The sequence below is a fragment of the Dermacentor silvarum genome, chromosome 5 (assembly GCF_013339745.2).
Source record: "Dermacentor silvarum isolate Dsil-2018 chromosome 5, BIME_Dsil_1.4, whole genome shotgun sequence".
NCBI classification, from domain to species: Eukaryota; Metazoa; Arthropoda; class Arachnida; order Ixodida; family Ixodidae; genus Dermacentor; species Dermacentor silvarum.
In genome coordinates this window covers 64,249,873-64,538,230 of record NC_051158.1, presented here as the reverse complement: position 1 = coordinate 64,538,230, position 288,358 = coordinate 64,249,873, and the positions used below count along the sequence as shown (strand labels likewise).

Sequence of the window (288,358 nt, the reverse complement as noted above, 5' to 3'; positions counted from 1 at the left end):
TAGAGTGCTGCGCGCAGTGCCTCGTAATAGTGTCACCCGATTCTCACTTGAAGTTTGGTCAGAAAAAAATTATGGGGTTTTACGTGCCAAAACCACGATCTGATTATGAGGCACGCCACAGTGGGGGACTCCGGAAATTTAGACCACCTGGAGTTCCTTAACGTGCACCTAAATCCAAGTACACGGGTGTTTTCACATTTCATCCTCATCGAAATACGGCCGCCGTGGCCAAGTTCGGTCAGAAAAACAACGTTGTTTGACCGACTTCAGCTAGGGGTTGAATCACCTTCCAAGTTAAAAAAAGTTATCTGGTCAAAAGCAAACGGTGCCGGTATTAACGACGTCACTGACAAAAAGTACTGAAATTGTATTATGGCATCTCCACCAGCCAATTTTCATTACCTACTCTTCTGACTCCCAATGCCATCCCGAAATTCTCTGTTCGAGACGCACAAATTGGCACTTTTCCTTGAAAAAATATGTAGCGTGCTTTCAACTTGGTGTGTGTAATCTCGTAGCACTGCTATCATTTTACATGTATTAAAGCAAAGCTTTCTATGTCTCACTGATTCGTCCGTGAGCGCCGAAAACGCACTGCAGGAAAGCCAACTTACGCAATTGAACTATATTTGCATCTGCGCCCACAATAGAACAACGGCGCACGAGATACGTATCTTAGAACACTACAGTTTACATTCGCAGTTGTACCATTAAGAACAATGAGAACTGCAACGCCACGCTACCCGAACGGTATATCTGCACGGCATTACGCGCGTCACGCAATTCATTTCCGGCTGTTACCATGGGTAGGCCGCGAGTGCAGCACACGGCAGAAGAGACTGCCATAACCGAACGTAAGCGCGAGCTCGATCGTGCCCGTAAGGCCGATCCCGTGTATCGGCAACGGCAGAGCCTCTGACCACAGCGATCACAAGGTAGTACTGCGCAAGTGTAGAGTCGTCCGCGAAAGTGTGAGTGTGTGCGTGGAATCAACGGCTACATGATCTAAAATAAAGGTTATGCAACTTAGCGAAATTTCTCTTCATTCAACTTCAACGTTCAAAAAAGTTTGCCTCTGACAGTCATCTAGCAGAAGTACAACTGTGCTACATGTCACGTGTGATATTCGAAAAATCTATTAACGACAACATAAAACTCTGTATATAAGCTCTGCTAGCAGGTGCAGTCCTCTAACGAGTGCACGTATTTTTGCAGCTCTAACGACAAAACCCTTGCCAAGTAAGTGAAAACACATTTTGTTGCATTTCACTTTAGCGAAGGATGTTGCGTAGGGGAAAAAACAGCAGAGTTTAACAATTATTTCGACCCAGAATTCACTTGATGTAAGAGCAGCGTTCTACTGCAGTGAAAATGAATATCTTAGACATTTGTTTCTTTTAGTTGCCTGGTTTTTTCTAAAGTAACTGCGTCCACCCACAACACGGACCTGGAAGAGACCTCAGCGATTAGGGCAATTTCTAGGGTGACGGGTGTGGTCGTATAAGTGAAATAAAATAAAGAAAAGTAAAATATTTATGTTAAATTTGAAATGTTATTTTAAGGTGGCATAGTACAGAAAGGCTTGTCTGTAAGAGATACTGACCTTTTCTTCTTTGTTATGTTTTCATATGAATCAGCAACTGTTTTCAAGTTTCCTACCCGAGGAACGGCATTAGAGCTCATGATAGGCTGTGGATATGAAAGTGTCGGGGAGTAGAGCCGTTTATTTTGATTATATATGTACGCGGCGCTTTCGCCGCAATGTCTCTCGTAGATCTCTCACAAATGTGAAAATACAATGACATGTAAATAAGTATGCCTTGGAATCCGCGTTAATGAAAATGAAAAGTCAGCAAAAAGCCACCTCCGCAACGGAGTCACCCGATATGAAATTTAAGTCATGATTACGAAGCACACACGAGCAAAGCTACCACTCAGACTGCGAGATTGCTTTTAAGACTGAATAACTGATTTAAGAATACTGGTTCGTTTTGGAAACTGTGTGCTAAGAGCTTAGCTAGCGCAAATTAGTAAGCTATCTCTAGAAACCGACATGCTTTTGCTTGAAAACAAAAACAAAAACTCACGTATAATATGAATGTGTTCCCAAAACAGTAAACTGTAAAATACGTTATTTTCTCACAACCTGTTCTTCCACTGGCTTTAGGCAAGTACTTCGAAAATTTCTCGTTTCGGCTTGAGAAATATTTTGCTAAACATAGGGACAAAAACTGAAATAAAAATGCCAGAGTTTCTCATTAAATGTGGGACTCTCAACTGAATGCGCTCTGGGCCGTCCAGCGAGCCCACGAAGCGGGCAGGGAGCTAAAACTCCCGGTCCCAACATGGGAGTAGCTTGCTCTATGGGGCCTTGCGCCCCGTCGGCCGCAGGATCTTACAATAAAGTTAGCCCATCCCATCCTATCTCAACATGCTAGAAGCTCTGTTTTCTGCGAACACAGTGATCTATACATCTTCACTGTAAAAGTACACTGTAAGACCTACAGAAGTTCAGTGTAAAACAAAAACAAGAGATGGCGCATCTTTGTGCGTCTATGCAGGAAAATGTTTGTGATGTTTGAAGATAGAGAAACACACATCTGTTATTGCAAGCATGTCAAAAATACCTGTCTTTTCACAAAATCATCTATGTTCATGCAAACAGCACATTATGCCGCGAAGGGTTTGAAGTACCAGAGCACAAAGGAAGTGGTTAAAAAATTAATAAATCTGATTATGCCTGCAGAAGAAATCTATGACAAGCCCCATTTTCCTGAGAGCCCTCGTAAATTACGTTGCACATTGGCTTCAATTGTTTTAAAAGTATCATTAAAGTACCATGCCCGCGGACGTCTATAGAGATGACTTAGCTTTATGCTTTCCGCTTGCTTTCGAGAGAATAGACACCAAGTTACCACAGACAGTTGTGTCGCCAAAGACGACAAAAGCAGCCATTAGGTGATTTAAGAGTGCTGCTTCTTGGGCGAGTTGGAATCGAATGCTGTGAGGGTGTGGGTTTTTATTCCAGGGACAGAGTGAGGGCAGACAGATAGACAAACGCGAGTTCTCCTGGTTGCTTATTGATGTGCCTTACTCTGTGACTGTCTTAAATGTGAACGGCTGGCCACAGTAAGCCATTAGGTGAACTTATAGTACCGAAATATGACAGAATGCCAGAACTTGGTCAAGATATTCAACTCATGGTAAAATCTTCACTGTAACTTCTTTCATGCAGCACCCAAGACGAGGATACGTAAGTGATAACATTTTTTTTGCGAAATTCACGTTCTACAGGGGACAAGTTATTAAAAACCCGCTTTTATTTCAAGAGCGCCTCACCGAGATTTGGGCTTTGCACACAATCAAGTGGGGCGCTTAGATCAAGCGGTGGCGATCGTGTCTGCTAAAAATAAATTGACAGGGTGGCGCGAAGACGGTTGAAATTTTAAACAGATCTTCGGGCATCCTTCCTCTGGAGGCACCTACGCTTCGGGCGAGCGAGTCAAGGTCACACAGACAAGACGGGCTGCTTGCAACTTCTCTGACTATGGCACGTGACTTAAGTTCATCACTCATTGCGGAAATGGTAATGGCGCCCGTCGAACTGCGCTGTGCAGCAAGAAAGGAACAGAAGACAAAAAAATAAAGCAGATGGCGGGGCTCGTCACGTGAACCGGACGTCGTCCCTCGTCTCCGGTAAGGGAGAAGGCAGGAAAGGAACGACGCGTTAGCACACTAACAAGGGCAACGGGAGAGAGCGCCTCTGTCTACAGTGATGCTCGCCTTTTGGCTCCATTCTAACGGTAAAGTTCCCTTTAGTCTGTCTGCTCCGATATTTGACTGATTTGAAAAAAACTGTGGCTCCAATCCAGGCTGTGAAAGTGGTTGAACAGCGAAGCTGTATACGATACCCACGACAATTACCCGTTGCGACGTCACTTGAATTCACACACGTGGGTCTACAAAGAGTCAAACCAGAGACAAGTGAAATGTACTGAACCGCAGCCTTTTAACTTCACAACGACATTATATTCACGCTGTTCTTCTGGCGCCTTTACTTTCCATGGTCTACCCATGGTAGCCTGGAAGGAACTGAATGACTTGCTAGACCGTGGGGACGTCACTACAAGATTTCTGTGCTGTTGGGTACTTTTCCAGTCGGAGTAGCTTACGCAACCGTAATATTTACCGGGAGACGCACGCGGGAAAAGGTGCGCTGTAAACGACGCGCACAACGATTACCCATTTTGACGTCACTTGAATTCACACACGTGGCTCTACAAAGAGTGAAACCAGAGACACTGGTTTCACGAGGGTTTTGAATGACGTCAACCCGTTTCGAAGCAGCTGCAAACCTAATCTTTACCGGAACGCGTCGGAGGGTGTTCCCATTGTTCACACGCGCCTTATCATCCATGATGTGGTTTACATGCTTATTTTGTGGTTTTAATGCGATAGCAATTATATGGACACTCCAAAGCAGATTTCTGCCGTCGGCGTCACCGTCGTCGTCGCCGTCGCCGTCGCCGTTGTCATGAGGTTCCGTATGACGGCAGTGGAGATGAAATCGTCGCCGCGCGCCGAACGCTGTATGTGCGAGTGAAAGGGAGTGAGGGACGCGCGCTTTCACTGGGAGTGAACGCACGGCGAAGAAAAAACGCGCGTTCGGCGCCGTGCTCCCTTAAGGGCTGCAGAAGTAGGCGTCTCTTTCCTTCTTTACAATCACCATATATGTAGAACAAACGTGCCTTCTTCCGACGCGCGAAAGGCCGTAGCGGGGAGGGGGGCGGGAGGCGACGTTCAGCTGCGGCACCAGGTGCCTATTTATATCAGAGGCTCCGGCAACTGTCACCAACGCCGTACGCATTTTGTGCGAACGCGGGCAAAACGCCGACGGCGTCGACAACAGTTCTGCGTGTTTCCGGTGCTGCTGCATGTCCAAGGTTAGACACCTGATAAAGCTACTATCATTACTCCGTATAGCTCTCTACAAATTTGCTATCGCAATTGATGTTTCGCCTTTCAGGTGAAACTGCGACAACTTTTTTCTTTTGAAAACTAGTGCTGAGATGTATGCTGTATGCCTGATTTCAAAGGAGGTATGCTGTTTGCATTCAATTTTTAGCTGTGTGTTTTTTGCTTACGCCAACGCCACGAAAAATGTTCTTGGCTGGTACAGGTATACAGCTTTGCTGTAAAATTATTTCGGTAGAGCGCTCCCTTGACGCCGGCCTACAACTTCGAGTGTGTAACATAATTTTGCAATTGGGCCTTCCTTCCGAGCGCATTTGCGAAAGTAGATCAAGCAACATACAAACTTCTATTGCGCGTACAAGTGATGAAAGGGTCTCAGCCTAACTTGCCATTCAAAAAGACGTGGGCAGCTTGCAGTAGTGGTGCACGGCTGGAGTAAACAGCGGAGCTGGTGATTGACCTAGCTTTTCTTCCAGGTTTTACTAGGCTTGTCTAAGTTTTGCTAGAAAATGCTAAGTGCTGGTAGGCACGGTATTCCGAATCAGTTTGCCACCGACGAGCAGATTGTAGCTTGGCCGCGTGACGCGTTTCAAGATGAGCGGCTTTTTCTTCGGGTGTCCGTTTTTTTTTTGTTTTGGTCGTCCCATGTGAAGGATACATGTACTCACCACAGAGTCAACAAAGTTCTGCCATCATCGCGGCGAATATTTGTAGGCTACTTGATTGTTCCATACCATAATCAGCTGCTGCATATGGTACGTAATAGTTTTTTTTACTGTCGTGCGCACGATAACACATGCAACTTCATAGAGCACAAGGGAGGAACTCGCAACAAATATTACCATTTATTGTTTATTCCTTCCTAACGTTTTGTTTTATTTTTTGACGTGACAAAGTTTTTGTAAGTGAATAAAGTATTGGCCAAACCGTTTTTTTTTCATATAACACAATGAGAACTGCCGTGCTATATGTCACTTTGATATAGCTATTGTCTAGATATTTTGTGCGTTTGCAAAAATGTGGGCGAATTCCTGAGATAGTGCAGCAAAGGAATTTCAGCACTCCAATGCTCCTCCTACTCTACTCGCGCGGGGGATGACGCATGGTGTGACGCGATAGAGTGCTGCGCGCAGTGCCTCGTACCCGATTCTCACTTGAAGTTCGGTCAGAAAAAAAATTATGGGGTTTTACGTGCCAAAAGCACGATCTGATTATGAGGCACGCCGTAGTAGGGGACTCCGGAAACTTGGACCACCTGGGGTTCCTTAACGTGCACCTAAATCTAAGTACACGGGTGTTTTCGCATTTCGCCCCCATCGAAATGCGGCCGCCGTGGCCAAGTTCGGTCAGAAAAACAACGTTGTTTGACCGACTTCAGCTAGGGGTTGAATCACCTTCCAAGTTGAAAAAAAAAAGTTATCTGGTACCAAGCAAACCCTGCCGGTATTAACGACGTCACTGACAAAAAGTGCTAAAATTATATTATGGCATCTCCACCAGCCAATTTGCATTACCTACTCTTCGGACTCTCTATGCCATCCCTAAATTCTCTGTTCGAGACGCACAAATTGGCACTTTTCCTTGAAAAGATATGTAGCGTAATTTCAACGTGGTGTTAGTAATCTCTTACCACTGATACCATTTTACATGTATTAAAGCGAAGCTTTCTATGTCTAACTGATTTGTCCAGTGAGCGCCGAAAACGCACTGCAGGAAAGCCAACTTACACAATCGGACTATCTGCGCATCTGCGCCCCCAATAGAACAACGGCTGCGCATCTGCGCACATAATAGAACAACCGCGCATGACATACGTATCCTAGAACACTACAGTTTACATTCGCCGTTGTACCAATAAGAACAATGAGAACTGCAACGCCACGCTACCCGAACGGTATATGTGCACGGCATTACGCGCGTCACGCAATAAATTTCCGGCCGTTACCATGGGTAGGCCGCGAGTGCAGGGCACTGCAGAACAGACTGCCATTCCCGAACGTAAGCGCGAGCTCGATCGTGCCCGTAAGGCTGATTCCGTGAATCAGCAATGGCAGAGCCTCTCACCAGTCTACCACAGGGATCACAAGGCAATACTGTGCAAGTGTAGAGGTCGTCCGTGAAAGTGCGAGTGTGTGCGTGTAATCAACGGCTACATGATCTAGAATAAAGGCAATGCAACTTACGAACTGTGTCTTCATTAGACTCCGACGTTCAAAAAAGTTTGCCTCTAACAGTAATCTAGCAGAACAAGAACAATTGTGCTACATGTCACGTGTGACACTTGAAAAATCTTTTAACGAAAAAATAAAACTGTATATGAGCTCTGCTGGTATCTGCAGCCCACTAACGAGTGCACGTATTTTTGCAGCTCCAACGACAACACCCTTGCCAAGTAAGTGAAAACACATTTTGTTGCAATTCACTTTCGCGAAGAACGTTACGTAGAGGAAAAAAGAGCAAAGTTGAGCAATTTTTTAGACTCGGAATTCACTAGCTGTGAGAGCAGCATTCTCCCGCAGTCAAAACCACAATATTATTCAATTGTTTGTTTTTGTTGCCTGCTCTTTTCTCAAATAATTGCGTCCAGCCAAAACACGGACCTGGAAGAGACCTCAGCGGTTAGGGCAATTGCTAAGGTGGCGGGTGCGGTCGTATAAAAACTTAAGTTAAATAAAATGTAAAGAACTAAAATATTTCTTTAAACATTTGAAAGGTTATTTCAATTTGGCATAGTAACGAAAGGCTATAGTCTGCGAGATATACTGATCTTTTCTTCTTTGTTATGTTTTTATATGAAGTAGAAGCTCTTTTTAAGTTTCTGACCCGAGGAAATGCATTAGAGCTCATGATAGGCTGGGGATGTGAAAGTGTGGGGGAGTAGAGTAGTTTATTTTGATTATATATGTACGCGGCGCTTTCGCTGCAATTTCTCTGGCATATCTCTAACAAATGTGAAAATACACTAAGACATGTAAATAAGTATGCCTTGGAATCCGCGCTAATGAAGGTGAAAAGTGAGCATTAACCCGCCTTGGTGACGAAGTTGCCCGATATGAAATTTAAGCCATGATTACGAAGCACACACGAGGAACGCTACCACTCAGACTGCGAGATTGCTTTTAAGACTGAATAACTGATTTAAGAATACTGGTTCGTTTTGCAAACTGTGTACTAAGAACTTAGCTAGCGCAAATGAGTAAGCTATCACTAGAAATCGACATGTTTATGCTTGAAAACAAAACAAAAACTCGCGTATAATATGGTGGTGTTCCCCAAACAGTAAACTGTAAAATGCGTTATTTTCTCACAACCTGTTCTTCCACTGGCTTTAGGCAAGTACTTCTAAAATTTCTCATTTCGGCCTGGGAAATATTTTGCTAAACATAGTGACAAAAAACTGAAATAAAAATGCCAGAGTTTCTCATTAAATGTGTGACTCTCAACTGAATGTGCTCTGGGCCGTCCAGCGAGCTCACGATGCGGCCAAGGAGCTAAAACTCCCGGTTCCAACGTGGGAGTAGCCCGTTCTATGGGGCCTTGCGCCCCGTAGGCCGCAGGACCTTACAATAAAGTTAGCCCATCCCATCCTATCACATCATGCTAGAAGCTCTGTTTTCTGCCAACACAGTGATCTATACATCTTCACTGTAAAAGTACACTGTAAAATCTATACAAGTTTATTGTAAAACAAAAACAACAGATGGCGCATCTTTGTGCGTCTATGCAGGAAAATGTTTGTGATGTCTGGAGATAGAAAAACAAATATCTGTTATTGCAAGCATGTCAAAAATACCTGTCCACAAAATCATCTAAGTTCACGCAAACAGCACATTGTGCCGCGAAGTGCTTGAAGTACGAGAGCACAAAAGAAGTGGTTAAAAAATTAATAGATCTGATTATGCCTGCAGAAGAAATCTATGACAAGCCCCATTTCCCTGAGACCCCTCGTAAATTACGTTGGACATTGCCTTCAATTGTTTTTAAAGTATCATTAAAGTATCACGCCCGTGGACGTGTATAGAGGTGGCTTAGCTTTAGGCTTTCCGCAAGCTTTCGAGAAAATAGACACCAAGTTACCACAGACAGTTATGTCGTCAAAGACGACGAAAAGCAGCCATTAGGTGATTTAAGAGTGCTGCTTTTAGGGGCGAAGCTCCTTATAGCGGCACCCGTTCCGTCCCCGTCGTCGTAGTAGTAGTGTGTAACCAGTAGTGTGTAACCAGTCTGAGAAAAATGAGAAAAAAAATTCCGCAGTTGTAGTCCGTAGCGCGGAATCGAACCAGGGACCCCTCGCTTCCGAGCGAGCGGCGTTAGCCCACTACGCCACGAAGCGGACATGGACACACGCACCACGATGGCAATAAATACCCAACATTAACGAAAGGCCGCGTTTCTAGCGCGTTTCTAACGCGTTTGTGCTAGCGCGTTACGGCCCGTGTAAGAAGCTGGTGTAAGACGCTGTGGCCTCTCCGCCTTACCTTCAACGCGTTTAGAACGCGCTGCCCAAAGCGGTGGCAAGTCAAGTTCAAGTCGAGGAGCGTTTATGAATACGGGGGGTATACTCTCTCAGCAGTCATGTGATGGCGTCGGCAAACGCGGTGCACGTTCCGGCATGTGTAAATGGCTGCGTAAGACGCTGTGGCCGCTCCCCCTTACTAGAGAGTACTGCACGTTTCTAACGCGTTTGTGCTAGCGTCCCCTTAAGCGGGAGATCCGATGATTCCCTCCGGAGCTTCGCCCACTCATCATCATTCACCCCGTGGATATGCTGTGATTTTTTTTGGGTGAGTTGCAATCGAATGCTGTGAGGGTATGGGTTTTTAATCCAGGGATAGAGTGAGGGCAGACAGATAAACAAACGCGAGTTCTCCTGGTTGCTTATTTGTGTGCATTACTCTGTGACTGTGTTAAATGTGAACGGCTGGCCACAGTAAGCCATCAGGTGAACTTATAGTACCGAAATATGACAGAATGCCAGAACTTGGTCAAAATATTCAACTCATGGTAAAATCTTCACTGTATCTTCTTTCATGCAGCACCCAAGACGAGGATACGTAAGTGACAAAATTTTTTTGCGAAATTCACGTTCTACAGGGGACAAGTTATTAAAAACCCGCTTTTATTTCAAGAGCGCCTCACCGAGATTTGGGCTTTGCCCACAACCAAGCGCAGCGCATAGATCAAGCGGTGGCGATCGTGTCTGCAAAAAATAATGTGGCAGGGTGGCGCGAAGGCGGTTGAAATTTTAAACCGATGTTCGAGCATCCTTCCTCTGGAGGCGCCCACGATTCGCGTGAGCGAGTCAAGGCCACACAGACAAGACGGGCTGCTTGCAACTTCTCTGACCATGGCACGCGACTTAAGTTCATCATTCAATGCGGAAATGGTAATGGCGCCGTCGAACTGCGCTGTGCAGCAAGAAAGGAACAGAAGACAAAAAAATAAAGCAGATGGCGGGGCTCGTCACGTGAACCGGACGTCGTCCCTCGGCTCCGGTAAGGGAGAAGGCAGGAAAAGAACGACGCGTACGCACACTAACAGAGGCAACGGGAGAGAGCGCCTCTGTCTACAGTGATGCTCGCCTTTTGGCTCCATTCTAACGGTAAAGTTCACTCTATTCTGTCTTCTCCGATATTTGACTGATTTGAAAAAACTGTGGCTCCAATCCACAGCCTTTTTAACTTCACAACGACATTATATTCACGCTGTTCTTTGGCGCCTTTACTTTCCGTGGTCTACCCATGGTAGCCTGGAAGGAAGTGAATGAGTTGCTAGACCGTGGGGACGTTACTACAAGATGTCTGTGCTGTTGGGTACTTTTCCAGTCGGAGTAGCTTACGCAACCGTAATATTTACCGGGAAACACACGCTGGAGAAGGTACGCTGTAAACGACACGCACAGCGCTTGCCCATTGCGACCTCATTTGAATTCACACACGTGGCTCTACAAAGAGTGAAACCAGTGACACTGGTTTCACGAGGGTTTTGAATGACGTCAACCCCTTTCGAAGCAGCTCCAAACCTAATCTTTACTGGAACGCGTCGGAGCTTGTTCCCATTGTTCACACGCGCCTTATCATCCATCATGTGGTTTTGATGCTTATTTTGTGGTTTTTCTTTTGAAAACAAATGCTGAGTTTTATGCGGTATTCCTGATTTCAAAGGAGATATGCTGTTTGTATTCAATGTTTAGCCTAGCGTTTTTTGCTTACGCCAACGACAGGAAAATTTTCTTGGCTGGTAGAGATATACCACTTCGCTGTAAAATTATTTCGGTAGAGCGCTCCCTAGACGCCGGCCTACAACTTCCAGTGTGAAACATAAATTTGCAATTGGGCCTTCCTTCCAAGCGCATTTGCGAAAGTAGATCAAGCAACATACAAGCTTCTATTGCGCGTATAAGTGATGAAAGGGTCTCAGCATAACTTGCCATTCAAAAAGACTTGGGCAGCTTGCACTAGTGGTGCAAGGCTGGAGTAAACAGCGGAGCTGGTTATCGACCTAGCTTTTCTTCCTAGTTTTACTCGGCTAATCTAAGTTTTGCTAGGAAATGGTAATTGCTGCTCGGCACGGTATTCCGAATCAGTTTGCCGCCGATGCGCAGATTCTGGATTGGGACGCATTTCAAGATGAGCGGCTTTTTCTTCGGGTGTCCATCTCTTTTTTTGGTCGTCCCATGTGAAGGATACACACAGAGGGTACACACACGCCACAGAGTCAACGAGAGTTCTGCCATCGTCGCGGCGGCTGCGAGCTTTATCTCCCCGGTGACGTCACAGCGAAGCTGCGCCTCCACACTTGCCGGGGCGTGGCTGGTCGAAACCTGCCGAGACGATGCCAGAGGCGCCTGCAGCAGTCACGTACACCGCGCGCGTTCGGCGCGAACGCGGCGACACGGGGAAACGCGGGCGGCGTCGGCCGCAGCTCTGCGGATTGCCTCATTGGTGCTGCTACAATTTCTTTCTCCCACTCTCATTTTCTGTTTTCTCTCCCGAGCATTACGCGCGCCGCACGCATGCTCTGCTTCCCTCTGCATGCTCTCCGTCCCATGTCAAGGCCACATATGCACGGCACGGAGAGAAGGTGAAGCACACGCCGCTCCGCGAGGTGGTTGCTAGGCAACACAGGTGACTCGTTGCTCAATGACGTTTTGCGCCTTGCGGCACAACTTACGGCCAGCCTAAACAGCTGCACTGTTAAAAACTGGATTTCTTGATCTCGCTGCTTGATTAAGAAACCAAGTTTTTGAATGGCAAGATAGGCTGAGACCCTTTCACCACCTGTACGCGTCAAACGATAAACATCCTAAATAAGTTGGAATCCCTAGAGAGCATTGTGTTGGAGCATGAACCAGATGTTATGGGTATAACGGAGACATGGCTTCGTAGGGATGTAAGTGATGCAGAGGTCACACCCCCTGGGTATTCAATCGTCAGAAGAGATCGGGAAAGTCTAGGTGGTGGCGTAGCATTCTTGATAAAGAACAGTGTACAGTATGCTATTCTAGAACCGAGAGAGCGATTGAAACGGTCTGCATCAAAACCAAGTTGGGTGAACGCCAAGTCCTTATTGGCTGTACTTACAGAGCTCGTAACTCACCTGGCAATGTTATTTTGCACTTAAGAAAATTTATGGAGTCTAACATGCATCAAGGCAATAATATTGCTACGGAACAGTATTTGCCATGATGAAGCGCGCAGTGTGAAGACGACGACGAAGATTAGAGGCTAGTACGGGCTGTTTCCCCTTGGCCAAGTGCGTATCTCATTGTCAAAAAGAATTTTTTTAGCTACCTAGTGCCGCCGGATTCTTGGCCGATCCCCCTCAGTGGGTGCGAGCCATGGTAAAGGATCATCATCATCATCATCATCATCATCATCATCATCATCAAGTGCGACGCATTTGCTTGTAAATATACTTGTACATAGCTTTTCGTCTGGGTCTTCCTACGTAACATATGTGGTGGAGGTAGACGTTTCCTGTACCTCGTCACGGAGCTTCGCAGCGGACGGTACGTCAAGCCTTCCGTCATGGCTCCCGGCGACAACTCAGCCGACTCCGACACCTGTTGCCACGTCGACGACCTACATCGCTCTCCCCGCTCCCCGTGATCCTGGCGTATTCTCGGGCAAAGATGGGGAAGACGTCGAGGACTGGATCAGCCTGTACGAACACGTCAGCCGCAATAACCGGTGGGAACCTGCTATCATGCTCGCCAACGTAGTCTTTTACCTCGGTGGCACACCTGGAGTTTGGTTTCGGACGCACGAAGATGAGCTCACCAGTTGGGATTCGCTTAAGCAAAAGCTCCGAGACTGGTTCGGCAAACCTACGGTTACCAACTTGCCGCGCAGAGGGCGTTATCTGGCCGTGTGCAGACGTCCACAGAGCCCTACGTCACGTACATTGAGGACGTCTTGGCTCTGTGCCGGAAAGTTGACGCACACATGACAGAAACACACAAGGTTCACCACATCCTAAAAGGCATTGTGGATGACGCCTGCAACTTGCTCGTTTTCAACAACGTGGCGAGGGTGGATGCAGTTATAAAAGAGTGCCGCCGCCTGAAACTCGCTAAAAGCCGACGTATCGACCAGCAGTTTGCCCGTCTGCCCAACACCCCTGCGACATCTTCCTGTGCCGACGCTCCTCGTCCCAACAACACTGGCGATGTTACCAGGATCGTCCGGCGTGAGATTGAGGCCGCCTATCCGGCTGCCTTCGACTCCAGCTCCTCCAACGCGCCTGCAGTCACGGTATCCCTGATACAGGCAGTTGTCCGCCAGGAGTTCGCAAACATGAGTCTTCCCACCGTCTGCTCGGCCCATCGCCCTGATACCCACCCGGCTTCTTCGATTCCGCCCCGTCCCACGTCTTCTTACCCACCACGTTTCCTCAACCCATCTGAATGGCGCACTGTTGACGACAAGCCCATCTGTTTTCACTGCCGTCGAATCGGGCACATTTCTCGCCACTGTCGCAGTCGCTGCAGCTCCCCGACCCGGTCTACTTATACTGCCTACTCTCGCCCAGGTGGCCCTTCTCGACCCTATCCCGCACGTTCCGATAATGCCACCACCGATTCTCCTGCACCGAACCGCCCCTATTCTTGTTCGCCTTCGCCCCAACGACGACAATCTCGCTCTCCCCAGCCCCGTCGCTCCTATTCGCCGACTCCCTTCGGACGCCGCTCCCAGCCAGAAAACTAGACGATGCAGCGCCTCGAGGTGACGCTGCATTGCTCCATACGTCGCCAAATCCTCTACTGACGTTGCCCACTCATCTGTACCTTCTTGACGTGCAAGTCCACGGTGTTTCAGTGTCTGCTCTTATAGACACTGGGGCGCATTTATTGGTAATAAGCACTGACCTTCGTAACCGGCTGAAGAAAATAATCACACTCGCCATGACACCTGTTGTCGGGGTCGCCGATGGTGGAACAGCCCCCGTAATTGGTATGTGTGCCGCCCGCGTCTCCTTCGCGGATCGCTCCACCATCGTGCTGTTCACAGTCATCGCCCACTGTCCCCACGATATCATCCTCGGCTTGGACTTCCTCTCCGCGCATTCTGCTCTCATCGACTGTTCCACCAGTACTCTCCGCCTTGACTTGCCTGTTCTGGAACCCACTGAACCACACCCTAGTCGCCTCAGTTCCTTCGACTTCGTTCGCTTGCCACCTTCGGCACTGACTTAGGTTGACTTAGTGTCATCCCCACCAGTGCCTGACGGTGACTACATCGCGGCTCCCATGCAAGACGTCCTCCTTACACACGGGATCACAGTACCTCGTACAGTTTTATGTATTAAGGCGAATTGCGTCTGCCTGCCAGTGGTCAATTTTAGCTTGACGACTCAAGTTTTGCCGCGCGGGATGTCTCTGGCCCAGCTTTGCTCACTCGAGGATCACCCAGTCGCATCTATTGCAGTAGGCGACAATTCAGCCGATCCTCCTGTACCATCGCAGTCGGCAACTTGTACCATCGCCGACTTACAGAAAATGATCGCGCCCGACATGCCGTCCGAGCACGCTCGTGAGCGCTACCGCGTTCTGTTTTCCTACCACGATATTTTTGACTTTAACGATCGTCCCTTGGCCCAAACTACAGCTGTTAAACATCGGATTAATGCCGGCGATACCCCTCCTATTCATCGCCGCCCGTATCGAGCGTCACCGGCTGAGCATCAAGTTATTCACGCAGAAGTTCGCAAAATGCTTGCCAAGAACATTATTGAACCGTCGTGCAGTTCATGGGCGTCACCTGTTGTACTGGTAAAAAAGAAGGATGGCTCATGGCGCTTTTGCGTGGATTATCGGCACCTTAACAGGGTTACCAAAAAGGACGTGTATCCCCTACCTCGGATTGATGACGCCCTTGACTGCCTCCACGGTGCTCGCTATTTCTCCTCTATTGACCTTCGCTCTGGCTACTGGCAGATTGACGTGGACGATCTAGACCGCGAGATGACTGCTTTTGTAACACCCGACGGTCTTTATCAATTCAAAGTGATGCCATTCGGTCTATGTATTGCTCCTGCCACTTTTGAACGCATGATGAACTCCCTTTTTCACGGTTTCAAATGGTCCACGTGCCTTTGCTATTTGGACGATGTTATAGTATTCTCCCCAACGTTCGCTACGCCTCTCAGCAGTCCTGGGCGTGTTTCGTCGAGCCGGTCTGCAACTCAACGCATCGAAGTGCCAATTCGGCCATCGCCAGATTACCGTCCTTGGACATCTCGTTGACGCGAACGGAGTGCAACCGGACCCAGGCAAGATCCATGCTGTTACGCACTTCCCTGTTCCAAAGTGTGTCAAAGATGTGCGCAGCTTCATCGGCCTTTGTTCGTACTTCCAACGTTTCGTGAAAAATTTCGCGGCCATAGCACGACCACTAACCGAGCTTTTGAAAAAAGACGTCCCTTTCCAGTGGGGCGATAACGAGGCCTCAGCGTTCTCGCATCTAATCGACCTTCTCACAACGCCTCCCGTTCTGGCCCATTTCAATCCTTCTGCGCCTACCGAGGTCCGTACTGATGCCAGCGGCCACGGAATTGGCGCAGTACTGGCACAACGCCAGCGCGGCAACGAGCGTGTTATCGCTTACGCCAGCAGGCTCCTTTCACCCTCGGAGCGCAACTTTTCCATCACTGAGCGTGAGTGTCTGGCCCTAGTTTGGGTGGTTGCGATGTTCCGCCCATACTTATATGGTCAACCCCCCGCAGGGGCGTCTGCGCAAGCAGGCGTTTGGTGAGTCGCGCCACCACGTACCCGAGCACACGAGGGTTGGACCCTCCTGCGTCTAACCGTGCGCGGCTTAGCCGTGTCCGGGGAAAAGGGGATCCTCGGGGTTGAGCCGACGCTGAGTGTTTGGACCTTTAAGGCCCCTCAGCAGAGGCAACACACCCCTTTGGCCTCGGCTTCACGTAGACGGCACCCCCGGACTGACCCACCCAGGGGAAATCGGTGGTCGCCTTTTCCTATCCCCCTCTCCAACTTTTTGCTTTCCTGTCTCCTTTCTTTAACTATCCTATCATCTCTTCTCTTCTGTCACTTCCTAATTTTCATAGGCGGCTTGGGTTAACCTTGTGTATGTGCCCTCCCTTGGGTACAATATATTAGGTTATAGTGGCAATGTACGGTTGGCGCCTGCAGCCTTACGCGTTAAGCACTGCAGCGTCCCCTAGTTGGGCTCCGTGGTGGGTGGCCGCCATTGCCGCCGAAATAAAACAAACCGTTATGGGAACACCAGCATTTCCCCGCCTACTTGATCGTCACCCTCTAAAGAGGGGACGCACCGATGAACTTAGCCTGTATTCCAACCGACCAAAAGAAATCTATCCGAAATACCATGTTGTACACAGTGAAAATGCTTCAAAACCGGCCAGATCCATTTCTCCATTCATAGTTGCGAAATCTTTGACGGAAGCTTTAGGCTCAGGTTACAAAGTCATCAAAATGGCTAGCGGAGACCTTCTTCTTGAGGTCCCTCAGAAACAACAGTACGAGAAACTCGGCAACCTTGTGACTTTCGGCAACATACCAATTTCTGTATCACCACACCGATCAATGAATAGCTCACGTGGAGTCGTATCAGAAGCAGACCTCCTAGAATTATCAGAAGCAGAACTCCTGGAAGGGTGGAAAGATCAAAATGTCACCAATGTAAAACGTATCATCATCAGACGGGACAACAAAGAAATCCCCACCAAACATCTTGTCCTCACATTTGGATCTAGCGTTCTGCCTGAAACCATCGAAACAGGATACATTAGGTTAACTGTTCGACCATATGTCCCTAACCCTAGACGGTGCTTCCAATGCCAAAGATTTGGCCATGGCTCACAGAGCTGTCGTGGTCAAATAACTTGTCCAAGGTGTGGAGTACAGGGCCACTCCTCCGACAACTGTACTGGCACTCCTCACTGTGTGAACTGCAGTGGTGACCACGCATCCTACTCACGTTCCTGTCCAAACTGGAAAAAAGAAAAGGACATAATCACCCTAAATGTCAAAGAAAATATTTCTTTCAAGGAAGCCCGTAAGAGGTGCTCACTTTTCCACAACACATCTTATGCTGATGCGGCGCGTCGGGGGGCAGCGTCGCAGCGGCCACTGCCACCTGCCCAGCCTGCACACAGCGAGCTGTCGCTTGTGGCCCCTGCCCCCGGGGTGGAAGGAGCCAAGCCTACCCCACCCAACCAGCAAACAAGCCCGGTTACCCTAGGGTTACCGGCACCACAACAGTCCAAGGAGGCATCCTGCGCTTCGCGTAGCGAACCGGCAGGACCGCCAGCAGCGCCCACGGTGGGTGCAGTCAAGGCTGCCTCATCCTCTCCGGCCCCTGCTGCCGCTGGCAACAGCCGGCGCAGCTCAGGCCCAAAGGCAGCCCCATCGACCTCCGGGCTGGTGGGCACAAAGGTCTCGTCCTTCGCGGCGAGACTTTCTCGCGAAATTTCTCGCTCGCAAGAGCGTGTGTCCAGCGCCTCACATGAGGCAATGGACACTACACCCATCCCGACGGCGCATCAAGCGCCTAAGGAGCGGCGAGGCTCCCTCGACCGCTTCAGAAAGGACAAATCCCGCGTTACAGGGCCTGGAAAAGGTTCTGTAATCTAAGGCAAAACTTCCTTTTTTGTACACACAGCACCAATTTTACTTTCAGTATGGATATACAAATCATACAGTGGAACGTCCGAGGCATTCTTAGGAACCTCGATGATGTGCAAGAACTTCTCCACGAACACAATCCAAAAGTGCTGTGTGTACAGGAAACTCACTTAAAATCGGAACATGCTAACTTTCTTCGACAGTATGTTACGTTTCGTAAAGACCGCGATGATGCTCTTGCATCTTCAGGCGGTGTTGCCATTATAATTCAGAAAAGCATAGCGTGTCAACGTTTACCGCTGCAAACGCCCCTCGAAGCAGTGGCAGTTCGACTTGTTCTCTTAAACAAACTCGCCACCATTTGCTCGCTTTACATACCCCCACATTACCACTTACACAAACATGAATTCCAGTCCCTAATAGACGAATTGCCAGAACCTTATCTTGTTCTTGGGGATCTCAATGCACACAGCGGACTGTGGGGCGACTCTCGCATCGATGCTCGAGGCCGTCTAATTGAAGGCTTTCTTTTCTCATCCGGTGCATGTCTGCTAAACAAAAAAGAACCTACATATTATTGTCTTGCAAACAAAACTTTTTCTTCTATAGATCTCAGCATAGCTTCTCCATCCATATTACCCGAACTTGAATGGGAAGTTATAAAAAACCCTTACGGGAGCGACCATTTCCCAATACTGCTGAGAGCAACAAGACAACACGAATCTCCACCACATGCTCCCCGGTGGAAGGTCGATGCAGCGGACTGGGAGAAATACCAAACACTTACCAGTACGATCTCGTGGGCTGACATGTCTTCGCTCGAAATTGATGGTGCCGTCGAGTATTTTTCTAACTTGATAATTGATGCAGCTTCTAAATGTATCCCCCAAACAAGTGGACTTTCTAGCAAACGCCGTGTTCCATGGTGGAATGAACAATGCCGGAACGCGCGTAGGCAGCAGAACAAAGCATGGAGGCAGCTTCGCGATTCTCCTACTGCTGAAAACCTTTTCAATTTTAAGAAAATCAAATCCCAAGGTAGGAGAACGCGCAGACAAGCCAGGAGAGACAGCTGGCAAACATTCTTATCAAGCATCAATTCATACACTGATGAGGCCAAGGTTTGGAACCGGGTCAATAGAGTAAGAGGACGACAAACACATCCGCCTCCCCTGGTAGACACGCAGGGAGACAGCCTGGAGGACCAAGCGAACCATCTGGGTGCACATTTTGAACAAGTGTCCAGTTCATCGCACTATTCTACAGCATTTACAACATACAAATCAGCAATAGAAAAACAAAAACTAGACCGAAAGAGCACCGGGAACGAGCCATACAACTTACCTTTTTCTCTAGCAGAACTGGATGCATCACTCTCCTGCTGCAACCAATCTGCCCCAGGCTCTGACAGCATACTATATGAAATGTTGAAGAACCTGTCCTCTGAAACAAAGAAAACCCTTCTCTGCCTGTACAACTCTATATGGACCTCCGGCGAGATCCCCTCTGTCTGGAAAGAGGCCATAGTAATCCCTATCCTGAAGCAGGGCAAGGATCCATCGTCCGTATCGAGTTATCGGCCCATAGCTCTAACAAGCTGCATCTGCAAAGTCTTTGAGAAGATGATAAACCGCCGTCTGATACATTTCCTAGAATCAAACAAGCTGCTTGACCCATACCAGTGTGGATTCCGCGACGGCCGATCCACCACTGACCATCTGATACGCCTAGAGGCTCAGATTCGCGAGGCTTTTGTCCACAAGCAATTCTTCCTGTCTGTTTTCCTTGATATGGAAAAAGCATATGACACCACGTGGCGATTCGGAATACTAAGAGACCTCGCACACTTTGGAATACGTGGCATTATGCTGAATATCATTGAAAGTTATCTGTCCAACCGCAGATTCCGTGTTCGTGTGGGTAATGCCATATCAAGACCATATGTGCAGGAAACTGGAGTACCACAGGGTGGTGTGCTCAGTTGCACCCTTTTTATCATAAAAATGAACTCTCTGCGTCTGTACATCCCACGCAACATATTTTATTCAGTATATGTCGACGATGTACAGATAGGCTTCACATCATGTAACCTTGCAATCTGTGAGCGGCAGGTTCAGCTTGGACTGAACAAACTGTCTAAGTGGGCAGACGAGAATGGTTTTCGGCTTAACCCACAAAAGTCCACATGCGTCCTCTTCTCCAGAAAGAGAGGTCTGCACCCTGATCCCAACATCGAGATACAGGGTGAGGGTCTACCTGTAAAAACTGAACACAAATTCCTAGGCCTAATTCTGGACGCGAAGTTAACGTTTATCCCACATCTCAAGTATTTAAGAAACAAGTGCCTGAAGACAATGAGCCTCTTGAAAGTGTTGTCTCGCACTACGTGGGGTAGTGACACAAGATGTCTTTGAATCTATATAAGAGCCTCATTCGTTCACGTATAGACTACGGTTCCATTATATATCACTCCGCGACGCCGAGCGCCTCGAAGATGTTAGACCCTGTCCACCATCTGGGTATCCGCCTCTCTACGGGTGCGTTCAGAACAAGCCCCGTAGAAAGCCTTTATGCCGAATCAAATGAATGGTCGCTACATCTACAGAGAACCTACTTGTCCTTTGTATATTTCCTAAAAGTGAACTCAAACAATACACACCCTGCCTACACAACTATAAACGATCTGTCCAGTGCCCAAACCTTTCTGAACCGCCCTTCCGTGAGAAAGCCCTACGCACTGCGAGTAAGAAGTCTTGCCGAAGAAATGGATGTGTCACTCCACGAGCACGATGTCATGCCCCCTCCTGTACAGCTGCCACCATGGCAGTTGCAGCTGATTCAGTGTGATCTGTCCTTCATTGAGGTTACAAAGCATGCGCCGGTCCTACATATCCGTATGCATTTCCTCGAATTGCAGCACAAATACTCTTGCCCGGAATATTTTACTGACGCTTCAAAGTCACACGCTGGCGTGTCTTATGCGGCGGTCGGTCCATGATTTTCTGCTGCGGGAGTTCTACACCCAAACACAAGCATCTTTACAGCGGAGGCCTACGCCATCCTGGCGGCGGTTAAACACATCAAACAGCTAGACATACGCAAGGCAGTCATTTACACTGACTCTTTGAGCGTGTTGAAATGTTTAAACACTCCAAGTAGGCACAGAAACCCCGTAATCATAACTCTTTATTCCACCATTTGCACCGCGTATGTATCCAAGCAGCAAATTGTGCTCTGCTGGGTGCCAGGGCACCGCGAGATCGAAGGGAATGAGTTGGCCGACAAGCTAGCCACATCAGTTCATACAGACGCTGCCACTTCACCCATAGCCGTCCCTGTAATGGGCCTAAAGCCCTTTATCAAGAAAAAGGTCAGGACCTACTGGCAACATCTGTGGGACAGAGAAACGGGCAACAAATTACACACTATCAAGCCTCATCTCGCTCATTGGCCACCAGAATCGAAGACACGCCGCACACAGGTTACACTTTGCAGACTCAGGATAGGACACACATACAGTACACATGCTTACTTATTGTCCGGTGGCGATCCGCCTGTCTGTGATGAATGTGGCGAGCCACTCAGTGTACTTCATTTCCTCTTACAGTGCCCTGAACTGGAGCCTCGGAGGAAAAAACATTTTCCATTACCATCACGGCAATATCTCCCATTACATCCTTCTATGTTTTTGGGCAATGAACCTCTTTTTAAATATGAATCACTTCTCGCGTTTTTAAAAGACATACATAATTTCCGTGTTATCTATCCAGGTGACGTGTAGCACGGCCTCTCTGCAGAGGCCACTGCTGCGGTAATTTATTAAAGAAAGCACGTGCCTCGTGGTCTTTGTTCACAAAGGCCTTCGGTAGGCGTTGTGCTGCTTTTATATCCTTAATTTTAGCACCACGACCACTTCTCATACATTCACGACCCACAGATCACTCCACACGTCACTGCCATAATTCTATTCGATATATGTTTTACGCTTATATACCGCGATTTGCTCTTAGGCCCCTTTACAGCCACATAGCATCCTACCATCGGAACCCACTGATCATGGCAAACATACCATTCATTGTCTTGGCGCTCTTTGGCCACATTTGGCCCTGGCGCCAAAAATAACACCAAATATCATCATCATCATTATATGGTCGACCCTTTCCCGTTGTCACAGACCATCACGCGCTTTGCTTGTTATGCTCACTGAAAGATCCTACAGGAAGACTTGGTCGCTGGGCCTTACGCTTCCAATATTCGTATACCGTTACCTACAAATCTGGCCGACTACACAAGGACGCTGACTGCCTGTTTCGCTACTCGGTAGACGAGCCTGACGACGCCGACAGTAGTTCCGCCAACGGTATTTTCTCTATGTCTGCCTTCGCTAACATCGCTGATGAGCAGTACCGGGATCTATCACTGCGAGCACTCATCGAGCGTCTGCGCTCTACACCTACCGACGCCTCCGTTCGCCAATATGTCCTCCAAGGTGGCATTCTGTACCGAAGGAACTTCCTCCCTGATGGATCTGATCTTCTTCTTGTCGTTCCAAAACATCTACGACGGACTGCGCTCTTTGAGATGCATGACGCACCCACTGCAGGACATCTTGGGGTAACCCGCACGTACGACCGCGTCCACCGCCGCTTCTATTGGCCGGGTCTCGCTCGCTCCGTCCGACGCTATGTTGCTGCCTGTGATCCCTGCCAGCGTCGAAAAACACCTCAGGTGCTACCTGCCGGTCATCTCCAGCCGATCACCGTCCCCGTGGAACCGTTCTTTCGTGTTGGATTAGACCTCCTCGGCCCCTTTCCCCCGTCATCCTCGGGTAACAAATGGGTAGCCGTCGCAACTGATTACGCCACCCGATACGCTATCACGCGGTCTCTCCCTACCAGTTGCGCCACTGCCGTCGTGGACTTTCTCTTGCGTGACATTATCTTGGTTCATGGCGCCCCGCGACAGCTGCTTACTAAGACCGTGCTCGCAACTTCCTGTCGAAGGTTATCGCCGACATTGTGCGTTCCTGCTCCACTCAACACAAGCTGACTACCTCATACCATCCTCCAACCAACGGCCTGACGAAGCGGTTAAACCCTACCCTTACCGATATGCTGTCCAAGTACGTTTCCAAGGACCACCATGACTGGGACATTGCCCTTCCTTACGTCACACTTGCATAAATTCTTACCGGCACGACACCGCCGGATTTTCTCCATTTTATTTACTGTACGGTCGCGAACCGACCTTGCCCATTGATACGGCACTTCCTCCTGCTGCGATCTCAACAAGCGAGTATGCGCGCGACGCCATCGCCCTCGCCGACTATGCACGCCAGCTTGCCCGTACTCGACTGACGGCCTCGCAAACCACTCAGCAGCGTCAGTACAACGCCCGCCGCCGTGAGGTACAGTTTTCGCCTGGTGCGCTTGTGCTCCTGTGGTCGCCCTCTCATCACGTCGGACTTTCAGAGAAGCTCCTTTCGCGATACACAGGGCCCTACCGCGTGCTGCACCAGGTGACGCCTGTGACGTACGAAATTGAACCTGTCAGTTCGACCTCGCCGTCTACTCTGGCATCTAGTGATGTCGTGCACGTCAGTAGGCTCAAGGCCTACTACACTGCTTCCGAGTCCGGCCTTTAATCGCTCCGGGATGGTGCTTTTGCCGCCGGGGGTAGTGCTACGGAACAGTATTTGCCATGATGAAGCGAGCAGTGTGAAGACAACAACGAAGATTAGAGGCTAGTGCGGGCTGTTGCCTCTTGGCCAAGTGCGACGCATTTCCTTGTAAATATACTTGTACATAGCTTTTTGTCTGGATGATTTTAGGTAATTTTAATTTAGGTGATTTTAACATGGCCGGCATTGAGTGGCCGACACTTTCACCGGGACAGACTGAGGTTTCAAGTTGTGACCAGCTTTTGGAGCTAGCTTTCTGTTTAGGCCTAACCGAGGTAGTGACAGATTATACAAGAATCTGTGAGACTAAATCATCAATGCTTGATTTAATCTTTCTGTCAAATTCTTTAATACCATATCTAGAAATATGTGTAACTGAGGATGGTCTTTCAGACCATAAATTGGTGCAACTATTTCTCAGCTAAGGACCCGAACCATATCCATGTGCCATTTATAAAACGTTTTTGAAAATTTCCTCTGCTAATGATGTTGGTGTGTTAGACTTTTTAGAGCGTTTATTCGACCACTTTGTTGAGCTCTTTGAGTCAAAGACTAGTGCAGATGATTTATGGGACTAATATTTTGCAACTGTCCCGGATTGTATTAAAAATTACATACCAAAGTGCTACAAAAGAATTAAAAGAAAAAAATATTTGGATTACAAGGGAAGTTATACATCTAAAGAGACGATTAAAGCGGAAACGAGGGGAATGTTCGAGGTAACCAACCCCCGATAAGAAGATCTCAATTCAACGCAGGAGCGAAGACCATAAATGCCTTATAAAAGAATGTAAAGATAAGTTTTATAATGTGACACGAAGTTCCTTAAAGAGGCGCCTCAGAAGTTCTGGCGTTATGTCAACTCATCCACAAAACCGTTATCTTCAGAATCCAGCAGTACTACTGCCATGCAAGCTGATAATTTTAATGATTACTTTCCACCCGTTTTTACTAAAGATAATGGTCATATACCTCATGTAGCCAACACACCTGCTAGACAATCTATTGCAGACATTGAAATCAATGAACAAGGTGTTTCAAATCTCTTGCTGAATATCGATGTTAAGAAGAGCCCTGGTCCTGACGGCATTACAAACGAGTTTTTGCTTAGATATGCAGAATGGAAGTCTAAATACCTAACTAAAAATTTTCAGTCCTCTGTTGATAGTGGTTGCTTCCCGGTAGCATGGAAATGCGCAAAAATCATACCAATACACAAAAGTGGCACTACTGCGGAAGTGGCAAATCATAGTCGAATTTCTATTACAAGCGCCTGTTCTAAGCTCTTCGAGCACATCATTTATAAACAATTAGTTTCTTACTTGGACAAATACAACTTGTTTTTCCTGGGCAGCATGGTTTCCGAAAAAAGCTTTCAACAACCACCCAACTGATTGAAATTGTACATGACCTCTCTGAAACATTAAACTCCCGTGGTCAAACAGACATAATCTTCCTCGACTTTGCGAAAGCATTTGACAAAGTATCTCATCCTAAGTTAATCACAAAAACTAATTCCGCACTTTAAAGCCCCGAAATCATTCAGTGGTTTTCATCTTATCTTTCTTCTAGCGAACAATACGTTGAATTCGCGGGGTGCAAATCACGCCCTTCTCGTGTTGCGTCAGGTGTTCCGCAAGAAAGTGTGTTAGGTCCTGTCTTATTTCTGATCGTTATAAATAGCTTGCCCAGTAATATTAGTGTCCCTGTCAGACATTTTGCTGATGATTGTGTGATGTATAATAAAATTTGAAATAGTAATGATCAGACCAATTTACAGTCTAGTCTGCAAAAAATTAAAAAAATGGTGTGACGACTGGCAGATGGAACTGAACGCAGCTAAGTCTGTTGTTATGTCCATGACGAGAAAGAAATATTGCATTTTCCTTACAATGTGAGTAGTATAACTACTAGCAGAGTCGATAAGCATAACTATCTAGGAATAACGTTCACTTCTGAACTGAGATAGAATCAACACATTGATGCTGTATGTAGTAAGGCTAGCAAAGCGCTCTTGAGCCTAAGGCGGAATATGGTGCGGCGACACCTGAGGTAAAAATCTTAGCCTATAAAGCCTTAATACGTCCTATCATGGAGTATGCTAAAACTGTATTGGATCCCTACACTAAATCCAACCAACAAAAACTTGATAAAATCCAGAGGTTAGCATCAAGGTTAATATTTAACAAGTATCGCTACTGCCAATCCCCCACTGAACTTTGTAAGCTTGCGGACTTACATCTGCTAGATTTGCCTACCAGGTATTAGCGACTGAAACTTACTTACCTTATCATTAATGGTCACTTGCTTGTCGACAAACACAAGTACTTCAAACCATGACAAATGAAATATCCAGTCATCGTCACAGCCAGTACATCACAACCCCTCAAGTCCGAAATGACTCGTTTTAAGTACACCTTTAATGCAGAAATGATTTGGGAGTCTCGAATCATGCATCTGCTTTCTATATTAAATGTAGTGTGTTCCTTAAACGGGCCCTGAAGCACTTTTTATTGAAGTAGAGAATGACATTTCAAGGGAAAATATGCTATTTCAGAAACAATTTGCCGCAAAAAGTACTTCAATGCGTTAAGCAGAAGCGGAGGTATTGGCAATCAAACACGGCCTCCGCTTGTGCTCCCCTTCCTCCTTCAATGCCGTGCACTACGAAGGCTACGGCGGAGTGGGGCAGGGTTACAACACTCAGCCTTCGTAATGTCACCGTGACGCACAGTTAAAATTTCATTTTGGATGGTAATGTAGACGCCAGGAATTCCGATTTTGGTGCCTACGACGCGCTAAACGTAAACCAAACGCGGTCGTCCACAGCGAGCATCCAGTGGACTCGTGGCGGCCGCGGTGTAGCTGACCGCAGCGACCAATAGCAGCCGCGTATTTGAATGTGGTTTAATAAGCAATAAAGCACACAGACATGGAGGAAGGAAACAAAACAGGAGAGGCCCTGACGTCACTTTTTTGAAGCCGGAAGTGCAGCCATGTTGGTGTGCCACCTCTCCTTGCGCCGCCAATCAGGGGTTCTGCAGCTCGCCGGAGCAGATGGGCGCGAACTTTGAACTTGCATTGTTACGAGCCGCCGGAAGTGTGTGCTCCTGACGCGCGTCAAAACAAAGCCTACAAAACTTCTGTAGCAGTTTTAGTGAAGCAGACGCGCTCCTGTGTTTTTCCGTGGCACGTTGAAGAAGACAACGAAGACCCGCGGCGTGATTGCTTGAGTGTATCTATTGCTGGCCGACATTCACACTCACCGACCAAAACACAACTTTCAAGCTTACGCACCAAACCCGAAAGTCAGCTTTTCTCGCGAACAAAAGGTGCTGCGGGAAAGACACCGGCGGAAAAATCTTATCTCACTTTTCAGAGACCGAGAGCAGCAGCGAAAGTTTCGGGAGCGCGGTTGCCATGGCAACGTTGACATTTGGGGTACCCGTCCCAGTGCTCCTTTGCGAAAAACAGCACGTGACTTCCGCCACACCTTCTCCAATACGCTCGTGCTGGCCAGGGCCTCTCCTGGGGTTTCCTTCCTCCATGCACACAGAAGAGAGTGAGGATCATGGCTTCTTTTGAAACGAGAGCGTTTGAGAGAAAGGTGTGACTTAGCGCTCCGCTTGCGAGCTCCACGCACCGCGTACGACAGCAAAACATGGCTGAAATGTTCGCAGCAGCGTATGCTACCCGCGGACTATTGTATTTCGCCAAGCCCGAGGGTTGGTTGTGGGCCCCCTTAAATTGACACTAAAGGATAAAAATTAGGTGAAGCTAAAGGGAAATAATAATTCTTGGGAAGAATGCCTAATAAGGCATCAATATTATCGCGAACAGTGGTATAGTAATCGAGAACTCGAGGTAAATGCAGGACACGATTTACCACTAAGCCGGGACATTGATTTACTATCCCGATGACGTAGGAACTCCTCCGTTTTAATTGTTTCGCTAGCACTCAACCTCTAGTAATGAAGAGGAGAAGCTTTTCTCTGGGGAATTGTCATGTACTCATTACTTTTCAAGTCTATACTGTACCCTCGAAACCAAGACTGCCGCATTTTAACAGATAAGTAACGGGATAGAATGCCACGCACACTTCGATGAACTCCCGGTAAACTCATTCTAGAGTGCAGCTCTTAGGTGCCCGTTCCTGCTTTGAGCGTGGGCGTCTCTCGACGTAACAAAGCTAAGTAGCACATCGTTAGCTATCTTAGACACACACACACACACACACACACACACACACACACACACACACACACACACACACACACACACACACACACACACCTCCGAGAGACGGCCACGCGCAAAGCACACACACACACACACACACACACACACACACACACACACACACACACACACACACACACACACACACACGCACCACCTATATAATATATATATATAATATATATATATATATATATATATATATCAGTGACGCAAGAAATCACGGGAGCCGGCACAGAAATAGTTGAAAAATACAAGCACGTAGGAAAAACATAACAAAGGACTAACAAAATATCAGATCAAGAGTCTTGATGAAGGCCGGACCCCGGCGGAAACGTCCGTGAAGTCATGTTATGTGTTTTTCCTACATGCTTCTATTTGTAACTATATATGTATATCATCATCATCAGCCTATATTTATGCCCTCTGCCGGACGAAGGCCTCTCCCTGTGATCTCCAATTACCCCTGTCTTGCACTAGCTGATTCCAACTTGCGGCTGCAAATTTCCTAACTTCATCACCCCACCTAGTTTTCTGCCGTCGTCGACTGCGCTTCCCTTCTCTTGGTATACATTCTGTAACTCTAATGGTCCACCGCTTATCCATCCTACGCATTACATGGCCTGTCCAGCTCCATTTTTCCCGCTTAATGTCAACTAGAATATCGGCTATACCCGTTTGTTATCTGATCCACTCCCAGTAAGGATTTGGCAAGCCCTGCTGTTTACAGTCCAACGCAATATTATTCTTCTGTAAATTTATTGCTCATGATCAGGCCCCCTGCGAGTAATTGACCTAGATGAACATACTCCTTTACAGACTGTAGAGGCTGACTGGCCATTCTGAATTATTGTTTCGTAGCCAGGTTATTGAACAAATTTTGTCTTCTGCATATTAATCATCAAACCCACTCTTCAGCCATGTATATATATATATATATATATATATATATATATATATATATATAGTGAAATAGAAGGAACACTCTCTAATGGAAAGACATCTATTGCAAAATAACACTTGACGTTTCGGGTCTCGTACGGCACCCTTGATCACAATGAAAGCCATTGTTTAATTATGCGACAGATGGTCCAGTGCGCGTGTGTAGATTTATATGTCATGGACCCATAGATGCAATTACAACTTTTACCGGGTGTTAAACGACAGGAAGAAACATTATTGACATTACTGTGCCGCCTTTGAATAGGAGTTTCTTTTACAAACTCATATTCATTCCTAATTGGAATGGCGGACAGTGCCAACTGCTGCACATGTGGTGATGAGGAAACCACCAGATATCTCTTATGTGACTGCCCCAGATACGAAGATGAGAGGATTGCCCTTCGGACGGCTTTGGGGCACTTAGACGACAGGCCTTTTACGGAGGAGAAGATCTTGGCCTCGTGCGTATTCTATGTGCGGGGCTACAAAGGCGCTGCTGCGTTTTTTGAGGTGCAGTGGCCTGTATGACCGCCTGTGACGAAACTCAGCGATGATCGCTTGACTGTGTAAATGTGCAGGGTGTGACTTCTCTCTTCCTTCTCCTCTTTCAATCCCCCTTCCCCAGTGCAGGGAAGCCAACCGGGCTCAGCCTGGTTTACCTGCCTGCCTTTACCTTATGACTTTTCTCTGTCTCTCTCGGGCCGATTCCCACGTGTCCTATTTATCCCATGTTGCGTCGTCTGAATGTGCAGTGATTCAAGCATTAGTTTTGCAGGCAGTTCCTTTTCGGTAGTGATAATGGATGCCGATTCCCAGTCTATGCAATGACCTGCTTTCTCGTGATGTTCTGATAAAGCATTTGAAGACGAGTTGCCCTTGGCGACTTCGTACTGATGCTGCCTTATACGTTTTTTGAAGTTACCGGTCTCCCCGACATGGGTTGCGTCACAATCTCTGCACGGTATTTTATACACATCACCGGGGTACCTCGATCGTCCCAAGGCGTCTTTTACGCGCATCATTTGACCACGTAACTTGCCTGATGGGACATGCACTACCCAGACGTCGTACTCATTGAAAACTCTTGCCAAAGCCTTGCTTACCCCGCGTGGAATAATGACGAAACGTCAAGTTTACTTTTCCAATACATGTCCTTCCATTGGCGAGTGTTCGTTTTATTTCAGTATGCTCATTCCTCATCAGACGAGTTGCCGTCGAACCCTGGATTATATCATCAGCCATCAGCCTATGTTTATGTCCACTGCAGGACGAAGGCCACTTCCTGTGATCTCCAATTACCACTGTCTTGCGCTAGCTGATTCCAACTGGCGCCATGCAAATTTCGTAACTTCATCAGCCCACCTAGTTTTCTGCCGTCCTCGACTGCGCTTCCCTGCTCTTGGTATCCATTCGGTACTCTGATGGTCCACCGGTTATCCATCCTACATATTGCATGGCCTGCCATTAATGACCACACACACACACACACACACACACACACACACACACACACACACACACACACACACACACACACACACACACACACACACACACACACACACACACACACAACGCACACACACACACGCACGCACGCACACACACACACACACACACACACACACACACACACACACACACACACACACACACACACACACACACACACACACACACACATATATATATATATATATATATATATATATATTTGGTGTCAACCTTATAATTCGTTCGAAGTGAACATGGCTTTAAGAAAGAGCGGCTCCAATTCGTAGATTGCAACATGTGGCATACAGCAACTAGTTTAACACCTACGTAGCAAAAGTTTGTTATTGCGACCAATACTCACGCTCAAATAAAGTCTGCCTCTGAAACCAATCTAGCAGAAGAATTAGAATTGTTAAACAAGCTACGTGTGATATTTGGAAAATCTGCTAGCGATATATTGGAACACTTCGTACATACGCTCTGCTGGCGTCTGCAGTCTACTAACAAGTGCACGTATTGTTGCAGCACTAACAAGAAAACCCTTGCCAAGTAAGTTGAAACACATTTAGTTGCTTTTCATTTTCGCGAATGATGTTACGTAGGGGAATATATATATATATATATATATATATATATATATATATATATAAAAGCTTTATTTGGCTGGAAAATATTTTAAGTATAGCGGTGGTCGGAGCCCCTCAGTCCAGGGCCCCACTGGCAAATAACAGCACAATTAAGTGATTTTATTGACACGGAACTCATTTGCTGCGCCAGAAGCATTTTCCTGCAGTGAAAACCGATAACTCTACCGTTTGTTTCCTTTAGTTGCCTTCTTTTTTATCAAATTATTACGTCCACCCACAACGCAAAAGTGCAAAAGAGTTCAGTGGGTAGGGCAATTTCTCGGGTGGCATGTGAGGTCGTATACGAATTTAGGTTAAAGAAACAATAAAAAACTAAAATATTTATATTACCATTTGAAATGTTATAAGTTGGGATAGTACACAGGGGCTAGTGTGGAATCGATAAGTTCTGACCATTTCTTCGTTGTAATATGTGCACCCTCTTTTCTATGTGACATAGTAATGCATATTGTGAAACTCGAACTACGTTCATGGTCAAACTTTACCATTCTGAGACTGTTCTTGCCTCAGTAGTCTATATTCATTTTAATCGCACTTGATGTATGGCCAAACACTCACGAAAATCTGCTTTTTTGTTCACTGCGGTTCAACATTTTACGATTTAAAGTGACTTGATTCGGATAATCATAGTACACCTTGTTTATACATTTCTGTTGGTTTTATGTGTAACAGTAACATTTCTTTGTTTTCACCGTACAGCATGACAACGTCCAAACGCCTACATGATTAACGTGACTGTAGCGTGGTATTTCCTATGCCTTAAAATTGAGGTCTCCTTACACTACTTGTTACACGCAAGCATACAAGCCCACTCTGGGAAATCGGCGAAATTAAGTGGGAAGCCACCGAGCTGGCAGAGGGTAGCGAGTGCCTGAGTAGGAAGGAGCCTGGAGATGGAGCTCGTGATGGAAGGGGATGAGGAAGGAGGCGGAGCGCCGCGGAAGAAGAGGGCAGGCAGAGGCGCGCTAGGTTCACCTCTTTTCGCAATTACTACAGACTTGGGGGGCTGTGGATGTACCGGGTTCGTCTGGCAATTGAGAGACCGAGCGATTAGCGAGAAGGACGGAGCAGCAACGCAAGCGACCGCAGGCCGAGTGCTAGTCGACCGACCCTGAAGTCGTCGGCAAGTGCCGGGCACGAGGTCAACAAGACCGGCTAAAGGTACGGGCTAAACGTGCCCAGGAGACTCCCGAAGAATGTGCTAGGCGGCTTGCGACGATGCGGGTATGCCAGTTAAGATGGCATAGGTTAGACTTTGATTTCTCGCATTCATTTTTCATGTAAATCAATATTTAGGCCACAGATGAGCAGGCAGTTGCTCTATAAGGCTTGATGCTTTTAAGGCAAGATGAATCGTTTTCAATGTCCCGCCTGGAACTTTCAATGTCCAGCTGCTGCTGGCATTCTACTTGGCCGGAGGCTGTGTATGGCATTGCCACGGAGCAAGATAAACAGTAGCGCCGATGCGCCAGATACGGCGTTATAACTCGTGTCCCGAGGAGCCAGCGGCTCTGTAAGAAAAATCATAGATGGCGCTGAAACTTGCTACTAGCAGCCAGAGCTGCCTCACCTACAATGGCCCAACCGCACGGTAGTGTATACCGAGGCAGTAGTGCGTTTCTGTTTTTGTACAAATTGGTTTGTGTAGAACTTCACCTGGTGCCCGCATGCAAGTGGGTGTCGGCACGCTAGCGAAGACAGCTTGTGATCTTCCGAAGTTCGCGAGATATTTCTTTCCTTTTAAATGCATAACATTTACTGCTGTGTTGCCAGCGTCACAATAGGGGCTTTTGAACCATCAGATTTTGTAAATTCGTATGCTTTTACTGAAAGTATATTTGTTGATAAACAACTGAACTGAAACAGTATCAACTTCCTTGCACTCGTGTGCATTTAGTTGATTACCGAGAGAACATATGATGTATAGGTAGGTTTCGTTACTTTGGTGGGTTTTCGTATGTTGTGTGTGATATGAACTTCAACTTGTGGCATGTGTCGGCCTGTGTGATGGCAGGCTTCAGCCCACGTGCTTTGTCATGTGAGTCCTGTGACCAAGCCGCCATTCCCTGCTGCAATTGAGGTTTTTGGGTGTGTTTACCACACACGACAGAACTTAATTCAGTGACTGCGGGCAGTAGTGCCCTCAAATTATTAAGGTCACGCCACAGGCCCTTAGGAACACTAGCACACTTTTAGTAGTTTTTTTGTTACTAGAATATCATTGAGGTAATAATACATGCCGGTCGAGCCCTTGAATGTTGCGCGTTTAATTTGTTAGAAAATACGCGGCACTGCAAAGCTTGGCATAAGACAAGGCGAAATGTATGCACTGAAAGATAAGCATGTTAATATCATCAGCAATTTTGATGACACAGTAAAAGCAGCGGAAGAATTCTATACTGACCTATACAGTGCCCAAAACAGCCAAGCTACTTTCATTCGAAATAGTGATGAACGGGATACAGAGGCTCCTTCTATAACTAGCGATGAAGCTAGAAGGGCCTTGAAAGACATGACTAGGGGAAAAGCTGCTGGAGAAGATGGAATAACAGTATATTTAATCAAAGATGGAGGAGATATCATGCTTGAAAAGCTTGCGGCCCTTTATACGCAATGACTCACAACTTCAAGTGTACCAGAGAGCTGGAAGAACGCCAACATTATACTTATCCATAAGAAGGGAGACTTTAAAGAATTGAAGAATTACAGACCCATTAGCTTGCTTTCAGTATTGTATAAAATATTCACCAAGATAATTTCCAAAAGAATCAGGGCAACACTTGACTTCAGCCAACCAAGAGAACAGGCTGGCTTCAGGAAGGAATATTCTACGACGGATCATATCCATGTCATCAATCAGGAAATCGAGAAATCTGCGGAGTACAATCAACCTCTCTATATGACTTTCATAGGTTATGAAAAGGCATTTGATTCAGTAGAGATACGATCAGTCATTGAGGCATTGCGTAATCAAGGAGTACAGGAGGCATACCTGAATATCTTAGCAAATATCTGCAGGGATTCCATAGGTACCTTGGTTCTCCACAAGAAAAGTAGAAAGTTACCTATCAAGAAAGGGGTCAGGCAAGGAGACACAATCTCTCCAATGCTATTTCCTGCATGCTTAGAAGAAGTATTCAAGCTCTTAGACTGGGAAGGCTTAGGAGTGAGGATCGACGGCGAATATCTCAGCAACCTTCGGTTTGCAGATGACATTGTCCTATTCAGCAACAATGGAGAAGAATTACAACAAATGATTGAGGACCTTCATCGAGAAAGTGTAAGAATTGGGTTGAAGATGAATATGCAGAAGACAAAGATAATGTTCAATAGCCTGCCAAGGAAACAAGAATTCAGGATCGCCAGTCAGCCTCTAGAGTCTGTAAAGGAGTACCTTTATCTAGGTCAATTACTCACAGGGGACCCTGATCATGAGAAAGAAATTTACAGAAGAATAAAATTGGGTTGGAGTGCATACAGCAGGCATTGCCAAATCCTGACTGGGAGCTTGCCACTGTCATTGAAAAGAAAAGTGTACAATCATTGCATTCTACCGGTGCTAACATATGGGGCAGAAACTTGGAGGTTGACAAAGAAGCTCGAGAACAAGTTAAGGACCGCACAAAGAGCGATGGAACGAAAAATCTTAGGAGTAACGTTAAGAGACAGGAAGAGAGTGGTGTGGATCAGAGAACAAAGGGGGATAGCTGATATTCTAGTTGACATTAAGCGGAAGAAATGGAGCTGGGCAGGCCATGTAATGCGTAGGATGGATAATCGGTGGACCATTAAGGTTAAAGAATGGATACCAAGAGAAGGGAAGCGCAGTCGAGGACGGCAGAAAACCAGGTGGGATGATGAAGTTAGGAAATTCGCAGGTGCAAGTTGGAATACGCTAGCGCAAGACAGGGGTAATTGGAGATCGCAGGAAGAGGCCTTCGTCCTGCAGTGGACATAAATATAGGCTGATGATGATGATGATGATGCGGCACTGACAAAATTCCAAAAGGTTGCTGGTTGACTGCAAACAACCCTTTCTGCGTGTGAGGGTTAAGTACTACTAATGGGTAAAAATTCTTTGCCGAGTACCCTGGAAAATCTGTGCATCGTACAAAAATTTTAGTGCCTTTTATTTCCACCAAAATGCATCATTTGTGAAGTTAAAGTGGTTATAGTTATAATAGTGTAAATTTTGATGATTGGTAGCTTTGTAAGGTATATGGAGCAATAGAAATAAAAAAAGAAGATTGATCAGAGATAATACCCATACAGAGACATAGGGCTGTATAGAAAATGTATGGGGAAGCTTATAATAGGGGTGGGCAAACGGAAACATTTTGGTAGGAAAACCTGAAATTTGGATGGGGGCCAGCTTGAAATTGGAGGGCAGACCAACTTAAATTTGGGATGGGCCAACTTCAATGTTAGGTGTGGGCCAACTTAAACGTGTAGTTGGGCCAACCTAAATGTGGGTTTGGACCAACTTGAAATTTGGGTGTGGGCAAACTAATTTTTGGCTTTTCCGACTTGAAATTTCGGAGTGGGCCAACCTAAATTTGCGGATGGGCTGACTGAAATTCGGGTGTGGGCCAACTTTAGGAGTGTACTATCTAAAGTTTGGGAGTGGGCCAACTTGAAAGTTAGAAATAGCTCAAGTGAAATTTGGGGGTGGGCCATCTTGAAATTAGGGATTGGGTCGACTTAAACTTGGACTTGAGCCAACCTAAAATTGTGTATGTGCAAACTTAAATTAGTGGTGGGCCAAATTAAATTTGGAGGTGGGCTAACTTGAAGTTTGGGGGTGGGTTTAGATAAATTCGTGGGTGGCCCAACTGAAATTTGTGGGTGGGCAAACTTGAAATTGGGGGTGGACCAACATAAATTGAGGGGTGGGCTGACGGAAATTTGGGAGTGGGCTTACTTGAGATTTGGTGGTGGGCCAACCTAATTTGGCACTGGGCTAACTTGAAGTTTGAAAATGGCCCAACCTAAATTTTGGGGTAGGCTAACCTAAATTTGTGTTGGGCAAACACTATATTTGTGGTCGGACAACTTAGCATTGTGGGGTGTCCCAACTGAAATTTGGGGGTGGCCAACACGAAATTCGGGGTGGGCAAACCAAAGTATGGGCATGGGTCAATTTGAGATTTGGTGGTGGGCCAATTTGAAATTTAGCAGTGGCCCAACTATATTTGGGATTGGGTAAACTTAAAATTTGTGGGTGGGCCGATGTGAAGTTTATGGATAGCCCAACTAAAATTTGCGGGTGTTTTTACTTGAAATTGGGGCTGGTCCAACTGAAATTTGGGGTTGGCCAAACTGAACTTTAGATGTGGGCAAACTTGAAATCTTGATGTAGTCCAACCTAAATTGGGGGTGGGCCAACTTGAAGTTTTGGTGTAGCCCAATTTATATTTAGGGGTGGGTCAACTTGAAATTGGGAGGTGGCCAACCTATATTTTTGAGTGGGCAAACTTAAAATATCGAGATAGGCCAACCTAAATTTTGGGGTGGGCCAACATAAATTTGGAGTGGGCCAGCATGAAATTTGGTGCTGGACCAACTTGAACCTGATGAATGGGCCAATTCAAACTGTTGGGGTGGTTCTAATAAAATTTGGTGGTAGGCGAACATGAAATTTTGGAATGAGCCAACTTCAAATTTTGGGGTAGGACAACAAATTTGGGAGTATGCTTAGGCACACTTAGACAAGTCCAGTAGAGTTTGTGTATAATTTTTCAATATTTATGACATCAGCACTTGGTCGTATGCGAAGTTTAAGGCATACCACACCACCAGCTGATGATCATACAGGCTGATGATGATGACACCACCAGCACACATACAAACCACCAGCTAGTGCTGTGAGCCAATCATCTACATTTGACAATGGAATAACGTGTGACGTCAAGTAACAGATTTATCCAACTCTTATAATCACCACATAGCTATATGCTGCCCTCATTCTTTTTCATGGGCAAGGATGGCATGGCATACTCTGCTGTAGTGACAGGCGTAAGAATTCCAAGTTCTACTAGTTTTGCTATCTCTGCTTCTACAGCCACCTGTAAGGCAAAGGTCACATTTCTTGCTTAAATCAATCTGGGCCGCTGATCCGGCGTAAAGAACAGCTTGGCACGTTCATCCGCAATTGTGCCTAAATTGTCTTTAAAAAGTAGGCTGTACATTACCAGTAAACCAACAAGCCTTTCCTTAGCTAAAGGAGAGAAAGCAAACTCTGAGCCCGGCAAGTGGTTTAGGCTCGAAGTCCTGTCCCATTCCAGACATATTATTTGCAGTCACTCTCGTCCCAGCAGTGGAGGTCCTGATGATGGACAAGGTGGAGCAATAATTTGGGCACCTGCCCACCATGCTGAGCTTTGGCAATGTGATGCCGCGTGGTAGGGTGAGTGCTCCGGTATATGTGTGTAGTGTGACTTCCATCGGCACACATCTGGCTGATAAAACTGCTGGAACAACTGCTTGTAATGCATGACTGACACAGTAGCTCCCGTGTCGAGTTTCGTTCCTACCACAGCACCATTTTATAGTTAATCCCACATAAATAGCTTTGCTACTTACCAAAGCCATTTGATCTGTAGTGCCAGTAGTCAGCTCCTACTTCACAGCTTTTAGCGTTTTCACACTACGTGTTCCCTGCTTGCCACGGGACATGCTGTTGCCGCAACAAAAGTGCCTTTAAAAATTCCTCTTCCCGGTGCACTTATAACAAGTATCCTTGATATGCGCGCATACCGAATGATTCTGGTTTGGAGTGCCTCAGTGGAAACAAGTCTTTGGCATCCTACCAGCCCGATCGTTTTACCTTCAAACAGATTAGTGGGCACTTTACCCCTGCGTGCTCCCAGAATCCATGGCTCTAGTCTCGGCGGCGTTCTACCAGGCGGCTTCCATAGCCGAGGTGCAGTCGACTGCTTTCGAGAATGTCAGGTGCTCGTCTTCAGTGAAGACAACTCGCTACACGTCCTCCCGGAAGAGTCCGCAGGCGAAGCCGATCGCGGAGTGCTTCATTTAAACAGTTTTCAAGTTGGCCAGCTTGGGGCAGCTTTGGAAGCTCCGCCACCTACTGAGCCATGGTCTCGCTACTGTGCTGTACCCTCTGGTAGAACTTGTCCCACTCGCTGATAAAGGACCACTTTGGAGCTAAGTGTGCCCTTCAGCTCGTTGAAACCATTCACAGACAGGTGTCATCAGTGATTTCTGAAGCCCATAGGTTTACGGGCCGATGATGCTGAGGCATGCGTGCACCTTTATGCTGCCAGGAACCATATTCGAAATAAGAAAAAAATGTGAATCTCTCCTTATATGCTGCTCAATTGCTTGTGATGGTACAAACAGTTCCATTTGGGCAACCTGTCCAGGAAGATGTACTGCCATCTCTTCGTCATCTATGCACACAAAGCAGCAAGCAGTGTTAGCACTCTCAAATATTCAAACTTGAGCAGAGGCTTGAACAGGAGGACTGGCCTTAACTGAACCGACGGGCAGCTTCAGCATGACTTCAGTCCCACCCTCGTCGTCAAGTGTTGCGTGTCGGCCAGGAACGGAGCAAGCAAGGTTCCAAAAACGGCGTTTATCGCCTCCCACTTCGCTGCACATAGTCACATCCGAAAAGAGCAGAATATCGCACTCAGCACGACTTTTAAGCACTTGATCATGCATGCGCATTACATGTGGTCACGTTATCAAATACGCGATCGCTGAGAGAGCAGTAAATACAGCGCAAGGAGCCATAGAAAGAAAAATGTTAGGAATAACGTCAAGAGACAGGAAGACATTCGTGTGGATAAGAGAGCAAATAGGCGGTAAGCCGATATTCTAGTTGACATTAGGAGGGAAAAATGGATCTGGGCAGGCCATGTAATACGTAAGGAAGATAACCGGTGGTCTATTATAGTTGAGAATGGGTGCCAAGGAAGGGAAAACAAACTCGAGAACGGCCACAAGTCCTAAGCCATAAGTCGGAATAAGCTAGCGAAAGACGTTGTTATTTGGAAATCTGTGCTTGTCTAACTAGAGCCTTTTTCACCTTGTCTACTTCCCTTGCAGTGTAGCACGTAGGCGAATACTTCTAGATGTTCTGTATGTTCTACCTAGATGTCTTGCGTGAATCACGCTTCAGAACCTCTGAGTGCATGCTCATCGGCAATGCATCCTTCATTTCTTTAAGGGTATGCTGCTTACCAAAAAAAAAAACGCTCGGTAGCAACCGGATTTAGCAGCGTTTTTATGGCACATCTCGTGGGGAAATTTTGTTTTACCCTATTCAGATACACGTCACGTTCTGCCGGACTTGCAGTAGTTCCATCGTTATTTCTTTTCAAGACGATAGTCCTTCTTGGGCTACCTAAACACAAAAAACTTTGTCTGTCACTCAATTCAACCGCTCGGCCAAAACCAACCAAGCTACTAGCACTGGTGGCACGGGGTCATACACGTCAACATTATACAGTGCAAAGGAAACCTCAGGCCTATTTGAGGCAAAATATATGTACATAACCGTTATCGGCAACATTCATTTATTTCAGAATATATATTGGACTGGTTTTTACGTTAGTAAATGAAAAATCAAGCCGCGGCTCTGTAGCCGGCTTTAAGCCAACAGTAATAAAAGGTCCCAACAGATGGCACGAGAGCCGGGCAAACGCGGGAAATTTGAATTAAATTCAGCAAAACCTCCATTGCATCCATCATGGGAGGAGTGAGAGGGAAGGGGAAGATCGTGAGGGGTGGGAGGGAGGAGGAGAGAGGGTGTTAGGTATCAGCGGCTGCAGAAGACTATCATCTTTCGATATCATTTGCAGCGAAGCAAGCAGATATGCGGCTGATGTTTTCACTTAAGGTGTCGGCTAACTTGCCTTCATCTTTCCAGCGGAATCAACGTTCCCCAACACGGGCGGTGGTGAGTCATCTGCATGTATAACTTGCTTTTTGGGGAGTAAATATTTGTTCTGAGAATGAATGATACGCGCGTAACGCTGTTGCTGTTGTTGCCACTGCGGATCATTTAATTCCGACAACGTATCTTGATGGCCATCCGAACACATTTTTTTCGCGCATTTCGTTCACAAACAACAAGCCTTCGTGGTGTTGATGAGATTCTTGTGGCAGCTGTAGGGACATAAGCATGATGCATTGATGTCCTATATGTGGAAGCAACAAATTGTAAGGTATCATTAGTAAGCTTAAGTGTCACTGCTGCAATCATGGATAGCTGATGTACCGTTGATTTTAACAGCGGACCTGTTTAAGCGGATGGTTAGTCAGTGCTAAGCGAACAGAAAATGTGGGCAGATCCTGGCGGTTGTGCAGAAAGGGTCCAAGCGCAATGGGACATACCCCTGTGAGCTAGCGAAGGTGTTTAAGCTTGAGAATCTCATGATTTCGTAGTGCTTAGCCTAGCGCAAATACGTGGCCAATACCTTGTGATAGCAAATCAATAGGTAAAAGATAACCGATCAATAATCAATAAATTCCGGAAAATCGGTGGGGATCACTTTATAGTGCTAGGTGCCGATGAGCTCCGCTCTTTCTTTAGCCTTGCCCCACTAGTGCAAGCTACGCTATCGTTTTTGTATCGTCACGGTATTTGCGATGTGCCGAAATTATGATTCCGATTATAAATAGGATTACAAGTCAAGCATGCAGGTGGTTGTGAGACAACAACAGCAATAACTGATTTTGTATTGTCCTTTTGTCGGATTACTGTCATATCCTCCGTAATGAGTAAGTGCCATAACCGACAACCATGAACGTCATGATTATCGACAGGCACAATATTGTGGGGTGCATTTCTCAGCGTCAAACCCTGACAAGAGATATATTTATTGCACAGGGTGTCCTTACACAGATACGCGTAACAAGTAAGCAATATTTCAATGGCAATAAATCATAAAAGTGCGCTCTGTACTTACATTTTAAGCCTTGGGTAAGAAACTTTTCTTCCCTTTGTACTCGAGCCTCTGTAGGGCGATGCCATCAGAACGTGAAACACTCATAATTTTAATTTAAAGAGCTATTAACAAATATGACTTGCAGATAAGCTTTCGGTTCCTTTGTTAACTTGCTGTGTGGCAGAAAAATATTCATAAAGTTTATAATCAAAGATCAAGAATGAAATTTTGAAAAATTCTGTTTACACTGTATGTACAGGGTGTCCCAGCTATCACGCAGCACGATTTAAAAAAAGAGGAACGGCGTTACGCGAAGCAAACCTATTGCGCATTGTTTCCAGTGCAGTGGAGTAGCCGCTAGTAATTTTTTCGTTACTAAGATTTAATTAGTTAACTGTAATTGATTATCTAACTCGAGAAGTACAGTCCTAATTATCAAAGTGTGAATGAGAAAATTGTAGAGCAGCATGAAAAACTCCCGATACACCTTTCTGTTGCTGAATACGTGCTACATAAATTTGTTTTTCCGAGCGTGAAAGATGCGCGCGAATGCACACAAACCGCCTCGAGCGGCCAGTCGCGCTGCAATTCTGCGTGTATTCGCGGGCATCTTTCACACTCGGAAAAACGCATTTATGTAGCACATATTGAGCAACAGAAAGCTGTTTCCGGAGTTTTTCATGTTGCTCTACAATTTTCTCATTGACACTTTGATAATTAGGACAGTACTTCTTGAGTTAGATAATTAATTAGAATTAACTAATTAAAGCTCAGTGACGAAAAAAATACTGCCGGCTACTCCACTGTACTGGAAACAATACGCACTAGGTTTGCTTCACCTAACGCCGTTCCTCTTTTTTTTAAAATCGTGCTGCGTGATAGCTGGGACACCCTGTATAATTGCAAACTTGAAAACAGTCGTATCTAAGACACATTTATGTTGATTGAAAATTCTGCAGTGTACATTGCCTTACATACTGATCGCCATATTGGTCGCTTAGTGCAGCTAATTTTAAGCTTATGAGGTAGGAATGTTGTAACAAAGACACACCATAGAATGACGTAGCTGACTGTATTACGTGTCAGTCTTAAAAAAAGAATAAACATCATTAGACTGCAACGACTCCTCCATTTCAAAACTGCTTTTATGTGGTAGCACGAGGATCTATACGTGGACACCTGCCATCTTATCCAGAACGTTTTGTTTGTGTCATGAGTAAGAGGCATGCAGCGCAGAAAGTAAGAAGAGGACGATGTGCTCGTATCGGTCCAAATGGCACGAGCCCTCGAGGCGCCTGACCCGAGATGTCATCGAGGGTGAAGAGGCACTTAGCTGGCATTATCGACGTGGCTCTGGGCCAAGAAGGTTGTAGTGTCAGCATCGCACTGGCGACGGGAGCCATGGAGGTTCGGTCAAGTCCGTGACGCTGGCAGTCCAGGGTGCGGCCGTCGACCTCGGCGACGTTCGAGCGAGGCTCCTTGGACCTGCTGCAGCGTCTCACGGCAGTGCCGGGCACTTCACAAAGGATCCCCCTTGAAAGGCAGACCACCACGTACGATAGTCCCCGGGGCGGCTCGTCGGCACTCGAAGAAGTAGCGGCGGAATCACTTCGTTTTATTTTATCGTCCTTCTGTGATTTGCGTTACTGAAACGTGGCTTGGTGACACATCTTAGATTCTGAAATTTTACCGCCAGATTACAGCGTCCCCAGGAAAAATAGAAGTGACCGGCGCGGTGGCGGTGTGGCACTCAATGACTGTTACCCTAGTTTCAATGCCAGTGATGTTTTGTTGAATTTTCTTTAGTATTTCCATAGTTTCAGCGTGGCATGCATTGACTAAGGAAATAACGTCATCAATATGGGGACCAGGGTTAGCCTCCACATCTCCGGCACATAGCAAGAGCAAAGCAAGAAACAAGGGTAGCAACAGGCAAGGTCTAGGGCAAACAGAGCGGACGAAGTTTGTTTCAGAGCTGAAGCAACTATTTCAGGCGCTTACTCGCTGACTGTGAGCGAGAAAAGTGCCGATCCGCGCGCGATACATGGACACATCAACACCCATCTCGCATCAAGGCACAACAAACTTTGAACACAGAAGGTAGGGGATCAGCGGCCAAAAACTAAAAAACTTGTAAGCTACATATAGAATTCATATGCCTACCTATGACGAAATACAAGCGACGATTCAGCCACTGCCGATGGTGGCAGTGGCTGGACTAGATCCGTGGATAAGACGGCATATATAATGGGGTCAAGAGAGGATGGACAGAGAGAGCAGGACATGCCCCTAGTGGAAGGCGAGGTACAAGGGCACAAAGCTATAGTGTTGGGAGACACGGGCGCCAGTACCATTTTAGTAAGGAGGAGTCTAGTGCCACCGGAAAGCATGACCGGGTACTTTAAACCAGTACTATTGGTAGATAAATCTGTTAAATATTTGCCAGAGACATGGATTAAAATATCGACACCCTTTTATACATGACTGGTCACAGATACATGTGCGGAGGACCCCCTTTATGATTTTATGATTTTATTGTGGGAAATGCACCTGAGCTGAGGAAGGCAGACGACCCAGACCTAAGTTGGAAGAGGACAGGGAAGTATGTGGAAGAGAAGGAACACTCAGAAGCGTAAGAAGAGGAGATGCAAGAGACAGACGTAGCGACTGCAATACAAACAAGAGCAGGTAGTAGGAGTACGAAACCTTTGACGGCATTGCAGGTTACAGCCACTAATGCATTAAATATAACCGCACCAGAATTTTAAGAATTATAGAAGAAAGATGAGTCAATACGAAAGTGTGAACAAGCAAATAGAGGAACGAGTGCAAAGGAAAAGGAGTCGAACAGTAGTGAAGTTTATAAAGAAAAATAACCTATTGTGTCGGAGGTGTGTGTTTAGTTCGGGTAGTGAAGTACTACAGTTGATGGTCCTGAAGGAGCTGAGAGATACAGTACTGAAGTTAGGGCATGATAGTGTAACGGCAGGTCACCAAGGAATAAAGAACGCGTTAAAAGGGATCACAGAAGAGTTCTTTTGGTTCGGGGTGCACAGTGATGTGAAACGTATGTGAAATCATGTGATGTATGCCAAAAGACGGTGGATAAGGGGAAGAACGAGGAGAGGACTAGAGTTTCCATGGCGATTGCCGAAGAGAAGGACCACGGGGAGGTGCACACTTGTATCGATAAGAAGACCATGGGGTTGGAGAGTCTTCGGTTGAACCGATCCCTAGCGAAAACACAAGTAGCGACAACACAAGTTAAGAGGGTTGATTCACAAGTTCAAGGAAGTGGTTTCAGATCTCCCCGGGCGGACAGAAGTAGTGCGGTGCGAGCTGCTTGGTTCAACAGAGGAACCAGTGTATATAATGCTAAGCTGACTAATGGCACATATGAGACGGAGCCTCAACTTGCAAGAATACGGCTTCCATATAGAGTACAATAAAGGACGACAGAATGTGGAGGCGGATTTCATGAGTATGGCGATGGAGTGATGAAGTATCAAGACTATAAGGCGGACGACGCAAGTGTACATATGTAAAATGGTGCGAACAATGAAGTCGCAAACGTTGTGAACAGTGCATGTGGTGAAATGTGCGTGACAGTGTGGTAGTGTGTTGGGAGCCAAGACGATGCAAAGAAAAGCACCCAAGTCAAAGCGGAAGAGTCAAATTTGCCACCAAAAAGGCCGACAGAAGGCAGTTTTTTGGAAAAAAACTGAAAAGGGGACCCATGTCATGAGTAAAAGGCATGCGGCGCAGAAAGGCAGAAGATGACGATGTGCACGTATCCAAACGGCACGAGCCCTCGAGGCACGTGACCCGAGCGTGATCGAGGGTGAAGATGCGCTTAGCTGGCATTATCGACGTGGCTCTGGGCCAAGAAGGTTGTAGCTTCAGCATCGCACTGGCGAGGGAAGCAATGGAGGTTCGGCCAAGTCCATGACGCTGGCAGTTCAGGGTGTGGCCGTCAACCTCGGTGACGTTCGAGGCTCCTTGGACCTGCTGTAGCATCTCACGTCAGTGCCGGGCACTCCAGGAAGGATCCCCCTTCAGAGGCAGACCAGCACGTACGATAGTCCCCGGGGCGGCTCGTCAGCACTCGAAGAAGTAGCGGCGGAACCCGGAGTTAGGCCTAACCTGTGCAGCCTGAGTGCCACGTCACCGACGGAGTTCGGGACACCGGCATCAGAGACAGACCAGTTGACTGGCCGACACTAAGGGAGCAACGTTTACGGAGGCGGCGAGAGCACCGCCTACGGTGAAGATCCGACACGCTTCGGACTTGAAAGATACGTGCGACGACAAAAGTCAGTAAGAACGGTCCTTTCTAGTAGCGTCGCAGCCATAGGCTAGGGTTGCCCGATTTTCGCGTAGCAAACGCCAAGGACGAACGCAGGCGGAACGAAGGACATGTTTAGTGATTGTTAATTAATCTGTACAAGTGTTAGTATTTCTTCATTGTGTTTCACTGTCTTCATTGTCATTTGGAGTTTGGGATGAGGTGTAATTAAAATATTTGCTGTGCTGCCCTGCGTCTCCCAACCTCATCTCTCCTAACACCCGCACGCCCGAGATCGGTCACACACGAGAGTTTGTCATGCGCACAGCGTCGTCTTCCACTTCATTAGTTCCTGATATGGCCTCTGAAATACCTACACAGGCATCCCCACTCTAGGAGGCTCTGTTGGAGTGCACATCCCTACTCCCATAAATTGTCAGGTTTCTATTAATCCACGTTCCGTGTGCGTTTTCCCTAGGTCGTTGTGACCCATTAGTGCCTTTCACTTCAACAAACTACATGAAAGTCGCACGGTTACTCAGTGGTTAGCGAGTGCAGCTATTCGCAATTTATATTGCCGCAAAGGTTATAAACGCCGAAGCCCAGTGCCGGAGCTGAATAGATTTATGCGCAAGACGCTTAGTGATGACGATGCCACTGGAAAACAAAAATTGCGCAGAGACACAGCAAAGCCAGTTTCGAGCTCTTTGCATTACAATAGTGAACAAGGTGCTTCACTTTGGCGGGCACGTCGTTCGGGCCGAGATTCTCAAATGAGAGTACAAAAGAAGTCACATAGTGCGACTGATTTCGGCATGAATGACTGAAAGCAGAAGCCTTGAGTAGAACAATGAAGCACAACAATCCTCAGGATGCGAATGTCTTCAAGCTTACAATATACATAAATATATGTGGAGCCCCAAGAAAAAAAAAACGCTTGCAGTTTTGCCCGAAAGGCGAAGCATCGATTGCGATATTAATTAGTGAACAGCTATGCGAAGCAAGGATCATAGCGATCATCAACAGCAGCACCGGAATTCCTGTGACAGAGGATTTTTTTCGGCTTACGCGCCAGCATCCCCAAGAAGTTACCAACAGGACCTTGACGCGTGAGAACCATCGGCGAAGTTAGCCTTACAGATTACGCTAGAAGTTAGCACGTTGTGGGGTCGTCTTCCTTTCTCTCCTTGTCCGCTGTCACTAAACATGCCATCCGTTAAGGAAACTTTAGTTCCGTGAGTCAACAGCACAATAACAACTTGCTCATGTATGCGAACTTCATTGTGTCTACCACAGCACCGATACATTTCGGGAAGCACAGCAGCGTCTATTGATACAGTAGCCATTTAGATAAAGCAGTAGTGCTTTAACATAACGCGCTGAGTAAACGCATCGCAAACTTCTTATTTCAGGCCACCGAACGAGGCATCCCCGTAAGTCGTTAGTTTATTCAGACCTTATAGTTTATCATACCTTACAGACCGCAGTAATATTGTCAATACAATGCCTGTAGCAGTCACGTGAAACTGGAACAAGCCATATTCGAATCGCTGAGAATCGATCCACAGAATGAAGTCAGTAATACGGTGCTACACAAAAGGTCAGTGATACGATGGTACTCAAAACATTGTATTGTTGTTCGCCGGTTATCTTACACATCGGACGCCGGTTCGTTTACGTCGCAATATCGCTTGACAATGTGCTTTCTTTTTTTTTCACCACCAGCGACCAAACAACCAACAAGTTAGTTGCAACACCTTGCGCTCGTGTTTCACTTCACAACGTTACATAAAAGCAAAACTGCATTTTATTAAATGCTGTTTCTGTTTATTAAATGTTTTCGCTTCTACGACATAAACAAGCTTCGCTCTGTCCTTTTGATCGCTTTTGTTATTGATTAGCTATGTACGTTGCACAGTAGTTTTAGACGTCATTGATACGCTGGTCCACAACAGATCGTAGGCAGCAGATTCAGGTGAACGCTCGTGCTCAAGCGGCCGTTATTGGGCTGTTATATTACTCTTCTTGCGCTGTTTTGTTTATGTCGCATAATTACTCAACAAAGTGTTTTTGAACCACCAGCGACCAAACCACCAACAAGTAAGTTGGAACACCATGCGCTCGTGTTTCGTTACTACATATTACACGAAAGAAAGCTGCCGCTTTATTTAAGATGTTCCTCATTATTAAACGCTTTGCGCATGCACCACATAAACAAGGTTTTCTGAGTGCTTTTGATCGTTTTCGTGTATGACTGCCGATCTGCGTTGCACAGTAGTCTTTCGAAGGTCAGTGATACGCTGGTACGCAAAATATCGCATGCAGCAATCTGAGGTTAACGCTGGTACTCAAGCGGCAGTTATTCGGCTGGTGTATCACTCGTTGTGCGCTGTTTTGGTTATGTTGCATAATCACTTAACAACGTGCTTTCTTGTTTTGCACCACCAGAGACCAAACTACCACCAAGTAGGTTGGAAAAACCTTGAGCTTGTGTTTCGTTTCACAATGTTACAATTAAAGAAGCAGCGATTTATTTAAAAGCTCTTTCTCTTGATGAAACGGTTTAGCCTGTACCACATAAACAAGGTTCCTTGAGTGATTTTGATCGTTTTTGTGGCTGATTGCCAGTCAACGTTGCGCAGTAGTTTTTCGAATGTCAGTGATACGTTGGTACCCAAAAGATCGTATGCAGATATTTGAAGTTAACGCTGGGGCTCAAGCAGCAGTTGTTCGCCTGGCATATTACTCGTTGTGTGCTGTTTTGGTTATGTCGTATTATCGCTTAAGAACGTGCTTTCTTGTTTTGCACAACCAGCAACCAAACTACCAACAAGTAAGTTGGAACACCTTAAGCTCGTGTTTCATTTTAAAATGTTACAAGCAAAAAAAAGCAGCACTTCATTTAAAAGCTATTTCTCTTGATTAATAGCTTTAGCATTTACCACATAAACAAGGTTCCCTCGGTGCGTTTGATCGCTTTTGTGGTTGATTGCCGATCTGCATTGACCAGTAGTTTTTAGAAGGTCAGTGATACGCTGGTACACTAGATATCGTATGCAGCAATTTGAGGTTAACGCTGGTACTCAAGCGGCAGTTATTCGGCTGGTGTATCACTCGTTGCGCGCTGTTTTGGTTATGTCGCATATTCGCTTAACAACATGCTTTCTTTTTTTTTGCACCACCCGCGACCAAACTACCAAAAAGTAAGTGGGCAGAACCTTGAGCTCGTGTTTCGTTTCACAATGTTACACTAAAAAAAAGCTGCACTTTATTTAAAAGCAGTTTCTCTTGATTAAATGGTTTAGAGTGTACCACATAAACAAGGTTCCCTGAGCGTTTTTGATCGTTTTCTTTGTTGACTACCGATCCGCGTTTCACAGTAGTTTTTCGAAAGTCAGTGATACGTTGGTACACAAAAGAACGTGTGCAGCAATTTGAAGTTAACGCTGGTGCTCAAGCGGCAGTTATTTGCCTGGTATATTACTAGTTGTGAGCTGTTTTGGTTATGTGGCATAATCGCTTAACAACGTGCTTTCTTTTTTTTGCATAACCAGCAACCAAACCAACAACAAGTAAGTTAGAACACCTTGCGCTCGTGTTTGCTTTCACAATGTTACATGAAATAAAAGCAGCACTGTATTTAAAAGCTGTTTATTTTGATTAATGGAACTTTTTCATGGGGTGTCTCTGCGCATCCGCGCGCAATACAATGTGGGAAGCACGCGGTCGCCACGTTTTTTGGTGGGTCGCAAGTAGAGCCAGTGCGACTGTGCAGCTGGTTCCCTCGCTCGGTCCTTCGTTGCTGCGAAGTCGTCGGGTATACTGTGCCTTTGCCGTGTATGCTGAAATCGCTGGCGAGATGCCTCAGCACTGCGCCGCCGTGTGATGCTTCAACTCCAGTAAAAAGCCAGGAAATGTAGGATTTTTCAGATGCCCTGCGGCATCGCTGCATGCAGCCAAAAGGGCAAAGTGGGTGCAGGGAATGTGCCGTGTGAATGTTGACCGGGATGCGTGGCAGCTGACAGCCAACTAGCACGTTTTCAGCGGCCACCTTGTGACAGATAAGGGCTTCTTTTTTTCTGTACTGCATTCACTTTTCTGTGAAACCATGTAGCGCGAAGCGCCGGCTGCCATACCTGCGTGGTGCGTGTGCATTGTAGCTGAAATGCACGGGTTTATCGACTGCGAAGGCAGATGCCATCAGCACTGTCGTGTGCGTACAGAAGGAAGCTTTAAAAAGTTTGCCCGTCATCACGAAGTGCTGGGACCTGTCAGTGATGACCGGGCTTCATCGAGCAAAGGCAGATTCTTCCAGCGTTTCTAGCCCACACCCGGACGAGTGCTGATGAGAGCAGCATTCAATGCGGCGTTTGTACTTCTCTTCCTTGAATGCCCATCCTTTGTGCAGTTGCCGATTCGACGTGCCGAAGTGCAAGTCAATCACACTGTCACTAACCGGCGGCAGAGAAGTTAGGTCGTTAGTCCACTGCTTGCCCGTGTCGAAAAAGCGCATGAAGTCCGCCGGCCGAATCATTGTCAACTTCACGGACAGAAAATGTTCACAACACAGAAGAAAAAACGCACACTAAAATATTATATACATGGTTCGGAGCAGCATCAAAGTCTCAGTAACACCTACCGACCGACGTAGCACCGAACCAACCGACCCACGAGATGTGATTTCGGCGCCCACCGCTAGGGCACCCTTCAATCGTGAAAAAGGTCCATTGGTTTAGAATGTACCACATAAACAAGGCTCCTTGAGCGCTTTTGATTGTTTTTGTGGTTGATTGCCGATCCGCGTTGCACAGTAGTTTTTCGAAGGTCAGTGATACGCTGGTAAACAAAAGATCGCATGAAGCAATTTGAGGTTAACGCTGGTGCTAAAGTGGCAGTTATTTGCCTGGTATATTACTAGTTGTGAGCTGTTTTGGTTATGTGGCATAATCGCTTAACAACGTGTTTTCTTTTTTTTGCATACACAGCAACCAAACCACCAACAAGTAAGTCGGATCACCTTCAGCCCGCGTTTCGTTTCACAATGTTACAAGAAAAAAGCAACGCTATATTTAAAAGTTGTTTCTCTTGATTATTTGGTTTAGCATGTACCACATAAAGAGGGCTCCTTGTGTGATTTTGATCGCTATTGTGGTTGATTGCCGATCTGCATTTCACAGTAATTTTTCGAAGATCAGTGCAACGCTGGTACACAAAAGATTGTATGCAGCAATTTAAGGTTAACGCTGGTGCTCAGGCGGCAGTTATTCGCCTTGTATACTACTTGTGCGCTATTTTGGTCATGTGGCATAAACGTTTAACAACGTGTTTTCTTTGTTTTGGATAACCAGCAACCAAACCACCAACAAGTAAGTTGGAACACCTTGCCCTCATGTTTCGTTTCACAATGTTACACGAAAAAAAAGCAGCGTTTTATTTAAAAGCTCTTTCTCTTGATTAAACGGTTAAACCCGTACCACATAAAAAGGTTCCTTGAGTGATTTTCATCGTTTTTGTGGTTTATTGCCGATCTGCGTTGCGCAGTAGTTTTTCGAAGGTACGTGATGCGTTGGTACACAAAAGATCGTATGCAGCAACTTTCAGGTTAACACTGGTGCTCAGGCGGATGTTATTCGCCCTGTACATTACTTGTGCGCTGTTTTGGTCATGTGGCATAAACGTTTAACAACGTGCTTTCTTTTCTTTTGCATAACCAGCGACTAAACCACCAACAAAGTTGGAACACCTTGCCCTCATATTTCGTTTCACAATGTTACATGAAAGAAAAGCTGCACTTTGTTTAAAAGCTCTTTCTCTTGATTAAACGGTTAACCCGTACCACATAAAAAGGTTCCTTGAGTGATTTTCATCGTTTTTGTGGTTTATTGCCGATCTGCAGTTGCGCAGTAGTTTTTCGAAGGTACGTGATGCGTTGGTACACAAAGATCGTATGCAGCAATTTCAGGTTAACACTGGTGCTCAGGCGGATGTTATTCGCCCTGTACATTACTTGTGTGCTGTTTTGGTTATGTCGCATATTCGCTTAACAACGTGCTTTCTCTTTTTGCATAACCAGCAACCAAACCACCAACAAGTTGGAACACCTTGCGCTCGTGTTTCGTTTCACAATGTTACATGAAAGAAAAGCAGCACTTTATTTAAAAGCTGTTTGTCTTGATTAAACGGTTAAACCCGTACCACATAAAAAAGGTTCCTTGAGTGACTTTTGATCATTTTTGTGGTTGATTGCCGATTTGCGTTGCACCGTGGTTTGTCGAAGGTCAATGATACGCTGGTGCAGAAAAGATCGTGTGCAGCAATTTGAGGTTAACGATTGTGCTCAAGTGGCAGTTATTGTTTTGGTATATATTACATATGCGCATCACCTTCAGGCCATATTTCGTTTCACAATGTTACAAGAAAAAAAGCGGCGCTTTATTTAAAAGCTGTCTCTCTTGATTATTTCGTTTAGCATGTACCACATAAACGAGGTTCCCTGAGAGTTTTTCATCGTTTTTGTGGTTGATTGCCGATCTGCCTTGCACCGCAGTTTTTCAAAGGTCAGTGATAGGTTAGTACACAAAAGATCGCATGCAGCAATTTGAAGTTAACGCTGGTTCTCAAGGGGCAGTTATTCACCTGGTATATTACTCGTTGTGTGGGGTTTTGGTTATGTCGCATAGTCGCTTAACAACGTGCTTTTTCTTTTTGCTCAACCAGCAACCAAATCACCAACAAGTAAGTCGGATCACCTTCAGCCCGTGTTTCGTTTCACAATCTTACAAAAAAAGCAGTGCTTAATTTAAAAGCTGGTTCTCTTGATTATTTAGTTTAACATGTACCACATAATCAGGGTTCCTTGTGTGATTTCAATCGCTATTGTGTTGATTGCCGATATGTGTTGCACCGTAGTTTGTCGAAGGTCAGTGATACGCTGGTACAGAAAAGATCGTATGCAGCAATTTGAAGTTAACGCTGGTTATGAAGTGGCAGTTATTCGCCTGGTATATTACTCGTTGTGTGCTGTATTGGTTATGTCGCATAAACGTATAACAACGTGCTTTCTCTTTTTGCATAACCAGCAACCAAACCACCAACAAATAAGTTGAAACACACAATGTTACATGAAAGAAAAGCAGAAAGCTCGTGTTTGTTTAACCAGTGCATCATGGTTGATTGCCGATGCACCGTGGTTTGTCGAAGGTCAATAATGCGCTGGTGCAGAAAAGATCGTGTGCAGCTAGCACTTTAAGCTCTTTCTCTTGATTAAACGGTTAAACCCGTACCACATAAACAAGGTTCCTTGAGTGATTTTCATCGTTTTTTTGGTTGATTGCCGATCTGCGTTGCACAGTAGTTTTTCGAAGGTACGTGATGCGTTGGTACACAAAAGATCGTATGCAGCAACTTTCAGGTTAACACTGGTGCTCAGGCGGATGTTATTCGCCCTGTACATTACTTGTGCGCTGTTTTGGTCATGTGGCATAAACGTTTAACAACGTGCTTTCTTTTTTTGCAAAACCAGCAACCAAACCACCAACAAATAAGTTGAAAAACCTTGCACTCGTGTTTTGTTTCACAATGTTACATGAAAGAAAAGCTGCACTTTGTTTAAAAGCTCTTTCTCTTGATTAAACGGTTAAACCCGTACCACATAAAAAGGTTCCTTGAGTGATTTTCATCGTTTTTGTGGTTTATTGCCGATCTGCGTTGCGCAGTAGTTTTTCGAAGGTACGTGATGCGTTGGTACACAAAAGATCGTATGCAGCAATTTCAGGTTAACACTGGTGCTCAGGCGGATGTTATTCGCCCTGTACATTACTTGTGCGCTGTTTTGGTCATGTGGCATAAACGTTTAACAACGTGCTTTCTTTTCTTTTGCATAACCAGCGACTAAACCACCAACAAGTAAGTTGGAACACCTTGCCCTCATATTTCGTTTCACAATGTTACATGAAAGAAAAGCTGCACTTTGTTTAAAAGCTCTTTCTCTTGATTAAACGGTTAAACCCGTACCACATAAAAAAGGTTCCTTGAGTGATTTTCATCGTTTTTGTGGTTTATTGCCGATCTGCGTTGCGCAGTAGTTTTTCGAAGGTACGTGATGCGTTGGTACACAAAAGATCGTATGCAGCAACTTCAGGTTAACACTGGTGCTCAGGCGGATGTTATTCGCCCTGTACATTACTTGTGCGCTGTTTTGGTCATGTGGCATAAACGTTTAACAACGTGCTTTCTTTTCTTTTGCATAACCAGCGACTAAACCACCAACAAGTAAGTTGGAACACCTTGCCCTCATATTTCGTTTCACAATGTTACATGAAAGAAAAGCTGCACTTTGTTTAAAAGCTCTTTCTCTTGATTAAACGGTTAAACCCGTACCACATAAAAAGGTTCCTTGAGTGATTTTCATCGTTTTTGTGGTTTATTGCCGATCTGCGTTGCGCAGTAGTTTTTCGAAGGTACGTGATGCGTTGGTACACAAAAGATCGTATGCAGCAATTTCAGGTTAACACTGGTGCTCAGGCGGATGTTATTCGCCCTGTACATTACTTGTGCGCTGTTTTGGTCATGTGGCATAAACGTTTAACAACGTGCTTTCTTTTCTTTTGCATAACCAGCGACTAAACCACCAACAAGTAAGTTGGAACACCTTGCCCTCATATTTCGTTCACAATGTTACATGAAAGAAAAGCTGCACTTTGTTTAAAAGCTCTTTCTCTTGATTAAACGGTTAAACCCGTACCACATAAAAAGGTTGCTTGGATGATTTTCATCGTTTTTGTGGTTTATTGCCGATCTGCGTTGCGCAGTAGTTTTTCGAAGGTACGTGATGCGTTGGTACACAAAAGATCGTATGCAGCAACTTCAGGTTAACACTGGTGCTCAGGCGGATGTTATTCGCCCTGTTTATTACTTGTGCGCTGTTTTGGTCATGTGGCATAAACGTTTAACAACGTGCTTTCTTTTCTTTTGCATAACCAGCGACTAAACCACCAACAAGTAAGTTGGAACACCTTGCCCTCATATTTCGTTTCACAATGTTACATGAAAGAAAAGCTGCACTTTGTTTAAAAGCTCTTTCTCTTGATTAAACGGTTAAACCCGTACCACATAAAAAAGGTTCCTTGAGTGATTTTCATCGTTTTTGTGGTTTATTGCCGATCTGCGTTGCGCAGTAGTTTTTCGAAGGTACGTGATGCGTTGGTACACAAAAGATCGTATGCAGCAACTTCAGGTTAACACTGGTGCTCAGGCGGATGTTATTCGCCCTGTACATTACTTGTGCGCTGTTTTGGTCATGTGGCATAAACGTTTAACAACGTGCTTTCTTTTCTTTTGCATAACCAGCGACTAAACCACCAACAAGTAAGTTGGAACACCTTGCCCTCATATTTCGTTTCACAATGTTACATGAAAGAAAAGCTGCACTTTGTTTAAAAGCTCTTGCTCTTGATTAAACGGTTAAGCCCGTACCACATATAAAAGGTTCCTTGAGTGATTTTCATCGTTTTTGTGGTTTATTGCCGATCTGCGTTGCGCAGTAGTTTTTCGAAGGTACGTGATGCGTTGGTACACAAAAGATCGTATGCAGCAACTTCAGGTTAACACTGGTGCTCAGGCGGATGTTATTCGCCCTGTACATTACTTGTGCGCTGTTTTGGTCATGTGGCATAAACGTTTAACAACGTGCTTTCTTTTCTTTTGCATAACCAGCGACTAAACCACCAACAAGTAAGTTGGAACACCTTGCCCTCATATTTCGTTTCACAATGTTACATGAAAGAAAAGGAGCACTTTGTTTAAAAGCTCTTTCTCTTGATTAAACGGTTAAACCCGTACCACATAAAAAAGGTTCCTTGAGTGATTTTCATCGTTTTTGTGGTTTATTGCCGATCTGCGTTGCGCAGTAGTTTTTCGAAGGTACGTGATGCGTTGGTACACAAAAGATCGTATGCAGCAACTTCAGGTTAACACTGGTGCTCAGGCGGATGTTATTCGCCCTGTACATTACTTGTGCGCTGTTTTGGTCATGTGGCATAAACGTTTAACAACGTGCTTTCTTTTCTTTTGCATAACCAGCGACTAAACCACCAACAAGTAAGTTGGAACACCTTGCCCTCATATTTCGTTTCACAATGTTACATGAAAGAAAAGCTGCACTTTGTTTAAAAGCTCTTTCTGTTGATTAAACGGTTAAACCCGTACCACATAAAAAGGTTCCTTGAGTGATTTTCATCGTTTTTGTGGTTTATTGCCGATCTGCGTTGCGCAGTAGTTTTTCGAAGGTACGTGATGCGTTGGTACACAAAAGATCGTATGCAGCAACTTCAGGTTAACACTGGTGCTCAGGCGGATGTTATTCGCCCTGTACATTACTTGTGCGCTGTTTTGGTCATGTGGCATAAACGTTTAACAACGTGCTTTCTTTTCTTTTGCATAACCAGCGACTAAACCACCAACAAGTAAGTTGGAACACCTTGCCCTCATATTTCGTTTCACAATGTTACATGAAAGAAAAGCTGCACTTTGTTTAAAAGCTCTTTCTCTTGATTAAACGGTTAAACCCGTACCACATAAAAAAGGTTCCTTGAGTGATTTTCATCGTTTTTGTGGTTTATTGCCGATCTGCGTTGCGCAGTAGTTTTTCGAAGGTACGTGATGCGTTGGTACACAAAAGATCGTATGCAGCAACTTCAGGTTAACACTGGTGCTCAGGCGGATGTTATTCGCCCTGTACATTACTTGTTGTGCGCTGTTTTGGTCATGTGGCATAAACGTTTAACAACGTGCTTTCTTTTCTTTTGCATAACCAGCGACTAAACCACCAACAAGTAAGTTGGAACACCTTGCCCTCATATTTCGTTTCACAATGTTACATGAAAGAAAAGCAGCACTTTGTTTAAAAGCTCTTTCTCTTGATTAAACGGTTAAACCCGTACCACATAAAAAAGGTTCCTTGAGTGATTTTCATCGTTTTTGTGGTTTATTGCCGATCTGCGTTGCGCAGTAGTTTTTCGAAGGTACGTGATGCGTTGGTACACAAAAGATCGTATGCAGCAACTTCAGGTTAACACTGGTGCTCAGGCGGATGTTATTCGCCCTGTACATTACTTGTGCGCTGTTTTGGTCATGTGGCATAAACGTTTAACAACGTGCTTTCTTTTCTTTTGCATAACCAGCGACTAAACCACCAACAAGTAAGTTGGAACACCTTGCCCTCATATTTCGTTTCACAATGTTACATGAAAGAAAAGCTGCACTTTGTTTAAAAGCTCTTTCTCTTGATTAAACGGTTAAACCCGTACCACATAAAAAAGGTTCCTTGAATGATTTTCATCGTTTTTGTGGTTTATTGCCGATCTGCGTTGCGCAGTAGTTTTTCGAAGGTACGTGATGCGTTGGTACACAAAAGATCGTATGCAGCAACTTCAGGTTAACACTGGTGCTCAGGCGGATGTTATTCGCCCTGTACATTACTTGTGCGCTGTTTTGGTCATGTGGCATAAACGTTTAACAACGTGCTTTCTTTTCTTTTGCATAACCAGCGACTAAACCACCAACAAGTAAGTTGGAACACCTTGCCCTCATATTTCGTTTCACAATGTTACATGAAAGAAAAGCAGCACTTTGTTTAAAAGCTCTTTCTCTTGATTAAACGGTTAAACCCGTACCACATAAAAAGGTTCCTTGAGTGATTTTCATCGTTTTTGTGGTTTATTGCCGATCTGCGTTGCGCAGTAGTTTTTCGAAGGTACGTGATGCGTTGGTACACAAAAGATCGTATGCAGCAACTTCAGGTTAACACTGGTGCTCAGGCGGATGTTATTCGCCCTGTACATTACTTGTGCGCTGTTTTGGTCATGTGGCATAAACGTTTAACAACGTGCTTTCTTTTCTTTTGCATAACCAGCGACTAAACCACCAACAAGTAAGTTGGAACACCTTGCCCTCATATTTCTTTTCACAATGTTACATGAAAGAAAAGCAGCACTTTGTTTAAAAGCTCTTTCTCTTGATTAAACGGTTAAACCCGTACCACATAAAAAAGGTTCCTTGAGTGATTTTCATCGTTTTTGTGGTTTATTGCCGATCTGCGTTGCGCAGTAGTTTTTCGAAGGTACGTGATGCGTTGGTACACAAAAGATCGTATGCAGCAACTTCAGGTTAACACTGGTGCTCAGGCGGATGTTATTCGCCCTGTACATTACTTGTGCGCTGTTTTGGTCATGTGGCATAAACGTTTAACAACGTGCTTTCTTTTCTTTTGCATAACCAGCGACTAAACCACCAACAAGTAAGTTGGAACACCTTGCCCTCATATTTCTTTTCACAATGTTACATGAAAGAAAAGCTGAACTTTGTTTAAAAGCTCTTTCTCTTGATTAAACGGTTAAGCCCGTACCACATATAAAAGGTTCCTTGAGTGATTTTCATCGTTTTTGTGGTTTATTGCCGATCTGCGTTGCGCAGTAGTTTTTCGAAGGTACGTGATGCGTTGGTACACAAAAGATCGTATGCAGCAACTTCAGGTTAACACTGGTGCTCAGGCGGATGTTATTCGCCCTGTACATTACTTGTGCGCTGTTTTGGTCATGTGGCATAAACGTTTAACAACGTGCTTTCTTTTCTTTTGCATAACCAGCGACTAAACCACCAACAAGTAAGTTGGAACACCTTGCCCTCATATTTCTTTTCACAATGTTACATGAAAGAAAAGCTGCATTTTGTTTAAAAGCTCTTTCTCTTGATTAAACGGTTAAACCCGTACCACATAAAAAAGGTTCCTTGAATGATTTTCATCGTTTTTGTGGTTTATTGCCGATCTGCGTTGCGCAGTAGTTTTTCGAAGGAACGTGATGCGTTGGTACACAAAAGATCGTATGCAGCAACTTCAGGTTAACACTGGTGCTCAGGCGGATGTTATTCGCCCTGTACATTACTTGTGCGCTGTTTTGGTCATGTGGCATAAACGTTTAACAACGTGCTTTCTTTTCTTTTGCATAACCAGCGACTAAACCACCAACAAGTAAGTTGGAACACCTTGCCCTCATATTTCTTTTCACAATGTTACATGAAAGAAAAGCTGCACTTTGTTTAAAAGCTCTTTCTCTTGATTAAACGGTTAAACCCGTACCACATAAAAAAGGTTCCTTGATGATTTTCATCGTTTTTGTGGTTTATTGCCGATCTGCGTTGCGCAGTAGTTTTTCGAAGGTACGTGATGCGTTGGTACACAAAAGATCGTATGCAGCAACTTCAGGTTAACACTGGTGCTCAGGCGGATGTTATTCGCCCTGTACATTACTTGTGCGCTGTTTTGGTCATGTGGCATAAACGTTTAACAACGTGCTTTCTTTTCTTTTGCATAACCAGCGACTAAACCACCAACAAGTAAGTTGGAACACCTTGCCCTCATATTTCTTTTCACAATGTTACATGAAAGAAAAGCTGCACTTTGTTTAAAAGCTCTTTCTCTTGATTAAACGGTTAAACCCGTACCACATAAAAAAGGTTCCTTGGATGATTTTCATCGTTTTTGTGGTTTATTGCCGATCTGCGTTGCGCAGTAGTTTTTCGAAGGTACGTGATGCGTTGGTACACAAAAGATCGTATGCAGCAACTTCAGGTTAACACTGGTGCTCAGGCGGATGTTATTCGCCCTGTACATTACTTGTGCGCTGTTTTGGTCATGTGGCATAAACGTTTAACAACGTGCTTTCTTTTCTTTTGCATAACCAGCGACTAAACCACCAACAAGTAAGTTGGAACACCTTGCCCTCATATTTCTTTTCACAATGTTACATGAAAGAAAAGCAGCACTTTGTTTAAAAGCTCTTTCTCTTGATTAAACGGTTAAACCCGTACCACATAAAAAAGGTTCCTTGAATGATTTTCATCGTTTTTGTGGTTTATTGCCGATCTGCGTTGCGCAGTAGTTTTTCGAAGGTACGTGATGCGTTGGTACACAAAAGATCGTATGCAGCAACTTCAGGTTAACACTGGTGCTCAGGCGGATGTTATTCGCCCTGTACATTACTTGTGCGCTGTTTTGGTCATGTGGCATAAACGTTTAACAACGTGCTTTCTTTTCTTTTGCATAACCAGCGACTAAACCACCAACAAGTAAGTTGGAACACCTTGCCCTCATATTTCTTTTCACAATGTTACATGAAAGAAAAGCTGCACTTTGTTTAAAAGCTCTTTCTCTTGATTAAACGGTTAAACCCGTACCACATAAAAAAGGTTCCTTGGATGATTTTCATCGTTTTTGTGGTTAATTGCCGATCTGCGTTGCGCAGTAGTTTTTCGAAGGTACGTGATGCGTTGGTACACAAAAGATCGTATGCAGCAACTTCCGGTTAACATTGGTGCTCAGGCGGATGTTATTCGCCCTGTACATTACTTGTGCGCTGTTTTGGTCATGTGGCATAAACGTTTAACAACGTGCTTTCTTTTCTTTTGCATAACCAGCGACTAAACCACCAACAAGTAAGTTGGAACACCTTGCCCTCATATTTCGTTTCACAATGTTACATGAAAGAAAAGCTGCACTTTGTTTAAAAGCTCTTTCTCTTGATTAAACGGTTAAACCCGTACCACATAAAAAAGGTTCCTTGAGTGATTTTCATCGTTTTTGTGGTTTATTGCCGATCTGCGTTGCGCAGTAGTTTTTCGAAGGTACGTGATGCGTTGGTACACAAAAGATCGTATGCAGCAACTTCAGGTTAACACTGGTGCTCAGGCGGATGTTATTCGCCCTGTACATTACTTTGTGCGCTGTTTTGGTCATGTGGCATAACGTTTAACAACGTGCTTTCTTTTTTTGCATAACCAGCAACGAAACCACCGACAAGTAAGTTGGAACACCTTGCCCTCATGTTTCGTTTCACAATGTTACATGAAAGAAAAGCAGCGCTTTATTTAAAAGCTGTCTATCTTGATTAAACGGTTAAACCCGTACCACATAAACGAGGTTCCCTGAGTGTTTTTAATCGTTTTTGTAGTTCATTGCCGATCTGCGTTGCGCAGTTGTTTTTCGAAGTGATACGCTGGTGCAGAAAATGTCGTGCGCAGCAATTTGAGGTTAACGATTGTGCTCAAGTGTTATTGTCTTGGCATTTATTGTCTTGGCATATTACTTGTTGTGTGGTGCTTTGGTTATTTCGCATAATCGCTTAACAACGTGCTTTCTTTTTTTACCCCCCATAACTAGCAACCCAACCACCAACAAGTAAGTTGGAACACCTTGCGCTCGTGTTTCGTTTCACAATGTTACAAGATAATAAGCAGCGCTTTTTTTAAAAGCTGTCTCACTTGATTATTTCGTCTAGCATGTACCACATAAACGAGGTTGCCTGAGTGTTTTTCATCGTTTTTGTAGTTGATTGCCGATCTGCGTTGCGCAGTAGTTTTTCGAAGGTACGTGATGCGTTGGTACACAAAAGATCGTATGTAGCAATTTCAGGTTAACACTGGTGCTCAGGCGGATGTTATTCGCCCTGTACATTACTTGTTGTGCGCTGTTTTGGTCATGTGGCATAAACGTCTAACAACGTGCTTTCTGTTTTTTGCATAACCAGCAACCAAACCACCAGAAAGTAAGTTGGCACACCTTGCGCTCGTGTTTCGTTTTACAATGTTACTTGAAAGAAAAGCAGCACTGTATTTAGAAGTTGTTTCACTTGATTGGTTGGTTTAGCATGTACCACATAAATAAGGTTCGTTTCGTGTTTTTGATCGCTTATGCTTGATTACCGATGTATGCTGCACAGTAGTTTTTCTAAGGTCAGTTACACGATAAAGCCTGAAAGTAGATGCTTTGAAATTCCTAACTTGTGATTAAGTTTAGGTCTACAGTTGAACTAGTCCGCAGATATAGTGGGGGCTAGCATAAAGAAAATAACTTTCTAGCACCATAAGTCCTTAATTTTGTTCGTGTATGTTGAAGTGAATCAAGTAATGCTGTCCGATTTCTGAGTCAGCCGAAACCCTACACAAGTTAAAGTCGAAAGTTTTTCTTTTTATTCACACATTTCTTACTGGAAAAGGACCGACCTCCGGAGACGCAGTGTGAAAGCGTCAATCTGCAGAAGCAGTTTTTATCCACAACTTAAATTTGTACATAATAAGCGAACATAGATCCCAGAGGATCCAAACTAATGCGAAAATTGTGAACCATCACAGCTGTGTTTTTTTACTTTAACCTTGGCTGTGCATGTCAACAAAGTGAAGAGTTATCAAAATGCATAGCCCAACAAACACGCACTCATGATCTTCATTACAAGTACAGTAATACCCCGTTAACTCGAAGTAATAAAAACTAGAAAAGATTTCGAGGTAAGTGGAGTTTCGAGATAGTCGAATTCACGAAAATATAAGCATAACCACCGCGTAAATCAGACATTGCGCCTTTCCGATAAGGCGCCGGTAACCGCCGACTTCCTCACAAGAGCTCAATGTACCAGGGGTGTACTTTTTTTACCAGGGTTGTACCAGGGAGCGCTCATCGCGGCGCTGCACAGGAGAGAGAATGAGGCGCGCGCTCCCCGTCATTTTCATACCGCGGAACTTCCGGGGCACCCCCAGCGGAGTATGCAGCTGTCGCACCACCTGTCGAGCGCGCCGCTCCGGATTGCTAGAGGAGAGAAAGGGGGGAGCGTAGGACAGGAGAGAGAGTGGGAGGCGAAGCGCATGCGCTGTGGGGGTCTGGGTCGCGGGACAACAGACAGAGCCGCCGGCAAGAAATGCTTCGCATATAAAAGAATAAACAGCATTAGACTCCAACGACTCCTCCAATACTGAACTGCTTTTATGCGGTAGCCCGAGGATCTCTCCGCGAACACCGCCATCTTATCAAGAACTTTTGTTTGCCATGCGCATAGCATCGTCTTCCACTACCGGTAGTTCCTGATGTGGCCTCGGAAATACCTACACAGACGTCCCCACTCTTGGAGGGTCCGTTGGAGTGCACATCCCCCCTCCCATAAATTGTCAGGTTTATATCAATACACGTTCCGTGTGCGTTTTTTCCCTGCGTTGTTGTGACCCATTAGTGTGCTTCACTCCAACAATAAGTACGAACGTTGCACGGTTACTCAGTGGTTAGCGGGTGCAGCTAGTCACATTATACGTATATTACCACAAATGCCTTAAAGGCCAATCCCTGGTGCCGGAGCTGAGTAGTTTTATTATTAGGTGCGAAGCACCTTATGCGCCCGGGCTGTCGGCGTCTCCTGTCGTAATCTTCGTCGTCGTAGTCACGGTAAGCGGTAAGCGTGCTCCCGCTCGGCACGCGCTCGTGCCACTGCTCCCGTGCTGGTGGTCGTCTTTCACAGTTGGCTGCGTCGGCGCTCATCATTCCAGCGTAGAATTTCACTTCTCTTCTGTCGTCATAATGGGGTGGCTGCGTTTACGGGGTTATGAGCCATTGCTTAAAACAGTATGAGCCCATTAGCGGTGCATCACTGCATGCTTCGCACCTCCCCAGGTTTGACGTTAGTGGAGCTGCATCTCGCTGAATGGGTCATTCGAGCCCCGATGCTTTTTTTGTATACATCGCGGTTTCGTAGAGTGAGTGCGCAAGTGCTTTAATGTTGACGAAGCCACTGTAAAAACAACACACCAAAGCCGGTTTTGAGGTATTACTGAACAATAGTGAACAAGCAGCGTCACTTCGGTGTGCACGTCGTTCGTGCCGAGATTCTCATATGAGAGTAAAAAAGAAACCACCCAGTGTGACTAATTTAGGCATGATTGTCTTGTAGCACAAGCCTTGTGTAGAGAAATCAAATGGAACGATCCTCATCACGATGCGAATGTCTTCAAGCTTCCAATATACATAAACGTATGTGGACACCCACGACAAAAAATAATCATCGGCCTTTCCACGTCGTGAAGATGGTTGAACAGCGAAGCTGTGTTAGTCACACCGAGTGTCACATGTGCATATGTTGCACGCGATGCAATTGCGTAAACACAAGTAAACACAGATCAACAACAGGAACTTATGCTATATGGCCTTGTGAATTCGAAGTTTATGGGCGGTCAGTGCTTCGAGTGAACGTCAGGGCCACGCGGTCCGTGCGCCCGGACTACAACTCGGACTCAGAAGTTCGGATACGGCGGGTGACTTTCCTTACGTCATAGAGATGCTGCTACTACCGCTCTTGGGACGGCTGCTGTCGCTGCCTGCAGTACAACTCGCTGATGCCTGGGTCAGCGAAAAATGCACGATCTTTCCGGATTGCATGGACAACCCGCCTACTTGCCGCAACTTATCAAGCCTGCTGCATCACCCGCCGCCATTCTTGGACAGTTTCGTGTCACTCGTCGGTCAACCTGGAACGACGATATCAACACCGCCTACTCAAAAACGCGCGCATTTCGACGAACCCCTGGGCCACGACAGTGCCACAGTTGTTCGTTGCTCACCGACTGCTTTTCTACAGATGCTGCTACTACCGCTCTTGGGACGGCTGCTGTCGCTGCCTGCAGTACAACTCGGTGATGCCTGGGTCAGCGAAAAATGCATGATCTTTCCGGATTGCATGGACAACCCGCCTACTTGCCGCAACTTATCAAGCCTGCTGCATCACCCGCCGCCATTCTTGGACAGTTTCGTGTCACTCGTCGGTCAACCTGGAACGACGATATCAACACCGCCTACTCAAAAACGCGCGCATTTCGACGAACCCCTGGGCCACGACAGTGCCACAGTTGTTCGTTGCTCACCGACTGCTTTTCTACAGATGCTGCTACTACCGCTCTTGGGACGGCTGCTGTCGCTGCCTGCAGTACAACTCGGTGATGCCTGGGTCAGCGAAAAATGCATGATCTTTCCGGATTGCATGGACAACCCGCCTACTTGCCGCAACTTATCAAGCCTGCTGCATCACTCGCCGCCATTCTTGGACAGTTTCGTGTCACTCGTCGGTCAACCTGGAACGACGATATCAACACCGCCTACTCAAAAACGCGCGCATTTCGACGAACCCCTGGGCCACGACAGTGCCACAGTTGTTCGTTGCTCACCGACTGCTTTTCTACAGATGCTGCTACTACCGCTCTTGGGACGGCTGCTGTCGCTGCCTGCAGTACAACTCGGTGATGCCTGGGTCAGCGAAAAATGCATGATCTTTCCGGATTGCATGGACAACCCGCCTACTTGCCGCAACTTATCAAGCCTGCTGCATCACCCGCCGCCATTCTTGGACAGTTTCGTGTCACTCGTCGGTCAACCTGGAACGACGATATCAACACCGCCTACTCAAAAACGCGCGCATTTCGACGAACCCCTGGGCCACGACAGTGCCACAGTTGTTCGTTGCTCACCGACTGCTTTTCTACAGATGCTGCTACTACCGCTCTTGGGACGGCTGCTGTCGCTGCCTGCAGTACAACTCGGTGATGCCTGGGTCAGCGAAAAATGCATGATCTTTCCGGATTGCATGGACAACCCGCCTACTTGCCGCAACTTATCAAGCCTGCTGCATCACCCGCCGCCATTCTTGGACAGTTTCGTGTCACTCGTCGGTCAACCTGGAACGACGATATCAACACCGCCTACTCAAAAACGCGCGCATTTCGACGAACCCCTGGGCCACGACAGTGCCACAGTTGTTCGTTGCTCACCGACTGCTTTTCTACAGATGCTGCTACTACCGCTCTTGGGACGGCTGCTGTCGCTGCCTGCAGTACAACTCGGTGATGCCTGGGTCAGCGAAAAATGCATGATCTTTCCGGATTGCATGGACAACCCGCCTACTTGCCGCAACTTATCAAGCCTGCTGCATCACCCGCCGCCATTCTTGGACAGTTTCGTGTCACTCGTCGGTCAACCTGGAACGACGATATCAACACCGCCTACTCAAAAACGCGCGCATTTCGACGAACCCCTGGGCCACGACAGTGCCACAGTTGTTCGTTGCTCACCGACTGCTTTTCTACAGATGCTGCTACTACCGCTCTTGGGACGGCTGCTGTCGCTGCCTGCAGTACAACTCGGTGATGCCTGGGTCAGCGAAAAATGCATGATCTTTCCGGATTGCATGGACAACCCGCCTACTTGCCGCAACTTATCAAGCCTGCTGCATCACCCGCCGCCATTCTTGGACAGTTTCGTGTCACTCGTCGGTCAACCTGGAACGACGATATCAACACCGCCTACTCAAAAACGCGCGCATTTCGACGAACCCCTGGGCCACGACAGTGCCACAGTTGTTCGTTGCTCACCGACTGCTTTTCTACAGATGCTGCTACTACCGCTCTTGGGACGGCTGCTGTCGCTGCCTGCAGTACAACTCGGTGATGCCTGGGTCAGCGAAAAATGCATGATCTTTCCGGATTGCATGGACAACCCGCCTACTTGCCGCAACTTATCAAGCCTGCTGCATCACCCGCCGCCATTCTTGGACAGTTTCGTGTCACTCGTCGGTCAACCTGGAACGACGATATCAACACCGCCTACTCAAAAACGCGCGCATTTCGACGAACCCCTGGGCCACGACAGTGCCACAGTTGTTCGTTGCTCACCGACTGCTTTTCTACAGATGCTGCTACTACCGCTCTTGGGACGGCTGCTGTCGCTGCCTGCAGTACAACTCGGTGATGCCTGGGTCAGCGAAAAATGCATGATCTTTCCGGATTGCATGGACAACCCGCCTACTTGCCGCATCTTATCAAGCCTGCTGCATCACCCGCCGCCATTCTTGGACAGTTTCGTGTCACTCGTCGGTCAACCTGGAACGACGATATCAACACCGCCTACTCAAAAACGCGCGCATTTCGACGAACCCCTGGGCCACGACAGTGCCACAGTTGTTCGTTGCTCACCGACTGCTTTTCTACAGGTCAGTTATTACCAAACACACTGTTACCGCAGCAATGATGTTTGCCTTCTGGCAGTGTCGTGGCCACCCAATTATTTCAAACGCACCTATATTGCTCTCGTTTACGTTTTGCGCCTGTTGCTTCTGGGCGGTGACGTAGAGGTAAACCCCGGACCAATGACAAAGGCTCAAGAGGAGAAGTTAGACGGTGTGGTTGAGGCTGTTGGGCGTCTTGAAGCCAGCAATGCAAGCCTTTTGGAATCTGTAATGAGGGTGCTCAATATGCATGCCACGCTCAAAACAGACCTGGAAAGTCTTACCAAACGAGTGCAGGAATTGGAAACCAAAGTGGAATCATCAGCGTCAGTCGATGTCTCAGGGCACCTTGCGGGTGGAATGTCTAATATATTTAATAAAATTGATGACCTAGAGAACCGGTCACGTAGATCAAATATTTTCTTCTACGGTGTTGCAGACGCAGTTGAATCCGAAAGCTGGGTAACTTCAGAGCGATTTGTGCAAGAATTCTGTCATGATAAACTTGGCGTCAGTGTGACTTCCATTGCTAGAGCACACCGTGTGGGACGTTTTTCGACCGACAAAAAGCGCCCCATTATAGCAAAGTTCTTTAACGATAAAGAAGTTGAGACTATCTTACGTAACGGCCGCAAGCTCAGGAACACAGGTTTCAGCATTGGACGTGATTATTCCCAAGCCGTTCGTGATAAGCGCCGACAACTTCTTCAGTTCTCATCGATCGATTAAAAAAGAAGGTGACCGTGTTCGTCTAACATTTGATAAACTGCATATCAATAACGATATTTACATGTGGGATGTTGCGGGTGTTCGTGCGGTACCAGTAAATCAACCCGCTACAGCTTGACCTGTGTTGGCAGATAAGCCAACTTCCCCAGTGCCTGCTTCATTTCCGCCTAATGTTCCCCCTTGCGTGAACAATATCGCCAATTTCTTGTTCACAAAGATTAAAAGTATTTTATCCAAAACTGTCGCCCTTTCTTCACTCGTGGATTCTACATGCACTTCACTTCTTGTGTTAACTGAAACTTGGCTCGATGATTCTATCCCGGATCATGGCATCCTGCTCAGCGAATCTGAATTTTGCTTTTTTCGTTGTGACAGAAAAAATAGAAAAGGGGGCGGCGTTCTTATAGCCACAAAGAAACAAATATCCGCTGTTCCCCTCACTGTTCCTACTTTCCTTGAATGTGTGTGGATACGGTGCAAATTGGGCGTTACTGATGTTATTATTGGTGCTTTTTATCGGCCGCCAGATATGTGTAGTGGATTTTCTTGTGAATTTCACCGAATACTTAGTGACTTACATGTACGCTTTTCTAACGCTATGTTCCTTGTCTTTGGCGACTTCAATTTCCCAAACATTGATTGGGTCACACTTTCTGTTAAGTCTAGTGACAATGAAGCCCATGCATTTCTTTCGTCCTGCTTGGATTTTTCTCTTTCGCAATTAATTATTAGTCCCACCCGTCGCACCGCTACAGCTGCTAATATCCTTGATCTCGTCCTAACAAACAACCCAGACGTTTTTACTGATATGCTGCATTTTAATGGTCTATCTGATCATGACATTATTACCGGATGCATCATGCGCCCGTTAAGGAAAAAGAAAACAACCACTAAGAAAATTCACTGCTACAACCGCGCTAACTTTGAGATGATCAACACAGAACTACAAAGCTTTTCTGACAACTTCCTTGCTCATTATTCAACTCGCACAGTTGAACAAAATTGGCTGTCGCTTAAAACCACATTGACTAACCTTGTCGAGAAGTATGTGCCGACTATCGCCATCCGTCATCATAAAAATTCACCTTGGTTTACACATCGCCTTCGTCGTCTTAATAATAAGAAAAAACGCCTGTACCGCCGAGCAGTTGATACCGGCCTCCCTTTGTCATGGGAGAAGTACCGTGTTTGCGATAAGGAGTATCAGACCCTGCTTAAAACAACTCGTCGTCATTTCTTCAGTTATGATCTGCCCATTATTTTAACCAATAATTGTCATCGATTTTGGCGAGTAATCAATCCAAGTTTTCATCCTGACATAGTCCTAACGACCATTGACGGAGAACCAGTCAATGAAACTGAGTGTTCACGACTGCTGAACGACGCTTTTTCATCTGTTTTCACCAATGAAGACATCACTTCTTCACCTACATTGCAGCCACTGCCTAACATTTCTATGTCAGAAATTATCATGAGTGAATCCGGCATTTATGCCCTGTTGAATAACCTCAAAACTACTACCAGCTCTGATCACCTCGGTTTCAATAACAAGATACTTAAAAATGCTTCTCTAAACCTTTCTCCAGTGTTATCAGCCTTGTTCTCACAGTCATCATCTGGTATTGTTCCTCACGATTGGCGAATAGCTAAAGTAATCCCTATTTTCAAATCAGGTGACTGCACCGTTCCACTCAACTATCGTCCTATCTCATTAACTAGTAACATATGTAAACTTCTCGAGCACATCATACATTCTCAAGTAATAAGTTACCTAGAAGAGCATGGCATAATTTTTAAATATCAGCACGGTTTTCGCAAGGGTTACTCATGTGATACACAACTCGCCGGTTTTACTCACGATTTATTTTCAGCAGTTGACGCAGGCTTTCAAGTGGACGCAGTGTTTCTCCATTACTCTAAGGCTTTTGATCGTGTTCCTCATCACCGGCTTCTAACGAAATTAACGCACCTCAATATTCATCCTAACGTGATCGCCTGGATTAAATAATTTCTTTTCAATAGACAACAATACACATGTGCTAATGGCTATAACTCTTCTTCTGTTCCCGTAACCTCTGGAGTTCCTCAAGGCAGTGTTCTTGGTCCCCTACTTTTCTTAATTTTTATTAATGATCTCCCGAAACGTGTTTCCTCCAAAATTTGATTATTCGCAGATGATTGTGTTATATATAGAAAAATTACTAACGATGCTGACCGCCATGCCCTCCAAACTGACCTTGAGGAAGTGACAACTTGGTGCTCCTCATGGCTAATGTCCCTGAATGCGTCTAAAACGAAGCTAATGTCATTCACTAACCATTCCACTCGCCTTCCTACAACCTACTTACTCAATAATACTAGCATTGAACTTACATCAACCTATAAGTACCTTGGTGTCCATCTTCAGTCTGATTTAACTTGGCACTACCATATTAACACTGTATTAGCATCAGCTAACCGAGCATTCGGTCTTCTCAAGCGTAACCTCAAGCATGCCCCATCCCACCTAAAAAAGCTAGCTTACATAACACTCATCCGCCCAAAGATTGAATATGCTTCTGCAATATGGGATCCTGATCAAACATATATCATCAACAACATTGAATCCTTGCAAAACCGTGCTGCTCGCTTCATCTACTCCGATTACTCCCGCTTCACGAGTGTCACAGCATTAAAGCAACGAGCCGAGTTGGAACCACTATCACGTCGACGTCACTTTGCTCGGCTAACCCTATTTCATAAACTGTACTATCATCGCACGCTTCATAATGACTTCTTTTCTTCACCTCACGTTGTCTTCCCGCGCCGTGACCATGATAACAAAGTAGCACGCATAACTTGCCGCTCATTTCTTTACGCTAAATCATTTATACCACGCACAATCATTGAATGGAATAACCTAGCGTCATACATAGCGACTGAATCTAATTTATCATCTTTTCAGGCTTTCTTACGAGAAAAGTTTACTTAGACTGATAGCAATACCTGTTTTCGTTATGTACGCAGCAATACATTTAGCATCAGTGTGAATATAATGCTGCATCAACCACTGTTACTATGTTTATATGTTTTCTAATCACAAAATGTCAGCGCTTTCAAATTTGTGTTATACATAATGTTCCTGCTATAATGATGTATTAATACCAGCTTTTATATATGTTCCACAGTTGTATTTCTTTTTTTCCGCTTCTTTTTCGAATGTACCCGTCCCCCTATGTAATACCCTCGTAAGAGGGCCCTTAGGGGTTTTTTTGAATAAATGAATAAATAAATATTAAAACGTTGCGAGGTGAGAAGAGGCAGCGACTTCCGACGCTACTCGACGAGTGTCCAGTTCTATGGTCGAAACCTGCCGAGCCGCCACCAGAGGCATCGGCTGCAGTCACGGACACCGCGCGCATTCGGCGCGAACGCGGGCAAACGTGGACGGCATTGGCAGCAGCTCTGCGCGTTGCCTCATTGGTGCTGCTACATATTTGCAGTTCTCTCAGTGTGTGTGTTTTTTTTTTGGGGGGGGGGGGGTGAGGTTTCTCTCTGTGTTTTGGCGTGCTTTTTTTCGCGTGCAAGTTGCGCTGCCCCTTTTTTGCTCACCAGTAATGAGAGCAAAGACAGGGGTAATTGGAGATCGCAGGGAGAGGCCTTCGTTCTTCAGTGGACATAAAATATAGGCTGATGATGATGATGAATGAGAGCAAGCGACGAGCCAACTCTCGCTGACACTCGCGGTAGGCAGCCTCTTGCTCAGGAGTACGCACTATGCGTTTCCATAGTCGCATCTCAGCCAGCTGCAATGCTCGTTCGTTATCCGAAAAAGCACGCCGCACAGGAACACCTTCTCTTATACCCATAGCCTCTCCTCCTCGTACCCAGCGTGGCCTCTCTTTGGTCGCCTCCTCCCTTAGCGCGCCTCTCCTCTGCTGGTCACGTGACCTGCCCTCCTTCGGCGCGGCTCTCCCCCTCTCCTGGTCATGTGACCTGCGTGACGCCGGACAGACGGCGAAAGCTCGACTAAGAATAGCTCCGCTGTTAAAAATTCACCTATATATATATATATATATATATATATATATATATATATATATATATATAATGCACCACTCTATTGTTCAATGTTTCTCTTTCTTAGGGGTTAGTAGCAGCCTAAAGCGCGCTAACTCAGGCTGACTCTGTTTTTTTGTAATTATATATCCTCTCTCTAAGCACAAAGATTACGAAGGTTGTAAATTTCAGGTTTTGTACATATAATCCGACCGTAATTTTCTCTACACAGTGTCCGCTACGAAAATAAACAGTCTTGGAGCCTTAATTTTGGTAGCTCGCTCAGCGTGTTAAACAAAAATTGTGGAAACTTAAATTTGAATGCACTGTATACATTTCCTCGGTGTATAATTAACGCGTGAGTGTCCATACATTCGTATTTATCTTGAAATACTGAGAAAAAGACGTCAGTGAATAAAATTTCATGTCGTCGAAGTTTCTTCCAAATATCACATTATCATAATCAGACGACAGCAAAATACGAGAGAGAGTTATTAAACTCACATTATTAACAGCGAAGCTATTTAAGCCAGCCGTAATGTGTGGTGCGTATCAAGAAACTACCAAGAAAGAAAATAAAATACACTTTCTTGCCGAGGCGGGATTCGAACGCGCCTACCCCCGGTCCCAAAGCGAGCGTCGTAACCACTAGGCTATACAGCCACTTTTCTTTTAACATGGTATTTATTAGAATGAATGAAATGTTGTATGTACAGGAACTCTTTACAATGTAGCGAAGAATACGAACGCCATAGCGGGTCACGCTCTCCGGCCGTTTCTAGTGGGTCGATCCCTCCTGCGCTTTCCTCGAAAAACGCCGCTCGTGCTGAGAGCTCGGACCTTCAAACAACGGACGTCCCAAACGGCTGGTGTCTAATAAACGCCTTTAGAACAATAACATGAGCACCAGGTGAACATAAGCAAGCACACATCAACAAGCAGTCCATATAAAGAAAACGTCACACACAGCAACACTGTCCATCAGAACTAAAACTTGAAAGGTGAAGTTAAACACCTAATCAAAAGTGGATACCAATCCGGCTGACATTCTTCTTGGTCGCAAACGTCCTTTGTGTGCACGATCATCTGAGAGAAATGCGATATTGAGGAAGTTGTTCTTTCTGCATTTCGGACTTGCATACGAGTTTTCCATAGGCTATGCAGGCCTATCAGTAAAAACATAACGAATGGAAATCATCACCCGGAGCAACCATATATCGGATACTGTGAGAATTTAGATCAAAATATTTTTGCAAGTTTCTATGGATAACATCCCAAAATAAAATGGCATCTTTACAAATAGGCTGGCTTGCAGAGTATGTATTTATGCGAACCATATGATTACGTTAGAGCATCGCCGTTTCGTCCACAGCTGGCGAGTTCGTACGCTCGTGCTCTGCGAGGAGAAGAGGTTTTGCGCGCTATGAGAGAGAGAGAGACGCATTCACGGAGCGGCTCTCCTCGGCATTGGAACGCGGTGTCGGTGTTGCAAGCTGCGCTCTGCAACGCGCAGTGACGGCCGTAAGTCCGAGACGCGCGAAAAGAAATTATGATCATCATGAGTAATAAGATCAAAAGTTCGCGCGCACTTACGGAAAATGCTGGGCTACGATCGCCCAGCTTCGCTGTTTCAAGCGTTGCGCGGCCGAGTGCAAGGTTAAGCGTTTTTTATAACTACACAGCAGTGTACCAGAGTGAATCAAATTTTCGTCGTTCAGGTTTGTCTCAAAATACACAATATCATGAATATCCGACAGCCTGTCATCATGCGAATCATTCTCTGGATTTAGAATATTTGAACAAGATAGCTTGCACCTATGCCCAACATAATATGATTACGGTAGGTATTCTTCACCGCTTTTGACAAATTGAATTATGCAACCCTTCTATTAAAACTTCCAGCATAAATTGTGCCCACTAATGCTATTCATTTTTTGTAGCATCATTGTAGCCATTTTCAGCGTATCGCTTAGCTGATCGCTTATCGACATAAGGCGCTATTTCACTTGACGTTTGCGAGGGCTCATTTTTATCTAAGATTCCTCTAAATAACTATATACATATCATTTATGATACCCAGTATAGCTTACGTGGGTGATACTGGTCTAAGCTGTTTGTGGGCGATAATTATATGGTCAAAATAAAGAGTTTAACTATTTTTATGATAGGTATTCATGACTGCGCGGTAGAAGCACCGCAAGCGCGTCTGTTCTCCTCGGAAGCGTCTGATCTGCTCTCCGTCACCGCGCGTAGCATGACCCAATGTTTATTTTACCCGCGCCCAGAGGCGGAATAGCGGGACTGCTCGGGGTTGCCAGACGCCGGAGGTGAAACCGAAGCTCGCTGAATTGAAACTGTGTACCACATGGTCGACATCTGATATGATCACTTTGTTTTTAAAAGGAAATAGAGCGTAACAGCGTGAGCAGCTGCCATATTTTAATAAATTTCTCTTGACAAGTTTTCGCAATATTGGTGGCATTTCTCGAGCTACGAACGCAATGTATTTCAGAGACATTGAAAGACAGGCTTTCTACTTAGTTAATTCATGCTGTAGGACAGTTGCACAACGTCCACGTTGTGCAAGTGACCTTATGTCGACGTTATCTACAATCTGAAAAAAAAAATAGTATTTATGGCCTACAGGAACGAACCTTATGTTGTGGTAATCATTGTTTCAGTTGCCTGTCCAATGTAGTCAGTTTAGTCGGAAAATATGACAGAGTCGTATTTGATCACAAATCATTTAGGTCGTGCGAACATGCACTTACGATAATTAAATATGCAGTTAACGCAACACACAATCGGCACTTGCAATCTAGGCCCGTAGATAATAAAACTACCTACTTCGTTAATATACCTGCTTCGTTAATAATTCCTATTGCTCCAGCTAGTTGGTAGAAAGGATAATGCGAACGTACGAACGTCGAACGGAAAATGCGAATATTCTAATCAAGCGCTACTCAGATCCATAAAATCTCTCAACAAAACATGATGAATACCCTACTATGCCACGCCAGGTCACAAATTTTGGGTCTCGAATGACAAAGTACTGACTGGCCTTTTTACTTTTCAGTATTATTAAAGTACTTAAACTGTACTATTAAAGTACAGTCGCCCCCTCTGCCTCAAACGCATGTTTCCGTAATTTCTTTTTCTGTTTTTCGCTGCTCTCTACTGCTATTTGTTCATGTTTCGAGCTTCCTGTTTTCCATTTTGCTTTGCGAATTATAAGTGCGCCATTACCAGGGCTTATAGCTCTTCATGGGCACTTCGAAAAGATAAGTGAATTTGATCGAATTGAATAACCAAATCCGTGCGCGTTGCTTCAACAATGTTCTTGCAGTTTTCATTAAAAAATTAGGACAGAGTCTAATCACTCCCTCTGTTTACTGTTGCCATTTAAGAGTGTTTAGTTCCGTGAGTAAACAGCAGAACAACTTGCTCCTGTATGTGAACTTCATTTCGTGTACCGCAGCACCAATTTCTTTCGGGAAGCGCAGCAGCGTCTATTCAGACAGTAGCCGTTTAGATAAAGTAGTAGTGCTTTAAAATTCCGAACTGAGTAAACGCATCGCACACTTTCTATTTCAGGTCTCCGAACGAAGTCTCCCCGTAAGTGAACAGTTTTGTCGAACCTAAGTTTCGCCACAACATCTGCGGAGTTATATGCTCTCGCGCTCTCGCGGTTACATTGTCAAAATGCGCCTACAATCGTCACGTGAAACTGACACAAGCTTTTGTCGAATCGCTGAGAATCGATCCTGAGGGGTAAGAAAACGTATTTTAATTTATATTATAAATAGCATTTAGATTTCTTCTTAGTATTTTAGTAAGATTTTAGAATTTTTTTAGAATTCTTAGCCTGTATTTTCTTTCCTGCTCATAAAAATTCTGTAATGTTATTTTTTCGTAATTTTGATGGGCGAGTTCTACATCTAGTACCTATTGAAAATAAAGTTCACCGCTTTAGTCAGACTTTTTGAACAGTTTATAATATTTCGTGTCGGTACCCCACAGTAGGTAGGCATGTTTTAGTTTTAGGCCATGTTATTGAAAGAATGCCGTGTTCGATGTTATCGCATTGGTTTTTGCCTTTAAAACTAACTGCTACATCGAGCCGCTCTACAAATAGCAACGTTGCAGACAGTAGAGTGAAACGGAGCGAGTGATTTTAAGGCATGGTGGCATTCTCCCACGTTGCCGGCTTCTGAAAAATTGCGGACACATGCAAATCTTGGAAACCGAAGCAAAAATTGAACATAAAAAAGGTAATATAAAAGATTATTTATGTCGCTCTGAGGATTTCCAATATTTTCTCTGGGGTTGTGAGATCAAGAACCTTTACTGAAAGCTCAAAAATGAAAAGTCGAAAATTTCATGTTTATACTTTTTTACGAGCGCTAATGTTTCCATTTACCTTAAGCAAATTTATTTTTTACTTAGGTGTGCTTTCAACGAGAACTTCACTTCATCACATGAACATCAGATGGCCGATATATTTTTTAATGTGCTCAGTTCAACTTATTTCTTATAATCATCCCTGCACTAAAAGTAGAGATATATAACGCGCAATCATTTGCGTGCGGACACTCATTCGGAATTCTCTATTGTACTTCGTCGGTTGGTTACAAACTCGGACACTTGATGCAATGAGTACCAATAAAGTACCATGCTCTTGAGTACCAATAAAGTCGCATCTTCAATATCGCCCAGTGTGATTACGCAATTACCCTATGCTTGGTTAGGGTAATTGGATAGGGTTGGTTTTGGATGAGTGCAGACCATTTTGACAGTACGAGCCCATTTATGACACCTGAATGTTAATCGCTAGCTGTTAATCAGCGATACTTCTCGTGCATTACCAGGTCCATCCGAGTGCCCTGAAAAGCTGAAGCAGCGTTGTCGAAACCTTCACAAGGTCTGCGTCAAGAAAAAGAAAATGTGGGCATGTGTAGGTAAGCACGAATTATTTTGTCATGTTTGCGTAACGCATTGTTATTCGTATCATCGTAAGAAATGTGTGCACATAAAAGGAGGTAGTACTAGTATTAATTACTTGGTGGGATTTGCAATGAGTTCACAAAATTGTTTTACCTATATCATCCAAGCAACGCAAGATGTTAATTTTATCGAGTGGAGAAAGGGAATGGTATAAAATCTATATCGCCAAAGCATTACCATATTTAAATATGCGGTCTTCTTTTGTGGGATTCACCAATAAATTTTCTTAGGTTCACTAGAGGTAAATAAGAGTAGGAAAGATAGACATATATATTCAACTTTAATGGTGCCAGCAATTCACAAGAGCGGACGCAGCCTCCTTCGCCTAGCAGACGGCCGAGATCCCCTGGGTCTCAGCGGCTGCCTCGGCTAGCTGGACGGCCCAGACCTGGTCTTGCTGGTCTGAGCTGAGCAGCAGGGTCTCCCACTGCTGCCGGTTTTGAATCTTGCGGCCCACGAAAGGAACCGCCTTCGAGAATGCCCATAGAACATGTGGCAGATCCGCCCTGTATTTACATAATTTGCATTGATCGTTGTATTGCCCTGGATAGAATCTGCTGCAGGCCACCGGATTTGCATACATGTTTGTTTGCAGGAGGCGCCAGGCCACCAAGCCTGGTTAGCGCGGGATGAGCTGGTGGGTATCGGGCCCTTCCCAGCCGATGTAATCGGTTATTTCTTTGTAGCTGACCATGCGGTCTCCACTCGTTCCCGGCTCGACCGGCTCACTTGCTCTGCGAGTAAGTCCTCGAGCTGCGTTGTGAGCCACCTCGTTGTCGGAGAGAGAGGAGTGCGCGGGTGCCCGAATAATTTGGATCGTCCCGCGATGACGGTCGCTGTTATTGTTTAGAATTTTGAGCGCCTCTGGCGAGATGCGTCCTTTCGCGAAATTATCAACTGCAATTTTTGAGTCGCTCATGATAATTCTCGCTTTCGTGGAGGCCACCGCTAATGCTATGGCGGCTTCCTCCGCAACTTGGGCGTTGTCCGTTCTCACGGTGCCGCTCGCGAAGGGTTCTCCGTCCGCGTTTACCGCTACTACGGACATCCCTTTGCGTTCTCTGTATTCCGCGGCGTCTACGTAGGCCACGCCCTCTACTTCATGGTATTTGCGCTCAATGTGGCGCGCCCTTGACTCTCGTCGCTCTTTGTGGGGAATTTCTTTGTCTTCCCAATAAGTACGTTGCGTGACCTATTTGCCTTCAACTATATGTCTTTACACTTAATTCCCTGCATCATTTGTCGAGGAGGTGAACTGTGAGCCACACTGCGAGTATGTGGAGTGGGGTCGTCAAGTGCTTCGGGGCAGGCTGCTTCATGTGTTGAAACTGACTTTGGTGAACTCCACTTGCCTTAAGTAGAAACATTGTCCTGGGAACTTCTACTTGATTGAAATGACAAAAAAAAAAGATTTGCACCGCATTGAATAGACTAACCTTATTTTGTCAAGCATTTTTCCACTTAGAGAAAACACCGATACTTGCAGTCTCTTAGGAGCTGATTCTTTAATTAATCTCTAAACTGTTTTACAAACATTTCCGAAAATCAAGGTACTGGGGTGAAAATGAAGCATCAAGTTTACAACTATTGAGCCTAGAAATAAAAACCAGGAGCCCAATTTACGGAGGTTTTAGTTCGTAAGAACTTTTTCTGATTGGTCGGCGGCCGTAGCTAATGATATGTTTGCTGTTCATATTGCACTGTTATTGTTTTACGAGCTTTACTAGCGTAAGAACCTTTTGTGAATACAGGCCCAGTACCACAACTACGCACACAGCAACTATAGGACATCTAAAGGAGAGTGAGTGTGTGTGAGGCCAAGCTGTTCCGCAAGGGCACCTTGAGTATCAAGGTGATGGTGCTTGGCGCCACCACGGACCCTTCGCCCCCATACCGAAGCTGTCATCCGCACCGTGGCGAAAGGTTTTGAGGTGAAGGGTAGAAACCGTGAACGGTGGCGGTCGGGGCCATGGTCAAGCTCCGGCCGACGGGCTCTTCGTCTGTTTACCAGGCGGCGAGCCCCGGGACCTTCCTGTGAATAAGACGGTGAAACACAGGTGACATTCTAGGAACCGTCAGCATGCCCATATCGCATGAGTATTTCTTCTTCCAAAAAACCCGATCGGTCCCTGAAAACGGGCCGCACCGAAGAAAGCTTTGACAGAACTCGAACTGATTGCGATCACTTTCCCCGTTTCCTGATTATTCACTCTCTTGTAGACAACGACTCAGTCGCTGCAATGTCTGTTTTTGTTATCGCTAGGACCCTTCAGAAAATGATAGGAAGAAACTATGAAGCAAAGAAACTGTCATGCGGCGATCTTCTTGTTGAAGTGTCACAGAAAGATCATTCTGACATCCTACTCAAGCAAAAGCAGTTTGCTCATTTACAGGTGTCCATTACCCCCCACCGCAGTCTGAACACAGTTCAAGGCGTAATATCAGAACGTGATCTGATCCGTGAAACAGACTCAGACCTCCTTGATGGCTTCAGAGATCAAGGTGTCATTGCCCTACGCCGCATCACCATAAGGCGAAACGGCGAAGATGTAGTGACACCCCATATCGCCTTGACCTTTAGTCGTTCCCGTCTACCAGATGCTGTGAAAGCAGAGTTCATTCACTGCAAAGTACGCCCCTATGTTCCAAACCCGAGAAGATGTTTTAAGTGCCAAAAGTACGGGCACGGATCAAACACATGTCGCGGTAAACTCACCTGTGCAAAGTGTGGTGCTCACGAGCATCCTACTGAAAGCTGCAGTGCCACCCAAACAGAATGCCCCAACTGTCATGGGCCGCACGCTGCGTACTCGCGAACTTGTGAAATGTTCCAGAACGAGAAAAAGATCATTCAAATCAAAGTAACGGAAAACATCACATTCCCTGAAGCCCGGAAGAAGCTCTCGCTTCTCTCCGGAAGATCCTACGTTGACGCAGCGCGCCGGGGGGCCGGGCGGCGTCTAGTTACGGTGGGCACGCAATACAGCTTTGCTGATGCGCGCTTTTCTCGGCCCCCCAGCAAGCAGCCATCGGCTGCACCAACCTTTCAAGTCCCAGAGGTCAACTTCGCACAGACCTCTGGAACAACCCAGACAACAGAGAGGGAGTCGACCCCTCCTGACAAACCTTCATCCGCTTCCGAGTCTCCGCCGGAAGCAATGGAAGTGACCCCGGGATCCTCAATGTCTCAGACGCTGAGAGAATCCCCCAAAGAGAGGCGGAGTTTTCTAGACCGCCTCAAACAGAAAAAACATCCGCCAGTCAAGCCGCCTAATAAAGGCGGTGACATTTGAATAACCCGTCCCCTTATCACACGCAAAAATGGCTGCTGAGAGCATTATACACTGGAACTGCCGAGGGCTACTCAGAAATCTGGATGACATATATGAAATACTTGCACAATACCAACCTAACATACTTTGCCTACAGGAAACACACTTAAACCCAACACACAGAAACTTTCTAAAACAATATGCAGTATACCGGAAAGACAGGCAAGGCACGGCCCACTCATCGGGTGGCGTCGCTATTGTCGTGCAGAACACTATCCCCTGTCAGAGTATCACCCTAGTTACCGATTTAGAGGCAGTGGCAATACGGGCTCTAACTTTTGGAAGATTAATAACTGTATGTTCCCTATACATTCCTCCGGACCATCACCTCTCCGTCGAAGAATTTGAAAAACTTATTGACCAGCTCCCGGGTCCATTCACGTTGGTTGGAGATTTTAATGCACACCACCAACTATGGGGATGTTCAAGAGCTGATTTCCGAGGTGCGCTAATCGAAAAATTTCTATTGTCTTCCGGTTCCTGTATATTTAATAAGAAAGAACCAACATACTTTAATACAGCACACAGCTCATACACAGCAATAGACCTTGCTATTGGCTCTCCAGTGCTCTTGGCAACCACTGAGTGGGCTGTTATCGATAATCTGTATGGAAGCGACCACTTTCCTGTTTGCTTAAAACACACAGGAAACATAAATATGGGTTTAAATTATCACAGGAAATTTAAAGAACAGGCTGCTGATTGGAAGAAGTTCCGAGAACTCTCTAAACTGCCGATTTCTTCAATCGTAGACCTAGGTATAGACGAATTACAATCCATGATCACCCTGCATATTATAGAAGCCGCACAGAAATCAATCCCACAGACATCAAATAAGACACAAAACAAACGTAGGCCATGGTGGAATGCGGAGTGCAAGAATGCCCGTGAGAACCAAAACAAAGCATGGTCAAAATTCCGCAGGTATCCTACAGTTAACTATTTAATAGACTTCAAGTGTGCTAAAGCAAATGGCAGGCGTATCCGACGTGCATCCAAACGGGAAAGCTGGCGCTCATTCCTTTCCTCTGTAAACTCCTACACAGATACACATAAAGTGTACAACAGACTTAGAGCACTTCAAGGGCGCAGTGCTCACCCAGTGCCTCTGGTCAGCACTGCTGGTGATACACTGGAACACCAAGCAGATGCAATAGGAGCACATTTTGAATATATCTTCAGCTCAGCACGTTATACAGACTCCTTCATGCGACACAAGCTAGCGGAGGAATTGGAAACCTATCCGTGATAAAAGGCCATCCACAGGAGGGTACAATAGCCCTTTCACTATGGAGGAACTGAAGGCGGCTCTGGGAACATGTGGTAACTCAGCAGCAGGCCCAGACAGGATTACATATGGCATGCTTAAGCACATACATGAACACACCCTTATAACCATCCTCTTTCTGTTTAACAAGATATGGTCCTTCGGGCGCCCACCCAAAGCCTGGAAAGAGGCTGTTATCATACCCATTCTTAAACAAGGAAATGAAGCCACACTTGCAGCTAGCTACAGGCCCATTGCCTTGACTAGTTGCTTGTGCAAGGTGTTTGAGAAAATGATAAATCGCCACCTTGTGTATTTCCTTGAATACAACGGCCTTCTTGACCAACGTCAAGCTGGATTCAGGTCTGGCCGGTCCACAACTGACCAGCTTGTAGCATTTGAATCTTATGTCAGGGATGCCATTATCCACAAACAACACTGTCTTTCTGTATTCTTTGACCTGGAAAAAGCTTATGACACGACCTGGCGTTATGGCATTCTCCGTGATCTGGATTCTCTTGGAGTCTCGGGAAACATGCTTAATACTATAGAAAGCTACCTCTCCGAACGCACCTTCGTGGTTCGTCTTGGAAATGCTCTATCGAAGCGGTTCATACAGGAGAATGGCGTTCCTCAAGGTGGCGTACTCAGCTGCACGCTTTTCATAGTTAAAATGAACTCCCTAAGCAGTGTGTTGCCCAAAACAATCTCTTACTCTGTTTACGTAGACGATGTCCAGATCAGTTTCAAATCCTGCAACTTGGCCATCTGTGAACGGCAAATTCAGTTGGGGGTAAATAAACTCTCAAGCTGGGCAGATAAAAATGGATTTAAATTCAACTGTGGGAAAATCGTCTGTTTCCCTTTTTCTCAACAGCGCGGCATTAGGCCGGACCCCAACATCACACTGAACGGGCAGACCATAGCCGTTAAACAAGATCACAAATTCCTAGGTGTTGTGGTCGATAAAAAGCTCACCTTTGTTGCACATATCAAGCAGTTGCGATTGAAATGCTTGAAAGCAATGAACTTTCGTTTCCCATCAGTCATGGGGTACAGACCGTGACTGTTTACTGAACCTTCTGAATAGCGTTGTACTGTCACGTATTGACTATGGCTCGGTAGTGTACGAATCAGCGTCAAAGTCTGTGCTAAAGATGCTTGACCCAGTGTACCACCTTGGGCTCCGTCTGGCCACTGGTGCTTTCAGAACTAGCCCAATAGTCAGCCTGTATGTTGAGGCTAACAGATGGTCACTGGAACGGCGAAGGCAGTGCACAAGCTTAGTGTATGCCACTAAGGTGCTCTCTCACGCAGAACATCCATCTGGTGAACTCCTGCGGGACACAAATAACACCCAGCTGTTCTTGAGGCGATCATCAGCAACGCCACCATATCCCATTAGGGTCGCGTCACACATTGAAAGCCTGCACATACCGGTCTCCAACCTCCAGGTGGTGTCCCATAAAGACGCCAATGCGCCGTGGGAAATACACGCTGTTAACTGTGATATCTCATTTCTTGAGGTGGGCAAACATGGGCACCCGCTCGCAATAAATCAGCACTTTATGTACTTGCAGGCAAAATACAGGTGTGCCGAGTATTACACTGATGCATCCAAGTCGTCAGCTGTCGCATGTGCCGCACATGGCCCTCAATTCTCCGAATCAAAAACAATGAACGAAAATACAAGCATATTTACTGCAGAATGCTGTGGCATCCTCCTTGCCGTAAGGCACATCCTACAGAAGAAACAACCAGCCTCCATCATATACACTGACTCACTCAGTGCGGTGACTGCGTTGTCATCCGGTAAAAAGCATAAAAATCCAGTGACTAATTTCCTTCTAAAATGTCTCATGTCGGCTCATAAATCCAAACTTAAAATCACACTATGCTGGGTACCGGGGCACTGCAACATAGCTGGCAATGAGGTAGCTGACAGACTTGCGCAGTCAGCTGCCCTCCGTATTTCTATTGACATAGACAATGTACCTTACGAGGACCTTAGGCCACACATTAGAAACAGAATTCGTAGGCAATGGCAAGAAGAATGGGATGCAGCAATCGAAAACAAACTACACACAATAAAGCCCATAATAGGAAGATATGCTACCGAGAAATGCGACAGATATAAAGAGGTTGCACTATGCAGGCTTAGAATAGGGCACACATATGCAACACATTCACACCTGTTAAACAATTCTCCAGCTCCGCACTGTCCAAAATGTGGTGATCGACTGTCCGTCATTCATGTTCTAATCATGTGCAAGAGGCTAGAACCAGACAGGAGACGTTACTTCCCAGAACTATACAGAAATCAGATACCTCTGCACCCGTCCTTCTTTCTCGGCGACTACCAAATGTTTTCACTAAAAAGAGTTTTTAAGTTTTTAGCGAGTGTAGGCTTCCTACGCGCCATTTCATATTACCATTGAACTCAGCCTTGTCTCATTCCCGAGGAAATGGCTGAGATTTGACATGTCAGGCGCTCTGCACTCCTTGCCCTGACAAGGACTGTTGCTGAGGCTGCATGACCTTGTAAATGTCATGCGCTTTGCCCATAATCATCAAATGCAATCATTACTCAATTATTTTAGGCCCTATACACCACTGTTTTTTATCTTTCTCTTCTGGTTAACCTCCCTGCCTTTCCTTCTTTTTTCCTCCTCCTCCTCCTCCATCTTTCTCTTTTACTGCTTACTAACCTGAGTCGACCATCAACCTTGTGTTTGGCGCTCTTTGGCCTCAGTTGCCCTTGCGCCATAAAAATCTACCACTAACTAACTAACTGAGGCCAAGCTGTTCGAACCTGGTGGCCGACGGCCACCCTATTCCAAGTAGTCATAGTCCTGTGCTAATAGCCTAGCCCTGTTCACTAGTGGTAGTAGAGACTCGGGACTTGGGCTTGTCAGCTGTGCCTCCCATTGGTTGGTTTTTGGATGAGCGCTGTCCGTGGTTTCTTGTCGTATTCCCAGACCATATGATAGAGGGTGTTCGGCGTATTGCAGAATTTGGAGTTTCTTGTATGCGTTCAGGGATACATCACGTGTAGTAGAGTACCTTGGAGGTAATTGCCCACGTGAAGTCGGTGTAGTGTGACGGCTTCCGTTCACTGTTAAGCTTTTAGGCAGTGTGGTGCTGGGTATTCCTGACTGTTCCTACAATGATCTAGAAGGGCAAATTTAACTTATTATACGTTCATTATATGATACCAAAATTTGTTATTAGGAGTTCTGCAAAACACAGGCAATAAAAGGACATGTGTGGCGCATGGTTCTTGCGACGCGCCTACTGAACAGTAATTACTTCGATGAATCGCTTATGTATTTATCACCCATTTGCATCTTATATGCTTCAACCGTTCGAAAAGAAGACAAAGTGGCGGCGAGGCAGAACGCTATTCCTCTACCTCAGCTATTTTCAGCCGATTTATGTGTATATCTCGGGAAGGCCGCCATGGGTTGTGGCACGGATGCAAGCTGACACGCCCGGGCCTCTGCTGGGGATGGCGACTTCAGCGATGGCTGCGTCTAGGTAGCGGACCGGCCTCCGGAGCCAATTCGACGACAACTTCTCCGACGACGACTTTCAGCTTGTGAAAAGCGCAAGGCGGAACAAGGAAACACCAGGGCATAACTGTCATCAAGCATATCGACTGTAGGTCCAACTGGAAGTACCGCAGTCAGTACGATTTTATTTGTACCAGAATTCACTACCGACAACCTGAGGCGACTCAACAGAAAGTCTGTCAAGGCCCTCCTTGCAGCGATGACGCCAAATCAGGTCACGGACGTCAGAGTCAACAAAGGAAAAAAATTTACGTCCCACCCACGCTGTGAAGGTGGATTTTAGTGAAGCTGTTGAGATCCACCGCAGGAATTATTAAAGAAAAGAACATGCGGTAAAATGCAGTGTATGAAATTTATTTTATACACTGCATAAAAGCCCAGCGGCGGCGAATGCACGAGCGAGAACGTCGAGGGCACTGCTTTTCTTTGCGGCGCTCTGTACGGCGGAGATGCGCGACAAGTCGTCGCGGAACCACAGGCGATCAGACACGGCACAGGAGAATCCAAAATCCACGTCGAGGAGCTTGCTCTTGAATTTCTCCGTCGCTCCCTTGAACGTGGCGACCTTGTCGTTCCGGTGCTTTAGTCGCTTCGCAGCATAATTCTCTGCTTCGCGTCGCTCATCATCGTCCTGGCGGGCTTGTCGCATACGCTTGGCATGTCTAGCGGCATATGTCGGATCCCGCTTACGACGCGCTTCAGCGAGACTGTTTTAGATGCGAAGCATCTTATGCTCGGGGCTATGTCACTCCCTCCCTCCCTCCGCCATGCGGCGTCCACTTCCGGTTCCGCTTCCACTTCCGGTTCCGCTTCCGGAAGCCAGCTTCCGGCTTCCGGAGAACGCTTCCGGCGTTTTGCCCGAATGATCCCCAGGTGCTTCGCCAACTCCTCATCATTCACTTCGTCCTGTCATTCTCCTCCCGCAACGCCGCGATGAGTGCCACGGACAGTGCCAGCGTCAACGCCAGTGTCAGCGCCGTGGACAGCGCCGCGGAGAAGAGGGCTCGAGCCACTGCCAAGAAACGGCAGCGGCGACAGGCCGATCTGAAAACTACTGGGAACTTGAGTCGACCCCATGCTGCTTCGCATACTACTCAGGGTTCCCCTACGGGAAGATGGTGTAATTTTCTTTTTGTTCTTTTCTTCGAGCTTTATATTCCCGCTCTTCTTCTGAAGTCTTCACTTTGCGTGGTCTCCCCATGGCAGCCTGGGATAAACTGAAGGCGTTGCTAGATCGGTTTTCCCTTTTATTATATATAGCTCACGCACTGGGTGATTGCCAAATGGGCACTTTGCGAGACGTGCGGCGCTTGCGCTGTGTTTTTTTTTTTCTTGGAAAACAAGCGCTCGGTTGTGCGGCTCGACCGGTTTCTGCGCGGCGAAGATATCGCAAAGAAGATATGCTGCTTTTTCTTGAATTGCTGACAACAGGGACCTCATCACCCGTCATGTGATTTTGATGCTTGTTTTGTACTTTTTCTTTTTTTGGCGGAAGGTTTTTGCTGGGCACGTGAAAGAACCACTGGTGGGCAGAGGTATACAGCTTCGCTATAAAACGATACATAAACAATACAATATAAACAGTATATTGGCTATTGGCGTTGTACATGTGACTGCACTGAGCACTTTGAGCAAACTTACGGAACTTGGCGGCATGAAGGTGCACTCGTATATCAATCTGGACAGTGGCTCCACTACTGGTGTCACCTGCCACGTGGACACCCGCCTCGGTGGCTTAGCGGCTATGGTGTTGCTTTATTAAGCACGAGATCGTGGAATCATATCACGGCCGCGGCGGCCGAATTTTGATAGGGGCGAAATGCAAGAACGCCGGTGTCCCGTGCAAGTTAAAGATCCTCCGGCGGTCCAAATTAATCCTGCGTGCCTCATAATCAAATCGTTGTTTTGACACGTAAAACCCTTAAATTCAATACAATTAGGACGCGAACGTCTCCATCTCTAGCGCTGACTTCCCGATTCTAGTGAAATCAGTTGTTGATAGTGTCGCTATAACTCATGTGTCTTGGCTCGGCGCTCTGTGTGGAGGTAATTTTCAAGGGCGAATCTCTTGCCTCACACGTCAAATTGGGGCACTTTAGACACCCCGCGGGACCCTTTATCCCAAGGCCACTCCAATGCCGCAATTTCATCAGGCAAGGACACGTGAGCACCGTGTGCGAGAACACGAGAGCTCGCTCGCGCTGCTCAGAGCCCCACGCTGCAGGCAGCAGCCACGGTTCTCAAATGCCCCAAACGTATTGGGTTCCATCATGCTACCTCAGAGGACTGCCCCAAAATGAAGTAGGAAACGACGATCGTGAGGCAGATCACGAGAGAGCATTCGTCCCGTCAGAAAGCTGTTGCGATCGTTAGACAGCGACGCTCCCTACGCCTTCGCACTTGAAAGATCGCCGATGTCTCTACGAAGAGGACGCCACATCTATCACCACCTCCTTGCCCCCTAGGTCTGGCGGAGTTGAATCTATATACGACATGTTCGTGCTGGAGAAAATCAATACTGAAGCTTGGCCCGCGCTTCCAAAGCTACACTCACTGCCGTAGGCGAGGCCACAGCTGATACCGTAACCGATGCCACAGCCGGAGCCGCAGTCACATTGAAGGGTACAGCGTACAGCGGTAGAGTCCACAGCGCCGATACCGACACATTGCCCGAAGACAAGCAAGGGGTTGTGATGCTTCCGTCCCTCATAAATACATTTCGCATGCTCTTAAGCAAGCCATCTACTCCGTCAGCGCGAAGTGCAGTGCTTTTAATCCAGTGCTTGCAACTCGCGAGTAATCCCCATGGCTCACCCGCACCCTCCTGTTCGCACAACGGCCACTGGTCCTTAGGTCATCTCAGATGTGTTCAATGCATATCACCAGCTATGGAATTTTACTTTGGTATCACGCCGCTTCGCTGCACACACAGTGTTCACTCCCTTTCTATTTTCCTCTCTCTATTCCCCCTTTGCCTTACCCCTAGAGTAGGGTAGCAAACCGAGCGCTCATCTGGTTGCCTTTCCTCTCCTTTCCTCTCCTTGCTTTCTCTCTCTCTCTCGAACCGTTTCGTGCCGAACCGATAAACCGTTTTGCTTTCTGTTGGGGTTCAGGAACGTTTTAGAAATATCTGTTGAGCTTCCGGTACTGTTCCGGCTAGAATTCCGGTTCGGGTAGGGTTTTCGGTTTGGGTTCGGGTTCGGTTCGACGCCCTGATTATAAGTACCCGACATGAAAATGCGGCCACAGCATACAGCTTCCTGTGCACACTATTTAATCTAAAAAGAACATAAACTTATCGGAGACGATGCTTAGTTGACGTAAGGAGATGAACGAATTGCGGCATAGTGGTTAAGTGCTCTTAGTAACGTGTGGTTTTACGGTGCCAATGGTATAACTCTCTTCTATACATCTCCGGCCGTATTCCTCGTAATAACGAAGATCGTAATAAAATATTGTTCTGCGTGGTGTATTTCATTCTAGATGCAGAGGAAAGGCAAGATACGACAACGACCAGTGGTGAGTATTGGCCAGTTGTGACAGCTCGCAACAACAGTTGTGCTCCGTTCCCATAACTAAACTTGTGCATGACAAATGAGTTACAAAAACTAATGTACTAATTTAGAGTCACAGAAATGTGCACACCAAGAAAATTTTTGTGGTGGCGCTTCTAAACAGGAATGATTGAATGATCGGGGACTATAGAAGAAGCGTGTCGCGAAATGAGTCTGAAGCGGTTGGTAATGCAAACGAGTTTCTTACGTACATTCATGCTCAAATGATACGTAAATGGCAGCGGACAAAGGTCGAATACTAGTCACGCGTGAGAACCCAAATTAATATGCGTAATATTGACATAACCGGGCGCTACGCGCGCTCTAACATACTAGCGATACACGTCCCGAAACCGTCGTAGTTGGTTATTGGCGATGTCGCCGTGGGAAAGTCCGGGTGAGTTTTGACCAGCTGTGGTTCTCTAAAGTGCAACAAAGTTAATGTACCCAAGAACTGCAGCGTTCCGCCCTCACCAAAAGGCAGCTGGCGCGGCGTGCATTCTAACCAGTGACCTCCTCCTCGATAGGAGTACGCCGTGGTCGCTGAGAAACGACGGCACATAGCCGTAAAACTGAGTGTCTGTCATTTAACCACACCAGTATCCGACTCTCGCGTTCGCGGTTCCTTCCGATAAGTTACAACGCATTCGACGCGGTTCTACCTTGCGCCAGTTAGTCCATATTAAAGACCGCAGTAACTGAGCGCTAATAATAACCGCAAAGCGTATCCACGTTTCAGGATAACGGCAAGCCAGGTGGGATTTGGTCAACTCCCTGGCTTCCCTACCCTGTCTTTAGTTAACTTGCGCGGTATGTGGGTTTCGTGAGCAGAAATCGTGGTTACGTGAGCAATTTTTGTTTTTGATAATGCATTTTAGTAACGGAGAGATTTTGGCCACAATGACAAAACATTCGCACAACGTTTTGATAGATTCACATTGAAGACTGGTGGCGGGTGCAAGGCACTTTAAATGGAGAAAGTGTTTCAAAAAACCGTCGCAGTTTCACCCGAAAGGCGAAGCATCAATTGCGATAGCAAACTTGTAGAGAACTATACGGAGTAATGATAGTAGCTTTATCAGCTTTATAAACTTGGACATGCAGCAGCACCGGAAACACGCAGAACTGTTGTCGACGCCGTTGGCGTTTTGCCCGCGTTCGCACAAAACGCGTGCGGCGTTGGTGAATGTTGCCGGAGCCTCTGGGGGCGGCTCGGAGGTTTTCGACGAGATCAGAATGGGACACTCGTCGAGCAGCGTCGGATGTCTTTACCACCTTCTCGCCTCACAACGTCTGTATATAAATAGGCACTTGGTGCCGCAGCTAAACGTCGCCTCCCTTCCCTCACCCCCCCCCCCCCCCCCGGACTTTCGCGCGTCGGAAGATGGCGCGTTTGTTCTACAGATATGGTGATTGTAAAGGAGGAAAGAGACGCCTACTTCTGCAGCCCTTAAGGGAGCACGGCGCAGAACGCGCGTTTGTTCTCCGCCTTGCGTTCGCTCCCCGTGAAAGCGCGCGTCCCTCGCGTCCTTTCACTCGCACATACAGCGTTCGGCGCGCGGCGGCGATTTCATCTCCATTGACGTCGTACGAACCTCACGGCGACGACGACGGCAGAAATCTGCTTTGGAGTGTCCATAAAATTGCTATCGCAATAAAAGCTCATGACGTCAGCCCTTCTATATAGAAGCAAAACTTGTGAATGAAACTGAAGTGAATGAGGTGGTCCAAGAAAAACACAAAACAAACATCAAAAAGGTAATTTATAAAACAGAAACCAACCAAGCCCTAGTTCAGAGTGCCCATACCTTTTTATAGGTCTCATTTTGGCATAAGTATATCAACAGATATTTTGCAACTATGAATGTGCTCAGAAAAGGTTGCGCAAGGTCCGAGAAGCGAAATTAACAGGAAAGGTTCGCATTTTAATGCAAACCTCATCGTGTTTTGATACAATTGCGAGAATGTGGAGTAGACGCTGACAATTTTGTTGGGCCGGAAACAAAACATAAGAAAAAAAATTAAGTGAGAGTAACGCACTCGTGCTCCCCCTGTAGGAGATTGCCGGTGTTATGAAGCTTGGGCGTGGGGGTTGCCTGTTTGACTTTTCAAGAAAACAAATATTGAAAAACAGCAGAAGAAATGTTGAAAAATGCTTTCACAGCCAAGATGACTGAATTCGAAGTGACAGAACCACGCTATGCCAACAAATAATATAATCCAGCGTAGAAAGTTTTAGTTAGAGAAGTAGTACGTATATTTTCAACAAAGCCAGCAATCTAGTAAAATAAGTTCTGTGTGCCTTTATCAATCTGATAGTGGTTTCCAGACATGCCACTCTAGCAACGGTCTTATGCAAGTCTATCTGCCGATTGGCTACGTATGATCATAATTTTACTAGTTATGCGCTGGCAACACTGCATGCGAGCATCAGCCGCTGCGTATGAACTGCTTTAGCACTGAACGAATTATTTTATTTGATTTCAGCCCCAGCTACATCACCTATGACTACGACCTCAGGTAAGTTTCGAGAAGTTCTCAAACATAGGGGACGGGGAAGGGGGCAGTGATGCCCACAAGTATGCCTCACGCGAATACACGGTGAATTATGTTATAGCAAAATATATTTATTCGTAGTTTCGTCATGATTCCGACCGCAGTGCGTGCGTTTTGAAAAGGATCATTTGAAGTGTTGTAGCACTGTAACTGCGCTTAGCACAAAGGGCGCGGCAGAAAACTAGCATGGGACCACGCGGTGCCGCGCACACAATGACCCTTTAACTTTCTTCGCAACATTCTGCCTAGGCGAAGAGCGCTGTGGGTCCCATTCAACCACGTGGAGGCAGCTCATTGGCACTAGTTGTGTCACGTGCTTATTATATACCTAAAAACAAGGCAACTTGTCACAGGCGTCAGCAGCATTTCGCCACTATCCTGTCGCCAGCATCTACTATAGCTATATTGACGTTTAACAAGGTTCCACGTTGTTCCAGTGTACATCCGGCGTTGTTATGACTCCCTTATAGCTCCTTCGCTGTTAAGAAAAGACCGCTTCTACCGACGTCAATTTCTTGACCCGATGGCTTCACTATAATGAGGTCTTATTGTATTTCCCATGGGTTATGTTGAATTCCAAGCTAGTAGGCTTCGCGCTGCCAGCTGATGAGCATAACAATGACATTGTTAAAAGCATACACCGACGATTACGATACTCCCTAATGCGAAATTTGAGCGCAGCTTTACACGTGTTTTCATGTCACGATATATTGGCTGGCGCGGACAATCTGTCTCTTGCGGCACATTGAAAACGGAGTGATGTGTGGCGCAACTGCTTCGCTAATCGGGAGATAGCGAAAGGCAGCGCGTGGTTGACGCGTGGGCACGATTCACAGCAGCCACTGCAGACTGCTGTGAATCGCTCATGCAGCGCTTCACAGCAGTCTGCAGCGCAGTCTCTGCTCATGCAGCGCTTTGTTTCCATATATGATATCAGTGGATGCGCACGCTGCATGCCTCGGTTAACAGACGACGACGCGCTACTCTCGCGCCATACCGTAGCGGTCGTCGCCGCTAATCCTGTCTTACGAGGCACTACGCTTTTTTTCTCATGCTTTCGCCATACCCCTCTCTTGCGCTTTCTTCCTCGCGCTCTCTGCGCTATCGCCTTCTTTCATCCTCCGCTGTGCTAGTTCACTCGGTTACGCCGAGGCACGCCCACGCCAAGCGCAGGAACGGGTGCCTAAGAGCTGAATTAAAAAAAAACATTCGTTCAGCTTACCTCATCGAGCACCAGTTCATGATGCTGTGCACTCAAGCAGTGACGTATTGCGGCTTTTCATACCTTTACTGCACGCTGTGCGTCATTAAACGTGCCAGCATAGGAAACGCGACAATTCGAATGTTTCAGCTTATCTACATTTGAGAGCTCAGTGAATCTAAGTTTCTCCAGCAGACTGCGTTAAAAAAAATTGAGGAACCCTAGCAAGTTTGTTTCCCAGTACACAGACAGTGCTAGCTGATTACATTTATTAATTACCTCAAAAGGCCCTGATTAAGAGGTATAACCGGGGGAGTGGCTTACCTTTAGGCTGAGTGGCTGCCAGGTCAAGCGCGACAGGCACTGCGCGGATTCGCGTCACCCTGCAAGGACAGGTTTAATAATGTATTTATCACCGACACTGTGAGGGTTCGCTGGGCGTTGTTACATAGGGGGGGTATTAAAGTTGGGCAATGCGGAGTGATAGTTTATGCGGGTGAGCGTCTTACCTTTATCAGTGCTTATCAATTACTCCTCGACTATGCGCCGTAACTCATGCGGCTGGAATGAGAACCGCGTGAAGCACACGTTCTCTCGGCACACACTACAATGAACCTGTGGTTATCAAGCGTTATAGGGACGTAAGGCGTGCGTTGAAATAGTGTTGCATACCGACAGCGGTAGTTCTCTAGTACGCGTATTATGTAACTCAAGTCAATTTCGATATGAGTTTTCCGCGGAGTCGCTGCGATCGTAGATTTGAAAAACCTGCACCACGTTTTAGGACAGGCACCGCTACTGCAAACTTTAGCCAAATCCAAACCATTTAGGTTGCAATAGCAATTAGCGCCGTCCAATATATATATATATATATATATATATATATATATATATATATATATATATGCGTAGAACACTGACTCTTACGCCTGTCGCACAAATCTGGGGAGATGCGTGGAACGATTTCTAGTACACCAGCCGAGAGCGTAGAGTAGCTAAGGTCAGATGCGTTCGCATTATCGCGTATCCGTCGTGCAACACTGTGGGTGTGTGAACTGTGGATTCAACCACCGATTCTACAAGCGCTGAAAACGGTATATGACAAGCCGCTGTCACAATGTGGCTAGAGCTGGAAATTCAAATTGCCCCAGAATTATAAAAACTTGCAGTGATGACCAAGTTACGGCCCACATTTTAGTGTTTACCTGAACGGGAAGTCACCGAAGTAGCGGCCATAATGCGGTAAATGTTGAATAGCTGCAAGCGCCTCCTTCAGCTGACAGCAGCCTAATCTTTCATAACAAGGCTGCACTTCTCGATACTGGACTTTTTTCTTTTTATTGTAAACGCGCTCTGCTCCTATGATCATATCAGACAGACTATATGGTTCCTCAATGCCGCTTTTCGATAATGCATTGCCTGCTTCAGACACACTCATTAGCTTTCTCGAGAATTGGCCGACAGTTTTCATATCTGTAGTGAAAAAAAAAGAAAAGATGTCATTCGAGTGATGACACTTATGTTTTACGCTTACTATAAGCGCGGTATCACGCCAATAAGCCTCCCGTCTTGAATTTAGCGTTTCTTGCACGCTATTGTAAACACTCCTGTTGTGTTCTCTTTTTTTTCGGTAATTCGTACTGGTTATAAAATAACACGAACTCGCCCAACTGGCCGAACTATTGCATCGGCTTCCACCGAAAGCTTCCGGGTAGCATCACTCATGGAAACTGATTCTGGCTCTTCCGATGCAGGACACCGGACAATTCGAACCCATTACCTACACGTTCTGGCTTCGACCTTTTTAAATAGGGCGGTGCCTGTCCTGCCCTCGGATTGCTACAATTTTCTCTAGCGCTGCGCTTGATAGTGACAACGCAAGCACACGTGATAATGCTCAGACGTTAACGATCTTTCTACCCTCCTATTAGGCACTCGTGGGCCTTCAAGGCTCATAGCACCACCAATTTGTCGCATGCAGGTCCTCCGAAGTGCACTGAGCAGCTAAAACGGATCTGCGCCATGAATGGACAGGAATGCGCCGTGATAGGCAAAGTGGCTGAGTGCGTGGGTAAGCTTTAATTATCTTTCAATGTTGCACAGATTGCGACCTATTAAGGGCACCTTCGGTGCGTGTCCTGAGGCGCAGCGTCATTGAACTTCTTGCACTAAAACAACGTTTCACATATTTGTTTTCTGTTTTTTTTTTTCATTTTTCATTATCGTACAGACAAGCCGATCCACACGTGCAATGACCTGATCAAGCAAAGATGCCAGAACATGAGCATGAAGTGCGAAGCAGTGGGTGGAATAGTGAGCATATGCCGAGGTAAGCCACGAGATCGGAAGGTCAATTTATATGATGATTTCAAAACGAAGGCGTCATTGTGAATAGAGCCGGGGGCAACCCCAAAACTATAACCGTAAACCATAAAAATGGAAACATGGACAATGCAACATGTTAAATCATGCGCACCTACCCAAAGCAAAAAAAAAAAAGATCGTGAAGTGCTGAAGGCAATTTGACAGGTCAGGAGAATGATCAGCGTGTGTTTCAAATGGTCTGGTCAGTTCGATCGCTTAGTTTCGTTTAGAACTGCAAAATGTGCGGCAATCACCACAGCTCTACGAAAACTAAGGTTCTGTTCTGCACAGCACGCCGTAACACTCACAGGCGCAAAGTCACCACTACAACGATTATTATTTGCTTGCCTCGGCTAAGTTTAATCTACAATCGCTCGCGGTGCTTCAGGACCCCAGGAGCAGGGGACTCGAGGTGAAAAAAGAATTTTGGGGTTTAAAGTGCAAAAACCACGATATTCAGCTTGGTCCACGGTCGCGAAGCCACGACGACGTTGGATGCCATGCTGCCTCACGAGTCTGACGACATACCTACCGATGTCGTCGAATTTACTCCGCGCGCCGAAGAAGCCAGACAGCTTGCCCGCGTACGTATCTGCTATCAGCAAGGCCAAGATGCAAAACGGTACGATCTTTGACACAGGTCCGTTCTCTACACTCCCGGCGATAAAGTATGGGTTTGGATACCCATACGCCGTCGTGGACTTTCTGAAAAACTGCTAAGACGGTACTTTGGGCCGTACAGAGTGATTCCACGCCTGAGCGACGTGACCTACGAGGTCGTTCCTGACAGTGACAGTAGCTCCAGTCGCCGGAAGCACTTACTCGAAGTGCTGCATGTGGTGCGGATGAAGCCGTATCTGTCGAACTAAGTTTCGTTTGTTCTTTTCTGTTTTTTTTTTGTGGTTTTGTTTTGCGTGTCTTACTCTGTGCCATTTTTACACCGCCCTCATATGCTTAAGTTGCGCATCGGGACGATGCTTCCTTCGGAGCAAATGCCGCGCCTGTACTCCGATGAGTACTCTTTCTTCACAATCTACAAAAGAATGGAGGACGCTTAAGCTTCGCCTTTAAGAGTAGAACGCGATAGCGTTATCGGGACCCGTTCGCATCGAATCGTTCACATACGGCAAATAGGCTTCATTCACTGCAACACTGAACGTGAGAAAGCCAGCTTACAGAGACCAAGCTTACACCGATCCCCTTAATGTCGGCTTAACTTTTAAACTGAAATGCATTGCTGAAAAGACGTTTTTTTTCAGGGGCAATATAAGTGGTTTTATATTAAAATGTGAATGCCCTAGCTCCTTTTTTATTATTTTATTAATTGTTTGCTATTGCCTCGACGCGCAGGTCTGGTAGAAATGCTGGAAAAGGTGTTTTGAGTTTCCTCGTAGCAGAATTAGGTTTTCTCGTACATTCAAATTACTATCCGACGCCGATTGGTAAACAATCCGACGGCGAATCCGACGCCGAATGGTAAAGACGTACTTTACCATTTTTCTGACGAATTTCACTGTGAGAAATTCAATTTTTGGTCACCAAAACCTTGCACCACGTGGAGGGACTGCGCGGTCGATGTCGTTGGATGATTATCTCCGTCACCCGCGATCACACGCCGGTTGCCGACGCCAGATTTTCTGCGACACGCGGTCCTAAACGCTATCGCGTTAAAAATATCTTGCGTGCGCGAACAGTGAAAATGCCGTGCTTGCTGAAAGGCTTGCTGTAATCAGGAAGAGAGTTCTACGACTATTGAGTGCCTTTCTTCTCGCGCGCGCGTAGATGGGCGAGGGTCAAGGGGGAGAGGACGAAGCCCACCGTCTCCTGGCGAGCACGCAACACCAAGAAGAAGGTGGCTTCAATGATGTTTATTAAAATTAAACCAAAAACTATTTAAGCACTTCTTTTACTTTCTCTAGCTCACTTCGATCTGGATTTTCCATAGAGTTTCATATTACTATAACTAGAAGGCAATGTGGCGCTGCGATCGTTCAACTATCATGGGAATGATGGGAAGTACAGGCTACGGATTGGTATTCTGTTGACTGGCGAACTAGTCTACAGGTATTTTTTTGTCAGTTTTGGTTTCGCTAGTTTTGCTCCAAGCGCAGTTGCTACAATCCGTAGAACACAAACTTACTTGTGGTAGGAAAGGTTGCTGCTTCCTGGCTGTAGTCTGCTGTCGCAAAACGGGTAAGCGCAAAGCCACGACATAACAGTTGCTGGCGCGCACTTCAGTAGAAGCGGTACGTCAGAGGCCACAAGCGTCCAAGATAGCACTGCAGCAGATGTGTTTAAAAGTACTCGAAGACGTTCATCAATCGTGACAGCCGATGCAGCCTTTCGAAAGAGCGAGAGAGTTCACAAGTGCGTCTGCGCAGACGCAAGTGCGTCTGCGAGAAAAGTTCACTTTCCCCGCGTTCGCAGCGAGCAGGCGTCGTAGCTAAAGCCCGGGCTTTAGTCGTAGCCTGCTCGCTGCGACGCCTGCTCGCAGCGTCGCAGCGAGCAGGCGTCTCTCAAAGGCGCAACACTTTTCTCATAATACAAAATTTTTATTCCCACAAATATTTGATGAGTATTTTTTATATAAGCACATGCATGGTTGTTATTGCTGTTGTGAAAGTAAATAAATAGTTATTCAATGGCGCTAAATCAGGCAGAACGATGCATACCCTGGTGGTAAACCATGCTTCAATCTCAAAGTCATACAAACTTTATTCAATGTATTACGCATTATATAAAACACAACATAAATAAAATTAATTTTTGCACGAAAATGTTTTAATACAGCTTCGTTTACTGCGCCGCATGCAAACGCCACCAGTTTCAAGACAGAAGTCAATCCGAAGCCTGTACTTCCCATCATTCCCATGTAGGTTGAGGCGACGTTCAGGAGAACCCCCGTAGACACTAGCGCCACTTTTACCTGTGGCGTTTCTTCTTATAATTATTTTTGTTACTCGTGGGTGAAATGGAACTGGCCATAACCATTATGGGGCCAACAAATTTTTTGTTGCTTTGTTGCATTTCAATCAAATCACAACAAGAACGTTTTCCCATCGCGCTGCTTTGCAAAGTGAGGTTGCGTTAGCCGACACAGGCTGCTTAGACAGATAAGGCTGCTTTTTGCCATGTTCAGGACACCGAGAATCCTTTCAACGCCACTTCTGTTTTTCTTTACTTTCGCTCCCTTTTTATGCCTAATGAAGCTACCAAACGCCTCTTTTATTTGTCCTTTCACAATAGATCGAGACAACAAGAAGTGTACCAAAGAAATTCAGAGAAACTGCAAGAACTACGGAATGAAATGCGTTGAATTCAAGGGCGGTGTGGAGTGCCGACGTAAGTCACTTTCAGCGTGTGATTACTCTGCTACGTACATTTTCGAGACCGCAGAAAACGTGCGACGATACGCCGGGTTCAAAATCTTGGTTTTTATATAGGCTGCATCTTGGCAACTTTCGGAAGTTGCACCAGCGTCTCTGTTACTGTCAGCTCTCGCTTATAAAATTGCGTTTATTTTTTCTTTCAATGCCACTTTGTCACCCCAGTCCCATGGGAGTTATTTTGCCCGTTTATAGCTTAAGAGGCAGAATTAGGGGAATACAGTGGAGCTCGTTTTTAGTAAACATACCTATGCGCTAACGACAGTTTATATATCAGGTAATTCCATGTACCCAGTCACCTATAAAAACTTAATCAAATTTTGCGAGGCGTTCGTTATACATGGATATTTTCTTAAATCTCAGAGAAAAAAAGGCGTCGAATCCATCCTTTAAAAAATACACGTACACACAAAAGTCAGCAATACCTTGCCTGTGCATCGAACAAAAAAAGTGTCAGCGTCAATAAGAATGGTGATTATATATGATCTCACTTCCAGTTCACTTGTGGTACGCTTCCTAGCAATTATGCATGCATGCTAGAAAAGAAAATCAGGACAAGAAGGCATTAAAAGATAAAATAATGCCCCTTGACGCAGCGTTTGAGGTATTGCTTGACGCTCCACGGCGCTGATAGCTGAAGGTCAGAGTTCGATAGAATGTCGAGTTTGTTTGAGAGGGGTTCTTATTTTGCTTTTTTTTCGGTTTCTTTTTTTTTCTTGAGCATTGGTTAGTCACATTCATCTGTTCGACACCCAGAATATTTCGCTTTATCGAGGTCTGGCGTATTCCGGTATGACTGCATGAATTTCGAGACCAACAGCGAGAAGCTCGTAGTCTAGTCAGAAATATTGGAAAACGGGTCCGTATTCACACACACACAAAAAAGGACTTACGCTAGAGCTGTTTGCAGTGGTATATGGGAACCAATCGTGGCATTGAAACTACGTTAGCGAAAGCGGTCGGCCAACGGCAAACAGATGTCGAATGAAAAGCCTTGTGAATCCCGCACATGAAGGGATGTTTCGTGGCATATGTAATGCGTAGAGCACCTAACGGGTTTTGCGTAGAGCGACAGAATGTGAAGGGATGCGGCGTCGAACGCGGCAGGGGATCAGGCGGGGTGATGAGATTAGAACATTCGCTGGCCGATTGTGTTGACGCAGGAGAGGGGTATCTGGAGATTGCCAAGAGAAGCCTCCGTCATGCTGCACATAGACATACATAACCCGTTGAGGTAGAATAAATTAATTAATCAATTAGTGAGGGGGCCCAAGCGGCTCCAATTTTTTATTAGTAACGACGATTAAAAGAAACAGACTACGAATGCCAGAAAAATGGTAAGGAAAATTAATATTATGTTCAGGTAACATGTTTAAATTATCTGGTAAAGGGAAATGAAAGTGGTTGAAAAAGGAAAGGAGTTCTATTTGCATCATTTCCATTTCCGTTTACCTGATTATTTCAACATTTCAATGAAACGTGACAATTCATTTCCGTTATGCTCTTTGTGGCTTCGTTGTCTGTTTCTTCATATGTTCGTAGAATGACGATGACGATGACGATGACGTATCCTCGCGGCATCGAGGCGGAAGGTGCCGGACGAATAGGCTCGAAGAGAACGAGTAGCATTGCGTTCATGCGCGTGCTCTCTTTGTTTGAATTTAATTGGTTTCGTTTTCGCGCCTATGTATTGCTACTGTAACGCTACGTGAGCTCTGTCATTCTATATTTTAATAGTAAAACCACTACGTAGGCAAACCTTTGTGTAATATCAGCATGCTTAGTTAGTCTATCAAAACACAAATGTAAAAAACTAACAAAAACCTATTACATGCATCTGTGAAAACCTATACTGGCGCTCGTGCCATTTTTAAATGTCGCCCTTTGAAAGAGCTGTTCCGTTCATTGCGATTAAGACTGATTTATGTTTCCTTTTGATTATAGCTATATCAACCGTGCCAACCACGAAAGGTAAAAGGAGCTGATTTCATGCATGCAAGCAGCATACTTTGTGTTTCTCAACTAGGCGATTACCTAATTATGGAATTACTCGAATTTCTCTATTCAAGCTCATATAAAACGCAGAAATGTTTGCTAAGACGAACACCGGATTGATTTGAATTTAATTTGTTGTATTTAAGGAAGAAAGTTGTATTCTCGCAACGCTAGGAGACATAGTTATGACTTAGGACCTCAATTGTTTTTTAAACTTAGTCAAATATCGGTAAGCTTCAAACATAGCATGAAGTTTGCAAATTCGTAACTCTTTGCCAAAAACAAGTATCGCTGTTCTGTAAACTGGAACTCTTGGAGCATTTGAAGCAGACAAACGTGATTTATGATTTTGCAGCTTACGTTACCGTGTTTAAGAGAGCTTAGCAGAGGTCTCACTCACCAATTTTGTGGCGTATTGCGGAACAGTATTTAATAGCCCAATATCGTACGCTTTCGATTTATTATCAGGTGCAGATGACAGAATTACTTTATTGTTTTTTTTGCTCACCTTAGTACCTTAGTACCGGACTTAGTACCTGAGTTTTCTTCTTTCAATTCTCTGATTTTCAAAGATGTTTGAAAAAAATAACATCGGCAAATTGACTGGCCAATTAAAAATCTTCATCCAAGAGTAATTAGATTTAAACAATTTATTTTGAATAGAAGAAATTTAATCTAATTCGGTGCTGTGGTTGCCGTGAAAAGAACAATGGCTCCGTTCTCAAGTATTTAGAGAGACAACCCGAGCTAAAGCTTGTTATTAAGGTATTTGTGTTATCTGGTGTCACCATGAAATGAATGAGTGACTCTGCAACGTTAATTCTATTTCCATGCCTACACGGTAATCAAATATCTGTTAATTTCAATTGCATTAGAAAGCTCTGTTAACGTTCAATTAGTTTTTTTTTTCGAGCGATTATGGAACATGTAATATTCTGGGAAAAAACAGATTCAAAACCTATGCTCTTGGATTCACTACACTGACTTACGGCTTACTAAGGCATTAACTCGGGCTAGTATGTGTGTCATACTGCGTATTTCAACAGCGCTAAAAATACAGGGGCAGACAAGTGACAACACACAGCTCTACTATCAGGTTCTTTATGCTTGCATAAGACATCGTTCACAGATTGTTAAAAAACTCTAAAATAGCTGACCACCGGCGTGTAATACATGTAGGCTTTCTTTCAAGAAAAAAATTATCACAGCGCATAGAGCACGATTGTCTTATTGCTGATAAGTTGTACGACATTTGTACGTGTTAGCGCTTGTGTTCACACTTTAAAACTACGACACTGAATCTTCGTAACTCGCAATGCGACCTCAACGTAACAAATGCTGGGAGTTTGATGAATGGATAGATACATCCTTAATCGCACGTGAGAGCCTCAGGAGCTCACTGGAGTGAAGGGCAGAAGGGAAAGGTTACATCAATATAATACCGCCCCTGCAAGTCAGCTCCCTTCGACAAAGTCCGCAGTCAGAGCGTCGCGTGTGTCGCCTTCATGGTATATCTCGTCTCGACAGCGTGCAATGTTGAGTGATTTCCTGTGATGCCACAACTGTGCGTTGCTCACACTCCCGCCTTCCCGTCCCACGACTTGTCTGCCATTTTGCAGCACCCGCCAAGTGTAACGAGGAGATGATAAAGTACTGCGCTAGCCAAAACCAGGTGTGCGTGATGAGAGGGAAACTGCCGGGTTGCGTAGGTAAGCGAGAGATGGTCGTTGCATTTGCATGAGGGGTTACAGATCTTGCGTTGCGAATACCAGAAATCAGCCACCGTGGGGAGGTGCCTATGGGTGATACCTATGGGTGATGCCTGTGGGTGATGGCTATGATGGTTCACTCAATAGGCTACAGTTAGATACATTTGGTATAGATACAGATTGCAGTTCAAGAGCTGGCGACGTAATATACTCTTTGTGCGCGTAAACTTACATTGATTGCGTTAGCGCTGACGCTTGCTCACTGCCGAGTAGCTTATATGGCAGCGTGCAGTGTTAAAGGGACACAAAAGGCAAATACTAAGTCAAGATAAGGTGATAGATTAGTGCTCGAGTATCTCGAAGGCGTCAATATTATCGCAAACAAAACCTCAGTAATCGAGAAATTGAGGTAAATGCCGAACACGATTAGAGGCTCCCCCGGGACGTTCAAGTACTTGCCCGATGACGAAGGCACTCCTCATTTAAATTCTGTCCCCAGTATGGAACCGCTGGTTATAAAAACATCATTATATTGTTTTATAAGACGAACGAAAATGGTACTTTACCAATTCTATTCCATTTTTAGAAAAATAACTCATTGACAACGACGCGGCCGGTCGAAAGGTTTCGTTTTTCGCGCGACTCTGCGCCACCCGCGCTTTCGCCTTTCAGTAGTTCCGTTATCGCATAGTGCTGCGCTGGTTTTGCTGGCTCGCGAAACTCGCATGAGCTGCAAGTAGCAGAGAATGCAACGTCCATATGATGTCGCGGGGTGCCAGAACGGTCCACGCCACTTGAGCGAAAGCAGCTGCAGAGGCGAATCGTACCGCCGTCTGTCGGGCGCCGTTTTGCTCACCAACGGCACCAAAGGGCGGTGATGGCGTATGCAGCGTCACCACTCCCCGGTAGGCGTGGCGGGAAACTTGAATTGCCACAAAGGTATTCGGACCCTTGAGAAGCAATTTTCTCGCAAACTAAGTATTTTCTTTGCAAGAAACAAGCGTCGCGAGGTTTTAGGGATGGTATTTAAACAGTCCACGGGACAATATTGACCTTTAGTGTCCCTGTTCGTCTGTCCTCAATGCTTTCCATGTATCAGGGAGACTCGGGTTCCCCTCAAGTGACTAATGTCACTTTTATCGTGAGACTATACCCTCATCCTTGAGATGAAAATAAACTCATTTGATTTGATCTAAGTTAGCGCTAATGTTAGGTGAAAATATTCCACGCCATTACCAACCGGTTTTATTGCATAACTTAATTACATTTCGATCTGAGGTGCTAGAGTGCGTAACACAATACAAATTTTAGGAGTTAAGTTTCACGAAAACCTGCGGTGGACGCAGCATGTAGAGTTCGCGATACACAGTGTTTCGAAAACGATAGGCAGGTTAAGCAGACACGGTGTCCTTATTATCCAGTCACCTCAAAAGCCAGCTTTATTTTTCTGTAATTCATTCCCGTCTTCATTCCTGTATCCTCATTTGTTAATTCATTCCCGTCTTCATTACTGCATCCTCATTTGTGGCGTTACGTCTCAAAACAATTTAAAAATTATCTACCTCATGCAAAAAACAGCTGTCCGTTTTATTCACAACTTATCCTATCACAAACATGTTTCATCCTATTTCATCGTGCACCGTATTCTTGGTATTCCTGCTATGTACAGTCATCGTCTTTCTGAACTTATTTTAACTCAATACACAGTTGATTATCAATTATTCCTATATACATACATTAACGCTTCCCTGAAATACAATTTGAGGGGTTTGATATTTACCAAGCCAAAAACAAGAACTATATAATTATGGAATGCAGTTATTAAATTGTCAAATTCAGAATCACTTAAACACCCACACGCAATTACTGCCTTTCATTACACGTTCACCTTCACGAACATCATTCAGCAAGCAATCGCAGGTATATTTCCTTGACTCTGACGTTGCATTTAATATAATATAGTTGGAGTTCATATAGTTGTGTATTGATTGTAATTGTATACTGGTTGTATACTGTCTTGTACTTTATTTCTGGTTGTATATTCTGTGACTGTTATTTGTCAATGCCCACTGTAGTAGGCAAAATGAATTTGTTATTTTCTGCAGTCGCGCATGTATCACCTGTGTATCAATTTCAGTCTTGTGCGAGAATACTTTGTGGAATGAATGCTAATATGGTGCTAGAGGCCTACTCAGGTGACTATATGTCACCTCTGGCCCCAAACATCGTGACATTTATGTATTGTTAACCAAATAAATAAATAAATAAATAAATAAATAAATAAATAAATAAATAAATAAATAAATAAATAAATGTCAATGCCTATGGTTTGCTCCGCTGAGCGCGACGACCGCATTCCAGGGAAGGGGGGGGGGATGAAAAGAAAAAGAAAGACGAAAAACACGTTCGGGTATCGGGTTTTTGGTGCAAGTCAAGGAAACATCAGGTGGTCGAAATTAAGGCGGAACTGTCCACTTCGCCGTCCCTTATAAAGCGCGGTGCTGCTTCGAGCCGGTAAATCCCATTATTTAATTTTATAAAGAAGAAAAATTGTGATAAAAAATAGCTGCGACTAAATAGATAGGCACAAAGGATTTCATTATTTTCGTATTTTTCATTAAAATATATATTATACTTTCAGTTATGCATTACTGGGCCTGTATCTACAAAACGTTCTAACGCCAGAACTGAACTGTTCGGATTAGCAAAAGCCAGCCAATCACGATGCTCGGCATTTTACCAGCGATGGCGGCTGCCAGTCATTATCAATGGAGACTTATGAATGAAAATATTTATGAATTTGGGACCTGTTTCCTTTCTATTTCTTGCGATCAATGTTAGTGTTTGTTCTTTCGTTGCCTGGAACAATTTATAAATCAGTACTGGGGGAAAAAGTGGATGGTAAAAATTATTTACAGTATCTATATGCTTTCGTCGTGTCACGCATAATAATGCATTTTCTGTGCACAATCTCTACGCTTTGAACATGGTTAAAACAATCTCAATGCAGGTAATTCAAATGGGTCTGCACAACCGCAGGGTCTTCTGTGCTAGCGGAGATTTGTTCTCAGATTAAAAAAAAAAACTGTACCTACTTTTACGTCCTTTTGTTACCGCTGCTTCGAGGCAGCACTTCCATCCTTCCGGGAAACTTGAGTACATGCTGATGTATTGCTTCAGTGTCCCCTTGCTCCGATGACCGTTCTTGAAACGCTTGTGATTTGTCAAGTGTATAAACCTGTTTAAAATAATTAAAAAAATTAAATCATAATTAAGCATGACGTTTCTCTCTAATTTAAAAACACATTTGGCACGATCGAACGAAAAAGCCAATGTCGGCTAAGTAAAGCTAACGGGGTGAGTGCGCAAGTTATTCAGCAGCGTTAAGGACCCCGTCTCGCAGAAAATCGGCTGTTGGCGCCGTAGCTCGCACTGGCGTCCCGCGAGCGAAAATTGCCGTATATATTCTATAATGGCACTAAAGTTCTTTTATCACTAAAGTTGCTCATACCTTGTCCTAATTTTTTACAAAGTTATTCCTCGGAATTTTCAGATTGAGAGCCCACAACCAAATGTCAGGAAACAAAACACCGACAGCGCATGCCTTTTATGTTAAATCTTCCCAGACCAAAATAATAAAAGTGCGAAACAAGGGTCTCTCCTGCTTTCCCTTTCTTCTTTAAATAAGAATGAATGTTCCGTTATAACAGGATGCATCTTACAATAGCTTTATGGGGGGTCTACTTCTACAAATAAAGTACCTTTCTGTTAAAAAAATATTGCGTTCTTTCATGAACTTTAAAGGTGAGCGTAAGGTCTGAACCTTTCCCCGCATTCACTTTTCTACTTTGTGTGGCTAGAGTGGTCTCAGCGACTCGTTCATTCGTCTTATTCAATAGCTCAAATTAATTTGTGTTATTCGGCATTGGCCTATACGTCACTAATGATTCGCATTTTGCTTTCAACAGACCAGGAGCCTCAAAAATGCAATGACGAGATGAAAAAGGTGTGCGCTAACGCAGGCATGGAATGCGAGGTTATCAACGGTATCTCTGTCTGTACAGGTAAGGCGCTGATATTTTTTTTTAATTTTCATTACAGAAACACAAGGCACAGCGCCGGGCTGTGTGTCACTGCTGTCAATAGATTTCGGTGTATTTGTCTCTTTTATGTGTGGGTGTGTGTATCTTATGTGCAGTCATGCATTTCTTGTATTTCACGTAGTGGCATTTATTTATTTTCTAGTGCATTTCTTCCCTAATCACGTTTTTCTACGTCTATCGATTACAGTCGAATACGGATATATCGAAGCCACATATAACGAATTATTGTTTTAATGAACAGCAGTAAAATCCGCCTGAAAATTTTTGTATAAAATTTGTCGTTTATATACCGAATTACCTATATATCGAAATTTTTTGTGATCCCCTTCCGATTCCATATATGCGGGTTCGATGCTATAGCATTCCTGTTCTTTATCTTTTTTCTTCACCGACACCTTTCTCGCGGTTTCGGCACAGTTCAGGTATCCATTGAGTTGTTGTTGCTGCTATTGTTCCTGAATGACTTGGTCGACAGTTACGGTGCACGTGACTGTTGAGCTACCACCTTTTCATTCCCTTTTACTACAACAAAACTGCTACTAAATTGCAGAATTGCAGAATTTTACCGACCTGCATAACCGTTTCTAAGTTTTATACGGCGTGCTTTTTTTTTTGACTATACAGATTTTTTCCCAAGAAGTAACGAGCGCAATGAACGTGGTGTGTTTGCAGACGGGTTTCTAGGCGAGGCGGACACACTTTGCCGCTAATAACGTGAGCTTCAGGCGACTAGTACAAAAATTCATTATTTACCTTTTTATTAGTGCCTTGGAGGCAGTTGTCTAAACGTCAAATTTGGAGGCAGTGACATTCTAATGCACACCAATCTTTAAAAAAAATCTCAAAACATCGCGCATAATTCGAGATATTCATCATCAAATTCCAAAGCCCAATCGAGACAATATTGAGTCTGAGTGCGTCCCGCTGTGCGTCAGACGGCAACGCCCCGTAAAGAAGTGTTGGGTGAAGTTTGAATGACAGCACGCCACGACAACTCTTCACCCGACACACAGTTTCCGAAATATACTGAAAATTGTATTGGCATTCCAGGTCATCCCAATACATACTAGAGATGCGCATTTGGGAAATTGTTAACTGGAATGCTCGGTGACTCCTGAAACACATTAAAGTCGAATCCGGATATATCGAAGCCACCTATAACGAATTATTATATATAATGAACGGATATCTGGGCAGTTGTTTCGTGCACTCTTTGGATTTCTGCAAAGCCGACATGGCTTCACTTCCAGCCGGCTTTAATCTTTTAATTGCAACATACTTCTCCGAAGTTAATAACTAGAAAGTGTAATAGTTGAAAATTTGGGGCAGTTACCTAGACTTTGTAATGTCTTACGGATGCATGGAAGGCCCAGGAGGAGGAGGAAGCAGAAGGCAGAAAGCTAACCTCCCTAACCAGAATAACGTCCGGTTGGCTACCCTATACCTCCAGAATGTTTCAGAAAGGCCGCGGCGTGGCTACAACAGCTCTTTTCTTGTATTGCTTGTAAGCATGTATTGCTTTAAGTGTTCTTTTTTTTCAGGCAGCTTTACACGTTGGAAACATTCCAACTCGGTGGTAGTTTTAGAAAACCAGCATGTAAAAAAAACTTTCAATGACTGCATCACGCGAGCATGAAAATTGGCATAGAGAACACGTACCATGCACTTATCCTTAAAAAAATACAATTTCTAAACTGCATTCAGAACTGTCGTAAGACAAGATCCAATTTTTTCTTGGTTCCTTTCAAAATAGATCGAAACGCTACAATATGTGACGAGGTGCTAAGGAAGAAATGTAAGAAATTGGGGAAAGAGTGCGACGATGGAGACAACTTCGTCATCTGCAAAGGTAGTATCGCAAAACGTCTACTACACCTTTGCGACAAACCTTATTTTTCTTGTAACAGTTCTGGTTTCTTGAGTCTAGCGATTCAACCATGGCCCGACAACCAACCTGTCCATGTCGTATTTTATTGCGACAGCAATTATATCGACCATCCAACTGTATTTCTGCCGTCGGCGTCACCGTCGCCGTGAGGTCCAAGGGCGATAAAATCGTCGCCGCGCGCCGTATGCTTTATGTGCGAGTGAAAGCGCGCTTTCACGGTGAGCGAACGCACGGCGGAGAGCAAACGCAACATTTTCCGTGGCGCGAAAGGCCGTGGGGGGAATGGGATGGAAGGAGGAAGGGGGCACGTTGTGCTGCGGCACCAACTGCGCATCTTCCAACCGGGCGCAAGGGGAACTGGCGACTCAATCTCCCACGCGAAGGGAGGAAAGCAGGAAGGCACCGTGGGAGGGAGGGGGTACGGCTTCTACTCTGCTAACAACTGCGTACTTGTACTTTGCTCGGCTGCATCTTGAAAGCGATCTCCACACGGCTCTTACGTTTGTATGCGCTGTGCTTTCGCCGCTCAGTTGCCGTTGAAGCAATAGACCGCACAAACCTTCGCTTGGTGCTGCACTGCGCTTGCTCACGCCAGCGTTTTGACAGTGGTTGTCTGAGGTCATCGAGTGTGATCTATTCATGTTTGCTTGTGTGCGCTGACACCATGCTTGTTAATTCAGTTCGCAAGCGAATGTGTCCAAGTTTATGCAGCCAATAAAACTACTATCCTTACTCTGTATAGCCCTCTACTAATTTGCTATCGCGATTGATGATTCGCCTTTTGGGCCGACACTGCGACCTTTTTTAGTGAGTATTAAAGCAAATCATTTTTAACATTAAAAAAACTTTCGGGCACACATTGTTACCCTTAGTTGCCAAAAGACGCTTAAAGCGAATATTCGAAACTGCAAAGCTTAGTCACATGAAGACAAAAATGAAATTGTGGATCGTTGGATCTTTCGTCGTCCCTCTGTAGGAGTTATCTTTTGTCAAGTATACTTAAGGAAAGGTTGGTGGCTATGTCTGGCGCCGGCTACTCTTATTTGTTAGCATAATTGTGTTTCTCATTATGCTCATAACAAAAACTACAAGCGGGAGAAAGGCACACGGACATTCGCGTAAACAACGTTCGCACAGCATGAATGTTCACATAATGTACATGTTATTAAAATGAGGTCTATTAATTATTCTTTTATATTGCACTGACTTACGGAGCATGGAAGTGTCCCATATGCGATCTACGGGTAGTGCAGCCGAATAGGCCGTCTAGTGCAATGTACGTGTTGGCACCACAACGGCGTGTGCATGTGCGAACGAGAAAAATAGCTAAATTGTTTGTAACTCCAACGACACAATTATTTTGTGGTACGCTGAAGATAGTTAATTGTGCGCCTCCACTGGCTATGGCTATGCACATAGAGGAAGCCATGCTACAATTTTCTTGAGCTCTCCAATGATTAAACTCATTCTCCTCCAAAATTTAAATAGCAGCTACAGCTTTTCTTCTTTAAACACGCTGAGGTTTCACGACATGCATATTACCCTGCATGCTATAGTGTATTATGCACGACTAGAGGGAGAGAAAGGCCCTGAATGAAAGAAAATGAAGGCACGCGTTTCTCTTGTTGGTTTCACTATTGACATATTAAATAATGGACATTTCAGTCTGAATGAGAGTTTAGGGAGTTTAAAAGGCAGATAAAGGAATCAAGTTAATGGACAACAGTTGTACAGTTGTTGTGTACATAATTTTCATGCGAAATTGTGCCTTTGCTCGACTGTCTGTAAAGTTCAACTCTCTGTATAAAGGACGCAGACCCCTAGTCCAGCCCTTGCATAGGCTTTTCGTTGACGCAACTCTCCCTGCGTCGTTAAATAAATTTGATTTGATTTAATCAGGTAATGAGATAAACAAAATACACAGGCTTCATGTTGCTTTGATTTGATAGACGCTGCCACTTGATCGAGATTACCGGGGTGAGGAGCATCTTGGAAGCGATCTTCCTGCCTGCATGTTTGAGCAATGCGGTCACGGTCTCCATGAGCCTTTAGGTCAATAAACCCTTCCGCCTTGAGTGCTCTGCTGTAGTAACAGCTCCGCGATCCGCAGGGCATTAGAGTCAGGGACCCTATATCTTTCGGAGGCGCGTAAAAGATTGACGGGCGAATGGTGCCCACTGGTGACGTCTTTGTGTTTGACGCGGCGCTGCGCTTTTGTAACTGCGAGGCGCTTCAGCTGGTGAAATGTCACAGAAAAAGAAAACAGGAAAAAAAACAACAGGTTTACACGGCAGTTTATTTCGCGGTTGCTTGCAGAAAGAGATAAAACGCAAAATCAGAAATCACGGGGCGATTGAACATTAGAGAACCGCTGAACCCACTACTTTTAGGCAGGAAACACGGCGCCCATCGGCGCCGCTATCCAACCTGGTAGCGTGCTCTGCCAAGCGTTCGCGCGTTCGAACGTATATAGTGAGCGTGATAAAGCACATTTTCGAATTTCAATAAGAAACATGTTAGTGAGGGTAAGTAACCTGCAACTGTAGTTACGCTGCTCAGAAAACGCAGATATCGGCCCGCTCCGAACGCATGCACACTTGACCAGGCCGCGTCATTGTGGCGGATATCTCCACTGCTTTTTTTTTACTGTGCATAGCGCAAAGCAGCCATGAGATGACAGCGCCCTAGTGCACGGGAACACTCGCCGCCAAATAATCCGGTGCAAGGATATCAGCCCCGCCAAACTGTAGCTGTTATACCGACATATTCTCCTCAGGACCCCCCTATAGTTATTCTAGTTTGTCAAGGTATATAACAACAGGAAGAAAAAAAACTGCGCCTCAATTCCACCCAGTGAAAGCGGATGTACGGCGAAGGTTTTGCCGACGTTAGACAAGCACCACCACCACCAGCGACGTACACCACGCACGCGCATGTGTGCGGAAGTGCAGCATACATCCTAATTTGCCTACAGGCGATCCGCCAAGCGCAAGTGCGTAATTGAACTATTTGCATTTCTCAAAGTAGAAATTGCGGCAGCACATTTGTAAAGTATAATTTTCACACCAGCTGCGCACACATGATAGCTTCGTATTGTAATTGGAATATACGAGAAAACGTAATTCTGCTACGCGGAAACTCAAACACAAAGTCTTTTTTCCAGCTGCCGTTTGAGGTCTTAGTGGCCGCGGCCGTTAGATGGCGGTACTGTCTTTAGGTGACGTTGATCAAAACAATGTCTTCCTGGGCGATGTAGCAGTGACTCTCGCGTCACTCCTCGCTCGAGGATAGAGTAGGGAGCAGCGTGGTACTTCTTAAAGTTTTTAACTGCACTGTCTTGGGGATCACATTTGTGAATTGCACATGCCGAAGCGAACGGCCCACGTTTTTTTTAAACTGCACTATCTCCAATCCCGGCAGTCGAAATAGAAAAAGGCTAGTAAACAGATACCCATGATACGGAAAAGCCGCGCGTCGCTGAAAATGATGATGATGTGTACGGTTTTTTGGCGCAAGGGCCAGGGATGGCCAAAGAGCGCCAAGAAATGGTATGGAAAAGTCGATGACATGGGGATTTTACACTTTTTATTCACCATGTCATCGTCGCTGAAAAGAGAAGTGTGATTCCACTATAGCGGTGCTAACATTTAGGGCAGAAACTTGGAGGTTAACAAAGACCGGACAAAGTTAAGGACCGCACAAAGAGCGATGCGACGTAAGATGTTAGGCCTAACGTTAAGAGACAGGAAGGGAGCGGTGTAGATCAGAGAGCAAACGGGGGATAGCCGATTTTCTAGTCGACGTTAAGAGAGAAAAAAAGGAGCTGGGCAGGACATGCAAGGCGTAGAGTAGATAACCGGTGGACCATTAGGGTTACAGAATGGATACCAAGAGAAAGGGAGCGCATGCAGTCGAGGTCGGCAGAAAACTATAGGTGGGGTGATGAAGTTAGGAAATTTGCAGGCGCATGTTGGAATCAGCTAGCGCAAGACAGGGGTAATTGGAGATCGCCGGGAGAGCCCTTCGTCCTGCAGTGGACGTAAATATATGCTGCTGATGATGATGAACTCCCCAAGAAAGGCATTTTCTTCAAAAATGAAAACACAACTGCCCTAATACGAGTTACCACGTTTAGTTGCAATTCAGCTTGCAATGCATACAACTTCCTTTGCAGCAGAACGATCAACCACGCTGCGAGGTCGGTCTGTTGCCTAAGTTTCAGATACCTTTTCTCGAATGCTAGAAAGCTTCATTTGCCTGTCACACCAAAATACATCCCGCTTATTTAAGGAGCATTAGTAACATTGTGCAATGCACCTGTTCAAACAGACCCGCGGCCCCGAGTTTGTCCGGACGAAAAGAAGAAAAAGTGCGCCAAGGTCCATCTCAACTGCATAGAGATCAAAGGAGCCCCATCATGCACAGGTAAGACACTTATTGATGAAAAACTGAGCAGACTGGTAAGGGCGTACCAAGGACGATTGGGAAAATTGTCGTCGTATTGTCGCTTATCACTGCAATCAATTTTCTGACCAGCGCGGGCTGCTAAATTCAAGTAAAGCAAAATAACTGGAGTTCATGCTCTTCGAGGCGTACAAGTTGATCTTTAAAAAAAATCATTTTTTTAGCACGCAGTGCAGTAGATGTGCTTCAGAAAAGCGTTACTATAGCATCAGCGGGCGTCGGTAAATTTGTGGTATCGATAACATATTATTGGTGACTACTAATCAACGTGTTAATTCCGTTATTTTAGGGCACTTGCTGCTGTTGCGAAACTGTTGTCATTCTCCGCTCGAGGTATGTTCATAGGGCAGAAGTTTCGAGACTCGCCACAGTTTCAGTACATTAAATCTCAAGCTGATATTTATACGTGATATAGTAGCGCACGGAAACGAGACGGGAGAGAATGAGAAAAGCTAAGCCCGAGGCCGCGGGATCAAATCTCGTTGTCCACGGTCAAACTTCGATAAGGTTGGAATACGAAAATACCCGTGTGCCGTGCAGTAAGTGAACGTTAAAGAACCCCAAGTTAGTCAAAAGTAATCCGGAGTCTACCACGACGGTGTGCCTCATAATTATATCGTTGATTCAACACGTAATACGCCAGGATTTAATTAGTTTAGAAACAGAAAAAGACGGCACAAGTACAGAACATCAGTACTGTAAGAATGGCACTTGCAAAACATATTCGTGCTCTATTCATCTCAGTCCCTCACTGAGAGATGAATACATTTTGGGGATAACTATTAACTGGAATGTCAGTGCAACAACCCGCCACGCAGGGTTCTTTCAAAACTATCGCTTCGAAGAGAGAGAGAAAATAGAGTCTGGTGTGCTGCGCAGTAAGAATTCTCCACGTATGCCTTCAGGATGACGAAAAATGAATTTATAAAGGATTTACGTAAGGATTTCTGTAAAGGAACTACGCTATTCGTGTGAGAAATCAAGCCGCGACAAGGCGAACACCACATCAGAACCCGGTATCTTGTGTACAGTGACAAGCTTTCGCGGCACGAAAGCCAAACACCGCCGACAGATTTCATATGCTTCTTGACACGTTCCTGTAACTGAGTTCACAGGTATGAGTTGATGTTTACTTTCTTTCTTGCTTCCTTTCTCATGATGGAGTAGATCGAGACACCCGAAAGTGCAAGTTACATGGAGAATAAGTGCAATATACGTATATGAAGGGGTCGTTGAACATGAACATGAACACATCATGAGTCGGCATGTTGTGTCCATGTATTATAAAGGAAATTATTTTATTGCGATAGCCATTATATCGAGACTACACCGAATTTTTTCCGTCGGTGCCGCCATGGGGCTCCGCATATATTCAGGTATATGTATGCTATATGCTTAAGCCGTATATACGGGTTATATTGTTGCACTATTGAATCACTAAAGCGCTGCTCAAGCCGGGTGTTTACTTCTTGACTAAATTATTCCACAATATTTTAAGAATGGAAGCCCTCAAACCAATGTCATCAAGCAGAACATTCACAGCGCATGCCATTTATCTTAAACCTTCACGGACTATTAAATATTAAAAGCGCAAAACAATATCACTTTGAAACTTCAAAGTGATGTAATTTTATTGTTCCAGCTCTTTACGCACAGTCCACTGACGCCTGTGCGATGTCATTACAGGTAATACACGACGTGTTAAAGCTCTTGAGAGTGCCAGACACTTTGCCACACCCCCCTACGTCATGTCCGCATTAATCGAACCTGCTTATAATTAGAACAACGTCCGCGAAGCTCGAGCGCAACGCCAAACATTGCTATCGCAGTCAGTGCTTCGCCTTTCTGGCCGAACTGCCATTTTATTAGGTGCCAAGCACCTTATGCGCTCGGGCTGTCGGCGTCGTAACGGTAAAGCGCGAGCTCGCGAAGCACCTTATATGCGCTCGGGCTGTCGGCGTCTCCTGTCGTCGTCGTCGTCACGGTAAAGCAAGCGGCTCGTCCTCGAGCTCGGCACGCGCTCGTGCCACTGCTCCCGCGTTCGTCGTTGTCTACCACAGCTGGCTGCGTTGCCGCTCATCATTCCAGCGTAGAATTTCACTTCTCCTATGTCGTCGTAATGGGAAGGCCGCGTTTACGGGGTTATGAGCCATTGCTTGAGGCAGTGTGAGCCCATTAGAGGTGCATCACTGCATGCTTCGCACCTCCCCACGTTTAACGTTAGTGGAGCTGCATTTCGCTCAATGGGTCATTTGACACTTACGCATAAAATTTAATTCGCCGGTGAAACCGAACGTACGAACCCTCGGAATTTTCTTTGTCGCGCTAATTTTCCTCATCCGCAACGCAACACAAATTAACACAACAATTAACCCTTCCAAAGCTATACGATGCTGAAACATGCGTTTCTGACAGGAACGTGACGGGCGAACGTAAATAAAAAAGGAACGAACGAAATGCTTACACGAATGTATTAGCCGTGCTACAAAAGCAAACCCCTATCGAGTGTAAAGTTTCGAGTGATGGCATGACACACCCGCTTAATTGGTGCTGTGCAATCGCTATGTGGTCACCGAGCAAGTAGTCTCTTGATTTTCTCCAAGGAGTAATCAGCTTTGAATGAAAGCAGGGATTAGTGGCACGTGATTAGTGGCATTCAAAGAGTGCTCTCGGTAAGTCCTCAGCATGTATATATTTGGCACCAAATGTGATGGTTTCTTTTTAACTAAGTCTGCCAAACTCAAACTAAGGGAAACATACGAACTTCTGTGTTCAGTCTATAAAAAAGTAAAAGATTGTAAAGCTGGGGCTCGCTTTTATTTCGCACCGAGCAGTTGTCTTTACCACCTTATTGCATGCCGCACACAAGTTCCTCAGTTTATGGAGTTTGAATTCTTGTTTTACCAGCGTATATTATTGAAACATCTCCAGATGCAGTCACAAGATCGATGTAACTGTCCCAATTAATATTGTGACTAATAATAAGGATCCACTTGCGGAGAAACTTATGATATTTATAAACATGGAAAATGATAGTTATCTGGCAGTGTGTTCAACTGAACTTCAATGTTGCCTGTGAATATAGTTAAGTAAATTAGCACTGGACGTAGAAAATTATCCCAAAGAGATGTGTATCTGAGCTCTTTTGTAACGCTTAATCAAGGCTAATCTGCCGATCAGGCCCACCGCAGCTGATTTCCATGAGTATCTGTGTCCATGTCGCTCCCCATGGAATGATCTCCATTAAATTCGCCACAAATAGTATGCTGTGCTGGGCAATAGTCACACAGGTCGTCAAAGATTCTCTACACGCACTCTTCTGCTAAAACTGATGCAATCAGTGCCTAATGTCTGGCTCCACCGAAGCGGGGTCTCTAGTGATTCGAGCAAAGGTGGAGAGGGAAATAAAGAGGGCGAGAGAAAAGGCGTGGCTGATAGCTTGTTTTACGCAACATTTTTTTTTTTTCACTGTACAGCACACAAGTGCTCCCGCTACTTTGGCTGTCAGAATAAACAGTTTACGCGTACCTTTTTGTTGGTACTATCATTCGGAGAGCTTATAAGCGTCGTATTTACCGACTGGTACACACACCTAGTGGCCCCATCTGCACATACGCAGTGGAACAAACTTAAGTTGGCGTGAAAGAGATTCATTACATAGCGCGACATGCCCAGCGCCACATACCTACGGGAACGGCATGTAACACCATTGGACAGAAATGTGTGCAAATGTGAACATTTCTATGAGTGTTCATGTATGTGAATTCATAACCTAGACATGGGAGTACTGCTGAACAAACAGCGCAGACAACCGCACTACCTTCGGGATCAACTCATAGTTTTTGACTGCATTACCTTCGGGATCGGCCCATACTTTCGGGTGGATAGTTAGCTAGCCGGAAAAAGAACTGGCCTCACTAACAATGCCAATATTGCTATTCGCACTTAAAATCCAGGCACTCGGCATTCGTTACATAGTCAGGGTCTATAGTGAGTTTTATTGGCCAGCTTCCAGCTCCTAAGGTCAAATTTTAAACGATGCCTGCAATTTCCTCGATGTTTCGCACTCTTTGCCGTTGTCATAAGCGGTAGGCTAGCCCTCCCACACTGTACAAAAATGCTAATTTTGACTGGTTTCTTAAACAATGAAATAGTGAGAAAACAGCGCTTATAAAGGGCCACGAAAAGCGCCCGCGTTGTCGTTTTCTCCTTGTCTTGTTGTCTGAATTGTTCCTTCAGTATACCGCATCCATGTCTCTAGTATAAAGTTTGCATACATAAATACTCATAAAAAATACACAAAACGACAGCGTTCACTGTAGCCTAATTGGACGCGACCCGCACATACTTTGCAAAGGGTGCGCATTCGGTTCCTATACTAGCAAAAAGTCGTTAATTTTTCACTTTGACTACTGCTTTTCTTTGCTATAAAGTTCCTGTATATTGCAAGTTTATTCATCTATGATTACCTGTAAGTTTTAGCCAAAATTCAAGTTAGCATATTCATTCCTTGGTGTCATTGTCTGTAGGAATCTTACGATTGTCGCGTAGATAACATGTTTAGATTACCCAAATTCATCCATGTCCCTGGTTTTACTATCTGAACTTGCATATTTTGTTGCAGAAGTGTGGCAGCATCAGGTGACCGACTTTTTTTTTTTACTTGCGCAGATCACAGCAAGGACACTTGCGATAAAGAAATGATCGATAAATGCCACTCAATGGGAGAGAAATGCGCCAAAGTGCAGAACAAGATAATATGTACAGGTATGCAATGTTTCTTTTGGATGATTCAAGTCTCGCAGAACTTTATGAAAACATGAAAAAATATACATCTTACACAAGTAATCCTCAGAGCCACATTATGTTTTGAAGGGTCACGGACTGCTCCTTAACGAGAGCTTCATTAGTGGAAAGTTAATTTATATTTGCCGTACCAAACGAACACTGGAAACAAATTCCACGGCATTTTCTTCAAGCTAATTCAGCACCGCACATTCATTACTGCACACAATTGTACTGTACTGTACTGTACACAATTGTGCTTCCGAGTTCTGTTTTAGAAAGTAAGACATGTGGATTCCGAGTGCACGATAAATAAATTGGGCTTTACATTTACTCTAGGACACACAATTCCAGAACAGCGTCCTTTTGAGGAGAGTCGTGAATAAAACAACAGCATTAAATACACTGGCCTCAGTATACAAAAGAATAATTATGAGTATACCGCTTTTTTTTTATTGCAGATGACGTTCCAGGAAAGTGTGCACAAAAAGAGAAGGAATGCAAGAAACACAATCTAATATGTGTAGTCGTAGATGGCAAGCCTGTTTGCGTTGGTAAGCCGATGTATTTCTCGCATAACATGCATTCCGTAAAAAGCAACGCACCCATACAAAAGCAGGTACGGCAATAATGGCCTATAGGCGGTGGTGCTAATGATGATGACAGCGATTTATTGGCAGCGAATGATACGTTTGTAACAATTTTCACTCATGAAAACGTTAACTCATTGCCAACTTTAAAGGCATTAGTAGGAATCACGATGCGCGAGGTAGTCATCAGTGAGTCTGGTGTTTTAGCTCTACTAAGCAATCTTAAAACGTCATCTAGCGCGGACCATCTAGGCTTCAATAATAAATTTTTAAACAATACATCGCATAGTATTTGTTCTATGTTAACCGCTCTATTTTCCCAGTCACTATCAACTGGCTGTATTCCTAATGACTGGCGCATTGCTAAAATACTACCCATTTTCAAATCAGGTGATCGTGCTTGTCCGCTCAATTATCGTCCCATTTCCTTAACCAGTACTATTTGTAAATTACTTGAACATATAATACACACTCAAGTCATCAACTTCCTTGAAGACCATAACATTATTTTCAAGTATCAGCACGGTTTTCGCAAGGGCTACTCATGCGAAACCCAACTAGCCGGATTTATTAACGACATACACGCACTGACAGACGCTGGGTTTCAAGTTGACGCAATATTTTTAGATTTTGCCAAGGCATTTGATCGTGTTCCACACCATAGGTTGTTACTTAAACTTTCACAGCTTAACATTCACCCTACTATAATTGCATGGATAACCGATTTTCTCTCATCTAGAATTCAGTTTACGTAAGTTAACAATTCTAACTCATCTTATGCTGATGTTACGTCTGGAGTTCTACAAGGCAGCGTACTTGGACCTTTACTCATTCTAATCTATATTAATGATTTACCCAGTTGCGTGTTATCCAAAATCAGACTATTTGCAGATGACTGTGTACTTTATTGATGTGTAAGAAGTAACACTGACAAACACTTACTACAAACTGACCTGGAGGCAATAAGTGCATGGTGTTCTAATTGGTTAATGCCATTAAATATTTCCAAAACTAAACTCTTGTCTTTCACCAATAGGCCACGAATTCCAACCACCTACTCCCTTGATAACAACGGTGTGGAACTCGCCACAACTTACAAGTACCTTGGCATCAATCTTCAGCCAAACCTATCATGGAATAATCGTATTAATCTTACCCTGGCCTCTTCTTACCGTACTCTCGGACGTATTAAACATAACTTAAAGGAAGCCCCAATGCATGTTAAAAAACTAGCGTACACAACACTAATCCGGCCTAAATTAGAATACGCGTCTGCCATTTGGGATCCCGAAAAAACTTATATCATCAGTAACATCGAAGCCTTGCAAAACCGTGCTGCGCGATTCATTTTTTCAGATTATTCACGTTACACCAGCGTCACCTCGTTAAAGAATAAAGCTGAGTTGGACACCTTAGCACTTCGCCGTAAAATTTCTCGCCTATCACTTTTCCATAAGCTTTATCATCATCCATCACTTCATGATGATTTCTTTCAGTCACCACAAGTTATCTTTCCACGTCGTGACCATCAATACAAAGTCAAACGCATTACTGCCAGTCATCCCATTATGCATATTCATTCTTACCGTGCACAATAACTGAGTGGAACGCCTTACCATCAGACATAGCCACTGAACCTGACTTGACAAAGTTTCAAGATTTAATTCGCTCACGACTTGTCAACTAATCTTCTTCTTCTTCTTCTTCTTCTTCTTCTTCTTCTTATTATTATTATTATTATTATTATTATTATTATTATTATTATTATTATTATTATTATCTTGGGACTTTTACAGTGTTTTCGATGTTTGTGGCTGTTTTGCTTTTCATTGCAGTTCCCTTATGTTTCTCTTAATATGTACTAATGTTTTCTCCGAAATAATTGTGACTTGTTTTCTATATTACCTATGTTTTGACTCTATTATTACTTTTGTTCTCTTGTCTTGCTTTTAATATGATGTATAATCTATGACCAGTGCCTGTGCGTCTGTGACCCCCCCCCCCCCATGTAATACCCTCATAATGAGGGCCTTTAGGGATATTTTGAATAATAATAAATAAATAAATAAATAAATAAATAAATAAATAAATAAATAAATAAATAAATAAATAAATACGACGCCTAGCCACAGACGGTACAGTATGGTCTGTTCAAGTCGTGGTGACCCAGGTGGTAGATGTATCTGTATATCCGGAGACAACGAACGCAAGCGACACGTGGCGAAAGCAGTCGAGTCCCACAGGGGCAACATACATTCACGGGACATCAATCGCAGCCCAGCCGCAGCGTCTGTCCGCGAAAGAGGAATCAAAACACATTGACCACTGTAGTGTGCAGATCGGGCGGCTTCATCGGCGTGGTCATTCCCGCTGGTGTTGCACTGTCCTGGAAGCCACTGAAAGATTGTGTCATGTCCGTTGGCATGGCTGCGATAATATGTCTGTGGAATTTCGGAGGCCAGTCATTGAGTCCATGGCGCATTGGCCTTTGTACATGCACTGAAGAGAGCTGCCTTGGAATAAAAAAAAACTGTCCATTGTTGTGGTAGTTCCTGATGCACGAAATCAAGTGTAGCACGGAGTGCAGGAAGCTCTGCACCCGTCGATTTGGTCAAACATGATATTTTTAAATTTATTTCTTCAGATTTTGCCGGAATAATGATTCCAGCGGCAGAGCTGTTTAGTTTTACTGAACCATGTGCGCAACCATTCATTCATTTTATTTCACATCTTACAATATACAGATGGAGAGGCTGTAGAAAAAATCTCCGCCAGGACAGCTTGACAGCATCTTACTGGAATCTGCGCAAGTGATAAATGTGTTCAAAATTTGCTTGCTTTAAAGCTTACAACAGTGCTCCAGCTTTCTTTTTAGTGCCCAGAATTGTCCACTGCACTTGCGGCCGCTGCAGAAAGCACAATAGTGCTTCCATTCGTGTAGCAGGCGTGAACAATTGTGCTGGCAAGTAGGACTGATGTCTTACAATACTCAAGGCTAAATCTGAAATGTAGCCTCTCTGCTGGCAAGCAAGCAAGATTGTTTGAGGGAATTGGAGCCAGGAGTCGGATGTGTGCTCCCAGCGCATCTGTAGCAAGGTGGACTGTGACAGGAAAAATCTCTGGCAATGGCCACTGTCGCGATCGACGATGCATTCTCTGGAAGAGCAAGACACGTTCTGAGTGCTTGGGCTTGCACACTCTGAAGTTTTCGAATATTTGTCGTGAGTGCGTTTCCTAGCATACATCAGATGTACCACAGGAAGCCTAAAAATGGAGCGTTATATAATTACAACATTGATGGTACTGTAGCGCAAGACTTCACCAAGGATAACTACTACTATAGATATCCGAACATTTTGCGAGAACATGCCTAATCGTTTCTGGCGCCGTATATACAGGGTGTATGCACCAAGATTTAAAAATATGTAAATGCCAGATGACTGGGCAGAACTAAGGTAATGTTGTTTGCAGTCGCTTGGAAATACTCAGGATATTTTTTTTGCATTTCGCATAATTACGTAATTAGTCTTAATTATTTAATCAACTTCTGAAAGAATATATTTATATGAAAGAGTCAATGAGAAAATTGTAGATCAGCATGAAAAATTCCTCGATACAGCTTTCTGTTGCTAAATACGTGCTACATAAAAGTGTTTTCCGAGCGTGAAAAAATCCCGCGAATACACGCAAAAATGCAGCGCGACTGGCCGTTCGAGGCACTTTGTCTCGAAAAAAAGAAAAGTAGAAAGTTGCCTATCAAGAAAGGAGTCAGGCAAGGAGACACAATCTCTCCAATGCCATTCACTACATGCATAGAAGACCTATTCAAGATATTAGACTGGGAAGGCTTAGGAGTGAGGATCAACGGCGAATATCTCAGCTACCTTCGGCTTGCAGATGACATTGTCATGTTCAGCAACACTGGGGACGAATTACAACAAATGATTGAGGACCTTAATCGAGAAAGTGTAAGAATTGGGTTGAAGACTAATATACAGAAGACAAAAATAATCTTCAACAGCCTGGCAAGAGAACAAGAATTCAGGATCGCCAGTCAGCCCCTAGAGTCTGTACAGGAGTACGTTTATCTAGGTCAATGACTCACAGGCGACCCTGATCATCAGAAGTAAATTTACAGAAGAATAAAATTGAGTTGGAGTACATACAATATATGCATTACCGAATCCTGACTGGGAGCTTACCACTGTCGTTGAAATGAAAAGTTTACAATCATTGCATTCTACCGGTGCTAACATATTGGGCAGAAACTTGGAGGTTGACGAAAAATCTCAAGAACAAGTTAAGGACCGCACAAAGAGCGACGGAACGAAAAATGTTGCGCGTAACTTCAAGAAACATGAAGAGAGCGGTGTGGATCAGAGAGCAAACGGGGATTGCCAGTATTCTAATTGACAGAAAGAGAAAAAAGTGGAGCTTGACAGGCCATGTAGTGCATAGGATGGATAACCGGTGTACCATTAGAGTTACAGAATGGATACCAAGAAAATGTAAGTGCAGTCGAGGAAGCCAGAAAACTAGGGGGGGGGGGGGGGGGCGATGACATTCGGAAATTTGCATGCTTCTGCTGCTGCTGATGATGATATTGATCCTTTACGTAACATATCCACAAATATAACCAGCCAGGAAAGACAACGAACCCCAAACCCTGCAAAAGAGGGAAAGAAAGTTCTGCTTCGAAAATTGTCCTGTGCATTCCGTGGCTTCACTGCGTCACTGCCTCTGGACTTCTGGCAGCGTATTATAAAAAATAAGACAGAAGCCATCTACGATGACCATCTAAGTATGCGAATAGCCAAAGCATTTCATGCATGAGGCGTGTGCTGCAGCACGGCTGCTCTCTCACGCCTTGATGATGATGATTTATTGGCATCCCCTTTGAAACGGGGCGGCGACAAATAGTCATATAGCCTGATTTATTTAATCAGGTATACTATACATGTTCTTTATCTAGCATTTTTGTATATCTCTCAATATTAGTTTTTTTTTGCAAAAATTTACCTTGTACCGCTACCTATAATTTTAAGAGATCAGGTCGTATCAATCTTTTCCCTGTTTTTTTTTCACCAGTACTCTTATCGTCTCTTGCTTATCTCTACGGCTGATCTGTTGATGTTTCCTTCCTCGTGAAACCCAAGCGCTTCTGGAAGTTGTACGTTACCTATGGTTCTCGCTGGGTGAATCCCGTCGCACTCCAAGAGGATGTGCTGAATGATCTCTGGATCTTTACTGCAGCATACACATGCCTCATCTAGTTCCGAATATTTGCTCCGGTATGTTTTGGTCCTCAGGCAACCGGCTCGACCCTCAAATAGCAAGGCACTGCCCTTTGTGTCATCGTACAGATTTCCCTTCTAATTTCTTTCTTCTCATTCTTGTAAATCTCCATTATCCTTTTTGTTTGCATTCTTTGTATCCAATTCACGGTCTCTATTTCTCTCACTTTCTTTCTGATGACTCCTGGTTGTCTATTTGCAGTTTCAATTATCCTGTACTTGGTTGCCAATTTCCTTGACCTCTTCCTCCATTCTGTGTCCACGCATTTCATGTAGAGATACTTGTGCACTTTAGCCGCCCATTTATTTTCATCCATGTTCCTGAGCCTTTCTTCAAAACTAATTTTGCTTTGTGCTTCTCTGACTTCAAAAGAGGCCCAACCCATGTCACCATGCACTGCCTCATTTATCGTATTACCGTGTGCTCCCAAAGCCAACCGGCCTACTGATCTCTGGTTAACTTCCAAACCCGCCAATATATCCGATTTTAAGCATATAATGGCATTTGCGAATGTCAGCGCTGGCACCATTACTCCTTTCCAGATTCCACGCACCACCTCATACTTATTGTGGCCCCACAGTGCTCTGTGTTTCATTATTGCTGCATTCCGCTTCCCCTTTATTTTCAGATTATCTTGGTGGTTGCTTGAGTAATTCTTTCCTTCGTTTATGTGTACGCCGAGGTATTTATATTGCTTAACTATGGGTATTACTTGCTGTTGAATTGACACCACGAAGTTACTCGTGTGTTCATTAAAGATCATAATCCCTGATTTCTCTGTGCTAAACTTAAGGCCTAGATTTGTCGCTGCGTTCCCACAGATATTCGCAAGTATCTGTAAATCTTTTTTATTGTCCGCTAGTAGCACAATGTCGTCTGCGTACATCAGTCCAGGGACCTTCTGTTGCACCATTTCTCCATTACGCATGTAGGATAAATCAAAACCTAATTCGCTGTTTTCCAGTCGTCTTTCTATACCCTTGACGTAAAGCGTGAACAACAATGGTGACAGAGGGCATCCTTGCTTCAATCTTCGGTGAATTCCCACCATTTCATTACCTTTTCGACCTTCCCATACCACTCGTACTTGGCTGTCTCTATATATCTCCCTCAGCAGCTCCACGAAATCGTCACCTATGCCTTCGTGCTGAAGAATATCCCATAACAATTCCCTGTCTACGTTGTCATAAGCTCCTTTAATATCTATAAATGCTATCGATAAAGGTCTTTTCTGAGATACTGAAATATCTATGCACTGAGTTAGTACAAACATATTATCCTCTAAGCGTCTGCCTGGCCTGAACCCATTCTGTAGTTCCCCCAATACATCGTTTTTCTCCACCCACTTCGACAGTTCTAATTTTATGCCTTGCATTGCCATTCTATATATCACCGACGTTACTGTAACTGGCCTGTATGAGCTCGTCTTATCCTTATCTCCTTTGCCTTTGTATATAAGGTTCATCTTGCGTTCACGCCATCCAACGGGAATTTTCTTCGTTCTAATCACTTGCTCTATGGCACTGGTCAGCAGTACCTTGCTTTTTGGACCATGGTTTTTGATTAGCTGTATTGGGATTTCATCGGGTCCTTCTGCCGTGTACTTAGGGACATTTTCTGTTGCCTTTTTCCAATAAAAGCTTTCTATGCTAAATTTTGATCTCTCAGGCCTCTCTGCTGTTGCTGGATCTGTTGTCTGAACTACGCTTTTTCTCGTGCCGAAGTTATCCCTAATAACGTCTGTGATGTACCGCAGCGCATCGTCGCCTTCATAGATGTTACTGTCTTCATCCTCCCTTATAGCCGTTTGCGAGTTTCTAGTTGGAGCTCCGAGTCCTTTTATATGGTTCCAGAATCTTTTTGGGGCGCCTTTGTCTCTTTTGTGAATGTTATGCATCCAACGTTCACTTGCGCATCTAATCTTCTCTTGCACGAGCTCACTCGCCACCCTTTTCTTTTCTCGGTACGTATTCCATCTCAGGAGCACCTCTTTGTTATCCCAACATTTTGGCTTCTCAATGAGCCCTAGATGCCTTTTTACGCTCTTATATAGCTTGTTTTATTTCCTTGTTCCACCACTTACGTGGTTCCCTCTTTCCAATCCAACGATTGTTTTGCCGTGCCTGCCTTATTTCATGCTGCATAACGTCCACCGGTTCCTTATATTCCCAGACTGCTGTAGGAAAAGCCTCACTTTTCTTCTCTGTGTTGTTTGCGATCTCTGTTATTTGCTCGTCATTCATTTTTTTAAATACTGAGGCTATTGGTTCCGGTTCTGCATTGGTATCTCGCCCAAACTTTAATGCTAAACGTCTATATGATCGCTTTCCAGGCTATTTTTTCCATTTTCGTCCATTATCATTTGGTCTAGTTGTTCGTAGACCATTTCTGAGACTAAGGCGTAGTCGATACATGACTGCCTCTTTCCGCATTGCCACGTTACCTGTCCATGGCACTTCTTCTCCCGGTTAACTACTATGAGGTTCTGTTCATCACACAGATCCAGCACTAGAGAGCCGTTGTAATCAGTATATCCGTCTAAATCGTCCATGTGTGCGTTCATATCTCCGACTAGTATCACCTGGCCCGATTTACTGAACTAATTATTATCGCTTCTAATGCAATCAACCAATTCCCTATTTTTTCTCTGCTATCACTACCTGTCCATAGGTAAGCTACTCCCAGCCACGTCTTCTTACCATGCCATGTACCGCTAATCCGTAAATGCTCTTTACATGTCTCGTTTACCCTTCGCCACTTCAGACCTCGCCTAATTATTACGCCTACGCCTCCGCCTTTTCTTGACCCGGTCATTCTGTTGCACCCTTCCCATACAAAATTGTCAATAACAGGCGGCAGCTCCAAATCTCGTAGATGCGTTTCGGTCAAGGCGTATACGCTAATGGCTTCATCATTCAGCTGCGTTTAAATTTCCAGCCATTTTTCCTGCTTGCGACCACCCTGCATGTTAATGTAGCAAATTTTACCTTCTCTATTCTTATCCTTTCTGCGCCTTTTCCTGACTCCTGGTCGTTTAATTCTGCCCTTTACTGGTGTTTCGCTACGTTCAATACTTAATCCTGCTTCCCGATTGCCTGGGGCTCGCTTAAAAAAGCTACAGCTCGCGCCGCGAATCGACGTCCGAACGGTGTTGCTACACTTTCACTAAAATGTATCCCGTCACGCACAAAAGCGTCTTCGCGGGCTGCTCGGTGCACTTCTCGGTTGATGTCAATGACCGTAAAATCCATTGCTTTAGCTAGAGTCCAAATTTCCCTGTTCACTGCAAGAACTGCCCTTTCAATTTAACAACCGTGCCTTTCAACCTCTGGTACTGTGCACACCGCGATTTGCACTTCCTTTGAAACATTCCGCAGGCCGGTGACCCCTTTGGCTATTTGCTTTGTGATCCCTGCCCCTGGTCCGTGCATTACGTCAATCACTCCGCCCATTATCACCACTAGGTGTTTCCTCCACCCCATGCGTTCCTTGGCCTTCGCTATCACCTCTCTGATCGGCTTTCCCGGAAGCGCGCTAACCTGGACTCGTTCGCCTGCACCTACCCTCTCTGTTATCGCCAGTTCTACTTTACGCATGTTGGAATCCCCAACAAAGGCAACTCGACGCTTTTCTTCCCCCTCACCGCCGAAAGCTGCCCCCGAGGTCCCAATGCCCTCCCCTCCTGTCTTATCCTTGCTCTTGGCTTCGTTGTTTTCTCCCGCGGCCGCGTCAGTGGTATCCCTGATGTTCCCGCCACTGCTTCCCGGCGTGGCGGGTTCGGCTGTCTTAGCTGCACTCGCATCAGAGCCAGCTCCGTTCGCGGTGCTCGCGTCGATGCGTTCCCCATTGCGTTGTGGAATGGTGGCCCTCAGCTGGATTTCTGCGTTAGCTAGCTTTTCTTCTACCTCCTTCCTCTGCTTCTGCTCGCTTTTAAGTTCCTTTTCTAGCTTTCCAACCCGCTAAGCTAGCTTATCCTTCTCCTGCTCTAGACAGTCTAGCCGCGACCCGAGCACACACATCCTACAGATAAAATGTGAATTGTTCGCTTCGCGTGCTAACTTAAACCGCGTTTCTTCCAACACGTAAGAACGCTCGCACTTAGAACAACACACACGTGTGTTCCCCCTGTACCAACCATCATCTTGTACTAACAAGGCGTAGATGTGACAAAAAAAAAACAATTATTCGTTACGTACTTAAATCTAAACGAAAAGACCAAGAAACTGAAAAGCACGAAAATAATTCATAAAGATTGCTTGGCTAAGCTAACACTCTTAAAGAAAAGAAAGAGCGAAATATAAAATAAGAAAACTTATCTCTTTGGCACACTTCTGCGCTGAGACGGCACCTCAACTCGACAACTTCATCTAGACACACTACGCCATCTAGCGGTGCCGCTGCGAAGTCCGCGCCTACACAGCGGCACATACCACCAGACCCAAGTTGGCCTCAAAGAAGTTCCTTGAAGACTGGCGCATAACAACTGGCCCACACCTAGTAGTCCGATGTGCGCATGCCCAGTTGCACAGACCTACGCTGGCGCAGAAGAGGTTCATTACATAGCGGCATATGCACAGAACCACATGCTTACGGGAACGGCATGTAACGCCATGGGACAGAAACGTGCGGAAATGTGAAACATATTTAAAGGGCCCCTAAACCACCCAGAGGTCGAAATTTAGTTCTGGTGTTGCAGTTGTGCACCAGTCTACAACGAACAGGTATAGGCGCGAGAATGTTTTCGAAATGGTGCCGTAATAGCGGAGTTACACGCGTTTGATGATCGAAACACGGCCCTCGCTCGTTTCGCTCTTTCCTTCGCTACTCTCCTCGTGGGCTGGTCTCTCCTCCTCGCCGAGTGCTGCTCCAAATGTCACGTGATATTCCTCGTCGCCAACGCGCTTCTCAAAACACTGCCCACTTCTGGTACTTCCGGTTAAGCTACGTTCGCGCTAGCAGCAAATATACTGATGGCGAACCGACCTCCAGTGCCGTAGAACGTCTGCCGCGCGAGAGGTGTCCAAAGTATACGGCAGTTCGACCGGCGCACCGCCCGCAGCACGATCGACGGGCCTATCGACGACGCGCGAAGCTGCGCGCCTTCGCCGCCGCCGACGAAAACATCGGTTGCAGTTTATGTTCCAAGCAAAATTATTTCCGCTAGATAAAGCGATGCATAAATTCTACATTTATGAAAAACAATATCCGGTGTCAAACGTTTAACATGAACAAGAGCTCCGATACTTGTCGAGCTCAGCTGCAGCGCACGGCTACCGACGGGAGTCGACCAGCTGGGCTGTGCTCCCATCACAGTGCGGCTGTGCTCGCATCACAGCGGACGGCGCTACTAATATCATCGTATTTTTTTTTCTTTGTGTACAATTATTGCGAAGAGCGACAACAACGATAAGAAAATATTGCGGCTCGTGAGCGTCAGTATAATTCATTTCGAAGCGCCGTCTGCTTTAGCTTTGAAGGGAACCAGAAAGGGCCTAGCGACGATACCGGCGCCGTCGAGCGATCAGCGCCGGTGAGGCTGCCGCACAAATGAGTCCCGGTCTCATCCTCTCTACGTACGGCAAGGAAATCTCGCCGTTCGCGAGCAAAACTGCTGTCGAACGGCGGCCCGCGAATAGCAAACGGCGTGCAGCGAGTTAGCGTGCCGGTAACGTGGACCGGCCTTAGCCGCGACTCGGCGCTTCTGGGCTACCCGTTGTGGCTTCCGTGCCGGTCCGTGCTCATGCGAAGCGTGCCGCTATGGACCCTGTGTTGCGCGCACGTCTAGAAAGGCCAACACTGTCGCACTCTGTTCGCGTAGCTAATCAGACCGCTAAGCACGACTGTGTTGGAACGCGAGCGATTTGGCACTTGCATTGCGGGCTGTAATTACCGATTCGCAAGCGCCCACAAGCAAGCAACACGGCGAGGAAGAGTAGGGAGCGCGCGTATCTTCTAGCAGACAAACCGGAAGTCGTAGGTTCTTGTTCGACCAATGGGCATCGTTGGCCCGGTTGACATCACCAGACGCACATTGCTGACATCATGACGACCGCTGGGGATACCGGAAAGGCCAGGAGAGGAGGACGGCATTGTTTTCCTTCTCGTTCTTTTTTGTTCTTCCTTTTTTTTTCTTGTCTTTTTTTTTTTTTTTTTTTGTGGCGAGCCCGCGGCGCCTAGCGCTGCAGCATTTGACATCGTTGATCGTGACGGCATTCTGAACTCAATGCGCGCGTTTACTTGAAATGCTGAGAAAATATCTGAGGTAGTTTAGGGGCCCTTTAAGAGTGTTTATGTATGCGAGTTCATGACCTAGACATGGGAGTGCTACAGAACAAACTGCGCAGACAACTGCACTACCTTGAGTATCTACTCATAGTTTTAGACTGCACTACCTTTGGGAACGACCCACACTTTTGGGTGGATAGTTAGATGGACAAAAAAAGTGCTCTCACAATTCCAAGATTTCTATTCGCATTTACCACCCAGACATTATAGGTTCCTGAGATTCTTCACTTTCATCACATAGTGAGGGCCTGGAATATGGCAGCCTTATCACGCCTTGAGGTTAGCGCAAGGGGTTTTTCTTGGCCAGCTTAGAGCTCCGAAGGTGAAATTTTAAAGCGACAGCTTGAAGGGTCCCGTTACGCAGAAAATGCGGCGTCATCAGCGTTGTTCGTGCGTCAATCGAGCATTGGCCGTACGTTGTACGTGCACTGGACGTGAGCGAAAACTCCCGATATGCCGCACATGGCCCTCAATTTTCCGAATCGAAAACAATGAACGAACATACAAGCATATTTACTGCAGAATGCTGTGGCATCCTCCTGGCCGTAAAGCACATCCTACAGAAGAAACAACCAGCCTCCATCATATTTACAGACTCCCTCAGTGCGGTGACTGCGTTGTCATCCGGTAAAAAGCATAAAAATCCAGCAACTAATTTCCTTCTAAAATGTCTCATGTCGGCTCACTAATCCAAACTTAAAATCACACTGTGCTGGGTACCGGGGCACTGCAACATAGCTGGCAATGAGGTAGCTCACACACTTGCGCAGTCAGCTGCTCTCTGTAATTCTATTGACATAGATAATGTACCCTACCAGGACCTCAGGCCACACATTAGAAACGGAATCCGTAGGCAATGGCAAGAAGAATGGGATGCAGCGATTGAAAAGAAACTGCACACAATAAAGCCCATAATAGGAAGATATGCTACTGAGAAACGCGACAGATATAAAGAGGTTGCACTATGCAGGCTTAGAATAGGACACACACATGCAACACATTCACATCTGTTAAACAGTTCTCCAGCGCCGCACGGTCCAAAATGTGGTGATCGACTGTCCGTCATTCATGGTCTAATCATGTGCAAGGGGCTAGAACCAGACAGGAGACGTCATTTCCCAGAACTGTACAGAAACCAAATACACCCGCACCCGTCCTTCTTTCTCGGCGACTACCAAATGTTCCCACTAAAAAGAGTTTTTAAGTTTTTAGCGAGTGTAGGTTTCCTACGTACAATTTCATATTTCCATTGAACTCAGCATTGTCTCAATCCCGAGGAAATGGCTGAGATTTTTTTATCTCACATTCCAGGTGCTCCGCACTCCTTGCCCTGACAAGGACTGTTGCTGAGGCTGCATGACCTTGTAAATGTCATACGCTTTGCCCATAATAAATAAATATAATCATTGCTCAATTATTTTAGGCCCTATACACCACTGTTTCTTATCCTTCTCTTTTACTGCCCACTAACCTGAGTCGCCCATCAACCTTGTGTTTGGCGCTCTTTGGCTGCAGTTGCCCTTGCGCCATAAAAAAACCTACCACTAACTAACTATATTTTTTATCCCGAACATGTGGCAAAATCAAGTGACTAAGTTTTTTTTTTTGTTTGCTTGCGCAGACCCTAGCAAGGACATTTGCGATAAAGAAATGATCGATAAATGCCACTCAATGGGAGAAAAATGCGCCAAAGTGCAGAAATAGACGGGCTGTACAGATATGCAATCAAACCCTTTGGAAGATTCAAGTCTCGCAGAATTTCCTGAAGGAACAAAAATTAGAAGTCTCACACAAGTAATCCTTAGAGCCACATTATATTCCGATAGGCTGAGTAATGCTCCTTAAAGATAGCTTCACCTACTGGGCAGTGTATATTTGCCATACAAAATTAACATTGGAAACGAAGTTCGTGACATTTCTACAAGCCGATTTCAGCCGAGCACATTCACTGCAGCACACAATAGTGTTGCCGAATTTCCTTACAACCACATCATATTCCTAAGGGTTAAGCAAGGCACCTTAAAGATAGCTTCATAAGTGGCCAGTTTACATTTGTCATACCAAACCAACACTGGAAACAAAGTTCGAGACATTTCTGCAAGTGGATTTGAACCGAGCACATTCTTTACAGTAAAGTACACAACATTGTTTGCAAGTTCTCTTCTAGAAAAGTCACAAAACATGTGGGTCTCGAGTGCACTATATTTATTACTTACTATACTGAAACTAGTGTAGCTAGTTGCACATTCCGCGCAAAAGTTTGCAGAAAGCTCTGTGTGAGAGCAACTGCCGATCCCATTCCATCACGTGCTGCTGGCTAGCACGCGAGACACCTTCACAGTAAGCCACTAGGGCTGAGCCACGTTTGCATTGACTATTCCGTTTAGGTTTCAACTAGTGCACCTCTACTTCACGCACTACCTCGAGATAATAAAGAGAACATGCAAATTACTTTCAAAACGCAGAGGTGGCTCAACGCACTAGCCTCACCAGAAAATGTTCTGTATCGGAATAAAAGATGCCTGCGAAATCTACTCGTCATACAGGGTGTCTCAACTCTCATGCACTAAGATTAAAAAAGAGCAATTGCGTTACTGCCACATATCTAGTATCTTGTATCTGATACGTGACATTTTCTTAAATCTATCGCCAATTTGCTGCTGTTGTGATTACTTGAATACAACTCATATTTCCCCAAACCAGAAAGAGTTCGGTGACGAGAGAAAAAAAAATGCTAGCTATAAAGCGCAAATTATGCATTGTAAAAGACGGTGTCGCAACATACAGTAGTAAATTTTAGTTTCAGTTTCATTCATAATTATTCACATTCTCATGGAGTAGCGCAAAACTTCGCATGTTCGCACAATTGTTATGCGCACGTAAAATTAACCCCTCACGTATCAGCTTCCATAAGAAAACTATGTAATTATTGTTTCGTTCATTTGTTCCAGACAAGTCGAAACAACCATGTGATTCCATAAAAACTGCAGAATGCAATGCGAAGGGACAAGAATGCAAGCTTATCGACAACAAACCGACGTGCTTTGGTGAGTACCATTTCGAAACACTTTTCATTGGTTATACTAGTTTTTTTTATCTGTCCGTATGAGTATCTGCCACATCACATTTTGCTAGAAGTGTCGCCAATTCGCTGCTGTTGCTATGATTTCAGTACAGCTCATATTTCCCCAAACCAGAAAGAGTTCGGTGACGAGAACAAAAATGAAAATGCTAGCTATACAGCGCAAATAGTGAATTGTAAAAGACAGTGTCGCAACATACAGTGGTAAATTTTAGTTTCAGTTTTATTCATAATTATTCACATTCTCATGGAGTAGCGCAAAACTTCGCATGTTCGCACAATTGTTATGCGCACGTAAAATGAACCCTTAACGTACGTATGAGCTTCCATACGAAAACCATATAATTATTGTTTCGTTCATTAGTTCCAGAAAAGCCGCCACAACCATGTGATTCCACAAAAACCGCAGAATGCAATGCGAAGGGACAAGAATGCAAGCTTATCAACAACAAACCGACGTGCTTTGGTGAGTACCATTTCGAAACACTTTTCATTGGTTATACTAGTTTTTTTTATCTGTCCGTATGAGTATCTGCCACATCACATTTTGCTAGAAGTGTCGCCAATTCGCTGCTGTTGCTATGATTTCAGTACAGCTCATATTTCCCCAAACCAGAAAGAGTTCGGTGACGAGAACAAAAATGAAAATGCTAGCTATACAGCGCAAATAGTGAATTGTAAAAGACAGTGTCGCAACATACAGTGGTAAATTTTAGTTTCAGTTTTATTCATAATTATTCACATTCTCATGGAGTAGCGCAAAACTTCGCATGTTCGCACAATTGTTATGCGCACGTAAAATGAACCCTTCACGTACGAGCTTCCATAGGAAAACCATATAATTATTGTTTCGTTCATTAGTTCCAGAAAAGCCGCCACAACCATGTGATTCCACAAAAACCGCAGAATGCAATGCGAAGGGACAAGAATGCAAGCTTATCAACAACAAACCGACGTGCTTTGGTGAGTACCATTTCGAAACACTTTTCATTGGTTATACTAGTTTTTTTATCTGTCCGTATGAGTATCTGCCACATCACATTTTGCTAGAAGTGTCGCCAATTCGCTGCTGTTGCTATGATTTCAGTACAGCTCATATTTCCCCAAACCAGAAAGAGTTCGGTGACGAGAACAAAAATGAAAATGCTAGCTATACAGCGCAAATAGTGAATTGTAAAAGACAGTGTCGCAACATACAGTGGTAAATTTTAGTTTCAGTTTTATTCATAATTATTCACATTCTCATGGAGTAGCGCAAAACTTCGCATGTTCGCACAATTGTTATGCGCACGTAAAATGAACCCTTCACGTTTGAGCTTCCATAGAAAACCATATAATTATTGTTTCGTTCATTAGTTCCAGAAAAGCCGCCACAACCATGTGATTCCACAAAAACCGCAGAATGCAATGCGAAGGGACAAGAATGCAAGCTTATCAACAACAAACCGACGTGCTTTGGTGAGTACCATTTCGAAACACTTTTCATTGGTTATACTAGTTTTTTTATCTGTCCGTATGAGTATCTGCCACATCACATTTTGCTAGAAGTGTCGCCAATTCGCTGCTGTTGCTATGATTTCAGTACAGCTCATATTTCCCCAAACCAGAAAGAGTTCGGTGACGAGAACAAAAATGAAAATGCTAGCTATACAGCGCAAATAGTGAATTGTAAAAGACAGTGTCGCAACATACAGTGGTAAATTTTAGTTTCAGTTTTATTCATAATTATTCACATTCTCATGGAGTAGCGCAAAACTTCGCATGTTCGCACAATTGTTATGCGCACGTAAAATGAACCCTTCACGTACGAGCTTCCATAGGAAAACCATATAATTATTGTTTCGTTCATTAGTTCCAGAAAAGCCGCCACAACCATGTGATTCCACAAAAACCGCAGAATGCAATGCGAAGGGACAAGAATGCAAGCTTATCAACAACAAACCGACGTGCTTTGGTGAGTACCATTTCGAAACACTTTTCATTGGTTATACTAGTTTTTTTTATCTGTCCGTATGAGTATCTGCCACATCACATTTTGCTAGAAGTGTCGCCAATTCGCTGCTGTTGCTATGATTTCAGTACAGCTCATATTTCCCCAAACCAGAAAGAGTTCGGTGACGAGAACAAAAATGAAAATGCTAGCTATACAGCGCAAATAGTGAATTGTAAAAGACAGTGTCGCAACATACAGTGGTAAATTTTAGTTTCAGTTTTATTCATAATTATTCACATTCTCATGGAGTAGCGCAAAACTTCGCATGTTCGCACAATTGTTATGCGCACGTAAAATGAACCCTTCACGTATGAGCTTCCATAGGAAAACCATATAATTATTGTTTCGTTCATTAGTTCCAGAAAAGCCGCCACAACCATGTGATTCCACAAAAACCGCAGAATGCAATGCGAAGGGACAAGAATGCAAGCTTATCAACAACAAACCGACGTGCTTTGGTGAGTACCATTTCGAAACACTTTTCATTGGTTATACTAGTTTTTTTTATCTGTCCGTATGAGTATCTGCCACATCACATTTTGCTAGAAGTGTCGCCAATTCGCTGCTGTTGCTATGATTTCAGTACAGCTCATATTTCCCCAAACCAGAAAGAGTTCGGTGACGAGAACAAAAATGAAAATGCTAGCTATACAGCGCAAATAGTGAATTGTAAAAGACAGTGTCGCAACATACAGTGGTAAATTTTAGTTTCAGTTTTATTCATAATTATTCACATTCTCATGGAGTAGCGCAAAACTTCGCATGTTCGCACAATTGTTATGCGCACGTAAAATGAACCCTTCACGTTTGAGCTTCCATAGAAAACCATATAATTATTGTTTCGTTCATTAGTTCCAGAAAAGCCGCCACAACCATGTGATTCCACAAAAACCGCAGAATGCAATGCGAAGGGACAAGAATGCAAGCTTATCAACAACAAACCGACGTGCTTTGGTGAGTACCATTTCGAAACACTTTTCATTGGTTATACTAGTTTTTTTATCTGTCCGTATGAGTATCTGCCACATCACATTTTGCTAGAAGTGTCGCCAATTCGCTGCTGTTGCTATGATTTCAGTACAGCTCATATTTCCCCAAACCAGAAAGAGTTCGGTGACGAGAACAAAAATGAAAATGCTAGCTATACAGCGCAAATAGTGAATTGTAAAAGACAGTGTCGCAACATACAGTGGTAAATTTTAGTTTCAGTTTTATTCATAATTATTCACATTCTCATGGAGTAGCGCAAAACTTCGCATGTTCGCACAATTGTTATGCGCACGTAAAATGAACCCTTCACGTATGAGCTTCCATAGGAAAACCATATAATTATTGTTTCGTTCATTAGTTCCAGAAAAGCCGCCACAACCATGTGATTCCACAAAAACCGCAGAATGCAATGCGAAGGGACAAGAATGCAAGCTTATCAACAACAAACCGACGTGCTTTGGTGAGTACCATTTCGAAACACTTTTCATTGGTTATACTAGTTTTTTTTATCTGTCCGTATGAGTATCTGCCACATCACATTTTGCTAGAAGTGTCGCCAATTCGCTGCTGTTGCTATGATTTCAGTACAGCTCATATTTCCCCAAACCAGAAAGAGTTCGGTGACGAGAACAAAAATGAAAATGCTAGCTATACAGCGCAAATAGTGAATTGTAAAAGACAGTGTCGCAACATACAGTGGTAAATTTTAGTTTCAGTTTTATTCATAATTATTCACATTCTCATGGAGTAGCGCAAAACTTCGCATGTTCGCACAATTGTTATGCGCACGTAAAATGAACCCTTCACGTTTGAGCTTCCATAAGAAAACCACATAATTATTGTTTCGTTCATTAGTTCCAGAAAAGCCGCCACAACCATGTGATTCCACAAAAACCGCAGAATGCAATGCGAAGGGACAAGAATGCAAGCTTATCAACAACAAACCGACGTGCTTTGGTGAGTACCATTTCGAAACACTTTTCATTGGTTATACTAGTTTTTTTATCTGTCCGTATGAGTATCTGCCACATCACATTTTGCTAGAAGTGTCGCCAATTCGCTGCTGTTGCTATGATTTCAGTACAGCTCATATTTCCCCAAACCAGAAAGAGTTCGGTGACGAGAACAAAAATGAAAATGCTAGCTATACAGCGCAAATAGTGAATTGTAAAAGACAGTGTCGCAACATACAGTGGTAAATTTTAGTTTCAGTTTTATTCATAATTATTCACATTCTCATGGAGTAGCGCAAAACTTCGCATGTTCGCACAATTGTTATGCGCACGTAAAATGAACCCTTCACGTTTGAGCTTCCATAGAAAACCACATAATTATTGTTTCGTTCATTAGTTCCAGAAAAGCCGCCACAACCATGTGATTCCACAAAAACCGCAGAATGCAATGCGAAGGGACAAGAATGCAAGCTTATCAACAACAAACCGACGTGCTTTGGTGAGTACCATTTCGAAACACTTTTCATTGGTTATACTAGTTTTTTTTATCTGTCCGTATGAGTATCTGCCACATCACATTTTGCTAGAAGTGTCGCCAATTCGCTGCTGTTGCTATGATTTCAGTACAGCTCATATTTCCCCAAACCAGAAAGAGTTCGGTGACGAGAACAAAAATGAAAATGCTAGCTATACAGCGCAAATAGTGAATTGTAAAAGACAGTGTCGCAACATACAGTGGTAAATTTTAGTTTCAGTTTTATTCATAATTATTCACATTCTCATGGAGTAGCGCAAAACTTCGCATGTTCGCACAATTGTTATGCGCACGTAAAATGAACCCTTCACGTATGAGCTTCCATAGGAAAACCATATAATTATTGTTTCGTTCATTAGTTCCAGAAAAGCCGCCACAACCATGTGATTCCACAAAAACCGCAGAATGCAATGCGAAGGGACAAGAATGCAAGCTTATCAACAACAAACCGACGTGCTTTGGTGAGTACCATTTCGAAACACTTTTCATTGGTTATACTAGTTTTTTTTATCTGTCCGTATGAGTATCTGCCACATCACATTTTGCTAGAAGTGTCGCCAATTCGCTGCTGTTGCTATGATTTCAGTACAGCTCATATTTCCCCAAACCAGAAAGAGTTCGGTGACGAGAACAAAAATGAAAATGCTAGCTATACAGCGCAAATAGTGAATTGTAAAAGACAGTGTCGCAACATACAGTGGTAAATTTTAGTTTCAGTTTTATTCATAATTATTCACATTCTCATGGAGTAGCGCAAAACTTCGCATGTTCGCACAATTGTTATGCGCACGTAAAATGAACCCTTCACGTATGAGCTTCCATAGAAAACCACATAATTATTGTTTCGTTCATTAGTTCCAGAAAAGCCGCCACAACCATGTGATTCCACAAAAACCGCAGAATGCAATGCGAAGGGACAAGAATGCAAGCTTATCAACAACAAACCGACGTGCTTTGGTGAGTACCATTTCGAAACACTTTTCATTGGTTATACTAGTTTTTTTTATCTGTCCGTATGAGTATCTGCCACATCACATTTTGCTAGAAGTGTCGCCAATTCGCTGCTGTTGCTATGATTTCAGTACAGCTCATATTTCCCCAAACCAGAAAGAGTTCGGTGACGAGAACAAAAATGAAAATGCTAGCTATACAGCGCAAATAGTGAATTGTAAAAGACAGTGTCGCAACATACAGTGGTAAATTTTAGTTTCAGTTTTATTCATAATTATTCACATTCTCATGGAGTAGCGCAAAACTTCGCATGTTCGCACAATTGTTATGCGCACGTAAAATGAACCCTTCACGTTTGAGCTTCCATAGAAAACCACATAATTATTGTTTCGTTCATTAGTTCCAGAAAAGCCGCCACAACCATGTGATTCCACAAAAACCGCAGAATGCAATGCGAAGGGACAAGAATGCAAGCTTATCAACAACAAACCGACGTGCTTTGGTGAGTACCATTTCGAAACACTTTTCATTGGTTATACTAGTTTTTTTTATCTGTCCGTATGAGTATCTGCCACATCACATTTTGCTAGAAGTGTCGCCAATTCGCTGCTGTTGCTATGATTTCAGTACAGCTCATATTTCCCCAAACCAGAAAGAGTTCGGTGACGAGAACAAAAATGAAAATGCTAGCTATACAGCGCAAATAGTGAATTGTAAAAGACAGTGTCGCAACATACAGTGGTAAATTTTAGTTTCAGTTTTATTCATAATTATTCACATTCTCATGGAGTAGCGCAAAACTTCGCATGTTCGCACAATTGTTATGCGCACGTAAAATGAACCCTTCACGTATGAGCTTCCATAGGAAAACCATATAATTATTGTTTCGTTCATTAGTTCCAGAAAAGCCGCCACAACCATGTGATTCCACAAAAACCGCAGAATGCAATGCGAAGGGACAAGAATGCAAGCTTATCAACAACAAACCGACGTGCTTTGGTGAGTACCATTTCGAAACACTTTTCATTGGTTATACTAGTTTTTTTTATCTGTCCGTATGAGTATCTGCCACATCACATTTTGCTAGAAGTGTCGCCAATTCGCTGCTGTTGCTATGATTTCAGTACAGCTCATATTTCCCCAAACCAGAAAGAGTTCGGTGACGAGAACAAAAATGAAAATGCTAGCTATACAGCGCAAATAGTGAATTGTAAAAGACAGTGTCGCAACATACAGTGGTAAATTTTAGTTTCAGTTTTATTCATAATTATTCACATTCTCATGGAGTAGCGCAAAACTTCGCATGTTCGCACAATTGTTATGCGCACGTAAAATGAACCCTTCACGTATGAGCTTCCATAGGAAAACCATATAATTATTGTTTCGTTCATTAGTTCCAGAAAAGCCGCCACAACCATGTGATTCCACAAAAACCGCAGAATGCAATGCGAAGGGACAAGAATGCAAGCTTATCAACAACAAACCGACGTGCTTTGGTGAGTACCATTTCGAAACACTTTTCATTGGTTATACTAGTTTTTTTTATCTGTCCGTATGAGTATCTGCCACATCACATTTTGCTAGAAGTGTCGCCAATTCGCTGCTGTTGCTATGATTTCAGTACAGCTCATATTTCCCCAAACCAGAAAGAGTTCGGTGACGAGAACAAAAATGAAAATGCTAGCTATACAGCGCAAATAGTGAATTGTAAAAGACAGTGTCGCAACATACAGTGGTAAATTTTAGTTTCAGTTTTATTCATAATTATTCACATTCTCATGGAGTAGCGCAAAACTTCGCATGTTCGCACAATTGTTATGCGCACGTAAAATGAACCCTTCACGTATGAGCTTCCATAGGAAAACCATATAATTATTGTTTCGTTCATTAGTTCCAGAAAAGCCGCCACAACCATGTGATTCCACAAAAACCGCAGAATGCAATGCGAAGGGACAAGAATGCAAGCTTATCAACAACAAACCGACGTGCTTTGGTGAGTACCATTTCGAAACACTTTTCATTGGTTATACTAGTTTTTTTTATCTGTCCGTATGAGTATCTGCCACATCACATTTTGCTAGAAGTGTCGCCAATTCGCTGCTGTTGCTATGATTTCAGTACAGCTCATATTTCCCCAAACCAGAAAGAGTTCGGTGACGAGAACAAAAATGAAAATGCTAGCTATACAGCGCAAATAGTGAATTGTAAAAGACAGTGTCGCAACATACAGTGGTAAATTTTAGTTTCAGTTTTATTCATAATTATTCACATTCTCATGGAGTAGCGCAAAACTTCGCATGTTCGCACAATTGTTATGCGCACGTAAAATGAACCCTTCACGTATGAGCTTCCATAGGAAAACCATATAATTATTGTTTCGTTCATTAGTTCCAGAAAAGCCGCCACAACCATGTGATTCCACAAAAACCGCAGAATGCAATGCGAAGGGACAAGAATGCAAGCTTATCAACAACAAACCGACGTGCTTTGGTGAGTACCATTTCGAAACACTTTTCATTGGTTATACTAGTTTTTTTATCTGTCCGTATGAGTATCTGCCACATCACATTTTGCTAGAAGTGTCGCCAATTCGCTGCTGTTGCTATGATTTCAGTACAGCTCATATTTCCCCAAACCAGAAAGAGTTCGGTGACGAGAACAAAAATGAAAATGCTAGCTATACAGCGCAAATAGTGAATTGTAAAAGACAGTGTCGCAACATACAGTGGTAAATTTTAGTTTCAGTTTTATTCATAATTATTCACATTCTCATGGAGTAGCGCAAAACTTCGCATGTTCGCACAATTGTTATGCGCACGTAAAATGAACCCTTCACGTATGAGCTTCCATAGGAAAACCATATAATTATTGTTTCGTTCATTAGTTCCAGAAAAGCCGCCACAACCATGTGATTCCACAAAAACCGCAGAATGCAATGCGAAGGGACAAGAATGCAAGCTTATCAACAACAAACCGACGTGCTTTGGTGAGTACCATTTCGAAACACTTTTCATTGGTTATACTAGTTTTTTTATCTGTCCGTATGAGTATCTGCCACATCACATTTTGCTAGAAGTGTCGCCAATTCGCTGCTGTTGCTATGATTTCAGTACAGCTCATATTTCCCCAAACCAGAAAGAGTTCGGTGACGAGAACAAAAATGAAAATGCTAGCTATACAGCGCAAATAGTGAATTGTAAAAGACAGTGTCGCAACATACAGTGGTAAATTTTAGTTTCAGTTTTATTCATAATTATTCACATTCTCATGGAGTAGCGCAAAACTTCGCATGTTCGCACAATTGTTATGCGCACGTAAAATGAACCCTTCACGTATGAGCTTCCATAGGAAAACCATATAATTATTGTTTCGTTCATTAGTTCCAGAAAAGCCGCCACAACCATGTGATTCCACAAAAACCGCAGAATGCAATGCGAAGGGACAAGAATGCAAGCTTATCAACAACAAACCGACGTGCTTTGGTGAGTACCATTTCGAAACACTTTTCATTGGTTATACTAGTTTTTTTTATCTGTCCGTATGAGTATCTGCCACATCACATTTTGCTAGAAGTGTCGCCAATTCGCTGCTGTTGCTATGATTTCAGTACAGCTCATATTTCCCCAAACCAGAAAGAGTTCGGTGACGAGAACAAAAATGAAAATGCTAGCTATACAGCGCAAATAGTGAATTGTAAAAGACAGTGTCGCAACATACAGTGGTAAATTTTAGTTTCAGTTTTATTCATAATTATTCACATTCTCATGGAGTAGCGCAAAACTTCGCATGTTCGCACAATTGTTATGCGCACGTAAAATGAACCCTTCACGTATGAGCTTCCATAGAAAACCATATAATTATTGTTTCGTTCATTAGTTCCAGAAAAGCCGCCACAACCATGTGATTCCACAAAAACCGCAGAATGCAATGCGAAGGGACAAGAATGCAAGCTTATCAACAACAAACCGACGTGCTTTGGTGAGTACCATTTCGAAACACTTTTCATTGGTTATACTAGTTTTTTTAATCTGTCCGTATGAGTATCTGCCACATCACATTTTGCTAGAAGTGTCGCCAATTCGGTGCTGTTGCTATGATTTCAGTACAGCTCATATTTCCCCAAACCAGAAAGAGTTCGGTGACGAGAACAAAAATGAAAATGCTAGCTATACAGCGCAAATAGTGAATTGTAAAAGACAGTGTCGCAACATACAGTGGTAAATTTTAGTTTCAGTTTTATTCATAATTATTCACATTCTCATGGAGTAGCGCAAAACTTCGCATGTTCGCACAATTGTTATGCGCACGTAAAATGAACCCTTCACGTATGAGCTTCCATAGGAAAACCATATAATTATTGTTTCGTTCATTAGTTCCAGAAAAGCCGCCACAACCATGTGATTCCACAAAAACCGCAGAATGCAATGCGAAGGGACAAGAATGCAAGCTTATCAACAACAAACCGACGTGCTTTGGTGAGTACCATTTCGAAACACTTTTCATTGGTTATACTAGTTTTTTTTATCTGTCCGTATGAGTATCTGCCACATCACATTTTGCTAGAAGTGTCGCCAATTCGCTGCTGTTGCTATGATTTCAGTACAGCTCATATTTCCCCAAACCAGAAAGAGTTCGGTGACGAGAACAAAAATGAAAATGCTAGCTATACAGCGCAAATAGTGAATTGTAAAAGACAGTGTCGCAACATACAGTGGTAAATTTTAGTTTCAGTTTTATTCATAATTATTCACATTCTCATGGAGTAGCGCAAAACTTCGCATGTTCGCACAATTGTTATGCGCACGTAAAATGAACCCTTCACGTATGAGCTTCCATAGGAAAACCATATAATTATTGTTTCGTTCATTAGTTCCAGAAAAGCCGCCACAACCATGTGATTCCACAAAAACCGCAGAATGCAATGCGAAGGGACAAGAATGCAAGCTTATCAACAACAAACCGACGTGCTTTGGTGAGTACCATTTCGAAACACTTTTCATTGGTTATACTAGTTTTTTTATCTGTCCGTATGAGTATCTGCCACATCACATTTTGCTAGAAGTGTCGCCAATTCGCTGCTGTTGCTATGATTTCAGTACAGCTCATATTTCCCCAAACCAGAAAGAGTTCGGTGACGAGAACAAAAATGAAAATGCTAGCTATACAGCGCAAATTGTGAATTGTAAAAGACAGTGTCGCAACATACAGTGGTAAATTTTAGTTTCAGTTTTATTCATAATTATTCACATTCTCATGGAGTAGCGCAAAACTTCGCAAGTTCGCACAATTGTTATGCGCACGTAAAATGAACCCTTCATGTATGAGCTTCCATAGGAAAACCATATAATTATTGTTTCGTTCATTAGTTCCAGAAAAGCCGCCACAACCATGTGATTCCACAAAAACCGAAGAATGCCATGCGAAGGGACAAGAATGCAAGCTTATCAACTACAAACCGACGTGCTTTGGTGAGCACCATTTCGAAACACTTTTCATTGGTTATACTAGTTTTTTTTATCTGTCCGTATGAGTATCTGCCTCATCACATTTTGCTTGAAGTGTCGCCAATTCGGCCAATTCCACGCTCAAGGGACAATCTTCGGATTCACCTGTTGTTTCGATAGACAGGTGGTCTTTTCATTAGCATGGGGGCTGGCGTTCTTGCTACTAGGAAAGACTCGCGCCATCGGATGAACCATATCCAGCAGTTTTACCCATGTGTGCCAAATTTTACCGAGAATACGGTACAGCGCGAGCAAAAAGTGCACTTATGTTACGCAGTTGTTACACACACACACGCACATACAGACATACGTGCGTGCGTGCATGCATGCATGCGTGCGTGCGTGCATACGTACGTACGTACGTACATACATACATACATACATACATACATACATACATACATACATACATACCTACCTACATACATACATACATAGATACATACATACATACATACGTATGTACGTACGTACCTACATACATTACGTACGTACGTACGTACGTAGTACGTACATACATACATACATACATACATACGTACATACGTACGCACGTACATACATACGTATATACGTACGCACGTACATACGTACTTACGTACATACGTACATACGTACATACATACGTACATACACACATACATACATACGTACGTACACACGTACATACATACGTACATACATACATACCTACATACATACATACATACATCCATACATACATAATACATACATACATACATACATACATACATACATACATACATACATACATGCATACATGCATGCATGCATGCATGCATGCATGCATGCCTGCATACATACATACATACATACATACATACATACATCATACATAACATACATACATACATACCTACTACATACATACATAATACATACATACATACATACATACATACATACATACATACATACATACATACATACATACATACATACATACATACATACATACATACATACATACATACATACATACATACATACATACATACATACATACATACATACATACATACATACATACATACATACATACATACATACATACATACATACATACATACATACATACATACATACATACATACATACATACATACATACATACATACATACATACATACATACATACATACATACATACATACATACATACATACATACATACATACATACATACATACATACATACATACATACATACATACATACATACATACATACATACATACATACATACATACATACAGCCCCAGCAAAGTCCGTGAGGTACCCTAAAAATGCTAACGAATTAATAGCATTTGTTCAATCAGAGACGTCTTCAGCCTGTGTGAAGAGGATCCAGCACTCCTGTGGCCTTTACTGCGCTTCGGGCCCATTGTATCAACTGTTTCTGGTCGTTCGGGTCCCGGCTGGTCAGCACGGCCTCCCACTGCTCAGGTGTAGGGTTAGGGATCTTAGGGAGGCTGCTTTTACATTGGGACAATCCCAGGTGATACGAAATAGGGAGACACACTCATTAAATGGGGGCCGTTTTGTTGGAGCAAAGTGCGGGCTGCATTGCGGTATAATGTGCCTAAGTGGGTTCACGCCTTCGTCTGCAGTTGTCTCAAAGTCGCTGCTTCTTTTCTCCTGTCGGGATTACCATGCGCACCCATGCCTCGCCTCATCGTCCTATAGCTTTCCGGACAGGAAAGTATACCGACCTCGCCATGTTGAAAGGAAGCGCACACAAGATTGACGACGATTATTGTTGTAACTCTAGGAAGAAGGTTAGGTCTTAAACAACTTACATTTTTTGAACTGCGCTTACTAAGGTATTTGTTACTGTAGCTACTGCTGCCTTTGTCCAGAAGGATCGACATTGTACCCGGGAAACAAATCACTGTACTTGGCTAGTCCTGTTTATCGAACAAATGTCGGCAGGTTGACTGCGCGAGTGCTTTTCCATAAACAACAACGTGCCTGCTCACTAGACAAACGTTCACTGTAGAACTGCATGGCAGTACGCGCGATGCTGTAGTGCTGTTGGGTACATCGTCAGAAACAAGAAGCCAAAGGCGAATGCAAAGCTGAGCACAGAAAAGTACAAAAATGTCATTCGTGCTGGCTAAAGAATACTCATTGGTTTAAGGACTTAGAAACAACAGCACAACTTTGCCATCCGGCTTACACTTTGAAATTTTCCTACGAAGTTTCAAGAAGTTTCTAGAATTTTTTTTTCAAATTTGGGCTTTTTGGTTTCTCAGTATTCAGCGTTTATACATGGTACGAAAAATACTTCTAATGAATCCTTAATGCATCTGTCATAAATAACTGGAAAAGGCATTGCTTTAACAGCTGATTAAAAGCAACTACATGTCTTCACTTGATGTACCAGATTTGTTGTCCGTGTCACATTGTTTACGCCAGTGTTTTCTGTTTTTCAAAAAATGTATTTGCCTGTATTTTGTAATGTTTTTATACTTCCATGAGTATATCGCATCGCATAAGGTCATTATGCCCCGCGCGGGGGTTTTAAAGTGTCCACTAATTATGGCGAGAACAATAAATTTCCACAGCTGTATGGCTTGCATACTTTTGTTTTCTTTTTTTTTCATGTCATCTGATTAAGGCTATAAATTCGGTGCAAAATGCGTAGCGCATGTATAGGAAAACTATACGTATTTTCATGTATATTTTGCATAAACAGGTGTTCCACTAGTTCCGTTCTTTTTTGCTTGCAGACCAAAATCAAAAGGAGTGCAACGAAAAAGATCAAGAAAACTGCAAGACAATGGGAAGAAAATGCGACTTTTCCAGCGGGGCTGCAATGTGTGTCGGTACGTCTCTGTTGCTGTTTTAAATGTCATTTTTCAAGGCGACAGTTTCCCAAGGATTCCTGACTTTTACGCTTAAAGTGCTATCTGCCGTAGCACCTTCACAGTACCAGGTTCCCGCCCGTGTACAGATTGCCTACGCCCTGAACACTTTAACCTTTGTAACGATACGCATATTTTCATATTTTTATTAGTAAGCGACGTTTTATACTGCGAATAGCGACAATTAGCACGTAGGCTTGAAAGTTTGCGTTATTTGTCGTTTAGTTCTGAAAGTAGCGCCCACGTTAAGAATTTCTGCAGGCGCAGTATGCGCTCAATTTCAGTGGCAGGCATGTTATACATGGCTGTTGCTTCGAGTTTTGTAAACTTAGACCACACTTCCCTTTAGTGTAATATTTAGGTCAAACTTCCCTTATTTAGGACATAGATGTTGCCATTAATTAGGGCATAAACGTACCGCCTATATCCGTAAAAATGTGAAAGTGTCCCCCAGTCTTTCGATTGCTGGACGACCCTCTCATCTGTCGGTGAGCAGCTTCGGTGAGCAGCCTACGACCAGCTTTTATAAGATTACCGACTGCATGCGGTATCAGAGCAAAGGCTGGAACCTAGATATGCACCCCGGCAGTGTTCGAATATCCAACCTGTACACGTGAACAACGTAGAGTTGTACCGTTTTAATGGCTGCGGTCACAAACTGCTGGGAAATTCAATGTTTTCTCAGATCCCGCATTCCGCAATCTTTTGACACCGACTGTACCCTTACGTGTACCACAGCTAAGTGGTTCAACTGGTAAATAAGAAACAAAGTACTTACTCTTGACCACGCATCCACCAAAGCATGTGGCTGAAAGTGGAGGTTAGTACGGCCTTCGCTCCACCCCACTGTTTTCTTTTTATTGCAATAGCAATTATATGGACACTTCATGCGGATTTCTGCCGTCGGCGTCGCCTTCGCCGCCGTGAGGTTCCGTATAAAGTCCAAGCGCGATAAAATCGTCGCCGCGCGCCGTATGTGCGAGTGAAAGCACGCGGGGGACGCGCGCTTTCACGGAGAGCAAACGACTTCTTCCGTCGCCCGAAGGCCGTGGGCACGGTGGTGGCCGTGGGGGTATGGGAGAGAGTAAGGGAGGGAAAGGGAGTGGTGGTGGCGACGCTGTGCTGCGGCACCAATTGAGTATCTTGCAACCAGGCGCAAGGGGAACTGGCGACTCAATCTCCCACGCGAAAGGAGGAAAGCGGGAAGGCAGCGCAGGAGGGAGGGTAGGGGGGAAGAGAGTACTTTCTCCTTTATTCTTGGCTCGTATGCAATACCATCGACAGCGCCCTAGAGCACTGTCAAGGTGCGCTTCACACATGACTGGTAAAAACCGAGTGCTCGGACCACATTCGGCTGGTCCTTTCACAGCGCTGCGCTCCAGCTCAGAGCACTCGGAGGCGGCCTCATCTTCGAACAGGTGCAGCCTGACCGAGATTCACCAGAATTCCGTTCACGTGGCTCCTCCGATTGCACTGGGAGCAGTTGAACCTTCGGCTAGCTCAGGGTTTCCGGACACAAACGTATAGGGAGGAAATAGTATTTAACTGAGCTAGTTAGTTCATAGCTGAGACTAGTTTTGAACAGCTGAACAAAAGTAATGTATTTCAGTTCAGCTGTATTTGTATTTGTATTTCTATTTCAGTTGTTTGTATTTGTATTTCTTTGTATTTTTGTATTTGTACTTCTATTTCTATTTTTACAACTACAATTACAAATTTATATTTTCAGTTCAGCTACTCAAAAATCGTTTATAGGGAGGGCTCCGCATCGCTGCAAACCGAATTGGAGGAACCAGTCGGCTGTACCACGAGCCACTACACGTGATCTACGACGCATGCGCACACTCAGAGCTTGCCTTGACCACAATACGTTCACCGTCATTGTCTTTTAGCTTCGATTGGCCGACCGATCGCCCGCCCTCTTCCGCCGATTAGGCTCCCTAATTGTTGGCTCACTTGATGGAACGACTGCCTCGAAAATGTGATGGTGCTAAGTTGAATCCGTTGGCCAGGACGAAGTTTTCTTCAACGCTGAACCTTTATCACCGATTATATCCTGTATGAGTTGCGTTGAATAGCTTAAGCTGCCTTCTCCTGCAATAGTGGCAATAAAAGTTAATTTTATTTTCTAGCAAATCTTTATGCAATACCCTTTTTTTTACTGACAGATCAAAACAGAACATGGTGCAATATGGAGGAGAAAAAAACTTGTAAGGTAATGGGAAAACAATGCGACTTCTCCGCAGGGACTGCGTTCTGCATTGGTAAGCAATTGAGGAAGCTGCAACCTGCGCTGCTGTGCAGTTTTTTTTTTTTTTGTCTGCGAGCGTGCGTGCGTGTGCGTGATATGCTTGTAAACGCTGTTAACTAAACTTGAGTCAAAGTTATCCAAGATTCTTGTTTCATTCGTGTCTGAAGATGGGCATTCCCCATCGTTGGGTATCTCACAAGATAAATTACGATGGACACGAAGATTAATTTTTAGTACAATTACTGCAGGCTTTTCAGGCAGGAATACATTCATATGTCCTCCGTGCTTTCTGAAAAACACACCTCAGATCGAAAGAGTTTTCAAAATGCAAGTTTTTTGGGGGCAGACTATGCACAATGTTTGTTTGTTTTATGCAAGAGCCCTCGTGTAATTATTGCAAGCTCAGAGCACATCTGTTTGGCTCAGAGCATCAAAATGCAAGTTTTTCAGGGGCAGACCATGCAGAATGTTTGTTTGCTTTATGCAAGAGCCCTCGTGTAATTGTTGAAAGCTCAGAGCACATCTGTTTGGCTCAGAGCACATCTAGGTGTGATATGAACGAGACACCCGTATGCAGCTAGAAACTTCATCCTAGAGAATCTTTGGGAACTCCTAGAGAATATTGGTTGTTGTTTCTTTCAATGCGACGCACTTGTTGCCTACTTTAGGTATCTTGATTCCATCTATCTATCTAACTATCTATCTAGTATCTACTATCTGTTTAGCCTCTTACACCGATACAGTGACCCACTCTCTTAAGCACTCACTTAGGCAAATATGTGCTCGTGACCGTAATGCCGTCGTGGTCATTTCTTTAAATGAATATATGTCAGGATAGACATGACAAGACATGCATGCAAGTCGTAACATGAATTACATGAGATGGCATTTGGGCTACCAAATATGCTCTTGGTCGTGATGCCGTCGTGGTCATTCTCTACCTGGACATTTCTTTACCATCCCATGTGACATACATGCATGACACAAATGGCATGGCATGAACGAGATTAATGCCAAACATGCGTGGCATGCGGGACATAAATAGAATGGCATGTATTCATGAGATACATGACATTACAAATACCATGACATTAATTACATGACATGGATACACGCATGACAAGACACGGATAACACCTTGGTAACGATTTGCGGGACCCAAAATGATGCTGGGTAGCCATCTACCTGCAAGATCCTTCGAATAGCAACCTCTCCTACAGTGGGTGGTATCTGCTTAATTTTTTTCACATCTTTGTAATTCGTATTTGTGTTCAGTGCTTTCTCTAGCATCACTTTTCGGTGTTTGTTGCATTGCAATTTCTTCCCACCAGGTGGCTGTTTCGATAGACGTTTTCCTACTACTCTTCTTGCATTCTTTAGTTCATCTCCTTTTCACCCATATCTCCCTACATCCTATTGCCGTAATGCATATCAAAATTGTACACATGTGTTTTGTCTCAATACATGTTGTTTTAGTTAGACCGAGTTACTATCACTTATTTTTTATTATTGTAATTTTATGTCCACTTTCACCTGTGTATATTGTTGATGTATTCTATATGCAATTTGTATATTGTAGACCCTTGACACAGACTGTGTACGGAGTTTCATGCACCGCGCCGGGCCCTAACACGATGACGCTCAACAGTAGAAAATTCACGCTACACAAATGAAACTCAGCCATCATATTAGCAAAATTACCTATAACCCTAGATTTCGTTTCAGGTGTCTCTTTACGGCGTGTGTATTCCGCGTTTTTCATTGGGTGACAATAAAAAGCAACACCCAATCGGTCTAAACTGGTAGACACCGCGCACGCCCGGTGACCATATTCAATTTTGTTGAAAATTTTATTTTTTCCTGCCCTTTCTTTCATGTGAAACACAGCTTTTCGAGTTCACCACAGACATTCACCTCAATCTGGATTCCGGCTTCCAAACAGACGTTATCTACCTCAGCTTTTCAAAAGCATTTGATCGTGTATCCCATAGTCGACTATTGACCAAGCGTTCTTGCCTCAGTCTTGACCCTTTAGTATTATCATGGATCCATTGTTTTCTTACTAATAGGTCCCAGTGCACAGTCATTGACAACCGTATATAGCTCGGCTAGCAAGACCGTGAGGTCCGGCGTTCCTCAAGATTCGGTCCTTGGTCCCCTTTTGTTTATAATTTTTATTAACGACCTCCCTAACGACATAGCATCCTCAGTGCGTTTGTTTCCAGATGACTGCGTCCTGGACCGGTGCATAACCTCGGAAACTGGTCATTTGTCGCGGCAAAATGACCTCAACAAAATAACTAACTGGTGCTCACGCTGGCTTATGGTACTTAACACTTCAAAATGTAATTTCATGTCCATTTCTCGGCAACAAAACAACAGAATTTACCCCTATTCCCTCAATTCATGGGTCCTCTCATCCACAGATACATACCGCTACCTAGGCGTCACAATATCAAACTCAACTGGTCCGACCACATCTCACAACTAGCGGCTGATTGTTCTAGATCGCTCGGATTAATCAAAAGGTCCCTATCAATGTCACCCACTTCTATTCGAAAACTTGCCTATGAAGCATTCATCCAAACTAAACTCGAATATGCGTCACCAATTTGGAGCCCTCATCAGGCTTACTTGATTAACGCGTTAGAATCTGTACAGAATCGGGCTGCGCGATTTACAGCTTCACAATGCGATTGGAACACAAGTATCAGTAGCATTAAATCTTCTCTTAATCTCCAGTCCTTGTCAACTCGCCGCACAATTGCACAACTGTCTTTTTCACAAACTCTACTACTATTTTCCCCAGTTGCGTAATTCACTTCTTCCTCCTCACCGCACTTCTCGTCGACTTTTCAACAGCTTAAGTGTACAACGTCTTCATGGAACCACCACCGCATTTCATAAATCTTTCCTGCCCATCACAATAGAGCACTGGAACGAACTGCCACAATCAATAGTTATTGAGCGTGATAGCTCAAAATTCAAGCAGTTACTGGCAGCCCATTATCAAACCTAATCACCTTGCTTACACCTGTGCCACGTCTTACTACTATTGCTTTATATATATATATATATATATATATATATATATATATAGATCTGGATATGTATATTTATTTTTCTTTTTTCCTATATTTAGCGTTCATACAATTTTTTGATATCATGACTGCTAGCTGTATTTCTGTTCTTGCCCCCCCCCCCTTATGTTATACCCCGACAGGGGCCTTTAAGGGTTAATAAATGATGATGATGAATGGATATCAAGAGAAGGTAAGCGCAGTCGAGGACGGCAGAAAACTAGGTGGGATGATGAAGTTAGCAAATTTGCAGGCGCAAGTTGGAATCAGCTCGCGCAAGACAGGGGTAATTGGAGATCACAGGAAGAGGCCTTCGTCCTGCAGTGGACATGAACATAGGCTGATGATGATGATGATGATGATGATGATGATGATGATGATGATGATGATGATGATGATGCGCGGTCAGGTCTCGTGCTTAACACGCTTACATCGTCATCGTTCCGCCAACAGATGACAGTCAGCACGAGTGCACCAAGCAGGAGTTGGACAGATGCGAGCCATATGGAAAGACATGTGACTTTAGCACCGGTGCCGCGCTGTGTCGAGGTAAGTGATTGCTGTCGCGGAAATGCAGTCGCATTCAATGCAAGTGCAATCTACCGGGTTTTTTATAAGGTCCGACGTTTTTTAGAAAATTGCCCGGGGCAGACAGCCCAATCCTGACCTTTGATCTAAATTACTCGGTGAGGCAGCCATTAGTTCTACGAGAAAATTAAAATGCTTAATTAAGTAATTAACAGAACTTCGCCAATTAACTTTTTCATTAGTTCATTTACGGCACATATTTAAATCTACGAATTATAGCCGGTGAGCTAGCAAGGTGTATCCACTTGGAACGAATCCTCAGGACTGCAACAGTTTCAACATATTAATTCTCAAAGTGTCCGACGAAATGTATCGAAGTTCCAGTTGCTTCTTTTAAGAAAACGCTGTGTTATGCATTGAAGAACAAAGTGCTGCTCAGCCGAGCTCACTCGGACTGAGAGTCATCAATATTCTACTTAGATGTCTTCACTCGGACTTCAGCCTCATCAAACGTCTTCTCACACTCGTGGGTCAGTCTGACTGAGTCGAAACATGAGTGATGAGTTTGCCGACAAATATATGCGTACGTGCGTACGTGCGTGTGTATGTGCTTTTTTTTGTCGCGTCTTGGCGCTCGTCGTCTCACTGCAGTCGTTTTTCCTTTTTTTCTTTTGTTCCGGTGGTGTTCGACTGAACAATTGTACTCCAATTCTATCTTGAACGCTAAGAGCAACGCAGCAAGTGAAAGCAACACTTAAGCAAGTGAGCTGAGCCTTCAAAAGACGAGCGGACCTCTTGCGGGATAGACGTATCGTAGCCATGGCAGCCCCGTAATTTCTGTCGTGTTTTTTATCTCTCCCATAAACAAATTGATTATATTCAGTGGAAACTAAGCATTGCCGTCTGGCGTGGTCAGAAATAAACAGTACCATCACATGCTGATTTTTTTTTCTTGCAGTAGGTTTCATTTTTTCCACAAATACAAAAACACAGTACGCGCCTGAGCTCTGAAAACCGACGGTAACGCGTGAAAACCGGCTTTCACGTGCAGCTAGTATACTTATGAAACACCTTGCCACTTCAGAAGTTTGCCTGATCAAACAGATCAAAGGAAGAAATACCAGGTCATACTGCCACGTCTGCTTGCTCCTATCTATCTATCTATCTATCTATCTATCTATCTATCTATCTATCTATCTATCTATCTATTTTTCACTGCATTTGATTTTTTTTCTTTTCACAGACAAGACGCCCGGCAAGTGCAGTGAACAAGATGAAGAAATGTGCAGTGAAAGTGAACCGACGTGTGATTTTGGCTCTGGAGCCCCCGTGTGCATTGGTAAGGAATGACAGTGAACCCTGGAGGGTAGCTTGAAAGCTCATTGCTCTATTTACTAGCACGCTCAATATCAAAATACATTCTGTAATTCTACAAACATTCTACTTGCATCACCGTTTTAACGTATAGCCTGCAAGCAAGAGATTAATATGAGGTGAATATGGCCTGCAGATTTTTATTCTACCACAATACAAGTTTTTATATAGACTGCATGTGCTTGTATCGCCCATATACGTATATAGTTTAAAATAAGATTTCCATATGACATACAACGACATTAAGTGAGTGAGGCGAACGGCTCTGCCTCCCCGCTCCATGCGGGCAAAAGATAAACTACTCTGAGGCAAATCCGGTAACAATACGTGTACAGACAAGCTATAGACTACCTTTATTTTTACTAGGAAGCAATCACGGACTACTCTGCATTATAAACATTGAAAGTTACACAATTCGGAAGGCTACAGAATGCCTATATGCGCCACGCATATGGAGAAAAAAACTACTGGCTCTCCCGTAATCGAGAGTAGATGTAAGCATGAAATGGCTACCGGCAAAGTAGATTGGTGCCGCGACGCAGGCCTGAAAGCTTACTGAGACGAAATGAACCTGTTTTGAACTGAACCTCGTTGCACGTCTCGTCTCGGTCAAACAACCATCCGCGGCGCGCCTGACGCTGGCTGCCTGGTCACGCAGCGTGGCGTCATCTCTCGAAGGAGGCGGCGCAAAACACGCGCCACGGAACTCACGGACCACTGGCGTTGAAAAGAGCACAGGCAACCCTGTTTCAGCGCCAAAAGATGACAATCAAGTGTTTGGTGTCCTCTATCTGCCTTTTGAACGTCAGCTATTGGAAATGACAAATAAAACTTCAGCGTACTAGAAGTTACAGCTTGAGTGATATTGTGAACAAACATTAGGCAGAACTCGGAAGCAATATTTTGTGTAACTTGTTTGGGAAGTAACTAGCGTATGTAACGCGGTCCTGTGCAAAGGGTTGGGGGCCACATTTGTAACTTTTGAGTGGTTGCCCGCATGATCTTGTTTTGTTCTCGTTTGAGTGCCCGGATAACAGCTCTGGCTTTTGGCTCAAGGTCACTTGAAGGTCGCCGACAACGGGAGCTAAAAGAATTTCATGCTGAAAATCTACCGAGCCAAAGTTTCAAACTCACGACTCCGCGACAATGCACACTTCGGATCGGCACGCGTTTAACCACTGCGCTAGCATGCGACAATCACGCTTGTCGCGCTTGGTAATTTGTGCAAGGGGTCGCGTTTCACGCAGCCTCCGAGAGCGGTGGCATCCGCGCGTATATTTCGGAGGCCACAACAGGCGGTACTGGAATGAAGTAAACGAGTTCGGCGCAGGGGGAATCGCTGAAGTCTGCCGATATTTGGAGGGGAGTGGGTAAGGAAGCCAAGATCCTGTGGTGGGAGATCAGATCCTCAAGGAACGATATGTGCTTGCACTGAATTTCTTCGTTCTTTTTCAGATCCAGAACGTGAAACGTGCAGCAAAGAAGAGAGAGAAGCGTGTAAAGAAGAAGGAAAGCAGTGCGACTTTACCGCTGGCGCCCCCACGTGTGCTGGTACGGGAACAAAGCCTGTAGAGTCCTCCAAAGATTGTTTACCGCGTTGCACTTGTGCAGAAAGTTGGCGTAATGATAGAGCTTCAACAACAAGGCTATCGCGTAACAATATTCACGTTTCGTACTGTGTAGTGGAGAGTTCAGCGGAATACCGTCTGGCGAGGAGGATATAGACTGAAGCAAGAATAAACAAACACTTGCAAAAATTGTGAGAAAGAAAATCAGCAAAGGTTTTCGAGGCCCCGACGGGCCCGTTGTTCACAATGATAACAAAGACGCTCTGTCCTTGCTTATACTGCACAGTCCTTGCAATATAAGATGCACAGTCCTCGCAGTATAAGAGGCGCATAAGGTGCACAGTCCTTTCAATACAAGCAAGGACTTTGCATCTTTGTTGTTATTGTGAACAAGGGGCCTATGGAGGCCTCGAAACTTATTGTTCGTTATTTTTCCTGATGCTGGCGAAACTTGGTTTATTCTTGCTTCATCTTTTGTGCTGTGACAGAAAAAAAATGGACAGTACAAAAAACCCTAATTGTGCACATACTTTTTTGTTTACACATAGATGCGTAAGAATCTGCATTATTATTTGCCTGACGTGTTCATTTGGGACTATAGGATATGTGGGTTATGGGGCATATGGGTGTTTCTCGATAAGATAGCATTGTTTTTTGCATTAGTCGTTCCGCGAAACCAAGGAACTTTAGCTGTCAGCTCACGTGGCCATAAGTTAAACCAGTGCAATAAAATGTACAGTCGCAACAATATGTACAGTCGCAGCCTAGCTATAGACACATACAGCTAGTGACAACAGCTCTTGTATGGATGGTACGCTATGCTCTGTAACACAACTCCACATTAGACACCTCTTCTCTAGAAGAAATCTGACCTCTTGCTGAGTGTCTGTAAAATATTGCTACCGAGAGCATAGAATTTTTCCTAATAGTTTCTTCAGCATTATTTCATCAGTTCTCCGTAGTTCTCTCGAATATTTCTTGGAAATTTGCAAGAATTTCCTTAGTTGGTTGTGCTCCCACATTGAGCGAAAGTTTCCCTGAAACAAAAAGTTGCCAAGATTAAATGTAATTTCTGGCAATTTACATTCTCCACAAACGTTTGAAAAATCCGTAAAAGTCAAGAGCAAAAGTAATTTAACCCCGACGCGTCCATCCCCCTTCTGTAGTAAGAATCGTGTAATTTCTATCGGAGCAGTCTCAAGACAAAGCCACTGCAAAGTATAAGGTAGTTGGCGTCGCCACCTCCGGGTTTCATGGGCAGTTAGTTCCATGTGACGTCATATATTGTGAGGACGTCTTCCCCATGCTAGTTTACTGTCCATTACAGATAAAGACGGTCACAGTGCATTTGAACACCAACGAGAAGTCAACCGTGCAATTTTTGTGCGTCTTGTTTGTCTGCCGAAAGCATAAGTCGTATCAGCGGAATATATTCGAAATCTTTAGCGCAACATTACGAGGTGACTATCGTCTCTGTTACCTCGGTATTCAAAGTAAAAGATCATAGTTCATTTTCTCAGTGACTTGTGTGATCCCCTTTTTCTTATTTTCGTTTTGAAGATCAAGATAAGATGATGTCCCTAAATTGAACCTGCCTGTCTAGTCATATTCATGAAAGGAAAATTCAGCATCCACCCAAACTGTAGCAGGAAGCTACAAATGAAACCCATGCGGGTTTCTCAGAAAGAAAACTTCGCATTTGAAGAACGATCGTCCTAGCCCGGCCATCAAACCCGGGACCAACGCCCTTTCCGGGGCAGTTTCTCTTCCATTTCATTTTATTTCATGAACCTATCTCCACTTTTCGGGCTTCCGCAGAACCTATTCGCTCTAGCCATATTTATGTTCTTAAATATGATGATGATGATAGTCTGGTAGAGCTTAAGAATACAGGAGAGGCCCCCCCAGATGACCGAAGCGCGGCAGCCGATTGCCTCCGCGACTACAGAAATAATCCCGCTGACGCGACTCGGCCCAGTTCGAAGCGCGGGCAGCCTGTTCTCCGTCGGCGGGGTCACCGGCAGGCCGCCTCATGACGTCAGTCTAGAGTGCGCGCCCATTAGTGGAGGCTCGTGTGCATCCACCTTTGAGGGACAAAACCACCGCCTTCTAAAGTTGCACTCGACTATCACCATCAGCCTATATTTATGTCCACTGCAGGACGAAGGCCCCTCCCTGCGATCTCCAATTATCCCTGTCTTGCGCTAGCTAATTCCAACTTTCGCCTGCAGATTTTCTAAGTTCATCAACCCACATATTTTTCTGCCGTCCTCGACTGCGCTTCCCTTCTCTTGGTATCCATTCTGTAACTCTAATGATCCACCGGTTATCCATCCTACGCATTACATGGCCTGCTAGCTCCACTTTTTCCACTTAATGTCAACTAGAATATCGGCTATCCCCATTTGTTCTCTGATCCACACTGATCTCTTCTTGTCTCTTAACGTTAGACATAACATTTTTCGTTCCATCGCTCTTTGTGCGGTCCTTAACTTGTTCTCGAGCTTCTTTGTTAACGTCCAAGTTTCTGCCCCCTATGTTAGCGCCGGTAGAATGCAATGATTGTACACTTTTCTTTTCAACGACAGTGGTAATCTCCCAGTCAGGATTTGGTAATGCCTGCCGTATGCACTCCAGCCCAATTTTATTCTTTTATGAATAAAAGTATGATGGTCCACCGGTTATGCATCCTACGCATTACATGACCTGCCCAGCTCCATTTTTTTCTCTTAATGTCAATTAGAATGTCTACTCTCCCCTTTTGCTCTCTGATCCACACCGCTGTCTTCCTGTCTCTTATCGTTAGGCCTTACATTTTTCGTTGCATCGCTGCAAGCTTCTGCCACATATGTTAGCACTGTTAGAATGCAATGATTGTACACTTTTCTCTTCAACGACAGTGGCAAGCTCCCAGTCAGGTAAGCTCCCAGTCAGTACCCGACTATAGTTATATGTAACTCTCACGCTCGTCTTATCATGCTGTGCCATTGTGCAAGGTGATTCAGGACACCTGAGACGGTTATTTATTTCCCTATGAATTGGCCTCACAAAATGCACGTTGGCTAATTTCAGGACGTGAAGTTGTGTGCAAACTTCTGTTTTTTTTTTTTTTTTTTTTTGCCGTTGTCACTTCTTTCCTTTATCCATTCAGTCAGCCCGTATTTAAATATTACCTTTACTGAAGGAAAGGTTTCCTTCTCCAACGTTATCGTTCACCAAGATTAGTAAACGTTGATGAAGAGAATCCATCAGCTCCGAACGTCTATATCTACTAACCCTATATACGTATCTATACAGACTGTATCGGATAAGCAACGCCTAATTTGACGATCTGGGCCTGAAGTAAAACTTTGATGGACCGAGATACGCTAGTTGCTATGCCTTCTTGAACGCAAACTCAACATGCAACGCTGCCCTCTGCCTCCGGAGGTCTCCTTATGACTCTGTATAGGAGGTGATACGCCCTGAGACAATACTGTAATTTACAAGACCATTATGATTACGTGCGAGCAAATGGGGTTATTAACATACGCGGGGTCACGGGCCTTGTCTCAGTTTTATCGATAGCGAATCAATACACAAACATTTACATTTCTAGTCGGTTATACTATATGTAAACCTTTGCGGATGCTAAACATTTCGGCTGCGGCGAGAACATTTGTGCAAGTCATGCATGCTACAGGCATCCGCCTGGTTACACCCCCAGCATATCCTCGACTCCTATCTGCCAAGGTTGATACGGCGTGAAGCGTGCGTTGCGCAGAATCAGTATAATGCGCAGCGCTCGTCATGACCTTCGCGATAATAACCTCCTTCATGTTCCTGCCGTGATAACTCACTGAAGCACATTACTCACAAGACGAAGAACCACGCAAAGCAAACACGGTGCTTACAACTGGCGTTTATTGAAGGGTTACAGAATATAAACCATAGAAACACGTGTTTCTTCGTCTAAGTCCCATCAGTAGCGCGCTTTAGCAAGTTCAGATGCATTACTAACTCGATCAAGTTCGCACCTTGTTCAGCTTTCTTACCACCATATCTCTGTCTGCTGCAGTCACTTCACTCAGGCTGACCTCCCAGCCCTAATCTCATTTTAAGGTTCATCTTTCCCTCGTTTCCGGAATTAAACCAAAACTTGAGAACAGCATTACGTTTTTCATAAATTTTTTTCGAATACCTCAGAGATGAAGCCGTCAGCATTTGTCCAACTCCAACTTTCCTTGAAAGCCTCTCGCTTGCACCCTCAGTCGACATCGTGTATCTCTCCTTTTTGCTCTTCCACCAGATAATAATCGCACCACGTGCAATGAAGAAGAGAAAAAGAACTGCAGGGAGCTCGGGAAAGCATGCGACTACAGCGCCGCTGGCCCTCTTTGCGTAGGTAAGCGCACGTCCTCAACAAGTTATCGCACGGAGCTGCGACATTAGCAACTGCAGCTATGCTGGGTTATTTACTTTATTGAAAACAAGCATATTAAATTTCCCTGCGGTAGATAGCGCAATCATATCACGCCATCCTGATTACTTGGAAGCGGGAACTACTTCAAAGAAAAAAATACTGATTTAAACTAATTTACAAAAGCTTACTAATAAAGTCTGTAATCAATTGCTTTAGAAACCATGTAATAATCATTTCAGAGAACATGTCTCAGTTGCAGTATTGAATCCGTGTACTGAAATAATTTATATAAGCAGAAATCTAGTACATTAGCGAAATGCATTGATGTTCTACTTGACACTTATCGGCACTGTACAAAACGGAGCACTGCTATGATGGCACAGATTTCAGGACGCATTTCTCAGAGCAGGTGCTAAGGACAATATTTCTGATAAATAGATATTATTTCATTGCTCATTGTTATCGTATTCACTTCCGCAACTATAACGTGTGCTCTAGTCTGAATAATTGTACGATATGATTAGTAAATGTTGTTAATTAGAAAAGAGCACTCTGCGGTTTGTATTGCAAGTACTATCCCCCTCTTGACGTAATCCAGCTGTTGTGACTGAATTGCGACATCTACCACAGGGGAGCTTTGATATGTGTGTTTCCATTAAGGTAGGCAATAAGGTATGTCTTATCACTCTGTCTGCACATGAGGAATGAGGGCAAAATGCAAAAAAATACCCGTGTAGCATCCAATGTGTGCACGTTAAAGAATCCCAGGTGGTCAACATTAATCTGGAGCCCGCCATTACGCCGTGTCTCATAATCTTATGGTGGTACATAATACCCTAGGATTTAATTTTAATTTTTATACATCTGGAGCAATGTTTTTCCCGACGGTTATCTTTTTCTAGTGGAACTGCTTTAGCACAAGCTTTATATGTACATTGTTTTTTTTTTTGTCAGATGACACACGCACTAGCTGTAACGAGGAGGAAAAGGAGATATGCAAGTCGATGGGATTGGTTTGCGACTTCAGCGCGGGAGCAGCTGTCTGCATTGGTAAGACTTCTTACATTATAACTGACCACAACGACACGAGCATTTACAGTTAATTCGAGTGTGTGAAGCAGCCTACTAAATCTCTAAGCGATCGAGCGATCGGTTATTTCTGAAAACTAAATTTGTACAGGCTATTCAAGGCGGGACTGTTGCACATCAGTTATCAGAGCTCTTCAATGATGCAATTTGAGAAACTTCCCACAGACAAGACGCCCGGCAAGTGCAGTGAAGAAGATGAAGAATCGTGCAGTGAAACCGAAACGATGTGTGATTTTAGCTCTGAAGCCTGCGTGTGCACTGGTAAGGAATGACAGCACCCCCTGCAGGATTGCTCGAAAGCTCATTGCTCTTTTAATGAGTACGCCCATTATCGAAATTTATTCTGCAATTCTACAAATATTCCACTTAAATCACAGGTTTAACATGTAGCCTCTCAGCTAGATATTGACGTGAAATGAATATGGCCTACAGATTATTATTCTAACACAATACTAGCTTTTATGAAGACTGCATATGTGTCTATTCACCCGTATCAATATACCGTTAAACCTCGATATAAAAAATTCTCAATATAACGAAGTATTTCACTTTACAGAACCTCTTGTCCGTAGAACATCATGTATCTATAACCTCAATATAACGAAGCGTGCTTATGCGCGATTTCAATATAATGAAATTTCACTACCACCGCAAAGGAATACCGAGACAATAAACGAAACTTCCGCCGACACAGATGGCCAAATGATTGAATTACAAGCGGCTGCTTGCGAACGCACCTCTCAAATCACGTGCCGCGCGACAAAAGCGACCGCGGAAGTGGAGCAGCCTCATGTTCGGTCGTGACCCCTATCCTATCGCGCCCCGCGCACTGTGTGCTTTAGGTGCGAGTGAAAGCGTGCGAGGATGAGACAATAAAGATGATTTCTTCACGAGTGCCGCCTTCCCACGCAAGCAAAGGGAAAGAGGGGGAGGGGAACGAGCTAGCGATAACGCGATCAAGCGCACGAGAGGGCGGGGCGGGGAGGGGGGAGTGGGGGGTAAGTTCGCGCGCGTCTCGATTTCTGGCGCACGTCTCAGCCGTGGCTGTGCATGACTGTAAGCCCGGCTGAGCGCATGTGCAGCCGCGCATCCTATTTTAGAGGTAATCTGCCGCGCGTGGAGACTGGGCGTGCCCAGACGGTGTGGTATCATGTAAGCTATCATCCCGCGCGTTTAATATTGCAGGTTGCGTATCTCTAGTTTCGGAGACCCGTTGAAGCGAGAGGCAGAGGAAGCATTCGCTCCCCGCTGCCTGTGCTTTTCATGATAGCCTCGTTCCACTGCGGGCGACGCTATCAGCCGCAGGGGTGGAGTGGACGCGAAAGCGTGGCTAGCCGGCTTCGCTTATTCCATGAAAATATCGTCGACGTGGCATGAAACCGCATCACTCGTCACCGATTCCCGAATTCAACAAAATGAAATGCTTTCTCAAACTTGCTTTTTTCGAATATCCCCACAATTCGGAAAATATTGCGGCCCCTTTCGTGCAAGAAAAAATTATCGGCGACTGCACTTATTTGCATGAAAGGTCAAATTTCAATACAACGAAATTTCGATATAACGAAGCAATATGCCGATTTTACCGACTTCGTTATATCGAGGTTAAACTGTAGTTTAAAATAAGATTTCTATGTGGCATACAAGGACATTAGGTGAGTGAGACGCAGGGGTCTACCTCTCTGCTCCACTGGGGGCAAAAAAAAACTACTCTGAGGCAAATCCCGTCGTGTATAGACTAGCTATAGACTAGCTTTGTTTTCACGAGGAAGCAATCACCGACAACTGTGCATTATAAGCACTGAAACATTCACAACTTAGAAGTCTATAGGACACCTGTGCGTCACGCATAGAAAAAAATCTACCCCGAGACAAAGTTTCGAACTCACAACCCTGCGACAATGCGCACTTCATATTAGCATGCGTTTAACCATTGCACTAGCATGCAACAATCACAGCTGGTAATTTGTGCAAGGGGTCGCGTTTATATATATTTTGGAGGCCACAACAGGCAATACTGCAATGAAGTAAATGAGTTGGGTGTAGGGGGAATCGCTGCCGATATTTTATCTTCGGAGGGGAGGTGGGTAAGGAAGCCAAGATCCTGTAGTGGGCGATCATATTGTCACGACGGCGAAAGCTCGAGGGACAAACGAACCGCACCACAAGCGGGTGGTGCTTTGCGTCTTTGGCAGTCAGGACAAGTGCGCACATGATAATTAACATCGGCTGGGAGCTTCGGCCAATAATACTTCCGCCGCAGTCGGGACAATGTTCGTGTGGAGCCCAGATGACCTGAGGTCGTCTCATCATGACACGCTGTGAGAACTTCATTGCGAAGCGAAGCAGGCACGACCAGTAAGTAGGTGCTGCCCGTCGGAGAAAAGTTCTTCTTATAGAGAACATTGTCCTTCAAACAAAATGACGCCAGACTGCGTCCAAACAGGCGAGGCACGTCTGCGGCCTTCCAAGAAATCAATAAGCGGAAGCAGTTCTGGGTCGTCGCGCTGCTGCTGGGAAATGGTAAATGTATCGACGATTCCCAAGAATGCACCGTCTGTGTCCGGATCCTCGGTGACAGAAGGCTGTATACGTGACCGAGAGAGGCAGTCGGCGTCGGTATGCTTTTTCCCTGACCTGTATACGACGGACATGTTGAACTCCAGAAGCCTGAGGCTCCAGCGCGCCAATCGACCGCAGGGGTCTTTTAAATTAGTCAGCCAACACAGAGAATGCTGGTCACTGACGACGGTGAATGAGCGACCGTATAAATAAGGGCGAAAAGCCCACACAACGGCGAGGCATTCTTTCTCCGTAGTTGAATAGTTTTCTTCTGAGCGCGAAAGAGTTCTGCTGGCGTAGGCTATCACTTTCTCGGAGCCGTCTTGCCATTGCACCAGCACGGCTCCCAGACCTACATTGCTCGCGTCAGTATGAAGTGCTGTCGGGGCGTCCTGGTCAAAGTGTGCCAGAACTGGGGGCATTTGCAGACGCTGACGGAATTCGGTAAATGCCATTTGCTCGCGTTCGCCCCAAACAAAGGGAACATCTTTTCGTGTTAGTCGCGTCAACGGTGAGGCAATACGTGAAAAGTCCGCAATAAACCGGCGATAATAGGCGCACAGGCAAAGAAGCGTCTCACTGCCTTCCTGTTAGGTGGTGTGGGGAATTTTGTAACCGCGTCTATTTTGTCTGGGTCAGGCCGGACACCTTCGCTACTGACGACGTGGCCCAGGAATTGGAGTTCGTTAAAGCCAAAATGACATTTTTCAGGCTTTAACGTGAGGCCTGCAGAGCGTACGGCTTGGAGAACAGCCTGTAGCCGGGTTAGATGCTCTTCAAATGTAGCCGAAAAAACGATCACATCGTCGAGGTGAACCAAGCACGTTTGCCACTTTAGACCTGAAAGTACGGTGTCCATTAGACGCTGAAAAGTGGCTGGCGCTGTACACAAACCGAAAGGTAGCACCTTAAATTCGTAGAGACCGTCGGGCTTCACGAAGACAGTTTTCTCCCGATCGCGCTCATCGACTTCGATTTGCCAATACCCGCTGCGTAGGTCCATGGAGGAAAAATAGCGTGCGTGGAGCAACCTGTCGAGTGAATCGTCGATGCGTGGTAACGGATAGACGTCTTTCTTTGTTACCTGATTTAACTTGCGGTAGTCAATACAGAAACGTAAGCTGCCGTTTTTTTTTTCTTGACCAACACCACAGGGGACGCCCAAGGACTCTTCGAAGGCTGTATCACATCATCCTCGAGCATTTTCTTCACGTGCTTTTGTATTTCTTCGCGTTCCTTCGGGGCCACAAGGTAGGGGTTCTGTCGAATCGGTCTAGTAGCATCGTCCGTAATAATCCAATGTTTGGTCAGTCGTGTTTGCTTGACCTTGGACGTACACGAAAAGCAATCCTCAAACTGCTGTATTAGTTCCAGTAGGCACTGCCTCTCAGCGGGCAACAGAGCCAAGCGAACATCGATGGACAATGTTGTCGGGGCCGGAATGGTCTTGTCACTCGTTCCTCGGTCGTGCACAGCGAAGCAGTCCTTTACTTGTACTATGTCATCACAGAACGCAACTGCAGTGCCTTTCGGGACGTGGCGGTGTTCGTTGCTAAAGTTCGTAAGGATCACTGCTGCATGCCCACGATTTAAATCCAGAATGCCCCGTGCAATCGAAACGCCTTGTGTGAGCAATAATACGTTGATTTGTTCCGCTATCACATCACCGTGGTAAGGCCTCTCGGTAGAAACAGACACAAGGCAGCAGGTTCGCGGCGGCATCGTCACGTCCTCGGCTAGTCGCAAACGCCCGTGCTATCATAGTTGCAGTCTACATCTGGGTTCGCTGAAAATGTGACCAAACGCTCCGGGATGTTTATAATAGCTCCATAATCCCGCAGAAAATCCATCCCCAAGATGAGTTCTTTGCAGCACTCGGGGAGAATAACGAACGTGGCAACAAAGCTGGAATCACCGATGCGGAGTCTGGCGGTACATTTACCCATTGGCGTCATTATCTGACCCCCCGGCACTTCTTATGTGTGGCCCTGTCCATGGTGTTTTCACCTTTTTAAGGCGGTCAACCAGCTCTTGACGCATAATCGAGAAATCAGCACCGGTGTCCACAAGGGCTGTTACGGGATGTCCGTGAACAAAAAGGCTGAGGTCGGCGCGAACACATTCGTCGGCATTACTCGTCGTCGGCATGTCGTCTTGTTGCGGCGGTTGGGGGGTCTTTTCGGCGTCTCGACAGTTGGCAACCTTCCCCCCGGAGGTCGCGGCCGTTAGTTTCCCCGGTGAGGACTGGGGGAACGGCCTCTGACGACGTCAGCGAAACTAGGACGGTTGGGGGAAGCGGAACGTTGAGGTGACGGAGACTGCCAGCGACGACGTGGCGAAGCGGCTTGGGTGGTCGGCGAGTAACCCTCGTCCAGGGCACGGCGGTATTCAAAGCGCGGGGAAGCTGAACGTGGAAAGCCTCCAAACGCGACGTCTCGATGAGGGCAGTAACGGGCAATGTGGCCCGGTTCCCCACAGTAGAAGCAGAGTGGCCGACGGTCGGCAGTGCGCCACAAGTCAGTTCGGCGAGCTGGTGGTCGTCTCCCAGGCTCCCGCTGCCACGATGGAGTGGTAACAGGTCGCGGATGGAACGGCGTGGCCGGCGGTGGAGGGGGAGGACGACGAACGGCATCGGCATAGCTCAACGGGCGTGATTCGGGGCACGGCGCGGGCGATGAAAAGGCTTGCCGCAGCTCCTGGTGGACGACTTCGGCAGCAGAAGCAACTGCTGGCTCGGTAGGAGGAGCAACCAGGGTTTGTAGTTCCTCACGCAGTATGCTGCGAATCAGCTCTCGCAGAGAGCTTTCGCTAGTGGTGGCATTCTGAACGGCGGCGCTTATCGGTGTCGTACTGGACAGGCGGTCAATGTGGCGGCATCGTTGTTGAAGTGCTCCCTCGATTATTGTGGCCTCCTTGATGAATTCGTCTACCGTGGTTGGTGGGTTTCGTACCAGGCCTGCAAACAACTGTTCCTTAATTCCGCGCATGAGATGGCGCACTTTCTTAGTCTCGGGCATATCGGGGTCAGCTCGGAGGAATAGACGGGACATATATATCCTCAGCATACATAGCGACGCTTTCGTTGGGTTTCTGGAAGCGCGCTTCGATTAGCTGTTGCACGTAATCCCGCTGGTCGGAACAGGAGAACGTATCCAGAGTTGGCGTCGAAAGTCGTTCCAGGTTTGGAAGCACGCTTCCCGTTTCTGGAACCACGTGCGCGCACTGTCTTCTAGTGCGAAATAGGCGCGCCTAAGTTTTTGTTCTGCGTTCCATTCCTTGACTTTGGCAACCCTCTCATACTGATCAAGCCAGTCCTCAACGTCTTCAAACGCATCGCCACAAAAGATATTCGGAACGAGGGGATGCTGAAGAGTCACCTGGGAAGGGCTTGTCGTCATCTGTGAAGGAAGAAGATTCGCCGATGTAGGAGTGTCCATGCTGGTCGGAGCTGGAACGCTGGTGAATTCTGGGCTCAGGCCTAACAGGCGGCGGCTGAATCGTTGCACTGGAGTAATGTCGAGAGGTTGATTCTCAGGACTGCGTGTACGGGTCCGAGCAGGCGTCCCGAGCATCAGGTACCCAGCACCTCGACCAGTGTCACGACGGCGAAAGCTCGAGGGACAAACGAACCGCACTTGTCGGCAGAGGCAGTAACAAGAACGGACGGTTTTAAAAATACCGCGCGCTAGTCACTGCATCTTCTTCTTCTTGCTATGTTTTTCATAAGCGCCGATGTGTCTTATGTCGTCGTCATCGCCGCGCTAGACACGTGGCAATATCCGTAAGGACCTACATGTACTGGCACCGTACTTAATTCTTTTTCAGATCCAGAACGTGAAACCTGCAGCAAAGAAGAGAGCGAAGCCTGTAAAGAAGGAGGAAAGCAGTGCGACTTTACCGCTGGCGCCCCCACGTGTACTGGTACGGAAACACAAAGCACACAGGATCCTCCTAATCTTTTTTTACTTCGTTGCACTTGTTTAGAAAGTTGGCGTAGCAGTAAAGCTTCAACAAAACTATCACTTATAATACTCACGTTTCGTAATGTCTAGTCGAGAGTTCAGTGGAATACCGTCTGGTGAGGACGATATATACTGAAGCAAGAATAAACAAACACTTGCAAAAATCAGGAGAAAAAAGAGCAACAAAGGTTGAAGTTTCGAGGCCCCCATAGGCCCCTTGTTCACACTAACAACAAAGATGCACAGTCCTCACTTGTATTGCAAGGACTGTGAATCTTTGTTGTTATTGCAAACAAGGTGCCCCCTCGAGACGTCATCTTTTATTTTTCTTTATTTTTCCTGATTTTGGCGAGTATTGGTTTATACTTGCTTCATCTTTCGTACTGACACGAAAAAGAAATTATCATACAAAAATCCATAATTGTGAACATACTTTTAATACGTAAGCATTATTTGGCGAGTATCACAGCCTTGTCACGCGAAATGCATAATGTGTAAATATATATGTGTACAAAAATGCGTAATGTTCAAGTTAAGATATGTTTTCATAATGCACAATGCCATGAAACAAAGAAAACTCTGCTCTCCCTATACAATGCTATATGGACCTCCGGCGAGATTCCCTCTGCCTGGAAAGAGGCCATTGTCATTCCTATACTGAAGCAGGGCAAGGACCCATCGTCTGCTTCAAGTTACCGGCCTATAGCACTAACAAGCTGTCTCTGCAAACTGTTCGAAAAAATGATAAACCGACGACTAATACATTTCCTTGAATCAAACAAACTGCTTGACCCGTACCAATGCGGGTTTCGAGAGGGTCGATCCACAGCCGACCATCTGATACGTATTGAGACGCAAATTCGTGAAGCTTTTGTCCATAAACAGTTCTTTCTGTCTGTATTCCTTGATATGGAAAAAGCCTACGATACCACGTGGCGGTTTGGAATACTTAGAGACCTCTCACACGTTGGTATACGTGGTAACATGTTAAATGTCATAGAAAGTTATTTATCTAATCGCACGTCCCGTGTTCGTGTGAGAAATGCTGTCTCAAGGACCATTTGTGCAGGAAACTGGAGTGCCACAGGGCGAGGTGCTCAGTTGCACTCTCTTTATCGTAAAAATGAGTTCTTTGCGTCTGTATATCCCAAGAAACATGTTTTATTCTGCATACGTCGATGATGTACAAATAGGTTTCGCCTCGTGCAATCTCGCAGTCTGTGAGCGGCAGATTCAGCTTGGTCTGAACAAGGTGTCTAAGTGGGCAGACGAGAATAGATTTAGCCTTAACCCACAAAAGACCACCTGCGTCCTGTTTTCCAGAAAGAGGGGTCTGCACCCCGATCCTGACATTGAGTTGCTGAGGACAACGTGTGGCCGTAAAAGCCGAACATAAATGTTTAGGTGTGATTCTAGATACGAAGCTTACGTTTGTGGCACACATACGGTATCTAAGAAACAAGTGCACGAAAACAATAAATATTCTAAAAGTGTTGTCACGCACCGCTTGTTGTAGTGACACAAAGTGTCTTTTCAATCTGCATAAGAGCTTCATACTCACAAGACTAGATTACGGCGCTATAGTGTACCATTCCGCTACGCCAAGCGCCCTAAGGATGCTGGATCCTGTACACCATCTAGGCATCCGCCTAGCCACTGGTGCCTTCAGGACAAGTCCTGTGGCAAGCCTGTATGTAGAGGTGGACATGTGGTCACTTGACATGCAACGTTCATACCTAAGCCTCACCTATTTCCTGAAAGTTAATTCGAACTCGGAACACCCGTCTTTCTCAACCGTAAATGATATGACCAGTGCCACACTTTTTAATAACCGGCCGACAGCAAGAGATCCCTTCTCAGTAAGTGTAAGGAAAATTAGTGAACAAATGGATATCCCACTACCTGAAAATACTCTGATGGCCCCAGCAAAGCCAGTGCCACCGTGGCAGTGGCAACTCATAGAGTGTGATACCTCGTTTGTAGAGGTCACAAAAGACGCTCCAGAGGCACATATCCGAATGCATTTTCTAGAAATTCAGTCCAAGTACTCGTCCTGCACTCAGTTCTACACTGACACTTCGAAGTCACATGCAGGGGTGTCTTAAGCAGTAGTCGGACCGTCGTTCTCCGAGTCAGATGTACGGCACCCAGAAACAAGCATTTGTACGGCTGAGGCCTATGCACTTTTATCGGCTGTGAAGAGTATAGGCAAATCAAACCTCAAAAGATCAATAATATTTACAGACTCCCTAAGCGTCGTAAAAGCTCTCATGACTCTACATAAACACAAAAACCTGTACTCATTGAACTGTATTCTGCTCTGTGCAAAGCATACATGTCTAACCAGCATATTATTTTGTGCTGGGTGCCTGGCCATAGAGGCATCGAGGGCAATGTTCTGGCTGATCAAATGGCCACATTCACTACATCGCGAGCCCTTAACCCTACCGCTTCTATCCCTGCCACAGATCTCAAGCCCTACTTGAGAAAGAAACTTTGAAGCCACTGGCAGCGCTTGTGGGATGCCGAAACGAAAAATAAGCTTCACTTAGTTAAGCCACAGATTGGCCCGTGGCATCCTGTTACGAAAATACGAAGAACTAATGTCCTATTATCTCGTCTGAGAATAGGACACACATAAAGCACCCACAATTTTCTCTTAACTGGAAATGACCCGCCAACCTGTGGTAGATGTGGAGAGAGGCTTACCGTGCTACACGTGCTCGTGGAGTGCAGGGAAGCCGAAAAGAGAGAAAAAGACACTTCCCTCTAGCGTACCAGTACCGTCTCCCTCTCCACCCCGCTATGTTTCTTGGCGACGAACCTCTGTTTAGCACTAAAGCTGTTCTGGATTTTCTGAGCGATGTTGTACTGCATGTTATTTGCCCAATAGTTTCGTAGCGCGTCCTCTCTTCAGAGGATGTCGCCGCGATAGTAGTTTTGTATAGCACGCGCCTCCAGGCCCTTACGTTTTCAAAGGGTCTGTCAAGGCAGTAGTGCTTTTTAAAAAGATTTATCTGTGATATATTTTCGCCTATCGTCATTCTCGTGCAATTTGTTCTTTCGTGATCATAGTGCACCTCATTAGCCATTGCCATAATTTTATTACATATACATTTTATGCATTTTACAGCGATTGTTTTTAGGCCCTTTTACAGCCACGACACATCTACCTTTCGCAATTCATTGCTCCATTGCCAACGCATGAACACTGGCCTGGCGCTCTTTGGCCATATCTGGCCCTTGTGTCATTAAATACCCTACATCGTCATCCTCATCAAGTTAAGATATTTAGTCGTTATAATAGTGGAAATGTAGATGAATGGTACCTTTTAAGTGATAGACAGTTAGCGTACGCTATACCACTGTGTACGCCATAAAATTGCGGGCCATCACTGTGCCCACGCAGAATGCTAAATGACCCATAGCATATAGCGTACGCACACTATTTCTCAGATTTAGTATTACCGTCTTTGCATGGTTTGCGTAGTTTTTCTAAAACATGGTGGCGGTCCTCGCTGCCGGCTTCGAATTGAATTTGACATTTCTTTCGTAGCATTCACTTCGTTCGTAGCAAATGACTCCGTAGACAGCTTTCATTTAGTCTCAGGCCAATTCGACAACAGTGTATTAAAGATAACGTTGTGGAGTTTCCGAGATCGCTTTGCATTTCGAATGCAACAAAGTCTAACGAGGGAAACCTTGGAGATGTCAGCACCAACTATAGGTGAAGTTCAGAGGTAGGTGCGATGACAGCACATGGCCTCTGAGATTGGACGATCTCACAGACCAACTAAAAAAACTGTAATATGTGTGCGGCTTCATCTATGCTGTAATATAGCATATACCGTATGCTGTAGTTGCGTACACTCTACTATAACTGTCTGATAAGGACCATTTAAAAGAATAGAATTGATCACATAGAATACCCATAGGCATACATAGGGTGCCATAGAAAATGCATTAATGGGGAAGGTTATGGTAGGCGTGGGCTAACTGAAATTAGGGGTGGGCCAACTTAAATTTTATGATTCAGCCTACTTGAAATTTAGGGGTGGACCAACCTATATTTGAGTATGGGCTAGCTTGAACTCTGAGATGGACCAACTTAAATTTAGAGGTGGGCAAATTCAAAATTTAGGGGTGGGTCAACTGAAATTTGGGGATAATACAACTTGAAACCTGGGGCTGCGCCAACTTAAATTTGGGGGTGGGTCAAATTGAAATTTGTGTGTGGGCCATCTTAAAATTGGGAGGTGGGCTGACTTTGTGGGTAAGTCAACTTCAAATTGGGGGTTGGACCAAACTGAAATTTATTTAGACATGTGCCAAAATTTGGAGGTGCGCCAGCTTGAAATTTGAGGTCATACAACTTGAAATTTGGGGTGGCCAACTTGACATGTGGGGGTGAGCCAACTTGAAATTTGGTGGTGGGCCAAATTAAATTTGCTGGAGGGCCAAGTGAATTTGGGGGTAGACCAACTTGAAATTTAGGTATGGGCCAACTTAAATTTGGCATTGGGGCAACGTGAAGTTTGGCAGTAGGCAAACTGAAATTTGAGGGTTGGCCAACTTGAAATTTGGAGGTGGGTCAACTTAAACTTGGGGGTACGCCAACCTAAATTTAGGGGGTCAACCTAAATTGAGGGGTAGGCCAACTTAAATTTGGGGGTTGGTAAACCTAAATTTGAGGGTGGGACGACTTGAAATGTGGAGGTGGACCAACCTAAATTGCGGCATTTGACATGTAAAGTTTGGGGGTAAGCAAACTTAAATTTGGGATGGTTCAGTTTAAAACAGTGCCAAAAAAACACGGACCATCGAGAACATGCGATGGGCACTGACTGCCAACAACATCTTTATTGAAGCCTACGCAAATATATACTATTCGCAATGGGCAGAAAGGGAGAAAAACACGAAAGAAGAGGAAAGGGAAGGCGAGTCATCGTCTGTCAACTCTTGGTGGACACACGTCAAAAACAAAACTACACAAATGTAACAAATACGCATAGTGTACACAAACCAAACTGATTAACTTCTAAGGAACTTAAGTTCCTTATCACAAAGAGCTATAGAATGGGCACTTACACAAGTGGCTACTAATTGACACATTGAAAAAGCCTCATAGATTTCCCTGGTCATCTGATAGCTGTACCTTCTCAACACACGTGTGTCATCTAGGAGGGGTGAACAGCCACAATTTGCACAATGAACAGCCAGATTACTGCCAGTCTTAATCTTGACACAGTACGCATGCTCACGCAAACGTTCATTAAGAGAACATCCCATTTGCCCTATGTAAGTGCAGCCGCAAAAGGTGGGAATGGAATACACTACATGGGTATTGAAATCTACAGGCTTGGCGACATGTTGCTTATTGCACAGTCCAGGTGTTCTCTCGCTCTCGTTGTCTTTCTTGTACAACCTTCCCAAGTTGTTAGGTGCGGTAAACACAATCTTTACACCAGTGCAGCCTGCGGCTTTCTTGATGCAATGGGACACACCTTGTATAAACGGGATCGCAACATTCTTGGTTAAGTCGTCAACTACTTCGCACTGTTTCTTGTGGGAACGAACCTCTTGTAATAAAACTTCGGTCAAGGATGACTGTAATTGTACTGGATAGGCACTTGCCATAAGCCACTGGATTTGATTGGTGAAGATGCAGGACATCAAGTGAGGGTAAGAGCAAACGACTGCATTTCTAAGGGTCCCTAGGATGACTGAGCGCATCACCACGTTTGAATGATTGGATATGTAGGGGAGAACATGTTTTTTGGAACGTGGGGCATACATCCCACATGTGCCCCTCCTGGAGGTGTAGTGCAAGATCAAGAAAGCGGATTTGGCCTTGTTCAGGCAATTACTTTGTGAACGTCAACCCTTAATAGATGCTCCTGAATTTTTCAAAAACTTAGTCGAACAGGACTGTGGCTTTATTAGGGTGGGCAGAAACGATCACCAGAAAATCGGCATTGTAACGAAACACTTTCACAGGATTTGGGGTGGGTCAACTTGAATTTTGGGGTGCACCAACCTGAATTTTGGGGTGGGCAAACTTACATTTGGGGGGGGGGGGCAACTTGGAATTTGGACGTGGACCAACCTAAATTTGGGGATATCCCAGCTTATATTGGGGGTCGGCCAATCTAAATTTCAGGATGGGTCAACTTGAATTTTGGGGGTGAGCCAACTTAAGTTTGGGGGTGAGCGAAATTAAATTGGGGGGAACGCTTCTACATACTTAGACAACTCATGTGGAGTTCCTGCATACTCTTTTGTTTATACATAGATTCCTAAGAACACTGCATTTTTCTTTGCCTAACGTGTTCATTTGGGAATACAGATATGGTGGTTATAGGACATATAGGTGTGTCTCGATAGGGTGGCATTGTTTTTTGCCTTGGTCATTCAGCAAAACCACGGAATTGTAGCTGTCAGTACGCGCGACCATAATAGAAACCAGTGCAATAAAATGTAGTCACAACAAAGCATACAGTTGCAGCCTAGCTATACACAATACAACTAGTGATAGCAGCTCTCCTCTGCATGTTCGATAAATGATATCTTCTGTCACCCAATTCCACATCAGACGGCTCTTCTCAAGAAGAAGTCAGATTTTTTGTAGTGTAAGCTGTTATATGGCTCCTTACAATAGATTTTACACGCCGCCATCGGTGACCGTCGCGGGTATCGCAGGTAAATAAAAAAAAGATACCCAGTTCCCGCCGGAATCCAACCCTAGCCCATTGCGCTGGAGTCAACTACCCTACCACTGAGCCACACCAGTGCTTGCTAGCTTGCAGTGGAAACATGCCCGATAAACGCGTCCGAGCGTGCGAGAAGATACGCGAGTGACACGCACGCCGCGTAGCATCGATATGTGTGCACTTTGCATTGCAGTTGGATATTATTACACGAGGTGGAATGCAATGTAGCAGTTGTATAAGTTTCAGAACAAGGTAGATAGAGAAGGTTTGAGGAAGGAAAAGAACATTAAGGAGACGTATAGAAAAATGCTGGAATGAAAAAACATGTATACCTGATTAAATCAAGCTGGCTAGGTGACTACGTCACTGCCCCTTTCAATGGGAATGCCAATAAGCCAACATCGTCATCATTAGCACTGTATCGTGCATACAGTAAGGAAAAAGACTAGGAGGGAGCATCACGTGATTCAGCTAGCCTCGGCAAGCCAACCTCCTCTGACGCCACCTCTCCCGCTTTCCGGGGCCATGTGCGCTGTGCCTGTTGGGTAGGATTCAGTCCACATTGTTGCCGGACCATTCGAGATTGTTTTGTACGTATAACTTTTAGTGGCACCTGCTGTGTCAAGCATGGAGGCACGTAGAATGTAACGGGTGGTTGTCTTCTACCGCATGTGTCGTGCTACATTTCAAAAGCGTTGCCTTGAAACATGGAGAAAGACGGGTGCCTGACCCATGAAGACAGTATTTTCAAAGCGTCAATTGCGCCTACCGCCGTGGTTTGTGAAGTTGCCAGCGCTCTCGCCTCGAAAATTAACCAGTGCAGACCCAAGCATCGTCTATTGTTTCGTCTAATCAGCTGTTGTGCACCTTAAACTGCTGTGCGCATTTTCTTGCTAATTTTTGGCCCACTGTCTTGCACCTAGGAAGAGACGAGGGCGCGAATTCATAAAAGCTTCTTACGCTAGAATTGTTCATAAGAAAGAATTTCAGCCAATCAGGATGCAAGACATCATTATCTAAGGTGGCTAGCCAATGGCAAAGAGCACTTACGAAATGAATGCTTTGTAAATCTGGATCGAGGTGTTTTGCGGGACATTTCTTTAACACGAAAGTGTTTTTGCCGGGGTACACCATCCACTTCCTGTAACAGATGTGACGTCGGCGCGAATGCGTAAAATAGGGACGGCACCGCCATCTAGGAGCGGCGAAGCGAAGTAATGCATCATGACACGAGCACTCACGGTGAGCGCTTCGGTAGTCTCAGCGCAGCGAAGGCACGGAACACGGTGTAGGCTGGTGTAGGCGGCGTAGTTCTTCCGCTGAGGTGACGACGCAGTTTCCGCACATGGTTTGTCTTTCACATCCGATTAGCCTGTGACGCCTCGTCGCCTACGGAGGGCAGCTTCAACATGCATCAGCAGTGCTTGCACTCCGCCTACTGCTTCGCTTGCAATGGCACCAACTAAGAAAACTGCTGCGCTAAGCGGCACAGAAAGGCAACGCCGTCGACGGGCAGATCTCGCTTTATTCCGGCGAGAAACACGCCAGCGTGAAGCTGGGCCGGTATTTTGTAGCGATGCCTTTCCGGTGCTAATGCCTTTTCGCACTTATCGCGCTTTGTCAGTGGTCAGAGCGACGGTCCGCTCGCGTTATCAACGGGTTCAGCCGGCCGTGAGCGGTGGATAAGACTAGTATAGAATAAGTCATAAGGCATCTCTACAAAATACCGGCCTAGATGCCCAAGACACTACCGAGCCGCATCAAAATGCTCGTAGCGTCGCCGAAGTGACTCGGCAGCAGGCCGCCGCCTGCCAAGCAAGCCTGCAACACGGTCGCCGTGTCGCCGCAAATCGTGCTCGCTGCAGCGGACCTTGAGTTCACGAAGCAAACATGCAACAGCTTCTCTGAAGACACAATTCACTTTCGTTTTCTACCGATTCCTATGAAATAGGCATCAACCATATCTTTTCGACACGTTTTCGCTTAGTAAAAGGTTCCGCTCTGCGTCTTTCGATGTGAGAGAAACAAAAATCACATCATCTCACCCTACGGGCAACCATGGTGGGATGCGAAAGCATCGCGGGGGGTGCGCATCGAGTGTCCATTTCGTTTCACTTGGCAACACAACCCAATGAAAGTTAGAGTGACAGAATGTATTGAAAAGAGAGGAGACGTTTGTACGGGGTTGTTGCGTCTTTATTTTGAGATCGTACGTGATTCCTAGCGTCGGTGCGCGCGCTATCTTGAAGACGATGGCTTTGTGGTCAGTGAAATGTAGCGTCAATGGGTCTTGCTGCAGAGGGTCGAGTTTGAAACTTGCGAAGACGAGGTCTATGCATGTTCCCCTGATGGTGGTGGGTTGCTTGTGATCTTGGGAAATGCATCGCAAGGAGTATACGTCCTTCATGTGCTGCACCAGCCAATCGGTTGTCAGTGTGTCTACGTTGAAGTCCCCTGCGAGTATGAAGGGCGCGTGTCTGTAAGTCTTGGTGTACTCTACCATGCTCCTTGCGAGGTTCTGGACGCTCCAGGCCTTGCTCAGGTTGTTGTCGAACCAAAGCCGCTCGCACACGTTGCAGCTGTGCCCGAAGCTCCGATCGAGGAAGTCGCGCTTCAACCGCGCGTCAGCACCGTCGAAGCCCGGGCGTTGTAATGGCCTCGAACGTGTTGCTGCTCTGGCCGCAGACTCGCGTTGTCTCGTCGCTTCGGAATCGGGAGCTACCGCTCGACACTGCCGTTGCGCTTCGACTTTCCGAGCCCGGAGTTCGGGGTCGGCTTGATAACGCTGACGTTCCACTTCGGCGTGCCGAGCCCGTGTTCCTTCCGTAGAAGTTTCCTGCCGACATTGACGTTTACGTTCGGCTTCCCGAGCCTTCCTCTGCTCCGCGGCGGTGGCGCTGCCGCTGCAACTAGCGCCGACGTTGACGTTGTTCATGGCGTTTCGCACGTCGTTTCACAGAGAGAGAATGACGGAAGCACAGCGAACGCGCGCTTTATACTGCACCGCGACACTTGCGCCACCTACCGGCGTACCCTTAGAGAGAGAGGGAGAGAGAGTTATATGCAATCATTTGCTGCGCCGCACCTCTGAAGGAGAGGGGGACAGGGGAGGAGGAGGAGAGCGCACACCTGCGTAGAAGAGGAGAATGACGGAGAGTTGCGCATGCGCAGTATGGGTGCGGACGCCGCAGAACGGACACTGCCCCGAGCATAAGATGCTCTCGCATCTAAAAGCATTAGCCTGCACTCTAATCGCCGAAGTCGTCGCCTTTCCTGCAGATTTACGTGCACTATTTTGTAAGACTGTGTGGTGCGACGTCGTTACGCTGTTGAGACACGCCTGTTCTCGCCGGTCTGCTGAGAGGCCGAGGACAGAACAGAACGACAGCGTCGACTGGGACCGTCTGCCATAACAATGGCTCGGCACGGCCTTAAATATGTTCATGGTCCCTATCTCGACAGTCCATTCTTGGGCACCAGAAGGGACGATTTTTTCCCGCTGGTACGCAGTTTCAGCGAGCCCTAGACGCTCGCTTAATCGCCTGCAAATATTTGTGGGGGCGAAAGGCGTCATTATTTCCCAGAAGACGTCCCCTAAAGCGATGAATCGTCGTCGGAAGGCCTGGCTTGGCTGCCTGCGCACGTTTCGCAGCGCGAAAGGCTTCCTCGTTTCCCGGAAACCTGCCCTGAAACGCGACCAGTCGTCTTTGAGATGGTCCTCGGGTTTGAGATGGTCCTCGGGTTGTTTGGCAGCAATTCCGGTGACCCTGACGCCTTCCTTCGCTACAGCTCTGGCTCCTGTCTGCTGCTTAGGAGGCGAGCGACGTCTATGTAACATGTGGTAGCGTGGTGCATTCCCTGACTGACATAACACAGACTCCACTGCTTCAAATGCTTCACACTTCACTAATCTCGGCGTGCGTTTGTCGCACCTTATCATGTGCGCCCATTCCGAAATTCCCGCACCAGATGCAACCACAGCGAGCCGACTAGAATCGACCGCTTGCCCATCACGTGACTAGGGCCTACTTCTCTATATTTTTTTATGACTAGGCTTCCAGACAGTCACGTGACGCTCTCTCTTAGTGTCTTCCCTTTTCCATGGTATCGTGCCACTTGCGATGTGAGATTCCCGCCGCATACCGTCTTTACGTACGCCCTTTGCATTACAGTTGAATATTATTACACCAGGTGGCACGCTATGTAGCTGGTGCATAGGTAGCGGTACAAGGTAGAGAGAGAGAGAGAGAACTATCGAGAAGAAAAAGAAGATTATAGGGATGTATAAAATAGCTATATAAAAAACATGTAGAGCATACCAGATTAATTCAAGTAGGCTAGATGACTGTTTGCCACCGCCCCGTTTCAAAGGGGATACTAATAAATCCTCATCGTTATCATCTTCATTAGCATCGCATCCTACCACTTGTCACGCGATGTGAGACGCACGCCACGTAGCGCCGATACGTGCACAATGTGTATTGCAGTTGCATATTATTACACCAGGTGGCATGCCTCGTAGCAGTTGCATGTGTAGTGGTACAAGGTAAATACAGAAGGTTTGAGGAAGAAAAAGGTTGAACAGCTGTATACAAAAATGATAGAATGAAAGAAATGTATGGCATACCTGATTAAATGAAGCAGGCTAGGTAACTGTTGGTCCCAATCCATTTCGAAGGGAATGCCAATAAATCATCATCATCATCATGAGCATCGCATCGTGCCATTTGTCAAGAGATGTGACATACGCAGCCGCGTAGTGTCGATATATGCAAACTTTGTATTGCACTTGCGTTGTATATCACCTGGTGTCCCGGCATGTAGCACTTGCATGTAGCAGTTGCATGCTGCATGTAGCTGGACCTGGTTAACTCGAGCAGGCTAGGTGACCATTCGTCCCCACCCGGTTTCAAGGGGATGCAAGTACATGATCATCATCATCATCATCAGACGAAGAAATATGCAAGACAAACACGGTGAAACTTGCAGCTGGCGTTTGTTGAAGTGTTATAGAATATAAACTACAGAAACACATGTTTCTTCGTCTAAGTCCCGTCACTAACGCGCTTTATCAAGATCGAATGCGCTGCCAACTAGGTGAAGTTCGCACACAGTTTAGCTCTATTTCCACCATATGTCTGTCTAAGCAGTCACATCACTCAGGCCAACCTCTCTGCCCTAATCTCATTTTAAGGTTCATCTTTCTCTCGTTTGTCGGATTAAACCAAAACTTGACAATGGCATAAAGCTTTCTTTTTTTTTTCAAATATGTAAGAAATGAAGCCGTCAGTGTGTGTCCATCTCCAACTTTCCTTTAATGCCTCTCATTTGCACTCTCAGTAACATCGTGTATCTCTCATTCTTGCTCTTCCCCCAGACAATAATCGCACCACTTGCAATGAAGAAGAGAAAAATAACTGCAGGGAGCTCGGGAAAGCATGCGAATACAGCGCCGCTGGCCCTTCTTGCGTAGGTAAGCGCACGTCCTCAACAAGTCATCGCACGGAGCTGCGACATTAGCAATTGTAGCTATGCTGGGTTATTTACTTTATTGCAAACAAACCTATGAATATTTCCTGCGGTAAATAGCGCAATCATTTCGCACCATCCTGATTACTTTGAAGCGGGCACTACTTCCAAGAAAAAAAATGACTGATTTAAAGCTAATTTACAAAAGCTTACTAATAAAGTCTGTGATCAATTGCTTTAGAAACATGTAATAATCATTTCAGAGAACATGTCTCAATTGCAGTATTAAGTCCGTGTACTAAAGTAATTTATATTAAGCAGAAATCTAGTACATTAGCGAAATGCACTGATGTTCCACTTGACACTTATCAGCATGGAAAACGGAGCGCTGCTATGATATCGGCACAGATTTCAGGACGCATTTATCTAAAAGCAGGTGCTCAGGACAATATTTCTGATAAATAGTTATTATTTCATTGCTCATTGCTATTCGTATTCACTTCCGTAACTATAATGTGTGCTCTAGTCTGAATAAATGTAATATATGATTAGTGAATGTTAATTAGCAAAGATCATTCTGTACTTATTATTGCAAGTGCTATCCCCCTCTTGATGTAATCCAGCTGATCTGACTGAATTGCGACATCTACCACAGGATAGCTTTGATATGTGTGTTTAAATTAAGGTAGGGAATCAGGTATGTCTTATCACTCTCTCTGCACAGGAGGAATGAGGGCAAAATGCACAAAAATACCCGTGTAGCATCCAATGTGTGCACGTTAAAGAATCCCAGGTGGTCAACATTAATCCGGAGCCCGCCATTACGCCGTGTCTCATAATCTTATGGTGGTACATAATACCCTAGGGTGTAATTTTACTTTTTATACATCTGGAGCAATGTTTTTCCCGACGGTTATCTTTTTCTAGTGGAACTGCTTTAGCACAAGCTTTATATGTACATTGCTTTATTGTTTTTTTGTCAGATGACACACGCACTAGCTGTAACGAGGAGGAAAATGAGATATGCAAGTCGATGGGACTGGTTTGCGACTTCAGCGCTGGAGCAGCTGTCTGCATTGGTAAGACTTCTTACATTATAACTGACCACAACGACACGAGCATTTACAGTTAATTCGAGTGTGTGAAGCAGCCTACTAAATCTCTAAGCGATCGAGCGATCGGTTATTTCTGAAAACTAAATTTGTACAGGCTATTCAAGGCGGGACTGTTGCACATCAGTTATCAGAGCTCTTCAATGATGCAATTTGAGAAACTTCCCACAGACAAGACGCCCGGCAAGTGCAGTGAAGAAGATGAAGTATCGTGCAGTGAAAGCGAAGCGATGTGTGATTTTAGCTCTGGAGCCCCCGTGTGCACTGGTAAGGAATGACAGTGCCCCCTGCAGGATTGCTCGAAAGCTCATTGCTCTTTTAATGAGTATGCCCATTATCGAATTTTATTCTGCAATTCTACAAATATTCTACTTAAATCACAGGTTTAACATATAGCCTCTCAGCTAGATATTGATGTGAACTGAATATGGCCTACCGATTATTATTCGAACACAATACTAGCTTTTATGAAGACTGCATATGTGTCTATTCACCCGTATCAATATACCGTTAAACTTCAATATAACAAAATTATCAATATAACGAAGTATTTATCTTTGCAGAACCTCTTGTCCGTAGAACATCATGTACTTATAACCTCAATTTAACGAAGCTTGCTTATACGCAATTTCATTATAATGAAATTTCACTGGCACCGCAATGGAATACCGAGACAATAAATGAAACTTCCGCGGACACAGATGGCCAAATGATTGAATTACAAGTGACTGCTTGCGAACTCACCTCTCAAATCCCGCGCCGCGCGACAAAAGCGACCGCGCAAGTGGAGCAGCCTCATGTTCGGTCGCGCCCCCTATCCTATCGCGCCCCGCGCACTGTGTGCTTTAGGTGCGAGTGAAAGCGTGCGAGGATGAGACAAGAAAGATGGTTGCTTCACGAGTGCCACCTTCCCACGCAAACAAAGGGAAAGTGGGAGAGGGGAGCGAGCTAGCGATAACGCGATCAAGCGCAGGAGAGGGCGGGGCGGGGAGGGGGAAGTAGGGGGTAAGTTCGCGCGCGTCTCTATTTCTGGCGCACGTCTCAGCCGTGGCTGTGCATGGCTGTAAGCCCGGCTGAGCGCATGTGCAGCCGCGCATCCTATTTTATAGGTAATCTGCCGCGCGAGGAGACTGGGCGTGCACAGACAGTGTGGTATCATGTAAGCTATCATCCCGCGCGTTTAATATTGGAGGTTGCGTATCTCTAGTTTCGGAGAGCCGTTGAAGAGAGAAGCATTCGCTCCCCGCTGCCTGTGCTTTTCATGATAGCCTCGTCCCAATGCGGGCGACGCTATCAGCCGCAGGGGCGCAGTGGACGTGAAAGCGTGGCTAGCCGGCTTCGTTTAATCTATGAAAATATCGTCGACGTGGCATGAAACCGCATCACTCGTCACCGACTCCCGAATTCAACAAAATGAAATGCTTTCTCAAATTTGCTTTTTGAATTTCCCCACAATTCCGAAAATATTGAGGCCCCTTTCATGCAAGAAAAATTATCAGCGACTGCACTTCTTTGCATAATTTCAATTTTTGTCGAATTTCAATACAACGAAATTTCGATATAACGGAGCAAAATGCCGATTTTACCGACTTCGTTATATCGAGATTAAACTGTAGTTTAAGACAAGATTTCTATGTGGCATACAAGGACATTAGGTGAGTGAGATGCAGGGGTCTACCTCTCTGCTCCACTTGGGGCAAAAACTACTCTGAGGCAAATCCCATCGTGTATAGACTAGCTATAGCCTAGCTTTGTTTTCACAATGACGCAATCACCGACAACTGTGCGTTATGAACACTGAAACTTTCACAACTTGGAAGTCTATAGGACGCCTGTGCGTCACGCATAAAAACAAAAAATCTACCCTGAGATAAAGTTTCGAACTCACAACCCTGCGACAATGCGCACTTCGTATGAGCATGCGTCATTACACTAGCATGCAACAATCACAGCTGGTATTTTGTGCAAGAAGTCGCGTTTATATATATTTCGGAGGCCACAACAGGACAATACTGCAATGAAGTAAATGAGTTGGGTGTAGGAAGGAATCGCTGCCGATAATTTATCTTTGGAAGGGAGGTGGGTAAGGAAGCCAAGATCCTGTGATGGGCGATCATATCCAGCAAGTAACTATATGTGCTGGCACTGAACTTAATTTTTTTTCAGATCCAGAACGTGAAACTTGCAGCAAAGAAGAGAGCGAAGCGTGTAAAGAAGGAGGAAAGCAGTGCGACTTTACCGCTGGCGCCCCCACGTGTACTGGTACGGAAACACAAAGCACACAGGATCCTCCTAAATTTTTTTACTGTGTTTGACTTGTGTAGAAAGTTGGCGTAGCGATAGAGCTTCAACAAAAAAACTATCACTTATAATATTCACGTTTCGTAATGTCTAGTCGAGAGTTCAGTGGAATAACCGTCTGGCGATAAGGATATATACTGAAGGAAGAATAAATAAACACTTGCAAACATCACGAGAAAAAAGAGCAACAAAGATTGACGTTTCGAGGCCCCTACAGGCCCCTTGTTCACAATAACAACAAAGATGCACAGTCCTCGCTTGCATTGCAAGAACTGTGCATCTTTGTTATTGCGAACAAGGTGCCCCTCGAGACGTCAACATTTATTTTTCTTTCTTTTTCCGGATTTTGACGAGTATTGGTTTATTCTTGCTTCATCTTTCGTACTGACAGGAAAAAAATTATAGTACAAAAATCCATAATTGTACAAATACCTTTACTGCGTAAGCATTCTTTGGCCAGTATTGTAGCCCTGCCACGCTGAAATTTGTAATGCCTTGTACTTGTACAAAAATGCGTGATGTTCAAGTTAAGATATTTAGTCGTTATAATAGTGGAAATGTAGATAATTGGTACCATTCAAGTGATAGACAGTTAGCGTATGCTATACCACTGCGTGCGCTATAAAATTGCGGGCCATCACAGCGCACACGCACAACACTAAACGAACCATAGCGTTTAGCGTACGCACACTATTTCTCAGATTTAGTATTACCATCTTTGCGTAGTTTACATAGTTTCTGTAAAACATGGTGGCGGTCCCCGCTGCCTGCTTCGAATTGAATTTGGCATTGCTTTCGTAGCATTCACATCGTTCGTAGCAAATGACTCCGTAGACAGCTTTCGCTTAGTCTCAGGCCACTTCGACGACAGTGTATTAAAGATAACCTTGTGGAGTTTTCGAGATCGCTTTGCGTTTCGAACACAACAAAGCCTAACGAGGGAAGCCTTGGAGATGTCAGCGCCACCTATAGGTGAAGTTCAGAGGTAGGTGCGATGACAGCATATGGCCTCTGAGATTGGAAGATCTCACAGACCAACCAATAAAACTAATATGTGTGCGGCTTCATCTACGCTGAACTATAGCGTATACCATATGCTATAGTTGCGTACACTATACTATAACTGTCTGATAAGGAACATTTAAAACAAAAGAATTGATCACATGGAATACCCATAGGCATACATAGGGTTCCATAGAAAATGATTGGGGAAGGTTACAGTAGGCATGGGCTAACTGAAATTTAGGTGTGCCCAACCTGAATTTGGGGATGGGCTAACTTGAATTCTATGGTTCAGCCAAATTGAAATTTAGGCATGGACCAACCTAAATTTGGGGATGGGCTAGCTTGAAATCTGGGGTGGGTCAACTTAAGTTTAGGGGTGGGCCAATTCAAAATTTAGAGGTGCGTCAACTGAAATTAGGGGATAAGACAACTTGAAATCTGTGGCTGTGCCAACTTAAATTTGGGGGCGGGTCAAATTGAAATTTGAGTGTGGGCTATCTCAAAATTTGTGGTGGGCTGACTTACATTTGTGGGTAAGTCAACTAGAAATTTGGGGTGAGCCAACTTGAAATCTGGTGATGGGCCAAATTAAATTTGTTGGAGGCCAAGTGAATTTGGGGGTAGACCAACTTGAAATTTAGGTGTGGGCAAATTTAAATTTGGCATTGGGGCAACGTGAAGTTTGGTAGTAGGCAAACTGAAATTTGAGGGTGGGCCAACTTGAAATTCGGACGTGGGTCAACTTAAATTTTCGGGTACGCCAACTTAAATTTAGGGGGTCAACCTAAGTTGAGGGTGGGCCAAATTGAATTTGGCAGTTGGCCAACCTAATTTGAGGGTGGGCCGACTTGAAATGTGGGGGTGGACCAACTTAAATTTCGGCATTTGTCATCTGAAGTTTGGGGATGAGTAAACTTAAATTTGGGGTGGTTCATTTTAAGACAATGCCAAAAAACACATACATTGGAGAACATGGGACGAGCACTGACTGCCAACATCTTTATTGAAGCCTACAGCAAATATATACTATTCGCAATGAGCAGAAAGGGAGACAAACACGAAAAGAAGAAAGCGGAGGCGAGTCATCGTCTGTCAACTCTTGCTGTGCACGCATCAAAAACAAAACTATACAAATGTAGCAATACACATAGTGGAGACAAGCCAAACTGATTAACTTCTAAGGAACTTCACTTCCTTATCACAAAGAGGCTATAGGCACCGGGCGCGGGATGAATTTGGACCGGTGGCGCCTTCATGCGGAGGCGCCGCGAATGTAATGGCATGTGGCGGTTGTGCCGCGCACAGCAGGCGCTGCCGTGAAACCGAGTCTGATCAAACATGTTGCGTTTTGGGGTCCACAAACAGTTACTGAAACTTGACTTAAGCTGGTTAGGCCATTCAATTTAACCGTTGTTCATCGCGGCATCGCGTTTTTCAGGCGGAAAGTCTGTATATGTGCGGTCTGTAGGCAACAGCGCGTTCAGTGCTCAGCAATTGAAACGCGATACTCGAATCGCATGGTCGCCAGCGCTTTTTGCACTGACTGTAAGCGCTGGGGACACCAAACTGATGCATTGTGGTGTAGAGTGAAAGCGAGAACCTTCGTAATGCATTACGACTGCATTTGGTCCCACGGCGCTCACCTGTGGCACGAAAAGAAAAGAAAAAAAAACGGCGGCAGCCGCGCGCTGCCAGCGCTTCCATCGCTGGGCATTGTACATTTCCGACGCTGATTTGCTATCGTCTAGTTGTTCTACCGTTAATAAAATAGCCGTTCATACGCAAGAGCTTCGTGTGCCACTTGCCTGTCTTCGCCTCCGCAGTGTAACGGCTCCGGAGCTTGGGCACCGAAGGCGAACACTCAGATTTGTAGTCATTTTGCCGTCTTATCAGTGTATCAGTCTTCCTTTTAATGTACATTTTCCTTTCTAGCAATTCCCAACTCTGTTGCGTCCGGCACACGACTGTGCTGTGCATCTACGGCGAACGCCAACGCAGTGGCGTGTTCACACTCACCGCCACCGACGGCTCCGGTCACGCTAAGCTATTTAAAATGGGCGGTGATGAAGATTGGGCTAGTTTATAAGCAATTAAGAATGGGGAAGCATTGCAAAGGTAAAAGAACTACAACGAACAGAGAGCGGGAACTCTCTGACACATGTGCGATTGGCGAAGCAGCTCAAGAAACAGAATAAGGAAGACGTATGTCTCCTTTTTCTTTTCTGTCCATAATTTTTGTGTCATTCGCATATTTCCTCGATTAAATGCGCGGTAATGTTAAAGCGCAAAGCAAAATAACATTTGGAATACAACTGCTGGAGTTTCACGTCTTAGCTTGCCGCGGTGAACTCCGTTCGCGTGGTGCATTTGCATCGCAATTTGCGCTCGTTTTCTGCTTTATGTACTACCTGATGCCACGAATGTGATCTGCCTCGTACAAGTGACGACCTTTCTCAAAATCAGACACGCGAAAATGCGTTTTCCGGTGCGTCAGCCCTTAAAACCCGCTGTGCCAAATCACTGGAAGGACCGAGCGCCTTCGTCCCGTCGTCTGCTTCACATGCCAGTAGTTTGACAGCTGCCGTTCGCGGCGCTGTTCGCCAGCATATCGCCGGCGCGCCGCTGGCGCCTTACGACGGCCGCCCGGTGCCTATAGAAGGGGCACTTACACAAGTGGCTCCTGACACATTGAAAAGGCCTCAAAGATTTCCCTGGCCATCCTGATTGCTGCACCTTCTCAACCTATGTGTGTCATCTAGGAGGGGTGAACAGCCACACTTCACACTTTGCACAATGAACAGCCAGATTACTACCAGTCTTAATCTTGACACAGTACGCACGCTCACGCAAATGTTCATTAAGAGAACGTCCCGTTTGCCCTTTGTAATTGCAGCCGCAAGAGGTGGGAATGGAATACACTACATTAGTATTGCAATCTACAGGCTTGGCGACATGTTGCTTAATGCACAGTCCAGGTGTTTTCCGGCTCTCGTCTTACTTGCACAACCTTCCCAACTTGTTAGGTGCGGTAAACACAACCTTTACACCAGCCTGACATGCGGCTTTCTTGACGCGATTGGACACACCATGTATATATGGGATCGCAACAGTCTTGGTTGAGACCTCAACCACTTCGCGCTGTTTCTTGGGGGAACGAACCTCTTGCAATAAAACTTCCTTCAAGGATGACAGTAATTGTACTGGATAGCCACTTGCCTTAAGCCACTGGACTGGATTGGTGAAGCTGCTGGACATCAAGTAAGGGCAAGAGCGAACAAAAACATTCCTAAGGGCCCCTATGGTGATGGAGCGCTTCACCACTTTTGAATGATTGGAGGTGTAGGGGAGAAGGCGTTTTTTTGGAACGTGGGGCATACATCCAACACATGTGCCCCTCCTGGAGGTGTAGTGCAAGATCACAGAAGTGGGTTTGGCCTTGTTCAGCCAATTCCTTTGTGAAAGTCAACCCTCGAGAGATGCTCCTGTATTTTTCAAAAACTTGGTCGAACATGGCTGTGGCTTTATTAGGATGGGCAGAAACGATCACCAGAAAATCGTCCACGCAACGAAACACTTTCACAGGATTTCGGGTGGGTCAACTTGAATTTTGGGGGTGCGCCAACTTGAATTTTGTGGTGGGAAACTTAAGTTTTGGGTGGGCCAACTGAGAATTTGGACGTGGACCAACCTAAATTTGTGGGTGGGCCAAACTAAATTTGGGGGTAGGCCAGCTTATATTGGGGATTGCCCAACTTAAATTTGAGGATGGGTCAACTTGACTTTTGGGGGTGGGCCAACTTAAGTTTGGGGGTGAGCGAACTTAAATTGGGGGAATGCTTCTACATACTTAGAACTCAAGTGAAGTTGCTGCATACACTTTGCCTAACGTGTTCATTTGGCAATATAGGATATGGCGGTTATAGGGCATATGGGTGTTTCTCGATAGGGTGGCATCGTTTTTTGCCTTGGTCGTTCAGCAAAACCACGGAATTGTAGCTGTCAGTACACGTGGCCATGATTGAAACCAGTGCAATAAAATGTAGTCACAAAGAAGCATACAGTTGCAGCCTAGCTATACACAATACAAATAGTGATAGCAGCTCTCGTCTGCATGTTCAATAAATGCTATGTTCTGTCACCCAATTCCACATTAGACGGCTCTTCTCAAGAAGAAATCAGATTTTTTGCAGTGTAAGCTGTTATATGGCTTCTTACAATAGTCGTTTCGGTTAGTGATATTATCCTCCTCCATCGGTAACCGTCGCATCGCAGGAAAATAGAGTGAGTACGAACTTTATTGAGGTCTTGAGGAGAAAGAATTAAACCGGGGCCGGAGGCCCTGCCAGTCAATTCGGTGGCTCCACCCAGGTTGGGGCCGGTAGACAGAGTCCTTCGGCGACGGCCCGGGCCCTCTGGACAGCCTTTGGCTGTGCGATGGGCTCTGTGCTTCTGAGCGCTGAGTCCCAGGAGGACTGGTCAGGAAAGTCCGTGCCCGCGTTGGCAGGGCACAGCCAGAGCATGTGTTCGAAGTTATTGTATTCGTGGCCGCAGCGTGGGCATTCAGTAGGAAGGTAAGGATTGATCGTGACCCGCCGGGATCCAGCCCTAGCGCATTGCGCTGGAGTCAACTACCCTACCACTGAGCCACACTAGCGCTTGCTAGCTTGCAGTGGAAACATGCCCTATAAACGCGTCCGAGCGTACGAGAAGATACGCGAGTGACATGCGCGCTGCGCAGAGTCGATATGTGTGCACTTTGCATTGCAGCTGCATATTATTACACCAGGTGGCATGCCATGTAGCAGTTGTATACGTAGCAGTACAAGGTAGATAGAGAAGGTGTGAGGAAGGAAAAGAAGGTTAAGCAGATGTATAGAAAAATGCTGGAATGAAAAAACATGTATACCTGATTAAATCAAGCTGGCTAGGTGACTATGTCACTGCCCCTTTCAATGGGGATGCCCATAAATCAACATTGTCATCATCATCAGCATCGTATCATGCATAGAGTAAGGCAAAAGACTAGGAGGGAGCATCACGTGATTCAGATAGCCTCGGCAAGCCAACCTCCTCTGACGCCACCGCTCCCGCTTTCCGGGGTCATGTGCGCCGTGCCTGTTGGGTAGGATTCAGTCCACATTCTTGCAGGACCATTCGAGATTGTTTTGTACGTCGTAACCTTTAGTGCCGCCTGCTGTGTCAAGCATGGAGGCACGTAGAATGTAACGGGTAGTTGTCTTCTACCGCGTGTGTCGTGCTACACTTCAAAAGCATTGCCTTGAAACATGGAGAAAGACGGATGCCTCACCCATGAAGACAGTATTTCCAAAGCGTCAATTGCGCCTACCGCCGTGGTTAGTGAAGTAGCGCTCTCGCCTCGAAAATTAACTAGTGTAGACCGAAGCGTGGTCTATTGTTTCGTCTAATCAGCCGTTGTGCACCATAAACTGCAGTGCGCATTTTCTAGCAAATTTTTGGCCCGCTGTCTTGCACCTAGGAAAACACGAGGGCACGAATTCATAAAAGCTTCTTACGCTAGAATTGTTCTAAGAAAGAATTTCAGCCAATCAGGATGCAAAACATTATTATCTAAGGTGGCTAGCCAATGACAAAAAGCACTTACGAAAGAAGTGCTTTGTAAATCTGGCCCGAGGACTCTTCCGGGATATTTCTTTAACAAAAAAGTGTTTTTGCCGGGGTCCACCATTCACTTCCTGTAACAGATGTGACGTCGGCGCGAACGCGTAAAACAGGGACGGCGCCGCCATCTAGCAGCGGTGAAGCAAAGTAATGCATCGAGACACTCACGAGCGACGACGGTGAGCGCTTTGGTAGTGTCAGCGCAGCGAAGGCTTGAACACGGTGTAGGCTGGTGTAGGCGGTGTAGTCCTTCCGGTGAGGCGACGACGCAATTTCCGCACATGGTTTGTCTTTCACGTCCGATTAGCCTGTGACGCCTCGTCGCCTACGCAGTGCAGCTTCAACATGCATCAGCAGTGCTTACACTCCGCCTACTGCTTCGCTTGCAATGGCACCAACTAAGAAAACTGCTGCGCTAAGCGGCGCCGAAAGGCAACGACGTCGACGGGCGGATCTCGCTTTAGTCCGGCGAGACACACGCCAGCGTGAAGCAGAACGCCTTCGCACGGTCGCGGCGCACGCTGCGAACTCTGCCACTCTAAGCGCGTCGCAACTTAACTAGCTGCCCACGACTCTACGGAGCCGCACTAAAATGCTCGTAGCTCCGCCGAAGTGACTCGGCAGCAGGCCTCCGCGCGCCAGGCAAGCCTGCAACACTGTCGCCGACCCGCAAATCGTGCGCCTTCCGCTGCAGCGAACCGCGAGTCCACGAAGCAAACATGGAGCAGTTTCTGTGAAGACACAATTCACTTTCGTTTTCTACCGATTCCTATGAAAGAGGGATCAACCGTATCTTTTTGTCATGTTTTCGCTTATAGTAAAAGGTTCTGCTGTGCGTCTTTCGCTGTGAGAGAAACAAAAAGTATTAGCCTGCACTCTAATCGCCGACGTCGCCGCGTTTCCTGCAGATTTACGTGCACTGTTTTTTAAGACTGTAAGCAGTCTCAGCGGGCCCTGGACGCTCGCTTAATCGCCTGCAAATATTTGCGGGGGCGAAAGGCGTCATTCTTTCCCAGAAGACGTCCCCTAAAGCGATGAATCGTCGTCGGAAGGCCTGGCTTGGCTGCCTGCGCACGTTCGCAGGGCGAAAGCTTCCTCGTTTCCCCGAAACTGCCCCGAAACGCGACCAGTCGTCCTTGAGGTGGTCCTCGGGTTCCTTGGCACAATTCTGGTTACCCGACGCCTTCGTTCGCTACAGCCTTGGCTCCCGTCTGCTGCTAGGAGGTGAGCCACGTCTATGTAACGTGTGGTGGTGCGGTGCGTTCCCTGACTGACATATCACAGACTCCAGTGCTTCACACCCTTGACACTTCACTAATCTCGGCGTGCGTTTGTCGCAACTTATCATGTGCGCCCATTCTGAAAGCCCGCACCAGATGCAACCAAAGCGAGCCGACTAGAATCGACCGCTTGCCTGTCACTTGACTAGGGCCTACTTCTCTATATTTTTTACGACTAGGTTTCCAGATTGTCACGTGACGCTAACTCTTAGTGTCTTCCCTTTTCCATGGTATCGTGCCACTTGCGATGTGAGATTCCCGCCGCATACCGCATTTACGTACGCCCTTTGCATTGCAGTGGAATATTATTACACCACGTGGCACGCGATGTAGCTGGTGCATAGGTACCGGTACAAGGTAGAAAGAGAAGCATCGAGGAAGAAAAAAGAAGATTATGGGGATGTATAAAATAGCTATATAGAAAAACATGTAGAGCATGCCTGATTAATTCAAGTAGGCTAGATGACTGTTTGTCGCTGCCCCGTTTCAAAGGGGATACCAATAAATCCTCATCCTTGTCACCTTCATTACCATCGCACCGTACCACTTGTCACGCGATGTGACACGCGCGCCACGTAGCGTCGATAGGTTCACACTTTGTATTGCAGTTGAATAATATTATACCACGTGGCACGCCTTGTAGCAGTTGCATAGGTAGTGGTACAAGGTCAATAGAGAAGGTCTGAGGAAGAAAAAGAAGGTTGAACAGATGAATACAAAAATGCTAGAATGAAAGAAATGTATAGCATACCTGATTAAATGAAGCATGCTAGGTAACTGTTGGTCACAATCCCGTTTCGAAGGGAATGCCAATAATCATCATCATCATCATCATGAGCATCGCATCGTGCCATTTGTCAAGAGATGTGACATGCGCACCGCGTAGCGTCGATATAGGCAAACTCTGTATTGCACTTGCGTTGTATTTCACCTGGTGTCCCTGCATGTAGCACTTGCATGTAGCAGTTGCATGCTGCATGTAGCTGGACCTGGTTAACTTGAGCAGGCTAGGTAACCATTTGTCACCACCCCGTTTCAAGAAGATGCAAGTAGATCGTCGTCATCATCATCAGACGAAGAAATATGCAAGGCAAACACGGTGCTACCTGCAGCTGGCGTTTATTGAAGTGTTATAGAATATAAACCACAGAAACAGATGTTTCTTCGTCTAAGTCCCGTCAGTAACACGCTTTATCAAGTTCAAATGCACTACCAACGAGGTCAAGTTCACACCCTGTTCAGCTTTATTCCCGCCATATCTCTGTCTGCTGCAGACATAACACGCAGGCCGACCTCCCTGCCCTAATTTAAGGTTCATATTTCCCTCGTTTCTCGGATAAAATCAAAACTTCAGAACGCATTATGTTTGTTTTTATTTTTCGGATATGTCAGAGATGAAGCCGTCAGCATTTGTCCATCTCCAACTTTCCTTGATAGCCTCTCGCTTGCACCCTCAGTTGACATCCTGTACCTCTCTTTTTGCTATTCCACCAGATAATAATCGCACCACGTGCAATGAAGAAGAAAAAAAGAACTGCAGGGAGCTCGGGAAAGCATGCGACTTCAGCGCCACTGGCCCTCTTTGCGTAGGTAAGCGCATATCCTCGGCAAGTCATCGCATGGAGCTGCGATATTACCAACTGCAGCTGTGCTGGGTTATTTACTTAATTGTAAACAAACCTATAAAAATTCCCTGCAGTAGATAGCGCAGTCATTTCACACCATCCTAATTACTTGGAAGTGGGCACTACTTACAGTAAAAAAATTGGCTGATTTTAGCTAATTTACAAAAGTTTACTAATAAAGTCTGTAATCAATCGCTTTAGAAACCATGTAATAATAATTTTAGAGAACACGTCTCAATTGCAGTATTGAATCCGTGTACTAAAGTAATTTACATTAGGTAGAAATCTAGTACATTAACGAAATGCATTGATGTTCTAGTTAACACTTACCAGCACTGTGCGAAACGGAGCCCTGCTATGATGTCGGCACAGATTTGAGGACGCATTTCTCAAAGCAGGTGCTAAGGACAATATTTCTGATAAGTATATATTATTTAATTGCTCACTGCTATTCTTTATCACTTCCGCAACTATAACACGTGCTCTAGTCTGAATAATTACAAGATTGATTGGTCAATGTTGTTAATTAGAAAAGGTCATTCTGCGGTTCGTATTGCAAGTACTATCTCCGTCTTGACGTAATCCAGCTGATCTGACTGAATTGCGCCATTTACCACAGGAAATTTTCAATAAGTGTGTTTCCATTAAGATAGGCAATCAGGTATGTCTTATCACCCTGTCTGCACATGAGGAATGACGGCGAAATGCAAAAAAACGCCCTTGTAGCGTGCATTGAGTGCACGTTAAAGAACCCCAGGTGGTCAACATTAATCTGGAGCCGCCCTCTACACCGTGTCTCATAATCTTATGGTGGTACATAATACCCTAAGATTTAATTTTAATTTTTATACATCAGGAGCGATGTTTTTCACGACGATGATCATTTCCTAGTGAAACTGTATTAGCACAAACTTTATATGTACATTGTCTTTTTTTTTTTCAGATGACACACGCACCAGCTGTAACGAGGAGGAAAAGGAGATATGCAAGTCGATGGGACTGGTTTGCGACTTCAGCGCTGGGGCAGCTGTCTGCATTGGTAAGACTCCTTACATTACAACTGAGTAGATCGACACGAGCATTTACAGTTAATTCGAGTGTGTGAAGCAGCCTACTAAATCTCTAAGCGATCGAGCGGTCGGTTATTTCTGGAAACTAAATTTGTACAGGCTATTCAAGGCGGGACTGATGCACATTAGTTACTAGAGCCCTAAAATAATGCAATTTGAGAAACTTGCCACAGACAAGACAGACAAGACGCCCAGCAAATGCAATGAAGAAGATGAAAAAAGGTGCAGTGAAAGTGAAGCGATGTGCGATTTTAGCTCTGAAGCCGCCGTGTGCACTGGTAAGGAATGAAAGTGCCCCCTGCAGGATCGCTCGAAAGCTCATTGCTCTTTTAACGAGTATGCCCATTATCAAAATTTATTCTGCAATTCTACAAATATTCTACTAACATCACAGGTTTAACTGATAGCCTGTCAGCTAGATATTGATGTGAAGTGAATATGGCCTACAGATTATTATTCTTACACAATACAAGAATTTATGAAGACTACATATGGTGTGTATTCACCTAGATCAATATACCGTTAAACTTCAATATAACTAAATTCTCGATATAGCGAAGTATTTCCCTTCACATAACCTCTTGTCCATAGAGCATCCTGCATATATAACCGCAATATAACGAAGCGTGTTTATACGCGATTTCAATATAACGAACTTTCACTGTGGCCGCAAAGGAATACCGAGACAAGAAATGAAACTTCCGCGGACGCAGACGGTCAAATGATTGAATTACAAGCGGCTGCTTGATAACGCGCCTCTCAAATCAGGCGCCGCGCTTCAAAAGCAGCCGCCGAAGTGCAGCAGCCTCATGTTCGGTATAAAATTCCACTGCAATAAGATCCTATCGCGCCCCGCGCACTGTGTGCTTTAGGTGCGAGTGAAAGCTTGCAAAGGTGACAAGAAAGATGGTTTCTTCACGAATGCCGCCTTCCTGCGCAAGCAAAGGCAAAGAGGGGGAGGGGAGCGAGCTCGCGATGATGCGATCAAGCGCGCGAGGGGGCGGGGAAGGGGGGGGGGAGTGGGGGGGTAAGTTCACGAGCGTCTCGATTTCTGGCGCACTTCTCCGCCGTGGCTGTGCATGGTTGTAAGCCCGGCTGAGCGCCGCGCACCCTGTTTTAGAGGTAATCTGCCGCGCGTGGAGAGTGGGCGTGCCCAGACGGTGTGGTATCATCTAAGCTATCATCCCGCGTGTTTAATATTGGAGGTTGCGTATCTCTAGTTTCGGAGACCCATTGAAGCGAGAGGCAGACGAAGCATTCGCTCCCCGCTGCCTGTGCTCTTAATGATAGTGTTGCCCCACTGCGGGCGACGCTATCAGCCGCAGGGGCGGATTGGACGCGAAAGCGTGGCTGGCTTCGCTTAATTCGTACCGCAGATGTGAAGACATCGTCGACGTGGCATGAAACCTCATCATTCGTCACGGACTCCCAATTTAAACAAAATGAAATGCTTTCTCAAATTGGCTTTTTTTTTATTTCCTGACAATTCGGAAAATATTGCGGCCTCTTTACATGCAAGAAAAAATTATCGGTGAATGTACTTATTTCCATGAAAGGTCGAATTTCAATACAACGAAATTTCGATATAACGAAGCACAATGCCGATTTTACCTACTTCGTTATATCGAGGTTTACTGTAGTTTAAAATAAGATTTCTATATGGCATACAAGGACATTAGGTGAGTGACACGCAGGGGTCTACCTCTCTGCTCCACAGGGGGCAGAAAAACTACTCTGAGGCAAATCCCAAACGTGCATAGACAAGCTATAGACCAGCTTTCTTTTCACAAGGAAGCAATCACCGACAACTGTGCATTAGGAGCACTGAAACTTTCACAACTTGGAAGTCTATAGGACGCCTGTGCGTCACGCATAAAAAGAAATAAGCCTACCCTGAGACAAAGTTTCGAACTCATAACCCTGCGACAATGCGCACTTCGTATCAGCATGCGTTTAACCATTACACTAGCATGCAACAATCACAGCTGGTAATTTGTGCAAGGAGTCGCATTTATATATATTTCGGAGGCCACAACAGGCAATACTGCAATGAAGTAAATGAGTTGGGTGTAGGAGGAATCGCTGCCGATATTTTATCTTTGGAGGGGGGGGGGGGGGGGGGGGGGGTAAGGAAGCCAAGATCCTGTGGTGGGCGATCATATGCACTGGCACTGAACTTAATTCTTTTTCAGATCCAGAACGTGAAACCTGCAGCAAAGAAGAGAGCGAAGCCTGTAAAGAAGGAGGAAAGCAGTGCGACTTTACTGCTGGTGCTCCCACGTGTACTGGTACGGAAACACAAAGCATACAGTAACCTCCTAAATTTTTTTGCTGCGTTGCACTTGTGTAGAAAGTTGGCGTAGCGATAGAGCTTCAACAACAAAACTATCACTTATAATAATCACGTTTCGTAATGTCTAGTCGAGAGTTCAGTGGAATACCGTCTGGCGAGGAGGTTATATACTGAAGGAATAATAAACAAGTACTTGCAAAAATCAGGAGAATTAAGAGCAACAAAGGTTGACGTTTCCAGCCCTTACAGGCCCCTTGTTCACAATGACAACAAAGATGCACAGTCCTCCCTTGTATTACAAGGACTGTGCATCTTTGTTATTGCGAACAAGGTGCCCCCTCGAGACGTCAGCCTTTATTTTTCTTTATTTTTCTTATTTTGGCGAGTATTGGTTTATTCTTGCTTCATCTTTCGTACTGACAGGAAAACAATTATAGTACAAAAATCCATAATTTTGCATGTACTTTTAATGCGTAAGTGTTCTTTGGTGAGTATCGCAGCCCTGTCACGCGAAATGTGTAATGCCTTGTATTTGTACAAAAATGCGTAATGATCAAGTTAAGATATTTAACTGTTATAATAGTGGAAATGTAGATGATTGGTAAATTTTAATTGTTATACAGCGTACGCTATACCAGTGCGTACACTATAAAATTGCGGGTCGTCACTGCGCACACGCAGAACGCTAAATGACCCATAGCGTATAGCGTACGCGCTCTATTTCTCAGAATTAGCATTACCGTCTTTGCGTGGTTTACGTAGTTTATGTAAAACATGTTGGCGGTCCCCGCTGCCTCCTTGGAATTGAATTTGGCATTGCTTTTGTAGAATTCACTTCGTACGTAGAAAATGACTGCGTAGACAGCTTTCGCTTAGTCTCAGGCCACTTCGACGACAGTGTGTTAAAGATAGCCTTGTGAAGTTTTTGAGATCGCTTTGCGTTTCGAACGCAACAAAGCCTGACGAGGGAAACCTTGGAGATGTCAGCAACACCTATCGGTGAAGTTCAGAGATAGGTGCGATGACAGCATATGGCCTCTGAGATTGGAAGATCTCACAGGCCAACTAAAGAAACTGTAATATGTACGCTGCTTGATCTATGCTGTACTATAGCGTATACCGTATGCTATAGTTGCGTACGCTATACTACAACTGTCTGATAAGGACCATTTAAAAGAAAAGAATTGATCACATGAAATACCCACATGGCATACATAGGGTTCCATTGAAAATGAATCGGGAAGGTTATGGTAGGCGTGGGATAACTGAAATTTGGGGGTGGGCCAACTTCAATTTTATGGTTTAGCCCACTTGAAGTTTAGGGGTGGACCAACCTAAATTTGAGGATGGGCTAGGTTGAAATCTGGGTTGGGCCAACTTAAGTTTAGCGGTGGGCCAATTCAAAATTTAGGGCTGGGTCAACTGAAATTTGGGGATAAAACATCTTGAAATCTGGGGCTGCGCCAACTTAAATTTGGGGGCGGGTCAAATTCAAATTTGGGTGTGGGCCATCTCAAAATTTGGAGGTGGGCTGACTTACATTTGTGGACGAGTCAAGTTTAAGTTTGAGGGTGGACTAAATTGAAATTTGGACGTGGGCCAAAATTTGGAGGTGGACCAGCTAAAAATTTGAGGTCGTCAAACTTGAAAGTTGGGGTGACCAAACTGAAATTTGGGGGTGAGCCAACTTGAAATCTGGTGATCGGCCAAATTAAATGTGTTGGAGAGCCAAATTAATTTTGTTGGAGGGCCAAGTGAACTTGGGGGCAGACCAACTTGAAATATATGTGCGGGCCAACTTAAATTTGGCATTGGGGCAACGTGAAGTTTGGCAGTAGGCAAACTGAAATTTCAGGGTGGGCCAAGTTGAAATTCGGACGTGGATCAACTTAAATTTTGGCGTACGCCAAGTTAAACTTAGGGGGTCAACCTAAATTGAGGGGTGGGCCAACCTAAATTTGGCGGTTGGTCCACCTAATTTGAGGTGGACCGACTGGAAATATGGGGGTGGACCAACTTAAATTTCGGCATTTGTCATCTGGAGTTTGGGGGTGAGCAAACTTAAATTTGGGGTGGTTCATTTTAAAACAGCGCCAAAAAACACGGACAATGGAGAACACGGGACGAGCGCTGACTGCCAACATCATCTTTATAGAAGCCTACGCAAATATTTCAATGGGCAAAAGGGAGAAAACACGAAAAGAAGAGGAAAGGGAAGGCCAGTCACCGTCTGTCAATTCTTGCTGTGCTCGCGTCAAAAACAAAACTATACAAATGTAACAATACACATAGTGGACACAAGCCAAACTGATAACCTACTAAGGAACTGAAGTTCCTGATCACAAAGAGACTATAGAAGGGGCTCTTACACAAGTGGCTCCTAACTGACACATTGAAAAGGCCTCAAAGATTTCCCTGGCCATCCTGATTGCTGTACCTTCTCAACACACTTGTGTCATCTGGGAGGGGTGAACAGCCACACTTTGCACAATGAACAGCCAGATTACTACCCGTCTTAATCTTGACACAGTACGCATGCTCACGCAAACGTGCCGTTTGCCCTATGTAAGTGCAGCGCTGGGAATGGAATACACTACATTGGTATTGAAATCTACAGGCTTGGCGACATGTTGCTTAATGCACAGTCCAGGTGTTCTCCGACTCTCGTTGTCTTACTTGCACAACCTTCCCAACTTGTTAGGTGCAGTAAACACAACCTTTACACCAGCCCGGCCGGCGGCTTTCTTGATGCGATAGGCCACACCATGTATATATGGGATCGCAGCAGTCTTGGTTAAATCCTCAACCACTTCGCGCTGTTTCTTGGGGGAACGAACCTCTTGCAATAAAGCTTCCGTCAAGGATGACAGTAATTGTACTGGTTAGCTACTTGCCTTAAGCCACTGGACTTGATTGGTGAAGCTGCTGGACATCAAGTAAGGGCAAGAGCGAACAACAGCATTTCTAAGGGCCCCTATGGCGATGGAGCGCTTCACCAATTTTGAATGATTGGAGGTGTAGGCGAGGTGTTTTTTGGAACGTGGGGCATACATCCAACACACACACCCAATTCCACATTAGACGGCTCTTCTCAAGAAGAAATCAGATTTCTTGCAGTGTAAGCTGTTATATGGCTTCTTACAATAGCCGTTTCGGTTGGTGATGTTATCCGCCGCCATCGGTGACCGTCGCAGCTATCGGGGGAAAATAGAAAAAAAATACCCTGTTCCCGCCGGGATCCGACCCTAGCGCATTGCGCTGGAGTCAACTACCCTACCACTGAGCCACACTAGCGCTTGCCAGCTTGCAGTGGAAGCATGCCCTATAAGCACATCCGAGCGTGCGAGAAGATACGCGAGTGACATGCGCGCCGCGTAGAGTCGATATGTGTGCACTTTGTATTGGAGTTGAATAATATTATACCAGGTGGCACGCCTTGTAGCAGTTGCATAGGTAGTGGTACAAGGTAAATAGATAGGGTTTGAGGAAGAAAAAGAAGGTTGAACAGATGTATACAAAAATGCCAGAATGAAAGAAATGTATAGCATACCTGATTAAATGAAGCAGGCTAGGTAACTGTTGGTCACAATCCATTTTCGAAGGGAATGCCAATCAATCATCATCATCATCATCATGAGCATCGCATCGTGCCATTTGTCAAGAGATGTGACATGCGCGCCGCGTAGCGTCGATATAGGCAAACTCTGTATTGCACTTGCGTTGTATTTCACCTGGTGTCCCGGCATGTAGCACTTGCATGTAGCAGTTGCATGCTGCATGTAGCTGGACCTGGTTAACTTGAGCAGGCTAGGTAACCATTTGTCACCACCCCGTTTCAAGAAGATGCAAGTAGATCGTCGTCATCATCATCAGACGAAGAAATATGCAAGACAAACACGGTGCTACTTGCAGCTGGCGTTTATTGCAGTGTTATAGATTATAAACCACAGAAACACGTGTTTCTTCGTCTAAGTGCCGCCAGTAACGCGCTTTATCAAGTTCAAATGCACTACCAACGAGGTCAAGTTCGCACCCTGTTCAGCTTTATTCCCGCCATATCTCTGTCTGCTGCAGACATAACACGCAGGCCGACCTCCCTGCCCTAATCTAAGTTTCATATTTCGCTCGTTTCTCGAATAAAACCAAAACTTGAGAACGCATTATGTGTTTTTTATTTTATTTTTCTAATATGTCAGAGATGAAGCCGTCATCGTGTGTCCATCTCCAACTTTCCTTGAAAGCCTCTCGCTTGCACCCTCAGATGACATCGTGTACATCTCTTTTTGCTATTCCACCAGATAATAATCGCACCACGTGCAATGAAGAAGAGAAAAAAAATTGCAGGGAGCTCGGGAAAGCATGCGACTTCAGCGCCACTGGCCCTCTTTGCGTAGGTAAGCGCATGTCCGCAGCAAGCCATCCCACGGCGCTGCCACATTTTTAACTGCAACTATGCTGGGTTATTTACTTTATTGAAAACAAACCTAATAAATTTCCCTGCGGTAGATAGCGCAATCATTTCACAACATCCTGATTACTTGGAAGCCGGCACTATTTCCAAGAAAAAATAACCTGATTTTAGCTAATTTACAAAATTTTAGTAATAAAGTCTGCAATCAATCGCTTTAGAAACCATGTAATCATTTTAGAGAACACGTCTCAATTGCAGTATTGAATCCGTGTAATAAGGCAATTTACATTAAGCAGAAATCTAGTACATAAGCAAAATGTATTGATGTTCCAGTTCTGCGGTTCGTATTGCAAGTACTATCCCCCTCTTGACGTAATCCAGATGATGTGACTGAATTTCGACATCTACCACAGGAGATTTTCAATAAGTGTGTTTTCATTAAGATAGGCAATTAGAGGTGTGTCTTATCACTCTGTCTGCAAATGATGAATGAGGGCGAAATGCAAAAAAAAAAAACGCCCGTGTAGCGTGCAATGAGTGCACATTAAAGAACCCCAGGTGGTCAACATTAATGCAGAGCCCCCCATTACGTAGTGTCTCATAATCTTATGGTGGTACATAATACCTTAGGATTTAATTTTAATTTTTATACATCTGGAGCGATGTTTTTCCCGATGATGATCCTTTTCTAGTGAAACTGCATTAGCACAAGCTTTATATGTACATTGTCTTTTTTTTTTGCCAGATGACACACGCACCAGCTGTAACGAGGAAGAAAAGGAGATATGCAAGTCGATGGGACTGGTTTGCGACTTCAGCGCTGGGGCAGCTGTCTGCATTGGTAAGACTCCTTACATTACAACTGAGTAGAACGACACGAGCATCTACAGTTAATTCGAGTGTCCGAAGCAGCGGACTAAATATCTAACCGATCGAGCGCTCGGGCATTTCTGGAAACTAAATTTGTACTGACTGTTCAGCGCGGGACTGATGCACATCGGTTACTAGAACCTTAAAAATATGCAATTTGAGAAACTTGCCACGGGCCCCATGTTTCAAAAAACAGACACTGCAATCGGCAAGAAGCGCGACGGTATGTGCTGATCCGTCGCGCCATCTGGGCACAACAAGACTAACTGTAAAATGTTACTTTTTCAGCAATACAAGATCTTTTTCTCTTGGTTTTACTTTTCTTTGAAAGCATAGATCATGATATGTTTATGGTCGTGTCGGCAAAGTATCAAACCGCTCCACGGCGCGTAAATAGTGCAAACTTTATAAAGAATTAAAGCCCGCGCGACCTTCCTCTCGAGGAAGCCGCGCAGCCTGCCGGAGAGTCAAGGTCACTAAAACGGACTGCCTGCAACGTCACAGATTATATGGCACGTGACTTCCGTAAACCGCTTCAATGCAGAAGACGCGTAAACAGGGTGCAAGCTTTGGCGAAGCCTTGAAATGACATTTTTGTGCTTGCACCCCCTCCCACTACGCCCCAAACCCCCTTTGCAGCATCACTCTTGTGATTGTTTTATCGCTCTTGGCTGCTGAAAGAAAGTGACTTGACTTGAAACAACAACTCCAGCGGTACATAGTGCACCCGCTGCAGTATACCAAGAGTGACATACGACTGCTCCTTTCTGGGCTCGTTGGTTCATAATTTTACGCGTGGAAAGAGACAGACAAAAGAGACTATTTACACTGTACTTACACTGTAGCCAGACCGTAGAGCAGACACTCGCTCGCGCCAAGAGTCCAGACACTTTATAGTCTTTCTCGCGACGGCTCGTCTCTTGACATGATACATTGTAGCGCAAGAACTCAAAACAAAAGTTAACAGTGAGAGGCGAGAGGAAAAGAAATACGAGCGCTCCTTTCCTCTCGCCTCTCACTGTTCTTTTATTGCGAAAGCAATTATATGGACACTATAAGCGGATTTCTGCCGTCGTCGCCGTGAGGTTCCGTATAAAGTCCAAGGGCGATAAAATCATCGCTGCACGCCGTATGTGCGAGTGAAAGTGCGCGAGGGTCGCGCGCTTTCGCGGAGAGCAAACGCGACCGTCGCGCGAAAGGCCATGGGGGAATGGGAGGGAGGGAGGCGGGCAACGTCGTGCTGCGGCACCAACAGCGCAAGGGGAACTGGCGACTTAGTCTCGCAAACGAAAGGAGGACAGCGGGAAGGCAACGCGCGAGGGAGGGGTTGCGTCTTCTTGTACTCTGCCCGCAACTGCACACTTGTACTTTGAGAGGCTGCGGCCGGTCGCCCGCACCGTATCTTGAAAGCAATCTGCAGACGGCTCATAGCTTTGTATGCGATGTGCTTTCGCCGCTCAGTTTCCCTTGAAGCGATAAACCCAACGAACCTTCGCTCGCTGCTGCTGCGCTTGCTCACGCCAGCGTTTTCACAGCGGTTGTCTGCGGCCGTCGAGTGTTTGCTTGTGCGCGCTGACACCATGCTTGATAACTCAGGTAGTAAGCGAATGTGTCCAAGTTTGTACAGCCGATGAAAACTACTATGCTTACTCCCTATAGCTCTCTACTAAGTTGCTATCGCAATTCATGCTTCGCCTTTCGAGCGAAACTGCGACTTTTTATTTCGAGTTCTTGCGCTACAAAGTATCATGTTAGGTAAACACCAACTCGCCCAAGAATAAGTTATTCTGAAGCACATTTCGTCCCTTGAGCATCTGTCGATGGTATCGTAATAATATTGCAGCTAAGAAGAGTGGTCTGAGCCTAAGCGACATCGCCACCTGCATAACCCCGTGGCTGCTGTGCTCGGCCGAACATCTGCAACCGAAACCCGTTCGCACATCGTGCCATCGTAATAAACCTCATCACATTTGGCGAGGTGCGGGGCAGCGTGCGACTCCGCAGTTTCGGGATGGACGAGGGCCGGAACCTCCACCAAATGTTACCGAACGCTCTTTGGATAACAGCGCTTTTATTCGCGCTGCCGACCGGCTTTCTCGTATCTCCTACCACGTCACGACAATATCTGTTGGAAAGACTTGCGTTTCCCTCGTCTACTCATATTTATAGGTGCCCGCGTTAAAGAACGTTATGCGGTTCAAAATTAATTCGTAGCGCCTGCAGCTACACGCGGCGTCCCTCATAAACCGCTGCGCAGTTTCATGACGTTAAATCCCCTTAATCTACACTCATTATTTCGGACTAGTTCTCCGCCAAGAAGCAACGAAGCGCGCGATTCAGGTCAGCCGGTGCAACATATTTGCTACTATTTGCTACGAATACTTCGTCGAAGGATTTCAAAGGGAGATCGTAGTTCGCAAGAAGGGTTAGTGCGAAATCCCCGGAATACAAGCGGATACGTCATCACCCTCAGAACCTGTACTTCGCCCGAAACTTCGCACGAATTACGAAGCGCTAGTATTGCGCGCTAATGCGATGCTTAGCAATTCCGACTCCAAATGCAGGCATAGCTAGACTAGCAGGGCAGGAGTTCGATACCGAGTGACGGCGCTGAAAGACGAACTAGATTTTTTTTTCACTATCCGGTGAGCGAAGGTGTAATTGAGAATGTGGCCTGATGGCGACACGTTAAGGACTGCGCCACGGAGAGTACGGACGGACGAAGACAGCTGTGATAATTTATGGCTTTCAACTGCTGTCAACCAAAAAGAGACGACAATGTTTTTTTTTTTTTTATGTTTTGCACAAGTTGCAACGAAATTATCTTGGATTGAAGTGGCGGCTTCGCAGACTTTTTTCTTGCTCTAGAAAAGGACTGGGATCTTATACGTGCAAGTACTACGTTTAGCAGGGCAATTCAGGGCCGCCGCTTTGTGACAATCGCGGATTGCTCGCCGATTATTTCAGCGAAGCTGTATATGGCTAGCCGATTCGTTCGTCCGTCTCCTGTACGCAGAAACTATCATCATCAGCAATGGCTCGAACGTCCTCGTCTTCTTCCACAGCTGGCTCTGTTGCCGCTCATCATTCGAGCGTAGAATTTCACTCATCTTCCGTCGTTGTAATGGGGAGGCTGCGTTTACGGGGGTATGATCCATTGCTTAAGGGGGTATGAGACAAATCTGTCCGTCTTACGTGACGGACAGATTTAATTTTGAAGCAGTTTATTTTTGAATTGCAAGCAGCATCCGACAACGGCAGAGTGCGGGCATACCATCAGAGACGTCGCTTTCTCCGTCGCAGCCGAACGTGTGTAACCTCATTAAGAAACACAGACATAACCAATAATTGAGAAAGACTGTAATGTACCGTCGAGATTAACCCAGTGATAAACACCGGGGCCGCACGTTTCAGCTTCGCTGGTTAACCATCTGTACGGAGTGCTTGGGCGGTGATTTTTAGGACGCTTTCTTTTTCATTAACCTTCGTTTCAATTTCATTGCAGATAACAACCGTGACAAGTGTAACGAAACAGAGATAAAGAAATGCAAGTCGTTGAGAAGAGATTGCGACTTTAGCGCAGGAGCGCCCCAGTGTGTGGGTAAGAAACACTCCCAACTTAAGTTTTTCGAGCGTGTGCAGGGAGACCTCTAAAGAACAAAGGGCACTAGGTTTTTTTTTTTTTTTTTTTTTTTTTTTTTTAAGCAGTGGCCCTGCGTTTCTTTTCCAGAAAACACTTCAATGTTCTGTCAACCTTTTCTCTTTCTCTCTCTCTTGCCAGATAACGAACGCAAGAGCTGTAACGAAGAAGAGAAGAAAATGTGCAAGAAACTGGGAAAAGCATGCGACTTCACTACCGGAATGCCTTTGTGCATTGGTAAGGATAAGTGCTGTTCGGTTCAGCTTGGCCAATTCAATTGCTTGTTTCACACTGAGATGACATTTCCACCGTAACTTTGCAGCTGAGGACAAAACGTGCTCGAGGTCCCGTGTCCTCTTAACCGAAGTCCCGAGACAATACATCAGTTTTGGCGCACCATCGTGCACAACTGAAACGCGAATGTCGGCGCGCGTGCCCGAAGCATAACTGAAGACGTACGGGGTGCCATCCGCCAGTCAACCCTGTTCACATGCGCGCCCATTAGGCTTTCACGCAGAGTGCGGTGCTGACTCGCCCTAGTGCGGTAATGTGGCCTATACTACAATGTCCGATGTTTTTATTGCGATTGCAATTATATGGACACTCCAGGCGCATTTCTTCCGTCGCCATCATCGTCGCCGTGAAGTTCCGTATAAAGTCCAAGGGCGATAAAATTTTCGCCGCGCGCCCTACGATGTATGTGCGAGTGAAAGCGTGCGCGGGTTAGCCGGCGATCGCGGCTCAATCTCGCGCAAGCAAGAGAGGGAAGCGGGAAGGAAGCGCGCCATCTTCCAGACGCACACAACGTTCCGGTGGGAGGGTAGAGGGGGGGGGGGGAGGGTTCTACTCCGGGAGGCCCGAGCGGCCGCGCGCGCCCGCCTGGGGGGCAAGGCACCGGAGGAGGGTAGGGAGGGTGAGGGGTGTTCTAAGCCTCGCCCGCCCGCCCGGCCCCTGTATCTGGAAGGCCATCTACGGCGGGGACAGAGTCCGCTTTGCGCTTTGTTTTCGCGGCTTAGTTCCCGTTGATGCGAGCGGCGGATGCGAGCGGCTGCTGGCCACGCTGACTCACTCCAGCGTTTTGATAGCGAGTTTCCGCGGTCATAGAGTGAGATGCGTTCATGTTTGCTTGTGCGCGCGTGGCACCATGCTTATTCATTTATTACGCCTATGTTTACAAGTTTATACGGCCAATAACACTACTGCCCTTACTTCGTATAGCTGTCCACTAATTTGCTATAGCTATCGATGCTGTGCTAGTGAAAGCATGTGACGGTGAGCCGGTAGTCGCAGCTCGCGCACGCAAGGGCGGGAAGCAGGAAGGAAGCCAGCAGTCTTCCAGTCGCACAACGCTCCGGAGGGAGGGTAGCGAGGTGGAGGGGCCGCGCTTGGCTGCGGCCGCGCGCTCTGACCCCACCAGACCCTCTGCAGTAGGGCTGTTATCGCAGTGGGGTGTGCCATCCCGCACACTGCGTGAAAATTATATGGACATGCCGTGAGGCCTATAGTTAAGCACAGAGCACGCGCTCCGCTCCTAGCATTTCATTTGACCTCGATAGTGTGCGTACCCAAAGTCTCCCACGAAATAGATTGGTGTTCCGCACGGCCTTGTCCGGCAGCACTTGTAATGGGACGCCTTATGGGAAAAACGATGCATTGAACCCCAACGAATCGTACCATATTTTGAGCGCGCACACATATCGGAACCACTGTAAGTGCAATAGGCTAAGCTCATATGAAAATATGAAATGAGCAGGAAACCGCGTTCAAAGCGGCGATGTTTTTATTACTTTGCTATCCCTCTGATAAATATTTCTATAAGCGGCTGCTGCACCACTGCGGTGACTATTTTGAAAGGGTTAACTAAAGTTTAGGAAAGCTGCTTTTATTGAGGGAAAGCTTTTCGATTTACTGAACGCATTCTACATTGAGTTATGGAATGTTTTTTTTTACTGTACGACAGTTTCAGAAAGGATTAATCATAATTAAGGAATGCACCGGATAGTCTGACTAAGGCAAATCCGTTCTGCGGAAACCCACAAGGTGGAGGAAAGTAATAGGCAAGGGAAAATTCATATTATTGAAATTGAAAAAAAAAAAAGATTGAACTGTAGCAGGAAACTCGGAGACGGAACTCCCTGCGCATATATTTTAACTGTTATGTGGCGTATGAAAGTCAAATTTGGACGCGCGCTATGTTAATGTTATAGCGAGTATGTACACCGCAATTACATGTATGTCGGCTGCACATAAATATAATGTTTTTTCTGTTGTTTTTTTTTCTCTGGAGAAAGCAAAGCCGGCAGTTGGCGGCTGTCTTGTCGTACGTGTTCTCTGCCTGCGTCTGCCTTGCGACGTTGAATTCCGTGTCTCCACCATTCTGTTTCTCGTTTTCATATCTGCAGATGAAGAACGCGACCATTGTAACGATGAAGAGAAGAAAAGATGCAAAGCCATGGGCAGAGAATGCGACTTCACGGCATCGGCTGCCCTTTGCATCGGTAAGCATGTCCCCTAGAGCGTTCGGCCGGCTAGCGTGCGCAGCTTTACCCGGAATAGAGGTTTCTAGGTTTGATAGGTGTGTAGGTTCTTACAGGTTTATAGGACGAAACAGTGTAGCTTACAATCTCTATACAAGGCTGCCCCACCAGCAGATCACACAGCATTTACTTTTCAACCTTGATACTTTCCCGCGCTTCAAGGCACTGCTGTATTGTCACGTCCATGCACTAATGCCTCGCGACAATATTCCAGGGACTCATAGGAAAATGTCCATATCCAGTGACAGTGGGCGTAGGGTAATGGCTGCGACGTCGGAGCACCAGTAGAGGACCTACCAAACCATAGGTTCCGTTGTACAGCCCTTTATATTCGAAAACGATAAGTGGATGATGAGGCCTGCATGGCTTCTGCAAGCCACACACGTTCAGACTCTCTCCATTCACTTAGGTTAGGGGTCATTCTTTACGATTATAGGATTTTTAGGGTCTTTGAGCTCACCTACACTAATTCACGTTCATTAAATTCCACTCAAGCCCTCTTCAGCTGAATCAGGCTCAGATTCACATCCGCTCAAATTCAGTATATGGCTGGCACAAATTCGAGGGTGGGCCTTATTATGGATTGAGTAGGTCGCGTACTGCTTGCATTAAACTGTACTTGCAGCTGCTTCATTCTTCCTTTCCGTATAGACACACGTTCATTTCCTATTTTCTTCCGGTACTTCCGTGCTTTGCGCTGCGTTTACGTAATGAACATGTGCATAGGCTGTTTTCTTTTTTCATATTGCAGCCAGTTTAATTCATTTTGTTAAGCTTTGTTTTACAAGTGACGTGACAAAATGGAGACAAATTACTTCTGCATTATTTATGCACCTTCGAGGCTGAGTAATCGTATCCCTTCACCGTGACAGATCGAAACCGCACCAGCTGCAACGAGGAGGAGAAAAAAGCGTGCGCGGACATAGGGGTCTGCGACTTCAGCGCGGGGTCTCCGTTGTGCATGGGTAAGACACCGTTCCAGCCCTATCCTAGGGCACCAACGTTTATACTAGGGAGCACGTGGTAAGTGGAGAATCGAAGCCATGCAGCCAGCATACTCAAAGCATGACCTTCGATCTTGCTATAGAAAATCTATGCCTTGTACTGGAGTTTCGAGAAATAAGTAGTGGCGCCTCGCTCGGTCAACATTTTACCGCACGAAACGGGCTTGAACGAACACGGTGCCTCTGAACGGAGAATCCGGCTCGGATTCTCCGGGTGAGGTGGTGACCACACACACTGAAATCAAGAACTTGTATAAAGCAATGAGGAGCACTTACCCGGCGCCTCATTGGGACCTTACCAGAGCGCAAGCCACCGTCCTTCGCTAGCTTTGACTCTTTTCTCAGTCCACACAGACTGGCGATTATCACCAATGGGGAATTTAACCCCATATGTCAAAACTGTAACATGAACGAATTGGCAACACAAGGCCACATCCTCTGGGGATGTAGGGGTTCTGAGGTTTCACGTGCCAAAAAAGTCGCAGTTTCGCCCGAAAGGCGAAGCATCAATTGCGATAGCAAATTTACTAGTAGAGTATACAGAGTAAGGATAGTAGTTTTATGGGCTGCATAAACTTGGACACATTCGCTTACTAACTGAATTAACAAGCATGGTGTCAGTGCGCTCAAGCAAACATGAATAGATCAGACTCGATGACCGCAAACAATTAAGCACTGTCAAAACGCTGGCGTGAGCAAGCGCAGCGGGAACAGTGACCGACGGTTCGTGTGGTCTTTCGCTTCAACAGAAACTGAGCGGCGAAAGCACAGCGCATACAAAGGTCACAGCCGTGTGGAGATCGCTTTCAAGATACGGTGCGTGCGACAGCCCTCAGCCGCGCAAAGTACAAGTACGCATTTCCTGGCAGAGTAGAAACCGCGCACCATCCCTCCCGCGCTGCCTTCCCGCTCTCCTCCTTTTGCGTGGGAGATTGAGTCGCCAGTTCCCCTTGCGCCCGGTCACAAGATACGCATTTAGTGCCGCAGTTAAACGTCGCTTCCCCTCCCTCCCTCCCATCCCCTCCACGGCCTTTCGCACGACCAGAGACGTCGTGTTTGCTCTTCGCCGTGCATTCGCTTTCCGTGAAAGCGCGCGTCCCTCGCGCGCTTTCACTCGAACATACAACATACCGCAGGCGGCGACGAGTTTATCGCCGTTGGACTTTATACGGAACCTCACGGCGGCGACGACGGCAGGAATGCACTTGAAGTGTCCATTTAATTGCTATCACAATAAAAGGCGATCTGATTACGAGACACGCCGTATTGCGGAACTCCGGAACCATTTGGACTACCGGGCGTTCTTTAACGTACACCAAACGCACGGTAGACGGGCGTTTTATCTACTTGTCGGGAAGCGTAGGTGCATAACCTTCAGAAAAGATAATTTTTCAGCTGCAACACCAATATTTAGGTCCCATCAGGTCAGTCGTCTTAATAACAACAATTATTCGATTTCGGATATTGTAGAGTTGTCGATGATAATTATATCATAAAAACGACTGAAATATATCTTTACATGCACTGGATATTATTGAGTTTGCGTTTTCTCATCTATAGAAGAAAGAGCAATCGTTGGCAGTATGACGCAATCGTTAAGTATGGCGCAACAAGCGTTAAGTATGGCGCATTAAGATATAGCGCATGTTATATATCGTTCAATATAGTCAAACAATGTTTCGAAGAAGGTGAAGTTCATTTACGAAATTCCCAAGTCTTATCTGAGCGATCACTATAAGAGCAGCTATGCAGGATTAAGCACCGAATCCTATTTTGATAATAGCTATCCTTGCTCTTGCAAGCGCGAGGAGCGTCTTTCCCCCACACAAAATAGGATTGCAAGATGGCAGACTTTCGCGCGCAACTCTGTTCTCAGTGGGAGAATTTGCATGCAGTAACTCTAGGGGAAAGTACAGCGCCTTCATACCGACGCCTGCGTGGCATGAAGGCGCTATACTTGGCCTGCGTGGCCTGCTCACGAAGGCTCCCTAATGCGAAGGCGAGCAGGTGTGCACGTGACGATAGCGCGTACGTGACGCCGAGAGGACGATGGCCGAACGATGGCAACGATGATGACACGACAACCACAGGGTTGGCAGCGACGAGGCATAATGACGAAAAGCGAACAAACGTCTACGACGGCATAGAGGTGGTGACGGTGCTGATGACGATAGCGATTTCGCGGTTTCGGCCTAAAACTGACTCTTACGTGCGCCGGCGGATCTGCACAATTCCTCCTCTAACTTCTGGGTCATTCTTCGTTTCTTTTGACAGACAAGCCACGCAACAACTGCAACGAAGAAGAGATAAAAGGATGCAAATCCATGGGATTGGAGTGTGATTTTAGCGCCGGCGCAGCGCTGTGCACGGGTAAGAAACCGTCCTCGTAATACCTTGCCAGTCGCGCATAGAGCTTCCTTTATGAGTAGAAAAAAAAAAGGTAATCAGCAAGCCAAGTAAACGCGTATTTCAAGGAGGTCTTTCCAGTAGCTTTTCAACGAAGTCCAAGAGGGTGACAATAACAGTCGCACACTTAAGATTTAGCCTATTTGTTAGTTAAAGAACGCCGATCGGTTGAAATTAGCCGCCAGTTCTTCACTATAGACAGCGTCTTTCGTACACCGATTGTTTTAAGAAGTGCTCATGAGTCCATCAACCTCCTTCAGCAAAGGCTCGGTGGCTGTGTTGTCCCGCTGAGCATGGAGTCGATGGCTCTATTCTTGTGCGCGGCGTCTACAATGTTACGTCATTTTAGCGCATGAACGTAAGAACACCAGAACGCACAAGCACCAGTGCACGGGCACCTGTGTGCTGAGTGCATGATCATGAATCTCAGATGGCTGACACTAATCCTTGGCTCTCCGCTACGGTGTCGCCTTATTGCTGCGGAGTTTGGAGCGCTAAAGCCGGTCAGTCGATTATTCATTCAATTAATTAATAAGGAACGTTTCTTTTTTTTTCAATGGTGCCACTTTCGCTCGCCTATGCCTGACGCGCATGCAAATGCAAAGGTATTCAACCAAGAAATTCTAAATCAACGGCGAATATACGCAAGGCTTCTGAGCCGCGTTGGTTGGCTTACGTACTACATCATGGCGAAACAGCGCAGGCGACGGGACGAGTAAAGACTGTCCGCAACTCTCCTGGACAGTCCTGGACTGTCCTAGACGGGACTGTCCTTCTCCAGTCGTCTGCGCTGTTTCACCATAACGGACGAATGCACTGTGAAGTTGTATTTCCGCGGCTTTCACTCACACATCAAGTTCTAAATTAGTAACACTCGAGCGTGACGTCATTCTGGACCACGCGACCGCTTACGTGTAGATGTAGAGCACGCGCGTCACGGTGGACGTACGTGCCTAATTTGCGTCCACTGCCCCTTCACTCACTGTAGTTGCGGCCTGGCAAGTACAGACCAATGCTATGCGTCACTTCGAAGCGTTACCCCACCAAGCAAAACGATAGCTGAATCGATAGAGTAAAATATACTCGATGTCGGACTTTTATGAAGACGTAACCCTCCGTTGTGTTTTTTACATGTCAGATATTTCGCAAAACACTTAGTGGCTATGGTGTTGGGCTGCTAAGCACGAGATCGCGGGATCGAATCCTGGCCACGGCGGCTGCATTTCGATTGGGGCGAAATGCGAAAAACACTTACTTAGTGTTTAGGTACGCGTACTTAGATTTAGGTACACGTTAAAGAACCCCAGGTGGTCCAAATTATTCCGGAGTCCCCCCCACTACGGCGTGCCTCATAATCAGATCGTGCTTTTTGCACGCGTAAAACCCCATAATTTAATTTTAATTTACTGTTTCGCAAAAACAAAGCATTATGCCTTAACCGGCGCTATTTGCAGGCACGAAAGGGCTGGCAGTGATCAATAGGATGTCATCACCATGTAGTCTAGATTTCCAGCGGGCAGCACAGTTTCGGCTTCAGCTGAGCGTCTTTTCGTCATACAGAATTATTTAAAAACATTATTTTAAACTTATGACATATTTTATTGATGAGATGACATTAAAATAAATATTCATACAGGCATTTTCCGAAATTTTCGGAAAATGCCTGTATTAATGTGCCACCTGAATTGCCAGCCTTTCTGTCAGTCAAATTTCTGGGTACGCAGATCACACAGAAATGATTGAACGGGCAGAACGACATGAAATTTAGTGAGGTCTAGGTGTTTCCTTACGCTAGATTACTGAGAACAGCAGATGGTGAATTCCGAAGCGAGGCAGTGCAGGGGAAGGCAAGCAACCTCTGGTCGTCTCTGTCCCTCTCCACACCTGTGCTGCCCAGACTGTTAGGAAAACAGCTGACGAACTTATTCAACTGCAGTTACGGCCATTCGTGTCTTGTATTTAATTAGAAATACTTTCGAAGGTTCAGACAAAATTAGGCGGAAGAAAAGACAACTTACGAGGGAAAGCACACGGGACAAAAAACGCTAAGTCTATCATGAACTATACGATCCTTCAGTGTAAATGAGAGCCTTCTTCCACGACACGCCGTAATCGCGATAAGATTAAAAGAGTGGCCGAATGGCACAGAAAGGTCTGAGATATTTCAGCCTTTGAAAATGTATCAACTAATCCAAATTGCCCATTCTTGCTATGTTACTAGTGAGTTTATTTTTCTTCGCCCCTTTCTAGATGTCCATCGTTCTATTATTCTTGTTAATCTTAGTGCGATTGCGATGGGTACTACAATGACGCTCTCATTCGATCTCAGATACCGTGTTTAGTTTCTGTTGAAGTTGGCCCTCAGTCTGGTCTGCTCTTCCTCGTCCGTTAGCTTTTTCGTCGCTTAATTTTATCTCGGCCTTCGAAAATTCACCAAACAGCCAACCAATAATGAGAAGAACATTGTGCTTGAGATGCAGCGATATGAGAGAAACTGTAGGCGAAGTTTACACGAATATGATTAACGGCGCATAAGTCGAATGCCAATGAAGCGAACATTAACCGCTCCCAACAGTCTCATCCACTCATCCTTATCCACGCGGACTGACGTTTCAAAACTTATGTCCCAAACGATAGCAGTGTGCAGGACGATAACACGTTTGCCACTTAAGAGTTTATTTCTGGGAGAGCTACGGAACCACTCTAATAGCAATTTTCCGGCACGACAAATACAATGTCTCAAGTACAATACATATTGCTCTCGTTCTCTCTCGCTTTCTTGACAGATCCCAACCGCAACAGCTGTAACGAGGAAGAGAAGGAACTATGTAAAGCACATAACAAGGACTGCGACTTTACGGCTGGGGCCCCTTCGTGCCCAGGTGAGGAACAACTTAGGTATAGATGATTTTCTCTCGCTTTGCGAAATGAACTAAGCTTCTGTTTGACCTCTATCAGCATGAGCATTTTTTCAGCGAGATCCCAATACTCAACGCTGTGTTCACAAAGTAACAAAAATAAACAATTAATGGCACAGTAAGGTTTCACTGGTGTTGCATGCCGCCAGATCTGTGTCTCAGTATTTGCTTTTAGGGAAGACCGCTCTCAAAATTAGAATGTTTGTGTCCATGCACACATCACCATGCGAGCTTCGTAATTATTATGCACGACCTCTACTGTATGTCAGTGGCCCTGATTATTCCTTTGTTGATTTCATTTTCATGCTATGGTGTGTTATCTCGTTTCCAACTTCTGCACCTGCACGATTAGCAGTGTGAAACATACAATCTGTAAGCAGACAATGTAATTTCTTTCACCTATTTCGCTAGTAATTTCAACTTTTTAGGTATGATATTCAAATGAAACAGGTGAACATGTGGAATATTTCCGCCCCTGTTGCCACTCTGACAGGGATGTTCAGCTGCTGTGGGCTCTTCAGCGCAGATTTGAGTGTTGTGCATTATATTGCCCATGGTTGTACTGTGCCAACAGAAGCTTATGACCTGCTTTTTAAACAGAATTTTCTATATTTCTATTTGCAGATCCAGCACGCGAAAGATGTCATGAAGAAGAGAAGAAATCCTGCGAAGAATTGGGGAAGAAGTGCGATTTCGCAGCGAGTCACCCGCTATGCGTCGGTAAGACGCAATCTTCAAGCGCGTATAATTCGTCAGCATATTTTAGCGAATAGTGCCATAACGAAATTATTTCACTTATTAGAGAAATAACCTCAAATCGGCCAGCTTCCGTTTGTAAATATTCTATAAGTACAGAGTTCCTCGTTGTTTCTAAATTGCAGCGACATAAGGGCCTAAATAATTTTGTCAAACCATCTTATTATACAAAGACATGAAGAAACTTGCACTTTAAATTCCTGGAAAATATTCCTTCTCATAAAATACCTTAATTTTCTTGTGTTTTAATGTTTTCATTATTTACAAATAATTATTTTTTTCATTTGTGTAGCCAAACCCTCTCGTGGTTATATGCCAAGAGGACTCAACATCAACAAGTGGTTCACTAGAAAATAAATAAATTTGCAGTAATTCAGCTTTGCTTATCGCATACCGGCATTATGTTACTTTTTATATGATGAGACAAATCTAGAACCTCATGGCCACCACTCCGTTCGTAAAAAAACATTCACAATCTTCAAGGTGCCTAATGTCATCTTCTGAGGTGGTGCGCCTTAGGTTATTTGTCGGAAGTTTACTATATCTTACTGTCTAACGAGGGAGGACAATGACAACTCGAGCCCCAAAACAGATGGATGCAGCATTACATAAAGGTGACGCTCCTTTTTCTCTACAGAGAACTGTGCAGTGCTTGTAGAATCTGATTACGTTCCCTAACTCAAACACAGTCTCAAGATTTGGCTGCTCCGATTTAAATATTCTGTAAATCTTTTTTCACATAGTCTCAGGTCTCATGTATTGATTGGTATACGTATTTATTGCACAAGAAATGTACAGGGGTTGTTGTACAAATTGTGACGAGGAAGACCGTATGTCTTCCGCATATGCTGAATAAAATCACGATCATTGACGCGAAAGCACCAAATGGCCCATTGAGCGAAAAAGACTACGGCGTCCGTAGCAACGAAACGGCACCTAAATTCCCATTGGTTGCGACACCACGTGACGAGTATGCCTCGACGGAGCAGAGAGGGCGAATCGGAACACCTGCTGCCGCGACAGGTGTTGCATGAGGGGAGGGGGCATAGCCGCGACGCCACGTCAGCAGCGCACCTCGACGGAACGCCGTCGGTGGCATGCGGCGTTGGCACCGCGGGCTGCTGCTGCTGCTAGCTGGCTTGGGCAGCACGTACCGCTACGGTACATATTTCGAAGCGCAAAACTCGAACGGCGTTCAATTGGACATTAATGCTTTCGCATTCACAACTCATAACAAGTGCTTAGGTAGCCTCGGATTCTTTAACAGCGAAGCTGTTCTAGCTAACCGTAAAAAGTGCCACCTGCTGCCGGAAGACCTCGCCGAGCTATGACGTCACTTCGTTACCTAGCAACCACCTCGCGAAGCAGCGTGTGCCTCGCCTCCTCTCCGTGCCATGCACATGTTGCCTTGACATGGGACGTTAAGGAGAGCATGCTCGGGAGAGGGAAAGAGAAAATGAGAGCGAGATAGAGAAAGCACCAACGAGGCAACGCGCAGAGCTGCTGCCGACGCCGCCCGCGTTGCAGCCGCCCATGCGCCGAAGTAGTAGCAATGATGTCAACTCGTGCTGCCTAGTAACTGCCGGCGCAGGTGCACGCTCGCTTCGCCCGACACAGACACGGCTCCGCTGAGCACCTGCCAGCTGCGCACTGTCCATGCGCCGCGACGTCATCCCGGCGTGTCGTCTGCTGCGCGCCACCCGTACGGGTGGCGCGCAGCACTGGGCGATAGTTATGCGCAGTGTACGTACACTGCGCATAACTTTCGCCCAGTGTACAAAGGGGTCCACTGTTAGAGGGAACACCGGAGCGCGTGGCGTCTGCTCTGCGCCACGGAAACTAGAACTAGTTTCGCGCAGGCGCGGTGAGCGATATGGGCGGTGCTATTTCGTCGTCTGCTACCATCTGCAGCCACGCTTCGTATCGTCGCAAAGCAACCCGTTCACGCGTTCTGAAAGTTTGCCGGAGGCTGCATGGTCACACTCGGATAGCTAGCCGTTGCAAGGCTGAACGAGAATTAGACGGGGCAAAAATATTACCTCGCAGATATTTCTGCCGTTTGAACTCGCAAGGAAAACATGACGATTTTTGGCGGACTGTCTCTTTGGGACACAACAATAACAGACAGTATTTCTGCGTGTATAGTGGCCATCTCATGCGCGCTAATGCATATTGGAGTCACTGCTGTGGGTATATATGCTGAACAAAGAATCCACAAGCGCCGTTGAAGCTCATTCAGTAGAATTCACAGCGGTAAGATCGATGGAGAAATGTATTGGTATGCACAACGTGTTGAACTCCCGCAGTTGCAGATATTTTAATTACGAGTGGATGTTGAAGTTTAGTAGCATGCCAAATTGTTCTAGACCTTTAGGTTGTTTACGTTTACAAATCGTGCCTTTCGGATTACGGTAGGCATTTTTTGGGTACGCCTTCAAAACACTGACCGCTATAACCCTTTTATTAGGACTTGACGTAAAATGTGCTCCTACAAACTGCCGTCATCTTCTTGGGCTTCAAGAAAACCATGCGTCAAAACAAATAACGAAAACCCGTGCGTCGCTCAATATCATGGTTGCGTCGCCGTTTGCTTCCAGCACTGCCTTCATCCTAGAAGGAAGACTTGCATACTAATTCACAACCGCTTCACAGAATGAGGCATTTTGCTTCAAACCCTCCCATTCGGCCTTGGCCGCACTCCAAAGGCTGCGGAGAGCCCGTGCAGGCATTGACTTGCTAAGGCCTTCTTCATGGTACCCCAAACGTTTTCTATGGGGTTGAAGCCGGGAGACTGCGGTGGCCAGCCCAGAACTTCCACTTGGTGACGCTGCAGAAGTGATCGAGCTTTTCTGTGGTCTGCACAGGGGAGATGTCATGCTGGAACAGGAAGTCATGCGGCTGGAAAACACCATTTGCAGCAGGAGGGAGCGCTACTTGTTCGTTGAGCGGCCTCTGCGTTAGTTTTGCAATAGCGCGTTGTCTGTACTTCCCTTGCCACAGTTCAACAATACACTGCCTTTCATCGTATGGCACTCGAGCCATCGTGGATTAGTGGCGAACGAAGTGCAGCCTTAACCTTTTCTGAAGCGGGCAGTGCTTTATGTATGTCTCAAGAAGGCGAAAAATAACAGCAGCGTCATTGCTGCTGGTGTGCAAGGTGACATTCGTTTGATTATAGATCAATCCCGTGACTTTCCTTCCAGCTGGAAGGAAAGAGGCTGCTTTCAAGTACGAACCACGCGAGCTGCTTTTCCGCGAAGATCCGAAGCGCGGCAGCAGACGGTAGCAGACGACGAAAGAGCACCGCCCACTACGCTCACTGCGCCTGCGCGAAACTCGATCGTTGCAGCCGCCGGCCGGCGGTGGCGCAGAGCAGACGCCACGCGCTCCGGTGTTCCCTTTAACAGTGGACCCCTCTGTACATGCGCTTGGCCTCGGAGTTTGCCATAAAAGGGGCTGCGCCTAGCCGCATCAACTTTCGCTAAATATCGAGCAGGAAGCCTCCAACGCGTTCGGCGTCGCCAAGCAACAGCGTTCTTGGCACTGTGCCAACCTTGGTTAGCCTGCCTGCGTTTGTGGCATGCCAGGAACGCTCTCGTTCGTAGGCGCCGACGCGTCAAGCGCTAGTGGCGCGAAATGTCGCGAAAGGGAAAGTACCTCCGAAAATAATCGCTCGAGAATACCTTCCCTACATGCGTAGTTAAGTTAACCCACGTTAAGTCCTAGCAGAAACCAAGCAAATGCCTAGCAATAGCAGCCAGTAGGACTCGAGAATCGACAGTTTCGCTGTGCCTAAGCTTTGCACGACCGAGTGCAAACTTGCCCGATCTTTTTTTTTTATTTTTGCTTTTCTTTGGACAGATGAAAAACCGGAAAAGTGCGAAAAGGAGCAGAAAGAGGCATGTAAGGAAATGGGACTGGAATGCGATTTTAGCGCCGGCGCACCTTTGTGTACTGGTAAGGAACTGACCCACAATGAGTGAGAAATATCTTAGTTCAGATAAGAGAAAGGTATGACCAATGCCTGCTAAACATTGGGCTTATAAACTAAATGTCGAACTGAAGCAACTCCAAGATATCTTTCAATCATATCTCGCATTTGTGAGAAGCACATAAAGACTGGAGCATTCAGAGGCAGTGGCGGGGGGGAGGGGGGGAGGGGGGGGATAAGAATTATAGGTCCAGTCCCTGCTTCGCTTCGAAATTACCCAGATCATCAAATAATATATGTTGCGGGGCTAATTGGTGATGCATATTTTTCTTCCTTAAGAAAGTAATCCAGCGTAACCTTTTTGACGCGGACATAGAAAGACATGACAGGACGAGCGCTACTCCAACTATGTTTATTGAAACAGACACGCGTTGCATTTATTTAAAAAAAAGGCACTGAGCGCATGCGCTCAGTGCTAGTTTCTCAGACTGGCATGCATGCTTAGATGCGAGTCTGAGAAAACAGCACAGTTTCATAACAAGAAAAAAAAATACCATGAAGCAAAGCTGTGTATTACGTGTATCATACCTAATTGACCGCTATACTTGGGTTACCATTTACTTGCCTATGATAACTGCTACACTAGAAAGATTTGAACACTGCATGCATGCTCGGTTCATGACTTTTCATCTTGTCTTGACAGATAAAAACCGCACAAGCTGTGATAAAACAGAGAAAGACATCTGCAAAGCAGACGGCACTGAGTGTGATTTCACTGCCGGGGCCCCCTTCTGCATTGGTAAGGCGCTGTCGACAAGTGTATCTCATCGTAAGCTTCTCTTCTTTTTTTCTGTAACGACCCGGGATCATCAAAAACATCACTGAATGGTTGTATCTGCGTTGGCACTGTAGCATTTTCTCGCTCCAATTTTTTTCTCGTAAAAGTATGTTTCCATAGCTTTGCCTTTATATTTTGTGGCAGACAACAACCGCACCAAGTGCAGTGACAAAGAACGACCACAGTGCAAGATATTGGGGAAGGACTGCGACTTTCCAGGAGGAGCACCTTTGTGTATAGGTAAGTGCGCACAGTGCAATCACGATTTTACTCGGAAGCAGTGTTACAATTTTAGCATATTTATGGTGAATTCAGCTGATTTCGCCTTCTTTAGTAGGAGAAATGGGTGACGAGAACAGAGGCGATCTTCCAGTGGCATTTTCAGTGTGAATTTTTTAGTAGAGATTTCGAGGATTCACAATAATATTTACTATTTCCAGGTGATTTGGACTGTTTTAGTGGAAGTTAATGATTAAATGCGTATATCTACCCTGATTTCGCGGTGCCTTTCTCCAAAAATGTGTGCATATTGTCATGAATGACATGACCCTGCATTTCGATTCAGTGTATGCACAACTAAGTCTCCCAACACATTATAACAATACGTAATACGTGGCACATTTTCGAACGGTATTCTGTAAGCAGTCGGCCGGCAATGTAAGCAAAGTGCCAAGTACAAATCTACGAGGCATAGAAGTGGCGTCATAGCATTTCGCTCTGGATATCATCAATTAATACGATGTCCCAACTTCTTAGTTTCTGACGATTTATGGTATTGTTCTTCAAGTTTGAATTACTACACTTATATCAAGCTTTAACATCTCGACTGTATCGCTCTCCTCTCTACTCCACACACAGACAATAACCTTTCGCCTTTTACTTACTTGCGCAGTTTTAACCTTGCTTCGGTAGAATGATTGTATTATAACAACACTGCTGAGGGGACTTAAAAAGCTAGAGTATGTCACGCCATTGGAGTGTACTAACCCTAAACTCTGGGGTGCTCATCCTACTTTTTTTCCCAACTTTTTTTCCAAACTTCAGAACTCCTCACTGCATGCCACGAATGCAAGGCATGAACACTTAAGTTTAGCGAACATTTAATGCACCTTCATCTCTTATAATTTGCATGCTATCGTATCTCTACCTTTTCCTGCCTCTCCGCACTTCTACAGGACCCCGCAGTTGCTGCTCAAAGGAGCCGTGACACCAAGCCTTCGAGCTCGAAATATGCATTGCATGTTAAACCGTATGCATTACATAGCAAGCTGGCAAAATTTGAGACCATTCGGTCCAGCAGGAAACTTGTATTTTGAATTTTTATATATTAATTAAGCTATACACAAGTCTTGCAACACTTACATATGAGCAAATTAAGCACGTTCTACGTCGTTAATAGCTGTGTCCAAATCGCACCCCCAGCAACGGCTCCGTCGGCGTAATGGAAACCAATCTCTAAGGGCATGTTTTTTGTATACTGCAGGAGCCGTAAGCGACTGCAGAATCCGAAAGCACGTCATAATCGCCATGTTCCACACACCAACAATGTGCGCGGTATACGCAAAGTTTCTGTAGATGTATCAGCGAAAATGTCTTTTTTTGCTGATCACTGTAGGTCTAACAGTTGTAATATCTCACCCATTACCAACCTTTATCTTACAGACGAAAAGCCAAAAGTCTGCAGTAAAGAAAACAATGAAGCATGCAAAATAGATGGCACTGAATGTGATTTCAGCGACGGTGCACCCGTATGCAAAGGTAAAGTGCAATCTCGGCATTGCGACTTTTCAGCTGATGACGGGAAGCGTAGGGCTGAATCAACACTTACATTTTCTCCCTGCCATCGATTTATATACTGCGGCAACTTGTCACGGGTCGTTCGTCGTTACATGGACGTCAGTCTTTCTTCGTGATTTCATTGTAATCATATTGTCGTCACTGTCGTGTCGTCAACGTCAGACAGTCGCCATCGTGTCTCCATTGTGAGACGGTTGTTTCAATACAGTCGCGGTCGTGCGGTCATCGTCACTGTAGCTTCGTCATCAGATTCTCGTCATCCTCAACCTCGTCGTGTCATCATATAGTCATAAAGATTTCGTAATACAGCCAAGTGCGCCGATATCAGAGTGCGTGGCATATAGCCGAAGCAACGAAACTCTGAAACTTACCATTACACTTGTTAAGTAAACGTGACTTCAGAAACATGGTCAATATGGTCTGTCGCTACATTGTTCGATTGCTATTCGCATTATATCCTCGACAGTCATCGTGAGTTCTGCCGTAACTTTTTTTCCAGTAACGTAGTGACGAAGATGTCGCCAGTTTTATTTCTTCTTTCTAACAGATCATAACCGGCACACTTGTAACGAAAAAGAGAGAAAAATCTGCAAGGCCAACAGAACAGAATGCGACTTCACAGGTGGCGCCCCAACATGCATCGGTAAGCAACTGTGCGGTAGACGGTAGTTAGCATATGAGTCAAAGCTATCAGCGTAAAAAAATAAAGATGTTACGGGAAGCAAGACGCGGAAAGACAATGGACTTACACGACGTTCGGAAATGATCAAGCGAGGAATGAGACGGTCTCCGGTACGTGCAAGAGTATGGAATAATGCACCTGATAGCGTTATAGCTAGGAACGTGTGAGCTAGGAACGTGTGAATTTCTCATGAGATGATACGGTGTTCACACCGAAAAGCAGCAAAGGTCACGCGGAGATTTATTTAACCACAGAGCGATCAAGGTTTTCACGCACATGTTTACGAAATTTTTCATAAAATGTTGTATTTAATTCCTACACGCTTCACTTCGCACACTACTTGGGCCGAGATTTTTTTTCTACATTTATGCTAAATTTATCTTGGTGGCTGCGTGCGCATAAGTTAAGCGTACACAAGTCAGCGAGGCACGTCATTGATTATAAGAACGGCACCTTGCCCTCCTGGTGTGCTCTGGATCTTGTGTTGTGAAACATCAAGTCTGGCGTGGTCACTGACTGGAAATGCACATTTTTGATAACATAATGTTTAATGTTATTAATGACGAACAATACTCTAGTGTACTGCATAGTAATTCAGGAATTGCAACGTGTGCTGAAATCATTCTTTAAAAAGTTAAATTCGCAAATTTTGTTATTAATCGATTATGCATTTCGATTTGTCGTGCAAGCAAATGCCCACCTCTTCGAGTAATCCAGATCAATGACCAGAATTAAGCCATCTACCGCGAACGATTTTTAAATATCCTATATCGTCCAAACAGCATCCAGTATACGGAATAGCGGTACGTAAAGCACAACATAGGAAAAAGACACGCTGCAAAACCCACATCTACCGAGTAACGCGAAAGATGTGGATTTGGCTCCCACCGCAAGGAAATTTCCTTTTCCCCCTCTATCATTTGTTTTCCTTTTCCCTATCACTTCTACGTCTCAGTTAAAAACAACAGTTAATTTCCACTATACTTTCTTTGGCTTCATTGCCTCCTAAGTGCGTGTGATTGTAACTAACAAAAAACAAGTCCTTCGGTTTCCGTTATTCTTCCCGTTTATAAGCTACAAAAGTGATTTAGGTAGCGTGTTTTTTTTAATATTATTAATTTATGGGGTTTTACGTGCCAAAACCACGATATGATTATTAGGCACGTCGTAGCGGAGGGGGCTCCGGATTCATTTTCACCAACTGGGGTTCTTTAGCGTGCACCTAAATCCAAGTACGCGAGCGTCTTCGCGCATCGCTGCCACCGATGTGCGGCCGCCGCAGCCGGGGGATTGAACCAAGGACCTCCAGCTTAGCAGCGTACCACCATAGCAACTAAGCTACTGCAACGGGTGTGGTGTGTTTTCAAATTATAACGATATGTGTGAAAATCCTGGAACAAGTTGCCTATTCTCTCGTCTGAGAATAGGACATACATGTGGCACCCACAATTTTCTCTTAACTGGAAATGACCCGCCAACCTGTGGTAGATGTGGAGAGAGGCTTACCGTGCTACACGTGCTCGTGGAGTGCAGGGAAGCCGAAAGAGAGAGAAAAAGACACTTCCCTCAAGCCTACCAGTACCGTCTCCCTCTCCACCCCGCTATGTTTCTTGGCGACGAACCTCTGTTTAGCACTAAAGCTGTTCTGGATTTTCTGAGCGATGTTGTACTGCACGTTATTTTCCCAATAGTTTCGTAGCGCGTCCTCTCTTCAGAGGATGTCGCCGTGATAGTAGTTTTGCATAGCACGCGCCTCCAGGTCCTTACGTTTTCAAAGGGTCTGTCAAGGCAGTAGTGCTTTTTAGAAAGATTTATCTGTGATATATTTTCGCCTATCATCATTATCTTGCAATTTGTTCTTTCGTGATCATAGTGCACCTCATTAGCCATTGCCATAATTTTATTACATATACATTTTACGCATTTTACAGCGATTGTTTTTAGGCCCTTTTACAGCCACGACACATTTACTTTTCGCAATTAATTGCTTCATTGTCAACTCATGAACACTGGCCTGGTGCTCTTTGGCCATATCTGGCCCTTGCGCCATTAAACACCATACATCATCATCATCAACAAGTTGTCTCTCTCAAAAGCACAATAAAGCCACATGTTATATTTATATTTTTTCCACCGTTCAGGTGTCCTTGCTCCAGGAGTTACCCGGAATATTCAGCAGGTTGTTACGCAAGGCTTTATGTTGATCTATTTCAACGCATAAGCGAGGAAGTAAAAATTCGGTTTCCTAACGTGCAACCAAACGCTCAGATATAGGAGAAAACATTGCCGTATGCGTGTTGCCATGTTTTCCTTTGCTTTGCCCTTGCCGAATGTCGGATTCGTTATGCGCACTACGCTTCACTAAACGCTTCGATTGACATCAGCGTGCAGGGCGTGTGTAACTGTATCACAGTAGAGCCAAAAGCTTTGGCAAAGCCTTGCTTTGGAAAAAGCTTTAGCAAGTAACGCAAAGCTTGATAGTGCAATGCATTCAGTACTGTCCTCAGACCCGAGTGGACTTGGGCTTTCCTCCCTCCGTCTGTTCATTACAACGCTTACCATTAATTTGGAAACGGCAGTGACTCAGCAGCTATGACGTTCTTCTGAGCACAAGGACGCGGGTTCGATTCCCTACAGCAGCGGTCGCATTCCGATGGGCGCAGAATGCGACAAACGCTGGTGTACCTAGATTTAGGAACACCTTAAAGAAAACCCTCATGCGGTCGAAATTAATCCAAGGCAACCCGATACGTACAGCTTCTCTCATTTTTTTCGTGTGCTGCTTTGAGACGGTAAAAAAACCCACCATTTTATTCTTTTATGATCTTCAGTCAGGGTATACACTCTTTCATTAGCAAAAAAAAATTTTTCTTAGTTCTATCCAGTGGCGGCAAGATAACCAGAGGTATTGATCTGCGGATGATATGAGCCCCTCTGTATACTCGATCACTTCAATTCAGTGTACAGACTATACGACATACGACCACTTTACTGAAGGCCCAACCATGTGTGATGGGACGTTCGATATGTGCCACGTTTTATCGGCAATGGTGAAAAAAAACTTGTTTTTCTCGTAATGTCTGTACACAGTAATCGCCTTTTGTGTGCGTTAAGCCTGTGATGTCATTTTTCTTTAAAGAAGACGTCACACGGCTGAGTGGGCTTCATTAATAATTTATTTTGAAGTAATTACGCGGATTCACTAGAAAAATGCACACGTGATGATTCTACTGCATTAAAATTCTTCCACCAGAGAACGCCTTGTAATAAAATTACGTTAACTAACACGCTCATCCACAGCCCCCATAATTTCTGATTCAAGAGGTTATTGGGAAACAGTTTGTAACTAAATTACCGATGCTTGAGCAGTAGATGTGAACGACTAGCCTAATTTCATTCGATCTTTCTTTTTTTTTTCATACAGATACACAACGAGACAGTTGCAACGAAGAAGAGAAGAAGGAGTGCCAGTCACTGGAAAAAGCATGCGACTTCAGTACTGGTGCTGTTGTGTGCACTGGTAAGCAGGAAACCTCTCCTACAATTCTCATGTGATGCCAACTGAATTTGTGAGAAAATGTGCGTATTTTGGGGGCAGTCATGGCGCCAGCCTTCATGTGCCGACAACGTGACAAAGTCTGACTAGTATACTTGTTGAGTATCCGTCAGGTATTTGACAAATTAAGTAACACGAAACCATGTCCTTTAAACATAGCGCATTCGCAACCAAAGTTGCGCGTAATTTAAACCAGCGTGCAAATTATGCATTCGCAGCTACAAAAGTTTTTGGGCAGTTTTGTTTAAAAGTTGCTTCGCTTGTCATGTGACGCACATTAACTAACACAATTTGTACCAAACTATCTACATAGTTTACAAGTTTTGATTTTGTTTGCTTTAATGTGCAGGTTGTATATTATGTTCCTTACACCTCACAATTGAAAATCTGGCTGAGGCTACACCAAATCAGTGCTCACATACCAATGACCGTATTAGAGCCACACTATTGAACAAAAAGATGAAACCGTGGAGTTTGCACATCAGAATTTCTGTCTACCCCAAAAACAAGCCAATGAAAGTCAAACACATAGAACGAATGAATAAACCTTTATTTGAAACAGTGATTTGTCAGTCGAGGTGGGAGGGTCCCTTATTCCAGGAACCCTCTGGCCTGGATCGCCCACCAGACCCGATCGACGAGTTCGCGCTGGTCGACCAGGTCCGGCTTGGAGATTGCAGCCTCTCACGTTTCAGTGAGGAGGTCTGCGTCTGCTGCTACTGGTTGTGTCGCTGTGATGCGCGCTCCGGTGTTCTTGCATTGCAGTAGGAGGTGCGCCATTGTGTCTGGCACATTGCAGTGTGGACAGGTGTAGCTGTATAGCGTCGGTTGGAAACGATGCAGTAATGTTCCATGGATGAAGGTATTGCTCTGGAGTCGCCTGTATAGTCGGTGCCTTCGTTTCTCGTTAGTTTTGAATGTGGTGGAGGGTATACCCTGCGTTTAAGCCGATAGTGCTGCAGTAGTGCTAGGTAAGTTAGTGGTATTGTTTCCACTTCCTCCGCTGATGTGGGTGGGTGGGACATGTCTAGAATCTCGAGCGGGGTGGCCCGGTTGACGCTTGCGCGGGCCGCGGTGTGTGCCACTTCATTCCCCTCGAGTCCCTCGTGTCTCGGAACCCACATAATGCAGGTGTAGGGAGGACGAGTGTCGTCACATTTCAGTATGTTGATAGCTTTGATGGAGATCCTGCCCTTCATGTAGTTGCGTGCCGCTGTTGGAGAGACGGTGAAGACCACTAAGGTACCCTTGCTTGTATGCGTGGCGAGCGCGTGGTTCGGGATGATTTTTCTATAATGGACAACGATGCCAACGCCGACACAGGATTTTCTGCGACATGGTTATCACGTTAAAATATTGTGGCACAGAAGTAGCCCTAGCATTTTTATCGCTGTTTCTATTGGCTATAACGTAACTCAGACACAATTTTCATAATTTCATAGTAGACTTCTTTCCGTGTGGTGTATGGTGTGGTGGGCCATGTGGTGGTTCATCGTGCACAGCCCAGGTGCCAGCTGTGTGGGATGGACCACCACACAGCCGACAAAACTTGTAAAGCCAGGTTCAAGAAACCATATATAGTCAAGCACCGACAATGGCTTCGCCAAGAACAAGCAATCAAACAACACGAAGAACAGCAGCAGCAGCTTTACTTCGCGGACGGGCCTACCGAGCGAGGCAGATCCAGGTCCAGAAGCAGAGCAACGACTAAGGACAGATCTTGATCCAGGTCGCTGGCAAGATACAGGTCCAGGTCGCGGGAAAGACAGGCAAACCCAGCTATTACGCCTAAGGTGAGCTGGTCAGATGCGGTGAAAGGGCCGCGGCCTGGGAAACCTGAGGGGACTGCACATAATTCTAACAATACTAACGAAATAGCTGAGATGAAGAAAGAGAATGTGCAATTGAGAGAGCTAATTGCACAGTTAACCAAGGAGATTCAGGAGCTCAAGAGGGACAAAAATCAGACAAACAAACGCGATCCCCGAGCCCCGAGAGACTGGAGGTAATTCAAGAAACTAGAATGGAAGAGGCTAATACTCCACCTCCACCCAAGAGAAAGGCGACCAGGGACACAGCTACGGTTCAAACCCAGAACTTCAACCAGGCAATTTCCGACCAGCAGAAGGCAGCTAAGGAACAGGCAGAAACTACCAGCAATCTTTTGCTGGCAATCTCGGTGATCTTGAGCAGGCTAGATAAAATGGAGGCCAATATGGCCGAAATCATTATTACTAGAATAACAGAACTTATCCCGAGAAGAACCCCATCGCCTCCAATCAACAACACTCCTGTGATCACCTCGGCAGGGAATCTACAAAATTTACAAGCAGCTGGGAATTCCAGCCCTTCTAACATTGTTTTAAGAGCGCCCTCCTTCCTTCCGCTACCCTCCGCGGTAACCCCACCATAAGATGGGAAAGCGTGAGAAAAGAGACCTTATCATATGGCAGTGGAATTGCAGGAGCTACGAAGCCAAAAAGGCGGTCCTGCAACAATACCTTAGAAACAAGACTAAACTGGACGTTATGATTCTTCAGGAAACACATGGACTAGCGAAACAGCCGGGATATCAAGCTATCGGGCCCCCGAACGGGAATAACAGAACATTAACTACACTAGTAAGGAAAGGGCTAGTGGTGATTCGGCATGAAACCCAAATCTCAGACATTGAGCACGTGCTAATAAAGCTCTTCCCCAGATGGAGGAAATTCTCAAGTATATTTATTCTAAATTTATATAGTAATCCAACCCAAAAAAGACAGCGCTTCATAACTCTCGTTAGAAAAGCTGTGGTGATGGCAGGGACTATAGTCCTCTGATCATAGGGAGAGACTTCAATGCCCGCACGGTGCCTGGGAGTATTATTATACAAGAGTAAAAGGCAAAATGCTGTGGCAAGACGTTCAAGATACAGAGTTAACGCTCGTAAATGAGGCCGCCTCCCCTACTCGTACAATGAGCGGGCTCAACGGAAATACCACACCGGATCTAACAATCGTCAATAAGGTGGTAACGGTCAAATGGAGAAACACCTTCGAAGACCTTGGGAGCAATCATAGAATTATAGAAATCAAGATCGAAGAAGCCGTAGATGCCAAAAATAATAAAGCCGTTAAATGGATCGACTGGGATAAGTTTCGCAAAATAAGAGACAACAGGAAGCAATAGCTGATCGAAAACATAGAACAATGAGCTAGAGACGTCATCAAAGACGTAAGCGTTGCCACACTATCACGCCGGGCCAACCGGCAGAGAAGATTGGTGGTCGTCTCGCACATATGTGGGAGGCGAAACAGTCTTTACAACATAGATGGCGTCAACAAAAGTACAATAGGAGTCTACGTAAGCGAATAGCTGAGTTAAACAAAAAGATTGAAGAGCATAGCAAACAGTTATGCAAACAGCAATGGGATGAGTTCTGCAATGCTATGGATGGTCAGATTTTTGCTGGCCAGACGTGGCGTATACTCAAATACCTGCTAGATCCAGACAATCTCAAAATAGCTCAAATCTCAATACAGTAGAACCCCGCTGTTACGTTCCCGGGTGCTGCGTTTTCCCGGCTGTTACGTCGTTTTCGGCCGGTCCCGGCACAGCTCCCATAGAACCCAATGCATTGGTAACCCCGCTGTTACGTCGCAACTGTGGGACCGTTCCCGCATCATACGTTGCGAACTGCCACACCGCGCCGGCCCGAGCGGCCATTTTGACTTTTCATGTCGCTTGGCTTGGTTGCTTGACGATGGCATTGGCCGCCCAAAGTGCTGGGGGCGACATTTATTACGTATTTTCGGTTTCCGCCAGCAAAAGTATGGCCTTTGATATCCGCTTTTGCTATCTAAAGATGATGCCTATGACGCGTTGCGGCCCTAAAATTGGTTTTGGCTCATAGATGTTCCGTATAAAGTTCAAAGGCGATAACGCCGTCGCCGCGCGCCGTATGCTTTCTCTCGCGCGCGAGACGCAGTCGTCGGCTCCCCTCGCACGCTTTCACTCGCACATACAGCATACGGCGCGCGGCGACGTATGCTGTATGTGCGAGTGAAAGCTTGCGAGGGAAGCCGCGCGGCCGTATGCTGAATGTGCGAGTGAAAGGTTGCGAGGGAAGCCGACGACCGCGTCTCGCGCGCGAAAGAAAAGCAGAGAGGAAGCGCGCCTCCTTCCGTTGCTCTCGAGGCACCAGCGAGCGAGGATTGGGGGGGGGGGGGGCAGCGTTGTGCTCTGGCATCATACTGCGCGGCGGCGCGCGCGCGGTCCCGCGGGCCTTATCTTGAAAGCGATCTGCGTGGGGGCAGATTCTACGCAGTGTAGGTGCGTCGGCGGTTCGTGGCTTTGTGCGTGCTGCGTGTTCTCGGCGCTCAGTTTGGGTTGAAGCGATAGACAACAGCACGAAGGTCACTTCGCTCGCTTCTGCAGCGACGCTTAACTGCGCGTGTCCGCGCTCATCGAGTGTGATGTGTTCATGTTTGCCTGTGGGCGCTGACACCATGTTTGTTAATTAGTTAATAACCGAATGTTTACAAGTTTATACAGACGATAAAACTACTATTCTTTGTATAGCTCATCGCAATCGATACTTCGGCTGTCGGACGAAACTACTTTTTGTCGCACGTAAGAATTAAAATAATATTGTGTGCAGTTCAACACTACTCCAATTTCTCAATTTTTCCTGTTTCCTGGCTCTTGCGTTTCCCGGCTCTTACGTTATTTTTTTACAGTCCCGTGAAAAACGTAACAGCGGGGTTCTACTGTATAACTTGCGAAAACTTATGCACGGACACAAAGGGAAGGAAGATGAACTCATCGCTGAGGCAAGCGCTACATACCTTCCCTTCAACCCAATAGTCGAGCATTGGCGGTATGAGGGAAAGCCTAATGTGTCCTTGGATGAGGACTTCACTACACAAGAGATTAGAGCAGTGCTGCAAAAACTCAATACTAAATCTGCCCCGGGGCCAGACAGGATTAATAACAAGATGCTAAGAAACCTGGATGATCAAGCAATAGAGAATATCACGAAATACGTAAACGAATGCTGGGCCAAGGGCTCTATACTACAACAGTGGAAGGAAGCCTGAGGTCATACTTATTCCCAAACCTGGAAACCAATTAATATCTCAAATCTGCGGCCCATACCTCTAACCTCTTGCGCAGGAAAGCTTATGGAGCATACATTCCTTATCAGAGTAAACAATTACCTGAAAGAAAACGAAATATATTCCAAATACTATGTTGGGCTTTCGGGCTGGACTCTCTACTCAGGACGTTATGCGGCAAATCAAGCAGCAAGTACTAGACAGTAAAACGAGGTCCACGAGAGCTACCTTAGGGTTGGATCTCAAGAAAGCATTCGACAAAGCAGCACATTCGGCCATACTCAGTCGGGTGAGTCACCTAAACCTAGGAGAAAGGGCGTACAATTACATCCTGAGACTTCCTAACGAATAGGAAGGCCTACCCTCACGACTGGGGGAACTCAAGTCAGAGGTGAGCGACATGGGCAGTTCGGGTACGCCTCAGGGCTCCGTGATATCGCCCATGCTCTTTAATCTCATTATGATAGGATTGCCGGAAAAGCTCGAAGACATTGAAGAAATCAATCACTCCTTGTACACGGATGACATTACCATATGGATCTCGCAAGACAGTGATGGAGAGATAGAACAGAAATTACAGGAAGCGGTAGGTAAAGTGCAGAAGTACCTTACAGGCACGGGGCTTGAACGCTCCCCAGAGAAATCAGAGCTTCTCCTTTACAGACCCACCCTCAAGGACAGGCCACCCAAGGGGTACATCAAAGAGAGAGAGTACGAGGAGATACAGATTTGAACGAAGAATGGCGGGGCCATCCCCATCGTCCAACAAATTGGAGTCCTGGGACTCAATATTGAGTCGAAAGGAACTAACGGCGAAACCCTTAGAAAGCTTGTGACCAAGGTCACTAACGCTATTAGGCTGATTAGGAGAATCACGAACAAGTATCAGGGAATGACGGAGGCTAGCATTGTTAGGCTCATTCAATATTTTGCTATAAGCCACATCATTTACGTAGCTGCGTACCTTAACTGGTACAAGGCAGAAATTACAAAATCAATACGCTTATAAGGAAAGCTTTTAAGCAGGCCCTAGGCTTGCCCTACAGCACCAGTACAGAGAGATTAATGCAGCTGGGCATGCATAACAGCTTAGAAAAATTGATTGAAGCTCAGCAGATAGCTCAGCTAGAAAGACTCGCCAGCATCCAGACTGGCAGAAGTATATTCGATAAATTATGAATAAATTACCATAACCAGCAAGGACCAAGGTTACGTTGGCCAGAGAGACTGCTCATCGTGTTGCGCGAGGACTGACTAACCGCGCCCGACGAGAGGGGGGGGGGGGGGGAGCTCTGGCCGAGGAGGAGATGGAACGGATATATAGGGCTAGACTTTTCTCATTCAGTGACATTACCCAATTCTACAGAAAGTCGAGGTGTATATATACACCTCCTAACCCAAAATTAAACAGGTCTCAGGCGGTTGACTGGAGGCGCCTTCAAAACAGGACTTACACGAACCCGGTACATCTTAACCGCATGTTTCCAGATTTATACCCGGAGGCCAAATATAAGTTATGTGATGGTAGAGGAGCCACCCTAGAGCACATACTCTGGGATTGTGAAATAGTTCAGAAGAGAATTGCAGTCCCCCTGGATGAACTAAGGGCGCAGTGGAGAACCGCACTGACTAGCTCTGATCTTCAGGACCAACTTTGGGCCATCCAGCAAGCCCGGGAAGCTACCGAGAGACAGGGTCTCTCTGCTGCCCCCGGCGCGGCCTAGACCCAGGCCAACAATTTGCAGGATATGTATTAAAGTTGTCTCACACACACATTCTTTCCGCAGATCCAGTACGAAACAGTTGCAATGAAGAAGAAGAAGAAACATGCACCTCGATGGAAATGGTATGCGAGTTCACCGACGGCATGGCTATATGCATTGGTAAGAGTTATATGGCAGCTTTATATTGCGTGTTTTTCTTTTAGGTAACATAATTTATAAAAATTACCTGTGGTAGACAGCACAATTTTAATTTTTGTGGATTGCTCGAAGAGGCGGATATTACTTGCACGCAATAGAAAAATGCATAATTTACAAATTAACAAGATTTCACCTGTCAATTTTTTTAACTACATAACTTATGGTACACATTGAAATTCACGTACTGAAGCCAGTGAGCGCTAAAGGTACAACTCACTTGCAACAACTTTTGAATCTATCCCCAGTATTGTGTATACGGCTCCGAGTGTCGAGGGTAAAAACATTGTTGTTATACTGAGTTTCTTTTACCAAAATGCCTTTTTTATGTGCTACAGGACAAACATAACTGGCACACCACAAATGCATTTTGTCACACGTTTTGGAACGCATATCTCGAAACTGGTTTCATCCTTATAATAAGTTATAATTGGATATGTCTTGTGAACTTTAGGACAGGCGTGACATTGCGCCAGCCTTTTTCTTTTTTCAGTAGAATACAGTCCACGCTCATAATTCGGTCAGCTCTTTCTCCGAGCAACCAACAAATTGGTTAGCAGGAAACCTCTCTCACGATTCTCCTCTGATGCCAACCGAATTCGTGAGAAAATGTCTTTTGGTCACTGATGGCGCGTGATGTGTCGACATTCACTTAACATAGTCTGAAAAGCATATTTGGTGAGTATCCGACAAGTACACTAACCTCACTGGCTACAAGTCGTAAATTGTAATATGTTGTAATATGTGCCAAAGTAATCAGAAACACAATTAGCGAAAATTGGTTAGTCTTCAGTTCACTATTTTTAAACGTCTTTATTTCTGTATTTAATAGGCGAAACCTTGCAGCAGAACTTTATTACCTTATAACTCCAAGACGAGGTATCATACATAAAGGGTGATTCAGATGATTCGTCAATAACGGTGAGGGTCACCAGGGCCGGGATTTGGTAGGCGATGCCGTTAAAGTAATAATGCCTTTTCGCGCTTATCGCGGCTTTGCAGTGGTCAGCAGCGAAATTAAGACAACCCGCGCCTAAATACCCTTGGGACAAAGTCGGTCTTGCCTTCCAAGTACTAAAAATGTAAATTCTGAGGTTTTATATGATTATGAGACACGCCGTAGTGGGGAATTCCATGAAGGAACAACTCAAGTAACGGGGACAAATTTCAGCCAGGAATATAAACAGCTAAACAAGAGTACGAAGCTCGCATACGTAGAAGAAATTGTGGAAACCTGCAATACACTACACCTCTCGGATTCTACCACATCTAGCTCGGTAGCCCGCTAGTGCCATTCACCGAGTTGTTCAACTTTTTAGATGAAACTGGCTATTTACATCAACTATAAAGTAACACAGCTTTTACTGCCCTAACATTGGTTTTTTATTGTCTTGTGACTGGCGCAGCATGTCCTTAGTCGCTTTTGCGCCATTAAACCAGAATTAACTAACATCTAGCTCGACGGCCAGTCCCTGAACCGATTTTCGACATCAATCGAAGTCTTCCGATGCGTAAACAGGAACAGCTTCGAAGTCGTCTACTAAGTCTTCCGATGCGTAAACAGGAACAGCTTCGAAGTCTTCTACAACGGCACAAAGACTGCTTTTCGGCGTCAACGAAGACTCGACAAACCCTAATTGCTAAGCACGACATAATCACCGAAGAATGCGCTCAACCACTCCGTCAGAGCCCCTACCGAGTTTCCACACGAGAATGTGAAGCTATAAAGCAACAAGTCGACGCAGTGCTGCGCGACGAAATTATTCAGCCTTCAAAAAGCCCGCGGGCATCTCAAATCAAATCAAATTTTATTGAGCACCACACACGGATATCTAGGGGCGCAGACAATAAGCCTATACAAAGGCTTGACTAGGGGCCTGCGCCCCCTATAGAAACATTTGACCTTGCGGACAGCATATTTATAAAATAGAAAAAAAGCAAGAGGGTCTATACATACAGCCTACAATAGAAGTTTACACAATAATTAGCCACAATAAACTGCAGTAAAAACAAACAAAAATGTGCACACGACCTGTGCACCAACCATATGTATACAAATGGGCGTGCATGTAAAAAGTAAACGAAGTAATGATAGCTAGTAAGAACCGCGTTATAAAAATACAAGAGCAATTTACTTAAACTATTCTTCTTTCTGGGGTTTTACGTGCCAAAACCAGTTCTGATTATGAGGCACGCCGTAGTGGACGGCTCCGGTTTAATTTTGACCACCTGGGGTTCTTTAACGTGCACTACAACGCATTTCGCCTCCATGCATATAGAAAAATGCATAAATGAAACATGACAAAATATATAACACCAAGCAGAACCAATATTTTCTTTATTAAATATAGGTTTTATTTAGGTATGGCAAGGTGTGTGATAGTTTCTGTCGGCCATATTCTGTGCGAATTTTCGGTCAATACCAGCTAGTGGCAATCCGTGTTTCATGAGTGCGTTGTTGTTACCGCAGATCTACCATAGTTAGAAGAATCACTGCTGTTGTCTTAGCGAAGAAGAAGGGTGGAGAAGTGGAATTTTGCATCCATTATCGTCGGCTCAGAAATGTACACGTGCAAATATCTATTTCAACGACAATTGTCGTCTATCTTGCACGCCCGTTACTTCCATGTCGTGCTGTCGTGCTCTCAGACTGCCCGCGAATCTACCGGCGGGAATCCACCTCGCAAGTAGCTAGCAATGAAGGCCGTTCGTAAGTGAGCGTCCGCCCACTGGTAGGATCAAGAAACCGCATCGTTACAGGCCTGGCGCTGTGGCTCTGCGCGAGATTCGGCGATGTCAAAACGGAACCGACTTTTGTGAGGGGGCCCTTCTCTGTAGCCATAACACTATAGTGACGGGGTAACCGCAGCCGATTCAGAACTTGTGTAATAGTGGACCTTTCCGTCTGGTTTCATGGCACCACGCAAAGGCATTAGGTTTTGGTTGTGGGATTCTGGGTTCGTATCGCGTCTTTGGCAACTATTTTTTAAGCGTTGCTTCATGATTATTTTCTTCGTTTGACTTCTGCAGTACATGTTCTTTCGTTCAGCTTCACCAGTACGCCTGACAGGGAAGGCTCCTGACAAGGGGAGAGAAGTGATCTTTTGCGTAGCCCAGGGATAGGGGGTTGGGGACTCAGGTAGATGCCGCTTTAGCAGCCGCAGACCATATTATTAATGATGTAATTAATACGTGCTTAATGTGCGCCCTATTGGCATGGGCCAACCACTAACTAGCGATACCCTTTGCACATAACATACGATGAAAAAAAGGGGCCCACTCACTTTAGCATCTAAACAGAGAGGGGGCCCGTCATTATAGTATATAGACTATTATGACAGCCCCCCCCCCCCCCCCCGTAGTAAGTGCCTACCCAAAAAGTCCAAGGACACCTAAGCACTTCTTATGAGTTGTGAACGCAAAAGCATTAGCGTCCAATTGAATGCCGCTGAGCGCTCCTTCGAGTTATGAACTCCTCATGGGCAAGCGAGCACGTTTAGATGCTTGGCCATTTGACGCTTTCGCTTAAAAAGGACAGATTTTGACCTGCAAGCTACTGTTGGTCCCTCGTCGGTCCCTTCGAAGAAAGCAATTCACGCGAAGCACCGTTACCAAAATGCCAAAATATATGCAACTTGCATGACGCATCCGTAGAGAACGTGCCCGGCCACTTTCCAGCACTTCACGGTGCTGATCATTTATATTTTCACTCCGCGTTGTCATCAGATCATTACCGTGATTGTTTTTAGCTACATGATAACAAATAAAGTCCCCTTCCACTGCAAAAAAGAAGAAAGGCAGCATTTGTGTCGTGTGGTTCTCCTTTTAGTCCTTGTGTTGTTTTTGAGCTGAAAAATTAAGAATTAGAATTGTTCCTCAATGTTCTTGGCACCTATTGAGCCAAATAAAACATGTTGCCACCAGAACTTTTTTATTAACAGCTTTGTCTACAAAAGGCATTAAATTTGCGCCTCCAGAATATAATCTTATTTTACTAAACAATGCTCATGGCCACAATTATTCAGAACAAAGCGCAGTGCACATAGAATCAGAAGAAAATGGAGCTCTGTGCCTGTATAATTTTGATGCGAAAGCATCAAATGAACCATTGAGCGAAAAAGCCGGCGGTGGTAGCAGCGAAACGGCACCTAAATTCCCATTGGCTGCGACGCCTGGTCACGAGCGCATCTCTACGGAGCAGAGCGAATGGAACCGAACCCCTCCTGATGCATTAGCGCGCCAGGTGTTGCGTGAGGGCAGAGGGCATCGCCGCGACGCCACGTCACCCTCGCTCTCAGAAGGCCGGGTGCGGTCCGTATCTCTCTCTCTCTCACCCCCACTAGGCTTAGCTCCTGCGCGCGCCTGTCGGCCTTGGTGGCCGCTGCTGCTTACTCTGTCTCTCATCGCGCAGGACGTCGGTGGCATGCAGCGTTGGCACTGCAGGTTGCTGCTGCTTGCTGGCTCAGGCAGCACGTACCACTATGATACATTACTCGCAGCGCAAGACTCAAAGGACCACTCAGCGGCGTTCATCATCATCAGCCTATATCTATGTCCACTGCAGCATGAAGGCCTCTCCCTGTGACCTCCACTTACCCCTGTCTTGCGCTAGCTGATTCCAACTTGCGCCTGCAAATTTCCTAACTTCATCACCCCACCTAGTTTTCTGCCGTCCTCGACTGCGCTTCAAGTCCTCGACTGCGCTCGACAGCGGCGTTCAATTGGACGTTAATGCTTTCGCATTCACAACTCATAAGAAATGCTTAGGTGTCCTTGGATTTTTTAAATGTTGAAAGATAAAAAAATATCAAATAAGTTTTCTTTCATATTTACGAAACACTTTAGATTCGATGTAGCATACTATTAGTAGACGCTTATTACACACAGCCTGGAACGTTCCAACTAGTTCGCTTTAAAGAGCTGAAAAGTTGTCGCTGAAAACCTAGATCCGCTATCCATCCCCACTTACGTACACAACAGAGCTTGTCTTTACAACCCCTGTAGGTGTTACCCACATATGCTCATGAAGTTCTTCCTGTATACGTAAACTTCAGTAAGGGGTCATCGCTAACATCTTTGCACCGGATTGACCCCGTTGTCTCATCCAATACACATTGAGCAAGCATATAAGTCGCCAAAAGCCATTACGACATCACCTGATCAGAGACAGGATGGTCAAGGACCGCGGCATTCTCTGGTCGGTAGGCGGCAGGCTCGAGCTAGTGTTGTGTGTCACCCTTATTCGAGCTGGTCGCTGGGTGGACTGCGGTAGTGTGGCCCAGGTTGGCCGCCGACGCCTCCTTGTCCAACGTTTAGGCGAGGGGCTTCGCGGTCACGGCCACGACTCACCTGCGCTGCCGACTCTTGCAAGCGAGAAGGGACGGCTGCAGAGCACGGGGGGATGACCGTCTGCAGATGGGATGGCCGCAGTCCGCTTCTTTTTTCAATGCTGTTAGCATTCTTACGAAAACTCACGCTATGTCAGTTGTCTACTGTCTGTCCATCTTTTGGACTATGTCTCTAACCGTTTACCCGCCAACTGGGGTAACTGGATAGTCCATGGTCTGATAGGTAGAGTGTTGGGCTGGTGTTCTGAGGTAACCGGGTTCAAAACCAACCGTCAAACCAACTTCAGTCACTGCGTATGTGACACGGGGCATGTGCCGACCTTCAATGAAGGACTTCGACGCCATCTTGGGTCAACACGTATGTGCCATTGAATATGCGTAATACTTCAATGGAAAGAAAATCATAAATCTTTTCCGGTGCAGGGCGGAATCGAACCTGCGTCGTGTATATTCAGACAATCTTGTCTAATACATATTCCCACTGTCGAAGCCTGCGCGTGCCGCCGCTAGATGGCGCGGTGTGTCCAGAGGGAAGCGCCAGAGAGGAACCGCGCTGCATACCCGCCTCATACATGACACGTCTCTGAGGCGGCAATAATGTGCGTCATACATTATTTCAATGCTAATCGCATGAACGTCGGCAGTCGTCGTGAGATAGGTTCTGTCATGATTTTTTTGTTTTTGTAATAATAGTTTTAACAGAGAGAGAACACTCATTGGCTGTTATCTATATCGCACGCGCGCCCAAATAGTACTGCATGTTGTAGGCGTGTCATGACGGCCAGTGTACCGGACACTTGGGCTTTAGTGGGACGTTAGCGGGCATGCACCAGGAAAACTTATAGGCCGTCGCTATATTCGAAGACATTGAGAAGTCGGTCCTCGCGACAGCACTCGTGCGAGAACGTCTGGTCCCTGAAGATACCTGTTGAGAGCAGGCACTTAACTGTACATCTTATGGAGCATTCGTTCAATTTTAATTTGCCTAAAGACAGGCTTTCTAGAAAAAATATTTTAAGTAATGGTGTCTTTAGCAATACAGTTTGTCGACAGCCATGGTGAGATGGGTTCTGCGGGAATTTCTAATGTATTTGGTGGGCTTTCTTTTGAACCCAGAAAGGAGAGTCATGCAAGGGATAGCGCGCTACAAACAAATGTTGATGCTTTTGAATGTTCTAAAACATAGCGTTGGCTAATTACATGCGTAATAACTAAACAGTGAATTAATAATCGCAAACTAATTATGAACCATACAAAAATACTGCACGCTTCCTCAGGTTGCTGCTAAGAACATGCGGTTGGTTTCATCTGCATAGAAGGCTTTGCTTTATTTTTTGTAGCGTTAGCTACACTGGCCTAGCCAAGCCCGTTTCGCGCGGCACATCAAGAGCCGTGCTGCGCATGCGCAAGGATCAGTGATGTCACACGGCTTGCGCAGCGCACCGGAGCCGGCACCTCTCGCGCACTCCGCCGCCGCCGCGCGCGACTCACCGCCGCCGGTCTGCGCATTCCAGAGGAGTGACGTCGTAGTCGTGGTAGACGCACTGGCGCCGGCGCGCGCTCGTCTTGCAGTCGCCGTCTGACACAGCGCTGGAGCCGCTGCGCTTCTGACTGGCGTTTGCCAGTGTGGTATAGCCATGGAGAAGGAGAGCGCAAATGCTGCTCAACAGCGCAGAAGAACGGAGAAGCTTGACTCATCGGATCCCGAAGTAGTTGCCTGGCAATTAGCGGTTGAGCGTAGGAGGAATGAATACATGTGCCACATAATACGTATACCGCGTGTGTGTCATTGGAGCAGCAGTAAGCATGACAATCAAGCTAATCCTTGACAATCTAGACAACCAGGAAAGCTAAGAATAATCAGCTGAACCTTTGCTAACGCTACGTAATCCTGGCATAGCCGAGCTAAGCCACTGCAACTTTTTAACTTGGTGCGTGATAGCTCGAACACCCAGTATATGTTGCTTAGGCAGTAGCTGCCGCCAGCAAGAGACTCCGCAAACACCCCCGTTAATAATCACGTTGATGAACGAAGACTGCGCGCAACGCATTCGCGGCTTCCTTGTATGCGGGCTTTTTGTTGCTTGACAAGCTCTGGGCCATGCGTCTAGCACAATAATACGACCAAACAAATTCTTCACATCGCGTCACATGCCATCACACAAAGTCCACCTTTTCCGTCCTTGCTGTATTAATCTTGCGACCTCTCTCCCCTGGGGCCTCTCAATTGCCATTCACCTCCGCCCACGCTCAGTAGCACGTAGGCAATTCCTTAGAGCGCAGCTCGTGGGCGCCCGCTTCTTAAGCGAGCGTCGGCGTCCCTCGTAACCGAGCGAACGAGCACAACGAAGGATGAAAAAGCGAAAGCGGAGGGCAGCGGGGGATGAAAGCCGGCGACACCGAAGAGAGCGGAAAGCGGAGCAGGAGGGTGCAGCGGAACCGCGAGGCGGAAAGCGGAAGAGTAATGTATGGCGAAAGCGTGAGAAGGAAAGCGTAGTGCCGCTCCAGACGGGCTCTGCGGCGACGATGGCTACGAGATGGCGCCAGAGTAGCGCAGGCCTTCTGTTCACCGATGACGCCACCAATACCATATATGGAAACAAAGCGTTTCAATACCGGAGGCCTGTTTGCGTCGGCTGCTGTGAATCGCGCCCACGCGTCACCCATGCGCTGCCTCTCGCGATTTCACGATTAGTGAGGCAGTCGCGCCACACTTCGCTCCGTTTGCAACGTGCCGCACGAGACAGCTGATTGTCCACGCCAGCCACTATATCGCGAAATAAAAACACGTATAGAGCTGCGCTCAAATTTCGCACCAGGGAGTATCGTAATCTTCGTTGAATTTTTTATAGTGCCAAGTGCATACTTCATCGTTTTTGCAATATGCGTATCAGCATAAATGTCCTTTAAACCTAGCTCTGCCAGAAATCGGCGCTTTAAAATAAACTTTGCTGCACGGTTCTGAATAGATTCAAGAGCTTTTAGACAGGTTAGAAAGATGTGGGTCCCATCATGCGCCTGCGTACTCCATGTCCGGGCAGTGCTAGATAAGCTAGTGCTTTAACACAGGGCGAGGAAGGAAGCAAGTTATGGTTCAGCAGTACGCAGTAGTATTGTAATGTGGTATATGCTTTTAAAATTTGCTCTCTCTCTCTCTCTCTCTCATAGATCCAACTCGCAACAAGTGCACTAAGAAGGAGCAGAAAGCGTGCCAAGCGAATGAAAAAAAAGAATGCGACTTCACCGCCCATGCAGCCACGTGCATTGGTAAGAAACCAGTCTCTGAAGAATATGTTACAATCGCGAGCTGCTTGTTGCAACCGGGGTAGAAAGGAACACCGGATACTGACAGGCGTTCTTTGCTGCTCCTGTTCCCAACCGTCTTTCTTGCATCTGCATGAAGATTTTCCCCCAACAATTTTTTTTCCTTAAAGCTTTGTGCCTAGTCCAAATTAAAGCACTGTACAGCTAATCTCTTGCTTATTCAAAGTGTTCACGAAGGAAAAGTATTCTCGAATAGAGGCTTTTCTCCAATCGAAAGAATCTTAAATATTAGTGCAGAGTACATGATGATGTATAATGTGTTGATGAATCGGGTGACCTTTATTGTTTATTGCCTAAAGTTGCTTAGTTCCATTTTACAGCTAACTCAACGGCCGTAGTGTTCCCTAATAATTCTTGAATTTTTGACACGCGCTATCTTTCTAGGTTAATTATATCTGATTACGTTTCCTAAATTCGGTAATGTTCCTTTTATCATAGCTGCATCACACTGTGCATCACTATTGCTTACTCCGTTTGATTGATGGTTTCCTGTGTTATTTATAAAATTGATTTCATTGTGTGTCACGTTTTTGCTGACGTGCGCGCCAATGCCCCTGCACTTTGTAATGCGTAAAGCCCTGAAGTACATTAAATAAATAAATAACTATGTAAATCTCCGAAAAAGGCATGGGTTCAAAACTCAACGAAACAACTTGAACAGTAGGTGTCAGAAGTAACGGACAGGACATTTGAGCGGTGGCCCTCTGCCATGGCCTTTCGTACGGCTTCGGCTACAAATGTGCATACTTGGCCATTCAGCTCAGTGGCGAGCAAATCTCGGGCGAAGCTTATTTCACAGCAAAGTCGTCTAGCGCCTCGAAATAAATCCTCTCTAAAGGGATTCCGAGAGGATTTATTTCGAGGCGGTTAGAGTGATTTGTTGTGAAATTAGCTTCGCCCAGAAATCTAGCGCTCCCGAAACCCCCTCGCCCTTCTACACCCCTTACCGCCGGGCACTTTCGACACCTGACGTAAGTTGATCACAAGAGGGGTTAGTTTTTTTTTTTTTTTTTCGGAAATTAAAAGCAACAAGGACAATGAACTGTGGGCAAGTATGGTTCATCCTTAGAGATCCTATAGATACAGCCTCCGCGAGGCATGTCAGCACCTTATAACGGCGATATTAGCGATAGTGCGCGCATGCGCACCAGTCCTCTTTACAAATAAAAAAAAACTGCGTAAAGCAGAACACGTGCACAACTAAAAGGTTATCTACGATAGGTTTTTCATTGTTTATTTTTAATTACTGAACTCGCGCATGCACCCTAGCATTGAGATGTAAAAAAAAACTACGAAAGTTAAGAAAATTTATCAGCACATACAAGGTGTTGTCTGTGAACGACGGGGCTTCACGGGCAACAAAAGCAGGGCATGTGCACTGTTGAAGGGAAGAGCGTAACAGAGGATACTCGGACTTGAGAGTGATTGGTGCACTTGCGCGCATAATAGCCAATCTCGCCACTTGTCGTCGTTATAAGGCGCTGACATAAGGCGCTGATGATCAACGCTCGCGCGATATTCTTAAAAATCTGGGAGGCTGTACAAGCTGTATAGAACGAATACGACCGTGAAGCTCTGAAATTTGAGTTTTTAGTAACTTGCAAGACCATAGTTTTGGGCTATACGATTTCCGAATTTTCTCTCGTATCAGATAACCAGCGCACCACATGCAATGAAGAAGAGGAGCAGATATGCAAGAAGAAGGGAAAATACTGCGACTTCAGCGCCGGCGTCGCTCTCTGCGTCGGTAAGCCATTCTATTCGAACACAGTCTGCCTTGACCACTTACACTCCTTCCAGATTAAAACTGCCCCTTTCATACACGTGTTTCCATCTGGCGACGAAACTTATTTTTGAATATTCCGACTAGTGACGCCCAAATAAAAATCTTTCAACAAAGCGCCGAAAGTAAAGTTTACTTTCGGCTAACCAAAAAAAAAGTAGAGGTACCACACGAAAGGCAAAGCGTCGATTGCGATAGCAAATTATTAGATAGCAATACCCAGTAAGGTTAGTAGTTCTATCGGCGTATAAATTACCGTAAACATCCAATTACTAATCCTTCTTTTTCTGTCTGGGCTTTTACGTGCCAAAAACCAGTTCTGCTTATGAGGCACGCCATAGTGGAGGGCTCCGGATTAATTTTGACCGCCTGGGGTTCTTTAACGTGCACTACAACGCAAGCACAAGGGCGTTTTTTGCATTTCGCCTCCATCAAAACGAGGCCGCCGCGGCCGGGATTCGATCCCCCTACCTCGTGCTCAGCAGCGCAACGCCTTAGCTGACTGAGCCACCGCGGTGGGTGAATTACTAGTTAAATGAACAAGCATGGTGTCACGCGCGCACAGGCAAACATGAACACATCTCACTCGATGACCGCGGACACTCGCTGTCGGAACGTTGACGCGATGAAGCGGCAGCAGCGGCGAGCGAAACGCCCTTTGTGCTGCCTCTATCTTCGACGCGAACTATAGGCGCGCGACAACACTGGACCTCTTCGATTATCCGTCTCTGACAGTCCCGGACTGTCCGAGAAGCTGCACACGCAACGCTCATTGGCTGAAAGCACTGCTTCGAGCAGTCTGGGACTGTCAGGGACGGATAATCGAAGAGGCCCACTGCGAGCGTGAAGCCATCAGCTTTCTCAGGCCGGCTAGCCTCTGAACCTGCGCTGCTGAGCACGAGATCGCGGGATCAAATCCCGGCCGCGGTGGCCGCATTTCGATGGAGGCGAAATGCAAAAACGCCTGTGCGCTTGCGTTGTAGTGCACGTTAAAGAACCCCAGGTGGTCAAAATTAATCCGGAGCCCTCCACTACAGCGTGCCTCATAATCAGAACTGGTATTGGCACGTAAAACCCCAGAAAGAAGAAGCAGCTTTCGAACCCAACGTTGATTACCTCCAAGACAGGGAGCAGCAGCCGCGGCCCGAGTAGAAGCGGAGACTCGCGCTACCCTGCCACCGCACCAAGCCACCATCCTTCTCGGCTCACCCTCGCATGCTTTCCCTCGCACCTACAGCATACGGCGCGCGGCCGCGATCTCATCGCACTTCGACTTTATACGAAACATCACTGCTACGCCAACGCCGATTGCGACGCCCGAGGGTTGACATAATTGCTATCGCAATACAGAATATATCATGTCACTTTGTTACGGAGCTTGATGCAAAACAACGGTACTTAAAGATGTCAACTGTCAGATTTGAATAGCAGTTCGACGTGTTATTCTGTAAAATTATGGGGTTTTACGTGCCAAAACCACGATTATGAGGTATGCCGTAGAGGAGGACTCCGGAAATTTGAACCACCTGGGGTTCTTTAACGTGCACCTAAATCTAAATACACGGGTGTTTTCGCAATTCGCCCCTATCGAAATGCGACCGCCGTGGCTGGGATTCGATCCCGCGACCTCGTGCTCAGCAGCCCAACACCATAGCCGCTGAGGTGTTGTTCTGTATAACTGACTGCTAACTATAGTGTTAGTTCTTGCATCCAAAGGCTCTTAACATGAGCAGCCCATCTACTTGCAACAAATATTTCAGCTGTTTCCATAATATAATGCATCATCTATACGAGATTATTGGAAATCAATTAATTTTGCAGTTATGACGACTGGGTTAATGTGACGTAAATATTCACGCTACAAAAAAGATTTTTACCTGCCAAGATTGTGCCGTGTTTATATAAATATATTTGAATTTGGAGACTTTAAGAAACAGTCAGTCATATATTGTGACTCAGGGGGCTAGTCCAGTACCCCGTGATGTTCAAGCTAAGAGTAAGTTGTTTTTTCTTCGTGCACATATGTATCTTTCCTTAACACCTTTGTGCGGCGCTGAGGTTTTCTGCGTCTGGAAGAACGGGCAAAAATAAAACACGAGGCACCGAGAATTGCGGGGAACTCAGCACTTTCCTCATCTGTTCTCCATTTAGTATTCCTTTACAGCGTAAGCTGTTATGGGCTCATTCCAATAGCCGTTTCGGTTCGCGATGATGCCGCCGCCGGCGTTTGGCGGCGTAACCGCTATCGCCGGAAATGCGAAAAAATGTACCCGCTCTCCGCCGGGATTGAACCCAGACCCGCTGCGTGGGAGTCGGATACTTTACCACTGAGCCACGCAAGCGCTTGCTGTCAGGCAGAAGAAAAATTCCCTTTATAGGCAGGCGCGCAGGGGCAGACGACCCGAGCCTCCGCCAGTATGGTGGCGCCATCTAGTTCAGGTGCCTGGAACCGCCGCGTGAGACGAGATGCGATTCAGACGCGATGCGATTCAGACAAGGCGCGCAATCAACGCTATCCCGATGTTAGATGTGGGCCACGTATTCTAGGTACCTCTTCGGTACACGTTATGGCGTCTCCTCGCAAGGTACGAACCATTGCTGAAGAAGCGAATCGTAGAGCTACGTGCGCGGCTACAACCAGGCATCATCGGGCTCAGCAGACTGCTGTCCGGAAAGCATTACAAGCCGCAGCTCGCCGTCGACGCCGGGCGGACAGTTCAGATCGTTCTCGTCAAAATCGAGGCGAAGACACTTTGCCGCGAAGACCCTGTTGTTGGTGGTGCCAAAATTGGAGCTACTCTTGCGCCACTCAACCATCTTACGCTGTGACTGTGCTGCGTGTGCTGCGCAGACCTGTGACTTTTTTGTGTGTGCTGTTTTTTTTTAACTAGCCTTTCTTCGCAAACCCTGCCAGACTTTGCTGACCGCGACGGCTGCTGCCTCATCGAAAAGAGCGCGTGCGTCAGTTCGGTCAACGAGGCAGGAATAAAACAGGCGAAAATTAATTAACCTCGCCACTGTCTTTCACGTCATCTCTATCGCTTCTCTCTGCCAGGCAAGTCTCCTTGCCATTTTTCCTGACGTCACATAGCCTTCGACGTCATATCATTCGTCCTCGTGATGTCACTACGTCGACCTGCCAGTGTGCATTCGCATGAGCACGCTGTTTGCATTTCAACGCAGCTTGTGAAAGTTGTAGGGGGGGGGGGGGGAGTTGAATATAAAGATCGGTACAAGATTTCACGTAGTGCAGAATGACAGTAAATACAAGTGCCCGTGTCACATTTACTTTATAACGTTTTGAATTCACCGCTTCACAGAGATTCACTTTTTCCCCCTTTATCGACGAGCGAACGAATGCGCCAACTTCCACAAGTGTTTTCATGATCTAAAAAGCTTTCATTGGTTTCGTTCTTTTCTCCTGGACAGCCCCGAGACGCACAAAATGTAACGAAGAGGAGAAGGCCGAATGCCTGGAAAGGGGATTGGAATGTGATTTCTCGCTCGGCGCAGCTCTGTGCGTCGGTAAGCACACGCCACGTTGTGCGATGCGTGATCGCGATTCGTTCACTCATTTATTTGCTCTCTCACTTCTATTTGAAATTTACCAGAAGTGGGCTAGATGGCATTGGTAGGGTGGCTAGAACCTAGCCACCCTAGCATTGGTAAAAGCGACCAAAGTACCCGACTAGACCATGTCACCTTAACAAGTCTCCGTTTTACACGTGGGAATGGAATTATGTATAAGCATGGATGCTTGTATCAGGCAGGCACCGCTACAGCGACATGAAAAGTGCATTGTCAATGAGCCGGATAAGTCGTCGGATTGTTCATTTCTCACAAGTACATAGCAACGAAAAGCGCGACAGCAGAATTACACACTAAATTATGTCGTGAACTATATGCGCCGCACAAGTAAAACAAACGAAAACCGGCTACATTTTATTTGCGCATGCATATTACCAATAAACATGTCGTATATAGAACACAAGGAAACATGTATAGAGCTATAACCTAGCAATACATTGCATAAACGATGGTATAAAAAACAGTGAGAAGATTTGAAATTTCTGTTTTCCGTTCCGCCAAAGATAGGCCTTCCTTCATGCGAATTTCCGGCTTTTGCGACATGTAGAAGCGGCAATTGGTCATTAGTTCCACAAACATCACGTCGCCAGTTCTTTTTTTTTTTCACATAGTTGTTTCCTTTTCGTAGACAATGAGCGCACGGTGTGCAATGAGGAAGAGACCGAAGTATGCAACTTAAGGGACGAAGAGTGCGACTTCACTGCACACGCACCATTTTGCATAGGTAAGCGACTATATATCCCCGATAAGTTGTGATTAACGATGTTTGCCGCTGGCAGTCTTTTGCAAGTGACACTCGTAACTATGCACATCTTGTTTTGATGCAACTTCATTTTTTAATTGTTTTTTCTGGTAGATCCAAATCGTAGAGATTGCAATCAAGAGGAAAAGCAAAAGTGTCAAACCGTCGGCAAAGGGTGCGATTTCGTAGACGGGGCCGCTTTGTGCTATGGGGGTAAGGAGCTGCTCTCGTTGTTGAAAAAAAGAAAAGACTTCGGCTTGTTAAAAATTTCCGTCTTTGATATTTTGCTTGTTCTGCTATGTTTGTGTGTGTGCGTGTGTGTGTTCGTGTGTGTATGCGTGCGTGCGCACGTGTGTGTGTTCTGCTGTCCTCGTGGTCTTTGCCACCGTAACTCAACTACAGGGAAGCTGACTTTTAATGTTTAAAACACAAGAAAGCGCGATAAGTATATAAGATTTACGCGAATATCTGAAATTTCTAACACGAATCAAATGCTTCTTCTGCTTAAAACCACTGTATACCTAATTCCAGAAGCCAATTTTGTCGAAATAACCCCGCCATTCTACCGAGTAGGCTGGGTTAACGCAAATATTGAAAGGTCCTTGCTCGCTGAGAAAAGCACGCGTGTTTATAGCTGGTCATGCATTTGAAATACCCGTAGCCCAACCAGAAAATGGTTTTTACCTCTGATATTATCAGGTGCACGTATTGTTTTTGATGGTGACCATATTTCCCTACATCACTTCCATTTGTCGCTCGGCTAATTTACGAGCTTCGCAGGCTCACCGACTTTCGTATAGCATTGTATGTAGTGAAAAAAAAATATAAACTTTAACCCCCCCCCCTTATTCTCCATTTTCTATTTATAGATGTATAAAATTATTACTTATTAGATTATTTAATCTCCGATGTCCGTATTTTTATGTGCTTCTTCAATTTAATTTCAAAATTTCACTACTTGAAAACAGCTAGTTACAGGCTGATGCATAAATGGATATCCCTTTGGCTGACCACTGTAAGCTGTACGTGGTAAAATTAGCATGTGCAAGCGCTGTCCTTTACAATATCTTCTGCAATTTATCAATATTCCAGCCCTATATTCCAATTCAGCATCCATATAATAGCCACTTTCATTAACGTAAGCAGATTGAGATTGTTGAGTTGAGCTGAGTCGCCGTGTACAGGGGCTCTCCGGTAACTTTCGCATTTATTCATTTCTTTATTTATTTATTTATTTTTTATTGGAGGGGGGGGGGGGGAGGCTTGTCTTAGTTTAAACGTTATCATAGATTAAAAAAACCCTAGTTTCCCTGAGCCTTATCACTTCGTTGAGTTTTAAGGTCACCCAGAATTGTGCACTTGATTCACTTGCGGGACTGCTGTTGCGCACGAAATTATTAAGTGAATAATTCATCAAAATTAAGCCGGCGAATAATAAGTTAACATTTTTTATTCAGAGTACCAGTTACATTCTCAACAAAACAATCTTCCCCTGGTAAACAACACATAATGACTAGACCCTATACTATACATTGTAATTTGTCCTGTTGGTTTATTTTCCTTCACCAGACCCTCCGCGCACAAAATGTAACCCCACCGAGACAGAAGAGTGCGCTAAAACAGGAAAGGGATGCTTGTTTATCGGTGGAGGGGCTATTTGTGCAGGTAAGATGCAGCCAGTAGACTTCACGACACGCTGAAGATCACGCTCTTTCTTTCTCTTTTATTTTCTTTCTTCTTTTTTTTTCCTTTTAGGACAAGAGTGGCGTGTTCACAGTGTCTCGGCGTAATACGAATTTGTTATGGTGATGCATTTACTGAAAATATAGTCTGGCCAACATTTTGTACAGGATCAAGCTAGAGTAATAAGAAGATCCAACGGGCTCTGCTCTTTAATGCGAATAGCATTACTTGCCTACTTCAGCCGTTTTGAGCCTATCTATTTATCTATCTATCTATCTATCTACATAGCCTCTTACGCCAGCCCAGCGGCCCACGTTGTCTACCTGCTTGGGCCGCTAGGTATGTGCTCTTTGTCCTGCGACACTCATGTCGTCGTCGTCACGTCGTTGTCATTATACCATCGTCATAATTTAAGAATCAGCATGTCATTGTCGTCATGTCAACATCGTTATACGCCTTTGTCATTCTATCGATATCATTCCTACTTCATCATTCAATCGTCACTGTGTCTGCGTCACACAGTCGTCTTCATGCCTCCATGCTCATGGGCCACATAGGCAAGTGAGTGCTACAGCTAAGTTGGATGATATCGGAGTATGTGACACATAGCCGAAGAAACGAAAGTCTCAGAATTACCACTATACACGTGTCAAATAAACGTGACATCAGGATTGTGGTCTGTTGCTACGCTGCTCGACTGCTATTCGCGTTACCGTTGACAGTCGTCGCAAGACGAGTTCTGTCGTAATTTGTGTTAGCTAAAACGATACGAAGAAAGAAAACAATGCAGCCAGAAAGTGCGCGGGGGATACCAATTGTTATGTTTAATTAATTCATGCTCGTGTTATTTTCTGGACAGGAAAGATACGCACGAAATGCAACGAGGAAGAGGAGGAAAAGTGCAAGAAACTGAAACGAAAATGCGAGTTTGTCGGGGGAGCTGCTCTTTGCACAGGCAAGTATGCCGTCATCGTCGTCAGCGTGTTGCGGTTAGCGCACTGAGCGCGCTGGAAAGAAAAATAGAGCAGGCTATGCAAGGCATATATAACTGGCTATGATGACCCTCGGTGTATCTCCAAGCAACGGCACACAACATTACCTTGGTTCTGGCCAGCTACGTAGCATTTGCGTGTTTAAAGTTTGTCCCAAATTAAGTAAACACCCTGTATTTGTTTTTCTGCAGCCTACCTTTGTCTGCTAGATTTGGTGGTTATGCTCGCCTAAACGACAGTTCCCTTGACAGTTCTTACTTCAGTACCTCCGATACAGTATACACATTATTCTTGAACTAATGCACGTGCATTGCCCAGAAACTATTAACTATTAAACTAGAAACTATGAGCAGAATAAAGCCCCGCGAAGTCGGCGTTTCCTCTTACGGTTGCTGCTGATTAATTTTACAATTTTCTTGTTCCTCCGTTCACCGTGACAGTCAAAAAGCGAACAAGATGCAATGAAGAAGAGAAGAAGATATGCGACAAACTTGGAAAAGAATGCGACTTTTCAACAGGAGTACCGCAGTGCACCGGTAAGACTATATTTCATTTTAGACATCACTAAATTTCACTGCACAGCGTTAGGGATGCGACAGAAATGTGTGTATAAATGAAAGGACCGTGTGGCAATTTACACATAATTAAAGACAATATACCACACAGTCGACCTTTCTACAGAGAGCACCCAGTTATATTCAGCAACCGACTACATTCTGAAACATGACCTAAATGCATGATTATTATAATGCATATTGTATTCAGCCCTTTTCTCAATGAAGCAGAATTTTTTTTTTTCGCTTTACTAGGAGGCGAGTGGTGCCTTCATCGGTGAACCGTACTGTGTATACAGTGCAACTTTTTCGCAAACAAGCTTCTAAAAAGCAAATGATGATTTGTTTGGCATGTACATAAAGTATTATTATAGACTTGAACTTTATTCTTTTGTAATGCACATGTTCGCATTCATATGCAGTAGAGTTAAAGGGGCCACGAAATGGTTTTCCAACATACATTGTTATGAGCCAGTAATAGTGCTCAAGTCAAACAAGCTGTTGAGGTATTGTGAACACGACGACGATGTATTACGTTTGTCACTCATCTTTGTGGTGGCCCACCTGTCTGCCTCCGGGTAAACAGCGCAAATAAACCTCTTGACTGGACACATCCCCGTAACAATAATGGAGCTTTGCATTTCAATAAAAAGTATAGGAGCCCGTTCGCCTAATACAGAAGCTGTCGAGCTCTGCGAACTCCAACCCAGATCGATTGCTCAAAATGTGGGCTCGAAGCTGCTCCTACCGTTACCGACAGCAGTGTTGATATGCAGTGTGTGATGCCGAGAACCAGGGCGCACCGCCGAGTTGTCTCCAGCGCATTCCATCCGGCCATAGAGCTGCTGGTATGGGATCTAGGCGTTTAGCACAATTCAGTACTGTTGCCGAGTCTTCCCAGCAGCTGTCAGGCACGACATCGCTCGCCTTATATGTGACCACGCTCGCTGTAGACGAGCACGACACTGATGCTGACACGATGCTGAAAAATGACCGAGTCGTCGTTAGACAGGGTCACTGAAACACCAATGCACCGCAGTACAACAGATACAACAGAAGGTTGGGATAGTGTGTACGAGTTCATGGTTGCCAAACAACTCAAGATGAACACAGAGACGAGAAGATGACCGTAATGGCGCTGTCTGGTACATCTTCTTGTCTCTGTATTCACCTTGCTTGAGCTATCTTTAGACCAAACATGCCATAATGCGCCGACAACGAAGCCGATATGGCACACAAGTGGCAGGCGATCTTACCAACGACGCCAACAACAAAAATTTGCCAGTCGTCAATACACCGGCCTCCGGGAGATGGGTCACTAAGCGAGAACTTCAAACAAGAAATGTCGCAGGTTTGCCCGAAAGGCTGAAGCATCGATTGTGATAGCAAATTATTATAGAGCTATACGAAGTAAGGGTAGTAAGTCTTATCGCCCGTATAAACTTGTAAGCGTTCGTTTACTAACTAAATTAACAAGCATGGTGTCACGCGTGCACGGGCAAACATGAACACATCTCACTCGATGACCGCAGACACTCGCTGTCAAAACGCTAGCATGAGAAAGCGCGGCAGCAGCAGCAAGCGAATTGCCCTTCGTGCTGCCTCTCGCTCCAACGCGAACTAAGCGGCGAGAACATAGCGTACACGAAGCCATCAGCCCTCGGCGTGCCTAAACTGTACCCATCACCGATCACTTTCAAGATAAGACCCGCACAGCTGCGCTCAGCCGCGCCATACGCAGCCGGAGTAGAACACCCCCCCCCCCCCGTCCTCTCTCCTGCTACCTTGCACGCAATGGAAGAAAGCAAGCTTCCTCCCCGTTTTCCTCCCTTACGCGCACAAGATCGAGCCACCATCCTTCTTGGCTCACCCTTGCACGCTTTCACTCGCACCCACAGCATACGGCGCGCGACCACGGTGTTATTGCACTTGGACTTTATGCAGAACATCACGACGACGGCGGAAACGCACCTGGAGTGGCCATATAATTTCTATTGCAATGAAACCCTGCGTTGAGGCCAGAACTTGTATTTACGTGCGCTCACAATCACTCGGAACAAGTTTCTCAGCTCAAACACAAAAATGCAGGTACCTCTCAGCCGCATACCTACAGATTTAAGCCGATATCGAAGCGAAGCTCAGGCCTGGCGCGATCACTGAGTACTTGCAGCAGTCACGTCTGGGAACACTGAACAAATGAAGCAAAGAAAAGGTTATTCGTCTAGACTTGTCCATGACGAGATGAAGTGAATTATTTTTTTGAATAAACGAACTTTGAAGTAAATGTCATAGGGAGCACGTGCAATAGACAAAAACTGCGTTCGGTATCGAATGCTGTAAACAGCAGTCTTACACTTCCAGTAACACCCACCGGTGCTGAATTAGTGAATTAGTAGGTATCTCTAAGTTATTTCATTTCGGTGAAGTGCTGTTTCTGCTTATTCTAAGCATGCAAGAAGAAGTGACCCTTTCGATGCAGATATAGTTAAAGAAACGTCAGCAGAAAACAGCAGCAGCTGTTTATGCGAACTGTTACCAGGCTACTAGGGCATGCAGGACTAAATTGAAAAACAATTTCAAACACACCTAGACTAACATATTCACTCGCATTTCGCAGAGTGGTCAATTATAGTGCAAAGAACATGGCGACATTAGTAGTGCGAGAAATAGTTGCGGCCAATTGGAAATTACAATGGCGCTAACTTTAGTTTTCTATTTAACCAACCTTTCGTTTGGGCGAAGTCATACTATTGACTGCTTTTCAAACGCAAAATGCTATCCTACTTTTCTTTTTCGCACAATGTACATCTGAATGGAATGCACAGCTGCATCTGAATGATTCGCAGACACTCTGACGATCGTTTTCCTTTTTTTTATGTACCGAATATATTCCTTTTAGAGCACAGCTTTTAGGCGCCCGTTCCTGCGTTGAACGTCGGCGTTCCTCGGCGTAATTGCGCGAAGGAGCACAGCGAAGGATGAAAGAGCGAACGCGGAGCGCAGCGGGGGATGAAAGACGGCAATAGCGAAGAGAGCGCGAGGAGGCAAACGGAGGATGAGGGTATGGCGAAAGCATGAGAAGAAAAGCGTAGTGTCACGCAAGACGGGCTCTGCGGCAACGATGGCAACAATATGGCGCCACAGTAGCGTGCGTCGTCTGTTCCCTGATGACGCCACCGATACCATATATGGAAACAAAACGTTGCATGAGCGGAGGTCTGTCTGCGGCGGCTGCTGTGAATCGCACCCACGCGTCACCCACGCGCTGCCTCTCGCGATCTTCCAATTAGCGAGGCAGCCGCACCACACTACGCTCCGTCTGCAACGTGTCACACCAGACAGATTGTCCACGCCAGCCAATATGTCCCGAAATGAAAATACATATAGAACTGCGCTCAAATTTCACATTAGGGAATATATTATTCGCCGGTGAATTTTTTCAGCCGTTTCAATGATCTAGAAGGTTCCATTTTCTCCCTTAATGAAAATAATAAAAAGGCACCGGCGGCGAACCATTTTTGTCAAGCCGCGTCCACGCGAGACAGGTCGCCAGAGGCTCTAAATCTTCCTCGCAATCGTTTGAAAAAAAGTTGAAGCTCCAAGCACAACTTGCCACAACTTTTCAAGTCTAATCGTTTACTCGAGGTGAGTAAACGTCCAGAAAAAACTTAGACTTCGGCATTGAAAAGGCGGCCGCGTCATCACTGCAGCTATTTATGTACACATCACTGCAGCCGCCTCACTCCTCGTCGCCATTGTTCGAACCCAGGGTAGCCAGACTACCGCGTCGTTTTCTTCAAATAAGCCCTCAAAAGTTAGTTTTCTGTTAAGCTGGTGGCACTTAACAGCGCAGCGTTCATAGCAGACAAATAAAATATTGGAGGACACTTAAGCTTCGCCTTTAAGAGTAGAACGCGATAACGTTATCGGGACCCGTTCGCATCGCATCGTTCACATCCGGCAAGTAGGCATCATTCACTGCGACACAGAACGAGGGAAAGCCAGCTTACAAAGACCAAGCTTACACCGATCCCCTTAAAGTCGGCTTCACTTTTAAACCGAAATACATTGCTGGAAGACGTTTTTCCAGGGACAATATAAGTGGTCTTATATTAAAATGTGAAGGCCCTAGCACCTTTTTTTATTAATTTATTGTTTGCTACTGCCCCGACGCACGCGCGTGTTCAAAACGCATTAGCAGGTGACGTCCCAATTTGACCTGCCGAGGATGCAAACGCCATCTGGATATCATTTTCGCAAGTACCCGAGCGCGCGACTGTAGGTTTGGTAGAAATGCTGGAAAAGGGGTTTGTGTGATTTTCCTCATAGCAGAATTATGTTTTCTCATACATTCAAATTACAATCCGACGCCGAATGGTAAGTCGTACTTTACCATTTTTCTGAGGGATTTCACTGTGAGAAATTCAATTTTTGTTCACCAAAACCTTGCACCACATGGAGGGCCTGCGCGGTCGGGGTAGTTGGGGATGATTTTCTCCGCCACAGACACCGACATCGCACGCCGACGCGGACGCCATATTTTCTGCGACACGGGGCCCTTAACGCTATCGTGTTAAAACGACTGTCAACACTCAGTAGACGAAAGGAAATCCCTAGACGAGTGAGACTCGTTCTCTTAATAAAGGCAACGTTAACAAAGGTCACAGGAACCTGAGCACGGAGCCGTATAGATAGATGCTTGCCGATAGATGTCTGCCTTCTGCTCTTTACAAAGCATCATAAAGCGGTCAATGCTTCACTTTAAGATAAAGCGATAAAGCACACGTCTTCATAACAATCCAATCCTGCAGGCGAGTTCATGAACCTTTCTTTCCTTGCAGTCTGTCCGATAGATGCCTGCCGGAAAGCTTGTCAGGAAGCAGAACCCAACAGAACGGTGGTCGCTGTCACATGCTCGGCGTCTGACATGTGCTCCTGTTCGTACGAAGACGGTAAGAAGCTCCAAAAGTATAGAAGTGGTAGATCAAAACATAATGCAAAAAATCACCGCCCCTTCCACTCCGTGAAGATGGTCGAACAGTGAAGTTGTGTTAGTTACACCGAGTGTTACAAGTGCATGTGTTACACGTGATGCAATTGGGTAAACACAAGTAAACAGAGATCTACAACAGGAACTTATATTGAAACGTTGCGAGGCGGTAAGAGGCAGCGACTTCCGACGCTACTCCACGAGTGTCCAATTCCCTGGTCGAAAAATACGGCTGCAGTCACAGACACCGTGCCCGTGCGGTGCGAACGCGGGGAAATGCTGACGGCGTCTGCAGCAGCTCTACGCGTTGCGCGTTATCTTAAAGGGCGCGCCGCACAGAAACACCTTATCGCCTCTCCTCGTGCCCACGGCCCCTCATTGGTCGCCTCCTCCCCCAGGGCATCTCTCCTCCTCTGCTGGTCACGTGAACTGCCCTCCCCCAGCTCGGCTCTTCTCTCCTGGTCACGTGACCTGCGTGACGCCGGACGGACGGCAAAGGATCGACTAATAGCTCCGCCGTTAAAACAGATTGTCATTCCAGATCCAGTGCTTCTACAAGATGTCCCAGCCAGCTTTAGCCAAGCAGTTAAATAAACTAGTGCAATGTACGATTATGAGACATGCGGTGCTTGGTCATACGTACTCTTGCACCGCCAACATAATTATTGTATTCTAATTATACGGCTACTTAGAGAATATAAATAAAAAAGCATTAAAGTGTTGAATTCAGGGCATGGCTTACACTGGCAGAACTGTTATTGCAAATCTAAAACAACCCATTCAGTCGTTTCTTGGCGCTATATGTCCTGCGCTATTATTTTTCCTCTCGGCGCGCAACATTCTAAAAGTGCCACGCGATTGCGCGCCAGCGCGCCGCGACGCCAGCAGTCCCAAAAATTATTCGGAGGAAAGGACTCCGTGCATTGCCTGAATCGGCAACCAAGTGGTCATTTCGATAGGCTGCCATCGTCACGTGGTGCAGCACGTAGATCGTGCCAAGCGGAAGCGAACTCCTGCAACTTGCCACTTCCAGACGGTTGCCGAGTCGGGCAATGGGCGAAGTCAGTTACTTCGAATCACTTTTGGGACCGCTGGTTAAGAGTAAACGCCCAAAAAATCATTAAGCAGGATACAGCGTCATAAAAATGACTGAATGGTTCGCTTTGGGACGCAATAACAGTTTTCTCTTCGGACAACCTTTTATAACCTCATTTATTTATTTCCTTTATTTACAGAATAATGCACGCCTTCATAGGCTCAAGTTGGAGGGGCAATTCAACAAAGATTAAAAGAACACCTATGAGTTACGGAGTTGTATGCAACTAGTATATATGGAAAGAAATAAGTGGTTCAATAATCAACACATTAGGCAGAAAGCAAAGATAGATATGGAATAAACATAACCAATGGAAAATAAAAACAGTATTAACCCCATTGGCGCCAACATCATAACTGAACAGACAACGAAGAACCGCACAGGTGTACTATAGCTAAACAAGTTAAATTGTTTTAGTGTTCTCTCTTAAAGAGCGAACTTTCGGCTAAACTGAAGTTTTGCGACAGCCAAAATGTTTTGCGAAAAGTCGGTGACATAGCCGACCACTTATCACGACCAAGTGCCCTGCTAACGCCGATTACCATGAATGGAACGGAATGAACTACAGCGAGCAATAACACGATTATAGGTGAGCTACACTTGGTGCATGATTTCAAAGCAAACGGTGCTAAAGCAGGGACAAAACAAGACACAAGACAGTGCGCCGACTACCAAATGAAACTTTCATTTCGTGAAAAGTGGCTTATAAACCTTAGAAGCGCATGAAAAAGGAGAAGAGCGAAAACCATGTAAAACCCAAATACCGTATAGCAGACAAAGTTCAAAGAACAATTAACGCCTGCCTTAACCACAAAGGTTGCATCTCATTTCAGAGTGTCAAGCCTCAAAGGATGAAATAATGAATATCGAGCTCAGGCTGAGAAAAACACACAGAGAAAGTTTGCCATTCACAAGCATAATGCGCAGCTGTTTCGGGATTTGTGCAACATACATCGTTCTCACTAAAAAACACTAAAACATTGTGGGCAGCAAGAACGGTAGGATTTGTTTCATGCGGGTTGTTAGATAATTACGTAAAGCTCCAGGGTTCCGGCTCGCTTATGTTGCGCGAAGCTATGTTTTCTTGCAAGCAGTCAATATTCAATACCTATTCATTATTCATCCGTCAAGTGAATTCGATCGAATTCATTCAGAGTTCTGGCAAGAAGCTGTGTTGCAGCCGGGAGCAAATCGTGGGTAGCATTATGGGGAATGTTGAAAAGGGGCCAGGGGGTCGCTCTTGTTGTAGATAGATGGAACGCGATCACCATTAGTCTATTTTCATGTCCACTGCAGGACAAAGGCCTCTCCCAACGGCCTCTAATTACCCCTGTCTTGCGCTAGCTGATTCCAAGTTGTACCTGCCAATTCGCACCACCTGGTCATTTTTCAGTCCAATAATGAACTTCCGTGCTTTTTGACACCCATTCCGTATCTGTAATAGAGCACTGGTTATCCACCTTACGCATTACATGGCCTGCCAGCTCCATTTTTTTTTTCATAATGTAAACTAGAATATTGGCTACTCGCATTTGCTCTCCAATACAGGCCACTGTCTTCCTGTCCCTTAACATTACTTCGCCTAACATTTTTCGTTCCATCGCTCATTACGCAGTCCTTAACTCTTTCCTTACTGCTAGAAATGTGCTCACTCTCGGTCCTTTTGTGTTTTGGCGTTTTATTTCAAGACGTAGTAGTCGCAAGGTATACCGTGATACATAAAATTAAAGGTTGATCTCTGATTTTCATTGGAATGGATGTAAATCAATAACCATTGCTCAGACAGATTTTTAGAATTCTTATGTTAAAATTCAAGGAAGCCGCAAGGAACATAACTGAAAGTACTAATTTGCTATTTTTTGTAGAAGTACCGAGAGTACAAAATTTATGAAAAATACAAAATATGTGCCTGGCTCCTATTTCCAAACTTTTGTAAATTAGACTTTGCAAAAAAAAAAACTTATGCAGAGTCGTTAGCGTCAACACTACCCGTAGTGCTGTCCATGCTATGCGGGAAAGGCGTAGCTTCGCAAATGTGAAAACGGGCAAGTTTCTATTGTGCAGGGATCATTCGTTTTTACTCATTGCAGCAGGCACCAGGTTAGTTTTTAACTGCATTCTTTAGGCTTACGAAGCAGTGGTTGTCAGGTCAGGGAGAATGCAGGAACCTCATGATGCTTGATTATTGAGTTCAATCAGCTTTTTTGTGCAAGCAAGGTGGTCAAGTGTGCGTTCAACTGGCACATTGTTCGGCTCCTGTACAGTGCTGTACCGTAATGTTAAGTGTTGCGCAATATTGTACAGTAATGAATGAGAACTCTTGCACAAGTGGTGTTCAAATTGTAAAATATATTAGACTTCCAGTCAACCTTTGGTCGAATGTCAGTATGAAATATACTGCAGAGCGTGTGAGCGAAAACCCCACATGTACGACGGATAGGATTGCTCGTAATAATTTGTACATACGCTGTCGAAACGCTGATGGATAAAAGCAAGCCACGGTTGTAAAAATTAAGTTGCACTTGACATTAGCCGAACACAATTATCAAAACAAGCACTCGTAAGCACTACCGTTGTTTGAATCAACACTTAAACAGCCTAGACGTCGGATCGGAAAGTTAGACAACACGACAGAAGCTTCTCTGTTTTCACTGCTGCTGTCATTTAGAAGTTATGATGCCGAGTCGACCAAAGTGAAAATTTTGCGTCGTTTCACTGAGGAAGCAATTGGACCACTCGAGGCTAGCTTCGCCGATACTTCAAGTCAAAGATTCATTTTTCCTGACTACCAACCTGCCAAAATTTGTCAAATCTAACCAATAGTAAAAGTTCAGTCATCATTTCAGACGGTGCATGGCGTTGCTAGAATAAAATTCCTACGGAAATGTTTAGCACCGTGTAAAAAACTGTCGATCACAATGTTAGATTTCTGTAGGCCCGGCAAAAAAGATTTAAGTCTTCTCAAGTTTCTGCCCCATATGTTCGTACCAGTAGAATGCAATGCTTGTATGCGTTTTTTTTTCTTCTTTTTTTTTTCAAGGATAGCAGAAAGCTGCCTGTCATGACTTTGTATAGCCGTAAGAGTTCCAAACCATTTTTCTTCTGTCAATTTTCTGATGATCAAGGTCACATATGAGTAATTGGCTCAGATAAACGTAGTCTTGTGCAGATTCTAGAGGCTGACTGCCAATCATGAAATGTCGTTCTCTCGAACATAACCTTTCCAATATTAATCATCAACCCTACTCCTCACTTTATTGGCTAAGGCCCGAAATACGGAATGTGGTACAGGTAACAAAAAGCGAAAGCGGGGGTGGGGGGGGGGGGGTTATTGCCCCCAAGGCCCCCGAGTTTGATCCGCAATTGGTTGCAGCACGGTCATTACCACACTGTAGGTTCATCAAGGCAAAAAAGATCACATTTTTGGCATCCCTTTCTGCCTCGTGTCTTCCCGCGCCTATGCAAAATAAATTTAAGTATTCGCAATGTCTGACTGTGCTGCACAGCACAAGAGTTCCTGGAGTTAGACGGGTAAACACGAGTTCTATTCAGACTCATGCATGTCATTGCAGTGAATTCGATCGACGAGTGCTGTCATGATAAGCCATGCATACAGTGTATGTCCTCAATCATGACATGTATCAGTAAGACATTGCACAATTATACGCAGCAACTGACTTAACCACCAATAAAATCTGCAAGGTTAAAATGAGATGTTCACAGAGGAATTATCTACGTAATGTAGTTTCAGCCACTGATTTACTGTCGAAACCCATCGTAAAAATCGTTGCAGGCAAAACAGAACTCAAGCTGCGAATGCTGTTAATGTTAAGTAGTTATCATCAGCCCAAGCACCAATGCATCAAAATCATGCAGATGCTGAAAAGGCAGAAATTATAATGACCTTGCATCTTGCAGAACTCTTAACGCCGTTGATTCTCATTTCAGAGTGTCTAGCCTCAAAATGTGAAGACTACTGCAAGGTGGCAGTCCCAACAGCGGACCCTAAAAAGGCAACCTGTAAAGATAACGTGTGCTACTGTGCCAAGCCACAGGGTACGTACTGCTCAATATAACACGAGGCCGCTTAATTACAAACACCGGTAGTTGCATTTGTATGAGTAAATTAAATTTTATAAAAAGCAACGCAGACAGTTGTTATCCAGTCCCTAACTGTCCAAAGGAAGTTTACTACTTTGGCGGTCTTTTCCAGGTTCGTTCTCGATTTCGAGGGATGAAGTCTTAGCCTACCGTCACACAGGCGGCACGCAATGTCACTGCAATTATACGGTGGCATCATCTGTCACCACTATGGCAAAGCACACCACGCGGCGACAGATGGCGCCACCGTTTCGTTGCAGAGAAATCGCCATCTTTTCAGCGGTGTGGCTGCAGACACAGCACTTGCCTCAGATTGGCTTGCTTCAAGCAGCATACGCCAGCATATATGCTCCCCTCGTTCGTGCATCAACGCTTGGACGCGTCAAATCAGTTTTATAAATATTTCGTGACTTCTTAATGCATCCTACATGTGTGAGCTTTTAGTGGCTAAACTTTATGCTTCAGTGGCATGTGTGACAACCCTGCATGACTCCGTCAGAATCGCTGGCTGCATAGACTGAAAAATGTTCAACGGATCTCTCAGCTTCAGCGGTAATGCACTTTGCTTCAGAAATGAAGTTGTCCTGAATTCTTTTTTTATTATTTTTGATTGCAGTCTTCTGGCGCTCCCGAACTTTGTGCGGCAGTCTTTATTCTGCGGAGTTTTCGAATTCAGACCTTAGCTAACTACTCGGCGCATCATGAATTGGCAACCAGAAACTATACTACTCATATTTCATTCCCCAAAATCGACGTCTGAACTCAAACTATTCGACACACAAGTCAGCAGGAACTTATTGGATTCATTACTGGCAACGTCTGACTCAAAATGTCATAGGAGTTGGTGAACCTGCTAGTCAAGGTCATTTCCCCAAAGTCTCACTCCTAGATGCCAGAGAACATTTTGATTTCGTTTCCAAGCTTGTATGAATTATTTTAGGAGCAAGACGTTATTTTTTTGTTTTCTTTTGTTTTACTTCCGACATGCTCGATTTTTCAGAAAACATTTTTGACATAAGTTCCCATTTGCTTTAGCCTACTCTTAGGTACATCATGTCGTTATACGTAAATTCCCGCTTATTTTCTAATATTTCTGTATGCATCGCATCAGTACATATGGCCTTGTCTAGAGAAGGCTGTCCACTTTTTGAGCAGCTAGATCTGTTCACACGGACGAAAGGATTCCTTGCAGCATACTTGTGACTGTTTCCATAATTTAATTTGTTGTTTGCGTCCATTCAAAGAAAAGTATGCAAAATATAGTGAAAAGGTACTGATCGCAAAATGGTGTAACTTTTTTATTTCTTTTATTGAGGGTAGTGTTCTCACTAATCACTAACATCTACGTTAAGGTAAAACGCTGTCACTTTCAACAGTCAAGATCTTTACGTTGAGAGTTATGCGGCTCAGTTATAGAGATTTAAGGGGAAACTCTCAAGTGAAAACGCAGAACCAGAGTACCATAAGAAAGGTGCTTAGTACTTGTCGCAGTAATGAACTACATGGCTCCCTTACAAGTCGTTTTACGCGTCTATTAATTATGTGCAGAGAAGGCTTCAATACTCTGTGCCATTCAAATATCATTAATAGCATGGTCAGCTCCTCAGCTTTGCGTTGGCTGGACAAGCAGCTGTGTAGGGGTAATCAGTTTCGTGAAACTCTGCCAGCTTAATTATGCGTGCTGGCTGCCGACAAGTGCTGGCAACGGTGGCACTTTCGTTTTAATTAACTGGCTAGTCACTTATCACCAAGCTCCCTGCACAGCCAAGTGCCCGCAAATGCAAGCGACTGCACATGCACAACATGACACGCGTGCTTATCGCTTACAGTGGTCGTCCGCGAACCCATGAGCAAAGTCTATTTCACGAAAGCAAGTCACCAGCTGCAACTCTTCAAACGGCTGCTAAAACAAACGTTTAAAGCACTTAATTTCCCTTCCTAAATTGCAGGACCGCAAGAACCCACAACAACGGCACCACGTAAGTAGTACTTTCACTCTAACAAATGTTCGGTGTAACTTAACACGACAGTGGCTGTAGTCAATTACAAGTGATTCTAGCATGATAGAGACGAAGACGGTAAGCACAAACACGCTAGCAGAAACCTTGATGGCGTGAAACTCGTTACTTTGTGCGCGTCTGCCGCTTTTTCCGACATGTAACGGAATTCAGTTCATGTTATACAGCATGATCGTTGCACAGCGCGCAAGAAATGCACGCGATTACAAAAATAAGCTGCTAATAGATTCCACCTGGTTGTCGCTTAACCCTTTCTGTGTCAACTTTTTTTTTTCAGAACACTGCCAAAATTTTCCAAGCTATTGCTTTATAGCTGATTCATTGTGAAGAGTTCTCAGTATTGCAATACCAGCAGTTCATTTGTTACTTTCAGCTGTCTTTTATTGTCAATTGAATTTTATTGTTATTGGACTGCGGATAGGCGAAGCCGCAGGAACAGTCTGTATAAAGCGCGATATTTTTTTTGAATAAAGTCAAGCCTGCTAATTTGTTATCCTCCATGCGACGCGTTATTGCTTGCGCGGCATGAAAAGTACATCACAGAGGCATCGGCGACAATTGTTCTTGTCGAGCCGCATCCACTCGGAGAGAGATCGCCAGAGGCTCTAAATCTTCCTTGCAATCATTAGTACGAATAAGCTGAAGCTCCGACCATGATTTGCTAAAGCTTTCTATAGTCGGGTACAACTTAAGAAGACAGGAGAGCCCCGCACAGATGACCAAAGCGCGGCAGCCGATTGCCTCCGCGACTACAGAAATAGTCCCGCTTCAGCCCAGTTCGAAGCGCAGGCTGCCATGTTCTCCGTCGGCGGGGTCAACACCGGCCATCCTGCTCATGACGTCAGTCTAGAGTGCGCGCCCATTGGTGGAGGCTCGTGAGCATCCGCCTTTGAGGGACAAATGCTGCTGCCTTCTAAACTTGCACCCGACTGTATAGGTCTAATTAGTTACTTGCGGTGGAGAAACCTTCACCACCACAATTCCGACACTGGGAAAGCGACCATCGTCGCTGCAGCCAACTCTTCCCGTGCCGCCATTGTTGAAACCCAGGCAAGCCAGACAATTCCGCCTCGTTTTCGCCAACTGCGCCCTCAAAAAGTTAGTTTTCTGTGAAGCAGGTGCCACTTAATATCTCAGCATTCACAGCAGAATGATAAAAATGACTGCCAGCACTCGGTAGACAAAAGGAAACGCCTGGACGGCCGAGACTCGTTCTTTGCATGGGAAGTGTGTTAAGAAAGGTCACAGGAACCTGAGCACGGGGCCGTACAGATAGGCTTGCCAATAAATGCATGCCTTCTGCTCTTTACAAAGCATGATAAAGCCGTCAACGCTCCAGGTCAAGATGAAGTGATAAAGCAGACGTGTCTTCATGCATTCCAGTCTTGCCGGCGAGTTCATGAGCTTCTTTTTTCTTTGCAGCTTGTCCGATAGATGACTGCCGGAAAGCTTGTCAGGAGGCCGAACCCAATAGAAAGGTGCTCGCAGTATCATGCTCGGCGGCCGACACGTGCTCCTGTTCGTACGAAGATGGTAAGAAGCTCCAAAAGCATAGAAATTGAAGATCACAAATGCGAACCGGATGTCCCAGCTAACTTTAGCCAAGCAGTGGGGAAAAAAAACTGGTACAATATACGATTAATAGACCTACGGTGTTCGGTAATGAGCTGTCTACTATATTGCCAAATATTCTTTGCGTGCTAATTATCGGCTAAATTAGAGATTACTTCAACAAGTTTATAATTTTTAATGCAGGGCGTGGCATTAAAAACAACCCATTCGGTCGTTTTTTTTTTTTTTTGCGCTATGTTTTCGCAGCCACCTGCTATATCTTGCGTATTATTTTTCTGGGCTTCTCAAAGCAGGCGAAATACGAAAAGCCCGCACGCCCCGACACCCGAAGTCCCAAGAGATTTGAAGGAACAAACTACGCTCATTGCCTGAATTGGCAACCGCCAGGTCATTGAGATATAGGACGCGACCGTCACGCAGAACACGCGGTTCGCGACACGCGGAAGCCAATACCTACAACTTGCCACTTCCCGACGGTTTACGGAGTCTGACAGTGAGGACAATTTACTCCTCAAGAGAGCCGAGTGTCGGGCTGGGGGGAACGCCTGTACCTATTTCAACAGCCGGTGGATAACTAGCGGCGCACTGTAAAATAGTTTACATCCTTAAAGTGAACAGGGGTGTAAACTGGGTGTAAAAATGGTGTAAATATGATTATAACTCTCATCCGTACACCCTTTTCTGATGGTGTGTTATAAACAGATTTACACCCATATGCACATTTAAGGCTGCATATTGTTTTAAAGTGCAGTGTGGTTCTGAACCCACATCCTCCCGCAGCCAGCATATGATTACTAACACATGCCTCCGCGTCCCATAATAGCGTTTCCCGCCTGTGGGACTCAGCGATATAGAAATCGCTTACCTTTGCGATTAAAGCAGGCGTTGTGCTTCACCCACCGCGCTGGCTCAGTTAACTAAGGCTTACGTTGCGCTGCTGAGCACGAGGTCGCGGGATCAAATCCCGGCTGCGGCGGCCGCATTTCGATGCCATTGTTGCTAATGTCTCGGTGGAAGGGAGGCCCTGCCATCACTTAGATCCACCATCGGTTGCAGCATGGTTGTTGCCACAGTGTGGGACCGTCAAAGCAATAAAGACAAGTTGACATGTTTTGCCATCCCTTGCTGTCTTGTGCCTCCTCCCGCACTATGCAAATTATGATAAATATTCACAATATGAAATTGTTTGCTTGTGCTGCACATTACAAGAGGTGCTGAAGTTGCTGGAGGCTGATGAGGTTATACGGAACAAATGAGTTGCATTCAGACTTATGGATGTCACTGCAGTGAATTTGGTCGACTGAGTGGTGTCATAGTTAACCATGCATACAGTACATGCCCTCAATCATGACATGTATTTGTAAGACATAACACAATTAGAGGCAGCAACTCAAGACTTAAGCACCAATTAACTCTACAAGGTTAGAATGAAGTTAGCTGAAGAGTTACCCACATAATGTATTTTTAACGATTGTTTTACAAGCACCCATCATTGGAAACCGTTACAGGTAAAATAGAATTGAAGCTGCTAATGTTTAGTAATAACCATTAGTCCAAGCACCAACGCGTCAAAATCAAATGTTGAAAAGGCAGAAACTATAATGCTCTTGCATTTAGCAGAAATTCTAACGCCGTTGCATCTAATTTCAGAGTGTCTAGCCTCAAAATGTGAAGACTACTGCAAGGTGGCAGTTCCGAAAGCAGACCCCAAAAAGGCAACCTGTAAAGATAACGTGTGCTACTGTGCCAAGCCACGTGGTACGTAACTGCTCCGTACAACATAAAGCCAATGAATTAAATGCACCAGTAGTTGCAGCTGTATGAGTAAATATAAAGTAAAAAAAAGCAATATAGACAGTTGCTATACAACGCCGCAAAGTGTCCAAAGGAAGTGTACTGTGATAAGGCACTGCCTCTCAAATGTGCATGCCACTACCCAGTAAAACACCAAGGCCCATTCCAGTCGTTTGCGATGATAAGACTAAACTCTGAATTAAACACCACAATGGTGGCGGCGCTGGCTAACACTCCCAGGGTTAGTTCTAGTTGTAAAACATAAATACCCCAGAAAGTGGATGGTAAGACGGTTCTGTGGTAGCTCAATGGTGAGAGCATCGCATGCGTAATGCGAAGACGTGGGTTCCTTCCCCACCTGCGGACAGTTGTTTTTTCATCCATTTTCATTTCTATTAATTTATCATTTCTTTAATTAAATTAGTAAAGTACAAGTAATTTCCCCTATGTTGTCCTTGGTGTTAATGTTTGTTGGCTTCTTATGATATCAGTAGTAGAACAGCCATTTGACCTTTTGGTACAAGTCTTGGCGCAGCCTAAACTCTGGTTTTGCGTAGCGAAAAGCAATTTTAGCGCAGTGTTCAAGATGCACCTTGGTATACACCAGTTATGTGGTTTCAATTTGAACTGATACAGTAAAAAAATGTTGCGGCGCCGGCTTTATGCACATCAATGAGGCATTCAAACTGAAAATTACTAAAATAGTTACATTATTTTTTAGTATGATGCCATTTCATGTGCATATATCGCGCTATAACGCCGCTTTTACGGTTTAGACTCGTGTCAGGTATTGCGCGTTTTGTGTGCTTCAAACGAGCAAGAACAAAAAGTTCCCGGAATTACAACATGTCAACAAGACCACGCCCTAGGACGTGCCCGACTAAACCGAAGTTAAAGTGAGGACGTCGACAGGCTTTTTCTAATGTGCAGATTCAACGTGCAGATTCTCTCCAGCATATATTGATAGCTGTGCCGTCGAGCATGCGAAAGCTATTTCAGCCACAGAGTCTGCTTTTCTGGTCATGCAGGACTGCAAACATGGTCCCAACTTATAAGCAACTCATAAGCAACAGTTGTGCACAAGTACAACAAAATATTTTTAAAGTGGCACCGCCAGCACCTATGCTAAACAATGTGCCACCGGACATTATCCGAGACTTTCTTTTTTGCATCTGACATCCTCTTTGAGCGAGCTCCGTGCCAAGCTGGTACCAGGAACACAGAAAGACTGCACAGCGACAGTACATTAGAACATCTACCGGAGGGAAATGCAACAAAAGCGCAAAAATGGTGAACGAAGAAACGACCGTGGGGCCGCTCTGTTGAATTCCAGGATGATGATGACGGCCGACGACGGTTAGTTTTGGTTTGCTTTACTACCGAGATCAGCGTCAACGGAAGCAGGCTTTCGTTTTAGACCTGCAGCGAGCGTCGGCGTAACCGAGCGAATGCGGAGCGCAGCGGGAGACGAAAGACGGCGATAGCGAAGAGAGCACGAGGAGGAAAGCGGAGGAGAGGGTATGGCGAAAGTATGAGAAGAAAAGTGTAGAGCCGCGCAAGACTGGCTCTGCGGCGACGATAGCTACGAGATGGCGCCAGAGTCGCACGCATCGTCTGCATGGAAACAAAGCGCTGTATGAGTGGAGGCCTGTCTGCGGCGGCTGCTGTGAATCGCGCCCCCACGTCACCCACGCGCTGCCTCGAGCGATTTCCCGATTTGCGAGGCAGTCGCGCCACACTTCGCTCCATTTGCAACGTGCCTCACTAGACAGATTGTCCGCGCCAGCCAATACATAGCGAAATGAAAACACGTATACAGCTGCGCTCAAATTTTGCATTAGGGAGTATCATAATTTTCGGTGAATCGTTTATCGCTACTGTGTAGAAGAAACCCTCATAATACTGCTTTCTCCATAAGCTTTTCTACTTGGCCAAGTACGATCTAACTTTTTTTTGCCCTATTTCAGTTGGGTGCACACCAGAGGCCTGCCAGAAGGCCTGTCAAGATGCAGAGCCGGAGAAGAAAGTGCTAAACACATCGTGCCCCGAGTCCGACGTATGTCACTGCACGTACGAAGACGGTGAGAAAACCTGCCTCATATCCAAAGCGGCACCACAAAGGTCAATTTACAAGGACCACAATTGTAATTATGCTCAAGACTTGATTGGACATGCTCAGATCCTGCTGGTAGTCAGACGCAGCTCCCGCAATGTGTTCGAAACCTTAACAGTAGGTTTGCAACAGTACACACTTTGTTTCAGCATGGCCTCCGAGAGTGAGCAGCTCGCGCGCGCCACACAATTTCGGAGGCTATGGTCCCAGTCAGAGTTTTCCACAAAAACTACTAGAGGTAACTCTGGCGCTGTGATCGTTCTGCTACCACAGGAATGATGGTTAGTAGTACATGGATCTGTCTAATCTTCATGCCTGTGGTTTCAAACGTTCTAGTGATGTTATTTATTACAATTTTATCTCTAAATTCCCGAGCACTCATCATTTTCTAAGCACAGTAAGGCAACGAGCGATGTCATTGCGCAAGTGCACGATCATTGCAAGCTGTTGCATTTATAACACAATATGATCAATTAGCAAAATCGCAAAGCCGTCAAGACCATAAGGACAAATTTTATACAAATACTACATGTTCTATATGTAAAACATATATATGAAGAAACAACCGGACTGGAAAGGGCATCTTTCCACAGCTTTTTTCACGTTTTTTCCAAACAACTAGCAGAGCAACACGTAGTTATACGTTAAATTCCGATGCTGGATGAACCACCATATTTGCAGCTCTAGACACTAGTGGAGCTCCCTATGTATAGTAATCATTGTAGGAAACTAGTTATCTGCAACTATTAAAAACTGGGAATATGAAATGAAATGGGCACTGTTTATCAAAATTTGACCCCACAGTGCATGAATTTCTTTTTCGTGTGAAAAAATTTTGACGAGCCTTTGTTTAGGCCGTATATGCCTGAAAACGTCAATTTTTCAGATGCATGGTTGCAATTTCAAAAGACAAAGTTACCACGCATCATGTAGGTTACACCATGCAGTTACGGATATATTTCATCACCACAAAAAAAGTAATTTTAATTGCGGAAAACTTGCAAAAATACTGGAACTATTGAAGAAGACTTGAAACATTGCTTTAGAAATGGAGTGCATTTCTGGCAGCTCCAGCTAGTACAAGGTTGTTTAAAATTTGCTGACATCACACTTGACTTATAACTTCCAACATCTAGGCTGGATCATTTATAGACTATGGTGTTGTGCTAATTTTTTGCGTGCATATAGTTTTTAGGAGCTTTGCGCAAGCTGAAAGGTAACGTTCCTCTTCCCCCAAGTTTATTGATGTTGCTAGCTTTGGAATATGGTAGCCTTCATGTTATCTTTATCATAAACACTGCTGCAATTTTTATTTTCCAGAATAACGTAGAAGCATTACATTTTGCTGCCAAATTTGTAGTATTTTTTTTTCTAGGAAACAAATCTCTGGCCCTCTCCTCCACGAAACAACCAATAACTGTATGCTGTTATCAGCACGGCTAGAATGACTTTTTCAGTGAAAACAACATATTGTGAGTTGCGTAAAAAACATAACATATAATGCACAACACTAGGCTGATAGACAGTAAACAAGCACCCTGGAATTTCTGTGCACTAATTTGGAGTGTAAAGATTTTGTAAATAACCTGTTTGTTTACGAACCTTAAGCGTGTTGTGTGACAAGCTGCTGCCATACCTTTTATTGGTGTAGCAATTATAGGGATACTCCAGGCAAATTTTCGCGTCGTCCTTGTCGTGATGTTCCGTATAATAAGATCGCGCCCCATCCGCCGTATACGCATGCTGTGCGTGTGAGGGAAAGCGTGTGAGGCTGAGCTAAGAAGGGTGGTGGATTAATTGATGTCAGAGGTCACGTGATCAAGCGCACGCTAGAGGGTGAGGATGCAGGTAAGCGTGCGTCTCCTCCTCTACACCCGCTGAGGTTGCTCATGGCTGTCCGCGCCTGCTTAGCGCATGCGCGACCCGTGCGCCCTATCTTTGAGGTAATCTGCGGCGGGTGCAAAAATTAGGCAAGCCCAGATGGCTGGTAGCTTCATGTGTGCCATCTTCCCGCACCCCTAGTCGTGGCTCATTACGCAAGCATTGTGACAGCGAATGTTGGCAGTCATCGGGTGAAATGTGTTCATGTTCACCAGTGTGTTTCCTTTGTAGCAATTGCTACGGTTGGGTGGATGTCTCATTTTCCCTTTACTTCTCTCCACCTAGCGGGTTTCCGCTGAACTATTACATCAAACACTTGCCTTTGCTTCAAGTTGTTGACGAATTCGACTTCGCCCTGCCATCTGCCAGCCGCCTGGTTAGTTCAGATGGTAGAGCGGCTGCCCTGGAAAGGCGGTGGTCCCGGGTTCGAGTCGCGGACCAGGACGAATTTTTCTTCAACTGCAAGGCTTTCCATTCGAGGAACCCGTATGGGTTTTCTCTGTAGCAATAGCTACGGTTTGGTGCATGTCTCATTTTTCTTTTAATGGAGTTTTTTTATTATTATTCTATTATGCTAGAACTAGTAGTTCAGTTTGTATCATATGTGGTGTACGATGCAGTAAGGGGTTAATTATAAAAAATAACACAAAAAAAAAAATTATGGGGTTTTACGTGCCAAAACCAGTTCTGATTATGAGGCACGCCGTAGTGGGGGACTCCAGAAATTTGGACCACCTGGGGTTCTTTAACGTGCACCTAAATCTAAGCACACGGGTGTTTTCGCATTTCGCCCCCATCAAAAAATAACACAAAGCCCAGTGAAAATCAAAGGTCAATGGAAAGGCACGGGATGAAAACACATGCTTAGCCTTTCCCTGCACAATTCATATTCCGTGCAAGCGTAAGGTCGTACAACTAACTTTACTATTTGAGGTGTGCTCATTATTAAGTGTTCAGACAAAGTGCTCCAACTCTTTTTTTTTTTTTTTTTGAGGTGCGCTCACCATGTTAGTGCTCAAAGGAATAAGTGTTATGCCAACTGTAAGCAGCATGGGCAAAGCAGTTGCAAGCACCAACTGTCAATACTCTTCTGTACAAATACAAGCAAACGTTGCTATAAACCATACTTTTTTTTTGCAGACTGCAGAGAAGATATATGCCGCGACTACTGTAAGCAAGCAGTCCCAAGCAATCTCCTGAAAACTTCTATGTGCATAAACAACTACTGCTACTGCAATAAAACAACAGGTATGCACTTAAGTGGCTCACATAAGTCAGTGATCCCAGTTGCCCACTTTCAAACATGAAAGTTCTTCAGTGCACTTCTGGCACGCAAAATATGTTTTTCATGTGACAAGTACCAAGAATCAAAATTAAAGTCACTATTGGAGAAGTAACTTTCACCATTGCACCAACAAAAGAGCACAATGTTTAGCTTTTGCAAACTTTTGCAAAGCCCATTGTGGTGAATGTGATAAAATTATAGCGACATAAATAGCTGAAAGTGAACACACTCGCTGTAAACTAGAATAAGGCTAAATGATATGATGTTGTGTAGCAAAATGCTCCGGAGTTTAGCAGCAACATACAAAAAAGAAATGACCCACAGTTGGTCTTGACTTGTAGCATCAGTAATGTTGTAGATGATGTCTTTGATGTGAATACAGCGGTTTTCATTTGCTATCACGCAGAAAATATGGAGAATTAATACGCAGAAAGTGAACTTAGCAAGCCACATATGAGGGCAAGCAGCACGACTAAATAAATGTTCTTATGTTAATAATAGCAGAGTATTCGAAATGACTGTCATTACTGAAATTCTTTGCACATGCTAATGACAACATAAATGCGTATTCAGCAGAGAATTTCACAGGGAAACAAATTTCTCATGTCTCTATACTTAATCCAAAATAGGCTCGTGCTTCTATAAGGACAAACCACAAATTCATCAGCACACTGCAGAAAATAAACAAGTGTGCTTTCCTGAATGTGTACCTGACTGTAGCAGCACACAATTCGTTGGAATATCTACTCTAACACACTAGACAAAAGCTTTATACTGCCTACTTCTTTTTTCCAAGACGTAACCCGATGGCAGTGCTTTGTATGGAAAGCATACCAAATTGGCCTAACGAAATACATAAGTTTGGCATCAAGTCTGACCACGTGAACAATACTAAAGATAAAAGACGAGTTGACTTTCCCTTTGGCTCTGGTTTAGCGCACTCTGAGGTTCAATCGGAACATTTCACACTGCCAATTACAAGCCTTTAATTGATAAGTAAAGCAATTAAACGCACCTTTGACAGTTTACATACATCCCACTATTCTTAAAATGGGCAAAGCTGGCAATTTTGGTGTTACATTTTAACTATTTCCCTACCATGGGGAAAATAGGTGTTTTTTGTATGTTACGGCAGATTTTTTTTTTTCTGAAGGAACCACTGCACTCAATATTTAATGTACTACATAAACAGAAAGCAAAATGAATGCACTTTTCACACATAAAAGTTTTATTAACGAGACGTATGTCATAAAAAAGATATAAATTGTTAAAATCAAGATTGTACGATAAAATTGAACAAGTTTGTATCTACTAAGAAAAAAATGTTACGACAATTATGAGATATACAAAACGTATTGCCGTCTATTAGGCACTATCTCCGAAAAAATCTAAATTTTTCATTGAACAGGTATTCCGCTACAAAAATTTAACTGCAAGCACTACAGTTGGGCGTGCCGGGCTGCGGTCGCCGATGTTCCGGGCTGGTTTGCGTCGTCGTCGCTTTCAGACTCGAAGTCCGACGAAAAGTCAGCGTCCTCTGACTCGCTGCTATTCGATGTTTCGATAAGATCAGCTGCAGAGGCAGCGGAATCGCGATACCTGCGATCTCTTGAAACGCTAGCGCCGTTTCCGGAGCCGGACATTTTTGCGTTCTGCTTTGACGATCGCGAAACTTCGGAGCGCGTTTAAAAATCACCGCCTTGCGGGAAAAAAGCGAGCTGCTTAGAAAACGAAATTGTAGTTCTCCTCTTTCACAGTCCGATAGCGCAGTATGATATGTCCGTGAGCAGCGCGGAAGGCCTCGAAAGCGGCGTTTCAAACCATTGATAGAGAGCTAACGATGCCCAATACGGGCGGTACGGAAAGAGTTAATAACGTGTTCAGTGTTTCCTTGCTTCTAGTTGTCAATTTGCCCTCACCTAGCCATCTGATAAATTACTTCTCTCAACAAATACTGTTATAGCTATGTTCATCAAAGTTGCTGTTTCCAATGGCTCATGATTAAATCAAATTTGTGTGAAATGCTCCTGATTAATTTATTTCTTTGCTTACACAGATGACACGAGGAGGTCGAAAACGGGTGAGCTGTTTTTCTTTTGTTTGTTTGTGTTTGTTTTACGTTAAAAAAAATCAGCACACACAGTTATGTTACAGCATGAATAAACAATGTTTTCTCTGCTGCACTGGCATTAGAGTTTTACCACTTTCTGTGAGCAACACTTTCGTTTACCTACGTAAATACTGCACTGAGAAATGTCATAGATACAAAAAAGGCCATAAATATCGTACGAGCAAAATACAGCTACTACGCAAAAATGCCAGTGACAATTTCAGGCACTTTTCCCACCCTTCGTAGCTCTCACGGCAAAGTTGCAGAACTTCAAGATCAGAGAACAAGCTTGATTGATTGATCGATCGATTTATGCATGGGGTTTAAAGTTGCAAAGCAACACTAGGGCTATGAGGGACACTGTAGTGAAGGGCTCCGGATTAATTTTGACTGTTTTTCACATTTCAATTTCTCCGCCTCCTCTTCTCCTCCTCCGTGACCTTCGAGCAGACAAAGTATCAAGTTGTGCATGGCCTATTGCAATGCCACCTATTGCAGCTTTAGTTTTGTACTCAATTCTAATGCTCATGCCATAATTTTATTCCATAAGAAAAGTCTGCATCATAATCATGAAAATCCGCCAGGTGGCTGCTGTCAATTACTGCTACTAGTGTGTTGTCAAGCCGTTCTGGAAATGCATTTGGCCTCCTAGTCTCCTTAGGCTTCTGTTTTTGTTGAAATAGCCAGCCACAGTTTATTGTGGCCATCCACTGAAGTGACTTTTGTTCACAAGAGACTGTGCATTACTTTTTCTGCCTGCACACCTGCAGCAGTCACAATACTCATGATTACAAATCGTAGAGAGCTACTGGCCGAGACCCTGAGACTCTTCTCTACATGGCAACTTCCAGCTATGTGCCATGCACATCTCTTCCCACACTAGAGCATTTAGCATCTATAGTGCAAGGGAACAACAAATTTGTTTCAGCAACAGTGTATTCCACCAAAAAATTTAAAAATGCTTTCCAAACAATGATCGTGACCTACTTCTGTCACTGGAAAATACGTTTGTTGCCACAGGTCAAGAGGAATGCAGAAGTTGTGTGTACATGAACACGCCTTACAAGGTGAAGGCCGTGTCATGCAGGTCTCGGCCACTTCCTTCATCCTTAGCTTACTAGTGAAATTCCACGAGCTCTCTCTTGCACCAGCTATGCCAACAATAAGAATTTCTCTCGCTCTTGATGCCAAACACGTTGGTGCAAATAAGGCATAAAAGAGCATGTGTGTGCGTATGTAGCACATGAAATTGCTAAGTGCCACTGCTATCTTTTGTGGCATAAGGGTCCTTAAGACATCACTACGTCTGTCATTAAGGTTGCCTGAACAGCTAATTGAATGATTTTCTTAGCTCTAAGCACGCATTGTGGTGGCTGCAAACATGAACTACTGCATAGAAAAAGGAAAGACCACATAATTGTAAGTAATTTGTAAAGGAGAAAAGCACTAGAACCAGAGAAACTAGACATCTCAGTGTGCGAACATAACACGGCGGGCTCCTAAATGTCCTCCCCAGTCCTAGGGACACATTCTTCAGCAAATCATTTATTTTGAAGAATGGTTTTCAACCAAGCCTGTTGGTACACATTACGCACATTTTGGCAACTGCACAAAGAAGGGGCTAGACCAGACACAAACTCGAGCATTTATTTTGAATAGATCTTGCCCTCAGTCACTGGCTTGGACACCACTTCCTTGCTGCTATCATGGGGGTCAGCTCCTGGTCTTGAGGACTGAGCTAGGCGGGGGCCTGCCGCAGACAGATTTGATCCAAACCAACCAGTAGAAAATGTGAACTTTCTTTGAATAGACCAACCAACAACAAATCTTTCCAGACACAAAAAATAATCGTTTAAATCTGCAAGCAGTGAACTTAGCACAAATGCTCTCAATGTCTGCACCATTCTGCAACCACATTTACTACAAATAAAAGCCATTACACCGATTGTTAACCATGAAACCAAGACTTTTCTTTCATCAACAGCATCTGATATATGGTAATTGAGGAGTTCCAAGACTTTCAGATGTGAAGATGAATACACTACACATTCAGTCGCCATGCACAATGTCTGATAACTTTGTACTTTGACCCAAGCTTGCTCATCAACGAAAATTTAATTTTCTTTCACTTCTTCCAGATGACGTTTCTCAAAGTGGATTTAACCTCTTCGACGCATGGAATTCGTTCGTACGTAGCCTGTGGTAATCATGTCATTTTGTGTAGTTTTGACGGTTATAGCCATGAAATAAAGCTTTTTTCCTAGACCTGAGGTGTGTGAATCTGATTTGTCACTGGCATCTCGACAGCCACTGCAACAGTAATCTTCAAAATCCAAGAGGAAGGAGCCACAGATTCTTTACAGCACCACAAACACGTGCTTCTGTGAAAGCTGTACGAGGTGTCCCAGCTAACATTAGCCAAGCTGTTAAATATGTCGCAGTTTTGCCCGAAAGGCGAAGCATCAATGGTGATAGCAAATTAGTTGAGAGCTATTTGGAGTAGGGATAGTAGTTTTATCGGCTGCATAAACTTATACACATTCGCTTACTAACTGAATTAACAAGCGTGGTGTCAGCACGCACAAGCAAACATGGATAGATCACACTCGATGACCGCACACAACCACTGTCAAAACGCTGGCGTGAGCAAGCGCAGCCGCCACAGCGAGCGAAGGTTCGTGCGGTCGATCGGTTCAATGGAAACTGAGCGGCGAAAGCACAGCGCATACAAAGGTCAGAGCCGTCTGGAGATCGCTTTCAAGATACGGTGTGCGCAACAGCCCTCACCGGCGTAAAGTACGCAGTTGTTAGAAGAGTAGAAGTCGCCCCCCCCCCTCCCTCCCGTACTGCCTTCCCGCTTTCCTCCTTTCGCGTGGGAGATTGAGTGGCCAGTTCCCCTTGCGCACGGTTGCAAAATATGCATTTGGGGCCGCAGCACAGCGTCACCCCCCTCCCTCTCTTTCTCCCTCCCTCGCATACCCTCACGGCCTTTCGCGCGGCGGAAGTCGCATTTGCTCTCTACCATGCGTTCGCTCTCCATGATAGCGTGCAGTCTCCCGCACGCTTTCACTCGCACATACAGTGCAGCAGCGACAATTTTATTGCCCTTCGACTTTATATGGAACCTCACAGCAACGGCGCCGACAACGGCAGAAGTCCGCATGAAGTGTGCATATAATTGCTATCGCAATAAAAATCCGGAACAATATCAGACCGAGATGAACAGTGTTTGGTCATCAGTCCTCTTCTTCTCTTACCAGGTCAATTTTAAGTGTGGAGCACTTTAGGGGTCCGGGCTGTTGGCGTCTACCGCATGATCATGCTCAAAAACAAGTGCTCAAAACAGGGTCAAAACAAGTGCAGAATTGATCAAAACCAGTTCAAATAAACTAACATGATTCAGAATAATTCAAAAGACAGGAATAATCAAGCATTAAGCGCATTAATTAACAAAAATTCGATAAAATCGCTTCCAACTATCATCAGCAAAGCTTTGGCTCCATGTGCGTGGCGGTTTCCCACTAGTTGTGCCTTGGCACAGGTGTCAAAACAGATGATGGATCGCTAAACACAAGATAAACACAGGATAAAACAATGATAAACACAAGGAAAACACAGGCGAATCACTGCTCCCCACTTCCCCAGCTGTCGTTGTGGAACTGTCGTTTTGCTTCGAGTGACACTTTTTTTTTCTGTACTATATGGTAAGTGCCTGCCTAAATATAAAAGATTAACTACAGAAGTTCATATTTTTTTTATTGCGATAGCAATTATATGGGCACTCCAAAGCGGACTTCTGCCGTCGGCGTCGCCGTGAGGTTCCGTATGACGTCAACGGCAATGAAATCGTCGCCGCGCTCCGGATGCTGTGTGTGCGAGGGAAAGGGCACGAGGGACGCGCGCTTTCACGGGGAGCGAACGCACGTCGGAGAGCAAACGCGCGTTCTGTGCCGTGCTCCCTGAAGGGCTGCAGAATTAAGCGTCTCTTTTCTCCTTTACAATCACCATATATAGAGAGCAATTTATTTACGAGCATGCCTTCTGACGGAAAACTTATTGCTTCCTAAAACATCTCATTCAGTTGTTTGCAGCGTGGCATGTTCTGCTTAATTATTAATGCATAAGCATTCTTAGGGCACTTCACGCACTTTCGGGGGCCACATATCTATCTGTTTATCTATCTATGTTCGTATCTAACCATTTTTCCACCTACCTGGGTCAGTGGGTAGTCAGTGGTCGAATTGCTAGCACATTGGGCCGCTGTGCTGAGGGAACATGGTTCGAAACCAACCATCGGACCTCACTGAGTACATACGTGCCGCTCTTCAACGAAGCTCTTGCAAGCCAACAAGGGTCACTGTAGATGTGGGACTGGGTAGGCACCGCTGTTAGAAGACACTCTTTGACGCCGACTTGATGCAATGGGTATGTGCCACTCGGTCAGTGCTGGTCTTCGATGAACCTCTTTGATGACAACTTGTGTAACTAGGTACGTGCCACTGGGAATGTGCCGCTTTACAAGGACGAGAAAGACCCCTTAAATTTCTCCGATGCTGAGCGGAATCGAACCCACATCACAAGGGTTCCTCAAGGACAGCAACCAGACGCTTTAGAAGGCTGCACCAGAAATGCACTGGCTATTTGCCACTTTTCGATGAGTGCCTTTCGGTGAAACGCTTTAGCGAACTGCGCCATGAATGCACTGGGTACATGGTGCTCTTCAATGAATCTCTTGTCAACTTGGGCCACTAAGTATGTGCCACTGAGCGCGGCAAGCGAGGGAAACAATCCTCAGCGTTCCCAGGAACTGGCACACCACGTTTCTCATCTCGGAGGCAACGCGCAGACTTCTCGGCAGTGCCATTAGGTGGCGCAGCATGTCCAGAAAGAAGTGTGAGAGACAAATGCGTGATTGCTGCATGACGCATTTCCCAGCGTTTGCATGCACCGGCGCACCATGCATTTCAGAAGCCATGAGCAGACTTCGCAGCAGCGGCGCTAGACTGGCGCCGAGCATTCTGAGGGAAGCACAAACAGGTAGTATCACACAGGTAGCGTAGAGTAAATGTAAAGTACACCTTGGCGTCCGACGAGAACCGTCTGTACTAATTCCACACAAAATCATAAATGGCTTGAGGCGAAGCTCATTTCCAGTGTTTCCACCTGGCGATGGCCTCGGACAACGAACCTATTGCTGAAAAAGTTTCTGCAACATATTTTTTTCTTTCTTGAATATCTTTATTCTCGGTGCACTTTGCACGGTTTGATGAAACAAACATTCCTTTACAAGTATTTTTATGCCTTGTGCATAAAGGTTAAGAGTTAGGTGCTCTCTTTAAAAGGTCCCTGAAACCATTTTTTTTTTGGATGCGTAGACACAGAGGGTGTCTCTCAAGGAATTCCATCTCACAAGAATTTTATGCCAGCAGGCTATAATAAAACAGGTACGAGTGGTTAAACATTACCCACCTCTCAAGCCACCATGTTCCCCCTCAACTTTTACACCATGCAGCCATCGCTAAGTCCCGCATCCTTCGTGTGGTACACAACTGTTGTCTACTTCCAGTAGATTTCAACCGAGTGTGTTTCCACATATCTTTCGCTTGCAGTTTTTCTCGTTAACGGAGTACTGACACAACACTTCATAGTCAAGATAACTTATGAGATTGCTTATGTGGGCATACACACACAGCATCTACAAAATATCAACGGTGACTGTAGCCCTAAAACAGAATTGAAATCAGTTTTCTTTAAGTACATACGTGCAGAAAACCGCAAAGCACAGCACCTCGCGACGACGACGTCAACAAGGTGTGCTCGTAGACATCCCAGAACTTAACAACAGCAGTACTACGTCACGAGTTTGTGTTGGCTACTATGCTCCTAGGAGGTACTGTTGCTCGTCCCACGACCCTTCACTGCTGAACTCCCAGTCTTCCTTGGTTGTTAGTCGTAGTGGGATGCTCTCCGTGTAGCTGGAACAGTTCTTATTGTGCCCGCTGAGATCTCCCTCGCTATCTGTGTTGACTGCGCAGCACTGAACATGCACAAAACGCAAGTACAGCCCAATGTCGGGTACATACTGCGTCGCAGACTTCTGCCCAATGCATTCAAGGCTGGGTATAGATAAGTTTCCCCACAGCAATGGCCCTTCGCAGCAGAAGTGGACAGAGTTTGTGCATGCCAGTGGATGCAAGGAGTGGGCCCCGCTGAAGAGCAGCCGCATTTGCTCACCTCGTCTTGAGCAGGATAAAATTATTTTATGCTTTGCCTTGAAAGGGAAAAATTGGCATCCACGTGAAACATAGCACGAAGCTACAAAGGAAACCCATACAGAGAAAGAAAAGCTCGCAGTTGAACAAAAATTTATGCTGGTCCGGGACGTGAACCCGGGACCAACGCCTTTCCGGGGCGGTCAGTCGCTCTACCATCTAGGCTGACCAGGAGGCTTGCCGATCGCAGAGCGAGGGCGAATTAATGAACAACTCGAGGCACTGGGACACAGTAATGGCAAATAAGTTCTGCGGAAGCCCGCAAGTTGCGGGCTTCCGCATGACCCATGAAAGACCAGTGTTGCACGACGGCGTTCGCAAGCTGCCACAGAGAACGAATGCCGAACCCCGTGGAAAGTTATGTACTCAGCGCGCAACAATCGGGTATTTTTGGGTTTCGGAGACAAATCTAGTTCGTTATATCCATTGATAGACAATTTCACTTCGTTAAACATTTTATATACATGGATCTCTACGGGAATTTTAAGGGGAATTTTAGTTACTTCATTATATCCATGATTTCGTTATATACCGTTTCATTGTAACAAGGTTCGAGTGCATAATGTAGCTGTTTCCGGTATTAGTATCTCAGTTTGATAATAGCCTGATGTAAATATCTAACACGTACGTTTACAATTCTATATCAGGCTCGCAAGATTTATTTGTAGCTGTCAGCGTTAAAAACAGGCACAGCCACAGCAAGGCTTGAGCTGCCGCTGACCTGTGAATGTGGTGAAATGGATAATTTATAATGTTTCCTTTAGTCTAGAATTTTTAAAAATAAGAAGAGTAAGAAAAAAATAAAGCAGACTGGCATCAGAAACTGAACCCACACTACCTGCGGGAAAGGCAGAGATGGTACCACTACATTAAGGTATAAATCCAGATGGCGGCTCTCTGACGGACATTTTCTCACATTGCAAGGCACATTTATCAATTGCCTTCCCAGTGCTTTCTTTTTTTTTTATCCCGTATCTCGGCTTGTTAGGAAATTTTCCTGCAACCAATCTAGGCAAATTATACACAAAACTTGGCTCTCTGACAAATGTGGAACCAGCAGTTGCGGCTAAAAGCACTTTCTTTTCAAAACTGTGGATGATCGCTGTGTTGACCAAGGAGGCTGGTGCTGACACTGACATGCAGTGCTCGCGTCTTCTATAGCATGCAGTCGCTGCAGTTTACTTACTGCATGCACCTACAGAGTGATACGAGCTTAGTACAGCGCTGGTATCATTCATGTTCCTGCCGCCAAAGAAGACATCTCTACACTTATTAGAGTGCAGCTCTTAGGCACCCATTCCTGTGGCGAGCGTTGACGTCGGCGTAACCGAGCGAAAAAGCACAGCGAAAGATGAAAAAGTGAACACGGAGCGCAGTTGGGGATGAAGTATGCGAGGAGGAAAACGGGGGAGGAGGATATGGTCGAAAGCCTGAGAGGAAAAGCATAGTGCAATGACGATGGCTACGAGATAGCGCCAGAGTAGTGCACGTCGTCTAGGAGGTCTGTCTGCAACGGCAGCTGTGAATCGCGCCGACGCGTTACCCACACGCTGGCTCTCGCGATCTCCAGATTAACGAGGCAGTCGTGCCACACTTCACTCCGTTTGCAACATGCCACATGAGACAGATTGTCCGCGCCAGCCAATATATCGCGAAATGAAAACACGCATGGAGCTGAGCTCAAATTGAGCGTTAGGGAGTATCATAATCGTTTGGTGAACTTTTTTTTCATTGAGAACCCATCCACGTCAATCGGCTGCCATCACCACAGCTGCCACAGCCGTAGCTGATCATCAGCATTCTCAGGCGAAAGTGGGCCATTGGTTTGAAAAAGAATTCTACATTTATTGCATTTATGTACTTATTTTTTAGGCTACACAAATTACTATGCATACGTATGGTATTAAAGATAAGCTTAATGACGCAACATGTTTCTAGCATTGCCAATGACGTGTGGGTAGCCAATCGGATCGCCCGCCCAAGTAACATCACCCACCCATGCCACGTGGGTTGGAAACGGGCAGCTGAAAACTCGGCACAGTGGCACCGCCGTGATCATTAGCGATACACATTTTTAAAACATAATAAATTGCACACTTACCCAGAACGATTAAATCTGCCTCTTAATGATCAGAAAGACCTATTCTACTGACTCGGTATGTTTGGTCACAATCGTCAAAATCGTTTCAGGGTCTCTTTAACAACAGACCGCACTAAACACCCATAAATTGTTGCCTACCAGTATTAAAGGGTGCCTCAACAAGCCCCGTTGGAAATTTTGGTTATACAGTGGGAGTTGCAGGGTGCCATCTAGGGAGGATTCTATCAAAAGAACTTTTCAAATGGGTTCATTATTAGAGAAGGTAGGAGGAATTAAAATGCCTTGCTGCCAGGAGGCAAGCTTCACTGCCAACATAGACACTCTCTTCTACCTTTGCACATGTCTATCTAAAAAATCACTTCTGTTCGACATTCTAGTGAAGCCTCAGGGGAATCATCTCTGAACATTTACAACTCGTGTAACACTCATCTCAAATACATTATTTCAGTGAATTACATGTAACGTACTTGCCAATGTAGTGGCAAGAACTCATTTTTCACCACTCTGGGCCATGCTCTTCTATGCATGGTAACACGTCTCTGAAAACTCCATGCAACAAGGCATGCAGTAATCAATAACTTTTTTGCATAACCATATAATAAAGGCACATTTAATCACATCCTTTTGACAACTGCACTGCCAAACATTGTCAACATGAATTCTCAGTCCAATGCCAAAAAGCTGGCATATAGAAACTATGTGGCTTGTGCTTTCCAAAGTCATATACACCATGTTTACCAATCGAAACGAGTGTGTGCAGTGACCATGTGACCGCTTTCAAAAGTTTGTGGGCAATCAGACAGATGCTACCACAACAGGTGTCGGTTCCATTAAAGCCAAGGAGCACATGCCCCATCGTGTGCACATCGTTACAAGGTTCGTCAGAATGCTAAGTGAACACGAGAAACACCAGGCGGGTACAAAACAAATATGTATATCAAAACAGGACTGTACAAATGAGAGGCCCACCACAAAGGTTACTCCTGTGTAGACATGAGGGCAGTGACTAGACGAACCAGGGCAGGCAGCTGTGCCAAGTCCTCGTGCCGCCTGCAGAACAAAGTGTTCTTTGTGAACCGGTGACCTGACTTTCATGTAGGTGTAATTTTCCTGTCACACCAGTACGCTATTGAGGAGAGCAGCCCCATTACTTAAAAATCAAATTTGTAGTTCATTTAACTTCGTTTGCAGAACCAATCTGGAGCCGCCAGCAGAGTGGTGCCATCACCGCACAGGGCTTACAAAGAGGCTGGTAGGCAGCAGTTCAAGTCCAGAATGAACTCGGAGCATTTTAATATTCATTGGCAGAGGATGATTCGTGAATGAATCATCTGCCTCCCCACCTGGGACATAGGTGTCTTCCTGTAACCTGGCAAACATCGCTGAAATTCTCTTGTTAAAAATGTGTTTAGAAGCAAGGTCATCTGGAAGATCCAAAGCTAGTGTTCGCCGGAAAAATAGCACCATGCAGTGCTGTGGTGCTGCAATATGCGGTGGAATGTCAAAAACGTTGGGGCAACTGTTACGCGCATGGCCCCACGCACACGGCCCTTGCCATTTGCAGTCTAAATGCCCAGTGCAAACTCACAACCACAGACTGCACGTAACTAGGCCAACTGCATCGAGACCAGCAAGCCAGCTTAATAATTAAATTTTCTTTCTGTAACTGTGGTACACAATGAAACCACATTGACACGTTTGTCACTGTTGCGTTTTCTCGGTTGCTACGTCTCCTTTTCGCAGTCCCAACCTAAATCACATTGACTCCTCCCGTGTATCATGTTCCCATTTGATACGTCACCATTCTACACAGTTACCGCATCTTGCGTTGCGTTGCAGCTACGTTTGAATGTGGCAGTCGCGTAAATTTAGTGGAGCAAAGATGCTTATCGCAATAGTGTTGGCGTCAATAGCTCTGAATATGCAACATATGACGACCCGTGAGGAGAATCGCTGGTACCGGAAGAGGAAACTGAGTGCGTGCCGGCACTTTCACGAGACACAGGTGGGCGAGTATTGTGGAGAAGCTGCTGTGGCAGGTGCCTATTGCTGCTCTGGATTGTAGGTGCCTCGCATCTTTCTTGGTTCACGTGTGATCTAGCAGCCAGAAAATGTATCATACAATCGCAGTTTGGCGATTTACTGAATGTTGGTGCCAAAAGATTGTGTTTTCCAGGAACATTTCAAACGGTAAAAAAGAAACTTAACTGTATTGGGTCATTTTTTGTGTTCTCGATTGCGGACGGTGGCACCGGGAAGTCGTACAAAATGAGATCATATCAACGAGGTTCTAGTGTATATACCAACTCACCAAGCTCTTGATTCTTCTACACTTTACTGAAGGCAACCCAAGGGCGAATCAGAAAGTCTTTGCCCCTATTTTTTTATTAGGCAATATAAGGTACATACAGGTAATTACAAATATACATACTATTCTACGTACCTTACACTCTTTTTCCACATAGTCCCCACACCGGTTCAGCCATTTGTCCCACCGCAGCACTAAATTTGAGATACCCCTGTGGTAGAATTCGACCAGTTGACTGTGGAACCACCGTCGGACTGCTGTCTTGGCTTCACGGCCTTTTGCGAACTCACAACTCCACCACCTCACACTTCTCGAAGCGATACACCTTTCCCCATACATGGACTGCATTTCCCTGTGGGTTTCGATGGGCGTTCATCCCTTGCTCCATAGAAAACGAATCACACTACGTTGCTCGTACGCAGCGGACGTGTGAAGCAAAACCGCCATCTTCAACAACTGACAGCAGCACCGTGCCGCGGAGCTACCGGCAGAATAGGCCGAGACGGTCCAAGAAAGGTTCACTGTTGAGACTGGATATGTAGACTTTGCATTTACGACCGTAATTTGGCTATAAAAAAAAAATAGGGGCAAAGACTTTCCAATTCGCCCTCATAGTTCCCTTAGCAACACACCAATCTCAATATTTCTTCCAAATTTGTAACACCTTCTGGAATGCATTTTTGATGAATAGCGAATGAATCCTGTGAATTTTTCTTACAGTGGCCTCCTTTTAAGGCAGACTTCAACTTAGGAACTTTAAGCAGTCCAGTGGAGCCCTATATGAAAGCCAAGCTGGCTGGGGTATAATGTTCATTTTCTTTTTATTGCCGTGGTGCAACACCCAATTGGTTTGCCAGCAGCCGAGGTCTTTTCAAGCATATGGCTTCCCTAAAACACTTCAGGAATGCTACCTAAAACTTCCTGTCTGCTGTCTGTCCACATAGAAAGCATACATAATAAAAAAAAAACTGTCAAACCTGCCTGCCAAAGAAAACCACTAGCATCACGTTCATGTCAGATCAACTCATCCGAGTTTCTTTTGGTTTGGGGCGATTCTTGCACCTCCCAAATGTGACAACTGAACCTTGATTTCTACGTCGTATTGTCCTAACCTAGGTTTCATCTCTTGCTATGATGGTTTTCATCAGTGCTGGCACAATCAAGCTGTTCTTGACTGATGTTAACACGGTTCACTTTCTGGTACACTGTGTGTGCACGCATCAGTGTGTGTGTGGTGTGCGTGTTCAACAGTACCGAGCTTCGTGTTCAATCCTTTTAAATCCTAAGTATGCACATGGATTAACGAAAGTGCACTTGTTCATTAAGTAACAATGCTCTCCCTTCCCACGAAATCATATTTTAGGAAGAACAACTCGCTGCCTGTCCATAAAATTCAAGGGGTGCACCACTCTGTTATGTGTAGCAAAGGATCCAAGTCTGAGCATAGAAGGCAATGACAAATTGACGAATCCAGTGCAACAAAGCCTACCTTTTGAGCTCCTCTTCCTTTGGAGGTGTCAGTATGTCTGAGGCAGCACTACGCAAAGGAAAGGGAAAGAAAAAGAAAGGTCCATGTCTAAAACATCTTTAAAGTCATTCGCAGGATGTTCACTGCATTAATTGGCTCAGGAGACAAAAAAATAAATGGCGCCACAAACTACACAACAAAAAACAGCACATACAATGCAGTTTAGGTAATGAATCCATCGGTCATTCTGAAAAAGCTACCCAAACACCTGTGTTTGTTAATACGACACCTGCCAGTAGAAGAACAGAATACTAAGTCACAAAATGCTGCAGAAGTGAAGTGTGGCCAGTTGAAGGAACAGCAACTAATTTCACCGTAAATTTTTGATGGCTGACATTTGTTAACTGCCCGAGGGCATCATTGTCCAAAAAGCACCAACTGTGCTTATGGTCTGCATGGTTTTTCAATGGTGTGTCATTGAACGTAGCAAAATGGTAATGTTAAAAAGAAATTGTACTGTGAAGGGCACTAAAACATTTTAAAATATGTGTGCAATGATCAATGTTAAGTAACGTCATTGCATGAATGTGACATAGGGATACCTGCCAACCTGCGAACTTTATTACGTTCATAAAAACCTCATAGACACAATGTTACAAGGGGGGGGGGGGGGGGGCGAGAAAAACACATAGCTTCCTTTTTAAGTTTGTCTTGAGCACATATCTTTTTTTGGGATACCTACAAAGTTCATTAACAATGGTTTACCTTTAGATAAAGTACAAAAGCAACAGCAAACAGAAATTGAGAAGCAACATATTGGTTTTAGATCACGGTGAAAAAGTCAGCTATCTTGCTGATTTTGCCTGCTATAGGCAAAATCTTGTCGGAATAAATTTTCTAGAAGCAGGTTTACTCCTATGGTGTCCTTTCACCATCACCATATGGTCACAAACTGATACCAAAAAAACTTTTTTTCTCTAACAGAGTTTTTTGTAAAAATTGATGCAACATTCGTTAAATCATTAAACGAGCACTAATATTAGTACAGTTCGTGGAAAATTTGGGAGATTTGGTAGGTATGCATAGGATGTGAAAGATTGTATTAAAATGTGTCACAGCTCGTGATGCAGCTGATTCACAGAAAAGAAAGTTGGGTATGGTCAAGCGTTTGTATGAGGTCATAACCACTTCAACATACAGTTCTTGCTGGGGGCAAGAAGAGTGAGCACTCAGACAGCAGGACACTCATGTTCACCTGTGAAGGTGAGCCTGGTGTTTTCTACAACTGCAGATTTGATAGCTGTCCATATAGGAGAGCTATTTTAAGGGGGGACGTGGCTTTGAAAATCAACTTCCTGATTTCTTCATGGATTTTGATGAAAATTGGCACAAATGTTTAGAATGTCTCCCTGATACTTCCATGAAAGTTTCAGAGTGATACCTTGAGAACATTTTATTGATCAGAATTTTTCTCTCTTGAACTTTCTGGAGGGCCTGGGGAGCTTAAAAAACATGATGGAAGGCTCGTTGAGTATTGACTGCATAGCTCAATGCGTGCTGAAGGTCGTGACAGTCTTACTTTTTTTTTTTCGCAACGCAAATTTTTTAGATAGTCATTTTTCAAGTTACCTTTGCACCAAGCACACTTTCGGGGTGAACGAATAGCCACGCCATAAATTTATAAAAAGTGAACATAAAAATGCGAGACTGTCTCGACCTGCACAGTAGTCCAAGGAACGTGACAAAAAAAACAGAATCAAAATAGGCTAAACGGTAACGAAGAAATCAGCTCCAGAAACTGAGCAGAAAGGCGAAAAAACAGTTTTGAAAAACGGCTGTCAAAGTTGCACCTTCTCTTCAGTTCTCTAAAACGCACCAAAGTTGTAATCTTTGATGTTTTTTGTGACGTGGGGCTTCTTGGACATGTGGCCTCTGGTCTACTGAGCCTTCGTTCTGCCTTTTTCATGTTTGTATGGCATTCTTTACTGCTGCTCTACAAAGAGCATGGTGCCTGGGTTTCAAACCAAGTGAGGTGCAGAACTATGTGGGCATAAATATACAGTAGTTCTAGCGTTGTATCTGTAGACTGCCTCATTGATAGCAGCCTCTAGTGCAGTCAGTGAGGCATTGTTTTCTTTTGGTAGAATCGACCATGTTACTGAATGAAGGCTCTCAGCAGCCTTCTGAATCATCTTCCATTGACAATGGCTGTGGATGTTAAGAGAGCCACTGATAGAGAGGCAGCAATGCAGCTGCTAGGTGCTTTCCAGCCTGTACTTTTGTATCATGCCTCACTTCTGCAGCCAGGTGTCTGTGCCAGCCCAAGTGGCCTAGTGAACAGAGCTCATGATGATGTTCTCTTTATGAAGGGGTGGTATGATAGGTATTGTTACGAGATGTCGTGCCATTACGATAACAGAGTCGGCGCGCGATGTGCTAAGTCGCGGGTCCGAGGTGCCGATGTGCGAAATGCCTGGTCGCGGGTCCGCGGAATAGACGCTCGACGAGCTTAGTCGCGCAGTCCGAGGTGCCGATGCGCGAAATGCCTGGTCGCGGGTCCGAACGCTCGGTAAGCTCAATCGCGCAGTCCGAGGTGCCGACGCGCGAAATGTCAAGCCGCGGGTCCGAGGAATAGACGCTCGAGGTGTCGACACTCCATGAGCGATGTGCCGACACGCGAAATGCCTAGCCGCGGGCTCGAGGAGTCGACGCTCGAGGTGCCGACGCGCGAAGTGCCTAGCCGCGGGTCCGAGGAGTCAACACTCGATGAGCGATGTGCTGACGCGCGAAATGCCAAGCCGCGGGCTCGAGGAGTCGATGCTCGATTAGCTTAGTCGCACAGTCCGAGGTGCCGACGCGCTAAATGCCTAATCGCGGGCTCAAGGAGTCGACGCTCGCGGTGCCGACGCGCGAAGTGTGTAGCCGCGGGTCCGAGGAGTCGACCCTTGTTAAGCGATGTGCCGACGCGCGAAATGCGTAGCCGCGGGCTTGAGTAGCCGACGCTCGATTTGCTTAGCCGCGCAGTCGGAGGCGCCAACGCACGAAATGCTTAGGCAAGGATCCGAGAAGTCCGCGCGCGATGTGCTTCATCGCCGAGTCGGAGACGCCTACGCGCGAAAGGCTTAGCCGCGTGTCCGAGCATTCCGTGCCCGAAGCTCGGTCGCGAAGTTCGCGTCACCGATGCTCGGAATGCTTAGCCGCGAGTCTGAGACGTCCACAAAAAGCGGGATCGGCCACGCTACCGCGATGTCCGCGTAGCGCCCGCTTTAACACTCGTCGAGATTACGGAAACTGTCCGGAGCTCGCGAGGAGACCGCAACAAGCGGAGCAGACGACGCCATCACGGAGCGAGCACCGGACCAATGGCGAACCGCGCTAGGGTCACGTGGCGGGCGCGGCCAATCGGTGGCTCCGGCACGACCTTCAATCATTTGCTTTTTGTGTGCTTGTTTCTGTATGGAGGAGATAGCTGAAGCGGCAGATTTGAAGACGGAGAAATGCGCTTTCCAACGAGACCAAGATGGCGGCGCTCGGCTGCGCCGTTCCGGAGATATCGTGGCTTGAAAAACGCCGTTCTTTCGCGATTTCCACGCAATTTTTCGGCACCTTGGCTGATACAACAATTTTTTTAGAGCACTTTTACTTGGTTTTCAGTGATGATATTTCGGAATCAGATAGAATAAGAGTTACAGAAACTGAAAATGTGATTTTCAAAAAATCGATTTTTTAGCCATTTTTCGCGATGCGAAAGCCGCGTCCCCCCTTAACACTGCCACTCCTCCCATCACCTGCTGTGCAACATCACCACATAGCAGTGGAAAATGCAGCTTTCATACGAGAAGAGGAGCTACATTTCGTGCCAATTTTAATGCGACAGTGTTAAGGGCCCAGTGTCGCAAAAAATCCGGCATCGGCGACCGTCTTGGCGTCCGCGGGCAAGAAAATCATCTCGAACTACCCCGACCACGCAGGCTCTCCACATAGTGCAGAGGTGCTGGTAAACTAATTGAATTTGTCAAAGTAAAATGCATCAGAAAAATCGTAAAGTACGACTTCACTGCAACTTACAGATACGATAGTGTCGGATTGTAATTTGAATGTACGCGAAAACATATTTCTGTTACCCGGAAACTCTAACACAAACCCCTTTTCCAGCATTTCTACCATTCATACAGCGGCGTGCGCCAGTCGGAATTCCTTGCAAAAACACCACCCAGATGGCGCTCGCTTCCTCGGCAGCAACGCACCGAGGCGAAGGTGCAGAAAAAGAAAGCTGCAGTTGCCGGGAAGCCTGACAAACAGTCAGGGATCTTTGAATGCTATCGCGTTCCAGCTCTTAAAGTCGAAGCTTAAGCGTCCTCAAAATTTTTGTATTGTTACAACTAGGGGT

The 288,358-nt window shown here is 45.3% G+C and overlaps 3 protein-coding genes across 3 annotated transcripts; all 3 read left to right on the top strand.

Moving 5' to 3' along the window:
• Positions 1-100,535: 100,535 nt before the first annotated feature.
• On the top strand, positions 100,536-146,690 carry LOC125945701 (uncharacterized). Its single transcript, XM_049667946.1, has 5 exons — positions 100,536-100,857; positions 104,826-104,921; positions 106,714-106,809; positions 111,178-111,273; positions 146,533-146,690. The coding sequence occupies exons 1-5, from the start codon at positions 100,791-100,793 to the stop codon at positions 146,688-146,690; spliced, it is 513 nt and encodes a 170-aa protein (XP_049523903.1). The 5' UTR covers positions 100,536-100,790.
• A 649-nt stretch (positions 146,691-147,339) lies between these two features.
• Positions 147,340-248,621, top strand: LOC119454145 (axoneme-associated protein mst101(2)-like). The gene is made up of 27 exons (XM_049667945.1): positions 147,340-147,427; positions 150,948-151,043; positions 152,266-152,361; positions 153,852-153,947; positions 158,253-158,348; positions 192,062-192,157; positions 203,268-203,363; positions 203,544-203,639; positions 205,805-205,900; positions 206,812-206,904; positions 209,218-209,313; positions 212,136-212,231; positions 212,892-212,987; positions 216,885-216,980; positions 217,658-217,753; positions 217,937-218,032; positions 219,455-219,550; positions 220,137-220,232; positions 223,696-223,791; positions 230,714-230,809; positions 239,362-239,460; positions 241,169-241,264; positions 244,730-244,825; positions 245,517-245,612; positions 245,745-245,843; positions 247,200-247,295; positions 248,173-248,621. Exons 1-27 carry the CDS (start codon positions 147,355-147,357, stop codon positions 248,313-248,315), a joined length of 2,619 nt encoding a protein of 872 aa, XP_049523902.1. The 5' UTR covers positions 147,340-147,354; the 3' UTR covers positions 248,316-248,621.
• A 113-nt stretch (positions 248,622-248,734) lies between these two features.
• Positions 248,735-274,084, top strand: LOC119453415 (uncharacterized). Its single transcript, XM_037715442.2, has 10 exons — positions 248,735-248,841; positions 253,701-253,811; positions 258,894-259,001; positions 260,996-261,025; positions 262,487-262,597; positions 264,287-264,394; positions 266,398-266,511; positions 269,565-269,672; positions 271,766-271,789; positions 273,958-274,084. The coding sequence occupies exons 2-10, from the start codon at positions 253,787-253,789 to the stop codon at positions 274,023-274,025; spliced, it is 696 nt and encodes a 231-aa protein (XP_037571370.1). The 5' UTR covers positions 248,735-248,841; positions 253,701-253,786; the 3' UTR covers positions 274,026-274,084.
• The last annotated feature ends 14,274 nt before the right edge of the window (positions 274,085-288,358 follow it).

Excerpts from the sequence above, each read along its gene's own strand:
- LOC125945701 (XM_049667946.1), top strand. The coding sequence starts at position 100,791 with ATGATAAAGTACTGCGCTAGCCAAAACCAGGTGTGCGTGATGAGAGGG. Across the intron at positions 100,858-104,825 it reads GAAACTGCCGGGTTGCGTAG|ACCAGGAGCCTCAAAAATGC; the intron begins GTAAGCGAGAGA and ends TGCTTTCAACAG. Across the intron at positions 106,810-111,177 it reads CAACTTCGTCATCTGCAAAG|ACCCGCGGCCCCGAGTTTGT; the intron begins GTAGTATCGCAA and ends CTGTTCAAACAG.
- LOC119454145 (XM_049667945.1), top strand. The coding sequence starts at position 147,355 with ATGGAGGAGAAAAAAACTTGTAAGGTAATGGGAAAACAATGCGACTTC. Across the intron at positions 212,988-216,884 it reads GAGTCACCCGCTATGCGTCG|ATGAAAAACCGGAAAAGTGC; the intron begins GTAAGACGCAAT and ends TTCTTTGGACAG. Across the intron at positions 223,792-230,713 it reads TGGTGCTGTTGTGTGCACTG|ATCCAGTACGAAACAGTTGC; the intron begins GTAAGCAGGAAA and ends TTCTTTCCGCAG.
- LOC119453415 (XM_037715442.2), top strand. The coding sequence starts at position 253,787 with ATGTGCTCCTGTTCGTACGAAGACG. Across the intron at positions 261,026-262,486 it reads ACCCACAACAACGGCACCAC|CTTGTCCGATAGATGACTGC; the intron begins GTAAGTAGTACT and ends TTTTCTTTGCAG. Across the intron at positions 262,598-264,286 it reads CTCCTGTTCGTACGAAGATG|AGTGTCTAGCCTCAAAATGT; the intron begins GTAAGAAGCTCC and ends ATCTAATTTCAG.